The sequence below is a fragment of the Dendrobates tinctorius genome, unplaced genomic scaffold (genome assembly GCF_039654945.1).
Source record: "Dendrobates tinctorius isolate UK_male_01 unplaced genomic scaffold, ASM3965494v1 ptg000159l, whole genome shotgun sequence".
NCBI classification, from domain to species: domain Eukaryota; kingdom Metazoa; phylum Chordata; class Amphibia; order Anura; family Dendrobatidae; genus Dendrobates; species Dendrobates tinctorius.
The window spans coordinates 3662271-3950628 of NW_027361826.1; the positions used below are offsets into that span (position 1 = coordinate 3662271).

General features: G+C 46.1%; 2 protein-coding genes across 6 annotated transcripts; one reads left to right on the plus strand and one right to left on the minus strand.

Moving 5' to 3' along the window:
• The first annotated feature begins 42214 nt into the window (after window positions 1–42214).
• Window positions 42215–158539, plus strand: SUN2 (Sad1 and UNC84 domain containing 2). 3 transcript variants are annotated; one of them, XM_073549457.1, is made up of 19 exons: window positions 42215–42575; window positions 42894–43015; window positions 55169–55278; window positions 57915–58072; window positions 86376–86516; window positions 91075–91152; window positions 104897–104990; window positions 107614–107684; window positions 108302–108444; window positions 111239–111448; window positions 111540–111617; window positions 112073–112116; window positions 112495–112657; window positions 113233–113466; window positions 151877–151961; window positions 152041–152156; window positions 152418–152585; window positions 156379–156471; window positions 157446–158539. In XM_073549457.1, the coding sequence occupies exons 3-19, from the start codon at window positions 55175–55177 to the stop codon at window positions 157557–157559; spliced, it is 2094 nt and encodes a 697-aa protein (XP_073405558.1). In that variant the 5' UTR covers window positions 42215–42575; window positions 42894–43015; window positions 55169–55174; the 3' UTR covers window positions 157560–158539. The 3 variants fall into 3 exon arrangements, with proteins under 3 accessions (XP_073405558.1, XP_073405559.1, XP_073405557.1); XM_073549458.1 differs by having other exon boundaries at window positions 42215–42520; XM_073549456.1 differs by lacking the exon at window positions 42215–42575 and adding an exon at window positions 42590–42745.
• A 25733-nt stretch (window positions 158540–184272) lies between these two features.
• On the minus strand, window positions 184273–222289 carry DDX17 (DEAD-box helicase 17). 3 transcript variants are annotated; one of them, XM_073549459.1, is made up of 13 exons: window positions 222070–222285; window positions 209703–209838; window positions 208189–208285; window positions 207262–207395; window positions 205731–205796; window positions 205494–205635; window positions 205065–205225; window positions 204730–204902; window positions 204543–204653; window positions 204397–204458; window positions 189954–190013; window positions 186346–186585; window positions 184273–185570 (listed from the first exon to the last, which is right to left on the minus strand). In XM_073549459.1, exons 1-13 carry the CDS (start codon window positions 222102–222104, stop codon window positions 185161–185163), a joined length of 1827 nt encoding a protein of 608 aa, XP_073405560.1. In that variant the 5' UTR covers window positions 222105–222285; the 3' UTR covers window positions 184273–185160. The 3 variants fall into 3 exon arrangements, 2 of the variants coding, with proteins under 2 accessions (XP_073405560.1, XP_073405561.1); XR_012220772.1 differs by lacking the exon at window positions 184273–185570 and adding an exon at window positions 189042–189158 and having other exon boundaries at window positions 186448–186585; window positions 222070–222289; XM_073549460.1 differs by lacking the exons at window positions 184273–185570; window positions 186346–186585 and adding an exon at window positions 188734–189158 and having other exon boundaries at window positions 222070–222289.
• Between the last annotated feature and the right edge of the window lie 66069 nt (window positions 222290–288358).

A 288358-nucleotide genomic window follows, 5' to 3' on the forward strand; every position in this document is an offset into this window, starting at 1 on the left:
TGGGGGTCTAATTTCTCCTGGGAAAATAAAAAATTGGGGGCTAAAAAATTATTTTTTTGGAAAAAATGATTTATTTTCACGGCTCTGCGTTATACACTTCCGTGAAGCACTTGAGGGTTCAAAGTGCTCACCACATATCTAGATAAGTTCCTTGGGGGATCTAGTTTCCAAAATGGGGTCACTTGTGGGGATTTTCTACTAGGCACATCAGGAGCTCTGCAAACGTAACATGACACCGGCAGACCATTCCATGAAAGTCTGCATTTCAAAACGTCACGTGCCCAAACAATGGTTCCCCCCCACATATGAGGTACCAGCGTACTCAGGACAAACTGGACAACAACTTTTGGGGTCCAATTTCTCCTGTTACCCTTGTGAAAATAAAAAATTGTGGGCTAAAAAAATCATTTTTTGAGGAAAGAAAATGACTTTTTTTATTTTCACGGCTCTGCGTTATAAACTTCTGTGAAGCACTTGGGGGATCAAAGTGCTCACCACACATCTAGATAAGTTCCTTGGGGGTGTCTAGTTTCCAAAATGGGGTCACTTGTGGGGGAGCTCCAATGTTTAGGCACATCAAGGGCTCTCCATACGCGACATGGTGTCCGCTAATGATTGGAGTTAATTTTCCCTTCAAAAAGTCAAATGGCGCTCCTTCCCTTTTGAGCCCTGCCATATGTCCAAACAGTGGTTTATGACCAAATATGAGGTATCGGTGTACTCAGGAGAAAGTTCCTGTGAAGAACCTGAAGGGTTAATAATCTTCTTGACTGTAGGTTTTTTTTTTTTTAATCCAAAGATTTTTATTGAATTTTCAAACAAAAAAGGCAATGCACAAAACAAGACAAGGCATAACATCATACATTGCAAGGGAAGGGGGGGGCGGGGAGGTAACTTACAACAATACAGTAAGTACATTTATTGCACAGAAAAAGAGAGTTGTTCTAAACCACCGGTTACGGAACTACCTGTCCAACCTATTACAAGAGCAGGCTATCACCATTTTAGAGGGGGAGAGGCCCTGGGAGAGGCCGACCATATCGCCCAACGTTTTTGAATTTTTAAGGCCAAAGAGACACTGCTGGCTAATTGAGTTTCATAGTGGAAGTGCATGTTGATTTTAGCAATCACCTCCTCCAGAGCAGGAATTTCAGGGGACCTCCACCTAGCTGCGATACACTGTCTGGCCGAGATTAGGATGTGAGAGATGCATTGAGCAATGGGAGCAGGAAAGGCGTCCAAGCCCTTGTGTAAAATCCCCATTTGAGGTAAAGGAGGAAGTCTAGTCTCACAAACCTCTGCCACTAGATCAAAGATCCGACCCCAGAAACTATAAATTAAAGGGCAAGACCACCAGAGATGTCCTATTGTCCCCACCATGCCACAACCCTTCCAACAGAGGGGAGAGTGATCCTCCGCAAACCTAGCAATCTGGGCTGGGCACCTATAACAATCCATGTGTACTTTCTTAATCTGTTTCAAATGGTTAAGGAAGGCGGAGGACCCCAGTACCATCCGGGAGGCCACTGCCGAGGCGGCAAGGGGAGAGAGACAGCTCTTTTTCCCAATTTGTCATATATGTTGGTGTCTTCCCCTCCACATCAGAAGCAAAGTGGCAATATAATAAGGACAAGCCCTTGACCGGTGGCGAGTCCTTCAATAGAAAGTCTGCCAAAAACCTATGTCCTGATGCTGAGGAACTCAGGTGGAAAGTGCTTAGGAAATGCCTAATTTGAAGATATTGGTAGAAAACCTGCCTTGGAAGGTTGAATTTGGACATCAGCTCAGGAAAAGTTAACAGGGAACCCTTGTCATAAAGATCTGACATACGCAGGGACCCCAACTGATCCCAGGCCCTGAGGTCAACATCAGGAACACAAGCCCTAACGTCCTTAAAGGGCAACCTCCAAATCAGACCGGCCACAAGCTCCGATGACCAATCCCTCCAGTGCCACCTCACCGCTTCGACCGTGCCCAGAATGGAATGCGGGACCAACCGATTTTGAATCAAAGCCCCCAGCAGTTTTTTTGTTGAACCTAGTGGACTTAGGAATCCCTCAATCTGCAGCCATCTATGATCCTCCTTCTCTCTCCAGTCCCTGACCGACTCTAAAACCGTCGCCCTGTGATATGCTACCACATCAGGCACACCCATTCCGCCTTCCCCAAATGGGGGGTGAAGTGATTGAAGGGGTATTCTAGATTTCTTCCCAGCCCAAATATATTTGCGGATAAGGCCTTGTATTCCGGACAGGGAGTATCTCGGAATCTTCAAAGGGAGGCATCTAAAAAGGTATATCCGCTTTGGGAGAAATAACATTTTAAAAGCGTGAATTCTGGCCAACCACGATAGAGGCAATGCAGAAAAGCGCGGGAGCTCTTTTCCCAATTCTTTGGTCAGTTCTGAGATATTTTTCCTTACCAATCGTTTAGTTGTTGTAAGATGGATTCCCAAATAGGGAATACTATGGTCCACCCAACGAAATGGCAAGGATGTGGCGAGCCTCTCCCTTTCAGCCCGGGGAACAAAGAAGGGAAGAATTAGGGAATTATTTGCATTAAGTTTATAAAATGAAACAGCAGAAAATTCCTCAAGAACCGATAGTACATTAATTAAAGAACTCTGTACTTCAGAACAGGAAATAATGTCATCAGCATCCAGACCCACAACATGATCAACTTTACCAACTGCCACCCCCACGATACCCTTATGCAACCGAATGTACTCCGCCAGAGGCTCCACCACCAAAGAAAAAATTATTGGGGAAAGGGGGGAAAGGGGGCACCCCTGACGGGTACCATTAGATATAGAAAAACTACGGGAGGCAAACCCTGAAGCGAGAACCTTAGCGTTAGGATTGGAGTACAGGGAGAGAATTGCAGATAAAATTGGTCCCCGAAATCCAAATTTCTCCAAAACATTCTTTAGGAATCCCCAGTGCACCCTGTCAAAGGCTTTTTCCGCGTCAAGGGACAGGAGAACACTGGGGACCCTCCTACTCTCTATCACAGCTATAAGGTCAATCAAACGTCTAGTCCTGTCTTTAGCCTGCCTTCCGGCAACAAACCCCACCTGATCTGGAGCTATCAAGGAGGGAAGGATCTTATGTAAACGAGAGGCCAAAATTTTTGCATATATTTTAAGGTCAGAGTTGAGCAGTGAGATAGGGCGAAAGTTCCCCGGAGAGGTGGGGGGGCTTCCCCGGCTTAGGGAGGGTAGTAATTATCGCTTCTAAATTGGAAGGGGGCGACCGAGGATTGATTTTGCCAATATGTGAAAGTCCTGCACAAATAAGGACCCAGGAGATCCACAAATTGTTTATAGTATAAATTAGAAAATCCATCTGGGCCTGGAGCAGAATGTGTCTTTGTAGCTTTGACCGTTTTATGGATTTCTTCTATAGAAAAGGGGGCATTTAGAACCTCCAGGTCCATTTGAGACAGACTAGGCAGGTGTAGTTTACCTAGGAAGGCCTCAATAGCAGGTTTCGTTGGCTGAGGGGTGGACGGGTCGTCTTTTAAATTGTATAGACCCTGGTAATAGTCTGCAAAGGCATTTGCAATGTGAATAGGATTTTTAAGTATAGAGCCCTCTGGGGTATGCAAAAATTCAATTCTGGACTTCATTTCCCGACTTTTGACCCTCCTAGCTAAAATGGAACTAGCTCTATCTCCCAAAGAGTAATGTTTGATTTTAAAAGCTCTAAGATTTTTTTTCATATTTGAAGATAAGAATTTGCCTTTGTTGTAACCTTAGCTCTTTTAATTGGGCCGAGCGCGAGGGTAAGGGGCCAATTTTATTTAGTGATTCTAAGGTTTGAATATTCGCTGTCAACTGTTCTCTTTTCTTTTTTTCCCAAGCAGCAATTTTAATAAAAATTCCCCTAATTACCGCCTTATGTGAAGACCAAAGAGTCTCATCTGAGACTGAATTATTATCATTCAGAAGAAAAAACTCTGATAACCCCCCAGATAATTCTTGTAAAACATGTTGTTTAGAGAGCAAGGAATCATTTATTTTCCATCTATGAAAAATTGAGGAATTATGACCCTCATTAATTGTTAGGGAGACGGGCGCATGGTCAGACCATGATATGACTCCTATTTGAGACTCCGAGCACTCAGCCAGGAGGCTACTATCGACTAAAAAATAATCTATGCGGCTATAAGAGGAGTATCTAGCAGAATAATACGTGTAGTCCCTTTCTTCAGCATGGGTGTATCTCCAAACATCGTGAAGGTAATGTTGTGCCAAAAGCTGGCCAATTTCTTTCCTATGAGCAGTATTAGCGGAACCGTCTAGTTGTTTTGAAACAGGGATATTGAAATCTCTACAGATTACTTTATGACCCACAGCTGTTTGGTCCAGGATTTTTAGGAATTTCCGCAGAAATCCGATTTGCCTTATATTAGGAGCATAGATCCCGGCCAGAGTGTATTTCACATTGTTCAGGGAGCACACTATAATCAGAAATCTGCCTTCTGAGTCAGAATGTACAGAATCCAGCTTAAACGCCACTGTATGTTTAATAAAAATACTAACCCCAGTCCGCTTTTTACTAAAGTTAGCATGAAAATTATGAGGGAACAACCGATTGTTGAGCCTGAAATTGTCAGCTGCAACCGGATGAGTTTCCTGTACACATAGAATATCACACTTTGACTTGTGAACCTCATTCCATAACATGTTCGCTTAGCCGGGGAATTTAACCCTTTAGTGTTCAACGATAAGAACATTAACCCCATTTCAGATCATGCAGAATATTTGTTACCTGTAGGAAGGAAGGGAGGGGAGGGGGGGAGGGAAATGGAAGATGGAGAAGGAGTGGGTGAGGAAAAAAGCATGATAACTAGAAGGAAAGAAGCAGAAGCTAGCAAAAATAACATGAAGAAAACATGCAGTCAAATAAACAGCTTTAACAAGAAGCTGTATCACCACCACCACAAAGGGTGGTGGCTAAAAATGAAACTGAGCCACTTGGGGGCACCTGGTGAAGAAAGAAAAAAAAAAATAGACCAGGATCTTGAGCAACAGTGAGCTGGCTCTCAACTTTAGGTTTGGATCCATTCCTGTGAGATCTTTTCCAACTGGGAATTATCTTGAGGGCGACCTGCAGCCTCACAATGTGGGAGAATGTTCCAGGATTCCATCAGTTTTGCTAGATGGGCAGGAGACCGCCAAACATGGAGGGAACCGTTGCGTGAAACTGAGAGACTGACTGGGAAGCCCCAGCGGTATTCCAGCATCTCTGAGAGCTTTAGTGAGAGGAGCATATTCCTTTCTTTTTGCAAGTGTCCCTGCAGATAGATCCGGGAATACCAACAAGGCTGCATATCTTGGGGATAAAACCGGCTGTCTCCTTGCAAGAAGGCTTCTTTAGTCTTAAAGAAATGTAACCGGGCCAGGGTATCACGTGGGATGTCAGCTCCGAGCGATCTAGGCTTAGGCACTCTGTGGACCCGATCCACCATGAGACTGGCCGATTCAGCCTCAGGGAGCACCTCAGATAACAGACCTTGTAAAAACTCTGACAACTCCCCATCTGGTACCGACTCGGGGATTCCACGAATCCTTACATTATTACGGCGTGACCGATCTTCCAAATCTGTAACTTTAGCTTGAAGGCCACTAACGTGATCTTCTAAAGTAGAATGGGCGTCTATAAGGTCGTTATGAGACTTGGTGAGCTCCGCCATTTTAGATTCTAAATGATCCGTTCTGTCCCCTATAGCCGTTATGTCCTCCCGGATCCCCGCCAGCATACCTCTCAGATCCTCCTGTAAAGAAGCTCTCAGTGAGACCAGCAGGCTCTGCATTGTTTTCTTTGTCAGCGGGATTTCTGACTGGTCCAGACTGGTGTCAGAGTTCACCACTGATGCTCTTCTAGAGGAGCGGGAAGAAGTGGTGGCAGGGGAAGCTGCCATCTTCCCATTCACCATGCTGCCGTCTCTGGGGAAGAAGTCTGTAAGTTTGGCTGGAGAAGGACGCTTAGCAGCTTTCTCTCTGGTCATCTTGTTCCTGGGAGGCACGCAGGTAAAACTCACAACCCCAGCCAGGAGAGGAGGAGGAATGAATCTATTTGAGCCGATTTAGAGCAGCTCACATGGGAGCTCAGAAGTTATGCAGCCAGCACCATTGCCAGTCAGGCCACCTTGAATGTAGTTTTGAGTAGCTTGAGGGGTGCAGTTTTTGGAATGGTGTCACTTTTGGGTGTTTTCTGTCACGAGGCCCCTCAAAGGGACTTCAAATGTGAGGTGGTCACTAAAAAAAAGAGAGGAGCCAGTGCTGCCTAAGGTTAGAATGCAATACATAGAGTGCATATACACATATTAATTTCTAACTGTACTTTAAAATGAGATATTTAGCAAATAATTGATTAATTTTTTGAGCCACCCCGCCACATCAAGGCATTCTCATATGGGGCAGTCCTACCCTACGTTTTTAATATTCGCTGTTCCAATTACGGCCTCCTAAATAAATTAAAAGCAAGACTGCATAAAATGCAAAATGTACCTGAAGCGTCTCAGAATCACTCCCATGGCGCCAGAAAGGGCAAGCGTAGATAAAGGCTGACCAGGTCTGGACATGGACATACCAGGTTTGATATTGGTTGTGGCTGACCACCACAGTTTGTCGTGCACGCTGGGTTATGCACGCCATTCTTTCTGTGTCTTTTTTGTGATTGATCTAGGCTGCTGTGCACACACATAGCAGCCCTGCCCTTCCCGAGGCTCTATTTGAATTTTGCACCTGTGTCTGGGCCTGTTTCACCCATAATCTGTGATTGCTGGTTTGGCAGTGTGGAGGTTAGTCCTGATATATGTCCATGTCCAGACCTGGTCAGCCTTTTTCTGCGCCTTTCTGGCGCCATGGGAGTGATTCTGAGACGCTTCAGGTACATCTTGCATTTTATGTAATCTTGCTTTTAATTTATTTAGGAGGCCGTAATGGCACAGCGAATATTAAAAACGTAGAGTAGGACTGCCCTATATGAGAATGCCTTGACGTGGCGGGGTGGCTAAAAAAATTGATCAATTATTTGTTAAATGTCTCATTTAAAAGTACAGTTAGAAATTAATATGTGTATATGCACTTTATGTATTGTGTTCTAACCTTAGGCAGCGCTGGCTTCTCTTTTTTACTAAAAAAAAATTGGTTTTGTAAATTTTGCTGGAAAGATGAGAAATCGCTGGTCAACTTTTAACCCTTATAACTTCCTAACCAAAAATTATTTTTTCCCAAAGTTGTGCTGTTGTAAAGTAAACATGTGGGAAATGTTATTTATTAGATATTTTTTGTCACATAACTCTCTGGTTTAACAGAATAAAAATTCAAAATTTAAAATTGTGAAATTTTTACAAATTTCCACTTTTTTTCACAAATAAACACAAAAATTAGCGACCTAAATTTGCCACTAAAATGAAGCCCAATATGTCACGAAATAAACTCAGAATCGCTAGGATTCGGAGTTATTACCTCATAAAAAGACACTGGTCAGAATTGCTAAAAATGGCCAGGTCATTAAGGTCAAAATAGGCTGGGTCATGAAGGGGTTAACCCCATCCTTCACTCCCTTGTGCATTCCTCTGTTACAAGTGTGAGTGAGTATGTTTGGTATTTTCTATTAACCCTGCTGTATTACCTTGTTAGCCTGCTTGGTGTATTACGGTACCCTACTACTCCCCTCTTCCCTTGGTGGGGGAAGGGTACAGGCTGAGTGCAAATTCAAGAGCTAAGGCAAGGTGCATGCTCCCAGTATCTTCACCGTCAGAAGTAATCTGAGGAACAGGGCGAGCTAGGGCGCCCCTAGTGTTAGGGAAAGGGAAGGTGCCGGAGCCCCTAGTCCCGACACACACGGCAACAGAGTCGGGACAGTGTGTGTCTTCCGACCTCACCTTTGAGCGAAGGGTGCTCCAGGCTTTGATCCCTCCCTAGATCATTATTTTTCTCTAAATCTTTGCTGCCACTGTAATGGGTGATTGACAAAGTCTTAGTTACTTACCGGTAACAGGTGTTTTTGGAACCCATGACAGCACCCTTACATTCCCTCCCGTCACATGTGGGTGAGCACTCCTTTCGCTAGCGTTGTGTTTCCACACCTTTGTAATGTTGGTTGTTTTTATGAGGTCCTCTCATGGTCTGTAATCCAACTGGTGTGAAGGAAGTGTGCTGTCCTTTTTAGTCTGCAGGTTTCCTCTCCTTGGTGAGCGGATCCTCTCTCCTGATGGTGTCATGGGTTCAGAAAAATCCAGTTACCTGTAAGTAGCTAAGACTTCTTTTAAAATAAAGCCAAGCTAAAATCTATAAAAAATAAACTAAACCCCCATCTCAGGAAGATTCTTCACTGAGGAGAGGAAAAATTGTCTGTGGAGGAAACCTGGGCGGGGAATATAGCCGCCATCACAGACATCAACAATTATTTTCATTATTTCATTATCTTCATGACCGGAGGTATTTTCGGTTTTGTGTTTTCGCTTTTTGCTCCCCTAGAGCCAAAACTTATTATTCCTTCAATATGGCCACGTGAGGGCTTGCTTTTTTGCAGGATGAGTTGTACTTTTGAACAACACCATTGGTTTTAACATATCGTATACTGGAAAATGGGGGGAAAAAAAATTCCAAGTGCAGTGAAATTGCAAAAAAGTGCAATGCCACAGTTGTTTTTTGTTTTGCTTTTTTACTAGGTTCACTAAATGCTAAAACTGACCTGCCATTATGATTCTCCAGGTCATAGACCCCAAACATATCTAGGTTCATTTTTATCTGAGTGGTGAAAAAAAATTCCAAACTTTGTTTAGAAAAAAAAAGAAAAAAATTGTGCCATTTTCCGTTACCTGTAGCGTCTCCATTTTTCGTGATCTTGGCTTGGGAGAGGGATTATTTTTTGTGCACTGAGCTGGTATTTTTAATGACACCCTTTTGGAGCAGATATGATCTTTTGATCTCCCGTTATTGCATTTTAATTCAATGTCGCTGCAACCAAAAAAGTGTAATTCTGGCGTTTTGACTTTTTTTCTCGCTATGCCATTTATCGATCAGGTTAATACTTTTTTTTTTCATTGATAAATGGGGTGATTCTGAACGCGGTGATACCAAATATACGTATGCTTGATTTTTTTTTTTTTAATTTGAATGGAGTGAAAGGGGGGTGATTTGAACTTTTTATTTTTTTTTTTAAATCATTTTTTTTTTTTTTTTTTTTTTTTACTTTGGGCATGCTTCAATAGTCTCCATGGGAGACTGAAAGCTGCCATAACTCAATCGGCTCTGCTACATACAAACGATTATCAGATCACCTGTATGTAGCTGAATTACTCACTTGCTATGAGCGCCGACCACTGGGCGCTATTACGCCTGATGTCGGAAAGGGGTTAAATCCAATTGTTTTATCTAATCATTTACCGTATTTTTCGGACTATAAGACGCACCCCAATTTTCAGAAGGAAAATAGGGAAAAAAATAATAATGTGTCAAATGGAGGTCCGTCTTACAGTCCAAATTCAGCTTACCTGGGAAGGGATCCGGCACAGGTGGAGGAGTGGTCACAGGGGTCATTCAGTGGTCCAGGTTCGTGTGGTGGCGGCTCTGTGCTGGGGCAGGTTGGTTGTGCTGGAGCAGCTGGGCTGTGCTGGAGCAGCTGGGCTGTGCTGGGGCAGCTGGGCTGTGCTGGGGCAGCTGGGCTGGGGCAGCTGAGCTGTGCTGGGGCTGGAGCAGGTGGGCTCTGTGGGGTGAGGGTGGCGGCTCTCTGTGCCCCGATGCATGCTCAGGTTCAGATCTCGTCCCGAGATCTCGGGGGATGAGATTCAAATCTTGGCAACGAGATCTCGTCCCCCGAGATCTCGGGATGAGATCTGAACCTGCGCATGCGCCGTCCCCAGACCGGCGGCCATCTTCCCGGCGTCCATGTTCCCGGAGGCCACCGCAACATGGCGGCGCCCAGCAAGGGATGTGCGGGGGCCTCCGGGCTTGGAGGAAATGCCGGCGGAGCCGCCGCCGCTCCTGCATCGGAGCACAGAGAGCCGCTACCCCTTCCCCCGGAGCACAGCCCGCTGCCACCACCGCACTACAGAGCTCCGCGGCACCCGCACCAGCCTCCGGAGGTTAGTATATTTCGACCATTAGACGCACCCCCCACTTTCCCCCAAAATTTTTTGGGAAAAAAGTGCGTCTTATGGTCCGAAAAATACGGTACATTTTTATCTAATACATAAAGCTCAATGTATGTGTATGTCCGGGATTGGCAGCTACAGCCACAAAATTTTGCACAGTCACACGTCTGGACCCCGAGAGCGTCATTGGCTATGTTGTGAGATGAAATTTTAACCCCGCGCGTTCCAATTCACCAAACAATTTGGCCTATTATTCTTATCATTTCTATGGTGTTATCGTCCTTCTGTAAAGCTGGAATAAAGCTGGAAATAACACAATTTATTACCGTGCCAACACAGACCACCCTCTGACACAGACTGCAGGGGGAGCCCAGTATCACACAGGATAGGATTAGATACACGGCTCAGCAGTCAGTATCACACAGGATAGGATTAGATACACAGCTCAGCAGTCAGTATCACACAGGAGAGGATTAGATACACAGCTCAGCAGTCAGTATCACACAGGAGAGGATTAGACATATGGCTCAGCAGTCAGTATCACACAGGATAGGAATAGATGCACAGCTCAGCACACAGTATCACACAGAATAGTATTAGATAGATGACTCCGCAGACAGTATCACACAGGATAAGATTAGATACACAGCTCAGCAGACAGTATCACACAGAATACGCCTCCAGTTTCCAGTTCAAACAGAATAGGATTAGATACACGGTTCAGCAGTCAGTATCACACAGGATAGGATTAGATACACGGCTGAGCAGTCAGTAACACGATAGGATTAGATACACAGCTCAGCAGAAAGTATCACACAGGAGAGAATTAGGTACACAGTTCAGCAGACATTATCACACAGGATAGGGTTAGATACACAGCTCAGAAACAGGATGTGCCAAAGGAGAGGACATTTTCATTCCAAGAATTCCACTCATTCCATCTGATTTGTTTTTTGATTTTAAACTCCTCCAGTTTCCAGTTCAACTGCTATTTGCAATGTCCATTAACAATGCTCAGGGACAGTCCGTGAAAGTAGTAGGGATCGATTTGCAGTCTCCATGCTTTTCTCATGGTCAACTTTACGTGGTCTGTTCAAGAGTTGGAACTGCCAAAAATCTGTTCATATTTGCACCAAAAGGAAAAACCAAAAATGTTGTTTATCATAAAGCTCTTGAATGAGTTGAAAATAAAATACTTGGGTAATCGTTTAGTTAATTTGTGTTGCAAATCTGTAGTGAAATGTTTTTATGTGCAATATAATCATTATAATTTGTTATAACTAACCACAGTTGGTTACTATGCCCAGGCAACGCCGGGCTCTTCAGCTAGTATGATACACATAGTGTTGATATTTTGGATATAAATCTAAGGAGCGATGTTCACACTGAACAGGTTATCACCATTTCTTATCACAAAGCTTCAGCAGGTAACACCACATTTTTTGTCTTCATGCCATCCAAGACATGTAATTTAAAAAAATATCAGTTGGCGACGTTTTTTGAATGAAGGGGAGTTGTTCTGACAGGACCAAAATGAGTTCAGTATTTGTTGTATACATTGCTGCTTGCACAATCTGCAATATGTTGAATGCAAAATGCAGCCCATAAAGATTTTTACCAGATGCCTGACATTGGCAGTACTGTGCGAAATGTCTCTGCGGTCTCCTTCGATTTCACCACTGTACATAATGGAGATTCGTCTGGATTTACTATACAAGGTATAAAGCGAGTCAGTCCGCCGATTTGGGATGGGAATCACCACCATAAATTATTCAGCAGAGAATTAGAGAACTATTGAGCAGGGTTCCATTATGGCTAAACAGAAAACAAGATTTATTACATTATCCACAATTACACTGTTTTACATATTTTCAAAAAATTTCAGGTTCAGTTATGAAACAAGCCATTCTGCAATGATTTTGGCCTGAATTCAAATCTGACAATGAAAATATCTTGGTGAAATCTTGCACCGCACTTGTCGCTCATTGCTTCACAATTTGGTGGAAAAGAGTCTAGATGCAAATTAAAGAAACAAATCTTTAACCCCTTTGCGACATCAGGCGTAATAGTACGCTGATTTCGGACTCCCCCCGTTTGGTGCAGACTCCGGCGCTGAGCCTGCAATTTTCCGGGCACATGACAGCTGATCTATACAGCTGACATGCGCGCAACAGTTAAGGGTGGAATCGCAATCCACCTGTGGTTGTTAACTAGTTAAATGTCGCTATTAATTTCTGACAGCGGCATTCAACTCGCGCTTACCAGAAGCGCGTCATAATTCCCGCCCATCAGTGACTGTCTCATGATCATGGGTCACCGATGGGTCGCCATGACAACCAGAGGTCTGAAGCAAACCTTTATTCTTATTGCCGGATTGCTATGAGGGATGCACCGTGGTCGGCACTCTTAGCAAGTGAGCATTTCTGGTACAAACTGGCGATCTGATCATCGCCTGTATGTAGCAGAGATGATCGAAGTACTGCAGCTTCTAGTCTCCCATGGGAACTATTGAAGCATGCCAAAAGTAAAAAATGTTTTTGAAAGTATTAAAAAAATTAAAAAAAAAAAATCTAAGGGTATGTTCACACTGGGTGTGTTTGCTGCTTTTTTTTATGCTAATTTTCAGCTGTTTTTTTCAGTACCAGCAAAGCCTATGAGATTTCAGAAATCTCATGCACACACATTGTTTTTTTATGTCATCAGGATTTTGTGCTTTGCTGCGTTTTTTGGACATGGAGCATGTCACTTCTTTCAGCATTTTTGCAGCGTTTTTCACCATTTGGCTTGAATGGGTGTTGAAAAACACTGCAAAAACGTAGCAAAAATGCAGGTATCATTATTTGCAGCATTTTTTCTGCAGAAAAGTCATGGACATTAGCATGGGCAAAGAGACACAAAAAACGCTCCAAAAAAATGCACCAAATCTGCACCAAAAACGCACTTAAATTTGTGTTTTTGCCACAGCTTCTTTCCTGCCAAGAAATCGGGTTTTTCTGCAGAAAAAAAGCAGCAAAAAAGTCCAGTGTGAACTTAACCTAAAAGTTCAAATCACCCCCCTTACTCCCCATTCAAAATGAGACAATTAAAAAAAAAAAAAAAAAAAAATCAAACATACACATGCTTGGTATCGCCGCATTCAGAGTCGCCCGATCAATCAATATAAAAAAAGAATTAACCCGATTGCTAAAAGGCGTAACTAGAAAAAAATTCAAAACAAAAGAATTTGTTTTTTTGATCACTGCTACATTACAAGAAAATGCAATAACACAAGACCAAAAGATCGTGTCTAGACCAAAATGGTATAAAAAATGTCAGCACGGCGTGCAAAAAATAAGCCCTCACCCAGCACCAGATCACGAAAAATTGAGACGCTACAGGTCTCGGAAAATGGAAGGGTTTTTTTTATGACAATTTTTTTTTTTTTTTTTCACCACTTCAAAATAAAACAAACCTAGACATGTTTGGTGTCTATGAACGCATAATGACTTGGAGAATTATGATAGCAGGTCAGTTTTACCGTTTAGTGAACATGGTAGAAAAAAAAAAAGCAACTGTGGAATTGCACTTTTTTTTGCAATTTCACCGCACTTGGAATTTTTTTCCCATTTTCCAGTACACAATATGATAAAACAAATGGCGCTGTTCAAAATTACAACTAGTCCTGCAAAACACAAGCCCTCACATGATCTTATTGACCAAAAAATAAAAAAGTTATGGCTCTGGGAAAAACGGGAGCAAAAAAAAAAATGCAAAAACAAATACCTCTGGTTGTGAAGGGGTCAAGGACTTATTACAGCCAATGTTATTATGTTTTGAGGCGTTTTTCCACCAACTCTTAAGTTATCTGCTCTTGAGTTTCTAAAAAAAATTAGTTACCACTAATTCGAATGCTACCCATGCAACCTTTTCCTTGCCCTGTACAATAAGGCTAAGTGCACACGTACCAGAACTCTCGCGGAAATTACCGCGAGAATTCCGGAATTCCAGTCCGCGGGAAAATCGCATTTTAAATTCCCGCGGAAAAACTAGCATTTTGCAAGCGTAATTAGCTTGCAAAATGCTAGCGTTTTCCAAGCGATCTGTAGCATCGCTTGGAGAACTGATTGACAGGTTGGTCACACTCATCAAACACAGTATTTGACAAGTGTGACCAACTTTTTACTACTGAGGCCGCCTATGCGGCATCAGTAGTAAAAGATAGAATGTAAAAAAAAAATAAAAAATGGTGTTATTCTTACCTTCCGACGTTCCGCGCAGGCGTTCCCAGTAATCCTTTGCGAAAATGCCCGCGATGACGTCCGTTCTCGCGGGATCGCGATGTCTCGCGGTCATTCGCGATGACCGCGAGACTTCGCGATCCCGCGAAAACGGACGCCATCGCGGGCATTTTCGCAAAGGATTACTGGGAACGAGAGCGTGGAGAGAGGCGGGAAGGCTGCGCGGGACGTCGGAGGGTGAGAATAACAATATTTTTTATTTTTAAATTCTATTTTTTACAGGGATATGGTACCCAGAGCCCGGAGGACAGTCTCCTCTCCTCCGGGCCGTGTGTACCATCCGCAATTGTTCGGCTTACTTTCCGCATGGTGTGCACAGCCACATGCGGGAAGTAAGCGGAACAGTGCATTCCTATGGGTGCGGGATCGCCGCGATTCCGTAAATTAATGAGCATGCTGCGGTTTTTACCGTGAAGCGATTCCGCCGCGGTAAAAACCGCAGCATTAGCACAGCATTGCGGAATCCCATAGGAATGCATGGGATGCTTATTTTTCGCGTTTTCGCGGTTAAAACCACCGCGGAAACGCGAAAAAAACGCCACGTGTGAACTCAGCCTAAGAGAAACTCCTCATCTTGAAGAAGCTTACAAATCTTAGGTCTACTAAAGATTGCTTCCTTTATCTTTGCTCAATTCCACCATGGAAATTTATCAATTAGATACTTGAATGCTTTTGAATTTTTTCTATTACCTTTACAAAGTTCTTCATTAGGCTCAACTTGATATTCACAAGTGGTGAAAAAAAAAATCTTACATAGGTCAACAAGTGCTGGATGCAGGACATTTTTACTCCCTGGCTGAAGTGAATGTCTGAGAGGCCAGTCTCATTTATTGTAGTGATATCTTGTACGACTATCCCACTCAGAAAGCAGCAGTACTTTTTGGATCCACCATGGAGACTAAGTAAGAGGATAACCACATTTTAAGTCACCACAGAGAGGCCACAACTGTTGGTCACAATTCATGCACCTCAACAGCTGAATACTATAGTCCTTTGCTCCGTGAAAGAATTGGCACAAAGTCTGTCTAGATACCAGCTGCCGAGGGTATAGTTCATCGGCGAGTGCCAGTGTGTTTCATATTATCCACCTCAACAGCTGTTTCATGTTGTCAAAGGTTTCTTTCCTGTGGACTGGATAGTCATCTGGAATTGAGGTAGTGCATTGCAATTATGCAGCAAGATGGCTTTTAGGCTTATTTGGACGAATCGGTGAAGAGCCTCCATTCCTCTGGATTATGACTTCAGAGCTTCCATTAAACGGTAGATGTTGCATTCCGTCAGAACACCCCCAATAAAAAAAAAAAGTATCTTTATCGCTGTTGCGAAACAAAGAAATCCGAACATTGCCCGGTAGGAGATTCCACTGCTGTAGGCCTAAGAGCTCAGCCTAAGGGTACCGTTACACTTAGCGACGCACCAGCGATCCCGACAACGATACGACCTGGTAAGGATCGCTGGTGCGTCACTAAATGGTCGCTAGTAAGCTGTCAAGCAGGCAGATTTACCTAACGACGCAGCAATGATCCAGCGATCCGTATAATGACCTCGGCGGTCGTTGGGTCCTTGTCACACAGCAGTGATTCTGACGACTCCCGTCTGTGTTTCTGATTTCTGAGTCGCTAACGAGGTCGCTCGTCTGTGTCAAACAGCGATGCATGCTGGCCAGCGGGACATCAGCGATCAAAAAATGGCCCAGGACATTTGAGCACAATCAGCGACATCGCAGCGGGAACCTGGTTGCCGCTACGTGTCTCACATAGCGAGATCGTTAGCAAGATTGCTGTTGCGTCACAAAATCAGTGACACTTCAGAGATCTCACTAACGATCTCGCTATGTGAGACGGGGCCTTTTACTCTTGGGGAGATAAAAATCTCTAACAAGATCGTTCAGTTCACTTTGTGTTATAAGGTGTGGTTCAGTTGAGGTTGCTGATAGAAAGTCTGGGTCATGAGAGGAAGATGCTTCACGACACCAAGCGCCCTCTTGTTCCTCACTTGACTCAACTGAAAATGTTTGGTGCTTTTGGAACCTGCAGTTTTCCTGTATGTGGTACTGGGTGTATTGCAGATGGAGTGTTTGGATATTGTAAAGTTGCTTGAAACTCTTCCTAATGGAGGGACCACCATGTGGAAATGACAATTGGTAGTGTGGTTGACTGGCTCTCTTCAGATCAATGGGACTGCAAAAGGAATAGATTACCTCTTCCCATGCAACCATTGGGTAAGATGTGATGCACATCTATTACAGCATATGTGTGGAGCCCAACTCATGTCCTAATCTTCTATTCTGCAGCGAATATACACGTTGCAGGCTTTCCTTATCATGGCAGTCAAGTTTTGCCTTTGTGACGCAAAAGTGACTTCTCCACATATGTACACTGATGAGCCAAACAATGTTTTAAACTTTTGACTTTCAGACTCCATATCTCATTATCCCCTTCTGCTTTGAATGTGAGAGTACCATCATTTTATAGACAATCATCTTGACTATCTTAAACATAAATTTGACTTGTAAGTATGTAGCATACGTTAGCACTACGCCGGTCCCTCTCCCCCTCATGCTCTGCATGCTCACAGCAGCACTTCCAGCTGGGCCTCTTGCCATGTTCTAAGGGCGCACGTGCTCCCGCCCTCTTAAAGGGCCAGCGCATGCACTTGCTATTTCCTCCCAAGCCAATGATTTTGAGGCATTATGTATATATTGCTTCCTCTCCACTGGGGAGATGCCTGTGGATCGCCCTCGCACCCAGGGCAGCGGGATACTCGGAGCCTGGCCTGTTATGAGCTCATTTTCTGCTCCACCAGCTGGGAGTTCTCCTTCCATTCTCCCTCTGGTAGTGACAGGAGGTAGTGAGGTTAGTTTAATTGGTAATGGTCTGCCACCTGACGAGGAGGATAGTGATTGGATCTCTGGAGTATCAGACTGGATATAAGACAGCCAACGTCCTATCCTGTTGCTGGTGATTCAGTCTGTTTCTCAGGTCTTGGACTTCAGCTCTGCTCCAGTCATCTCAAGTTAAGTTTGTTTTTTTGCTAATGTTAACACTTGCTCTTGTTGGTCAACTCAGTTTTTGTGTGGTCAGCCAGCCCAGATGGGCTGTGCTGAATTTCCACTCTTATTTATCTGTATTTGCCAATTTGCCTTTTTGTCCGTTATTAAATTGGCCTCTTTTTGATCTGTCTCAGAATATTCCAGAGTGCTGATATAGTGGGAGAAGTCTAGTGACTTCAGGGTTAATTTTGTTATCAGAAGCGTTGGACATTATTTTTGGCAGATTGCAGACAGTATCTTTCCTTTCCTGTCCTTTCAAGTTAGTTTGGCCCCATCATTTGCTCAGCCTATTTTTCTGCCTTTGTTTGTGTTTTCATCTTGCTTCACCGTCAATACATGTGGGGGGCTGTCTTTCCTTTGGGGTCTGCTCTGGGGAGTTAGTTTTCCTCTTTTCTTACTTTAGGCTTATTTAGCTCTCCGGTTGTGACGAGGCGTCCAGGACCACCGTAGGAACGCTCCACGACTGCTTCTAGTTGTGTGTTAAGATCAGGGCTCTGCAGTTTGCATAGTTACCAACCTCTTTGGTTTTCTGAGACTTAGCGTGTGTTGCTTTTTTCCTCCTCGGTGACCCATTCATAACACTGGCCCGTTGATTTCAATGGGAGATGTCACGGTAGCTGTGACCCGGTCCGTGGCCCTGGGCGTCCATTGTAAAAGGGGAATGTTGAGTGTGTGGATGATGATTAAAGTTTATTAGTGAATGATTCGTGATGACACCTGTGGTGTTCGGCAATGAAGATTTTAAGCCAACGCTGCAGACAGATCCTCTGGGGCAGATGGTGTGGTGCAGCAATGATGGTGTAGCCCTCCACAGGCAGGGCTGTAGTCCCAGGGCAGGGTAGGTGAAGAGATAGGGAGGAGACATAGATGGTGCGGTGTCAGGCAGTGCTGAGTGTGTTGGCGCAGGAATAAGTGGAGGACACCAGGGCATGTAGTTCCAAAGCTTTACTCACAGTGTGTTGTGCATACAGGTGCCCGCATCCGTGTCGTGTCCTCCAGGTCAGGGGCTCAGCCAACCTCCAAGCAAGATGAAGCACTCCATTCCACCACTCCGCCAACATATGTGCCTTTTCTGAACGTCTCCCTCCTTAGCGCTCGTAGTGAAGTACTTACAGTACTGAGTTACACTGGAGTTCCTCCTTTCAGATGTTCTTAGAACTCTACTTGTACAGCAGACAGCTGTAGCCAGCTTCGGGGACTCCTTGCTACTAAGTCCCGGCTCACTCTCGTTGCTGTTGTGCCCCCAAGTCTTGTGTGGGAATAAAGTGGTGACAACATCTATTCCTTCGGTGTCTGTCGCAGGACCATTAGTATCCATACAACCTCGGGGACCGGACATCGGCCATGCGCTTAGAACTTGAGGAAGGGCTCTGCTCTAACCCTAATCCTTAGTTCTCTTCTTCTCCTTACATTCCGTACAAATCGATCTTTCTTATGGAGAATTAGGCTTTCTGAATATCTCTTTCCTGTGCCAGCAGACCCAGGTCACTGAGGTCCGCTGCAGCACTTCCTTCATCTATCCCACTCGGGATCCTCTCTCTGACTCCTCGTCCGACTGACTGCTCTCGTCCCAATCATCTCCCGCTCTCTTGTGCAGACTAAGCTCCACCCACCTCCCAGCACTCTTCGTGTTCCAAGCAGGGAGCCACCAAAGGGTGCTTTGCTACACTACTATGTTGTGTGGGATGCAGGTGTTGGAGTGTGGTCAGGTTTCTCCACCTTACCTGGATGGTGGGGTACCACACCTCAGGAGGAGGTGCAGTACCTCTGTGGCGACTGAATCCTCAGGGTCGCCACACCTGAGCAACCTACCTGTTTCGGTCTATGTTGTGTAAGGTCGCATACCAGTGCATGTCCTGCCTGCTGTACTCCAAGTACAAATCCCGCTTGCTGCACTCTGAAGCAAATCCTGCCTGCTGCACTCTGACACAAACCCTGTCTCTGACACCAACTCTGCTGTTTTTCGGGTCCAGCTGCTGCACGACCGTTCATCTGCCCTGGAATGGTACCTGGCGTTCATCGGAATCCAAGTCTAACCTCACCATCAGAGGCTCTATTGAATAGTCAGGTGATCAATTAGTCATGCCCCTCCAGGCTCTTCCCGGTCCGTGGCACAATCCACGTTTGTGACAGCATATGATTAGTCATGTAGATTCTTATCCTTTAGGAGATGGAATCAATGTAAAAGTATTGGACAGCCTCTTTAAGTTCAACTGTTTTCATCTCTGAACCAATTTGGCTGTAGAACAGTGATATACAACACTTTTTAGGTACTGAGGCCACGTCTAAATACGCTGGAGTAAGATGCGCTAAATTCATTAAGATGTTGACAACTGGAGTGAGCTGACACCAAAAAGGTTACCCCAGCCAGGAATTGACATATTACATTTCTGGCGTAATTTCAGCCATTTTTCTGGTGTAAATTATGCTGAATTTGACGGGTGAGCTTCATGACACCCTGTTCCTGGTTTGCCAAACGTTACAACAACGTGTTGAGTGTTTGATGGGTGAGCTTCTTTGTTATTGATTATTTATTCCCATTACTCAAAATATTTGCTTGAGAATATATTTTTTTTATATTTTTGTATATACACTTATGCATATACTTATGTCTGTATACCGCAGAATACTTATTCATGTATACTGTTAAATTATACTATATACAATATATAATTATGTGATACATATCTGTTACTTTTGGGGTTCCCACTGCTGCTCACCCACCAGTTTTAGCCTTTGTACTGCTAGAACAATTTGCATCTCGTTCTTTTTTGGATTTGTATTCAATAAAGTTAATCATTTTGTAATTTTTATCATATTCTTTCCATTTTATTTATTTTTAGTTGTATTGCTGTTCCAGTGTATTTATTATCTAGGATCACAATTCTCAGTGTTTACCTTCATAACACTTTCATAAATTATCCCTGACAAAAAGGAAATATAAATACAGTGGGGAAAAAAGTATTTAGTCAGCCACCAATTGTGCAAGTTCTCCCTCTTAAAAGGATGAGAGAGGCCTGTAATTGACATCATAGGTAGACCACAACTATGAGAGTCAAAATGAGAAAACAAATCCAGAAAATCACCTTGTCTGATTTGGCAAGATTTATTTTGCCAATTATGGTGGAAAATAAGTATTTGGTCATTAACAAGTTAATCTCACTATTTTGCTATATATCATTTGTTGGCAATATGGGCAGCACGGTGGCTCAGTGGTTAGCGCTGCAGCCTTGCAGCGCTGGGGTCCTGGGTTCGAATCCCACCAAGGACAACATCTGCAAGGAGTTTGTATGTTCTCCCCGTGTTTGTGTGGGTTTCCTGCGGGCACTCCGGTTTCCTCCCACACTCCAAAGACAACTGATAGGGAATTTAGATTGTGAGCCCCATCGGGGACAGTGATGAAATGTGTGCAAACTGTAAAGCGCTGCGGAATACGTTAGCGCTATATAAAAATAAAGATGATTATTATTATTATTATGTTGGCAATGACAGAGGTCAAACAAATTCTCTAAGTCCTCACAAGGTTGGCACACACTGTTGGTGGTATGTTGGCCCATTCCTCCATGCAGATCTCCTCTAGGGCAGAGATGTTTTGGGCCTGTCACTGGGCAATACGGACTTTCAAATTTCTCCAAAAGTTTTCTATGGGGTTGAGATCTGGAGACTGTCTAGGCCATTCCAGGACCTTCATATGCATCTTCACGAAGCCATTTCTTCGTTGCCCTGGCGGTGTGCTTGGGATCACTATCATGCTGAAAGACCCATACACGTTTCATCTTCAATGCCCTTGCTGATGGAAGGAGGTTTGCACTCAAAAGCTCACAATACAGGGCCCCATTCATTATTTCATGTACATGGATCAGTCGACCTGGTCCCTTTGCAGAGAAACAGCCTCAAAGCATGATGCCACCCCCATGCTTCACAGTAGGCATGGTGTTCTTTGGATAGAACTCAGCATTCTGTCTCCTCCAAACATGACGAGTTTTGTTTCTACCAAACAGTTCTACCTTGGTTTCATCAGACCATATGAAATTCTCCCAATAATCTGGATAATCCAAATGCTCTCAAGCAAACTTTAGATGGGCCTGGACATGTACTGGCTTAAGCAGAGGGACATGTCTGGCACTGCAGGATCTGAGTTCCTGGCAGCATATTGTGTTACTGATGGTAGCCTTTGTTATGGTGGTCCCAGCTCTATGCAGGTCATTCACTAGGTCCCCCGTGTGGTTCTGGGATTTTTGCTCACTGTTCTTTTGATCATTTTGACCCCACAGGGTGAGATCTTGCATGGAGCCCCAGATCGAGGGAGATTATCAGTGATGTTGTATGTCTTCCATTTTCTTATTATTGCTCCCACAGTTGATTTCATCACACTAAGCTGCTTGCCTATTGCAGATTCAGTCTTCCCAGCTTGGTGCAGGGCTGCAATTTTGTTTCTGGTGTTCCTCAACAGCTCTTTGGTCTTCACCATAGTAGAGTTTGGAGTGTAACTGAGGTTGTGGACAGGTGTCTTTTATACTGATAAGTTCAAACAGGTGCCATTACTACAGGTAATGAGTGGAGGACAGAGGAGCCTCTTAAAGAAGAAGTTACAGGTCTGTGAGAGCCAGAAATCTTGCATGTTTTTAGTTGACCAAATACTTATTTTCCACCATAATTTGCTAAATAAATCTTGCCAAATCAGACAAGGTGATTTTCTGGATTTGTTTTCTCATTTTGACGCTCAGAGTTGTGGTCTACCTATGATGTCAATTACAGGCCTCTCTCATCTTTAAGTTGGAGAACTTGCACAATTGTTGGCTTACCAAATACTTTTTTCCCCACTGTAACTGGAGTGGTCCTTTGAAGGGAATCTGTCAGTGGGTTCACTATTCTTAAGCCATCTAAATGGGAAGCTAAATAAAGGGATATAGTTTTGCAAAGAAATGGGCTGGCACCATACGATTCCCAACCCATTGATTAGTCCTTGGGTGGAAAGATGTCCGTGTGAACCGCACAGGAGGAGCTCAGCCAGGAAAATATTGAAAGCAGGTAATGTGGCTGAATAGAAAGAAAAGGGTCACACTCAGCGTTCCATAAAATTCTTCTTTATTCTGAAATAATGGGTAGAAGGGGGAGATAGAACACAACTGCCATTTCTCGACAACTGACGCTTCAAAGAGTCTTTCCAACCCGTTGAAGTTCTGGTTGGTGAGAAATGGCCGCTGTCCTCTGTGTTTTGTCTCACCATGCTACCTGCTAGGTTAACAGAATAAAGAAGAATTTTATGGAGCGTTGAGTGCGACCCTACTCCTCTACATTACCAGATTAACGGGATATCTTGATATATGCAAGCTAATGTTTTGTTCCAGGGTAATCCACGTTCTTCTTATATGTAAATGCGCTGTTCAGGAATATGGGTCGGACACTGATCTTCCTGGAATCTGCCTTCAGAGTTTATTAAAGATAAAAGGGGGAGGCGTTACCAGTGTTATGTATAATGGCTCCCAATGTGATGTGTAATGGCCACTCTCTGCTGTCCTGATCTCACTGCACAGCTGTGTGTGATTATACCTGACATATCTGCAGGTTGCTCTCAGCTTTAGCTTCCAGCTCATATGCAGACAGAGTTACAATACAGCAGAGCTGTGAGAGTTGCAGAAAATATGTTTGTAAGGAGACAAAGTTCAGCTCCAATACGTCAGATAGCAGATATCAAGGTATCATTTTTATGCAGCTTCCTATGATCTACATGCCCATATAGATGGCTTAGGAGGGTTAATGTTACTGAAATATTCTCTTTAACCCCTTCACCCTGAAGCCTGTTTTCACCTTCCTGACCAGGCCAATTTTTTCAATTCTGACCAGTGTTACTTTACGAGGTCATAACTCTGGAACACTTCAATGGATCCCACTGATTCTGAGTTTTTTTTTGTGACATATTGTATTTCATCATAGTAGTAACATGTATTTTATATGACTTACGTTTGTGAAAAAAATCGGAAATTCAGCAAAAATTTGGAAAATTTTACAAACTTTTCATTTTTATGCTCTCAAATCAGAGAGTCATGTGACACAAAATAGTTAACATTTCCCAAATGTCTACTTTACATCGGCACAATTATTGAAACATATTTTTTTTGTTAGGAAATTATAATGGTTAAAAGTTGACCAGCGATTTCTAACTTCTACAACAAAATTTAAACCATTTTTTTCATGGAGCACATCACATTTGAAGTGACTTTGAGGGGCCAGTATGACAGAAAATACCAAAAAGTGCCACCATGCTAAAAAATGCACCCCTGGAGGTGCTCAAATTCACATTCAAGAAGTTTATTAACCCTTCAGGGGCTTCACAGGAATTAATGGAAAGTGTAAGGAAAAAAATAAACATTTACCTTTTTTCACAAAAATTTTCCTTTAGACCCAATTTTTTTTTTTTTACTTTCACAAGGGTATCAGGAGAAATTGCACAATACAATCTGTTGTGCAATTCCTCCGGAGCATGCCAATACCCCATATGTGGGAGAAATCTACTGTTTGCTGGCATAATTAGCGGACGCCATGTTGTGTTTGGAGAGCCCCTATATGCCTAAACAGTGGAAACTCCCACAATTGACACCGTTTTGTAAACTAGACCCAAGGAATTTATCTAGATGTGTATTGAGCACCTTCAAACCCCAGCTGCTTCACTGAATTTTATGACGTTTAGCCGTGAAAATTAAAAAAAAAAAAAATTCCCACAAAATTTTTTTTTACTCCAAATTTTGTATTTTCACAAGGGTAACAGGAGAAATTGCATGCCGATACATTTCATATGGGGGGAAAACCACTATTTGTGCGCACGGAAGGTCTCAGATGGGAAGGAGGGCCATTTGACTTTTTGAATGTAAAATTTGCTGGCATAATTAGTGGACACCATATTGTGTTTGGAGAGCCACTGATGTGCCTAAACCATGACCCCCCCCTTCCCACAAGTGACACCATTTTTGAAACTAGACCCCACAGGGAACTTATCAAGATGTGTATTGAGCTCCTTGAACCCCCCAGGTGCTTCACAGAAGTTTATAATGTTGAGTTGCGAAAATAAAAAAAACATTCTTTAGCTCCAAATTTTCTATTTTCACAAGAGTAACAGGAGAAAATGGACCCCAAAATTTGTGCAATTTCTTTTGAGCTCACTGATACCCCATATGTAGTGGTGGTGGAAAAATCACTTTTTGAAGGGAAGGAGCACTATATTACTTACAGATTTTGCTGCACTGGTTGAAGGTGTCATATCACATTGGCAGAGCCGCTGAGGTGCCGGAACGGCAGAGCCCACCATAAGTGACCCCTTTTTACAAACTGCAGCTCTTATTGAATTCATCTAGGGGTGCAGTGATCATATTGACACCACAGTGTGTCACAAAATTTTATACCATTGAGCAGTGAAGAAAAAATAAATTACATTTTTACCATCAAGATTGTGTGTTAGCCCCACGTTTTATGTTTTCATACTGGGAAATGGGTAAAAATGGCACCAAAATTTGTCCCACAATTTCTGCTGAATGTAGAAATATGCCATATGTGGCTATACAGTACCGCTTAGCCATACAGAGTGACTCTGGAGGGACAGAGCGTCATTTGCCTCCTGAAGTGCAAATTTTCTTACGCCATATAAAGAGCGCCTAATTGCTAGAAAAGCAGAATCCCCCCCCTCAAGTGACCCCATTTTGGAAATAAATTCCCAAAGGGGTAAAATCTACAGGTATAGGGTCGATTTTGACTCCATTGGTGTTTTCCAGAAACAAGCAGTAGTAGATGTTGCCGAGTGAAAATTGCAAACTGCCATTGTAGTGACCAGTACATTATGCCCAGCTCATGTTTCTGGAGACATGTACCCGTAAATTAGCAGGGCTCTTATAGCTACAGAAAGAAATGGCAAACATGTGGACGCTATATGTGATTTAGGTACACTGTGGGGCTTAGACAAGAGAGGGCATTTGGATCTGGGAGCACAGGATTTGCTGAATTTCTTTTAGGGGGTGAGGAGCCATTTTGCTTTTCCAGTGCCTTTGTGCTACCAGTAAAGTGGAAGTTCCCTATATTTCCGTTAACAGATGACGACCTGAGTGACAACTTGCTCTTTTTGTGGATTGAGTTGAAGCTTTTATTTGGAAAACTTATGGTCACTTTTATCCCACGCTCTGCGCTGAACACTAAACCCCATCTAAATCTCTGAGTGACTTGATTCAGATGAAACCCCCAAGGGATCTATTCACTATAATGATGCAGCAGAATTACTCTAGACTCCGTCAATTTAGCATTGTCCTTCTTTCAAAAGTGCAAAAAACTGTGGCCAACTGCGATTTCATACTGGCCTAAACAGATGGACAACGTTAGATCACAGGTCAGATGGTGTCCACAGTGCCTCTATCTGTTTCGTTATAGGGAATGGTCTGCCGGAGGTTCCTTCTGAATCACGTATTTCAGAGATTTACACGGAAAAACCGGTGTAATGCTCAGTGCACAGTGCAGGATAAATGTCAGCCAAGCCTTACTGCGATCTCTGGGAGGCTGAATTAAAAAATCAACAGCAGGTGAACAATTGGTTTTATTTAATTTTTACACCGTTTCTCATGCTTTATAAGTGATTACACGACTTTATTCTTCGTGTCGGTGCGATTACAGCGACATCAGATTTATATCAGTTCTCATGTTTGGCTCTCACACACTAAAAGACGAATTATATTACAAAAACTAGTTTTTGCATCCCCATATTTAGACAGTTATCATTTTTCCATAGTTCAGCTGCCAGAGTCATGTGAGGGCACGTTTTTTTGTGGGACGAGTTGACGTTTTTATTGGTACCATTTTCAGGCTCATGACAGTTCTTGATCTCATTCTATTCAGATTTTTGGGAGGCAGAATGAACAAAAGAAAGCAATTCAGGAATATATATATATAATTTCTTTTATATACCGTTCCGCGTCTGGTAACATTGATAAGGAAGCTTTATTCTACTAGTCAGTACGATTACAGCAATACCCCATATATATTTTATGTTTCGGTGCATTTACACAATAAAAATTATTTTATAGAAAAACTAATTATTTTTGCATTGCTTTATTCAGAGAGTTATAACTTTTATTTTTCTGCTGATGGAGTTGTAGGATGGCTTGTTTCTTGCAAGACAAGATGACGTTTTTAGCGGTACCATGTTTATTTATATTTGTCTTTTTTATTGGGTTTTATTGCACTTTTTGTTCGGCGGTATGATAAAACATTGTTTTTTTTCTTCGTTTTTTTTTTTATTTTTGCTATGGTGTTCACTGAAGGGGTTAACTAATGGGACAGTTTTATAGAACGGGTCTTTCCGGACAGACAATAATGTGTACTTTTTTTTTTACATAAATGTATTTATTGGATTAATATTTTATAATTTTTTTTATTTGGGGATTTTTTAAAATTATTTTTACACTTTTTAAAAACTTTTTTTTTTTACTTTACATCTGTATAGTAACGGATCGCTGATCTGATACTCTGCACTGCTTCTGCACTGCAGGGCATCGGAGCAGCGTCTGACAGGCAGGTAAGGAGGCCTGTCTACTCCTGCTCTTAGCAGGCGCTCACAAGCCACATTCCCTGCAGGACCCTAAAGGACCCCGTGGCCATCTTGCAGCCGAGGGTCACCATAGAGACCATCAGCACTACGCAATCGTATCGCGTTGTGCTCCCTCCCGTGTGTGATGCTCCTCTATGTTGCTGTCACTATTGACAGCGGCATCAGTGGAGTTAAACGTTCGCAATCAGTGCCAGCACTGATCTTGAGTCTTTCAGCAGGGTGTCAGCTCTCACTTAGAGCTAACACCCACATCCGATATCGGCGACGTTCAGCGTCAGCCACCACGATAGCAGCGCAGTACATGTACTGCTGCTAGGGGCTCTGCATACATGTATAGCGCGTGTCGGGAAGGGGTCAAAGGGAATCTGTCACCACATTTTTACTAGCCCATTTGAGAGCAACATGATGTAGGAGCAGAGATTACAGCGATGGGTCGCTTACTGGGCTTCTTGCTGTCATTTTGATAAAACCTATTTTTTTATGCAGATCTATCAGTTCTCTGAATGCTGAGATCTGTAGAACCCTCCTCACACCAATTGTGTCATCAGAAAGATGCCAATCAGTGTTGGGGGCAGAGTTATACAGAGCAGGAGGACTACATGGCAGTGTTGCAGTCCAATTTACACAGCCGAGAACACACATTCAGTGAAATATTCTGCAGTGCAGAAAGTCTGCACTGCAATAGTCAACATGACCACCATCCTATCTGAGGTTGTCGGCAGTGCGCCCGGTGCAGGCGGTGCATGAAAGTGACCTCGACGGCGCACTGACATCAGCTGCCAGCCTCTAATTGGTTGGCATCCATTTTAACATGACCACGCCGCATCTGAAGGAGGAAGATGATGCTTGGAGTGCAGGCAGGTAAGGCTAGTTTCAGACTAGCGTTTTTTGCCAGCAGCGCATGCTGCCGCTAAGCCCCGCCCCCTCCGATCATCGCCTAGTATCGCACACGGCTGCATGCGATCTGCACACCCTATCTTTAGCATAGGGTGCGCAGACCGTGCGCTAGTATAATTTTGCGTGCGCTGCGCCCTTTTGATGGTGCTCCGAGCGCATCAAAATGCAACATAGTGTGTTCGGCGCGCACCGTCAAAAGGGCGCAGCGCACGGTCAGCGCACCCTATGCTAAAGATAGGGTGTGCAGATCGCATGCAGCCGTGTGCGATACTAGGCGGAGATGACCGGAGGGGGCGGGGCTTAGCGGCGGCGTGCGATGCTGGCAAAAAACGCTAGTCTGAAACTAGCCTAATAAGAATTTTTTTTTTTTCTCTTCTGTGGATGCGACATCAGGTATACAGGGGGCCAAGGACATGGGACCAGAGACATGGAGGGGGCCTTTGATCAGAGACATGGGGGTGGGGACCAGGGACATGGGGGGCCAAGGATAGGGAGGCCCGGGGAACAGGGAAATGGGGGCAAGAACAGAGGTCCAGGGACTTAGAGGCCAAGAAGACTGAGACAAGGGACATGGGGGAGGCAAGGACCAGTGACATGGGGGGCAAAGGCCATGTGCTTAAAGTTACTGACAGATTTTACCCTCCATGGACATGGGGAGGATCAGGGCCGGGGAATGGGGGGACCGGGGTAGAGGGGGTTCATGGATGGGGGGCAGGGAGGGGGGGCCTTGGACCAGGGATATGGGGGGCCGGGAATGGGGGACTAGTGACCAGGTACATGGGGGGTGGTCAGGAACCAAGGACATGAGGGGCGGGGGAATTGGGACATGGGGGCCAAGGACGGGAGACCTGGGGCCAAGGATGGGGGACCAGGGACATGTGGGGTTCTCGGACATGGGAGTTCGGTGAAATGGGGTCTAGGGGCCAGAGACATGGGAGTCTGGGGACATGGGGACCAGGGACATGGGGGGGACAGGGCTATGAGGGACCAGGGACATGGGGGGACAGGGCTATGAGGGACCAGGGACATGGATATGAGGGACATTAGTAATTAAAGGGGCCACATTGAGGGACTGTATGAGGATAAAATGAGGAACCTACATTATTAGTTTATGGTGGCAACTGGATGGGCATAATTAGTGTAGGTACAAATTACTGTTATATTATAATTTAAATAGCACCATTGATTCCATGGTGCTGTACATGATATACTTTAATTTTTAGAATACTGTTTTCCATGGGGGGAACAAAAGGGAGGTCTTGCTACTGTGCAGGGCAGCAATATGTCACCTTTTTTCTTCATCTGGCATAGTGTGTAAGTTGGGGAATAAGTGGGAAAGTGCTCTAAAAGCGATCAGCTATTGATAACTGTGTTATTTTCTTCAGAGACGAGTCCTGGCTGGAAAAAGTCATGGTAGTCTGTGCCAGATAAATAAGAAAAGCGAAGATGAAGGACAAATACAGACATCACTGGTGAGTCAGTGTGTTACCAGTACACTTACAATATACACTGCTCAAAAAAATAAAGGGAACACTTAAACAACACAATGTAAATCCAAGTCAATCACACATCTGTAAAATCTGTCCAGTTATGAAGCAACAGATTGTGAATCAATCTCTCCTGCTGTTGTGCAAATGGAACAGACAACAAGAAGAAACGATAGGCAATTACAGTGCCTTGCAAAAGTATTTGGCTCTCTGGAACTTTTCAACCTTTTCCCACATATCATGCTTCAAACATAAAGATACCTAATGTTAATTTTTGGTGAAGAATCAACAACAAGTGGGACACAATTGTGAAGCTCAACGAAATTTATTGGTTATTTTAAATTTTTGTGGAAAGTCAAACTGAAAAGTGGGGCGTGCAATATTATTCGGCCCCTTTAACTTAATACTTTGCGCCACCTTTTGCTGCGATTACAGATGCAAGTTGCTTGGGGTATGTCTCTAAGGCCGGTTTCACATTAGCGCTTTTTAAGCGCACGCACGGCCGGGGGTAGCTCCGCCCCCGAGCCGGCTCTCTGCCCGGCGTGCCAGCCCCTTGCTTATAGCGCCGCCTCCTAGCGGACAGCGGCGCCTGCGATCGGCGCACCCTATCTTTAGCATAGGGTGCGCAGATCGTGCGCAGGCCGTGCGCTAGTTGCGCTTTGACCTGCGTTGCGCACTTTTGACGGTGCGCCGTGCGCGCCAAAATCGAACTTTTCGGATTTTGGCGCGCACGGCGCACCGTCAGAAGTGCGCAGCGCAGGTCAAAGCGCAACTAGCGCACGGCCTGCGCACCCTATGCTAAAGATAGGGTGCGCCGATCGCAGGCGCCGCTGTCCGCTAGGAGGCGGCGCTATAAGCAAGGGGCGGGCACACCGGGCAGAGAGCCGGCTCGGGGGCGGAGCTACCCCCGGCCGTGCGTGCGCTTAAAAAGCGCTAATGTGAAACCGGCCTAACAGTTTTGTACATCGAGAGAATGAAATTTTTGCCCATTCTTCCTTGGCAAACAGCTCGAGCTCAGTGAGGTTTGATGGAGATCGTTTGTGAACAGCAGTTTTCAGCTCTTTCCACAGATTCTCGATTGGATTCAGGTCTGGACTTTGACTTGGCCATTCTAACACCTGGATACGTTTATTTGTGAACCATTCCATTGTAGATTTTGCTTTATGTTTCGGATTATTGTCTTGTTGGAAGACAAATCTTCGCCCTAGTCTCAGGTCTTTTGCAGACTCAAACAGGTTTTCTTCAAGAATGGTCCATTATTTGGCTCCATCCATCTTCCCATCAATTTTAACCAACTTCCCTGTCCCTGCTGAAGAAAAGCAGGCCCAACCATGATGCTGCCACCACCATGTTTGACAGTGGGGATGGTGTGTTCAGGGTGATGAGCTGTGTTGCCTTTACACCAAACATATCGTTTGTCATTGTTGCCAAAAAGTTCGATTTTGGTTTCATCTGACCAGAGCACTTTCTTCCACATGTTTGGTGTGTCTCCCAGGTGGCTTGTTGCAAACTTTAAAGGGAATCTGTCACCTATTTTTTTTGCCTATAAGCTGCCAGCACCGACCATCAGGGGCTTATCTACAGCATTACAGAATGCTGTAGATAAGCCCCCGATGTACTCTGAAAGAGAAGAAAAAGGAGTTTTATTATACTCAGCAAGGTGCGGTCCGGTTTGGGTCCAGAGGGAGTTGCGGTCTGGTCTGGTGCCTCCCATCTTGTAGCGATGATGTCCTCTTCTTTCCTGCCCGTCGTGGCTCTGGCACAGGCGCACTGCTCTGCCCTGTTGAGAGCAGAGTACTGCAGTGTGCAGGCGTCGGAAGAGGTCCAGCGCCTGCCCACTGCAGTACTCTGCCCTCCACAGGGCAGAGCAGTGCTCCTGTATGTGGGAAAAGGTTGAAAAGTTCCAGGGAGCCGAATACTTTCGCGAGGCACTGTATCAAGACAACCCCTATAAAGGAGTGCTTCTGCTGATGGATTAAACAGACCATTTCTCTGTTCTCATCCTTTATCGCTGTTGTTTTGGTCACCTTTGCATTTTTTCGTTGCTCTCACATCTAGAAATACAGTGCAGTAGCATGAGGCATTGTCTATAACCCACAGAAGTAGCTCAGGTAGTGCAGGTCATCCAGGATGGCACATCAATGCGAGCTGTGGCAAGAAGGGTAGCTATGTTTGTCAGCACAGTGTCCAGAGCATGGAGCAGATACTAGGAGGCATGAAGGGGGCCGTAGGAGGACAACCCAGCAGCAGGACTAATACCTCCTCCTTTGTGCAAGGAGGAGCAGTGCCAGAGCCCTGCAAAATGACCTCCAGCAGGCCACTAACATTCATGTGTCTGCTCAAACTGTCAAAAACAGACTCCATGAAGGTGGTATGAGGGCTTAACGTCCACAAGTGTCATGCAGGATGATTGGCATTTGCCAGAGAACACCAAGATTGTGAGATTCGACATTGGTGCCCTGTGCTCTTCACAGATGAGAACAGGTTCACATTGACCACGTGACAGAGTCTGGAGACACCATGGAAAACGTTCTGCTGCTTGCAACATCCTCCAGCATGACCGGGTTGGCAAGGGGTCAGTAATGGTGGGGGGAGGCATTTCTTTGGAGGGCTGCACAGTCCTCCATGTGTTAGAGATACCCTGACTGCAATTAGGTCCTAGGATGAGATCCTCAGACCCATTGTGAGACCATATGAAGGTGGAGGGGGCCCTGGGTTCCTTCTGATGCATGACAATGCTAGGCTTCAAGTGGATGAAGTGTGTTAGCAGTTCCTGCATAATGAAGACATTAATGCAAAGGATTGGCATGCCTGTTCCCTAGACCTTAATCCAATTGAGCACATCTGGGACATCATGTCTCGTCCATGCACCAACGTGGAATTGCATCACAAATTGTCCAGTTGACTGATGCTTTAACCAACGTCTGGAAGGAGATCCCTGAGAACATCCGCCGCCTCATCCGGAGCATGCCCAGGTATTGTAGGGAGGTCATAAAAGCATGTGGGAGCCACACACTACTGAGCATCATTTCCTTGTCTTGAGGCATTTCCACTGAAGTTGGATCAGCCGGTAATTTGATTTTCCACTTTGATTTTGAATATCATTCTAAATGCAGACCTCCATTTTATTGTTCTTAACGCATTCCACTATGTAATGAATAAAGATTTGCATCCGGAATATTTCATTTAGTGATATCTAGGATGCGGTATTTTAGTATTCCTTTTTTTGAGCTGTATACTAGATACAGCGCTCCTGTGTATAATGTAACTGGTTATCCCTGTATTACCTGCGCACTATATATAGAGTTCCTATCTACATTGTCACTGGTGATGCCTGTATTGCCTGTACACTGACACTATATACAGAGGTACTGTGTATAATGTCACTGGTGGTAATAAGTTTTGTTAGTGTTGTGGTTTTTATTAATGATCAGCATTGTAATCAGTCATTATGTGGTCCAGTCATAATGTGGGGGTATTTATCCCTTCATGTGGTATTATTCGGTCACTATGTTGTCTGGTCATGGTGTGGCGGTATTTCTCCCTTGTATGTGGTATCATTCTGTCACAACAGTACAGTATGTGGTGATAATATGTAGTCCAGTCATTGTGTGGTGGTATTTCTGCCTTGTATGTGGAATTATTTAGCCACTATATGCTGTTAATATGTGGTCTGGTCACGGTGTGGCGGTATTTCTCCCTTGTTCAGTATGTGGTATTATTTGATGACTATGTGGTGGTAACATGTAGTCCAGTCGTGGTGTGACGGTATTTCTTCCTTTTACGTGGTATTATTGGTCTTGGTATAGTGGATTGTGCTGTGTATGGCAGTCAATTGTTATCTCTGATATTAATTAGGAGAAGATTCTATATTTCCATTAGTGATTAAATACTTGGCACAAGATGCACTTAGAGAGCTTCTCAGGTGAAAACAAGTAATCGCTTCTCCACAGGATAAATTATATGTTATTGATTGGTAGGGTTCTGACTGCTGGGACCTGCACTGATTGGCAGAACTTGTGGAGCTTTTATCCCCATTAGACTGGAGTAGCATGTGCGACTTGACCACTGATCCATTAATTCCCTCAGTGGCTGCGAGTGCTGCGTTTTATTTTTTCCTGGAAGCCCAAAAGAGATGAATGGAGCCGAGACATCAGATATCCCACCTTCCCCTCCAGTTTAAAATGGGGATAAAAGTGTCGTGTCAAGGATAAAACTTCCCAATTCTTCAAATCGATGTGGTTTCCAATGGTCTGACCTAAACGATCAATAAGTTATCACCTATCTTGGAGCCCATGGATCGGTGTGTTTTAAACAAAGAAGTCCTTAAATGCAAACTAAGGTAATTGTACATCCCAGTTATGGGGGTGCACAGTATAGCGGGGATAATGGCTAACAGGTATTTGCATCCCGCTATAGGTTGGTCCCTTAGGGTCAATTCCTTCTGTGGGACCCAGGCACCCCAGTCCAACAATGGCAGAACACCACAAGGTCGCTATTGGGCCCATGAGTCAGGGGGCCCCATGCCAGCGCTGGCTCTGCTCCCTTCCCCCCCAAGCACATTCAACTGTATTGGCATCATAAATGTCGATACAGTTGAAATCAATGATGGAGTAGAGAGTGTCAGGTGACATTCTCTCTCCAATCACCCCCCCTTTGCTTCTAACACAGCAGATGCAATAACGTGACTTCATTGCGCGCCTCACTGTGCCGAGAAGTGGAGCTGCTGAATAAACGTGGTGCAGAGACTGGAGAAAAGGGAGTATGTACAACCCCTGGCAAAAATTATGGAATCACCTGCCTTGGAGGATGTTCATTCAGCTGTTTAATTTTGTAGAAAAAAAGCAGATCACAGACATGGCACAAAACTAAAGTCATTTCAAATGGCAACTTTCTGGCTTTAAGAAACACTAAAAGAAATCAAGAACAAAAAATGTGGTAGTCAGTAATGTTTTCTTTTTTAAACCAAGCATAGGGTAAAAATTATGGAATTACTCAATTCTGAGGTATAAATTATGGAATCACCCTGTAAATTTTCATTCCCAAAACTAACACCTGCATCAAATTAGATCTGCTCGTTAGTCTGCATCTAAAAAGGAGTGAGCACACCTTGGAGAGCTGTTGCACCAAGTGGACTGACATGAGTCATGGCTCCAATAGGAGAGCTGTCAATTGAAACAAAGGAGAGGATTATCAAACCCTTTAAAAGAGGGTAAATCATCACACAATGTTGCAAAAGATGTTGGTTGTTCACAGTCAGCTGTGTCTAAAATCTGGACCAAATACAAACAACATGGGAAGGTTGTTAAAGGCAAACCTACTGGTAGACCAAGGAAGACCTCAAAGCATCAAGACCGGAAACTTAAAGCAATATGTCTCCAAAACAGGAACTGCACAACAAAACAAATGAGAAACGAATGGGAGGAACCTGGAGTCAACATCTGTGACCGAACAGTAAGAAACCACCTAAAGGAAATGGGATTTACATACAGAAAAGCTAAACGAAAGCCATCATTAACACCTAAACAGAAAAAAACAAGGTTACAATGGAAAAGCAATTGTGGACTGTGGATGAAAGTCATATTCAGTGATGAATCGCGAATCTGCATTGAACAAGGTGATGATGCTGGAACTTTTGTTTGGTGCCGTTCCAATGAGATTTATAAAGATGACTGCCTGAAGAGAACATGCAAATTTCCACAGTCATTGATGATATGGGGCTGCATGTCAGGTAAAGGCACTGGGGAGATAGCTGTCATTACATCTTCAATAAATGCACAAGTTTATGTTGATATTTTGGACACTTTTATTATCCCAACAATTGAAAGGATGTTTGGAGATGATGAAATCATTTTCAAGATGATAATTCATCCTGCCATAGAGCAAAAACTGTGAAAACATTCCTTGAAAAAAGACACATAAGGTCAATGTCATGGCCTGCAAATAGTCCGGATCTCAATCCAATTGAAAATCTTTGGTGGAAGTTGAAGAAAATGGTCCATGACAAGGCTCCAACCTGCAAAGCTGATCTGGCAACAGCAATCAGAGAAAGTTGGAGCCAGATTGATGAAGAATACTGTTTGACCCTCATTATCTCCATGCCTCAGAGACTGCAAGCTGTTATAACAGCCAGAGGTGGTGCAACAAAATACTAGTGATGTGTTGAAGTGTTTGTTTTTCATGATTCCATAACTTTTTCCTCAGAATTGAATGATTCCATAATTTTTCCCCTATGCTTGGTTTAAAAAACTAACCATTACTGACTACCATGTTTTTTGTACTTGATTTCTTTTAGTGTTTCTTAAAGCCAGAAAGTTGCCATTTGAAATGACTTTAGTTTTGTGCCATGTCTGTGATCTGCTTTTTTCTACAAAATTATACAACTGAATGAACATCCTCCAAGGCCGGTGATTCCATAGTTTTTTTTGCCAGGGGTTGAATTCAATCTTAAATCAGTCAGTACATAGTGGCCATACTACTGGAATAATATGGGGTGTGCATTACACTGTATGGGGGCTGCATTATAATCTATGGGTCTGCGTTATACTCTATAGGGCTGAATTATTCTCTGAAACAGACCCTTTGCAGATGTTTTTGTTAATTATTTTAATTTACTGAGATAATGACTTTTGGGTTTTCATTGGCTGTAAGCCATAATCCTCGACATTAACAGAAATAAACACTTGAAATAGATCACTCTGTTCGTAATAACTCTATATAATGAGTTTCACTTTTTGTACTGAAAAACTGAAATTAACTTTTTCATGACATTCTAATTTTGTGAGAAGCATCTGTATATGGAGGACAATGGGAAGTCCATTATATTATACGGAGGACTATGGCGTGTGCTTTATACTATACGGAGGACTATGGGGAGTGCATTATACCATACGGAGGACTATGGCGTGTGCTTTATACTATACGGAGGACTATGGGGAGTGCATTATACCATACGGAGGACTATGGCGTATGCTTTATACTATACGGAGGACTATGGGGAGTGCATTATACCATACGGAGGACTATGGCGTGTGCTTTATAGTATACGGAGGACTATGGCGTGTGCTTTATAGTATACGGAGGACTATGGCGTGTGCTTTATACTATACGGAGGACTATGGGGAGTGCATTATACCATACGGAGGACTATGGGGTGTGCTTTATACCATACGGAGAACTATGGCGTGTGCTTTATACCATACGGAGGACTATGGCGTGTGCTTTATACCATACGGAGGACTATGACGTGTGCTTTATTCTATACGGAGGACTATGGGGTGTGCATTATACCATACGGAGGACTATGGGGAGTGCATTATACCATACGGAGGACTATGGGGAGTGCATTATACCATACGGAGGACTATGGGGAGTGCATGATACTATACGGAGGACTATCGCGTGTGCTTTACACCATACGGAGGACTATCGCGTGTGCTTTACACCATACGGAGGACTATCGCGTGTGCTTTACACCATACGGAGGACTATCGCGTGTGCTTTACACCATACGGAGGACTATCGCGTGTGCTTTACACCATACGGAGGACTATCGCGTGTGCTTTACACCATACGGAGGACTATCGCGTGTGCTTTATACCATACGGAGGACTATCGCGTGTGCTTTATACCATACGGAGGACTATCGCGTGTGCTTTATACCATACGGAGGACTATCGCGTGTGCTTTATACCATACGGAGAACTATGACGTTTGCTTTATTCTATACGGAGGACTATGGGGAGTGCATTATACCATACGGAGGACTATGGGGAGTGCATTATACCATACAGAGGACTATCGCGTGTGCTTTATACCATACGGAGAACTATGACGTTTGCTTTATTCTATACGTGGGACTATGGGGAGTGCATTATACCATACGGAGGACTATGGGGAGTGCATTATACCATACGGAGGACTATCGCGTGTGCTTTATACCATACGGAGGACTATCGCCTGTGCTTTATACCATACGGAGGACTATCGCGTGTGCTTTATACCATACGGAGAACTATGACGTTTGCTTTATTCTATACGTAGGACTATGGGGAGTGCATTATACCATACGGAGGACTATGGGGAGTGCATTATACCATACGGAGGACTATCGCGTGTGCTTTATTCTATACGGAGGACTATGGGGAGTGCATTATACCATACGGAGGACTATGGCGTGTGCTTTATAGTATACGGAGGACTATGGCGTGTGCTTTATAGTATACAGAGGACTATGGCGTGTGCTTTATACTATACGGAGGACTATGGGGAGTGCATTATACCATACGGAGGACTATGGGGTGTGCTTTATACCATACGGAGAACTATGGCGTGTGCTTTATACCATACGGAGGACTATGGCGTGTGCTTTATACCATATGGAGGACTATGACGTGTGCTTTATTCTATACGGAGGACTATGGGGTGTGCATTATACCATACGGAGGACTATGGGGAGTGCATTATACCATACGGAGGACTATGGGGAGTGCATTATACCATACGGAGGACTATGGGGAGTGCATTATACCATACGGAGGACTATGGGGAGTGCATGATACTATACGGAGGACTATCGCGTGTGCTTTACACCATACGGAGGACTATCGCGTGTGCTTTACACCATACGGAGGACTATCGCGTGTGCTTTACACCATACGGAGGACTATCGCGTGTGCTTTACACCATACGGAGGACTATCGCGTGTGCTTTACACCATACGGAGGACTATCGCGTGTGCTTTATACCATACGGAGGACTATCGCGTGTGCTTTATACCATACGGAGGACTATCGCGTGTGCTTTATACCATACGGAGAACTATGACGTTTGCTTTATTCTATACGTAGGACTATGGGGAGTGCATTATACCATACGGAGGACTATGGGGAGTGCATTATACCATACGGAGGACTATCGCGTGTGCTTTATACCATACGGAGGACTATCGCCTGTGCTTTATACCATACGGAGAACTATGACGTTTGCTTTATTCTATACGTAGGACTATGGGGAGTGCATTATACCATACGGAGGACTATGGGGAGTGCATTATACCATACGGAGGACTATCGCGTGTGCTTTATTCTATACGGAGGACTATGGGGAGTGCATTATACCATACGGAGGACTATCGCGTGTGCTTTATACCATACGGAGGACTATCGCCTGTGCTTTATACCATACGGAGGACTATCGCGTGTGCTTTATACCATACGGAGAACTATGACGTTTGCTTTATTCTATACGTAGGACTATGGGGAGTGCATTATACCATACGGAGGACTATGGGGAGTGCATTATACCATACGGAGGACTATCGCGTGTGCTTTATTCTATACGGAGGACTATGGGGAGTGCATTATACCATACGGAGGACTATCGCGTGTGCTTTATACCATACGGAGGACTATCGCCTGTGCTTTATACCATACGGAGGACTATCGCGTGTGCTTTATACCATACGGAGAACTATGACGTTTGCTTTATTCTATACGTAGGACTATGGGGAGTGCATTATACCATACGGAGGACTATCGCGTGTGCTTTATACCATACGGAGGACTATCGCCTGTGCTTTATACCATACGGAGAACTATGACGTTTGCTTTATTCTATACGTAGGACTATGGGGAGTGCATTATACCATACGGAGGACTATGGGGAGTGCATTATACCATACGGAGGACTATCGCGTGTGCTTTATTCTATACGGAGGACTATGGGGAGTGCATTATACCATACGGAGGACTATGGGGAGTGCATTATACCATACGGAGGCCTATGGGGTGTGCATTATACCATACAGAGGACTATCGCGTGTGCTTTATACCATACGGAGGACTATCGCGTGTGCTTTATACCATACGGAGGACTATCGCGTGTGCTTTATACCATACGGAGAACTATGACGTTTGCTTTATTCTATACGGAGGACTATGGGGAGTGCATTATACCATACGGAGGACTATGGGGAGTGCATTATACCATACGGAGGACTATGGGGAGTGCATTATACCATACGGAGGACTATGGGGAGTGCATTATACCATACGGAGGACTATCGCGTGTGCATTATACCATACGGAGGACTATCGCGTGTGCATTATACCATACGGAGGACTATCGCGTGTGCTTTATACCATACGGAGGACTATCGCGTGTGCTTTATACCATACGGAGGACTATCGCGTGTGCTTTATACCATACGGAGAACTATGACGTTTGCTTTATTCTATACGGAGGACTATGGGGCGTGCATTATACCATACGGAGGACTATGGGGAGTGCATTATACCATACGGAGGACTATCGCGTGTGCTTTATGCCATACGGAGGACTATCGCGTGTGCTTTATACCAGGGGTCCCCAACCGCCGGTCCGCGGCCCAGCACCGGGCCGCTGCAGTGCCCTTGCCGGTCCGCGGACACAAGGGGAGCCAGGGGCGGCGCGCAGCAATTCTTAGGCTGCCCTCATGTGTAGCGGCGGCCAGGGAGCGATCCAAGCAGCTCCGCTGCCTGCAAGAGGGAATAGCAGGAGCGGAGCTGCAAGGACCCGTCCAGCTTCCTGCCCGCCGCCTGCGCTTCCTGTCTCTGACTGACACAGAGAGGAGCGCGGCCGCTGCTGTGTCAGAGCGAGGAAGCGCGGGCGATGCTGCGGACAGGTGAGAGGTGGTGTCTGTGTGTGTGTATAATGTGTGTGTGTGTGTGTATGTATGTATGCATGTCTGTCTGTGTACATGTATGTCTGTGTGTGTGTGTAGGTGGAGCCTGGCCCTGGAGGAGATGGGGACATGAGGAGAAGGCCATGAGGGGGTAATGGGAGAAGGCCATGATGGGAGTGATGGAGAGACGGCAGTGATGGGGTGAAGGCAATGATGGAGAGACGGCAGTGATGGGGTGAAGGCAATGATGGTGAGAAGGGTGTGATGGGAGGGTGAAGGCAATGATGGTGAGAAGGGTGTGATGGGAGGGTGAAGGCAATGATGGGGAGAAGGGAGTGATGGGGTGAAGGCAATGATGGGGAGAAGGGAGTGATGGGGTGAAGGCAATGATGGAGAGACAGCATTGATGGGGTGAAGGCAATGATGGAGTGATGGGGTGAAGGCAATGATGGAGAGACAGCAGTGATGGGGTGAAGGCAATGATGGGGAGACAGCAGTGATGGGGTGAAGGCAATGATGGGGAGAAGGGAGTGATGGGGTGAAGGCAATGATGAGAGACGGCAGTGATGGGGTGAAGGCAATGATGGGGAGAAGGGAGTGATGGGGTGAAGGAAATGATGGGGAGAAGGGGGTGATGGAGCACTCATTCAAAACCTATGGCGAGTTGAGTCACATTATAAATGTTATTTAATTATAAGTATGCACTGCTACACTACAACTGCGTCCATAGCCACGCCCCCTTATGACCAAAGCCCCACCCCTGCCACACCTCCATCCCCGCCCTGCCGGGCCATGGAAGAATGGTCTTGCTTGAAACCGGTCCCTGGTGCAAAAAAGGTTGGGGACCACTGCTTTATACCATACGGAGGACTATGGGGTGTGCATTATACCATACGGAGGACTATCGCGTGTGCTTTATTCTATACGGAGGACTATGGGGAGTGCATTATACCAAACGGAGGACTATGGGGAGTGCATTATACCAAACGGAGGACTATGGGGAGTGCATTATACCATACGGAGGACTATGGAGAGTGCATTATACCATACGGAGGACTATGGGGAGTGCATTATACCATACGGAGGACTATGGGGTGTGCTTCATACCATACGAAGGACTATGGGGACACATTATAATATGTGAAGAACTATGGGGAGTGTATTATAATATATGGAGGACTACGGTGTGGAATATTGCCGATTTTGCTCATTTAATGGCCTGTATTCAGCACATGTAAATTCAACTGAAATATTTCTGTGTCAGTATGTGAGTATTTGGGGCCCAACTCTGTCTAAAACCGTCCCTGGCCGGCTGCCATGCTCCCACCGATCAGTAGGAAAGGCTCTGACTACCCGTGTAAGGCCTCTTTCACACATCAGTATTTTTAATAAGTATTTCATCAGTATTTGTATGCCAAAACCAGGAGTGTCTCCAAAATAAGGAACAGGAGTCAGTCTTTCAATTATATTTTTTTCTCGGTAAGTTCCATTCCTGGCTTTGGCATACAAACACTGATGCAAAATACTGACCAAATACTGACGTGTAAATGAGCCTTAATGCAGCACTCCAACGGGTTTATTATTGCAGCACTGGAGTGATGCTACTGTGAGGCCCCTGCACTTATGTGTCACACCATTCGTGGACTACGCTGTTATCGGAGCCGCTCTGGTCAGGCTCCTGAAGTGTGTGACGGGCCGGGTAGACTGAGAGATTGTGACTGTTACTTCAGACGTTCTGTCAGTCAGAAGTTGCGGGCACAAGATGGCGGTGCGGTGACCGGAGTGCTGCGGGGAAGAGCTGAAGATGGCGGCTGGCGAGTACTAGACTAGGAGCAGGGATCGGTCACCACTGACTCAGGTGTATGAGGGAAATGGCCCCATTGTCTTCTCCTCAGAAATAAAAAAAGGGAAAAAATGGCAGCTCTGCTTCCTAAGGCCTCTTTCACACATCAGTACTTTTGATCAGTATTTGTATGCCAAAACAGGAATGTCTCCAAAACAAAGAACAGACATCAGTCTTTCAATTATATTTTTTTCTCGGTAAGTTCCATTCCTGGCTTTGGCATACAAACACTGATGGAAAATACTGACCAAATACTGACGTGTGACTGAGCCTTAATAACAAGGAGCCTCCCTGTGATTTTCTTTATTGCAATGAAAACTCTTCACTGCCAAAATCTGTGCAAAGGAACAAACTCCCTCCGTGTAGCATGTCTGAGAGGAGGCATAATAGGGAGCCTGTGCTGGAGATGAGATCACCCTGCACAACGCGACAGCGAGACACAAAAGGCGGGAGAGAAACCACAACAAGAAGCCGGAGCCGCACTCCCTGACAGGAAGACGCGCCTCTCCTGCAGCAGCCGCGGAGTGTGTGCACAGCGCTCACTGCTTACCCTCGGCTGCAGACACACGACGTCTGCTAATACCCGGGCTGGCAGCCAAGCACAAGTACGGCCTTTTCCTGCAGAGGCTGCGTCTTCACTCTGCCCGTTTAAACCCACCAGTAAGGATGGCGCTGCGGTGCTGAGTGGCAGGCGGGCCGGCCAGTGAGCGGGCTGCGGGAGGGGATGGCGGACAGCTGCATCCTCGGGTGACAGCAGTGTGTGTTTGTGTCGCTGTCACCTGCGCGCACACGGGGCAGCCCCGCGGCTCCTGCTTTGTTCTGTGCGGCCGGTGAGTGGAGGAGCCTCCTGGGCTCCGGACTCGTCACTTGTCCTGTGGCCACTTCTGGCGTTTCTTTGTGATGTGAGTGAGTCGTTCACATTGTGCGTATGTCACGGTCCTCACATGTCTGTAATTCCATTTATTTTTTTCTTTGCAGATCGCTGTCCACCGGAGTGAACAAAGTGACAAGAACTTGCTGCGTATTGTCAGGGGCGAGTTGGGCGTCCGGAAGACTATTGGGGCGAGATCTGTGCTGTGGTCGTGGTGTAACAAGACCAGGTACAGGAAAGCCACGAGGCTCGTGGGTCACATATTAGCACTGTGCCGTCCCCGAGCCGCCCAGGACCAGCGCCCGTGTCTGCTCTTAGGCCGCATTCACACAAGCACACCTCGTAGACGCGCGGCTCCGCTCCGTACACCTCGTAGACGCGCGGCTCCGCTCCGTACACCTCGTAGACGCGCGGCTCCGCTCCGTACACCTCGTAAACGCGCGGCTCCGCTCCGTACACCTCGTAAACGCGCGGCTCCGCTCCGTACACCTCGTAGACGCGCGGCTCCGCTCCGTACACCTCGTAGACGCGCGGCTCCGCTCCGTACACCTCGTAGACGCGCGGCTCCGCTCCGTACACCTCGTAGACGCGCGGCTCCGCTCCGTACACCTCGTAGACGCGCGGCTCCGCTCCGTACACCTCGTAGACGCGCGGCTCCGCTCCGTACACCTCGTAGACGCGCGGCTCCGCTCCGTACACCTCGTAGACGCGCGGCTCCGCTCCGTACACCTCGTAGACGCGCGGCTCCGCTCCGTACACCTCGTAGACGCGCGGCTCCGCACCGTACACCTCGTAGACGCGCGGCTCCGCACCGTACACCTCGTAGACGCGCGGCTCCGCACCGTACACCTCGTAGACGCGCGGCTCCGCTCCGTACACCTCGTAGACGCGCGGCTCCGCTCCGCACACCTCGTAGACGCGCGGCTCCGCTCCGCACACCACGTAGACGCGCGGCTCCGCTCCGCACACCACGTAGACGCGCGGCTCCGCACACCTCGTAGACGCGCGGCTCCGCTCCGCACACCTCGTAGACGCGCGGCTCCGCTCCGCACACCTCGTAGACGCGCGGCTCCGCTCCGCACACCTCCGCACACCTCGTAGACGCGCGGCTCCGCACACCTCGTAGACGCGCGGCTCCGCACACCTCGTAGACGCGCGGCTCCGCACACCTCGTACACGCGCGGCTCCGCACACCTCGTACACGCGCGGCTCCGCTCACCTCGTACACGCGCGGCTCTGCTTCATCCACCCTGTAAACCCCTCCTGACCCCACACATAAACTTCACCTCATCCAGCACCACAACAACCAGCACAGCAGAGTCCTGGAGACACCAAAGCCCCTGATCTTGTGATCCCTGAATCCTGATGTCCTGTGACCTCATCACAGATCCTGTGCACACATTGGAGAAAACAGCCTAGCAACGGGCTGCTGTCAGTGCAGTGGGCCTCTGCAGGAGGGCGAGGATGGGGGGGTTGTGGCGGCTCAGTGCAGCGCGGGTTGGGGGGGTAAAAAAATGAGACTGTCCCGCGAGAATAGGGACGATTGGGAGATATGCCTGCTGGTCCCCTGACTGACTGTGGAAATTATCGTGTGTGGTACCGGTTCCGAAGAAACCTTATCCGAAAGACCTTAATGACTATAGACCTGTAGCATTGACATCACACCTGATGAAGGTATTAGAGAGATTGGTTCTCACACGTCTCCGTCCTCTAGTGAGCTCGGATATGGACCCTCTCCAGTTTGCCTACAGGCCGGGCATTGGTGTGGATGATGCCATTATCCACCTTCTAGACAGGACTCTCTCTCACCTGGAGAAACCTGGGAACACTGTGAGAATAATGTTCTTCGATTTCTCTAGTGCTTTTAACACCATACAGCCAGGTCTACTGAGAGACAAGCTGGGCCTTGTTGGTGTGGACCTCCAACTCTCCACCTGGATCCTTAACTACCTCACGAACCGACCTCAGTTTGTAAAGGTTCGGGACAGTGTGTCAGACACGGTGATCTGCAATACAGGGGCACCTCAAGGTACAGTTCTTGCCCCTTTTCTCTTCACACTGTACACTGCGGATTTTAGGTGCAACTCATCTAGCTGCTACTTGCAGAAGTATTCTGATGACTCTGCAATAGTAGGCCTCATCACAGGAGGTGATGAATGAGAGTACAGAGACACTAACCAAGCTTTTGTGGAGTGGTGTCAGAGGAACCACCTTAGGATTAATTCTGGGAAGACCAGGGAATTGGTGGTGGACTTTCGCAAGGGCAAAAATCCACCAGTAGTGGTGAACATTCAGGGAAATGACGTTGAGATAGTCGACACCTATAAGTACCTTGGTGTGATCCTCAATAATAAGCTTGACTGGGCCCATCACTTGGATGCAGTGTACAGGAAGAGCCAAAGAAGGCTTTATCTGCTCAGAAGGCTGAGAGCCTTCGGAGTTAGAGGGGCACTCCTTGCATCCTTCTTCAACTCTGTTGTGGCATCAGTCATCTTCTTTGGTGTGGCGTGCTGGGGTAGTGGCATATCAACCAGGGATAGGAATAGGCTGGACAAACTGATTAGAAGGGCCATCTCTGTCCTGGGATGCCCCCTTGACCCAGTTCAGGAAGTAGGCGACAGGAGGATACTGGCCAAGGTGAGCTACATGGTGCAGAATGATTCCCATCCCATGCATGAGACCGTGACAAAGATGTGCAGTACTGTCAGTGACCGGCTACTTCATCCTAAATGTGAGAGGGAGCGCTATTGAAAGTCCTTCCTGCTGCAGTTAGGCTGTATAACCAGCACTGTCCAAAACGGAGAACGACCCAAACAGTGAACTGATAGATCCAACGTTGTGACAGTCCGGTTACATTTTTTTTTTTTTCCCCGTACATGTACCTATCTACTGTCAATGTAATACCTTTATGCATCTGTATCTGTACTTGTTCCTGCCTTGCTGCTGTAATGCTCTGAATTTCCGCATGGTGGAACGATTAAAGGATTATCTTATCTTATCTTACCCCGGGCTCAGTTGCAGTGGCGACTCCTGCGACCGTGGTAGTTACGCCCCTGGTGGTCAGTCTATCCATTGCTATCCGTCTACAGACCGTGCAATGAGTGTGTAAACTGGGCCATAACCGCAGATCTGGCTGCAGAACCCCCGTCCGATTTGTCCTGCTGCGGCTGACAATGTGCCACATGGGTGGGCCGGGACCTCCAGTTCTGCTCATTGCTCCGTCCCCACAGATTTATAGAGGGGAGTTGTGCGTCTGGAAACCACCCCCTTATTTGAGCTCCATCAGCGACCACTTTTTTACAGGCTGGGGAATATTGTTTTTTCGTGACATATTGTACTTCATGTAGTGGTAACATTTCTGCGATATAACTTCCGTTTATGGGAAAAAGTGGAAATTTGTCAAATAATTTTTGAAAATTTTGCAATTTTCAAACTTTCAATTTTTGTGTCTCTAAATCAGAGTGATATGTCACACAAAATAGCTCATAAATAACATTTCCCACATGTCTACTTTACATCAGCAACATTTTGGAAACTTATTTTTTTTTTGTTAGGAAGTTATAAGGGTTAAAAGTTGACGAGCGATTTCTCATTTTTTTTTTTTTTTCAATAAAATTTACAAAATCATATATATTTTTTTTTTTTTAAAGGACCACCTCACATTTGAAGTGACTTTGAGAGGTCATTGTGGCAAAGTACACTAAAGTGACACCATTCTAAAAACTTCACCCCTCAAGGTGCTCAAAATCACATTCAAGAAGTTTATTAACCCTTCAGGTGCTGCACAAGAACTAAAATATTGTGGAAGGAAAAAATTACCATCTAGCTTTTTTCACAAAAAATTTAATTTAGACCCAAACTTTTTTTTTTTTATTTTCACAAAGGTCTCAAGATAAAATGGACCATAAAATTTGTTGTGCAATTTCTCCTGAGTACACCGATACCCCATATGTGGGGGAAGTCTACTGTTTGGGTGCATTGCAGGGCTCAGAAGGGACGAAGAGCCATTTGACTTTTTGAATGCAAAATTGGCTGGAATCAGGTTGCGTTTCGAGACCCCTGATGTGCTTAAACAGTGGAAACCCCCCACAAGTGACCCCATTTTGGAAACTCGCCCCCCCCCCCTCGGATTTTAGCCAGGATTATAGTGAGCATTTTGAACCCACAGATACATTGCAGAATTTGATAACATTAGGTTGTCTTATTGAATATGTTGTCATTAGTGTTGACCGCAAGTGCTCACTACTCTAGTTTGCATCGGTTGCTTGGGTATGCACCGAATATCACGGGTGCTCGAGCCCTTGACCTGCATGTTTCGTGGCTGTCAGGCTGGTTTCACATTTGCGTTTTTTAGCGCTGGAAAAAAACGCACACCTGCGCATGCGTTTTTTCCCCTATATTTAACATGGGTGCGCATACCTGCGCACTGGTCAGCGCATGTATGCGATTTTCATGCGCTGCGTTTTTTTGGGGTGTGCGATTGGATTTTCCAGACGCAGCATGTTGCATTTTTTGGCCCTGCAAAAAAGCGCATGCGCACATATGCGCACGTTTTGCGCTAAAAATGGCCATTATAGCCTATGGATGCGCATATGTGCGCACTGGCATGCTCATGTATGCGTTTTTTTGCATATGCGTTTTTTTTTTTAAACCATGGAATTTAGGGGTTTGGGTTAGAGTTAGGGTTAGTTAAGGGGGTTTAGGGTTAGGGTTATGGTCAGGGTTAGGGTCAGGGTTAGGGTTAAGTATGGTTTTGTTAAGGATTAGGGTCATGGTTAGGGTCAGGATTAGGGTTAAGTATGGTTTTGTTAAGGGTTAGGGTCAGGGTCAGGATTAGGGTTAAGTATGGTTTGGTTAAGGGTCAGGGTTAGGGTCAGGGTTAGGGTCAGGGTTAGGGTTAGGGTTAGTTAGGGTTTAGGGTTTGGGTTAGGGTTAAGTATGATTTGGTTAAGGGTTAGGGTCAGGGTTAGGGTCAGGGTTAGGGTTAGTAAAGTCATGGTTTGGGTAGTGTGAGGGGCCACCTAAAAATCTTGGAAAAAAACGCAAACGCGCTAAAAACGCATAAAAACGCTGCGTTTTTTTCATGCATGCTCATAAAAATGCTTGAAAAAAACGCAGCAGTTGTATGCTTATGTATGCGTTTTTTCAATGCGTTTTTTTGCGGGAAAAACGCGCTGCAAAAAAAAGCAAGTGTGAAACTAGCCTCAGACACCCCAAAAAACATGGATCTGCATCACTCGGTGCATATCCAAGCACCCGATGCAAACCCGAGTAGTGAGCACTTGCGCTCAACACTAGCCATCATATTGTCAACATTTATTTTTTTTACTTTTGAAAATCCCCCAATTCTAATTTCAACCCTAACAACTGCAAAGAATGGAAAAAATTACAATTTTTTTAAAATTATTTTTATCTAACTAAGGGGGTGATAAAGGGGGGGTTTGATTTACTATTTTTCATTATTTTTATCACTGTGATGCGGCCTATCACTGTGACCAAAATGAACCAATAGGAGAAATCTATTGTTGCCGAGTACCCGCCGGCAGATTTCGGCGGGTGCAATGCGCATGCGCCCACCATTTTCTTCCAGGAAGATGATGTGGAAAGCCTGGGGATGGCAGAGGATACCGGGGAGGTTCGGGGGACCCCATTTTTCTCTCCTCTGGTATGCTAGATCATATCACCGGAGAGAGAATTGAATTGAAAATCAGACTTTTTGTGACTGGGGACCGTAAAAAACGGCCCTTAGGTTTTCCAGGGTCTCAGCTACCCCCCCCAGTAGCCGAGAACCTGGAGACTTTCCAACGCTTGGAGGCGCTAAACCCTTATTTCTCAATGCCGTTAAAAAGGGGCGCTGAGGAATAAAACCCTTAACTTCCGCTATTAAAAGGCGTGTTGACGATTAAGGGGTTAAACTGTATTCACTTATCAGTATTTGTTTCTCTCTGGGTTTTGGCTTGCAATCGGAGGAAAAGAATAATAGAAACATGTCACCACTTCCGTATTTATCACCCACTTCTAGATTTGGCTAAAAAATACTGATGTAATTACTGACCAAATACCCAATGTGTGAACGGGGCTAGCAGTTAGCTATTGATCAGTTAATGTCATCTTTTATACTCAGATCCCCATAGACTTTAATGGCCAAGTCTGAGCCACAAAACTGATGAGAATAAGACCTTCTCTGAGCCTCACAGTGCAGAGACACAGATCCATTCATAACACTGAGGAGTGTATGGATCAGGTAAACTCTATGGGTCCATGTACAGTCTGAGGGAAAAGCGGATAGCGCTGGGATGTGTCACGTGTGAATGTAGCCGTAGCTGTCATTCATGTAACATAGCGTCGTAAAAATGGCAGTATAGTCTAGATAGAATATAGTACAGAGAATAATGTGAACATTGGCTGTCTTTTAGTAATGTGGAAGTAAGCCACGGTTTGGTAATGATTTGCGTATAGAGAAGATGCCTTTTTTTGTTCCACTATGATGGCCATGTTGCATCAGTAACAACAGAGATGGTGACCACATTGATTGTCACAATTTAAGTAACTTTATCATAGAAGAAACTGATAAAATGACAATTTGTTGTCAGTTTCATGTATATTTGCATAATAACATTCTTGTAAAATAATATTTCAGGAAATACATATGTGAAAAAACGAGCACATTTGTTCTGCTTGCCCATTTCGTGTTGGTGACGAGTTGAGTGTGCGTCACGAGTATGTATAGATGTAAAAGCATGTGCACAAGTCTCCAAAAACCCATTCCCAGGACAGAACACGGGCCTCAGTTACATTACATAAATGAACTGCAGATATGGCCTTTTTCTACATTATATCCATATATAATTGTCTTATATTTGCTGCATAGTAAACTTTTTTACAAGTTGGTCCGAAAGTTCGCTACATATATGGTAGTTATCACCAACCCTGTCCCGAATAGGGTCATCGTGAAACAGTGGGATGGAGTTTACCTTTTTTTTTATCACAAATTTGTGAACTAAGTCCCCTATGTTATTTTCATGCACTTTTGCTATTTATTTACTGCAGGGTATTTGCTCATTTTGTTTTTATCTTAGGTTTTGTTACCTCTTTAATGAAAAGATGTCTAACAAAAATAGGATTCGGATTTGTGCACTGAGTTGGCTGGGACTCATCAGTAATTATTGGATAATTTATGTTCTCATAATTACAGCCTTACCCTTTAAATGTTTTTATAATTGTCTAACTTCGTGCAGCAAGTTTCAAACCACTCTTTGGTGAATTGATGGATTTATTAGGTTTCTTTGTTTTCAGGATCTAAGGTATAACGACCCACCCAAATGGCAGCCAAAGTAAATCTCCTGGAAGTATGAAGAAAAGTAACTTTTGCTGCCAGTACATAGATTGTTGACGAGATATAAGAAAGCTTCTGTTTTGCCAGAAAAGCTACCGTAAATACTCGTGTATAAGCCGAGATTTTCAGCCCATTTTTTTGGGCTGAAAGTCCCGCTCTCGGCTTGTACGCGAGTCATATACCAGGGGGTCGGCGGGGGAGGGGGAGCGGGGGTGTCAGGTCATACTTACCTCCTCCTGGCGCCGTGTCTGCAGCCTCCCCCCGCTTCTCCCGGTCTCAGGCTCCTTCCTTCAGCGGTCACATGGTACCACTCATTAAAGTCATGAATATGCGCATATTTATGACTTTACTGAGCGGTACCACGTGACCGCTGAAGGAAGGAAGGGAGACCGGGAGAAGCAGGGGGCTGCAGAGACCGTGCCAGGAAGGGGTAAGTATACGCTATATTCACCTCTACCTGGTCCAATGCTGAACGCTGCTCTGTCCTCTCCTCCGCGTCCTCTGTCTGTGATGTTCAGGTCAGAGGGCACGCAGTGACATACTTAGTGCGCACCGTGCCCTCTGCCTGAACGTCACTGACAGAGGGACCCGGAAGAGACAGAGCAACGCGCAGCCATGGAGCGGGGATCGGTAAATATCGCCAGTGCTATCAGAACCTGTCACCGCCTGCTCAAGCCACCGGTACCGGGCCCCCTGCAATGAGAGGTGAGTATGTCATATTTTTTTTTTTTTTTTTTTTTTTTTTTTTTATATTTGCAGCGGCAGCAGTAGCAATATATGGGGGCATAATTATGGAGCAACAATATATGGGTGCATAATTATGGAGCAGCAATATATGGGGGCATAATTATGGAGCAGCAATATATGGGGGCATAATTATGGAGCAACAATATATGGAGGAATAATTATGGAGCAGCAATATATGGGGGCATAATTATGGAGCAACAATATATGGGGACATAATTATGGAGCAAAAATATATGGGGGCATAATTATGGAGCAGCAATATATGGGGGCATAATTATGGAGCAGCAATATATGGGGGCATAATTATGGAGCAGCAATATATGGGGGCATAATTATGGAGCAACAATATATGGAGGAATAATTATGTAGCAACAATATATGGAGGAATAATTATGGAGCAGCAATATATGGGGGCATAATTATGGAGCAACAATATATGGGGACATAATTATGGAGCAAAAATATATGGGGGCATAATTATGGAGCAGCAATATATGGGGGCATAATTATGGAGCAACAATATATGGAGGAATAATTATGGAGCAGCAATATATGGGGGCATAATTATGGAGCAACAATATATGGGGACATAATTATGGAGCAAAAATATATGGGGGCATAATTATGGAGCAGCAATATATGGGGGCATAATTATGGAGCAGCAATATATGGGGGCATAATTATGGAGCAGCAATATATGGGGGCATAATTATGGAGCAACAATATATGGGGGCATAATTATGGAGCAGCAATATATTAGGGGGGCATAATTATGGAGCAGCAATATATGGGGGCATAATTATGGAGCAGCAATATATGGGGACATAATTATGGAGCAAAAATATATGGGGGCATAATTATGGAGCAGCAATATATGGGGGCATAATTATGGAGCAGCAATATATGGGGGCATAATTATGGAGCAGCAATATATGGGGGCATAATTATGGAGCAACAATATATGGGGGCATAATTATGGAGCAGCAATATATGGGGGCATAATTATGGAGCAGCAATATATTAGGGGGGCATAATTATGGAGCAGCAATATGTGGGGGCATAAACATGGAGCAGCATATGGGGGCATAAACGAGCATTTTATGGGGGCATATCTATGGAGCATCTTATGGGGGCATAATCTATGGAGCATCTTATGGGGGCATAATCTATGGAGCATCTTATGGGGGCATAATCTATGGAGCAGCATATGGGAGCAGAATCTATGGAGCATCTTATGGGGGCACAATCTATGGAACAGCATATGCGGGCACAATATGGAGCATTTTATAGGGGCATAATCTATGGAGAAGCATATGGGGGCATAATCTATGGGGCATTTTATGGGGGCATAATCTATGGAGCAGCATATGGGGGAATAATCTGTGGAGCATCTTATTGGGGCTTAATCTATGGAGAAGCATATGGGGGCATAATCTATGGAGCAGCATATGGGGGCATAATCTATGGCGCATCTTATGGGGGCATAAGCTTATGGGGCATAATCTATGGAATATCTTATGGGGCCATAACCTTTATGGGGGCAGCATATGGGGCATTATTAACCTTTGTGCAGCATTATATGGGGTGTATTTTGTATGGAGCATCTTATGGGGCCATCATGAACTGTATGGAGCATTATATAGGGCTCATGATTCAATATGGATATTCAAAAATATTTAACCTACTGATGTCTCAATTAATTTTACTTTTATTGGTATCTATTTTTATTTTTGAAATCTACAAGTAGCTGCTGCATTTTCCACCCTAGGCTTATACGCGAGTCAATAAGTTTTCCCAGTTTTTTTGTGGCAAATTTAGGGGATCGGCTTATACACAAGTATATACGGTAATTATCCTGTCAAATAAGACAGCATCTGTGACAGGGGCTGCTCATGTGCGCAGGGCTTCAATTCTATTTTGCAGTGTAAACCGCTGAATCAAGACCGGTCTTGACGAAGAAGAGTACACTGGAGTAAGGTACTCCCAAGTTCATTAATAGCCGTACGTCTCTTAACGAATTTCGTGCATCTTCCAGCTGCTTGTGCACGACCACAACAAATGTACTCCAGTCAAGGACTGGAGTACACATTACAGCTGTTGTTTTACTCCACTTTTGTGGCATAAATTATGATGAATTTGTCAGCAGTGTCAAGCCATGTTCCCTCCTGGTTAAACTTCTTTTACTTTTTGACAGCTTGGCTCAGCTGGCTGGAACTAAAGTCAAATGTCAAAAATTGCAAAATTTTGCACAACAGCTGAAACAGATTTATGCCAAAATCCAATGTAAAACTGATGAATGGAGGTCTAAATGTTTTCATACTGGGTGGTATGTATATATTTTGGTTTTTTTTTGTATTTACATGAAAAAAGAGAGAAGAAAAGCACTTTGTGTGCAGGATCATAAGGCTAATCCTATTCCCTGACTTGTGCTGGGTAATTCTGTCACCTATGTTGATTGCACTGTTCCCTGTTGTTTCTCTGGTCACTCTCTAAAGGTCCTTTTACATTTACCCGGTCAGGATCGCTGGTGCATCGCTAAATGATCGCTAGTGAGCTTTCACACAGAAAGATCTCACAGCGATGCAGCAGCGACGCAGCGCACGATACTCACCTTTCACACACAGCGATCCTGGCGTCCTCCCGCCCGCCACCACGCGTCGCTCGTCGTCACAGCAGGAAGCGCCGCAGGAAGCTGACGACGAGAAATGGAGCCGGACATTCTCGAGCGATCAGCGATGGACAGCGGGGGAGCCGGTCGGAGGTAAGTATCACACATAGCGATATCGCTAGCAATATCGCTATAACGTCACAAAATCAGTGATGTTTTAGCGATATTGCTAGCGATATCGCTATGTGTAAAACCCCCTTAAGTGTTCACCCTTACAAACTGAAAGTGCTTTAAAACTCTCCTTTTTTCCTTTCAGATCTGCATACCATTGATACTTTTTAAGACCACATTTCCACCTTCAGTATTTGAGTATTTTACATTAGCATTTATAAGCCAAAACCAGGAGTGGGTGATAAATACAGACGTGGTGACGTGTTTCTATTACACTTTTCCTCTCCTGGTTTTGGCTTACAAATACTGATCTAAAATACTGAAGGTGGGAGCGAGGCCTAATGTGAAGTTATTCCCCACACTAACAATATTGTCCAACGCTCGACAACTGTCAGTACATTGTTGCTTCAACACTATGGCCGTTCCTCCTCCCCCACGGATATCCCTATCATTTATTTATTTATGATGTGCATTGATAAAATGTTTTTGTTTTTTTTATTTTACCTTTTATATTATTTTACATTACTGACCTGCATGTAGAGAACTGGAAACCAGCTGTTATAAAAGTTACTTCTTTAGCTACTGTATATTTGAAGAAAACGTATAATGACACATAGACGTATGGTCCTGAGATTGTGCTACTCTGCAGTTATTTATATTCTGGCATGGATCAATTCAGGTTTGGTGTCAGAAACCCCAAGTGATCAACTGTTATGGTAGGAGAAGCCTGGCCAGGCCATACGTTTCACTTACAGTAGCCATTTCAAGGATAATGTAGTGTTTTGGGATGAAATAGGTGTGTCACTACTGTGACACTGATTACCTATCTTTAGAATAGGTCATCAATACCAGATTAGTGGGAGTCTGACTATTCCCACTGATCAGCTATTCTGAGATTTGGCGGCAGCCGTGTGAGAACGGTTAAAGAGCTGAACAGCAAACCTCCATCGATTGTTTAGTTGCTGCTGTCAACGTTAACAGTTTGTACAGCAATGGCCAAAAATCTAAAACTTGTATGGATGAGAAGCTGATTTGCTGTACAGAGAGCTGAGGCAACTATAATGCTAATGCTCCCTCTGTACATTGTTTCCATCCGGCTAGAGTTTACACCAGCTGATCGATGGGGTGCTGAGTGTCAGACTACCTCCGATCTTATGTTGATGACGCATTATAAGGATGGGTGATCAATATCATAGGGAGGAAACGCTCAACTGATTGGCTATGTACAATACATGGATTTACCAGATCCATCAAAGCGAGAGTCACGCTTTGTGAGCAGCTCAACAGTCGGGTTCTTAGGGTACGTTCACACTGTGTTCAGTGATGGAGACTTTAGTAAAATTGGTAATTATGTTTTAATACTCTGGCATGGAAAGATGAACTGTCACTTTGCAAGCTTCCTCTGAGTAGAGCCCGTCACACCTCACTAGACGAGGCACCGTTTGTCAATAAGATGTAATTATTTGCTCCACTGAATTCACTCTGTGCTGCTTTATAAAAATGTGCTTCTTTACTGCCAGGTGAACATGTCAAGACGCAGCAAACGCCTCGGTGCCATTGATCTGGAGGATGATAGGATCAGCACCAGCAGCTTGGAGAGTCAGCACTTGTACAGAGACAGCCCTGTCAGGTCAGTATGTACGTCACTCGGAAGCACATTGCTGAAATTGTGTGATGTAGGTGCATGGTAAGTTACTCTATGCTATACAGAACTGCTCCAGGAAATGTTTTGACTTATTTTGTCCCCAGAACAGCAGATTCTACAATTTATCCACATGTTGGGAATATTAAAAATGTTCTGCTTCAAAAAGTGCAGCCTCTTCAGAGAGGAAGAGGACTTGAACTGTATAGCGCCACCTGTTGGAAGTACAGTAGCAATTGTACAAGTCACAATCGACCCTTTAATAAATCTTGAAATATGACTTGGGATAAAAGCCAAATCAGAATCTCAGTTTTCAGACAGTGTTTCAGGCTATTGGCCCTCGTCAGTGCAAAGCATGAGAACTGATTTGGCTAGGTGAGAGGCTCTGGACTGGGGTCTAAGGGGTAAGGTTTCTCCTTGTGGAGAGTGACATACCAGCTCTGGCATGTCATTTGTGACTAAAGTGGTTCATCATTTGGGTGTGTGTCCGTATATACTCTGGCACTGTCCAGTCAGTGCTGCCATTGCCAGACCGTGTAGGGACACACCTCTTTGATAAAAGAATAGTAACGCCCATTTGTCAATGTATTTATATATTTCGTGGAGTAATAACTGCACAAAGCAGTTGCAAATAAAAAAAAAAAAATGGGGAATTTAAGTTCTGAACTGACTGTCCCCTTTTAATCTTCCTAGTCTGTACAGCAGTGCACAAAAATAATAAAAATACAAAATATAACTCAAGCTTTGTGACCTTTCCCACTGTGTATATTCAGTGTTCATGTTTTGCAGTATTTTGCCGTGCATGAGTAACTTGATGTCCTAATAGACTTGGTATCTACATAGCTGGCTGCTTTTAGCCAGTGAGTCAGTCTGTAAGTGAGAAGCACCAAGTTGATATTGTCACATCCTGTGGTGTGTGCAGAGGGGAAACAGAAATGATACAGGAAGCCATACCTTCTGTTACTTACAGCTCCTTGCTGAAATGTGCAAAATGGGTCAACGTCTCTTACCGTTCAGCCAGTGCCAATGTATCACGTAAAAGTGTATAAATACTCAGCAATGTAGGAACTGGACTCTTGTAAATACATGGAAGCAATTACAACCAAACCAAATATAATCACTTGATAATGTATCCTGGTAATAAAATGTACTTTATTTCAGTTATGAAATAATAATAGTACAAATGTATGTATTGTACAGAATGGGCAGAATCCTGCAGCCTTCTTGCACTAGCTGTTTCATTTATAGACAGGTTATGTTCGTACAGCTGCAATAAGATCTCTCACACTTTGTGCACATTGGTTTTAGAGATATATACTTACAAAGACTACGTGTGCTGCTATGTTATACATATTCAGGAAAGGTATTTTTTGTCATATTAAAAAGGTGAATTGGAAATGGAAGTCTGACCATACCTAAGTTTTCAGTAAGACTTTTTTAAGTGTTGTATACAAAGTTCTACTGCTGCAGTGTAACTTTCCCATGATGCCTCTGTCTTGGTAAAGGGCATGAAGCCTCATGAGGTTGTGTTTGATCAGTGACATAAAACTGCTATCCTCCTGATATACAGTGCAGAGTCTCAGTGCATTTTATGTGATGCAGCTTCAGCCGGTTTCCTCTGCTTTCTGCTTGTGATAGGAACCTTCCTGTCAGCTGTTAGGTCCTATTCACACCACATTTGCGCAGTTCATTTAACTTTGCAGGGAGATAAAAAACTGAACTCACATGGACTTTGTTCTTTTACCCATCTGAAAAGGCGTTCACCGCCATTTACAAAAGAAATAACCCAAACCACAAACAAAGCAAATGCAGTATGAAGAGCTACAGTCAAAGCCATGTGAAGCTACATTTCATAGAAATAGATGGAGCTTCTGTGCACACCACTTATAGATATGGACAGGCAGTGTGAGTCAGGAACGTTTTGTAGTTGAAGGTAATCATTAATAATATAATCTTTAATATAATATAATCTTTATATAGCGCTAACATATTCCGCAGCGCTTTACAGTTTGCACATATTTTCATCACTGTCCCTGATGAGGCTCACAACCTATATTAACTATCAGTATGTCTTTGGATATGTGGGAGGAAACCGGAGTGCCCAGAGGAAACCCACATAAACACGGGGGAGAACATACAAAGTCCTTGCAGATGATGTCCTTGGTGGGATTCGAACCCAGGACTCCAGTGCTGCAAGGCTACAGCGCTAACCACTGAGCCACCGTGCTGCCCGTTCATTGTATGAAGTCACTTACTATCAAACTTTTTTGTGTTGTATAAAGCAAAATGATATCTTCAGCTACATGCGAACATAGAGAGCCACAATAAGGGCAGACCTAGGGGAGTGGAGATGTCCGGAGGTTGCCTGGTGGGATTTGTATAGCGGAGAGTGACCTCGTTTCTACACAGTATTTCATGTACTGGACTGGTAATCAGGCTGGAGATGATGTGACGCAGCAGCTCATAGTGAAAGGGTTCAAATTGTGTGGATATAACTTAGATGATATGAAACCGATTAATTGTTATTGCCCATGAAATGCTTACCCATGTGCACATAATCATTATCACATACTAGCATGGTGTTTGATTGTGGATTTGAAGTGTATTATCATCTCCTGTTACAGAAGTATTAGAAGGAAAGTGACCACTGTTCGACAGGCTCCCACCTCCCAACAGACCATAGAGCACAGGTACTACAGTGAAACGTCAAGCTATGCCGGTCAAAGCAGAAGCGGCTTGTCTGCAGCCCTAGAAGACACCGGCTATGGAGGAACCGCATGGGGTAAGACAAATGGAGTATCAAATGTTACTATGAAATTAAGTGGAAGAAACTGGACTTCATTCATTATGTCTCCAGGTATACTCTAAGGTTTGAATGGACATAAAGGGAAGCTGTCAACAGACTCGTGCTGCTCGAACCATGGGCAGCCTGAATCGGACACTGGCTGGGTTATTGCAACCGTGTTTTACTCTGAAACATTGCAGCATTTCAGAGAAGATGCCCTGCAAAGCTGGCTAAGAAGTATGCCTCCTTGGTGATTAGTATGAGGCAGGACACTCAGTTACGAGTAGTAGCGCTGCAGCCATTTTCAGAGTAAAATATACATAGCTGCAGCCAGTGTCTGAATCGTGCCTCTCGTGGATCAGGCAGCATGAATGAGCTGACGGGTCCTTTTTAAATGGCCAAACATAGGCCAGAAGTTTGTCCTTCAGAAGACATTTTGCAAATATACAATGGAACATCGCCAATGTATAGACGAACTCTCTGCACTGCTATTTATAGCATAACTTGTGTTGTAAAGCAAGTGTGAAATCCACTGCAAAAAAGAGCAGAAGTAACGCCATTAAAGATAGAACATAAAAAATGACTGGACCGATTTGTATCTAGACCACTAGGAGTGTTGTCATTAGCCCCTCATTAACTTTACTCATCTGAACATCTGGAACGCAAAGTATTAACCTCAAAACCACGATAGAACAAACATTCTATCAATAACCTCTTAAACAACCTACATTCTTATCACTCTAGACCAGGGGTATCAAACTCAGGCAGGTAAATGGGCCACACATAGAAAAATTTGGATATGAATGGCTGTGTTTTTTTGCAGAAGATGACTTTCAGTGATGCCATTGTTTTTCAAAATGACTTTTTGATTAATCATATTTTTTTTGGGGGACATTTTTTTTGTTCTTTTTAATGATGTTTATCATATGGGGTATGATACAGGTCTTCTGTTTTACTTCAGTTTTTACATAAAATAGCATTTTAGGTGGCCAAATATTTTTTTTTCATACTTTTGTTTTAAAAATATTTTCCTTTGTGCAGTGCGCGCTGCCCGGGAACTGACATCAGACTATCGCATCTGCGTGTTGCGGAGGCCCCAGATCCCACTCCGTAACACGCAGGCACGATAGCCTGATGTCCGTTCCCAGGCAGCACGCACTGCACATGCCCGAGAACTGTTGGCAGAGCGCAAGCGCCGGGCATGTAGCAGCAACATAGGAGGAGGAGGTGGCGCACAGATGGAAGAGGGGAAAGATGGGGAGCAAGTTATACTAGATGTGTATTTCCTGAAGGAAGTACAGATAGTGGTTTGAAATGGTGCCCGGGCTGCCCCTTTAAGAGAGACTTGCCTGCTGCCCCTGCAAGACTTTCAACTCAGGATCCGTTTTAACTGTGGGTGCCTCTCAGGTGCCACTTTGGCCTCAGGGTCTGATTTGGTGGGTGGGGCCCCTCAGGATCCGATTCGGTGGCCTGGGCTTCTCAGGGCTTGAATTGGTGGACGGGATTCTTCAGGGTCTGATTTGTGGCCGGGGCCCCTCAGGGTCCGATTTTGTGGGTGGGGCCCCTCAGAGTCCGATTTGGTGGGCGGGGCCACTCTGGGTCTGATTTGGTGGGCGGGGCCACTCGGTCCGATTTTGAGGCCAGGGTGGCTCAGCCTCTGATTTGTAGGCCAGGGTCGATCAGCCTCCAATTTGGAGGCCGGGGTGGCTCAGTCTCCAATTTGTAGGCCGTGGTCAATCAGCCTCCGATTTGGTACCTGGGGTCACTCAGCTTTTGATTTGGCGCGCCGGCCCTTTAAGACTCATTTTGGTGCGCCGGCCCTTTAAGAATCACTTATGCGCCTCGGCCCTTTAAGAGCCAGTTTGGCGCACTGGGCTTCTAAATCCACTTTGACGCACACTCTCTCTCAGGGGCATGCGTCATGTGATGAAGCTAGATTTGCATTTCTGCTTTGGGTTTCCCTTTAAGAGCTGTTATTATCTGGCAGAAACTCTGTCCTGGTGGGGTCATGTAAAGTTCGTAGGCGTTGGCATAGTAGCTGGGTGTGCCTGCGCATATCAATGAGCTTAACTGCCATTTGAATCGCCTCACGACTGCCCCATGTTTTCCATATGGCAAAATTTTCACATTGAAATGCATTGACAGATTGCATTCCAATGACAGGAAAATGTTTTTTTCAAACGCAAATTGCGCAAAAACTACAAATCCAATTGACACGAAAAATACTTAGCACACCTCTCATGGACGCTGGCTTCGAAACGACACCTCAGCGGAGTCTGTGCGTGTAGCGGTTCGGGCCGCATTAATTACGGAAATCAACTGAATAATAATAACTAGATGTGTATTTCCTGAAGGAAGTACAGATAGTGGTTTGAAATGGTGCCCGGGCTGCCTCTTTAAGAGAGACTTGCCTGCTGCCCCTGCAAGACTTTCAACTCAGGATCCGTTTTAACTGTGGGTGCCTCTCAGGGGCCACTTTGTCCTGTGGGACCCCTCAGGGTCTGATTTGGTGGGTGGGGCCACTCTGGGTCCGATTTGGTGGGCGGGGCCACTCTGGGTCCGATTTGGAGGCCAGGGTGGCTCAGCCTCCGATTTGGAGCCTGGGGTCACTCAGCTTTCGATTTGGCGCACCGGCCCTTTAAAACCCATTTCGGTGCGCCGGCCCTTTAAGAATCACTTAGGCGCGTCGGCCCTTTAAGAGCTAGTTTGGCGCACTGGGCTTCTAAATCCACTTTGGCGGACATTCTCTCTCAGGGGCATGCGTCATGTGATGAAGCTAGATTTGCATTTGTGCTTTGGGTTTCGCTTTAAGAGCTGATAATATCTGGCAGAAAAAAAGAACAGGGAGAGAGAGAAAAAGAAGGAGGGGAAAGAAAGAAAGAACAGAGAGGTAAAGAGAAAGAGGGGAAAGGACAGAGAGAAAGAAAGAGGGGAAAGAGAGAACAGACAGAGAGAGAGAGAAAAAACAGAGACAGAAAGAAAGAGAAGAGAGAGAGAAAAAAAAGATTAGAGAGAAAGAAACAGAGAAAGAAAAATTCTATAAAGATACCATAGCAGCCCGGCTCCCATTGTAATGCCCACCTGAGCCTCCTGGTGCAGGACATATCATGATCCGCTCAAATGGCCGACATCCCCGATTCCAAGGCTGTCCGCTCTGTCAGAGGAGGACACTTTGATGGATCTGAAGCATTCCCTGAAGTGCCACCATGGTTCCGTTACAATCTCCTCCCGAAATTACCTAATTTCTGGTCAGCTTCCAGCACGTCACTTCCGGTAGAACGTTACGTGCAAGTTTTAAATTGCTCCTTGGGGCTCCGCTGTGTACTCCTATGTCCCGCGGGGAAAGTATGCTCCCGGCTGGGGCAGTCTCTCTCTCAAAATTGGGACTGTCTCGCTGGATCCGGGACAGTTGGGACTCAGAACGTATAAATGCTCCCCACCATACACCTCGTACACGCACAGCTCCGCTTTGTATGCCTCGTACACACACGGCTCCGGTCCGTACACACGCGGCATCACTCCGTACACCCCCGTCTCTGCTCCGCTCCATAAACACACGGCTCAGCTCCGTACACACAGGGCTTCGTTCCGTACATCTCGTACACACACGGCTCTGCTCCGTACACCTCGTACACACACGGCTCTGCTCCGTACACCTCGTACACACACGGCTCTGATCCGTACACCTCGTACACACACGGCTCTGCTCCGTACACCTTGTAAACCCCTCCTGACCCCACCCAAGAACACACACGGCTCTGCTACATCCACCTTGTAAAACCCCTCCTGACCCCACAGAAGTACACACACGGCTCTGCTACATCCACCTTGTAAACCCCTCCTGACCACACACAAGTACACACACGGCTCTACTACATACACCTTGTAAAACCCCTCCTCCTGACCCCACACAAGTACACACACAGCCCTGCTACATCCACCTTGTAAAACCCCTCCTGACCCCACACAAGTACACACACGGCTCGAAAACATCCACCGTGTAAAACACCTCCTGACCCCACACAAGTACACACACACAGCCCTGCTACATCCACCTTGTAAACCCCTCCTGACCCCACAAAATTACGCACACGGCTCTCACGGCAGACAGTGTGAGTGGGCCCTCCCATCTCGCCAGGGCACCGACACTTGCCCGGGTGCTGACGCCGGCCCTGGCCTGCGCATTTCAATGAGCATAACTGCCACCTCACGACTGCCCCATGTTTTCCCTATGGCAACATTTTCCCATTAAAATGCATTGAGACAGTGCATTCCAATGACAGGAAAATGTTTTTTCAAATGCAAATTGCGCAAAAACTACAAATCTGATCGACACGAAAAATACTTAGCACACCTCTCGTGGACGCTGGCTTCGAAACGACGCCTCAACGGAGTCTGTGCGTGCAGCGGCTCGGGTCGCATTAATTGCGGAAATCAACTGAATAGTAATAATAATACTAGATGTGTATTTCCTGAAGGAAGTACAGATAGTGCTTTGAAATGGTGCCCGGGCTGCCCCTTTAAGAGAGACTTGCCTGCTGCCCCTGCAAGACTTTCAACTCAGGATCCGTGTTAACTGTGGGTGCCTCTCATGGGCCACTTTGGGTCCGATATGGTGGGCGGGGCAACTCTGCGTCCGATATGGTGGGCGGGGCCACTCTGGGTCCGATTTGGTGAGCGGGACCCCTCAGGGTCCGATTTGTTGGGCGGGGCCCCTTAGTGTCTGATTTGGTGGGCGGGCCACTGAGGGTCCGATTTGGTGGGTGGGGCCACTCTGGGTCTGATTTGGTGGGCGGGGCTCCTCTGGGTCTGATTTGGTGGGCGGGGCCCCTCTGGGTCTGATTTGGTGGGCAGGGCCACTTTGGGTCAGATTTGGTGGGCTCGGCCACTCTGGGTCTGATTTGGTGGGCGGGGCCCCTCTGGGTCCTATTTGGTGAGCAGGGCCACTCTGTGTCCGATTTGGTGAGCGGGGCCACTCTGGGTCTGATTTATATGGCCGGGGTGGCTCAGCCTCCAATTTCGAGCCTGGGGTCACTCAGCTTTCGATTTGGCGAGCCCGCCCTTTAAGACTCTTTTTGTTGCGCCGGCCCTTTAAGAATCACTTTGGCGCGTCGGCCCTTTAAGAGCCAGTTTGGCTCACTGGGCTTCTAAATCCACTTTGGCGCACATTCTCTCTCAGGGGCATGCGTCATGTGATGAAGCTAGATTTGCATTTGTGCTGTGGGTTTCGCTTTAAGAGCAGAAATTATCTGGCAGAAACTCTGTCCTGGGGGCATCATGTATAGTTCGTAGGCGTTGGCATAGTAACTGGGTGTGCCCGCGCATATCAATGCGCTTAACTGCTATTTGAATCGCTTCACGACTGCCCCATGTTTTCCCTATGGCAAAATTTTCCCATTGAAATGCATTGAAACAATGCATTCCAATGACAGGAAAATGTTTTTTCAAATGCAAATTGTGCAAAAACTACAAATCCGATTGACACGAAAAATACTTAGCACACCACTCGTGGACGCTGGCTTCGAAACGACACCTCAGCGGAGTCTGTGCGTGTAGCGGTTCGGGCCGCATTAATTACGGAAATCAACTGAATAATAATAACTAGATGTGTATTTCCTGAAGGAAGTACAGATAGTGGTTTGAAATGGTGCCCGGGCTGCCCCTTTAAGAGAGACTTGCCTGCTGCCCCTGCAAGACTTTCAACTCAGGATCCGTTTTAACTGTGGGTGCCTCTCAGGGGCCACTTTGGCCTGTGGGGCCCCTCAGGGTCTGATTTGGTGGGTGGGGCCCCTCAGGATCCGATTTGGTGGGCGGGGCCACTCTGGGTCCGATTTGTAGGCCAGGGTGGCTCAGCCTCCGATTTGTAGGCCAGGGTGGCTCAGCCTCCGATTTGTAGGCCAGGGTCGATCAGCCTCCGATTTATAGGCCGGGGTCGATCAGCCTCCGATTTGGAGGCTGGGGTGGCTCAGCCTCCGATTTGGAGCGTGGGGTCACTCAGCTTTCGATTCGGCGCGCCGGCCCTTTAAGACTCATTTCGGTGCGTCGGCCCTTTAAGAATCACTTAGGCGCGTCGGCCCTTTAAGAGCTAGTTTGGCGCACTGGGCTTCTAAATCCACTTTGACGGACATTCTCTCTCATTCTCTGTGATGAAGCTAGATTTGCATTTGTGCTTTGGGTTTCGCTTTAAGAGCTGATATTATCTGGCAGAAACTGTGTCCTGCTGGGGTTATGTAAAGTTCGTATTCGTTGGCATAGTAACTGGGTGTGCCTGCGCCAGGGCCGACTCCAGGTTTTTGAGGGCCCCGGGCGAAAAAGTCTCAGTGGGCCCCCCTTTAACACATACCACGACTCATGCCGTGTGACATCCGTGGTGACGGCCAAAAACGGACTTGTCTCCGTGTGGATCACACGGACACGCATGTGATCCACACGGACACTCGCTCTGTGGCAAAACATGTTCATGTGAAGGAGGCTACTGATTAGTAGTGTACGCATGAAAGAAAGAAGAGAGAGAGAAAGAACAGAGAGAACAGAGAAAGAAAGAGGGGAAATAAAGAACAGAAAGAAAGAGCGAAAGAATGGAAGGAAGAACAGAGAGAGAAAGATACAGAGAGCGAGAGAAAGAAAGAAAGAACAGAGAAAATAAAGAACAGAGAGAAAGGAAGAACAGAAAGAGAAAGAAAAGAACAGAGAGAAAGAGAAAGAAAGAGGGTAAAGAAAGAAAGAACAGAGAAAGAGGGGAAAGAAAGAACAGAGAGAAAGAAAAAAGAACAAAGAGAAAGAAAGAGTGGACAGAAAAAAAGAACAGAGAGAGAAAGAGGGGAAAAAAGAACAGAGAGGGAGAGAGAAAAAAGTGGGGAAGAAAGAACGGAGAGAGAAAGAACAGAGAGCGAAAAAGCGTCGACAGAAAAAAAGAACAGGGAGAGAGAGAAAGAAGGAGGGGAAAGAAAGAACAGAGGTAGAGAGAAAAAGAAAGAGTGGAAAGAACAGATAGAAAGAAAGAAAGAGGGGAAAGAACAGAGAGAAAGAGAAAGAAAAAGAGGAAAGAGAGAACAGACAGAGAGAGAGAGAAAGAACAGAGACAGAAAGAAAGAGAACAGAGAGAGAAAAAAAAGATTAGAGAGAAAGAAACAGAGAAAGAAAAATTCTATAAAGATACCATAGCAGCCCAGCTCCCATTGTAGTGCCCACCTGAGCCTCCTGGTGCAGGACATATCATGATCCGCTCACATGACCGACATCCCCGATTCCAAGGCGATCCCGCTGTCCGCTCTGTCAGAGGAGGACACGGTGATGGATCTGAAGCATTCCCTCCATGGTTCCGTCACAATCTCCTACTGAAATTACCTAATTTCTGGTCAGCTTCCAGCACGTCACTTCCGGTAGAATGTTACGTGCAAGTTTTAAATTGCTCCTTGGGGCTCCGCTGTGTACTCCTGTGTCCCACGGGGAAAGTATGCTCCCAGCTGGGGCAGTCTCTTTCTCAAAATCAGGACTGTCTCGCTGGATCCGGGACGGTTGGGACTCGGGAGGTATAAATGCTCCCCACCATACACCTCGTACACGCACGGCTCCGCTTTGTATGCCTCGTACACACACGGCTCCGCTCCGTACACCTTGTACACACGCGGCTTCACTCTGTACACCCCCGGCTCTGCTCCGCTCCATAAACACACAGCTCAGCTCCGCACACACAGGGCTCCATTCCGTACATCTCGTACACACACGGCTCTGCTCCATACACCTCGTACACACACGGCTCCGCTCCGTACACATCGTACACACACGGCTCTGCTCCGTACACCTTGTAATCCCCTCCTGACCCCACCAAAGAACACACACGGCTTTGCTACATCCACCTTGTAAAACCCCTCCTGACCCCACACAAGTACACACACGGCTCTGCTACATCCACCTTGTAAAACACCTCCTGACCCCACACAAGTACACACACGGCTCTGCTACATCCACCTTGTAAAACCCCTCCTGACCCCACACAAGTACACACACGGCTCTGCTACATCCACCTTGTAAAACACCTCCTGACCCCAAACAAGTACACACATGGCTCTGCTACATCCAACTTGTAAAACACCTCCTGACCCCACACAAAGTACAAACATGGCTCTGCTACATCCACCTTGTAAAACCCCTCCTGACCACACACAAGTACACGCACGGCTCTGCTACATCCACCTTGTAAACCCCTCCTAACCCCACACAAAGTACACACACGGTTCTGCTACATCCACCTTGTGAAACACCTCCTGACCCCACACAAGTACACACACGGCTCTGCTACATCCACCTTGTAAAACCCCTCCTTTTGACCCCACAGAAGTACACACACGGCTCTGCTACATCCACCTTGTAAAACCCCTCCTTTTGACCCCACACAAGTACACACACGGCTCTGCTACATCCACCTTGTAAAACCCCTCCTGACCCCAGACAAGTACACACACGGCTCTGCTACATCCACCTTGTAAACCCCTCCTGACCCCACACAAGTACACACACGGCTCTGCTACATCCACCTTGTAAAACCCCTCCTTCTGACCCCACTGTCCCACACATAAACATTACCTCAGCCATTCAGACCAGCACCATAATGAAAAGCGACCAGCACAGCAGAGTCCTGCAGCCACCCTGATCATGTGACCCCTGACTCCTCCCCTCCTGTGACCTCATCACAGGTCCTGTGCCGGCACCACACACAAGATTACAGCCGAAGGAAGCGATGATCATTGCTGGCTGTAAGGGGCAGCATCACTGCGTGGGTCCCTTGCGGAGGGCGCAGGATGGGGTCAGTACATGAGGGGAGTGGCGGCGGCCGGGGGGTATCCCAGACAGTGTGAGTGGGCTCTCCCATCTCGCCAGGGCCCGGGTGCTGACGCCGGCCCTGGCCTGCGCATATCAATGAGCTTAACTGCCATCTCACGATTGCCCCATGTTTTCCCTATAGCAACATTTTCCCATTAAAATGCATTGAGACAGTGCATTCCAATGACAGGAAAATGTTTTTTCAAACGCAAATTGCGCAAAAACTACAAATCCGATCGACACGAAAAATACTTAGCACACCTCTCATGGACGCTGGCTTCGAAATGACACCTCAACGGAGTCTGTGCGTGTAGCGGTTCGGGCCGCATTAATTGCGGAAATCAACTGAATAGTAATAATAATACTAGATGTGTATTTCCTGAAGGAAGTACAGATAGTGGTTTGAAATGGTGCCCGGGCGGCCCCTTTAAGAAAGACTTGCATGCTGCCCCTGCAAGACTTTCAGCTCAGGATCCGTTTTAACTGTGGGTGCCTCTCAGGGGTCACTTTGGCCTCAGGGTCCGATTTTGTGGGTGGGGCCTCTCAGGGTCCGATTATGTGGGTGGGGCCCCTCAGGGTCCGATTTTGTGGGTGGGGCCCCTCTGGGTCCGATTTTCTGGCCGGGGCCCCTCAGGGTCCGATTTGGTGGGTGGGGCCCCTCGGGGTCCAATTTGGTGGCCGGGGCCCCTCAGGGTCCGATTTGGTGGGCGGGGCCCCTCAGGGTCCGATTTGGTGAGCGGGGCCCCTCAGGGTCCGATTTGGTGAGCGGGGCCCCTCAGGGTCCGATTTGGTGGGAGGGGCCCTTTCATGGTCCGATTTGGTGGGCGGGGTCACTCTGGGTCCGATTTGGTGGACGGAGCTCCTCCGGGTCCAATTTGGTGGGCAGGGCCCCTCTGGGTCCGATTTGGTGGGTGGGGCCACTCAGTCTGATTTGGTGGGCGGGGCCCCTCAGTGTCCGATTTGGTGGGCTGTGCCACTCTGGGTCCGTTTTTGGTGGGCGGGGCCACTCTGGGTCCGATTTGGAGGCCAGGGTGGCTCAGCCTCCGATTTGGAGGCCGGGGTGGCTCAGCCTCCGATTTGGAGCCTGGGGTCACTCAGCTTTCGATTTGTCGCGTCGGCCCTTTAAGACTCATTTCGGTGCGCCGGCCCTTTAAGAATCACTTTGGCGCTTCGGCCCTTTATGAGCCAGTTTGGCTCACTGGGCTTCTAAATACACTTTGGCGCACATTCTCTCTCAGGGGCATGCGTCATGTGATGAAGCTAGATTTGCATTTGTGCTGTGGTTTTCGCTTTAAGAGCTGATATTATGTGGCAGAAGCTCTGTCCTTGGGGCGTCATGTGACGTTCGTAGGCGTTGGCATAGTAACTGGTTCTGCCTGTGCATATCAATGAGCTCAACTGCCATTTCAATCGCCTCAGGGCATGTTTTGTCTATGGCAAAATTTCCCCATTCAAATGCATTGAGACAATTCATTCCAATGACGGGAAAAAAAAATTTCTAACGCAAATTGCGCAAAAACTACACATCCGATCGACACGAAAAATACTTAGCACACCTCTCATGGACGCTGGCTTCGAAACGACACCTGAACGGAGTCTGTGCGTGTAGCGGTTCAGGCCACATTAATTGCGGAAATCAACTGGAAAAGAAGAAGAAGAAGAATAAGTTAGCAGCGTTCGGATTACAATATAGTGGTTTTTTCAAACCACTATAATAATACTAGATGTGTATTTCCTGAAGGAAGTACAGATAGTGGTTTGAAATGGTGCCCGGGCTGCCCCTTTAACAGAGACTTGCCTGCTTCCCCGGCAAGACTTTCAACTCAGGATCCGTTTTAACTGTGAGTGCCTCTCAGGGGCCACTTTGGCCTCAGGGTCTGATTTGGTGGGTGGGGCCCCACAGGATCTGATTCCTTGGCCTGGGCTCCTCAGGGCTTGAATTGTTGGCGGGGATCCCTCAGGCTCCGATTTTGTGGGTGTGGCCCCTCAGGGTCCGATTTTGTGGGTGTGGCCCCTCAGGGTCCGATTTTGTGGATTGGGCCCCTCAGAGTCCAATTTTGTGGCCGGGGCTCCTCAGGGTCCGATTTTGTGGGTGGGGCCCCTTAGGGTCTGATTTTGAGGGCGGAGCCCCTCTGGGTCCAATTTGGTGGGCGGGACCACTCTGGGTCCAATTTGGTGGGCGGGGCCTCTCAGGGTCCAATTTGGTGGGCCGGGCCACTCTGGGTCCGATTTAGTGGGCGGGGCCCCACAGGGTCCGATTTGGTGGGCGAGGCCCCACAGGGTCCGGTTTGGTGGGCAGGGCCTCTCTGGGTCCGATTTGGTGGGTGGGGCCACTCTGGGTAAGTTTTGGAGGCTGGGGTCGCTCAGCCTCCGATTTGGAGGCCCTGGTGGCTCAGCCTCCGATTTGGAGGCCGGGGCGGCTCGGCCTCCGATTTGGAGGCCGGGGCGGCTCGGCCTCCGATTTGGAGGCCGGGGCGGCTCGGCCTCCGATTTGGAGGCCGGGGCGGCTCGGCCTCCGATTTGGAGGCCGGGGCGGCTCGGCCTCCGATTTGGAGGCCGGGGCGACTCGGCCTCCGATTTGGAGGCCGGGGTCACTCAGCTTTTGATTTGGCGTGTCGGCCCTTTAAGAGCTAGTTTGGCTCACTGGGCTTCTTCTAAATCAACTTTGGCGGACATTCTCTCTCAGGGGCATGTGTCATGTGACGAAGCTAGATTTGCATTAGTGCTGTGGGTTTCGCTTTAAGAGCTGATATTATGTGGCAGAAGCTCTGTCCTTGGGGCGTCATGTGATGTTCGTAGGCGTTGGCATAGTAACTGGGTGTGCCTGCGCATATCAATGAGCTTAACTGCCATTTCAATCGCCTCAGGGCACGTTTTGCCATTTCCCATTGAAAAGCATTGGAGACAGTGCATTCCAATGACGGGAAAAAAAAATTTCAAACGCAAGTTGCGCAAAAACTACAAATCCGATCGACACGAAAAATACTTAGCACACCTCTCATGGACGCTGGCTTCAAAACGACACCTCAATGGAGTCTGTGCGTGTAGCGGTTCGGGCTGTATTAATTGCGGAAATCAACTGAATAATAAGAAGAACTAGATGTGTATTTCCTGAAGGAAGTACAGATAGTGGTTTGAAATGGTGCCCGGGCTGCCACTTTAAGAGAGACTTGCCTGCTGCCCCTGCACGACTTTCAACTCAGTATCCGTTTTACCTGTGGATGCCTCTCAGGGGCCACTTTGGCCTGTGGGGCCCCTCAGGGTCTGATTTGGTGGGTGGGGCCCCTCAGGATCTGATTCAGTGGACTGGGCTCCTCAGGGCTTTAATTGGTGGGCCGATTTGGTGGGCGAGGCTTCTCAGGGTCCGGTTTGGTGGGCACGGCCCCTCAGGGTCTGATTTGGCGGGTGGAACCCCTCTGGGTCCGATTTGGTGGGCGGGGCCCTTAAGAGTTTGATTTGGTGGGTGGGGCACCACAGGGTCCGATTTGATGGGCAGGGCCTCACAGGGTCTGATTTGGTGGGAGGGGCCACTCTGGGTCCAATTTGGTGGGCGGGGCACCACAGGGTCCGATTTGGTGAGTGGGGCCCCACATGTCCAATTTCGTGGGCGGGGCTCCTCTGGTTCCGATTTGGTAGATGGGGCCTCTCAGGGTCCGATTTGGTGGGCGGGGCTCTTCAGGGTATGATTTGGCAGGCGGGGCCCATGAGGGTCTGATTTGGTGGGCGGCGCCCCTCATGGCCTGATTTGGTGGGCGGGGCCACTCTGGGTCTGATTAGGTGGGCGGGGCCCCTTTGGGTCAGATTTGGTGGGTGGGACCCCTCAGGGTCTGATTTGGTGGGTGGGGCCACTCTGGGTCCAATTTGATGGGCGGGGCCCTTCAGGGTACAATTTGGTAGGCGGGGCCTCTCTGGGTCTGATTTGGTGAGCGGGGCCCCTCAGGTCCAATTTGGTGGGCGGGGCCTCTCTGGGTCCGATTTGGTGGGCGGGGCCACTCCGGGGCCGATTTGTTGGCCTGGGTAGCTCAGCCTCCGATTTGGAGCCTGGGGTCACTCAGCATTCGATTTGGCGCGCCGGCCCTTTAAGGCTCATTTTGGTGCGCCGGCCCTTTAAGATTCACTTAAGCGCGTCGGCTGTTTAAGAGCTAGTTTGGCGCACTGGGCTTCTAAATTCACTTTGGCGTACATTCTCTCTCAGGGGCACGCGTCATGTGATGAAGCTAGATTTGCATTTGTGCTGTGGGTTTCGCTTTAAGAGCTGATATTATCGCCAGAAACTGTGTCCTGAGGGCGTCATGTGAAGTTCTTTGGCGTTGGCATAGTAACTGGGTCTGCCTGCGCATATCAATGAGCTAAACTGCCATTTGAATCGCCTCAGGGCATATTTTCTCTAAGGCAAAATTTCCCCATGGAAAAGCATTGAGACAATACATTCAAATGACGGGGAAAAAAAATTTCTAATGCAAATTGCGCAAAAACTACAAATCCAATCGACACGAAAATTACTTAGCACACCTCTCGTGGATGCTGGCTTCGAAACGACACCTCAACGGAGTCTGTGCGTGTAGCGGTTCGGGCCGCATTAATTGCGGAAATCAACTGAATAATAAGAATGAGTTAGCAGCGGTCGGATTACAACATTAATACTAGATGTGTATTTCCTGAAGGAAGTACAGATAGTGGTTTGAAATGGTGCCCGGGCTGCCCCTTTAAGAGAGACTTGCCTGCTGCCCCTGCCAGACTTTCAACTCAGGATCCGTTTTAACTGTGGGTGCCTCTCAGGGGCATCTTTGGCCTCATGGTCCAATTTTGTGGGTGGGGCCCCTCAGGGCCCGATATTGTGGGTGGGACCCCTCAGGGTCCAATTTTGTGGCCGGGGCCCCTCAGGGTCCGATTTGGTAGGTGGGGCCCCTCAGGGTCCGATTTGGTGGCCGGGGCCCCTCAGGGGCTGATTTGGTGGGTGGGGCCCCTTGGGGTCCGATTTGGTGGGCGGGGCCACTCTGGGTCCGATTTGGTGGGTGTGGCCCGTAAGGGTCCGATTTGGTAAGCGGGGCCCCTCAGGGTCTGATTTGGTGAGCGGGGCCCCTCAGGGTCCGATTTAGTGGGCGGGGTCACTCTGGGTCCGATTTGGTGGGCGATGCTCCTCAGGGTCCGATTTGGTGGGCGGGGCCACTCTGGGTCCGATTTGGTGGGCGGGGCCCGATTTGGTGGGCTGTGCCACTCTGGGTCTGTTTTGGTGGGCGGGGCCACTCGGGGTCTGATTTTTTAGCGGGGCCACGCTCGGTCCGATTTGGAGGTCGGGGTGGCTCAGCCTCCGATTTGGAGCCTGAGGTCACTCAGCTTTCGATTTGGCGCGCCGCCCCTTTAAGACTCATTTCGGTGAGCCGGCCCTTTAAGAATCACTTTGGCGCGTCGGCCCTATAAGAGCCAGTTTGGCTCACTGGGCTTCTAAATCCACTTTGGCGCACATTCTCTCAGTGGCATACGTCATGTAATGAAGCTAGATTTGCATTTATGCTGTTAGTTTCGCTTTAAGAGCTGAAATTATCTGCCAGAAACGCTATCCTAGAGAGGTCATGTGAAGTTCATAGGCGTTGGCATACTAACTGGGTGAGCCTGCGCATATCAATGAGCTTAACTGCCACCTCACAACTGTCCCATGTTTTCCCTATGACAACATTTTCCCATTGAAATGCATTGAGGAAAATGTTTTTTCAAACGCAAATTGCGCAAAAACTCCAAATCCGATCTACATGAAAAATACTTAGCACACCACTCGTGGACGCTGGCTTCGAAACGAGGCCTCAACGGAGTCTGTGCGTGTAGCGGTTCGGGCCGCATTAATTGCGGAAATCAACTGAATAGTAATAATAATACTAGATGTGTATTTCCTGAAGGAAGTACAGATAGTGGTTTGAAATGGTGCCCGGGCTGCCCCTTTAAGAGAGACTTGCCTGCTGCCCCTGCAAGACTTTCAAGTCAGGATACGATTTAACTGTGGGTGCCTCTCAGGGGCCACTTTGGCCTCAGGGTCTGATTTTGTGGGTGGGGCCCCTCAGGGTCCGATTTTGTGGGTGGGGCCCCTCAGGGTCCGATTTTGTGGGTGGGGCCCCTCAGGGTCCGATTTTGTGGCCGGGGCCACTCGGGGTCCGATTTTGTGGCCGGGGCCACTCAGGGTCCGATTTGGTGGCCGGGGCCCCTCAGGGTCTGATTTGGTGGGTGGGGCCCCTCAAGGTCCGATTTTGTAGCTGGGGCCCCTCAGGGTCCGATTTTGTGGCCGGGGCCACTCAGGATCCGATTTTTGTGGCCGGAACTCCTCAGGGTCCAATTTTGTGGGTGGGGCCCCTCAGGGTCCGATTTTGTGGCTGGGGCCCCTCAGGGTCCGATTTGGTGGGCGGGGCCCCACAGGGTCCAATTTGGTGGGCAGGGCCCCTCAGGGTCCAATTTGGTGGGTTGGGCCCCTCAGGGTCCGATTTTGTGGCCGGGGCCCCTCAGGGTCCGATTTAGTGTCAGGGGCCCCTCAGGGTCCGATTTTGTGGTTGGGTCCCCTCAGGGTCCGATTTTGTGGTTGGGGCCCCTCAGGGTCCGATTTTGTGGCCGCGGCCCCTCAGGGCCTGATTTTGTGGCCGCGGCCCCTCAGGGTCCGATTTCGTGGGCGGAGCCCCACTGGGTCCAATTTGGTGGGCGGGACCACTCTGGGTCCAATTTGGTGGGCGGGACCACTCTGGGTCCAATTTGGTGGGCGGGACCACTCTGGGTCCGATTTGGTGGGCGGGGCCCCACAGGGTCCGATTTGGTGGGCGGGGCCCCTCAGGGTCCTATTTGGTGGGCAGGGCCTCTCTGGGTCTGATTTGGTGGGTGGGGCCACTCTGGTTAAGATTTGGAGGCTGGGGTCGCTCAGCCTCCAATTTGGAGGCCGGGGTCGTTGAGCTTCCGATTTGGAGGCCGAGGTCAAAGAGCCTCAGATTTGGAGGCAGGGGTCGATGAGCTTCTGATTTGGAGGCCGGGGTCGATGAGCCTCCGATTTGGAGGCCGGGGTGGCTCAGCCTCCGATTTGGAGGCCGGGGTGGATCAGCCTCCGATTTAGAGGCCGGGGTGGCTCAGCCTCCGATTTGGAGGCCGGGGTGGCTCAGCCTCCGATTTGGAGGCCGGGGTGGCTCAGCCTCCGATTTGGAGGCCGGGGTGGCTCAGCCTCCGATTTGGAGGCCGGGGTGGCTCAGCCTCCGATTTGGAGGCCGGGGTGGCTCAGCCTCCGATTTGGAGGCCGGGGTGGCTCAGCCTCCGATTTGGAGGCCGGGGTGGCTCAGCCTCCGATTTGGAGGCCGGGGTGGCTCAGCCTCCGATTTGGAGGCCGGGGTGGCTCAGCCTCCGATTTGGAGGCCGGGGTGGCTCAGCCTCCGATTTGGAGGCCGGGGTGGCTCAGCCTCCGATTTGGAGGCCGGGGTGGCTCAGCCTCCGATTTGGAGGCCGGGGTGGCTCAGCCTCCGATTTGGTGTGTCGGCCCTTTAAGACTCATTTGGGTGCGCTGGCCCTTTAACAATCACTTTGGCGCGTTGGCCCTTTAAGAGCTAGTTTGGCTCACTGGGCTTCTTCTAAATCAAATTTGGCGGACATTCTCTCTCAGGGGCATGTGTCATGTGATGAAGCTAGATTTGCATTTGTGCTGTGAGTTTCGCTTTAAGAGCTGATATTATGTGGCAGAGGCTCTGTGCTGGGGTTCAAGTGAAGTTCGTAGGCGTTGGCATAGTAACTGGGTCTGCCTGCGCATATCAATGAGCTCAACTGTCATTTCAATCGCCTCAGGGCACGTTTTGCCATTTCCTATTGAAAAGCATTGGAGACAGTGCATTCCAATGACGGGAAAAAAAATTTTCAAACGCAAATTGCGCAAAAACTACAAATCCGATCGACACGAAAAATACTTAGCACACCTCTCATGGACGCTGGCTTCGAAACGACACCTCAACGGAGTCTGTGCGTGTAGCGGTTCGGGACGCATTAATTGCGGAAATCAACTTAATAATAAGAAGAAGAAGAAGAAGAATAAGTTAGCAGCGTTCGGATTACAATATAGTGGTTTTTTCAAACCACTATAATAAGTTAGCAGCGTTCGGATTACAATATAGTGGTTTTTTCAAACCACTATAACTAGATGTGTATTTCCTGAAGGAAGTACAGATAGTGGTTTGAAATGGTGCCCGGGCTGCCCCTTTAAGAGAGACTTGCCTGCTGCCCCTGCAAGACTTTCAACTCAGGATCCGTTTTAACTGTGGGTGCCTCTCAGGGGCCACTTTGGCCTCAGGGTCCGATTTGGTGGGTGGGGCCCCTCAGGGTCCGATTTGGTGGGTGGGGCCCCTCAGGGTCCGATTTGGTGGGTGGGGCCCCTCAGGATCCGATTTGGTGGGTGGGGCCCCTCAGGGTCCGATTTGGTGGGTGGGGCCCCTCAGTGTCCGATTTGGTGGGTGGCGCCACTCTGGGTCCGATTTGGTGGGCGGAGCCCCTCAGGGTCCGATTTGGTGGGCGGAGCCCCTCAGGGTCCGATTTGGTGGGCGGAGCCCCTCAGGGTCCGATTTGGTGGGCGGAGCCCCTCAGGGTTCGATTTGGTGGGCGGGGCCCCTCAGGGTCCGATTTGGTGGGCGGGGCCCCTCAGGGTCTGATTTGGTGAGCGGGGCCCTTCAGGGGCCACTTTGGCCTGTGGGGCCCCTCAGGATCCAATTTGGTGGCCTGGGCTCTTCGGGGCTTGAATTGGTGGCCGGGGCCCCTCAGAGTCTGATTTGGTGAGTGGGGCCCCTCATGGTCCGATTTGGTGGGCGGGGCCACTCTAGGTCAGATTTGGTGGGCGATGCCCCTCTGGTACCGATTTTTTTGGCGGGGCCCCTCAGGGTCCGATTTGGTGGGCGGGGCCCCTCAGGGTCCGAATTGGTGGGCGGGGCCCCTCAGGGTCCGAATTGGTGGGTTGGGCCTCTCGGTCCGATTTGGTGGGCGGGGCCCCTCAGGGTCTGAATTGGTGGGCGGAGCCCCTCTGGGTCCAATTTGGTGGGCGGGTCCCCTCAGGGTTCGATTTGGTGGGCGTGGCCCCTCAGGGTCCGATTTTGTGGCAGGAGCCCCTCAGGGTCCGATTTTGTGGGTGGGGCCCTTCAGAGTCCGACTTTGTGGGTGCTTTTGTGGCCGGGGCCCCTCAGGGTCCGATTTTGTGGCCGGGGCCCCTCAGAGTCCGATTTTGTGGGTGGGGCCCCTCAGGGTCCGACTTGGTGGGCGGAGCCACTCGGTCTGATTTGGTGGGCGGGGCCCCTCTGGGTCTGACTTGGTGGGCGGGGCCCCTCTGGGTCAGACTTGGTGGGCGGGGCCCCTCTGGGTCAGACTTGGTGGGCGGGGCCCCTCTGGGTCAGACTTGGTGGGCGGGGCCCCTCTGGGTCAGACTTGGTGGGCGGGGCCCCTCTGGGTCAGACTTGGTGGGCGGGGCCCCTCTGGGTCAGACTTGGTGGGCGGGGCCCCTCTGGGTCCGACTTGGTGGGCGGGGCCCCTCTGGGTCCGACTTGGTGGGCGGGGCCCCTCTGGGTCCGACTTGGTGGGCGGGGCCCCTCAGGGTCCGACTTGGTGGGCGGGGCCACTCTGGGTCCGACTTGGTAAGCGGTGCTCCTCAGGGTCTGATTTGGTGAGCTGTGCAACGCTGGGTCAGATTTGGAGGCCAGGGTGGCTCAGCCTCCGATTTGGAGGCCGGGGTGGCTCAGCCTCCGATTTGGAGCCTGGGGTCACTCAGCTTTCGATTTGGCGCGCCGGCCCTTTAAGACTCATTTCGGTGCACGGCCCTTTAAGAATCACTTTCGCACGTTGGCCCTTTAAGAGCCAGTTTGGCTCACTTGGCTTCTAAATCCACTTTGGCGCACATTCTCTCTCAGGGATATGCGTCATGTGATGAAGCTAGATTTGCATTTGTGCTGTGGGTTTCGCTTTAAGAGCTGAAATTATGTGGCAGAAGCTCTGTCCTTGGGGCGTCATGTGACGTTCGTAGGCGTTGGCATAGTAACTGGGTGTGCCTGCGCATATATCAATGAGCTTAACTGCCATTTCAGTCGCCTCAGGGCATGTTTTGTCTATATCAAAATTTCCCCATTCAAATGCATTGAGACAATGCATTCCAATGACGGGAAAAAAAATTTCAAACGCAAATTGCGCAAAAACTACAAATCCGATCGACACGAAAAATACTTAGCACACCTCTCGTGGACGCTGGCTTTGAAACGACACCTCAATGGAGTCTGTGCGTGTAGCGGTTCGGGCCGCATTAATTGCGGAAATCAACTGAATAATAAGAAGAACTAGATGTGTATTTCCTGAAGGAAGTACAGATAGTGGTTTGAAATGGTGGCCGGGCTGCCCCTTTAAGAGAGACTTGCCTGCTGCCCCTGCAAGATGTTCAACTCAGGATCCGTTTTAACTGTGAGTGCCTCTCAGGGGCCACTTTGGCCTCAGGGTCTGATTTGGTGGGTGGGGCCCCTCAGGATCTGATTCCTTGGCCTGGGCTCCTCAGGGCTTGAATTGTTGGCGGGGATCCCTCAGGCTCCGATTTTGTGGGTGGTGCCCCTCGGTCCGATTTGGCGGGCGGGTCCCCTCTGGGTCCGATTTGGTGGGTGTGGCCCCTCAGGGTCCGATTTTGTGCGTGGGGCCCCTCAGGGTCCGATTTTGTGGGTGTGGCCCCTCAGGGTCCGATTTTGTGGCCGGTGCCCCTCGGTCTGATTTTGTGGTTGGGGCCCCTCAGGGTCCGATTTTGTGGCCGGTGCCCCTCAGGGTCCGATTTTGTGGCAGGGGCCCCTCAGGGTCTGATTTTGTGGCAGGGGCCCCTCAGGGTCTGATTTTGTGGGTGGGGCCCCTTAGGGTCTGATTTTGTGGGCGGAGCCCCTCTGGGTCCAATTTGGTGGGCGGGACCACTCTGGGTCCAATTTGGTGGGCGGGGCCTCTCGGTCCGATTTGGTGGGCGGGCCTCACAGGGTCCGATTTGGTGGGTGGGGCCTCTCAGGGTCCGGTTTGGTGGGCAGGGCCTCTCTGGGTCCAATTTGGTGGGTGGGGCCACTCTGGGTAAGATTTGGAGACTGGGGTCGCTCAGCCTCCGATTTGGAGGCCGGTGTCGTTGAGCTTCCGATTTGGAGGCCGAGGTCAAAGAGCCTCCGATTTGAAGGCCGAGGTCAAAGAGCCTCTGATTTAGAGGCCGGGGTCGATGAGGTTCCGATTTGGAGGCCGGGGTTGATGTGCCTCCGATTTGGAGGCCGGGGTCGCTCAGGCTCCGATTTTGGAGGCCGAGGTCGATCAGCCTCTGATTTGAAGCCTGGAGTCACTCAGCTGTCGATTTGGCGTGTCGGCCCTTTAAGACTCATTTCGGTGCACCGGCCCTTTAACAATCACTTTGGCGCGTCGGCCCTTTAAGAGCTAGTTTGGCTCACTGGGCTTCTTCTAAATCAACTTTGGCGGATATTATCTCTCAGGGGCATGTGTCATGTGATGAAGCTAGATTTGCATTTGTGCTGTGGGTTTCGCTTTAAGAGCTGATATTATGTGGCAGATGCTCTGTCCTGGGGGCGTCAGGTGACGTTCGTAGGTGTTGGCATAGTAACTGGGTCTGCCTGCGCATATCAATGAGCTTAACTGCCATTTCAATCGCCTCAGCGCACGTTTTGCCATTTCCCATTGAAAAGCATTGGAGACAGTGCTTTCCAATGACGGGAAAAAAAAATTTCAAACGCAAGGCAACACGTCCGCACAGCAAGTCAGCGTGAGGTAAATGACGAAATTCCGCGGGATCCAAGATGGTGATTTTGCCGACGCCATCTTGGATCCCGACATCATCTATGCCGGCGACATGTTCTTGCGGCGACGCCATATTGGATCGGCGAAATCCCACGATCCTCAAGATGGCGTAGGTGAAATCTCGCGAGATTTCGCCAACGCCATCTTGAGTATCGCAGGATTTCGCCGATCCAAGATGGCGTCGGTGGTGTGGACAACATCAAGATCCAGGATGGCGCCGGCGGAAGATGACGTCTGGGATCGTGCCGATGGCGATCGTGGAGCAGCGGCGAAGACGGCGTATGAGAGACGGAGTGAGAGAAAGGGTCGTATGTGGAGTGAAAGAGGGGGGGATGTGAGGAGTGTGTGTTGAGGAGGAGTGTGTGTTGAGGGTTAACATGGCAAGAGGTGTGTGGTGACGGCTGGCATGGTGAGAAAGGTGTGTGTTAGGAAGGTACAGTGGGGAAAAAAAGTATTTAGTCAGTCAGCAATAGTGCAAGTTCCACCACTTAAAAAGATGAGAGGCGTCTGTAATTTACATCATAGGGAGACCTCAACTATGGGAGACAAACTGAGAAAAAAAAATCCAGAAAATCACATTGTCTGTTTTTTTTTCATTTTATTTGCATGTTATGGTGGAAAATACAGTGCCTACAAGTAGTATTCAACCCCCTGCAGATTTAGCAGGTTTACACATTCGGAATTAACTTGGCATTGTGACATTTGGACTGTAGATCAGCCTGGAAGTGTGAAATGCACTGCAGCAAAAAAGAATGTTATTTCTTTGTTTAATTTTATTCAGAGGGTCATTTATTATTCAACCCCTCAAACCACCAGAATTCTGTTTGGTTCCCCTAAAGTATTAAGAAGTATTTCAGGCACAAAGAACAATGAGCTTCACATGTTTGGATTAATTATCTCTTTTTCCAGCCTTTTCTGACTATTTAAGACCCTCCCCAAACTTGTGAACAGCACTCATACATGGTCAACATGGAAAAGACAAAGGAGCATTCCAAGGCCATCAGAGACAAGATCGTGGAGGGTCACAAGGCTGGCAAGGGGTACAAAACCCTTTCTAAGGAGTTGGGCCTACCTGTCTGTTGGGAGCATCATCCGGAAGTGGAAGGCTTATGGAACTACTGTTAGCCTTCCACGGCCTGGACAGCCTTTGAAAGTTTCCTCCCGTGCCGAGGCCAGGCTTGTCCGAAGAGTCAAGGCTAACCCAAGGACAACAAGGAAGTAGCTCCTGGAAGATCTCATGGCAGTGGGGACATTGGTTTCAGTCAATACCATAAGTAACGTACTCCACCGCAATGGTCTCCGTTCCAGACGAGCCCGTAATGTACCTTTACTTTCAAAGCGTCATGTCAAGGCTCGTCTACAGTTTGCTCATGATCACTTGGAGGACTCTGAGACAGACTGGTTCAAGGTTCTCTGGTCTGATGAGACCAAGATCGAGATCTTTGGTGCCAACCACACACGTGACATTTGGAGACTGGATGGCACTGCATACGACCCCAAGAATACCATCCCTACAGTCAAGCATGGTGGTGGCAGCATCATGCTGTGGGGCTGTTTCTCAGCCAAGGGGCCTGGCAATCTGGCCGCATCCATGGGAAGATGGATAGCACGGCCTACCTGGAGATTTTGGCCAAGAACCTCCGCTCCTCCATTAAGGATCTTAAGATGGGTCGTCATTTCATCTTCCAACAAGACAACGACCCAAAGCACACAGCCAAGAAAACCAAGGGCTGGTTCAAGAGGGAAAAAATCAAGATGTTGCAGTGGCCTAGTCAGTCTCCTGACCTTAACCCAATTGAAAACTTGTGGAAGGAGCTCAAGATTAAAGTCCACATGAGACACCCAAAGAACCTAGATAACTTGGAGAAGCTCTGCATGGAGGAGTGGGCTAAGATAACTCCAGAGACCTGTGCCGGCCTGATCAGGTCTTATAAAAGACGATTATTAGCTGTAATTGCAAACAAGGGTTATTCCACAAAATATTAAACCTAGGGGTTGAATAATAATTGACCCACACTTTTATGTTTAAAATTTATTAAAATTTAGCTGAGCAACATAACTTTTTGGTTTGTAAGATTTATGCATCTGTTAATAAATCCTGCTCTTGTGTGAAGTTTGAAGGCTCTAACTTATTTACATCTTATCAAACCTGCTAAATCTGCAGGGGGTTGAATACTACTTGTAGGCATTGTAAGTATTTGGTCAGAAACAAAATTTCATCTCAATACTTTGTGATATATCCTTTGTTGGCAATGACAGAGGTCAAACGTTTTCTGTAAGTCTTCACAAGGTTGCCACACACTGTTGTTGGTATGTTGGCCCATTCCTCCATGCAGATCTCCTCTAGAGCAGTGATGTTTTTGGCTTTTCGCTTGGCAACACGGACTTTCAACTCCCTCCAAAGGTTTTCTATAGGGTTGAAATCTGGAGACTGGCTAGGCCACTCCAGGAAACTTGAAATGCTTCTTACAAAGCCACTCCTTCGTTGCCCTGGCGGTGTGCTTTGGATCATTGTCATGTTGAAAGACCCAGCCACGTTTCATCTTCAATGCCCTTGCTGATGGAAGGAGGTTTGCACTCAAAATCTCACGATACATGGCCCCATTCATTCTTTCATGTACCCGGATCAGTCGTCCTGGCCCCTTTGCAGAGAAACAGCCCCAAAGCATGATGTTTCCACCACCATGCTTTACAGTAGGTATGGTGTTTGATGGATGCAACTCAGTATTCTTTTTCCTCCAAACACGACAAGTTGTGTTTCTACCAAACAGTTCCAGTTTGGTTTCATCAGACCATAGGACATTCTCCCAAAACTCCTCTGGATCATCCAAATGCTCTCTAGCAAACTTCAGACGGGCCCGGACATGTACAGGCTTAAGCAGTGGGACACGTCTGGCACTGCAGGATCTGAGTCCATGGTGGCGTAGTGTGTTACTTATGGTAGGCCTTGTTACATTGGTCCCAGCTCTCTGCAGTTCATTCACTAGGTCCCTCTGCGTGGTTCTGGGATTTTTGCTCACCGTTCTTGTGATCATTCTGACCCCACGGGGTGGGATTTTGCGTGGAGCACCAGATCGAGGGAGATTATCAGTGGTCTTGTATGTCTTCCATTTTCTAATTATTGCTCCCACAGTTGATTTCTTCACTCCAAGCTGGTTGGCTATTGCAGATTCAGTCTTCCCAGCCTGGTGCAGGGCTACAATTTTGTTTCTGGTGTCCTTTGACAGCTCTTTGGTCTTCACCATAGTGGAGTTTGGAGTCAGACTGTTTGAGGGTGTGCACAGGTGTCTTTTTATACTGATAACAAGTTTAAACAGGTGCCATTACTACAGGTAATGAGTGGAGGAAAGAGGAGACTCTTAAAGAAGAAGTTACAGGTCTGTGAGAGCCAGAAATCTTGATTGCTTGTTTCTGACCAAATACTTATTTTCCACCATAATATGCAAATAAAATGAAAAAAAAACAGACAATGTGATTTTCTGGATTTTTTTTTCTCAGTTTGTCTCCCATAGTTGAGGTCTACCTATGATGTAAATTACAGACGCCTCTCATCTTTTTAAGTGGTGGAACTTGCACTATTGCTGACTGACTAAATACTTTTTTTCCCCACTGTATATGGTGTCGGGGAGTGTGCGGGGGGCAGAAGAGGCACAGTGCTACCGCCAGAGGCAGCTTCTGTCTGGATGTGACGTCACCAAGTTACAACCAGACAGAAGCTGCTTAGCGCATTTATTATTATAGAAAAGCACTGGGATTGGGTACATCAGCCACTCTCTTCTTTGGTACACAGAGCTGAAGAATCCATTTAATTCTGCCTTTCCTTGATCCTCAGTAACCAACTTCTCATTTTGCCTCCGTTTTGTCAATGAGTCATTGACAAAGGTAAGGCGAAACACACTTCAGGGTGGGAGGGTCTCCATCCCATGGAAGGTTACTTTCTCATTTCATCACATTATTTTATTCTGATATGGCAAGTGTGGTGATTGCATGTTTCAGTTAACTAGAAGACAATATCAATCAACCAACTTGATCAATTTGGTGTGCTACAATTGAGTTACACTGATGTACTAATTGTACTCCTCTCTATATTGATGATATTCATACTATTTACATATTTATTCAGCCGGAGGCATGAGCTCATTCATTCATTAGTCCTTGTTATTAGGCCACGTTCACACGTTCAGTATTTAACTCAGTATTATTTGTAGGCCAAAACCAGGAGTAGATGATAGATACAAAAGTGGTGACGTATTTCTATTATACTTTTCCTCTGATTTGTTCCTTTCCTAGTTTTGGCTTACAAATACTGAGATAAAATACTGACCAAAGTACTGAATGTGTGATTGTGGCCTTAGAGAATTTAACAGCTAACACACAGAGCTGCCAAACCTCCGACTCTTCAATTTCCGGGACTCCGACTCCACCAAAATGAGCTCCGACTCCGCAGCCCTGCTTACACATATACCATGGGACCTTAAGGCTGTGTGCCCACGTAGCGATTTTTAAGCGTTTTTGCCTCGATTTTCGGCGCAAAAACGTTTAAAAATCGTGTACAGAACGCCCCCCATGCATTCCTATGGCATTCCGCACATGCTGTGCTAATGCTGCGCTTTTTTCCGCGGCGGAATCGCATCGCGGAAAAAATCGCAGCATGCTCATTCTTTTGTGCGGAATCGCAAAGAATTGCCGCAATTCCGCACCCATAGGAATGCATGAGAATCGCTTACTTCCCGCATGTGGCTATGCCCACCATGCGGGAAGTTAAGCGTCTTATATGCGGTTGGTACCCACGGTGTGGAGGAGAGGAGACTGTCCTCCAGGCCCTGGGTACCATACCCCTGTAAAAAAAAGAATAAAAAATCGGGGTATATTTACCTTCCGGCGTCCCGCGCTGCATTCCCGGCCTAAGCGTTCCCAGTAATGCCTTGCGGCACGGTCCAGTGATGACGTAGTCTCGCGTGACTCTAGCGGTCTCGCGAGATCGCTATAGCAACGCGAGACTACGTCATCACAGGTCTCGCAAGGCATTACTGGGAACGCTGTGGCCCGGGATGGCAGCGCGGGACGCCGGAAGGTAAATATACCCCGATTTTTTTTATTAGCATTTTTAACATTCTATCTTTTACTATTGATGCTGCATAGGCGGCCTCAATAGTAAAAACCTGGTCACACTTGTCAAACACTATGTTTGACGAGTGTGACCAACCTGTCAATCACTTTCCAAGCGATGCTTCAAATCGCTTGGAAAGTGCTTGAATATCGCACACGAAAATCGCGGCAAAATCGCGATCATAATCGCGGTGAAATCGCACGGAAAAAAACGCGCGATTTCTGGGAAGGAGTCCGGTTTTTGGTGTGCATTTTAACACGCACCGTGGGCACATATACTAAATGTGGCCATTAATAATTATTTCTAATGAAATACTGTACACATATGCTACAAGTTGTGAGTACCCTCATATATCACTTTTTCTGTCATGGTTTGACTCCTCTAATTCTACTCTTTTATGAGTGTTTTATCTATATTTTTGTAATCGAATAAAGAGTTCTGCTTTTATATATACATAAGAAAGTGTGTTTGTTTGTTTTTTTTTTTGCAAGCACTCTCTGATTTGTAATAAGTATAGTTAGTATTCTAGGGTGAAAGCACAATACATAGCCAAAAAAAATCAGTCTATTATAGGCATTAAGTTGCCGACTGCTACCTCTGTTTGTTTTTTATTTGCAATGGATAAAATCTGTCTTTAAGATACGTCGCAAGATATATTGTGTAACTTCATTATATAAAACTGTATAATGCAGCCCTTTATTAGAGTATGTGCATTTCAATATAAAGTGATTAGTACTTTGCAGTAAAAAATGTACTTTATATATCTATATTTCCATTTGCTTCAAAGTCTTCTTTTTAGACTATTCTATCTACATACTTCCTGCACAGAGCCTTTTCTGTACTGCTTGGCTTCATTAAAGGGGTATTTTTATGTTATTAAATTGCTTTAGTTAGACAGCATGAATATAAACAATTTTGATACTGATTTTCTTTTTCTGTCTGCTGTCATTTTGCTGCTGTTTGAGATATTTTATCTTGCATAGTGTACAGCTTGTTTCCAAGGCGCTTGACCATGAAAGAGTACCTCAGTTGCCTGGCCCAGTGAGCGTAGCAGTTATATTCCAGAGGAGGAGTTAACTCCTAACAACCAGTCAGCTTGATCCAGGCCATTGATTTCTGGACAGCAGTTAGCTGTTCTCCTGCCTCTCAGCTCAGTGCTCTTATCAGTCCTGCATAATCACAACACCCAGCATTGGTAATTTCCAGATTACTTCTCATAATCGCAGTTCTCACCTTCTTGAGCCACTTGCTTGTTCAAATGCACTGTTATCTCTGTCTTTCATATAGCGATAAGTGTACAGGGTGGGCCATTTATATGGATACACCTAAATAAAATGGGAATGGTTGGTGACCCAGATCGGCGTGCTGAATTTGCAGAATGGGCAAAACAAACATTGGAACAGGACCCTCAGTTTACACAGAACATTATGCTCAGTGATGCGTGGGACCTTTATATGGATACACCTAAATAAAATGGGAATGGTGACAGTTTTCTTGCGCAGGGTGTCTTGCATTGAAATCTGCCGCAATGACCCAGGGTACTGCGTTTACCAGACATTGACACAATTTCTATCTGCTCCTCACATGTAAACCTCTGTGACATGTCAATGGCTGTAAACAAAGAGAAACTTGCAAATAACTCATGAAAGAATAAAGCTATGTTAAAACCAAGCACACCATTGTTTTTCTTGTGAAATTCTCAATAAGTTTGATGTGTCACATGACCCTCTTCCCATTGAAAAAAATAAAGTTGGATCCAAAATGGCCGACTTCAAAATGGCCACCATGGTCACCACCCATCTTGAAAAGTTTCCCCCCTCCCATATACTAATGTGCCACAAACAGGAAGTTGATATCACCAACCATTCCCATTTTATTTAGGTGTATCCATATACATGGCCCACCCTGTAGATTCAGAACAAATGCTGGCAGACCATTAAGGTGAGGTAGTAAGATGCTCTTGATCAGAACGGTCACTCAAGGAGGAGCGCCCCCCCAGCAACCAGGAAGTGGAGAGACTGCAGAGCTCTGAGTTGCTCAGGAGATAACATACTTGAGAATACCCCTTTAAAGACTGCTCTGATTGAATAAACACTCCTTGCTTTGTAAGCCAGATTTTTAGGTGAAACCGATGCTGTACCATTGGGGTCAGCTTCTTCCCTGCCTGATGTTTTTGCTTAAAGAGGTTGACTGCAGATTTTCATCCCAAATCTAGACTCTGTGACTGCAGACTTCTGAATCCCTACAACATGCACATTCTTAGGATTCTCTAATGCCAGCAGAAAGAGCAGGTGACCAAGTGACTGCAAGTATGTGATTTGTATACTTCCGGTCACATTTCGACTAGATGAAATGCGAGTGAAATGAGCGAGGCTACACACGTCTAGTCAGCAAGTGACTGAGTGCATGCAAATGGCTTGTTTGCGGTCACTTGACCGCCTGCGCTCACTGCTGGCACCTGAGAATATTGTTGGCATGCGGTGAGCATAGTGACTGTAGATATTCATCCCAAACCTGGACAACGCCTTTAACCAGTACCATAACATTAATGATGAATTTGTCTTACAGGAGAAAACGATTTGGTACGTAAAAGACTGGGAACCGATACTTCGTATAATATCAACAACAAGAATGGCTTCTCTGAAATGCAGACGACGTATGACAAATCTACCTCATCTTCTGGATATTCCTCAGAGGAGGACTACACCAGTGAGGATGACTTCTTTTTACCCCCCCCAATTTATTCCCACCCTGAGTTGTAAATATAGAGTAGCTAACCTTTCCAGTGACGTGATTTCTTTAGTAAATACGTGTATTCCCCATGAAATAACATTTCTGGAGGATCTCTGGATTGTATTGTTGCTGTTTTATCCCTGTCTAAACTTGTTCATGTCAGGTCGTTTAGGAAAACTGGTAGCACCCAGTTGTCATATGAATTTTACATATCCAAAGGAAAGGACACAAAGCCACATTCTAAAGGAAGATGCTCCAAAATTACTGTTCTATGGGGAATGCAAGTATTTACTCAAACAGAAGCATTAGAAGAGCTGACCGGGTCTTGTTGATGAAGCCTGCCCGAACCACAGGTAGCATGTGTCCTACACTAGCTGTTTGAGTTCAGCCATATATCTTTAACTCTGAAACGCTGTGGTGTTTCAGAAAAAAACACACTTTACTAACCGCCGGGGACCGCGCCACATGGGAGGCCAATGGAAAGGCTGGTCCCTGGCCTCTTCTCCCCGCCCGCTGCCATTGTCTGACAGTTCTTTCCCTATACACACACAGGAAGAGACCCATCACTCCAGGGGAACGGTCATCGAGAAGCCGCTGGGGATCCACCTGTCCGATTAGTCACCTGATTGCCTCAATTCATGGCAGCCTTTAAAATATACAGTTAGGTCCATATATATTTGGGCAGAGACAATTTTATAATTTTGGTTCTAGACATTACCACAATGAATTTTAAACAAAACAGTTCAGATGCAGTTGAAGTTCAGACTTTCAGCTTTCATTTGAGGGTGTCCACATTACAATTGAATGAAGGGTTTAGGAGTTTCAGCTCCTTAACATGTGCCACCCTCTGTCCAAATATATGGACCTAACTGTACTTATGTCTGAAACCCCACAAACCTGTCTGAGACCGTACAGCCATTGTCTGATAAATGCTGCCCGTGGTTCGGCCTGTATGAATCAGCTGTCAGGATCCCTTTAATAAATTACGAACAGAATATCGACTAATTCCAATTGACGTAAAACCCATTGTTACAAATCATTATTCTTGTCTTGTTCATAAAATCATTGTAGGGAACTGGTAGTATGTAATGTAGATTAGGGTACCGTTACTCTTAGCGATGCACCAGCGATCCCAACAACGATATGGATCACTGGTGCATCGCTATGTGGTCGCTAGTGAGCTGCCACACAGGCAGATCTCACCAGCGACATAGCAGGGGGCGGGGGTCGCTACTTACCTGTCAGACGAGGCGATCCTGATGTCCTCCCATCCGCATCCACGCGTCGCTTCTCGGCGCCACAGGAAGCCGACGACGAGAAATGATCCAGAACGTTCTCGCGCGACCAGCGATGAGCAGCGGGGGAGCCGGTCGGAGGTAAGTATTATATGTAGCGATATCGCTAGCAATATCGCTGCTGCGTCACAAAATCGGTGACTTTACAGCGATATTGCTAGCGATATCGCTATGTGTAACGGGGGCTTTACTCAGCTGCAGTAGATATTGTAGATCAGATAAGATTGTGTCCACATAATAATGTAAAGCGAGCTCTAGATTGCCAGCTTTTTCATGGACACCAAACTGCTGTCTGACCTCAATCTGCTGCTCCATCAGGTACTGATCCCAAAGGGGAAGGGTTGGTATCTATCACTCAGTTGCTGCATATTGACCCATTGGCTTCTTTGCTCGTGAATTGCACCTGTGTAGAGCCACATTACTGCTTGAACATTTTTGACACCCCTAAGAGTGTGTGCACACACTAATTATTTGCTGCTTTTTTTCTCTCGCAGTTTTAACTTAAAAATAAAGTATTTCTTAGTTCCAACAAAGTGAATGAGATTCCTGGTGCAGATATGTCTGCAGTGTGTACAGCTGTAGATTCATTATATATTATTTCTGTGTACTAAGCCTTTGTTTCTGTGTCCAGGGTATGCCCCTCAATAGGAAGGAGCATACGCCATCCTTTAACCCTTTTACTACTGTATACTTTTCTTGTACTGGGCCACTGCATTGCACTTTTATTATGCGATAGCAAAAAAGTTATGGCAATCCACATCAGCCTGCCAGAGGGCAAAGGTACGCTGCTGGCCATTGCCAGGTGAATGGAGCCCTATGGGGACATTTGATGAATTTGCACAGAGCTGCTTCAGTTGTATACACCCAATGCAAAACGCATCCAGTGTGTACAGCTCAGAAATCGAATACATAAGAATCATAACATTTAAAAATAATTTTCTTTTTTTTAAATTTCATTAATCTTACATTATATTGTGAAATCAGAAACCCTTTAATCATTATGTGGCGTATGGAGGGAAGAAAAAACTAGCCTCCAACGCCAAAAAGATGCATAAACTCAAACAATGGAATGAATACCAGGAGAAAACACGGAGCATGCAATATAAAAATTATATTCAATTTTATTCAAGTAAAGTACTACAAAAAACATGTATATATAGTAATGTGCGATTATGGACAAAAACAGATAGTATCCACATACAGTACCCCAAGCCTCCAAATAGATGGAAAAAATTCAAAGGCCATGTCCCAGGGAAGTGCAAAAATTCCCACAATGTAACACAAAAATTGTAGCCCCCAAGCACAGTGGCCTATATATATGTCAGACTAGACATTGTTAAGGGGCATCATTATAATGAAGCAAACCGCAATGGACAAGCGGCGAAAAAAGGGGAAGCAGAACCCAAGGGGCACTTACCAGGAATGGAGGAGAGGGGAAAGGCTGTACCACCCCCGACGCGCGTTTCGCGGCGTCTCAAGCCGCTTTCTCCCTCTTGAGAAAGCGGCTTGAGACGCCGCGAAACGCGCGTCGGGGGTGGTACAGCCTTTCCCCTCTCCTCCATTCCTGGTAAGTGCCCCTTGGGTTCTGCTTCCCCTTTTTCCGCCGCTTGTCCATTGCGGTTTGCTTCATTATAATGATGCCCCTTAACAATGTCTAGTCTGACATATATATAGGCCACTGTGCTTGGGGGCTACAATTTTTGTGTTACATTGTGGGAATTTTTGCACTTCCCTGGGACATGGCCTGGGAATTTTTTCCATCTATTTGGAGGCTTGGGGTACTGTATGTGGATACTATCTGTTTTTGTCCATAATCGCACATTACTATATATACATGTTTTTTGTAGTACTTTACTTGAATAAAATTGAATATAATTTTTATATTGCATGCTCCGTGTTTTCTCCTGGTATTCATTACATTATATTGTGTAGCCTGCATATCTTTTGTGTAATAAATGCAACATTTAATTTCCCAAATGCAAAGTTGATCCCTCTATTTAAAAAAGTGTTCTCAAGTTTAAGGGTTTGCTCACACTGGCGTATAAGGCTATGTGCACACGCTGCGGATTCTGCTGCGGATCCGCAGCGTTTCTGGCCCTGCGGGTCCGCAGCAGTTTCTGCTGCGTTGTACAGTACCATTGTTTTCAATGGTCAAACGAATAACGCAGTGCACATGCTGCAGATTTTTCCACGCAGATTTGCTGCGGATTACAATCCGCAACATGTCAATTCTTTGTGCGGAATCCGCTGCGGTTTCACACCTTATCCATTGTGAGGTGTGAAACCGCAGGACTTTTGACCTGCGGATTTTTACAAATCCGCAGCTCTCAAAACTACGTGTGCACATAGCCTAACACGGCTGCGTGCTAGCTGATGTTTTATCAGATAGCTCTCTGACCAGTGTTATACTATGGGTCAGTGCAGATCTGTGATTATTTCTTCATGCTGATTTGGCATGAGAGAACAATGGCAGCATGCTGCGATTGCATCCATTAATCTGATCACGTGCACCCGTACTGATCACGTGCACCCGTACAAGTCTGGGGGGGCATGTGATACATTGGACTGCACTCGGATGTCATTAGAGTACAGTCAAATGTACGTGCACAGAGATGGAGAAATTAAGTTCTCCATCTTCTCCACACTTCATGAGTGAGAATCAGATCAAACTCTTGACATTGGCATAATCATCCCGAACCTGGTGTGCATTTTATTAACTTTAGGTAATAAACTTAATAATTAAAAATAATTAAAATACATAATTAAATAATTACGGTAATTAAAAAAAAATAAAGTGTATGTGACTTGTTAACATCTGCACTTTATCAAGGCAAGCAGGGTGTGAGGTGTGAGTGCGGTGTGAAATCACAAGGCTTCAGCTCCCCTGTCTGTAACATGGCAGATTAGCAACTTCCTGTTTGTGAACTAGAAATTCACGGACAACGAGGATCTAAGAACACGGTGAAGTTTTTATTTTTAACTCTCATTATGCCATGCTAATAGTGATGGTATATTTCTAGGATGCAGCGCTAAGCCGGCACTGCGGACCCTTTGTTCTCTATTCGGTGGGATCTGAGAGGATAGGTCCCGCAAATTATTACGCAGTACATCTTCAGTGCTACCTCTAGTGCCAACATTATTATATATTAATAATACAATAATTATTCTAGTTATTTAATATCTTAGTTTAGCTTGTTGTGATCCGCTTCTAGCAGTGACAATCTTATCTCTTCCTCTAGGTCATTCTCATCACCACAAAGGTCATACTGCCTTCTCTCACTGGAGAAAATGGATGCAGCAGTTGTTCTCCTATCCAGGTAGAGTTACTTTATGTACAGCGATATTAAAGGGGTTTAACACTATTACAATATTAGGATAAGTCACTAATAGCAAATTGGTGGTCTGACACCCAACACTCCTACTGATCAAATAAATAGGAGTTGCTCTGCAGCATCGGGCAGCGGCCACTACCTGGTATACAAAGCTTTGATGTTCCTCTTTATACACCGTTAGATCTGGACACGTCTGCAGCTGGTAACAGATGATCAATTGTTGCCTTAGCTGTGGGACCCCCATGAATTTATTATTCATAAGCTATCCAAAGTCATAGTGATGGACAACCCGTATAATGGCTTGTAACTGCACCGGTCAATAAATAACATGTCTACCCAAACATTGAATGGGCTGGTCAGTGGCTACTAAATATCGTTTCAAATGTCCCTAACACGCTCATGCTGAGATCGCACTTGGACAGGCATAAAGGATTATGCTGGGCGTATAGTTGCAAAAATCTTTTTACCATGCTCACCGCGTTTCTTACATGGCTATTTTCTATTTAATCTGAGCTGTACAAAGGACTCCTCACGTGTTACTTAGGAACTGTAGCACCCAGTTTGCTCCCTGATCTTCTCCATTCCTGGTCTCTGGTCCAGCAAAGCAGAAACCGATAGAGACACTATATACAGTGGAAACGGAAAGTATTCAGACCCCTTTAAATTTTTCACTTTGTTTCATTGCAGACATTTGGTAAATTCAAAAAAGTTCATTTCTCGTTCGCCTTATTGGGGGACACAGAGACCATTGGTGTATGCTGCTGCCACTAGGAGGCTGACACTATGCACAAAAAAAGGTTAGCCCCTCCTCCGCCGTATACACCCCACCGACCGGCAGGAAGTTCCTCAGTTTAGCTTAGTGTCAGTAGGAGGTGGACACGGGTCTTTGATTAGACCCATATCTACCTCGATGTGCGTCGTTTCTTTTCAGGTTTTTCCGGAGGGATACAGTGTGAATAGTCACATCTGTAGTCCCACAAAGAGACTATGAGTACGGCGTGTACTGCCACCCCGTATCCTCATAAGTCTACAGCAGGACCAAGACCCCTAACATGGATGTGGCGTTCCAGATGGTCCTCGCTCCCCGTCTCCCACCCACTCGCCTACCAGAGCCGGTCGGTCGGTTGAGGCGCAGGTTACTCTCCTTGAAACAGTACGCTGGATGAAACGGATCAGGAGGGTAAGTATGAGACCTGAGTCCCATTCTCCCCTGCGGGTTCCACGCCAGGCCACTCCATGGATTCTTCGGCAGCGGTCGCTGTGACAGTGCTGCGACGCCTCCGCATCGCCTCCAGGCGGCCGCTGCAGCTATTTAGGCCCTGGCTGGTTATCGGACAGCTCTTCCCCCCCCTCTGCCGGGTCCTAGCTGTCCTCAGTAGCAGCCACCGCGGCGGTTCTGCGACGCCTCCGCGCCGCCCTGTGCTGACAGGCGGTCGCCTCTTCTAATCCAGGCCCCGGCTTCATCTGGGGCCTTGTCCGGCGTCGCGGCCACGCCCCCCTTCTCCATTCTCGGGCGGGCTTCCCTCCCGCCCGCTCTAAGCCCGCCCACGGCCTTCTCCCCTCAGGTTGAGCGTCCCAGAGGCGGCGCCGTCCCTCCCACCCTACCATCTTAGCGGGCGGCACCATTTTTATCATCGGCGCCTAGCCCCGCCTACCTCCCTCCTCTGCATCTGCAGGAAAGCGCGCGCTTCCTGCTCGGCTCCTCTCTGGCTGCCGCCATTTTCGCAGCCTGTCAGCCGGACGCTGTTCCCTCAGCCGTGCCCCTGCAAGCCGGACGAACCGTGCATCTCCATTTATTGGAAGCTGCGATAGGACACCGGACCGTGAGTAGCTCTGCATACTGCAGACTGACACCCTCCTCTGCCTCCTGTCCCCCAACCTTCCGGCAAGGCTTCAGTGACTGTCCGTCAGTATGTCTAATTCTAAGTCTGACCGCGCTCGTCCCCCTGCCTCCTCTGGCACCTTAGTCAAGTACTTTGCGTGCTCTTCTTGCAATCGCAAACTTCTCTCAGGTCAGTCCACTCCCCTCTGCCTGGACTGTAGCAATCCAATCCAGCCCGACGCCGCTCAGGAGCCATCCATAGCCCCAGTGGTGAGTGAGCCCCCCATGCCGGGCTGGGCCTCCTCTCTATCACAGTCAGTGGCAGACCTCACCAAGGTGTCTCAGTCCCTAGTAGCCGTTCTGGACAAGTTGCCCTTGGGAGCTTCGGCGGGACCCAGCACGTCTCAGGACGTCCCATCTGAGCCAGCCAGCGGCAGTCGCAAGAGGCCCAGGCAGGACCTCCAGGCGGAGTCCTCCCCTCGTCCTACCTCACCCCATAGTCCCCAGCAGTCTCCCTCTCGGGCCTCCTCTCCCGAGTCAGGCGAAGCGCTTTCGGAATCGGAAGGGGTCTTAGAGCTGGATTCGGATCAGGATGCGAACATGAAGGTTACGGTGCAAAACCTCATTGCCGCGATTCACCATACCTTTGACATCGCTGACGCCCCTGCGAAATCCTCAGATCAGGAGGTTTCGTTCAGACGGGCGGAAACACCATCCAGGGTGTTTCCCTTCCATTCTGAGTTTGGAAAGATTTTTACAAAGGAGAGAGGAGATCCGACCAGACGCTTTCAAAGAGGAAAGCGTCTCGGCGTACTGTACCCGTTTGCTAAAGAGCTCACGGACAACTGGGCCGCTTCTCCCTCGGTGGACCCTCCCGTGTCCAGACTTTCTAATAATACGGTCCTTCCGCTGTCAGGTGTGGCGTCTCTAAAAGATTCTAATGATAGGATCATAGAATCTCTAGCAAAATCTGCCTTCGAAGCGGCATCAGCAGCGGTATGTCCAGTCTTTGCTTCTTCTTGGGCAGCAAAGGCCATATCCACTTGGGCAGACGACCTTCGGCAGGGCATTCTGGATAAGGCACGACCAGAGCATTTGGCCGATCTCGCCAATCAGATTTCCCATGCGGGGGATTATCTGCTTTCTGCCTCCCTGGATGCCGCATCTTGCGCAGTTCAGGCGTCAAGTAACATCGTGGCAATCCGACGTACAATTTGGCTCAAGGCCTGGCAGGCGGACTTGTCCTCTAAAAAGTCTCTGACCAATCTGCCTTTTCAGGGAGTGCGTCTCTTCGGATCACAATTGGATCAGATTATTAAGGACGCTACCGGAGGTACGAGTTCTCTTCTCCCCTCCAAGCCTCGCAGACCTCCTCCAAGGCGTCAGTTTCGTCCCTTTCGGACTTTCCGCCGTTTCAATACGGCGGAAAACCCTTCCAACCAGCAAAGGCCACAGGCACGTCAGGAAAGAAAGAAGGTTTCCTTCAGGCCCACTCCGTCCTGGCGGTCCCACTCTTCCCAGGGAAGACCTTCCAAATCTAGATCTGGACGGTCTACATCCGCATGACTACCATCGGTCTCCCGTGGGTCCCTTCCAATTGGGAGGTCGACTTCTTTTCTTCAGCGACGTCTGGCTCGCCTCAGTAGAGGACGCTTGGGTCAGAGAGGTTGTATCAACAGGATACAAAATAGAGTTCATTTCTCTTCCACAGGATCGCTTCTTCCAATCCCGTCCGCCGAGGGATCCGGCCTTGGTCCCGGGGTTCTGTTCGGCCATCGCCTCTCTTCTCAGTTCCGGGGTGATTGTGCCCGTTCCCGAATCGGAACGCTTCACAGGGTTTTATTCAAACCTGTTTGTGGTGCCGAAAAAGGACGGGGCAGTTCGGCCCATTTTGGATCTCAAGTTACTCAACAAGAGAGTTCGCCTTCGCCACTTCCGGATGGAGTCTGTACGCTCGGTAATTGCTTCCATGGAGGAGCAGGAATTCATGGGTTCCATAGACATCCAAGATGCCTATCTACATGTGCCCATATTTCCCGGACATCAGAAGTTCCTGCGGTTTGCGATTCACCACGAACATTACCAGTTCGTCGCGCTTCCTTTCGGGCTCGCCACCGCTCCCAGAGTCTTCACGAAGATTATGGCGGCGTTGATGACCTTCTTGAGGATCAGAGGTCTCGTTCTTTTTCCGTACCTCGACGATATCCTGATCAAGGCTCCCTCCTTTCAACAGGCCCGCCTAAGTGTGGCGATCGTTCTAGACACCCTGTCCAGTTTTGGGTGGATCGTCAACCGGAAAAAGTCCTGTCTGGTCCCTACTCAACGCCTTGTGTTTCTGGGCCTTCTGTTCGACACTCGTCGGTCAAGGGTATTTCTCCCACAAGACAAGATCCTTTCCCTGCAGCAGGGCGTGCGATAATTACAGATCACACGATTTCCATCCCTCAGGACAGCCATGAGGGTCCTGGGGAAGATGGTGGCGGCGATAGAGGCAGTTCCCTTTGCCCAATTTCACGCCAGGCCACTCCAGCAGGCCATTTTGTCCAGGTGGAACAGGTCGGCTCTGTCTCTGGATCGTCCGGTTCGCCTTTCATGCTGGATCAAGCGGTCTCTCAACTGGTGGTTGACGTCTCCCCTCATTCTCTTGGGGCGGTCTTTTCTTCCCGTTCACTGGCAGATTGTCACTACGGACGCCAGCCTCATCGGCTGGGGTGCAGTGTTCCGCAATCACACTGTTCAGGGTCGATGGTCGACTCAGGAATCAGCTCTGCAGATCAATGTCCTAGAGATACGAGCGATCCATCTAGCTCTCGTCCACTGGGAAAGGCGCCTCAAGGGCCTGCCTGTCAGGATTCAGACAGACAATGCCACAGTGGTGGCGTATATCAACCGCCAAGGGGGGACACGGAGTGTCTCAGCTCTGGCGGAAGTGTCCAGAATTCTTCAATGGGCAGAGACCTTTGTTCCAACGATTTCCGCGGTTCACATTCCTGGCGTGGACAACTGGGCCGCCGATTTCCTCAGCCGCGAGGGTCTCGCGGCAGGGGAATGGTCCCTACATCCGGAGGTGTTTCATCTGCTCTGCCGTCAGTGGGGAACTCCGGATGTAGACCTCATGGCATCTCGCCTCAACAGGGAAGTCCCACGATTCGTGTCCAGGTCTCGGGACCCTCTGGCAGTGGGCGCCGACGCTCTGGCCGTCCCTTGGTCACAGTTCGAGCTCCCCTACCTGTTCCCTCCTCTGCCTCTTCTTCCCAAGTTGTTGAAGAAAATCAAAGCAGAGGGGATTCCAGTCATCCTCATCGCCCCGAATTGGCCCAGAAGGTCTTGGTTCGCGGACATTGTCAACCTTCTCGCGGACGCCCCCTGGAAGCTTCCCGACAGGGCAGATCTGCTGTCTCAAGGCCCGATTTGCCACCCCAATTCTCGGTCGCTCAATTTAACGGCGTGGCTGTTGAGACCGAGGTTTTGAGACGGGCAGGATTCTCTGATCGGGTGATTCATACCATGATCCGCGCCAGAAAGCCGCCTTCTTCGAAGATCTATTACCGTACTTGGAAAGCCTATTTCTCCTGGTGTGAGACCAATGACATCGCGCCCTTGGTTTTTTCGCTCCCTTCTATTCTGGCGTTTCTGCAGGCAGGGCTGGATGCGGGGCTTGCTCTCAGTTCCTTGAAGGGTCAAGTTTCGGCACTGTCCATTTTATTTCAGAAAACGCTGGCCTCCCGGCCCCAGGTCAAAACCTTCCTCCAGGGTGTGGCTCACACGGTTCCTCCGTACCGAGCGCCCGTGGATCCTTGGGATCTTAATTTGGTTCTTCAGGTTCTGCAGGGTCCTCCTTTTGAACCTCTCAGGGACGTTTCCCTTTCCCTCCTTTCTTGGAAAGTGGCCTTTCTGGTGGCCATTACCTCCATCCGGAGCGTGTCGGAATTAGCAGCACTTTCTTGCCGCTCTCCTTTTTTGGTCCTTCATCAGGACAAGGTAGTTCTGCGGCCTCCGCCCTCTTTTCTTCCGAAGGTGGTATCTTCGTTTCACCTCAATGAGGACATTGTTCTGCCATCCTTCTGCCCGAGCCCAGCTCACCCTCGGGAGCGGTCCTTGAACAAGCTGGACCTAGTCAGGGCATTGAGAGTCTATCTAGCCCGGACGACTTCCTTGCGGAAGTCAGACTCTCTGTTCATCATTCCTGACGGGGCGAGAAAAGGTCACTCAGCCTCAAAGGCCACTATTGCGCGCTGGATCAGATCGGCAATTTTGGAGGCATACCGGGTCAAGCATTGAGTGGCCCCTCCAGGGGTCAGAGCGCACTCTACCCGGGCGGTGGGTGCCTCCTGGGCGGTGCGCCACAGAGCTTCCGCGCTGCAGCTTTGCAAGGCTGCAACGTGGTCATCGGTTCACACCTTTGTGAAATTCTACAGGGTCCACACCTATGCTTCGGCGGACGCCAGCCTAGGTAGAAGGATTCTGCAGGCTGCGGTGGCGAGTCCACTGGCCTGATGGAAGTTTGTTTCCCACCCCAGGGACTGCTTTGGGACGTCCCATGGTCTCTGTGTCCCCCAATAAGGCGAACGAGAAAACAGGATTTTTGGGTTGCTTACCGTAAAATCTGTTTCTCGGAGCCTTCATTGGGGGACACAGCACCCTCCCATGTTCTACAACTCCTGTTCTTATGTTTGTCGGTTTGTTACAGTTGAGTTGTTTGTTCTGTTCTCAATCTATTCTGTTACTTCTCCTACTGCTTTCTGACTAACTGAGGAACTTCCTGCCGGTCGGTGGGGTGTATACGGCGGAGGAGGGGCTAACCTTTTTTTGTGCAGAGTGTCAGCCTCCTAGTGGCAGCAGCATACACCCATGGTCTCTGTGTCCCCCAATGAAGGCTCCGAGAAACAGATTTTACGGTAAGCAACCCAAAAAATCCTGTTTTTTTCTCATTAATGTACACTCTGCACCCCATCTTGACTGAAAAAAAAAACAGAAATGTAGTTTTTTGCAAATTTATTAAAAAAAGAAAATCCTGAAATCTCACATGGTCATAAGTATTCAGACCCTTTGCTCAGTATTGAGTAGAAGCACACTTTTGAGCTAATGCAGCCATGAATCTTCTTGGGAATGATGCATCAAGTTTTTCACACCTGGATTCGGGGATCCTCTTCCAGTTTTCCTTGCAGCTCCTCTCCAGTTCCGTCAGGTTGGATGGTGAACATTGGTGACCAGCCATTTTCAGGTCTCTCCAGTGATGCTCTTTTGGGTTTAGGTCAGGGCTCTGGCTGGGCCAGTCAAGAATGGTCACAGAGTTGTTCTGAAGCCACTCCTTTGTTATTTTAGCTGTGTGCTTAGGGTCATTGCTTTGTTGGAAGGTAAACCTTCAGCCAAGTCTGAGGTCCAGATCACTCTGGAAGAGGTTTTCATCCCAGATATCTCTGTACTTGGCCGCATTCAAGTTTCCTTCAATTGCAACCAGTCGTCCTGTCCCATCAGCTGAAAAACATCCCCATAGCATGATGCTGCGACCACCATGTTTCCCTGTTGGGATTGTATAGGGCAGGTGATGAGCAGTGTCTGGTTTTCTCCACACATACCGCTTAGAATGATCACCAGAAAGTTATATCTTCGTCTCATCAGACCAGAGAATCTTATTTCTCATAGTCTGGGAGTCCTTCATGGGTGTTTTAGCAAACTCCATGTCTTGTGCTGAGGAGAGGCTTCCGTCGGGCCACTCTGCCATAAAGACCCGACTGGTGGAGGTCTGCAGTGATAGTTGACTTTGTGGAACTTTCTCCCATCTCCCTACTGCATCTGTGGAGCTCAGCCACAGTGATCTTGGGGTTCTTCTTTACCTCCCTCACCAAGGCTCTTCTCCCACGATTGCTCAGTTTGGCTGGATGGCCAGGTCTAGGAAGACTTCTGGTGGTCCCAAACGTCTTCCACTTAAGAATTATGGAGGCCACTGTGCTCTTAGGTACCTTGAGTACTGCAGAAATTCTTTTGTAAACTTGACCAGATCTGTGCCTTGCCACAATTCGGTCTCTGAGCTCCTTGGCCAGTTCCTTTGACCTCATGATTCTCACTGGGTCTGACATGTACTGTGATCTGTGAGGTCTTATATAGACAGGTGTGTGCCTGTACAAATCAAGTCCTATCAGTTTTTTAGTTAAACAGCTGGACTCCAGTGATGGAGTAGAACCATCTCAAGTGGGATCACACGGAAATGGAGTGTCTGAGCAAAGGGTCTGAATACTTCTGACCTTGTGATATTTCGTTTTTTCTTTTTTAATAAATTTGCAAAAATTTCTACATTTCTGTTTTTTTGCAGTCAAGATGGGGTGCAGAGTGTACATTAAAGGGAACCTGTCACCCCCCCCCCGGGCGTTTTTAAGTAAAAGAGCCACCTTCAGCAGCACTAAGGCTGCATTCTGTGAAGGTGGCTCTTCCATTTCTGACCCCCAGTAACACCGAAATATTAACTTTTATAAATAGGTCCTCATACCTGTTATGCGCCCCATAGGTATGGTGTGCCCCCCTGAAGCAGCCGCCTCCCCGCCGTCAATCATGTCTCTGCTGATCTGTAAGCTGATCTGGATGTCCCCTACAGCCCCGCTCTCAAAGCTTGACCCAAGGACCCACTCAACCCTGCAGCTATCAGTCAGTACCTGCAGCTATCACAGCCAGTACAGCGCTGTTTCTAATATCCGCCCGGCAACCCCCGGTACCTCTCTTCTCCTTTTGAATTTCCCGCACTTTTTGCCCAGTGCTCTGGCAGGCGCGCGCTCCTTCTATCACCGGGGGTCCGGCGGTAGCTTCCACGGGCAGCATACCCAGTGCCCCCTTCTCCAGACCATCATGTAGTCTGCGGTTGTATACAGTTTTAAGCGGCTTCTTGGCTCTGGGCGCGCCGTCGCTTGTGAAAGCAGCGGGAGCGCTTTCACTTTCATTTTCAAAAGCTGTCTTCCCTCTCCCTTCGCGCGCTTCTTCAGCCTATCTCAGGGCTGCTTTCGCTTCAGCCCTGTCAGCATGACGTTAACCGTGCCCTCCCCCTCGGGCCTCAGCCAATCACGCGGCGCGGCGGTTAAGCCCCGCCCACCGCCAGCGTCTCTTCCTGTCTTTGCTGAACATCTTCCTCCCTCTTCTCCGGATCTTTTCCTGGGGGACACAACGCTGTTCTGTCTGCTGCTGAACCTCGGTAGGCTTGACGCTGCTTCAGCCTGACCCTTGAATTAGCTCCCCTCCGCAATTTCATTCAGGTAGCATTTCTACCACAGAGACATATGCCCAACTCTGCAGGGGCTTTCTGTTCTAGTCCCACTGCTATTCAGTATGCCTGCGCGCGCTGTAAAAAGAAGTGGGCATCAGGTCAGTCGTCTGCCCGTCCTGCAGCCCTTCCTCCATGTCTGCCCCTCAGGAGCACTCCGAGCCCCGGGTGGAGAACACCCCACCCCCTGTGTGGGCCGTGGCGATGTCTCAGTCGGTTTCTGATCTGACAAAAGTGTCTCAATCTCTGGTCCAGGTCTTAGAGCGGTTACCCCAGCTATCTGCAGCCACCTGTGCTTCGAGCGCCCCTCAGGGTGAGTCGTCTGCACCTGACCGCGACCCTCAGACAGACAGGCCGGATAGGGGCTCTAGGAAGCTGGCTCTGTCTGGCTCTTCTTCCAGCTCGCAAGGTCCTTCCACTTCGCCTAGGCTGCGCTACTCGTCTCGCTCCTCGGCAGACAACCCTAGGTCAGACGATGATTCTCAATCTGGATCTGACTCGGAGGCGGACAACATAGCCAGAACCCGGGACATGGTGGATAGCCTCATATCGGCTATATTTCAAACTCTCAGGATAAAGGAGGATAAGGTACCTCCTCAGGAATCCTCTGTTTCTTTTAAGAAAGCAAGGCCCCCTCCTCGAACATTTCCTAATCACAAAGAGTTCGACTTTTCCTTGGCCAATCACTGGCAACATCCTGAGAAACGGTTCTCAGGCCGTAAGTACTTAGATGTACTATATCCCTTCGATGCGGATCTAGTCACAAAATGGACCAAAGCGCCCGAGGTAGATCCACCAGTTTCCCGTCTTTCCTCTAAGACGGTTCTTTCCCTTCCGGACGGAGCTTCGCTTAAAGATCCAACGGACAGGCAAATAGAATCGTTGGCTAAGTCAATTTTTGAGGCATCCGGCGCCTCCCTCTGTCCGATTTTCGCCTCCGCTTGGGTGGCGAAGGTCATTTCGGCTTGGGCAAAGATTCTGTGCAGAGGCATTTCAGCGGCAGCTCCTCAGGACGAGCTGGCAGATTTAGCAAACCAAATCAATCATGCAGGTAAATACCTTCTAGCCGCTTCCTTTGACGCGGCTGGGTGCGTAGCAAGAGCTAACAGCAACATAGTAGCTATTTGCTGCATTCTTTGGCTGAAGTCGTGGAGTGCGGACACCACCTCTAAAAAGTCGCTCACCAACCTGGCGTTTCATGGCTCTAGGCTCTTTGGCGCCAAGCTGGATCAAATAATCTCGGACGCCACGGTTGGTAAGAGTACCTCCCTTCCTTAGTCCCGGCCTAGAAGGTTTTTCAACAGGAAGGCTTCTCGGCCGTTTAGGTCATTTCGCCCCTTCTCTCCTGCAGACAGTTCATCCCAGCAGGATCGGTCCTCTGCGTCCAGAGACCGGAGAAAACCATCTTACAAACCTGCTCCCTGCTGGAGATCTAGGGGTCAGCCCTCCAGGTCCTCAGGCCCCCGTTCCGGCAGATTTTCATCTAAGTGACGGGTCACCCCACCTGGAAACCTTTCCAGGGTGGGAGGCAGCCTTTCCTCTTTCAAGGACGCATGACTGTCCGTTGTCAAAGACGCTTGGGTCAGGGAATTCGTCACAACCGGATACAAAATCGAATTTTCTCCCCCCCCCCCCCCCCCAACAGCCCCTTTTTCCTGTCTCGACCCCCAAAACAACGGTCCCAGATTCAAGGGTTCCTTTAGGCCGTCTCCTCCCTCCTTTCCGGAGGGGTCATCGTGCCCGTTCCCTCAAACAAGCGGTTTTCAGGGTTCTACTCGAATCTCTTCGTAGTCCCGAAAAAGGACTGCTCCCTTCGTCCAATTTTGGATCTCAAATTGCTCAACCGCCACGTGAGAATCCGCCACTTCAAGATGGAATCTTTGCGCACGGTAATAGCCTCAATGGAGCCCGGAGAGTTCCTCTGTAGACATACAGGATGCCTACCTCCACATCCCCATTTGCTCATGACATCAGAGATTCCTCCGCTTTGCAATTCAGGACAATCACTATCAGTTCACGGCCCTTCCCTTCGGCCTAGCCTCCGCTCCTTGTGTTTTCACGAAGGTGATGGCAACAGTCATGGCCGTCCTTCGATCCAGGGGGATTCTCATCATCCCTTACCTGGACGATCTCCTGATCAAGGGCTCGTCCCGCTTAGACTGTCTTCAAAGTCTTCAGATAACCCTGGATGCCCTCGACCGTCTCAGATGGATAGTCAACAAGGAGAAGTCCATCCTTCACCCTACCTAGCGTCTGACCTTCTTGGGCATGGAATTCGACACCAATCTAGCCTGGGTCTTTCTTCTGAGGGACAAATTTTCAGCCCTTTGCAAGGGGATTCGGTCCTTAAAACGCTCAAGGGTCATGTCCCTTTGGTCCTGGGGAAGATGATAGCTTCCATGGAAGCGGTGCCCTTCGCACAATTTCACACTCGCCCTCTCCAGCTGTTTCTCCTTTCAGTCTGGGACAAGACCTCGTTTTCTCTGGACCGCCCCATCCTTCTTCCGCACTGTCAGACAATCGCTGACTTGGTGGACTTTGCCGGCGTCCGTTCTCCAGGGACGGTCCTTTCTTCCACCTCAGTGGCAGGTCATCACCACCGATGCCAGTCTCCTAGGATGGGGGGCGGTTTACCATCGGAAAACGGCCCAAGGGCGCTGGAACGCCCAGGAGACCCACCTTCCCGTCAACCTTCTGGAGATCAGTGCAATCTTCCTTGCTCTCCTTCATTGGCAGCCTCTCCTCATAGGCAAACCAGTCCGCATTCAGTCAGACAATGCCACGCCGTGGCATACATAAACCACCAGGGCGGTACTCACAACAGGCAGGTGATGTTAGAAGTGGCAAAGATACTGCGTTGGGCAGAGCGTCATGTACCGGCGATCTCCGCCGTTCACATTCCAGGGGTGGAAAATTGGGCAGCCGACTTCTTAAGTCGCCAGGGTCTAGCATCAGGCGAATGGTCCCTTCATCCCACAGTCTTCAGTCAGATATGCCAGCGTTGGGGCACCCCGAACGTCGATCTAATGGCATCTCGGATGAACAACAAAGTACCTCACTATTTAGCTCCTCATCATTCTCCGATAGATCCGTGGGATCTCAATCTCGTTCTTGGTGCTCTCCAAAAGGTGCCGTTCGAACCAATTCAGTACATTCCTCTGTCCCTTCTCTCATGGAAGGTGGCTTTTCTAATTGCCATCACATCCATCAGGAGAGTTTCTGAGCTGGCGGCCTTGTCCTGTCATTCCACGTACCTTGTCCTCCACCAGGATAAGGTTGTTCTCAGGCCAGTTCCTTCCTTCCAAAGGTGGTATCCCCCTTTCACATTAACGAAGACATCGTTCTTCCATCATTTTGTCCTGCGCCTGCTCATCCTCTGGAAAAGTCGCTCCACAAACTGGATGTAGTGAGATCCTTGCGTGTCTACCTTGCCAGGACTGCTTCTTTTCGCCAATCCGATTCCTTGCTTGTCATCTCTGAAGGTCGCCGGAAAGGGCTTCCGGCATCTAAATCCACAATTGCTCGCTGGATTCGTTCTACCATCCTGGAAGCCTACCGACTTCAAGAAAAACAGCCCCCTCCGGGAGTAAAAGCCCACTCCACCCGGGCTGTAGGGGCTTCTTGGGTTGTGCAACACCAGGCTTCGGCCGTACAACTTTGCAGAGCCGCGACCTGGTCGTCTTTGCATACCTTTGCGAGGTTCTACAGGGTTCTTACCCAGGCTTCGTCTGATGCAGCTCTTGGTAGGAAGGTTCTGCAGGCGGCGGTCGCACATCGGCTGACCTAAGCCCTTCCTTCTTTCGTTCCTTTATGGCTGTTCCCATCCTCGGGACTGCTTTGGAACGTCCCATGGTAATCTGTGTCCCCCAATAAGGCGATAAAGAAAGAGGGATTTTGGGTTCTTACCGTTAAATCTCTTTCTTGGAGCCTTTATTGGGGGACACAGCACCCTCCCTGTTTAAGTTGTACCGTGTTGGGTCTTCATGACCCTTGTTGGGTTGGTACATATGTTGATAGTTTTGGTTGCTTCTCCTACTGCTTTCTCACCAACTGAGGTACTTGGTGCCTGTTGGTGGGGGTATACTGCCGGGGAGGAGCTAATTTTTCTTGTTTTGCATAGTGTCAGCCTCCTAGCAGCAGCAGCATACACCCATGGTAATCTGTGTCCCCCATTAAGGGCTCCAAGAAAGAGATTTTACGGTAAGAACCCAAAATCCCTCTTTTCTCTGCTGCAGATCTAGCAGTGCTATGAATGCGGAGCTCTGTATACCCCCACCCACGCCACTGATTGGTAGTTTGCTGTGTAGACTGTGGTGTGGGTGTGTTTACACAGATTAGCAGGACTGGTCTTCATGTGAGATCCAGTCCAACGGTGAAAATCTTTTGCTGATAAAACACTGATTGTATTGAAACTACAGCACAGTCTAATAAGTGACACATCCCTGGAATCAGGGTCTCTCCTATATCATGTTTATTTCAGATTAAATAGCAAAAGCATGTTGACAGATGCCCTTTAAGACGTGATATTTTTTTCTTTCAGGTACCTTAATAGATATGAGTACAGACAGTTGCAAGCTTTGATTATAAGCATCCAGAAGAGGTTAGATGTTACTTTTTGTTGCAAAATATTTAATCTTTTTAATGGTTCACTTTTGCAGGCCGTGTGTTTGGACTTTTGTACTGGTGGATTGGTACTACATGGTATCGTCTTACAACCTCCGCTTCCCTGCTGGATGTCTTTATCTTAACCAGGTCAGGCATGCAAAATACTTGCAATGTTGGCACATCATTTTTGAATTTTCAGAAAATGTATGTATTTTTTTATTTTTTTCTAACAAACATGTTGAAGAAGGCTAATCTAAATTACAGGCTATAACAAGTATTCTCCCAATAAAATGGTTGCTGTGATTTATCTGTGGTGGTAACAAAGAAATATACTGTACATAATTTTGTAACATAATGTTTTCTCTTCATCATACGGGTCTATTTACCCCTAACCATGCGGTACGAATGTTGCCCATAATACAGGGTTCTATTACAAAATGTTTAATACCTAGAACAACATCTGTCCATGTAAGTGTAAATCTGTTTTCTTTTTCCAATGACAGATTTTTTTTTTCAATTCCATACCTGATTTTGGGTGCAGCTCTCTTGCCTAAGCTGTCAGAGATCTGATTTACAGCAACAGCATAGACCAAATCCAAGAGCCAGCAGTAGTCTGGAGAGGACTTATTTATGTCTAAGAAAGACACTTGGCTTGTGGGCATCTCAGTAAGATGTGAAGAGATCATTATGTGGGGCGGAGGCGGATTTGAGCTGTGACCACTTACCTATAGTGATTGGTGTAATTATATTTTTTGGGGCACAGAATTCCAGAGGATGGAGGATATTTGGGAGAAGGGTCCCGTTTCACTTATCGACGCTCCAGTTATCCCGACAGCGATACGACCTGGTAAGGATCGCTGGTGCGTCGCTAAATGGTCGCTAGTAAGCTGCCAAACAGGCAGATCTTTTCGGCGACGCAGCAACGATCTGGCGATCCTTATAACGACCTCAGCGGTCGTTGGTACCTTGTCACACAGCAGCTTTTCTGACGATTCCCGCCTGTGTCCCTGAGTTCTGCGTCGCCAACGAGGTCGCTCGTCGGGGTCAAACACAGCGATGCATGTTGGCCACTGGGATGCCAACGATGAAAAAATGGCCCAGGACATTCGAGCACGATCAGCGATATCCAGCGGGGGGCCGGTCGCCGCTATGTGTCACATGTAGCGAGATCGCTGGCGAGGTCGCTGTTGCGTCACAAAATCGGTGATGCTTCAGCGATCTTGCTATGTGAGACACGGGGGCTGAAGTCTTGGAGGCATTTGGGTGAGGAACATGTGAGTGTGGAAAAAGGTCCCGTGAGGAGTAGAGATTGCATGTGGGGAGGTATTGGAAGATATAGGGAGGAGACAGATTATTGACGAATTCATAGCTCCCTGTTAGTAGTTTGAACTGGATTTGTTGGGGAATTGGAAGCCAATGAAGGGGTTTGTAGAGTAAAGAGGTGGATTAATTGGACATCCTGTGTTATCTATATGTGTGCAGCCAATTGGGTCCAAAGTGTAGCTGGAAAAAAAAGTCGGTTAAAGGAATATTTCTTTTTTGTATCCTATAAAATCATGGTACAAGAAGAATGAAATGTAATGTAGCAAACCTACGCATTTCGGCATTACACCTTACTCCTGGTCTCCACTAATTAAAGGGGTGCTACTAGGTGCAGCCAACCCCCTTATAATGTCTCCTTCAGAGCTTGTTCTTTTGATACTGAAAAATATCTGATTCAGAAAATACTTGGCTGCCACTTTCTTAGCTGCTGGTAGAAATAAGGAGGGCACCAGGTAGGTTGGATTCACTGGGAGGTTCATTTTAATATATCGTGTATAAGCCGACCCCCCCCCCCTAATTTTGCCACAAAAAACTGGGAAAACGTATTGACTCATGTATCAGCCAAGGGTGGAATCCATAGACTATGCCCCCATATGCTGCTCCATAGTTTATGCCCCTATATGCTGCTCCATAGTTTATGCCCCCATATGCTGCTCCATAGAATATGCCCCATATGCTGCAAAAAAAAGTCATATTCACCTCTCCTGGGTCCATCGCCGCTGTCTGCCTCTTCTTGTGTCAGTGACTGTTCAGCCAGCAGAGGGGTGGCGCGCAATAATCACGTCACCGCGCCCCCTGCTGCCTAAATGTCACTGACACAGGATGCAGCAGAGACAGCGGTGAGCAGCGATGGACCGGGGGACAGGTGAATATTTCTATACTCACCCATCCTGCCGCGGTCTCTGCAGCCTCGCTCTCTTCTCCACTGTCTCCCTTCCTGTCTTCAGTGGTCACGTGGTACCGCTCATTACCACTCATGAATATGTGCATATTCATGTGTGGTAATGAGCGGCACCTTGTGACCGCTGAAGACAGGAAGGGAAACAGTGGAGAAGCGAGCGAGGCTGCAGAGACCGCGGCAGGACAGGTAAGTATGATCTCTGACACCCCCGATCCCCCTCCCCTCACCGACCCCCAGCTATATGACTCGTGTATAAGCCGAGAGGGGGACTTTCAGCCCAAAAAATGGGCTGAAAATCTCGGCTTATACACGAGTATATACGGTTACTATTTAGTTTTCACAGTAGGTAATTTTCTGATGATTTCAGCAGCGATTTCTGGCTGTAAATTCATTATCACTTATTTTGCTGCTGTCACTTTTTAATCACCTCCATTTGCTCCTAGTTATCCTCTCATTGTGGTGAGACGGCTCATGTTGTCAGGATTTAAAACATTGTAACTCTTAGTACAAAGCAAATGAAATTGATGTCAGATAAATGTTTTTCAGACATTACAGTATTCTGAAGAAAGTGCTGCAGGTTCTTTTGTTCCTACTATTATTGGCATTAATAGCAACAGGTAAGTAACGTAGGTAATTTTCTATTTTTCTTAGTTTTTTTACGCTACTTTAAAAATACACAAACTGTATAAAGAAATAGGAAAAACAGACTGCACCACATAAAGATAAAAAGGGACAGATGGTGATGCATACATACATACATACTGTATTTTATGGATTATAAGATGCTCCGGATTATAAGACGCACCCCAAATTTTGAGGAGAAAAATAGAGAAAACTTATGTTTTAATAAAATGGTGGTGCCTCTTATAATCCATGCGTCTTATTACTTAGCAGGTGTGATGGCTGTGGTTGAGCAGGGTCGCTGCTGGAGGAGGCAAGAGTGGAGCGTTTCTGCAGGCCGCAGGCTTGGATGAGGGAGTGTTCCAATGTGCGCCGCTGCGGACATTTGTGAAAGCCCATTGCCCCCACACTTACATGGTTTACTGTGCGGTGGACTCCAGGAAATGGCAGATTCAAGTTACTTCTGTCACCATTGTGGGTTTTACTGTCATAAAATGATGGGTACCAACAATTTTGACCACGTTTGTATATATATATATATATATATATATGTTAATGTTTTAATTCCTTCCAATTCATGTTATTCACTACCTGCATTTACTTCTTTTATTAGGGCTATGGTATTTCTTTCCTTTTGGACTCCAGAACTTGGTAATTTTTCCAAAGGCAACTTTTTCTGAGACCAAAAAGCCCACAAAAGATAATTTTCTAAAGAACGTCGACCCAGGGCCACAAAACCTACCTCTGTTGTTCCAGGTCTGTGACATAACTGTGCACTGGATATTATTCTATAGCGTCCCAAGAAAAACTGCTTCTCTTAATGCTCATATTTTTATTTTCTTTACAGAAAGTTTTAAAGGGAATCTGTCAGTAGGATCAACTCCCTATAATCCGTCTGTGTGGGCTTGTAGGTCATAGGAAGCTGAAAAACATAATACCATGATAACTGCGATCCGATGCCTTATTCCACAGATATCTATGTTTTTCTTATATATAAATGAGCTGTTAAGATCTATGGGCCGGACATAGATCTGCACGAGAAACTGCCACCAGAGATTATTTTAAAGCACCACGCCAGTACTTCGGTGTTTTTTTGATCGATGGAGTGGTGCTTTGAGGTCCCTGCGTCCGGTCTTATATACTCACCAGCCGCCGTCTTCACCTTTTTTCGGCGCCTCTCCGATCCCATGGTGTCCTCTTATGACTGCACCTTCTGACTGCCCGGAAGTCAGACGTTACGTCATAAGATCTCAATGTAAGTTTATAAGAGTCAGAACAAGGATCTCATACACTTACAATGAAAAGTGACCTCAGACTCAGCCAGCGAACACTGGAGCCATCCAGCAGTCCACAGACTGCTGAGACTGACGGAACTGGCGGCGATAGAAGGTGAAGATGGCAGTAGCTAAGTATAAGACCGGAGGCAGGGAACTTAGATTAGAAGCGCCACTCCAGCAGTAAAGTAAAAAAGAACCACTCCAGCATTTTTTTTTAAGTAAAATGGTGAGTTACCAGTGTGATGTGTAATGGCTGCTCTCTGCTGTCCTGATCTTCCTGCAGAGCTGTGTGTGATTATACCTCACACATCTGCAGGTTCCTCTCAGCTTCCGTCTCACAGGAAGAAAAGGTTACAATATTGTTACAATGCAGCAGAGCTCAGAGAGCTGCAAAAAATGTGTTTTTAAGTAGTCAAGGTTCATTTCTCCTGTTATGTGTTAGTTACATGTCACACTGGGAACGCCTCCTTCATGTAAGATAATCTCTGGGGGTAGATCCTCAGTGAGATCTATGTCCGGCCCATTGTCTTGAGCAGCTAATTTATATATAAGAAAAACGTGGCTTTCCCTGGAGTAGTACATCGGATCACAGATATCAAGGTATCGTTTTATTAATCTTTCTATGACCTACATGCCCAAATAGACTTAGGGGTTAATCCTACTGATAGATTACTTTTAAAGGCCCTCATACACATTAGACTAAAGTCTGCTAATACCTACGTACTATCAGGATGCAGCAGACCCCCTCTATATAAAGGTGCAAAATACTGATGAAACTACTCACAACCTACCAAATCATGGAGGGATAGATGATGGCCTAGTATTACATTTGTGCACAGATAAAGGTTGTATTGAGCACCAGTCACACAGGAAGGTGTGATACACGGTGTCTGCAATACAGCCTATCAGTGACGCCCACACTATTAGATTAGCCGGGCTGCCCAGCACTATATAAGTGGACCCCATGAGGACAGACACCTAGTTTATAAAGCCAATTCTAAAAGGGCCTGGGTGCATCCTGCATAGAAATAAATAAATGTGCAGTAAAATATAAATAATAGACATGAGATATTGAGCGATATTTTGCACGCAGTACACAAGCTTGGATCCGATGTTAAGAGTCTTCATTGTCTTGCAAGTCCCTACACTAAAAAATACACAGCAAATAAAGAAATTAAAAAACAGCAGAAAAAAGGCCGCTGTATTCAGTAACTCGAGTAACAAAACGAATGCATCAGGCCTGCATGATAAAGGCGATGGCACCTCTGGTGCAATGTACTGATGAAACAACCTGTATCCTGTAGTGCATTCGTTTTGTGACCTGTGTTGGTAAATACAGGATTTTTTTTTGTAATGTTTTTTTTAACATGCATTCAGACTAAACAATCTAGGGCTCCACCAGAGTTATCCGCATACATCAGACGCTGAAAATCATTACCATTTTTAGACTATCTAGTTTGTTTGCACTGTCTAAAAATTACACCTCTTTAGTAAATCAGCCCCACTCTTACGCCAGAGTGAGATCTTCCGTATGTGAATGTCTCCTTGCTCCTACTAAGGTTCTAAAACATTAGCCTTTAAAGGAAGCAGATATTTTGTTTCATTTTTTTCTGTGCTTTTTTTTTTTTATCTCCTTTATCCAAAAGCTATATGTCTTTTTATTTTTATTTTTCTTGGGAGTTGGTTCTGTTTTTAGAGTTCACCTAACAACTTGATTCTATAGGTCACTGTGATTATGACAATACTGAATTTATACAGGTGTTTTTTGGTTTTATTTTTAAAATATACTGTATTGACAGTTCCTTATTGCATTTTTTGGGATAGATCGGTGGCCAAAAAATAGTCATTTTTGGTTATTTTCTTCACGTTGTTTACGGTAGAGGCTAATTTATATTTTAATGGAGGCAGCAGTGGACCAAGTATGCTCATTTATATTTACCATTTTTTTTAATTGAAATGGGGTTATCAAAGCTTTTATATTACTTTTTTTTCATTAGTCCCCTGTAGGCGCCAAAGGCAGGGCATCATAGGAGCACAGGCCAATTGCCACCATTTAAATGCCACGGTCCGATATGATCAGTGACATGTGACTAATTAAGCAGCAGTGTTTGGCTCTAGCTTCACTTGCTTGTGTTGGAGGCAGGCACCTGTTATATCTTACAGGTCATTAAGGGTGTTAAATGTTATTTTCTGTCTTTTTTTTAATTTAAAAAAAAAAAAACAACCTACTTTGAATAGGAATGTTTAATGTGTTATTTTTTTCTGTTTTGAAGAATGAAATGGTATCTCGCATGGAATCTCTAGAAAAGAGGTTTCAGGGTCTAGAAAATGAGCAAAAATTCCTGAGGCACGGTGAAACAAGTCCAAAAGCAGTGGGTGGCCTCAGTCGTGATGAGGTTGTCCAGGTCTTCAGAGACCTGTCTACCTCTAAAGAGGCTGCTTTGACAGAGGACATCTTGCAAGAAAGTGCAGCCAGGACAAAGGTAAGGCATACAGTAGGGGGTTATGATGGCCAATACCCAGCCGCAGCAGGAAGCCATGATCTAAATGTCTTTCTTACTCTATATACTCTAGATTGGGTTGACAGCATTAAAACAGGAGCAACAGCACAGTCATTTGGACATCCAGCAGAAAATAAACCACATGTCCAAGGTAAGTAATCCCCTATATTAGTATATTAGACTAACGTCCTCGTGTAGTGAAATCCCATGAAATCTGGTGCAGAACTCTTAATTATATATATATATATATATATATATATATATATATATATATATATATATATATATATATAGCAAAAAGTGTCTAATGCTGGATGAAACGGAAGTAGATCAGTCCTTGAAAACTAAAGTTTGATGGTCGACTATATCCTGAGGATAAGTCAGCAGTGTTCAAGTCCCAATCAACCCATTTGCTTTAGGATATGTGAATGATGGCTTCTACAGAAAATACTCATCATGGTACACGTGATCAATGTATTTCAGGTGTAAAATATATGATTTTGATTGTTTTATAAAATACATTAATAGATCATACTTACAGTGTTATTGGAGATTTGTGAATTAATATGTAAATATGAATGGCTTGCTATTTTTTCTTTTCCTTAGGATATAGAAGGACAGATTTTGCAGCTTAGAACAGAAGTAAAAAAGTAAGTTTGCAATGATAAATTAGACAGTCCTACTCCTAACGGGTGCTCTAATAACAAGTTATCCCCATCCACTGAATGTATAACTAATAGATCCGTAGGGGTCTGACCGCTGAGGCCATCACTGATCACCAGAGTGGGGTTCCCTGTCCCCCATTTGAGTGGAGTGATGGTCACACGTGTGCTGCTGCTCCATGCCTTCTCTATGGGACCGGGAGAGATGCCAAACACTGCTTTCAGCGATCTTCACTGGTCCCGTAGACTTGGCATGGATCGGTAGGTAGCTTGCATTTTTCTTTTTCAAACATTCTATTGATTTAGACTTTTGTCTGTAATTCAGACTGGTATTAAATAACACTGCAGGTTTTTTTGTCTTTGTAGTTCTCCTCATGCTACGAAAGAAATCTTTGCCCATGATTTTGGAAAGCTAGAAACAAAGCTTATGAGTCTCCAGCAAGAATTGGAAAATGTGAAGAAAACGCAATCTGAACTTTCCTTGCAAATGGACAATGTGCCAGGACAAATAAGAGGAGTGAAGGATGAAGTGAGTTTCCTTATGGTTTGATCTGGTGTCTATATGAAAGGGTCAGAAGTACATTACAGTATATAAACTAATCCCCAGCCATGTGGCCACTGACTAAACCTCACATCCCGTGTCCTAGCCGTCAAGGCTCATGGCCTATTGACCAGCACCTGGAAACAAGACACTAATAATATCATGGTGGTGACTGCCGCAGACCAGGAATGGTCACAGAGAGAAGAGGGCCTCTTACTGATGGATACTTAGTTCACTCATTCTGCAGCCAGCAGTGCAATACACAGGCTATAGAAAGAAAACTGTGATATGGTTTTAATTAAACCTGATTACCAATTTTTAGACAAACACACATGCACTTAAGTATTAAAAAATGCCCAGCTGAAATCATAGGTGCGTGGAGTGTGAGCTTTTCCCTCACTCCTTGTTTTATGCCAAATCCATTTCACAGTAAAACCTTTCTTTCTGCTGGACACGATTCTGCCTCAAATTACCTGTACTGCTACTAAGCAATGTGGATGCCGGGAAACCTGTTTTCCCTCATTGGTGTACTGATCACAAAATTGTGTCTGGTGTCTTGTCAGGTCCAGTCACTTTTCCCAACTTGGCTCCAAAGGAGCATAGAAAAGGAGAATGGAGGGTCAGCATCTCTCTCTGATCTATTCCTGCGCCGTGATGAATTGGAGAAGTATTTGGTGGACTTAGAGCGGAAGATCCTCTCGGGAATCATTGCAGACAGAAATCTGTGGGCGTCTCAGGCACATGTGAACATAGACCGAGAACTGCAGGCAAGTGGACTCTCTGGAGTGTCCCGGGAGGTATGTGATCACTTTAGTTGTATTTTCAAAAATATATATATATATATATATATATATATATATATATATATATATATATATATATAAATAATATGTCACAACTTGAAATGTCACTGTTTTTTTGGGAGTATGCACCAATTCATGTAAGGCCTGTTTCACACTTCCGTTTTTGACCATCAGTCAAAATTCGCCGTTTTTGCAAAAAAACGGATCCACCATTTTTTTTGGCGGATCCGTTTTTTTGCCCATTGACTTGCATTACTGGCGGATCTTGACGGATGGCCATCCGTTGGATCCGTCAATTTTTTTGCGTCCGCCGAGATGCCTGGACGGACCATGTAACTTTTTTTTGTAGTGCAGGATCCGCATTTTTATACAGCGCATGCCCGGAGGAATGAAGTCAGGAGGAAATTTAACCCTGAAATCATTTCTGGCGGCCAGAGAAGGAAAAAAAAATTCTCTCTCTCTTTTTCTCTCTCTCTCTCTCTTTCTCTCTCTCTCTTTCTCTCTCTCTTTCCCTCTCTCTTTCCCGGGCAGCGGTTCCTTTAAACTTCTTCATTCGGCGGATCCGTCAAAAAAACGGATACGGTGGCATCCGTTCACATCAGTTAGCAACAGATCCGCTTTTCCGCCTTTTTGGCGGATTTTAACTGACACAAAAAACTGAAGTGTAAAACAGGCCTAAAGAACATGTCTACAACTGTGACCATTTGGTTTCATTTTTTTGTGTGAAGCAAACAAGAACTAGGACAAAATAACTGAAAACTTCAGTGTGCATAACTATTCACCCCCCCTAAAGTCAGTACTTTGTAGAGTCTTCTTTTGCGGCAGTTTCAGCTGCAAGGCGCTTTATATAAGTCTATATGAGCTTTCCACATCTTGCCACTGCAAGATGGGATGAGCTGCAGCCTGGACTTCCTCTTCATGTTCAGTTTGTTGGAAGGCGGAGATAGTAACGCCTGCGCTGATTGGGCGCTGGGCATCACGTGCCATTCTACCCCATCACAGCTCTGGGACCACGAGTACAGACACTGGTGGAACGGAGCCGGCACTGGAGGTGAGTAAAGGTTTTATTATTTTATCAGGGCCGAACATTTTGTTTTAGAAAGGGTTGTCCTAGTAGTGGGCAACCCCTTTAAGGTTAGGACTTTAAGTAGGCCACTCAAGAACATTTGCATGTTTCCCCTTAAACTACTCGAGTGTTGCTTTAACAGTATGCTTTAGGTCATTGTCTTGTTGGAAGGTGAACCTCCGTCCCAGTCTCAAATCACTGACAGGTTTAAGAAGAATATCACTGTATTTCGCACCATCCATTTTCCCGGTCCATGCTGCCACCACCATGTTTCACTGTGGGGATGGTGTTCTTGGGGTGATGAGCTGTGTTGGTTTGGCGCCAGACATAGCGTTTAACTTAATGGCAAAAAAAAGTTCAATCTTGGTCTCATCTGACCACAACACCTTCCTCCATACATTTAGGGAGTCTCCCACATGTCTTTTGGCAAACTCAAAATGAGCCTTACAATTTTTATGTGTAAGTAAGATTTTTTTCATCCCACTCTTCCAAAAAGGCCACCTCTATGGAGTGCATAGCTTTTTTTGGTCATATGGACAGATCCCTCAGTCTCTGCTTGGGAACTCTGCGGCTTCTTCAGGGGTACCTTTGGCCTCTGTACTTGCCTGATTAATGCCGTCCTTGCCCGGGCTGAGAGTTTTAGTTGGCTGCCCCCTCTCTTGGCAAGTTTTTTTTTTTCATGTAGTACCATGTTCTTCCCATTTTCTGATAATGCATTTGATGGTGCTCTGGTGAATCATCAGAGATTGGGTTTTTTTTTTTTTTTTAACTCAACCCTGTCTTGTGCTTCTCAACAACTTTGTCCCTGATGTGTTTGGAGATCTTCTTGGTCTTCATGGTGTTTGGTTAGTGGTGCCTCTTGCTTTAATGGTGTTGCAGCCTCTGTGACCTTTCAGAAAAGGTAAAGTGTACAGTATATACTGACAAACATGTGACACTTAGATTGCACACAGGTGGATTGCCTTTCACTAAACATGTGACTTATGAAGGGAATTGCTGGCACCAGAAATTTTTAGGGACTTCATAGCAAAAGGGGTGAATACTAGAGTTGTGCAAAACGGGTCGGTCAAATTCAAAAGTCGCCGACTTTCGCTAAAGTCGGGTTTCGTCGATCGAAACCCGACGATAGCGTGAGGTCGGCCATGCGGTCGCCGACTCGAGCGCCAAAGTTGCGTTTCCCATAATGCTTTCAGGCTCCTTTTTTCTGCCAATGAGCAAAGACGCACACTGTGGGCAACGCGATGACATGGGCAATGGCCACCACCATCTTAGAGAACTGCATTTCAGTGATTGGCTTGCTTTGTGTGGCGTCACAGTGGTTATAAAAGCCCTGAACGCCGACCACCATCTTACTTCTGCCGATCTTAGCATGGGGAGAGGTTGCTGCTGCTTGTTCGCAATAGGGAGAGTGTTTAGGCAGGAAAGAAAAAAAAAATCTGTGCTTCTGCTGATAGAGATTTTCAACGTACAGTTAGTGTGCAGTGACAGGGGAGGATTTTTTTGTGTGCAGCAGCGTTGGTGGCAGGGCTGTGGAGTCGGAGTCGTGGAGTCGGAGTCGGTGCTCATTTTGGTGGAGTTGGAGTCGGTATAAAATGGACCGACTCCGACTCCTAAAATATATAATAAATTGGGTACAGTAATTCAATGCAGGATGTGCTGAATATTTTTTCATAGGCGTTTGGGAAAGTTATGAAATGTCCTATAAATGGCTGTTCTATTCCTGATCTAAGGCTACATTCACACACAGCGTTTTCCCTGTGTTTTTTGAGGATACGTTTTTCAGCTGCAAAAGCAGATCAGCTTTTTAAAAAACTGCATCACCTGAAAGGTTTTTGAGCTCATAGATAATGTTTTCAATAGCAAAAGCAGATTAGAAATTTGCTCCATCTATCCATATCTGTCTATCCATATCGTATCTGTACCAAAAAGAATGAAAACCGGGTAGTACACCAATATATATTCTGTTCTATCTAAATATCTTGATTATTGGATCATAAAAATGATTAAATGTCTGAGGTTCACATTGTGCTACAATAAATTTTTCACTTAAATATAAGCAATCTGTGTGGGAGTCGGAGTCGTGGAGTCGGAGTTGGAGTCGGAGTCGGTGTAAGGGAAATTGAGGAGTCGGAGTCGGAGTTGGAGTCGCAGGTTTGGCTTACCGACTCCACAGCCCTGGTTGGTGGTTATTAGACTGCTTTATAAGGCTACCTGATAGCTGCATTGCTGTGTGCACACTGCTGTGCAGACTGTTTTTTCAAAGAGAAAAAATACTTTTATTCCTTGCACAGTTACCGAGCATTCATTCTTTCACACACCGTATAGAGGTGTACGCTCCTCACACACTACCGTGTACCGGCTGGTTTCGCGGACAAATACATGCTATATGTGTGTGACTCCGTAAAAAAATAGACGGAGATTTACCTTTTTCCATACATGCACAGTATAGAGCTGTCCGCTTCTCAAACAGTATCGTATATCTGCTGTTCGGATTACGGTCACATCTTTACAGAGACAGCGTGTGTGTGTGAGACTCCAGAAATACATATACGGACATTTCCATTTTTCCATACACCGTATAGAGCTGTCCGCTTCTCAAACAGTATCGTATATCTGCTGTTCGGATTACAGTCAAATCTATACAGAGACAGCGTGTGTGAGTCCGTAAATACATATATGGACATTTCCATTTTTCCATACACCGTATAGAGCTGTCCGCTTCTGATACAGTACCATGTATATCTGCTGGTTGTATTACGGTCAAATACATACTGGCAGAGGGTCTGTGTGTGACTCCGGAAACAAATATATGGAGATTGACATTTTCTCAAAAAACGTTTACAGCTGTACACTTCTGATACAGTACCGTATATCTGCTGGTTGGATTACGGTCAAATACATACTGGGAGAGCGTCTGTGACTAAGGAAATATATACAGAGATTTTAATTTTTCCATACACCTTATACAGCTGTATGCTCCTCATACAGTACCATATCTCTGCTGGTATTTTTGGTACATTTTCCCAAACATGAGGAAGTATGGTGGAAGAGGCTGCGTACGTGGGCGGGGGGCGCAGCTGGTACTGATGGTGGTGGTGGTGCATCTGCTGGTTATGCCAAAAGCACAATAGCAGCTAAGGCAGGAGGTGTTGAGCCTGCGTCATCGTCTGGCACAAGAAGGCCTTTAAGGTTCCCTTTTCTGGGAGTAGGTAAACCGCTTTTAAAGCCGGAACATCAGGAACAGTGTTGTGAGCTCATTTTCTGGTTCACCTTTGGTGTCCGATGAACTCCCTCTGCTGGTGAAAGGAGGTGGTGAAGCTGAATTGGATGGGAGAGACCTGCCACCTGAACAGGTGGATTGCGATTGGACATCAGGAATCTCTGAGTAGGTATAAGGCAACTGACGCCCTGTGGGGTTGCTGGTGATTTTCTCCTGCTCTGAGGTCTGGCCTCCAGTTCAGTTCCTGTCTTCTAAAGCTAAGTTTTGCTCTTCTATTGTTCCATGAGATTTTGTCTGATTTACTTAGTTTTGTGTTCAGCCAGCCCCGGCTGGGGCTGTGCTGATTTTCCATTTTTGTCCCTGATCGGTTTAATCTCTTTTGCTCTGTCCTCAGAATATATCGGAGTGCTGATATAGGGATTTTGAAGTCTAGTGACTTCAGGGCCATTTTTCCTATCAGATGTGTTGGGACATTTTTTATAGAGTTTTTGCGGATTGCAGCCAGCATCTTTTCTGTCCTGTCCTATCTAGTTAGTTGGGCCCCATCGTTTGCTCTGCCTGTCTTTCTGTCTGTGTTTGTGTTTTCATCTTTTTTCACCGACAATACATGTTGGGGGCTGTCTATTGCTTTGGGGTCTGCTCTGGGGCAGTTTAGATTTTCCCTTTCTTTCTTTAGGCTTATTTAGCTCTCCGGCTGTGACAAGGCATCTAGGATCATCGTAGGAACGCTCCACGGCTGCTGTTAGTTGTTGTGAATAGGATCAGGGGTCTGCAATCCGCTAGTTATCAACCTCTCCGGTTTTCTGGACTTAGCTTGCCTTTTTGTTTTTTCCTCCTCCGGTGACTCATTCATAACAGAACAGGTTTTGGCTTACATTGCCGAAACAGCCTCCAGCTCTATTGCCACCTCTTCTGAAGTTTCAAAAACTGCAAGCACTGAGTCGTCAGTGCAGGCTTCTGGTCAGGAGCTACACCTTTCCTTGTGTCCTTCACCCACACCAAAAGTGAAGGACGCGGCAGGCCACACTTCAGATTACTCCATGGAGCTCTTTTCACATACCATGCCTGGGTTATCCAGTCAAATGGTGAATTACCCAGGCCAAGATGAATCTGACATGAAGTGCACTGATGCACAGCCGCTGAATTCCCCAGTCCAAGATGAATCTGACATGGAGTGCACTGATGCACAGCCACTGCTAGATGATTCTGCTGGTATATTGACCCAGAGCAATAAATTTCCCTCGCAGTCTACTGAGCCAGAATCAGACCCTGATGAAACTCAGGTGCCCCTTCCCGCATTCTATACCACCTTACACGGTGACACAGAGGAAGGTGCAGATGAAATTGAAGAGGAGGTGATGGATGACCCAGTTGTTGACCCGAATAGGCATCCATTGGGGGAAGAGGGTGGCGCTGGCTATAGCTCAGAAGAGAAGGATCCGCAGCAGGCATCGACATCGCAGCAGCGGTTATCTGGCAGGCCCGTAGCTGTACAAAAACTTGTTAAAAAAAAACAAAAGAGTTGCAGGACAGCTTGGCCAGATGGTCAAATTAGCACAGCGTGCAAGCCCTGAAAATTTATACCATAGTAGAAAGAGTGCAGTGTGACACTTTTTTGACCAAAATCCTATTGATGAGGCAAAGGTTATCTGTAAGAAGTGCAGAAGAACCTTTTAGCTGAGGTAAAAATCTCTGAAATTTGAATACCAGTTGCATGCTTAGACATTTAACCACCATGCACTTGCAAGCGTGGACGGACTACAAAACCTCAGGTAGCACATGTGCACCTGCTCCGACTGAAGGTAGCCAGCAACGCTCCATCGCTTCCCCCACTGAAAGCCCACCGGTAAGCACACCACCAGCAAGAAATGTTGAGATGTCATCGCAAGGCCAAAGCAGTCAGGGAATCACAATGTTTTTGCAACGAAAGACTGAATCTAGGCCATCACCACCATCACCAACCCCCTCTAAGTCCGTGAGGTCCACCGCTAGTTCTCCCATATACAGCTCTCAAGTCCAGCTCACCCTACCAGACACTCTGAGTAGAGCAAGAAAGTACTCATCCTCTCATCCGCGTACACTGGCTTTGAACGCCTACATTGCCAAAGTGATCTCATTAGAGATAATGCCCTTCCGTTTGGTAGACAGCGAAGTGTTCCGAGAGCTCATGGCCTACTCTGTCCCACAATATGACCTACCCAGTCGGCAGTTCTTTTCTCAAAAAGCCATCCCTGCCCTCCACCTGCATGTGAAAGACCGCATTGTTCATGCACTCAAACAATCAGTGAGTGGAAAAGTGCACCTCACAACAGATGCATGGGCCAGTAGGCATGGCCAGGGCCATTACGTGTCCATCACTGCGCACTTGGTTAATGTGGATGCAGGCTCCACAGGGGACAGCGGCGGTGGAATAGTGCTGCCTAGCCCACGGTATAGGAAACAGTTGGCTGTAGGCGTTCGACCCTCCTCCTCCAGAAGTGAAAGCTCGTCGACAGAGCGCAGTCGCACGAGCACTCCATCCGCAGCTGCCAGTGTTGCACACGAGGTGTCCCACTATCGAACAGTCAGTGGTAAGCGGCAGCAGGCTGTTTTAAAGATGATGTATTTGGGCGACAACAGACACACCGCGAAGGTACTGGCTGACTACTTGCAGCGACAAACAGAGTCATGGCTGGGCAGTCTACATCTTGAGCCAGGCAAGGTAGTCAGTGATAACGGCCGGAATTTTGTGGTAGCCATAGCCCTTGCAAAACTCAGACACATACCTTGCCTGGCTCACACCTTGAACCTGGTGGTGCAGTGCTTCCTAAATAATTATCCGGAGTTAACAGCCCAGCTCCATAAGGTGCGAAGACTGTGCTCGCACATCCGTCGCTCGGCCGTACACTCCAGTGGTATGCAGAAACTGCAGCGATCGCTCCACCTCTCCAAGCACCGCCAAATCATAGACGTTGCAACAAGGTGGAACTCCACCCTGAACATGGTTGAGAGGCTGTGCGAACAGAGGCAGGCTGTAATGCATTGGTGGGAGGATACATGGGCAGGCAGTTTGAGGGCAGACATCGAGTTGTCGGGTGTGCAGTGGTCAAAGTTGAAAGACCTCTGTAAAGTCCTTCAGTGTTTTGAGGAATGCACACGGCTGGTAAGCACAGACGACGCCATCATAAGCATGAGCATCCCACTTATGCGTCTCCTCATGCAAACTTTGATGCACATTAAGGATCAGGCGTCTGCAGCAGAGGAGGAGGAAGAGGAGGGAAGCCTTTATGACAGTCAGCCATTGTCAGCGAGGGCAACTGACCTGGACAAGGTGGAGGATGAGGGGGATGATTATTTTGGGGAGGAGGATGCTTCTCAGGGGGCAAGAGAAAATGTTGGCGTGCCAAGGTCAGGCACAGGATTTGCCAGAAAGTGCTCCTCCACCCACCACTAACGGTGCATCATTGACACCTGGAACATTGGCCCACATGTGTGATTATGCCTTGCGGATCCTAAAAAGGGACCCCCGCATTGCCAAAATAATGAAGGATGACAACTACTGGTTGGCCAGCATCCTCTATCCACGCTATAAAGGCAAATTACAGAACATCATGCCACAGGAGAACCTAGAGATAATATTGGCTAACAAACAAGCAACTCTGGTAAACCGTTTGTTGGAGGCATTGCCAGCACACAGCAGCGGTGCTGGTTCTCCCACGAGCCGTAGAGGGCAAAATGGAAGAGGTGTTCGTGGTGCACACAGCCGAAGTGGCGTTGGAGACAGGGGTTTCATGACCATGTTTTGGACTGATTTTTCATGTACCGCTCACACAACTGGTAATACTGAATTGATTGCAAGTGACAGGAGACAGCAGTTGTCAACTATGGTTACAAACTACTTCTCATCCCATATCGATGTTCTCCCTCACAGGTCATATTCCCCTTTGACTGTTGGGCCTGTAAACTGCACACCTGGCCTGAATTGGCACAATATGCCTTACAGAAGCTCGCTTGCCCTGCTGGTAGTGTGCTATCTGAAGGAGTCTTCAGTTCTGCTGGTTCAATCCTGACAGAAAAAAGGAACCGTCTGTCGACCCAAAATGTTAATGATCTAACCTTCATTAAAATGAACCATGCATGGGTTTCAAAGGATTTTGTCCCACCTTCCTCTGATGACATAGGTTGCAATAAAAATGGCTCACTTTTGTCCTCCTCTTCCTCGTACTTCTCCACTTCCTCCATTTGCAGCTGCTGAATGTCCAGCCTAAACATCAACATATGCTTTTTTTTCAACCTCCCTAACTGGGCTGCCCCCCACCCCAGGGCCGGGGTCACCACCTGGCGCACCCGGGCAAGTGCCGTTGCCCTGAACGGGTGGGTGGGCCCACTCTTGGGCGACGGCACTGGCATAGAGCCCCTCATAGTACAATAAAGTGTCTCTGACGGTGGGGGGCCCACTCGCCGTCAGACACACCGGCGTACTATGAGGGGCCCTGTGCCAGTGCTACCGCCCACGAGTGGGCCCCAGCACTTGCAATACTTACCTCTCCCTTCTCCACCGCTGTGTAGTCTGTTCAGTTAAATCCTTCACAGGGACGGGCACTACAAATTTGGTGAACTGATCGATGATGGTTAAGACGTAGCTATGCCCTGTCCTGCTGGGCTCTACCTTCAGATGATCAATGGCTACCATTTGTAATGGACGTCGACTCACAGTCGGATGCAGTGGTGCTTTATGATCAGCTTTCACAGTTTTCCTAGTCACAGACGTGTGACATTCGTGCCACCATTTTTCAATGTCTCCTTTCATGCCAATCCAATACAATCGCCTACGGCCTGTGGCTTCTGTCTTTTGCACTCCAAGGTGAACAGACAGATCATGAAAGGCAGTGAGGACCATGTCTACATCTCCCTGTGATCATAATTTGATGGAGACGATTAACGGTCATGGGATCCACACTACTGCGATACAGCAACCCTTTCTTCACAAAGAACCGTTTTCGCAGTCTCCACAGACAAAGTAATTGAGGGTCAGCATCGCCTCTGCAAATTCTCCCGGAATGTTTTCCCGTGATTGGTAATTTGAAAAATTTCGGCAATCACTCCACTTTCCGTCTGTACTTGTATCCATGTAGTTTCATGTTGCGGAGAGTCTGGACTGGTTACTGACACTGGAATATGTTATGATTGAGTCACCGTAGGAGGCAAAAACAGAAATGCTAGCTAAGTCCTGAAAACCAGAGAAGTTGGCAACTATCAGATTGCAGACCCCTGAACCTATCAACACAACTAGCAGTAGCCGTGGGGGGTTCCTACGATGACCTAGACCCCTCGATCACAGCCGGAGAGATACATAGGCCTAAAGAAGGAAAGGGGAAATCTAACTTCCCCAGAGCAGACCCCAAAGCAATAGGCAGCCCCCCACATATAATGACGGTGAAGCAAGATGAAAACACTTACACAGACAGAAAGACAGGCTGAGCAAAGACGGGGCCCAAAAACTACCTAGATAGGAACGGATAGGAAGGCTGCTGTCTGCAATCTGCCAAAACCCTATCAGAGACAAAAGCCAACAAGCTGATATAAAAATGGCCCTGAAGCAACTAAGCTTCAAAAACTAAATCAGCACTCAGGTACTTTCAGAAAACAGAGCTCAAAGAACACTGCACACTCCAGCAGGGAGTGGCAGAATCCAAAAAGCAAGAAAAGCAAAAACAAATCTTAGAAGCAAAAAGGCAAAACAGCAAACTTAGCTTTAGGAGAGCAGGAATCAGACTGGTGTCCAAGAGTCCACAGAGAAATCACCCGCAGGGCAGAAAGGGCGTAGGCTGCCTTAAATCCAGTCAGTGACTCCACTCAGCCAATCGTCTTCATTAGTCCCAGGTGCCTGATAATCAGGCTCACTACCTTCCTTCACTAGAATAGGGAGTTCACCAGGCCTCCGTGACGGAGGGGAAAATGAACTCACAACAGGAATATATACGAAGATTTAAAGTACCCCAACACTGTATACTGGTGTACGCTTTGAATACATTTCCATTTTTCTACTTTTTATATTCTGGTGTAATCCATACTGAGCCTGTGAGAGTTTGTGTCTGACTTTGGGAAACTATAAGGAGATTTCAAATGACACCAACACTATGCAGCTGTACGCTTGTAATACATTTCCTTTTTGGACTTTTTATACTCTTGTCTAATCCATACTGAGCCTGTGAGTGTCTTTGTCTGACACCGGAAATATAGACGGAGATTGACAATTACCCCTAGACAGGATACACCTGGTATCTACCTTTTTTCCAAATTTTGGATTGCGGTTAAATCCATACTGAGTGAGCGTCTGAGGGTGACTCCTGAAATCCGGTGGTTGGACAAAATAATGGAAACACCTGGAAACATCAACAAAAGTTAGTTAAATATGGTGTAGGTCCACGTTTTGCGGCGATTACAGCCTCAATTATCAGAGGTATGGATTCATACAAGGAGTGAATTGTTTACAAAGGAAGTGTAGCCCATTCTTCAGTTAAAACACCCTCCAGTTCTTTGAGCGACGATGGCGGTGGAAATCGACGTCTAACTTGAATCTCTAAAATCGGCCATAAATGCTCAATAATGTTGAGGTCTGGGGATTGTGGGGGACAACTTCATTACAATGTTCTTTGTGCCATGCTTTAACGATTCTATCTGTATGAATTGGTGCATTATCATCCTGAAAGATGGCGTTCCCCTCCGGGAATAGTGCTTGAACCATAGGATGCACTTGGTTGGCCAAAATGCCTAACTAACCGCGGCTGTTAATACTTCCATGAAGGGATATCATTGGCCCAGCGGATCTCAATGAAATAGCACCCCAGATCATCACAGAACCTCCGCCATGTTTTACGGTTGGGAGAAGGCAGTCTGGATGGAATGCTTCTTTCGGCTGTCTCCAAACGTACACTCGGGGGAGGTCGGAAATAGGGTAAACAATGATTCGACTGAGAATATCACGTTTCCACTGCTCGAGGGACCTATTTTGGAGGTTTCTACACCACTCTAAACGCTTGGAAACATTTGTCATTGAGAGTAGCGTTTTTAAAATTGCCGCTCTTCCATGGAATCCTGATTTGTGCAGCTCCCGATGATCATTTTTCGTGGAAACTGTGTTCTGTAGGTGTTCTTTGAACTCAGCATTGATTTTCAGAGCCGTGGTCTTGCGATCCTCTGTCACAATTTGCTTTACAGTCCGACAGTCTCAGTCAACTTCGACTTTCGTCCGGACCTGTGCTTCTCTTTCAAACGCAGTCATTACTTTGGAGACAGTACCTCTTGACACGCCAAGCATATGGGCACTTTCTGTTACACTAGCACCTGCCATACGAGCATCAACAATTGGCCTCTTTGAAAATCAGAGAGGTCTGCCATTGGTATCAGGTTTTCCTCAATGTTCTTACAATTATGCAAAACAAACAGTTAATTTACATACACATATCACATAACACAAATAATCAACTACAAAACATTACCATATGTCACGGTTTGCATGTTTCTAACATGTTTGAAGATTATGATGCCAAAACATTAGGTGTTTGCATTAGTTTGTCCAACCTCTGTATATACGGTGTGTGTATAAAAGCCCTCACCGCCGACCGCCATTTTTCTTCTGCCCATCTTTACAGTAGGGAGAGGTTGCTGACGCTGTTTATCAGTTGGGAGACACTTAGGCCTCTAAACAGAAGTTCTTATGTGCTTGTGCTTAAAGCAATTGCTGTTTACAGTTAGTGTTCAGTGACAAGGGAGGATTTTCTTGTGCGCAGCAGCGCTACTTATTAGGCTGCCTGCTGTCATGATCCAGGTTTGATCTGACAGTTTTAAATGCACAAGTGAACTTTTTTTCCTTTGGCTGTGTGCCAAAGTGGTGTGATTGCCCCCGGTGGCCATTAGAATTATTGCACTGTGGTGTCATTTGTTCTAAGTTGCCCCAGTGGTGGTGAGCGGTAGTGCACTTTAGTTTCTTTGGTTAAGTGCACGTAATTATAAAACAGGTGTGATGCTCTATAAAAGATTGTCAGGTGTGTTGAGCACTGTTGGTGATAGTTAGTCATTCACAAGTAAGCCTGGGGGAAAGATGGGGCTGAGCAAGAGTCCTGGGCAGCCCAGCCAGAGGGGACGAGTGGCAGCTATGGAGTCTGCAAGGAGTGCTGGCATGGATTGGTGGAGTCCAACGATGGCGTCTGCAAGAAGGGCTGGCATGGTGTGGTGGAGTCGCAGTTTATGGTGTCAGCAGGAAGTGCTTGCATGGCTTGGTGGAGTGGCGACTATTGTGAGAGTTGCACTCAGCATGCTGGACTTGGTTGCTGAAAGCTGGACTCAAGCATGCTGGACTTTTTGGCAGAAGCTGGACTCATCTTTGGGACTCTGTTTACTGGGCAGCTGCAGCTGGTGGTGGACTCTGCTTCAAGGCTGCATTATGGTGATGGATCCGGTTATGGTGATGGATCCGGTTGAAGGAGAAGATGCACGCAGGTGGTGGGCTCTGTTGCGGGGAGCATAAGCAACAGAGCAAAGCTAAGTAGTGTCCCCCTGTATTGTCATTTTTCCTTGTGTGTGTTTAGTGCAGTGGTGGGATTAGTTTCCGCACCGACCAATTCCCTAGTGAGGGTTTAGGTGCAGGGCGAGTCAGGGTTTTGAGGTTCCTGTGCGTCACCCGGTGCGGAACCGGCATAGGGAACGATAGGAGTGTAGAGACACTGACTCAGGGGAGTGCAGGAGGTCCCCACTACCCCATTTCCCTATCGCAGGGCCCTCCATTGTTATTGTTATCCATTTTTCCCTTTATTATTTAAATTCGCCTTACTGGAGGCGGGGTTTCCAGACTTTTGTATATATACGTGTAATATCTAAATTCGCCAGTTGGAGGCGGTGTATCCAGCTGCACGTCTTATTATTTAAATTCGCCCCATTGGAGGCGATGTATCCAGGGTCACGTGTGTCATATGGGTTCGCCTTGCGGTACTCGCTGCGTCCAGACACACGTGACTGTGACACCTGCCAGTGACATGGAGGATTTTCTTGTGTGCAGCAGCGCTAATTATTAGCCAGCCTTATAGCAGTATTGCTGTGTGGAAACTGCTGTGCAGACTGCTTTTTACACAGCAGTGCTACTTTTATTCTGTTTATCTGCACAGTGAACGAACGTTCATTATTTCACACTTCGTATAGAGCTGTACGCTCCTCACACACTACCGTGTACCGGCTGGTATCACGGAGAAATACATGCTGACTATCTGTATGAGTCTCCGGAAATATATAGGGAGATTTACATTTTTCACTTATACTATATATACCTGGTATCTGCTGATACAGTACCTTAGTTCTAAATTTTTTAGTATGGTATAATCCATATTGAGTGAGCGTGTGTGGTTTACTCATTCAATATATACGGAGATAAAAATTTTACCCTATACTATATACACCTCCTATCTTGTGATACAGTACCTTTGTTAGACATTTTGTATTACGGTCAAATCCATACTGAGTGAGCGTCTGAGGGTGACTAAGGAAATATAAACGGAGATTTAAATTGTACCCTACAATATATATACTTGCTATCTTCTTATCCAGTACCTTTTTTAAACATTTTGTATTATGGTCAAATCCAGACTGAGTGAGCTTCTGAGGGTGACTCCGGAAATATATACTGAGATTTAAATTTAGCCCAACACTGTATACATCTGGACGCTTCTGATACAGAACCTTTTTTGCTATTTATATTCTGGTGTAATCCATACTCAGCCTGTGAAAGTCTGTCTGTTACTCCGGAAATATATTTGGAGATTTACGATGACCACAACACTCTATACAGCTGTACACTTGTGATACATTACCCATTTACTGCTTTTTTATATTCTGGTCTTATGCATACAGAGCCAGTGAGAGTCTGATTCTGACTCTGGAAATATATACGGAGATTTGCAATGACCCCTACACTGTATACAGCTGTACGCTTCTGATCCATTACCCTTTTACTGCTTTTTATATTGTGGTGTAATCCATACTGAGCCTGAGAGCGTCTGGGTCTGCTTACTGAAATATAGACGGTGATTTAGAATGTTTAAACTATACTATATATACCTGGTCTGTTGTTACTGTACCCTTTCTCAACTATCTATATTCTTGTTGAATCCATACAAGAATATAGAAAGTTGAGAAAGGGTACAGTAACACCAGATACCAGGTATATATAGCATAGTTTAAACATTCTAAATCTCCATATATATTTAAGGAGGCAGACACAGACGCTCTCAGGAGCGTCTGTGTCTGCCTCCTTAAATATATATGGAGATTTAGAATGTTTAAACTATGCTATATATACCTGGTATCTGGTGTTACTGTACCCTTTCTCAACTTTCTATATTCTTGTCGATTCCATACTGGGCCTGAGAGCTGCTGTGTCTGCTTAATGAAATATATACGGAGATTTAGAATACTTAAACTATACTATATATACCTGGTATCTGGTGATACTGTACCCTTTTTCAACTTTTTATATTATTGTCTAATCCATACAGGGCCTGAGAGCGTCTGTGTCTGCCTCCTGAAATACATACGGAGATTTTTTATATTTTCACTATACTATATATACCTGGTATCTGTTGATACAGTACTCTTTGTGGCAGAAAGTCCTCCTCCACCCACCACTCTAAGTGCATCATTGACACCTTGAACATTGGCCCACATGTGTGATTATTTCTTGCGTATCTTCTTTTTAGATTATGGTGTGATCCATACTGAGCCTGTGAGAGTCTGTGTGTTACTCGTTAAATATCTATGTAGATTTAAAAGTTACCCCAACACTGTATACAGCTGTACGCTTTTGATACAGTACCCTTTTCTCTTTCCCCCATGACGGCACCACGGAGAGAGGGATCCGCCCTCAGGGACAGGAAACCTACAGATGAAAATGGCGGTACCTCTCTCCCACATCAGTTGGTTTCCTGTCCCTGACGGGGAACCTACAGCACGTACCTGACGGATCATCGCAGGATTCCGGGGACCGATCCAGGCCGGTGAAGGCAGCAGGGCGCCCTGCCTCGGCCGGGTCGAGGCCTCAAACAGGCTTCCCCCCGAAGCACCACCACCGAGGTCGGCGGGCCTTGAGGGTGAGTGGGGAGAGGCAGTGAAGAGACCAGGAAGTCTGCCGATCCCAGAAAAGGGAAAAAAAAAATAAAAAAAATGAGGGCCTCCTGCAGTATAGTGACGGCGGTCACTACAGGAGAGCCCCGCCGAATTGCAAGGCAACAGGTGCAGGTGGCGGCGGTCACCAGGAGCACAGGCCGGAGCCTGCCATACTTCAGTGCGGGGGAGGTGGCGGCGGCAGTGGCCACCGGGAGCTGCGATGCAGGCAGGCCTCTGACGGCGCAGAGCAGGGGCGGCGGCGGCCACCAGCCACGGGTACAGCGCCGGGGGGGTGCAGGAAACCGGCGCCGAACGCGCAATGTGGCGGTAGTCGCGCGCGCGCCATTACAGCTCCCTTATAGAGGGAGGAGCGGTGCACCGCTGGGTAATCTCGCGGCGGCGAGACTTCCGGCGGAGAGCGAGGTTTCCGGGCGCCGCAGGGATCCCTGGGAAGAGGGCGGTGGTGCCAAATTCAAATTAAAAAAAATAAATAATTTTTTTTTGAGATAAGCTTAAAAATGCAAGCTGAAGTAGATGGAGCGGTCACCATGAGGGGGAAACCGCAGAGGGAGAAGGAGGGACCTCAGCAAACGCAGGAACCGCACCGGCACCTACAGCGCCAGTGCAACTCTTCCCAGCAGCACAGCAGCAGCGGTCATGCAGGGTCGCGACGCAGCCAAAGCTCCACCATGGTGGCAGAGCCAGAAGTGGATTCAGCAGTGGAGATAATCCTCACGCCCGAACCTGTATCGTTCGTTCCACAAGAGGGTGAGTGATCTCCGTGAATGCCCGCTCGCTAATTTGCGACTATTAATCTTTTTCTTTCAGGGGCGTAAATGCACTACCAAGTCTAAGCACATGAGGTGTGCTATATGCCCAGAGGAGCTACCCCCTAGGTGGGAGTAAAAGCTCTGTGCGACTTGCATAGAACAGACAAGACAAGAGGAGTGTCCGAGGTTTGCATTTGACCTGAAAACATTAATAAAAGCCCAGGTCGAAGACGCCCTTAAAGGTGCCAGAACCTCAAAGAAGAACCGCCGGTCCAGGCATAGATCTCCGGAGTCGAGTGTCAGTGAGTCGGAAAGCGAGCTATCTGACTCAAGTGATTCATCATCCTCCCAGTCCTCTTCAACATCCTCATAAGGGGGTCGCAGCTGCTTCCCCATTGAGGAGACGGACACCCTAGTAAAAGCCGTGAGGACAACTATGGGACTGGTAGACAAACGGCCCAAGATATAATGTTCGGAGGGCTAGAGCAAAAAAAAAAAACGAAGGGCTTTCCCGATTAATGAGAAAATCCACTCCCTCATCAAGCGAGAATGTAAAAAGCCAGACAAAAAAGTCCTCCTAACACCCAAAAGGAAATACCCGTTTGACGACCCGGCCTGCTCCTGTTGGAGCAAAGAACCTAAATTAGATGTAGCGGTCGCAAAAGCTTCTGAAAAGTTTGCCCTGCCTTTTGAAGATGGGTACCCTAAAGGACCCAATGGATAAGAAAGCGGAAACTTTCTTAAAAAACACTTGGGAAGCGGCAGGAGGGGGGCTAAAACCAGCCATAGCAGCTACGTGTACAGCACGCGCCCTGATGGGCTGGCTAGACCATTTAGATGCTCAGATAAAAGGGAAAGTCCCAAGAGAAACGATACAGTTTCGGTAATGAGGGGGGCAGCAGCGTTGCTGGCAGATACGTCGGTAGACTCAACCAGACGGGCAGCCAGGACAGCGGCCTTCTCAAATGCCGCAAGACGCGCCTTATGGCTGAAGTGCTGGCCGGGAGATTTACAGACAAAAGCCAAGTTGTGCGCAATCCCGTGTGAAGGGGAATTCTTGTTTGGCCCAACACTGTACGACATCTTAGACAAGGCCGGGGAGAAGAAGAAATCCATTCCCGGGTCCCCCAGCCAGTCATACAAGTGCGGCGTAAGCCCCCAAAAAAGGGAACAAAAAAGGATGGGAGGATAGAAGGAACAAGAATAAAGGCTTTATGTTTAACAAACCCCCTGACAACAAGAAGCCACAATGAAGGTACTCCCCGGGTCGGGGGGAAAATTATCCTACTTTCTCCAGGCCTGGGACTAAATATCTGCGAGTTCATGGTTACTGGATATAATAAAAGAAGGTCTGAGGCTAAAATTCATCACCCTCCCAAACGATTCTTTTGTGATAACGCCCCAAAGGATATCACACGAGCAGCTAGCTCTACAGCAAGAGATAACGAATCTACAAGAGAAAAACGTGTTACAAGAAGTCCCATACCAAGATAGGGGCAAAGGCTTCTACTCCCCTCTCTTCCTTCGCAAGAAGCCAGACAGATCCTACAGAGCGATCATAAATCTAAAAAGGCTAAACAAATTCCTACAGGTTCAGCACTTCAAAATGGAAGCGATAAAATCTTGTATAAAAATGCTTCCCCCAGCTGCTTCATGGCCGTATTAGGCTTAAGAGACGCATACTACCATGTGCCTATTCACAGAGACCACAGGAAATACCTCAGGGTGGCGGTGACAATCCAGGGGGAGATGAAACATTATCAGTTCAGAGCTCTCCCCTTCGGGCTAGCCATTGCTCCAAGGGTGTTTACAAAGGTAATGGCGGAGGTAATGGCCCACAAAAGAGAGCAAAACATTCTGATATTCCCGTACCGGGACGATCTCTTAATAATAGGGGTCACCTTTCACCACTGCAAAGAACAAGTGGACATGGTCATGAGGTCTCTACTAAGTCTAGGGTGGATGCTGAACTTACCCAAGTCCAAGCTCATACCAAGTCAGGTACAAGAGTACTTGGGGATAACAATGGTCTCAATTAAACAGAAATGTTATCTTCCGCAGACGAAGGTGCAAAAAATGACACAGATAGCGTCACAAATGATAGCCTCCGCGACCACTTCCCTAAGAAAGGCAATGTCACTAGTGGGGTCGATGACAGCCTGCATACCAACAGTTCAATGGGCACAGAGCCACACGTGAAGCTTACAATGGGAAATATTAGATGCAGACGTTTCCCTACACGGCAATTTAGACATGCAATTAAACATCTCACCAGAGACAATACATTCCTTAATATGGTGGACAGTTCCAGCCAACCTAGCCGGGGGGGTCACTTGGGCGTTACCTGCGACAAAGATCCTGACCACGGACGCAAGCCCCTGGGGATGGGGTGCACATCTAGATAATCAGGTGGCGCAAGGGCCCTGGGACCAGGGAAGAGAGTCCGCTTCCTCAAATATGAAGGAGCTGCTGGCAGTAAAACTAGCTCTCATTCATTTTCTAAATTCTCTTCGTTCCCATCACACAAGAGTCTATTCAGACAACCAGGTAGTGGTAGCATATCTAAACCACCAGGGGGGCACCAGATCTTGAGCACTGAGGGAGGTAACAAAGTCCATCTTTCACCTGGTAGAACACAATCTGGAATCCCTGACAGCCCTTCACATAAAGGGTTCAGAAAATCAAACAGCAGTTTTTTTGAGCAGGACACGTCTAAAACACGGGGAGTGGGAACTAAACCAGTTAGTTTTCAACCAGATTGCGAAACTCTGGGGCCGGCCAGAAATAGACTTGTTTGCGAACAGCCAGAATCGGAAGTTGAAAGCCTTCTGTTCAATCCAAGTAGCTCTAGACTCTTTCACGATACCCTGGGATTATCATCTGGCCTACGCCTTCCCCCCAATATCTCTCATCCCCTTAGTACTGAGGAAAACACGGGGAGACAAGGCGACAGTAGTAGTAATAGCGCCCTTCTGACCACGGAAAATATGGTTTTCCTGGCTGAGAAGGATATCCGTAACGGATCCCTGGGTCCTACTAGAAACTCCAGACCTACTATCCCATGGACTGGTGTATCACCCCCACATAAAAAACCTACACATGACAGCTTGGCTTTTGAGAGGGAGCTCCTAAGTAACAAGGGCTTCTCGTCGAACTTGGTAACCACACTATTACAAAGCGGAAAGCCAGTAACCACTAAAGCATACGGCAAAGTGTGGAAGAAATTCATGTCAGTGTCAGGCTCTGACCCAACGGGCGAAATCCATGTAGACAAAATTCTGGAATTCCTACAAAGGGGGTTGGGAAAAGTGTTAGCTACAAGCACCTTAAAAGTACAGGTGGCGGCCCTGGGAGCTTTGTATAACTATGACCTAGCCAAAAATAGATGGGTTAGGAGATTTATTACAGCCTCAAGTAGATCTAGGCCGATCCCCCTACGCACCCCCCCCCCGGGATCTAAAACTTAGTTCTAAATGCGCTAACTAAATCTCCCTTCGAACCCCTAGCGGAGATTCCGTTAAAAATATTGTCCCTTAAGACCTCCCTCCTTGTAGCATTAACTTCTGCCGCCGCATTAGTGATATACAGGCCTTGTCTGCCCACTCACCCTTCACGCAAGTTCTGGATGATAGGGTAATCCATAGGACTGACCCAGCATATCTCCCCAAGGTGCCTTCTCAGTTTCATAGGACCCAGGAAATCTCCCTACCCTCCCTCTGTACCAATCCCAAAAAACAAAACAGAGGAGGTATTACACACTTTAGACGTAAAAAGATGCCTGGCCCAATATTTGACAACCACAAGGGAGTTTAGGAAGGATAGGGCTCTGTTTGTCTGTTTCAGGGTCATCGAAAAGGTCAAAAGGCATCAAAGGCCACACTGGCGAGGTGGATAAGAGAGGCCATCACCCTATCCTACTCATCCTGCGGGGCGTCCATCCCGGAGGACGTAAGGGCCCACTCAACCAGGGCAGTGGCATCATCCTCGGCAGAGAAAGCCGGCGCTTCAATAGACCAGATATGTAGAGATGCCACTTGGTCTTCCCCCTCTACATTTTTTCAGACATTACAGTCTAGACTTGACCTCCTCTTCAGATCTCACCTTTGGGAAAAGGGTTCTGGAGGCGGTGGTCCCTCCCTAGATGTACAATCTATGTAATTCTCTCCGTGGTGCCGTCATGGGGAAAGAGAAAATCGTAGTTACTTACCGATAACGGTATTTCTCTGATCCCATGATGGCACCCGTACATCCCCTCCCTTTCACACACGGGTGTGCACATTAGAGTGAGGTAGTTAGCTTTAGTACTTAGCCACACGGTGCCTCTATTAAGTTTAAGTTGTGTAATTTGACTAATTTTGGATTTTTATAACCATTTGAGTTGCAGCTGAAAGTTCTGTGTAATGCTCTGTAAACCAACTGATGTGGGAGAGAGGTACCGCCTTTTTCATCTGTAGGTTTCCTGTCCCTGAGGGCGGATCCCTCTCTCCGTGGTGCCGTCATGGGATCAGAGAAATACCGTTATCTGTAAGTAACTACGATTTTTTGCTATTTAGATTCTTGTGTAATCCATACTCAGCCTGTGAACGTCTGTCTGTTACTCCGGAAATATGTTTGGAGATTTACGATAACCACAACACTCTATACAGCTGTACGCTTGTGATACATTATCCATTTACTGCTTTTTATATTCTGGTCTAATGCATACGGAGCCAGTGAGAGTCTGTTTCTGACTCTGGAAATATATACAGAGATTTACAATGACCCCTACACTGTATACAGCTGTACACTTCTGATCCATTACCCTTTTACTGCTTTTTATACTGTGGTGTATTGCATACTGAGTCTGAGAGCGTCTGTGTCTGCTTACTGAAATGTATACGGAGATTTAGAATGTTTAAACTATGCCATATATACCTGCTATCTGGTGATACTGTACCCTTTTTCAACTTTTTATATTCTTGTCGAATCCATACTGGGCCTGAGAGCGTCTGTGTCTGCCTCCTGAAATATATACGGAGATTTAGAATGTTTAAACTATACTATATATACCTTGTATCTGGTGATACTGTACCCTTTTTCAAATTTTTATCTTATTGTCTAATCCATACTGAGCCTGTGAGCGTCTGTGACTCATGAAATATATACTGAGATTTACAATTATCCCTAGACTGTATACAGCTGTACGCTTCTGATACAGTACCATATATCTGCTGGTATTTTGTGTTTTTTTTCACAAAAATTAGGAAGTATGGTGGAAGAGGCTGCAGACGTGGGCATGAGGGGCCAGCTGGTACTGATGGTGGTGGTAGTGCATCTGCTGGTAGTGCCAAAAGCACAATAGCAGCTAAGGTAGGAGGTGTTGAGACTGCGGCACGGTCTGGCTCCGGAAGGCCTGGAAGGCTCTCTTTTCTGGGAGTAGGTAAACTGCTTTTAAAGCCGGAGAATCAGGAACTGGTTTTGGCTTACATTGCCGAAACAGCATCCAGTTCTTTCTCCTCCTCTTCTGAAGTTTCAAAAAAATGCAAGCACTGAGTCGTCAGTGCAGGCTTCTGGTCAGGAACAACCCCTTTCCTTGTGTCCTTCACCCCCACCAAAAGTGAAGGATGCGGCAGCCCACACTTCAGATTACTCCATGGAGTTCTTTTCACATACCATGCCTGGGTTATCAAATCAAATCCTGAATTCCCCAGTCCAACATGAATCAGAGATGGAGTGCACTGATGCAGAGCCCCTGCTAGATGATTCTGCTGGTACATTCTCCCACAGCACTACATTCCCCTCGCACTACAGAGCCATAATCTGACCCTGATGAAACTTATATGCCCCTTCCTGCATACTATACCACCTTACACGGTGACACAGAGGAAGGTGCTGATGAAAATGCCGGTTCCCTGAGCAGGTGGGGGGGCATATTCGTGGGCGACGGCACTGGCACAGGGCCCCTCATAGTACGCAAAAGTGTCTCTGCCGGTGGGAGGGCCCACTCGCCGTCAGACACACTGGCGTACTATGAGGGGCCCTGTGCCAGTGCCGTCACCCACGAGTGGGCCCCCCCTGCTTGCTCAGGGCCACAGCACTTGCAATACTTACCTCTCCCTGCTCCACCGCCGTGACGTCTTCCGCATTTCCTGACAGCGACATTTAGGTCAGAGAGCGCGATGACATCACGTCTGTATGCCCTCTGCCTAAACAGTCCAAGTGCAGAGAGCTGGAAGTTGGCGACGCTGAGGAGTCCAGAGTAGAGCAGTGCCCAGCAAGGAGAGTTATTTAATTTTTTCAAAGGTTGGGAACAATTTTTGGTGAGCACTATACACTGGAGAATGATACATGGGGCCCATCATCCATGGGGCCCATCATATACTGGAGCATTCTAAATGGGACAGATTATATTTGGAGCATTATTTGGGCCCATCATACACTGGAGCATCATCCATGAGGCCCATCATATACTGGAGCATTCCAAATGGGGGACATCAGACAATGGAGCAGCATTTACGGGGCCCATTATACACTGGAGCATTAGAAATGGGGCCCATTATATATGAAGCATTATTTGGGCACATAAGACACTGGAGCATCATCCATGGGGCCCATCATATACTGGAGCATTCTAAATGGGGCAGATTATATATAGAGCATTATTTGGGCCCATCATACACTGGAGCATCATCCATGAGGCCTATCATATACTGGAGCATTCCAAAGGGGGGACATCAGACAATGGAGCAGCATTTACGGGCCCCATTATACACTGGAGCATTAGAAATGGGGCCCATTATATATGGAGCATTATTTGGGCCCATAAGACAATGGAGCATCATCCATGGGGCCCATCATATACTGGAACATTCTAAATGGGGCAGATTAGATATGGAGCATTATTTGGGCCCATCATACACTGGAGCATCATCCATGAGGCCCATCATATACTGGAGCATTCCAAATGGGGGACATCAGACACTGGAGCAGCATTTACGGGGCCCATTATACACTAGAGCATTCGAAATGGGGCCCATTATATATGGAGCATTTTTTGGGCCCGTAAGACACTGGAGACCAACATATACTGTTGCATTATGTGGAGCTCATCATATATTGTATGGAACATTATATGGGACCAATTATTCTGTATGGAGAAATATATGGGGCTCATTATTCTATATGGCGTACTATGTGGTGGCCATAATACTGTATGGAGTAATATATTGTCCGTTTTTTGAGCTATTGTAGAATTTAAAATGGATATCAGTCATGTCATGTAAGAAGTGAAGTATTTTTCATTGTACTATACCAATATTTCTCTGCCGTATCGGAGCATCATGAATTGTGGTATGTGTTAAAGGGGCCCACTGACACTCTTTCGCCCGGGGCACACGAACACACGAAAACCTGGAGCCAGCCCCCCCCCACACAACTTTAGCCAAATAACCCCCAGTTTTCAGTGCGTAGCTATTATTATAAAGTAAATTAAGGTTGACAAGCTTAAGTAATAAGAATTGATATTGTTGGCATTGAAAAGTGCACTGTAGGTGTGTTTACTGTCTCCACTCCCTGTCGACTTTGCTTCCCCATTGACTTGCATTGGGTTTCGTGTTTTAGTAGGACCCCCGACTTTTCCCTATAGTTGGCCGATTTCGTTCGACTCGACTTTTGAGAAAGTCGGGTTTCATGAAACCCGACTCGACCCTAAAAAAGGCAAAGTCGCTCATCTCTAGTGAATACATTTGCAAATGTATTTTTTAGTAATTTGATTTTTTTGCATGCTCGAGCGCACGCAAATTTGGCACTTTTTAGACAGCCAATAAACATGCAGGGATTGCCTGCCAGTGACTGTAATGCCATAGCCATTTTGGTTGTGGCATTATTGTGATTGGCTGGCCACATAGCATCATCGGGTCTATATAAGACCGTGACTCTATGCTCGACACACTGTAACCCGAAAGCAGGCAGAGCAGGGAGTGGTTCTGATGAATTAAAGGGAACCTGTCAACCCCCAGGCGGTTTTAAGTAAAAGAGCCACCTTGTGCAGCACTAATGCTGCATTCTGTCAAGGTGGCTTTTATTTAGCGTCCCTTCCACCGCAGAAATAATCGTTTATAAAATTGGTCAGACATACCAGAATTTTGACCGGGGGGCAGGTCTTTACCCCTCTGACACCGACGCCTCGCATCCATCATTCATTTCGTCCTTATGTCTTTGCTCCGCCTCCTCTGTGTTCAATTTCAAATGCTGGCGCCTGCCCTGTAATATATTTTCTTGGGCATGCGCAGATAGCGCTGCCCGTTCTCACATCACTTCATGGCTATCACGCCTGCGGGGACGCCCTGCAGTCGCTTATGATTTATTCTCACTGCGGGGCTGGGAATCTTGGGCATGCACAGTAGTTCTCTGCGGCTCTCATGCCCAAGATTCCCAGCTCCGCAGTGTGAATAAATCAAAAGTGACTGCGGGGCGGGATCTCTGGCAGCGCGTCTACGCTGGCGCGATAGCCAGGCCATGAAGTGATGTGAGAGAAGGGGCAGCGCTAACTGCGCATGCCCAAGAAAATATAATACAGGGCAGGCGCCAGCATTTGAAATTGAACACAGAGGAGGCGGAGCAAAGACATAAGGACGAAATGAATGATGGATGCGAGGCGTTGGTGTCAGAGGGGGAAAGACGTTGCGTTTGGCGCAGGTCGCTGCACCGTCAAAAGGACACATGTGGCGGCAAAAGCATACCTGCGCACGGCCTGCGTACCCAATGCTGAAGATAGGGTACGCAGGCCGTATACAGCGGCATGCGCCCATAGGCGTAGCTGACCGGAGGAGGCTCGGCAGGGGCGGAGCTTCACGGCGAGCATCCTCTGCGCCTCCAAACGCTAATGTGAACCCAGCCTAGGACCTCGCATAGCGGCGGCCAGAGCATCACTGTTGGGGGCAGGACAGCTTCTTCCTATAGTTCTGCATAGCGGCGGCCATTTTCCCCTGGCTGACCTCTCACTCTGTGGCCCACTCCCCCTCCCCCTTTATTCCTGGACACGCCTCCTCTCTGCTTCCTCTGGCCACTCACCACTGCGATTTTGAATCGCGCACTCTATTCAGCCAATAGAAGGGCATCCCTTGGCTGCCCACTGCTTCAGCGCACGTCTTCCCGGCATGATTTTGCTCCTATCACGGAACTTCCTCTCCCTGCCGGTACACGCCCCCGGCAGTTCGGCCAATTGGAGGGGTACTTTTGCTTCCCTCACCGGCCGGCTTTTTAGGCACGCCCACTGCAGCGTCGCGCTTACCTGGGATCACCACAGCTGATGCTCTGTTACAGCACTGGGCCTCTGCAGACAGGATCGCCTCAGCAGTTCACGGAGCTCCCTGCCAGTACACATCCCCAGTTTTTCATCCTATCGGAGGGGTTCTTCCACTTCTCACTGGCTGGCTTTTCAGGCACGCCCTCCACAGTGTGGCGTGCTTGCTGGGGCTCAGCACAGCCTATGCTCCGCTTTTAACTTGTGCCTAGGATTTCTTCTGCACTACTCATCGGAGCCTCTCCACGCCTGCTACAGGGGGACACAGGCAGCCACACGTTCACCGCTGGTCAATCCTGATATAGATAGGATCTATTCTCTCTCTTTCTGTTGCCCTTTCCAGTAGATTTATGCCTAACCCTAGAAAGGCTTCTTGTTGCCCCTCTAAGCCAACTGTGATTCAGTATGCCTGTGCCCTCTGCAAAGAAAGTGGTCTTCAGGTCCGCTTTCCCCTTGCTATGCAGTCCTGCACCCCGTCCACCACGCCAGCACCTAAACATTCTTTATCCCTCTTCCCCTGAACTCGTTGGTAGTCCCCTAAGGAGTACCTGCCAGCTTCTCGCCTGTCTTTCAAGACAGCCTTGTCTCTGCCAGACGGTGTGTCTCTTGGAGATACTACAGATAGGCAGATTGAGTCTTTGGCCCATCTTTGTCTCTGCCTGGGTGACAGAGTCCATGTCTGCCTGGGCAATAATGCTTCGCCAGGGCATCCTAGCGGCAGCTCCTCCAGATGAGATGGCAGATTTGGCGTACCAGATTGCCCCATGCCAGCGAATATCTTCTGTTCTCCTCCTTGGATGGGGCCAGTTGCTCCGCTGGGTAAAACAGCAACATCACTGCCATACGCCGCATCCTCTGGTTGAAGGTGTGGATTACAGATCCACCCTCAAAAAAAAAAAAAAAAAAGTCTTTCGCTAACCTTACCTTTCAAGGCACTAGGTTTTTCAGATCCAAACTGGATCAGATAATATCGGAAAAGCTCCCCTCTTCCCCAGTCCAGGCCTAAATGTCCTTTCAATAGGAAGAGGTCGCTTCATTTCCGTTCCTTTCGGCCCTTCTGTTCTTCAGGGACTTTCTCTCAGCATGATGGCTCTTCCGCCAAAGGGGAGGGGAAGAAGTTGTCCTTCAAACCTGCATCCCAATGGTGGCCAAAGGGTCGCTCCTCCAAGCCCTCTGGGTCCCGGACCAACAGGTTCTCTTCAACGTGATGCGTCACCCTTACCCGGGAATATTTCCAGGGTGGGAGGCCGGCCTCTTCTCTTCCGGGACGCTGAGTTGTTAATGGTTGACGTTGCCTGGGTCAGAGAGATTTTTACATCTGGTTAAAAAAAATCAACTTTTCTTCCCTCCCAGGAGGACGTTTCTTTCGGTCTCGACTGCTAAGACATCCGTCGCAGGCTTCAGGGGTTCTTAAGGCCGTGTCTTCCCTGCTACCCTCAGTAGTAATCGTATCCTTTTCCCAGAACAATCGGTCTTCAGGGTTCTACTGTAATCTCTTCGTAGTCCCAAAGAGAGACGGATCTCTCCATCCGATTTTTAGATCTTAAATGATTCAACCGTCATGTTCGGATCTGTCATTTCAGGATGGATTTCCGCCGAGACTGTGACCAGAGTCTTCAGATCACCTTAGACACTCTGGCCCATCTCGGCTGGATTATCAACAGAAACCCCAGCGCCTGGTGTTTCTGGGAATGAGGTTTGACATGACACAAGCCTGTGTCTTCTTTCCAATGGGGAAGTTCTTATCCCTCTGCCAAAGGATCCGCACTCTAAAGCGACTAGCTTCTCTGCCCCTACGGTACAGCATGAGAGTTCTGGGGAACTCTACTACCATGGAGACATTCCCCTTTGCCCAGTTCCATACTGGTCCCCTTCAGCTTGCCCTCTTGTTGGCTTGGGACAAGAGGACCGCTTCCCTGGACGACCCATTTTACCTCCTCTCAAGGGGAGGCAGTCCCTGACCTGGCGGATGCTATTAGCGTCAGTCCTACCAGGGAAGTCCTTTCTCCCTCTCCGGTGGCAGGTCGTCACTACCGATGCCTGTCTCCTCTGTTGGGGAGTGGTCTTTTGTCATCGTTCAGCGCAGGGTCGCTGGAATGCCCAAGTAGCTGCTCTCGCCATCTATCTCCTGGAGATCAGGGCGAGTGGTCTCTCAATCCCTCCATTTTCAATCAAATATGCCAGAGATGGGGCTCACCGGATGTTGTCCTGATGCTGTCTTGGATGAACCACAAGGTTCCTCAGTTCATAGCCAGGTCCTGGGATCCGCTAGTCATCGGTTACGATGCACTAGTGACCCCGTGGTCTCAATTCCAGCTGCCTTATCTTTTTCCGCCTCTCCCCTTTATTCCGAGAGTCGTGAAAAGGATAAAGGTGGAAGGAATTCCCATAATCCTGGTAGCTCCAGACTGGCCAAGAAGGGCCTGGTACACAGAGCTGGTGAACATGCTCATGAATGCCCCCTGGAGGCTTCCAGATCGTCCAGTTCTTCTCTCGCAAGGACCCCTCTTCCACCAGAGTTCTCAGTCTCTGAATTCAAAAGTATGGCCGCTGAGGCCGCAGTCCTGAGGGAGACCGGTCTTTCCCATCAGACCATGATTAGGGCAAGAAAACCAGCATCCTCGCGTATCTATCACAGATACTGGAAGGTCTTCTTTCAATGAAGTTTGGACAACAATTTTGGTCTGTACCCTTAAGGGTCCAGTTTCCGCTCTGTCAATCCTTTCCCAACGAGATCTGGCTTCTCGTTCCTAGGTTTAGACTTTTCTTCAAGGAGTTGCCCACCTGGCACCTCCTTATTGTCCTCCGATCGATCCATAGGATCTTAATATTGTCCTTGGTGCACTCCAGCGCGCTCCCTTTGAGCCCATTCAAGACTTTCCGTCTTCTCTCCTGTCATGAAAAGTGGCCTTCGTCCCTCCACAATTTAGATCTAGTCGGAGGTATCCGAGTATATCCCTCAAGGACTGCTTCCTTTCACCTCTCTGATGCCCTAGTTGAATCTCTGAAGGTCGTCGTAAGGGACTCCCAGCCTCGAGGTCCACTATTGCCCGTTTGGCTTCGTTCGGCAGTATTGGAGGCATATCTCATTCAGGACTAACAACCTCCTCCGAGGGTAAAGGTTCACTCCACGAGGGTGGTGGGAGCTGCCTGGGCAGTTCTTCACCAAGTTTCGGCTTTACAGATTGTAAAGCTGTGACATGGTCTTCATTGCACACTTTTGCAAGGTTTTACAAGGTTCATACACATTCCTCATCTGATGCAGGCCTCAGAAGCAAGGTGCAACAGGAGGCAGCTACGCACCGGCCGACCTAGGTGTCTTTCTTTGCATTATTTCTGTTTCCCACCCTTGGGACTGCTTTGGGACGTCCCATGGTTACCTGTGTCCCCCAATGAAGCGATAAAGAAAGAAGGATTTTTGGTACTCACCGTAAAATCTCATCCTTGGAGCCTTCATTAGGGGACACAGCACCGTCCCTAATTTGTTTGTACCGCTCTTTGGACCTATGTGCCTTTTGTTGTTGGGTTCATATGTTGGGGAAGTACGGTGGCTCAGTGGTTAGCACTGCAGCCTTTCAGAGCTGGAGTCCTGGGTTCAAATCCCACCAAGGACAGCATCTGCAAGGAGTTTGTATGTTCTACCCGTGTTTGCGTGGGTTTCCTCCGGGTACTCCGGTTTCCTCCCACATTCCAAAGACATACTGATAGGGAATTTAGATTGTGAGCCCCATTGGGGACAGCGATGATAATGTGTGCAAACTGTAAAGCGCTGCGGAATATGATAGCGCTATATAAAAATTAAGATCATATGTTGAGTTTTTGGTTGCTTCTCCTACTGCTTTAACACTAACTTGGTTCCTGTCTGTGGGTGTATACTGCTGAGGAGGAGCTATTTTCCTTTTTTGCCTAGTGTTAGCCTCCTAGCGACAGCAGCATACACCCATGGTTACCTGTGTCCCCCAATGAAGTCTCCAAGATAGAGATTTTTACAGTGAGTACCAAAAATCCTTCTTTCAACTGTAACAACAGCCCTTCTTAGGGCTAATTACAATCAATATTCATACTGCTGTTGGCAGCACTTAGGGAGAGATTGTGCTGAAACGCTATTGTAGGACAGGATAGGGTTAATTTCATTTCTGTGGCAACTGATACCAAAATCCCTTCTCCTTGCTAATATTTTTTTTCCTCTTAATCCTGCAAATTGTTCTGAACAGGAAAATACTGTACACCATTCATACTGCTCCAGTTTTGCATCAAAAGCATACAGCCAGACTTTTTTGGTTATCAATAGCATCGCTATATTGATGCTGCAGTGTAACAAATCCATCTGCGGTGGACAAATGTTCATTCCTTCAAATTTTTTCAACAGGTAAATATTATACAGCATTTACTGTATACTGCGCTAGTTGAGGATCAAAATAAAAAAGCCAGACTTGGTTGGTTAGAAATAGCATCGCTGTATTGCTTCGGCACTCTAACAAGTCCGGCTGAGGTGGGCAAATTTTCCTGTTCTAGTATTCCTGACAATTTTTTTCAGCACAGAAATATTATGCGCCATTTATACTGAGCCAGTTGTGAATCAAAATTAGAAAAAGCCATACTTGATTGGCTAGAAATAGCATTGCTATATTGCTCCTGCACTATAACAAGTTCATCTGAGGTGGGCACATTTTCTTGCGATACTAATCCTGCAAAGTTTTCTCAACAGGGATATATCATACATAATTTAAAATGGGCAATGCGCATGCTAATGGACAGGGAAGTGAGCTTGATGGTGAGCGCATAGGCCGAGGCTGTGGGCAAGGTGAAACTGTACCTACTGCAGGAGCACAACAAACACACACATTATGTCGATCTAGCTTTCTTTTCCACTTTGTTGGGGCATGCGTAACACCACTCTTGAAGCCAGACCAGTGTGAAAAGGTTGTTGAATGGATAGCAGATAATGCTTCCATAGATAAATATAAAAGTGGGTTAGCGGCACTAGTATGTACACATTAATCAGGTGCAAATAAGGCCTTATACCACATAGGGCAAATTGGAAAACCACAAATAGTACAATAATAGTTACTTGCACTAGGATTAAATGTTTTAGAGAGGTAGGAAAAATGGTGCGGTTAATTAAGTCAGGATAAAAGCTCAAATCGTGTTGGTAATAAGCATAAGTTGTCTGTGCTTTGATCAATAAAACCGGATGGAGAGTACTTGGTTGCAGCCTTTGTCGCTCCAGTGGGTGGAGAGGAGATCAGCTGGTGGCTTCAAAGTAAACTCAAGAACGCTGTCCCGGCCAGTGACAGACGTTTGGTTAGTTCCGTCTGGAAGTGTTGGTATACTCAGAATACTTGCAGGACCTGACTGGACCTGTGTGACGTATTTGGTCACGTGACTCCCTCGGTCACGTTGTATCTGGGAAATGTATGGAATGAGAAGCGGACCAAAACACCAATGCGTTTCGGAATTCTTACGGCTTCCTTCATCAACCCACCGGGATTTCATTATTTAGCCCTCTACAAGCACACACCTCGCAAAATACAATACTTATTTTGAGTCTGCAGAGCCCTGGCACAGGCATGAAAAAAATCTCCACATCTAAACAGGTAGTTTAGTATTATCAAGTCCAGTCCTCTGATTTTAGCACATCTTCATGCCCAGAAGAGAAAAAGTATAAAACAAATGTTTGATACTAAAAACACCTGATAACAGCTCCGAGAACTGAACAAACGTACTTTTATGTATTGTGAGAAAGTTACAATACATTAAAAAAGAAAAAAAAATAGCAAATCTTGAGAACCGTGCCAATGATCCACAGAGCACATGGGTAAAACTTTCCTAATTTAGAAGAATGCAAAATTAGTCAAAAGGGTGAAGCTTATTTTGAAAAACCTACGGTATGCACATGTCTGTATAATCGATCCATGCTGGTGGGTGACACTGTGCCCCCCCGAGTGGTTGTGTATTTATAATACAGAATATATGGACTTCATGTCTCGCTATATAGGGCTATGGCACTATCATAAACTTCTTCTGAGTATGGATACTGCAAAGGGGACAAGGGTTACTGAGACGCCCGAAATTCTGGAGGTCTTCTCAGGTTTTTACCCGAACCTCTATACATCGAGTAGAATGGGAGGGGAAGGGGGGGCGGAGGCTTTTCTAGGAGCGGGACTGCTTCCGACACTATCTATGGAAGATAGGGATAAGTTGGAGTCTCCTATCACAGTAGAGGAGTTGGAGATGGCTCTGCATGGCATGACTAATGAGAGGGCCCCGGGAGCAGACGGTCTTCCAGCGGAAATATACAAACACCTAGAAGAAATTCTGCTACCCAAGCTATTAATAGTGTTTGAGGAGGCTATGAAAGAAGGGATTTTGCCTGCCTCTATGCGGGAGGTGGTGATAGTGGTGATTCCTAAGGATGGTAAGAATCCAGGAATTCCAGATTCATACAGGCCAATATCCTTGCTGACCGCTGATGTGAAAATACTGGCTAAAGTGCTGGCGAACCGACTAACAGGTGTTGTTGATACATTGATCCATATGGATCAATCGGGGTTTATGCCCAACAGATCAACAGCAGCCAATATACGGAGACTATATCTCAATCGGCAGTTGCCAGTCGATAACCCAGGTGGGAGGGTGATAGCCTCACTTGATGCGCATAAAGCCTTTGACTCTGTAGAATGGTCATACCTGTGGAGAGTGCTGCATAGTATGGGCTTTGGTCCTCAATTTACAGCGTGGATTCAGCTATTGTATACTCAACCCACAGCTAGAGTTAAGATTAATGGGGTAATGTCCGCGGGAATACAGCTGCATAGAGGAACGAGGCAAGGCTGTCCATTGTCACCGCTCCTGTTCGCTATTGCGATAGAGCCATTGGCGGCTGCTGTTAGACGCAACAAGGCAATAAAGGGGTTTCAATATGGCGATTTGGAGGAAAAGGTGACCCTGTATGCGGATGACCTTTTGTTATTCCTAGGGGACCCCTTGGCTTCATTGGACCATGCTGTGCAGACCATTGAGGGGTTCGGTGAGATCTCAGGACTGACCATAAATTGGTCTAAATCAAGCCTATTTAAAGTGGACAAGGAGGTGGTATGGACTCAGGAAGACATAGGGGCCAACTAACTACAGTGTGTGGAAATGTTTAAATATTTGGTGATACAGGTTTCCCTACCGGTGACTGAGTACCTTAATACTAATCTAGTACCCCTAATGGCAATTCTAAGAACTAAGGTGGTTACTTGGAACAAATTACACTTGTCGGTGGTGGGAAGGATTAATCTACTTAAAATGGTTTTAATGCCTAAGCTTTTATATATATTACACAACTCCCCAATCTGGATACCGCAGAAAAGGTTCGGAGTGGTGAATTCACTGTTTAGGGCCTTGGTATGGGGTAAGAAACAACCTAGAATAAGGCTTGAAACCTTGCAAAGACCAAAGGATGAGGGGGGACTGGCACTACCAAATCAGGAACTGTATTTTTTAGCTGCCCAAAGTCAACATCTCAGTGGGTGGTCTAATCAAGAGAAGGCAGGCGTCAGAGGAGTGCTGGAATACGTACTAAATAGAAGCCCGTTGATACTTGGCCTAGAGGATGGGAAGATGGGTGTAATGGGAGACGGGTGTCCCACTCTGCGACTCTTACAAGACCTGTGGAACAGACTAAAGAGGGTGAGAGGGGTGACCGGGTTGACTAGATTCACAGTTATATGGGATAATAGTAACCTCCCAGAGATTCGGAAACTTGGGAGACTGGAAGGCTGGAAACGTAGGGGGCTGACATTAATGTCTCAAATTATGGATAACGGGGAGCTGAGACCGTTTGTGCAATTACAGAGTGAGTTTCAGTTGCCTGATTCCGAATGGTACCACTACTGTCAGGTACGGCATGCCATTACTGCTCAAAAACTTTCCAGAAACCTGCAGATACAATCTGACATAGTGTTGGACTATATATGTGGTGGTGATGGACTTACAAAAGGGGTAATTTCTAACACCTACAAAGATATATTGCATACACATTTAACCCCTTCCCGACCTGTGACAGCGTATGCGTCATGAAAGTCGGTGCCAATCCGACCTATGACGCATACCCTGTGTCATGAATTCAAAGCCCCCCTGCGGGTCGGGTGACCGGGGTCAATGAAAGGTCACCTGACCCGCAGATACAGGGGGCTTTGTAATTCACCTCAGGGGGCGTGGCTTCGCCCCCACATGGCTACGATCGCTCTGATTGGCTGTTAAAAGTGAAACAGCCAATCAGAGCGATAGTAATATTTCATCAATGAAAATTGATGAAATATTGCAATCCAGCCATGGCCGATGCTGCTGTAGCATCGGACATGGCTGGAGACACCGATTTGACCCCCCCCCACCGGCGATCGCCCCCCTGCCACTGAATGACAGCGGTGATCTGCCGCCGCTGTCATCATCCGCCCCCCCTATCATTCCCTTCGCTCCCCTCCAGCTTCCGATCCCCCCCTCACCCACTCTCACCGCCCCCGGCACCTTCTAAGTCCCCCCGTCGCTCCCGGTGTCCGGCGGGTCCGGTTCATGGGCGCCGCCATCTTGGAAAATGGCGGGCGCATGCGCAGTGCGCCCCCCCCGAATCTGCAGTCTGCAGATTCCATTATTTCATTTTGATCACTCTCACAGTGATCAAAATGAAATAAAAAGTAAATGAACCCCCCCGATTATCACCCCCATAGGTAGGCAGAACTAATAAAATAAACAAAATATTTTTATTTTTATTTTTCCATCAGGGTTAGGGTTAGGGTTGGAAAGAGGGTTAGGGTTGGAAAGAGGGTTAGGGTTGGAAAGAGGGTTAGGGTTGGAAAGAGGGTTAGGGTTGAAAAGAGGGTTAGGGTTGGAATTAGGGTTAGGGTTGGAATTAGGGTTAGGGTTGGAAAGAGGGTTAGGGTTGGAAAGAGGGTTAGGGTTGAAAAGAGGGTTAGGGTTTGAATTAGGGTTAGGGTTGGAATTAGGGTTAGGGTTAGAATTAGGGTTAGGCTTGTGGTTAGTGTTATGGTTAGTGTTGGGGTTAGGGGTGTGTTGGGGTTAGGTTTATGGTTAGGGTTGGGATTAGGGTTAGGGATGTGTTGGGGTTAGGGTTGGAGTTAGAATTGAGGGGTTTCCACTGTTTAGGCACATCAGGGGGTCTCCAAACGCGACATGGTGCAACCTTTGATTCCAGCCAATTTTGCGTTCAAAAAGTCAAACGGTGCTCACTCCCTTCCAAGCCCCGACGTGTGCCCAAACAGTGGTTTACCCCCACATATGGGGTATCAGCGTACTCAGGAAAAATTGCACAACAACTTTTGGGGTCTAATTTTTCCTGTTACCCTTGGGAAAATAAAAAATTGGGGGCTAAAAAATTATTTTTGTGGAAAAAAAATGTTTTTTCATTTTCATGTCTCTGCATTATAAACTTCTGTGAAGCACTTGGGGGTTGAAAGTGCTTACCATACATCTACATAAGTTCCTTGGAAGGTCTAGTTTCCAAAATGGGGTCACTTGTGGGGGGTTTCCACTGTTTAGGCACATCAGGGGCTCAGCAAACGTAATGACGACTGCAGACTATTCCATCAAAGTCTGCATTTCAAAACGTCACTACTTCCATTCCGAGCCCTGACGTGTGCCCAAACAATGGTTCCCCCACACATATGGGGTATCAGCGTACTCAGGACAAACTGGACAACAACTTTTGGGGTCCAATTTATCCTGTTACCCTTGTGGAAAAAAAAATTGCGGGCTAAAAATCATTTTTTTTGAGGGGAAAAAAATGATTTTTTATTTTCACGGCTCTGCGTTATATACTTCTGTGAAGCACTTGGGGGTTCAAGGTGCTCACCACACATCTAGATAAGTTCCCTGGGGGGTCTAGTTTCCAAAATGGGGTCACTTGTGGGAGGTTTCTACTGTTTAGGCACACAGGGGCTCAGCAAATGTAACATGACGCCGGCAGACCATTCCATCAAAGTCAGCATTTCAAAATGTCACTACTTCCCTGCTGAGACCCAACATGTGCCCAAACAGTGGTTTCCCCCCACATATGGGGTACCAGCGTACTCAGGACAAACTGGACAACAACTTTTGGGGTCCAATTTATCCTGTTACCCTTGTGAAAATAAAAAATTGCGAGCTAAAAATTCATTTTTTGAGGAAAAAAAAAAGATTTTTTATTTTCACTGCTCTGCATTATAAACTTCTGTGAATCACCTGGGGGTTCAAAGTGCTCACTATGCATCTAGATAAGTTCCTTAGGGGGTCTAGTTTCCAAAATGGGGTCATTTGTGGGAGAGCTCCAAAGTTTAGGCACACAGGGGAGCTCCAAACACGACATGGTGTCCGCTAACGATTGGAGCTAATTTTCATTTCAAAAAGTCAAATGACGCTCATTCCCTTCTGCGCCTTGCCGTGCACCCAAACAGTGCCCCCCCCACATATGGGGTACCAGCGTACTCAGGACAATCTGGACAACAACTTTTGTGGTCCAATTTCTCCTGTTACCCTTGTGAAAATAAAAAATAGCGTGCTAAAAAATCATTTTTGAGGAAAAAAAATGATTTTTTATTTTCACTGCTCTATGTTATAAACTTTTGTGAGGCACTTGGGGGTTCAAAGTGCTCACTACACATCTAGATAAGTTCCTTAAGGGGTCTAGTTTCCAAAATGGTGTCACTTGTGGGGGAGCTCCAATGTTTAGGCACACAGGGGCTCTCCAAACGCGACATGGTGTCCGATAACGATTGGAGCTAATTTTCCATTCAAAAAGTCAAATGGCGCTCCTTCCCTTCCGGGCCCTGCCGTGCACCCAAACAGTGGTTTATGACCACATATGAGGTATTGGTGTGCTCAGGAGAAATTGCCCAACAAATTTTAGGATCCATTTTATCCTGTTGCCCATGTGAAAATGAAAAAACTGAGGCTAAAAGATAATTTTTGTGAAAAAAAAGTACTTTTTTTTTTACGGATCAATTTGAGAAGTACCTGGGGGTTCAAAGTGATCACTATGCATCTAGATAAGTTCCTTGGGGGGTCTAGTTTCCAAAATGGGGTCACTTGTGGGGGAGCTCCAGTGGTTAGGCACACAGCGACTCTCCAAACGCGACATGGCAAGCGCTAAATATTTCAGCATATTTTCCATTCAAAAAGTCAAATGGCGCTCCTTCCCTTCTGAGCCCTGCCGTACGCCCAAACAGTGGTTTATGACCACATATGAGGTATCGGTGTACTCAGGGGAAATTGCCCAACAAATTTTAGGATCCATTTTATCCTGTTACCCATGTGAAAATGAAAAAATTGATGCTGAAAGGAAATTTGTGTTGGAAAAATTAAAATGTGCATTTTTTCCTTCCACATTGCCTTAGCTGCTGTGAAACACCTGAAGGGTTAATAATCTTCTTGTATGTGGTTTTGAGTAGCTTGAGGGGTGCAGTTTTTAGAATGGTGTCACTTTTGGGTATTTTCTGCCATATAGACCCCTCAAAGTGACTTCAAATGTGAGGTGGTCCCTAAAAAAAATGGTTTTATAAATTTTGTTGTAAAAATGAGAAATCACTGGTCAACTTTTAACCCTTATAACTTCCTAACAAAAAAATATTTTGCTTCCAAAATTGTGCTGATGTAAAGTAGACATGTGGGAAATGTTATTTAGTAACTATTTTTTGTCACATAACTCTCTAGTTTAACAGAATAAAAATTCAAAATTTGAAAATTGCGAAATTTTCAAAATTTTCGCCAAATTTCTGATTTTTTCACAAATAAACGCAAAAATTATCGACTTAAATTTACCACTAACATGAAGCCCAATATGTCACGAAAAAACAATCTCAGAATCGCTAGGATGCGTTGAAGCGTTCCAGAGTTATTACCTCATAAAGGGACACTGGTCAGAATTGCAAAAAATGGCCAGGTCATTAATGTCAAAATAGGCTGGGTCATGAAGGGGTTAATGGGGTTCCCACTTAAAGCAAGATCCAAATGGGAGTGAGAGATTGGGGTGATGACTGACGAGGTATGGGACAGCGTCCTAGAATATGTCCCCAAACTCACTATGAGTGAACCAGCTAGGTTGTCCCATCTTTATGTGATCCATCGTGTGTACCGTACCCCCCTTCTGATGTTTAAAATGGGGCTGAGGGGCAACTCTGACTGTCCAAGATGTGGGGGGTCTGATGCTGGAATCCTTCATATGATGTGGACTTGTCCCAGGCTATCTGCGTTCTGGTTTAATGTCATTAACAGAATAGAAGGGGCTTACGGAAGTGTTATACCCAAAAACCCACTGGTCTGCATACTGGGATATGTGGAGGAAATTGAAATAGTTAATAGTGCAAAGCTTGCTATAGCCAGACTACTATATGTAGCAAGGAAGCTGATTGCGAGGAACTGGATCAGGAAAGAACCACCTTCTGGGAGAGAGTTTGTGAAACAGGTGTCTTGTATCATCCGGCTGGAGGAAAGGATATATGCTAAAAGAGGCAATTCTAAAACCTATGAGAGGTTGTGGAATCCCTGGTTACAATACGGTACAGTTAACTGATGGGAATGTGCTATATTTTACAATGCTGGTGTTGTAGATAGACCATTAATACCCGGACATAGGAACATTTCTGTTTTGTATGGTTTGATTGACAATATGGGTAAAAAGGATGACTAATGGTAAATTACGGTGTAAGAGAAATCTTATGGAGAAAAGAGTTATATAAGCTGTCTACATGGGGGGGGGGACAGGGATGTTCAATTTGTAAATCTGTTGTTTGTGGAAGATTTACTGTATATTCTGTATTTTGAATTCTGATTAATAAAAATCTATTTGATCAAAAAAAAAAAACTTCTTCTGAAATCAACACGCATTTCCAGAGTGATTAATACTTTTTAGGAACCACATGAAATAATTTGTCTTTTTATTTTCTTTTTTGTAGGAGGTGTATGAAATTGTTAACCGTGCCCTGCAGAGATACAGCGAGGACCGGATAGGGCTTGTAGATTATGCCCTGGAGTCCTCAGGTTGGCTCTTCTTTCCTCAGTGTACGTATTAATGTAATGCACCTTTGTGATACATTTCTAATTACATTTCTGTGTTTAGGTGCCAGCGTCTTAAATACAAGATGTTCTGAAACATATGAGACAAAGACTGCTTTAATCAGCCTGTTTGGGGTCCCCCTTTGGTACCAGTCCCAGTCACCTCGTGTAATACTTCAGGTAGAAGTTCCAGTTTTATGAATGTATCATGTTTCACGGTAAATCTATAATTTTAGCTACACCCACTCTGTTATGTTACGACCACTCTGTTAGAAAATCATTGGAGAAGCTATAAAAACACCAAAACTCACACAATCCTTCCACTGCTTCATGTTGTGACTGTTATATGCCAGATTTTTGGCATTTAGTGTTTGGTAAATATCGCTCTAATTTTTTTCCACACAGTCAAACATCTAGTATTATTATTTTTTATTTTTTCAGCCGGATTCAAATCCTGGAAACTGCTGGGCATTTAGGGGTTCTCAGGGCTATGCCGTTATCCGTCTCTCCAGTCGTATCAAACCAACATCCGTCACGCTGGATCATATTCCTCGATCCTTGTCACCAAAGTCCACAATTGCAAGTGCACCTAAGGAATTCTCTGTTTATGTAAGTAAGGTTCTGGCTACTATTACTATGTTACATGTAACAGGTTTTCTGGCTACTATTGGGCAAATGTCTTCACGAGGCATGCTACTACTGACAGAGGCCAGAGTCTGGACGGAAGCAGGGGCATCCGTCCACCACAGGGACCCATGTAAAAATGTATACAGCGTGATATACCATACTTATTCTTCATGATGGCCCTTTGTATGTGAAAGCGCTATCCCCATGATTCCCTATATGGTTAACTCCTTAGTGACAGAGCCAATTTGGTACTTAATGATCAAGCCAATTTTTACATTTCTGACCACTGTAACTTTGAGGTTATAGCTCGTGAACTCATCAGCATATCCCACTGATTCTGAGACTGTTTGTTTTTTCGGGACATATTGAAGTTCATCTTAGTGGTAAAATTTCTTCGCCATGACGTGCTTTTATTTATGAAAAACGGATATTTGGCAAAAATTTAGAAAATTTTTGCAATTTTTAAACTTTTTAATTTTTGTGCCCTTAAATCAGAGAGAGATGTCACACAAAGTTAATAAATAACATTTCCCACATGTCTACTTTACATCAGCACAATTTTGGAAACATAATTTTTTTTTGTTAGGAAGTTATAAGGGTTAAAAGTTGACCAGCGATTTCTCATTTTTACAACAAAATTTACAAAACCATTTTTGTAGGGACCACCTCACATTTGAAGTGAGTTTGGTGGGGGGTCAATAAAAACTGCACCCCGCAAGGTGCTCAAAACCACATTCAAGAAGTTTATTAACTTATTAACCCTTCAGGTGGTTCATGCATCTAAAGCAACGTGGAAGGAAAAAATGAACATTTTTACTTTTTTCACAAAAAAATTACTTAGGAACCAAACTTTATTTTCACAAGTGTAACAGGAGAAAATGAACCACAAAATTTTCTGTGCAATTTCTGCTGAGTATGTCGATACCCCGTACGTGGGGGAAACCCACTGTTTGAGCACATGGCAGGGCTCCAGAAAGAGGGCCCACTGTTTGACTTTTTGAACGCAAAATTGGCTAGAATCATTGGCGGGTGCCATGTCGCTTTTGAAGACCCCCTGATGTACCTAAACAGTGTAAACCCCCCCCAATTCTAACTCGAATCCTATCACAGCCCTAACCCCAACACCACACTCCCCACTATAACCCTAGCTCTAACCCCAACCCTAACAATAGCTTCAACCCTAACCCTAATGGAAATAAATACTTTTTTTATTTTATTATTTTTACCTAACTAAGGGGGTGATAAAGGATGGTTTTGATGTATCATTTTTTTTATTTTGATCACTGTGATAGGGTCTACCACAGTGTTCAAAATGAACCAGTAGGAAAAATTTCCTGTTGTTGCCGGGTGCCGGCCGGCAGATCTCGGCGGTCACACTGCGCATGCACCTGTCATTTTCTTCCAGGAAGAAGATGCAGACGGCCGGGGTACATCACCGGGGGATGCAGGAGGATTCAGAGACACCGGAGTTACTGGGGGGAATCCATTTCTCTCTCTCCTCTGATGTGCTAGATCACATCAAAGGAGAGAGAAATTAAATGGGAAATCGGACTTTTTTTTTTTGCGGTCGCCGTGAATAACTGTGATACACTGGGGTCGGTAAAAAACGACCCGAATCATGTTCCCCGGGGTCTCAGCTACCGGAGAATTTCAGACGCTGGGGGGCGCTATACACTTATTTCTCAGCATTGTCAAAAAGCAGCACTGAGGAATAAGTACCCTTAACTGCCGCCATTAAAAGGCGTATTGGCGGTCGTTAAAGGGAATCTGTCACCCCTTTTTTGAGATATCATATAATGATATAATTCAATTGTGTGTCACATAAGGATTCTCTTCACTCGTGTGCTAATAGAGTATTTTCGGAGTGCTCGAAGGAGTCCTTTTGTCCAACCATTTGGCTGCATTGCACTTGCATAATGTTGATTTAACCCCTTAAAGGGAATCTGTCACCCTTTTTTGAGTTATCATATAATGATATCATTCAATTGTGTGTCACATAAGGATTCTCTTAGTACTTTTGCTTCACCCTGACCCCGCACCTTTCATGCATAAATACCTTTTTTATATTGGTTCAGATGTATGTAAACTGCCACGGTCCGGTCCGATGGGCGGGGCTTATTCAACTGCTCCCCCTTCCCTGTCTTGCTCTACACTAGAAGAAATGCGTAGAGCAAGACACGGAGGGGGGGAGCAGGTGAATAAGCCCCGCCCAGCGGACCAGACAGCGGCAGTTTACATACATCTGAACCGATATAAAAAAGGTATTTATGCATGAATGGTGCGGGTTCAGGGGGAAGCAAAAGTACTAAGAGAATCCTTATGTGACACACAATTGAATGATATCATTATATGATAACTCAAAAAAGGGGTGACAGATTCCCTTTACTCTATTAGCACACGAGTGTGTGTGTGTGTGTGTGTGTGTGTGTGTGTGTGTATGTGTATGTATGTGTGTGTGTGTGTGTATGTGTATGTATATGTGTATATATATATATATATATATATATATATATATATATATATATATATAATCCGACCCCCCCCCCCTAATTTTGCCACAAAGAACTGGGAGAACTTATTGACTCGTGTTTAAGCCTAGGGTGGAAAATGCAGCAGCTACTGGTAAATTTCTAAGATAAAAATAGATACCAATAAAAGTAAAATTAATTGAGGCATCAGTAGGTTAAATGTTTGTGAGTATCCATATTGAAACAGGAGCCCCATATAATGCTTCATACAGTTCATGATGGCCCCATAAGATGCTCCGTACAAAAAACGCCCAATATAATAATGCACAAAGGTTAATAATGGTCCCATAAGATGCTCCATAGAATAATATGCCCCATATGCTGCCCCATAAAATTCTCCTGATGAAGGAATCAGCGCATTCCGAAACGCATTGGATAGAATTTTGGTCCTCTTAGCGCTCCTTAGCCAGTCACGTGACTAATCACGTGACCGTGACGTCACGCAAGGTCCTGCAGTTTACTGCACCTTGCCGGCTTAAGCTACTACATGGTGCCTTCACCGCACGTTAATGGCAGTCGACACCCTGCAAGCAGGACGTCTGTCACCGGCTGGGACAGCGTCCGATACCTGACATCCTATTTACGCCTGGGAACTATGAGGAATCTGTATCCTCCTCTCAATTTGGAATAGCCCTTTTTGGTTTGAATAAGGACTCGGCTATACACAGGAGCTGTTTGAGGAACACTACCGTGATTACATCACTAAAGGCAGCACAAAGGTACCCCATTGTGTTTTTTACATACATATCCTTGTTTGGGTGTGAAGATTGTTCAGTCAACTGTTTTCAATGGGCACCTAGGATAACAAATTAATTTTTGAATTTTACCCTTGAATTTTGAGCTATGTGTGTCCATTAGTATTTTAATATATGTTTTATTGAGGTTGTCTCTACCATCTATTTACTTTAGGGTATTTTTTTAGCGCAAATAGAAAACATATTTTTCAGTTTATCATTTCCATTGGACAAATAGGGTGGTATTGTCTTAATAATTGCTGCTTTGATATCCTGAGAATCCATTGCGCAGCGCCCTCTGTTATTTATACTTTTTGATTATATATATATATTACAGTAATATATTTTTTTTTCACAGAGGCATATATTAATTAGTGATTAATAAGCAAAAGCAAGAGGCCAGAGCTGTTTCCTGCACTTTAGTTGCATATACCTATTCCTCATCACTTGTGATTTCTTATTTCATCAATGAAGGGTTGGAATTCTGTGCATTAACTAGTAACAATCCTACAGGGTTTGGAAGAGGAGACACAGAAAGAAGGGGTACTTCTTGGCAACTTCACGTACAATCAGAATGGAAACCCAATACAGACTTTTCCTTTGAAGGTAATAATCATATAGTTTCTTAGCTGTTTTCTGTGGCTTTATAAAATATCATGGGCTAAATGTTGGCCCTTTTCTCATTGTGGTGCCTAATATGAGCCGTGAAGACAGTCTCTTCACCTGCCTGACTTTCTACAGCGATTGAATCTAACTTCTATAAGGGGGCTTCTGCTGAAATACACAAAGCACTATGTGCGGGAATTATGCAGGACAGATCAAAGAATGATTCTGATGAACAGTATCAAGGAATTAAAGGGAATCTGTCAGCAGCGTTTTTCTACCTCATCTGAGAGCAGCATGATGTAAACAAAGAGATTCCAAGGATGTATTACTTAGATTAGTGGGTACAGCCATTCTGACACAGGTGTCAGATTTAGCAATGCAGCAGAGCTGAGAAAGATAATCCCGCCCACACCAGGCTCTGTAGCTATTGACCCTGAGCTGCTTATCACATCGCAAGCATGCAGACAGCTAGTCACAGCAATGTTGTTCACAATGTCATTAAAGCTTCAGTGTAAGTAAACAGCAGCACACAGCTGGACATGTGACACATGGTGGCGTTCAGTGTTTTAACCCAGACTTCATGCTGTCCTCAGTTTACATTGCAAAAGTCTGCTGCCAGACTCCCTTTAAATTTAGTTATTGATGTGTTTTTATTTTTTCAAATGTTATAAGTTACCACTTATTCATATGATGATAATTTTTTGATTGCTGAGGGTTGACCTGCAGGGACCACCACCAATCATGAGTAGGGTCTGACCGGAGCCATGGCCAGGAATACACCACTAGTCCATTCAGTCAGATAGAAAAGAATGGAGCAGTGTTCTCATGTCTGGCCAACACTGTATTCAGACAGGACATTTTCAGGAAGTTATCCTCTATCATGCAGAATAACCCTTTCATACTCATGCTATGCACTTTTCAGCTGCCTCTTATATGTGTCTATTGACATCTCTTCTTTTCTTTTACAATCAAAGGTGGAAAACATCCCGGTCTTTGAATTGGTAGAACTGAGAATCCAAAGCAATTGGGGTCATCCAGAGTACACGTGTATATACCGTTTCCGGGTGCATGGTGAGGCTGAACCATAGCGGACCGCTGTATGTAATCTCAGGCTGATGCTTCTGGAGAAGGGTCCCGAGCAGTATCACAGCGCTGCCGTCCTCTCCTGCCAGACTCGGTGGTTGCAGTATTATGTATTATTGCTTTACAGCAAATAATCTGCTGAACAACAATTATGACGACATTCTGCAAAAGGATCTACCCCAAAGGGATAATTTGCTGACTTTCCTGCTATACATATGAAGTGTATTGGTAATCTCGGCACACACAAGAGAAAATGCAGTATATAGCACCTGTGTCCATCCGCTCATAATGTGTCATTTAGGTTAGTTCTAGAAATCTCATGTTTCTGACACAATTGCCGTTTTTGCTCTTGGATTCATAAAGTTATGGTTTATACAAGTAATGATCATTGTATAATGGCTCATGGGAGTCCGCTCTGGGAGATTCTCACATTGATCAGTGAGACCAATAATCTTCCATGTTCATCCAGACTGTAAATAACCTAAAGAGAACATTAACCCAGTAGAGAAATACAGGATATTGTGATCATTCTCTTGCGTGTCCGTCACATAAATTAGGATAAGCTGGAAGCAAAATTTATGCTAAACTGTATAGAATTGTTCTTTTTGCACTTAACTGCCTTGATTTATGCACTGTGGATGCCATCTACCTGCTTGTCTTTTTGAAAGGCAGTATTTAAAGGGAATCTGTCACCAGGATTTTGCTTTCAGTCTAAGGACAGAGTTGGGCAGAAACCCTGATTCCAGTGATGTCACTTACTTGCCTTCGGTTTTGATAAGATCACAGTTTTATCTGCTGCAGATTTGCTAGCTTTTTCAATGATGATCTCTGTATAACCCCACAGTTAAGAGTAGGTATTGGTGTGCACTCAAGGTCACTGTAGAAGCGAGGTGCTGGTAGAACGGACCGTGGTGTTCCCTGAAATAAGTACAAAAATTCACCGCACACTCTAATGAAATAATTTGCAACCAACAGTGGAATTTTATTTTTGACAAACAGGTAAGTGCCAAGTTACAAAAGTTGGTCCAAAACCCAGTAAAATAGAAACACCCGACGTTTCGACCCTCCCGGGTCTTAATCATGGGGTTTACTATATAGTAAGGAATGTATCGGGTAATGGTAGGCTGTAAATAAATGGTAACCTTTGGAGGATTGAAGTGTACCATGTAATGATAGGTAATAGGTTACAGGTAACTTAAGAGGCTTGAAAAGGAGGCCCAGTAGAGTCCTGTGCAATAAGAGGCGTTGCTTTCTGTGTGCAATATTTTTCGTATCCGGTATGGTAAGATATACGTATTGCTGCGCACTTATAGTCAGAGTATTGCCAGTCATAGGTGGCCAGCGGTGGAAACTGCGTCCTGAGGCTGTGGGACCGTCCGGGATATGCTTGCGCCCTGGGAGCCTCAGGACGCAGTTTCCACCCCTGGCCACCTATGATTGGCAATACTCTGACTCTTATTGCACAGGACTCTACTGGGCCTCCTTTTCAAGCCTCTTAAGGTTACCTCTAACCTATTGCCTATCATTACATGGTACACTTCATATCCTCCAAAGGTTACCATTTATTTACAGCCTACCATTACCCGATACATTCCTTACTATATAGTAAACCCCATGATTAAGACCCGGGAGGGTCAAACCGTCGGGTTTTTCTATTTTACTGGGTTTTGGACCAATTTTTGTAACTTGGCACTTATCTGTTTGTCAAAAATAAAATTCCACTATTGGTTGCAAATTATTTCATTAGAGTGTGCGGTGAATTTTTGCTACTTAACCCCGCAGTTTGACAAGTTTCTGTCTATAGACAGCTGCCAAGCAGTGGTGGGGGTGGCCAGAGCGCATGAATAGCAGAACAGGAGCTACAGGAATTAAAACTCTGTTTTATCAAAACTGCACCAAGATGCCCAGTAAGTGACAAACACTGGAATCAGGGTCTCTGCCTATAGATTATGCTGTTCTTGGGGCAGCAAAAAGAGTGACATGTTCCCTTTAGTTATTTTGTCTGAACATATTGTACTCTATTTAATCATTTTAACAGACTGTTGGTACAGGATGCCCTGTAGTCATTGATTGTTATTTTTCCTAGATCTTTTCACTTATCTCACTCGTAGTAATTAAATGGAAATGCATTGAGATGGTCTTAAAGGGGTTGTACAGACAGAAAAAAAACTTATTTAAATGTATTTGAAATTCTGTGTATGAAACCAAGTAATATACTTTTATTTTCTTGATTAGTTTTTGCTGTTATGGGTTTCTTTTGAAATTAAGTGGGACACTTGCCTCCCTTGCTTTGTGTTGGCTTATGACATGTGACGTGATTGAAGCTGGATGGTTATCAGCCAGCCCCTTCTGTTTCTTCATGGGCCATGACAGACAGCCCCCTTCACTAGCCATGTGCCAACACAGAGGGGTGGAGCGCCGGCTGTGTTGGCACAATCCCGGATGGCCAGCTTGATCAGCGTTAATATCGGGTCACTGGGGCTTTGATAATACAAGTATATTAGTACATATTTACGTATTGAGCACATCTAATGATATATATTTTTTCAGGTGGACAACCCCTTTAAGTACTCCAATGTCATTTTACTTATCTGTTCATTTTGACTGTATTTTCAGAGCTAATTAGCATTTTACAATGTTAAAAATGCCCAATACCTGTAAGTATTACGTACTCAGGACTGCATTTCCTGATGAACTGTTCCGTCCTCCAGCTTTTCCAATAGGACATGTAATAAGGACTGTTCTCGCTATGATGCGTTTCTATGTACGGGCTATTAAGGCATCCAACACCCTAGTCCTTGCACTTGTGTGGTAATTGTCATGCTAGTATTATTTTGAAGGATGTATACTTTTTGTCAGTGAGTATTCAATTATTGTATTTAACTACATGCTTCTATATTAATTTATCTGTGATTGCACTGGCTTTATGGAGCGGTGGAAAGCCCTGGCTTCACTTAGAATGTAGATGGCACATTTATATTGGAGGTTTCTGTCATTGTTTGCGTTATTTCAAACTTTTGCCTTGTTCCATATCTTCATATGGGGGCCTGATGTCATACGGGGGCCTGATGTATTCACCTGACGGGACATATTGTATTGTGTGACGTTTCATTATTCCTGAATCTACTCATATTGACGCTGATCAATAGAAATCTACTTAATGTCAATCTGAAAATAAATCTTTACTTGGTTGTCTACAGTACATCCGTTCTGTTACAGACAACCTGCAGGAATACGGTTCCCCATGTAAAGACACTGATAAGTAGCTCTAGAGCGGCTGAGCCGAGGATGTGCACGTCATGATTTTAGTGCCGACTGTCATAACTCGATGTTCTGCGTCACGGCTCTGCAATTTGTGATATTTATTAATGTACTCAGGAGACGAGATGTATTAGTTACTCCATCCTTTGCCTTCAATTGACAGTTTTTTGGATCGGTCCTACAGTAAAAAATCGGTCAATGGCTGGCACGAGGTGGCGGGATGATGGAGGAACCAATACAACTCAGGAGTAGAGTTGAGTAAATTTTTCAAATTTCGGTTCCGATTACGATAGTCAGCGAATATTGTATTTGCAATGTTCACCGAACACAGCCGAACATCATTGGCGTCAGTGGGAGTAGAAATGAGCTAATATGTTCAAAACCGATCACCAAACATAATTCGGCACGAATAGGGTACCAATATGGCAAATTCAGATTCGGCAACTGAATCCAAACAAATTCACTCAACTCTCCTCGTGAGTGCGAATTTGATACTCGGATAGCTTAGCATTGCAAAAGTGTACATTGCAATTTTATCACCCTGCTTTCTAAAACAAAAGTTAAAGTGGATAATATCATATTAAAATTGGTACTACTGGTACTAACCCTAACAATGGCTGCCCCAATACCATACATATTGTAATGTAATACAGTGGGGCAAAAAAGTATTTAGTCAGTCAGCAATAGTGCAAGTTCCACCACTTAAAAAGATGAGAGGCGTCTGTAATTTACATCATAGGTAGACCTCAACTATGGGAGACAAACTGAGAAAAAAAAATCCAGAAAATCACATTGTCTGTTTTTTTTTTCATTTTATTTGCATATTATGGTGGAAAATAAGTATTTGGTCAGAAACAAAATTTCATCTCAATACTTTGTGATATATCCTTTGTTGGCAATGACAGAGGTCAAACGTTTTCTGTAAGTCTTCACAAGGTTGCCACACACTGTTGTTGGTATGTTGGCCCATTCCTCCATGCAGATCTCCTCTAGAGCAGTGATGTTTTTGGCTTTTCGCTTGGCAACACGGACTTTCAACTCCCTCCAAAGGTTTTCTATAGGGTTGAGATCTGGAGACTGGCTAGGCCACTCCAGGACCTTGAAATGCTTCTTACGAAGCCACTCCTTCGTTGCCCTGGCGGTGTGCTTTGGATCATTGTCATGTTGAAAGACCCAGCCACGTTTCATCTTCAATGCCCTTGCTGATGGAAGGAGGTTTGCCCTCAAAATCTCACGATACATGGCCCCATTCATTCTTTCATGTACCCGGATCAGTCGTCCTGGCCCCTTTGCAGAGAAACAGCCCCAAAGCATGATGTTTCCACCACCATGCTTTACAGTAGGTATGGTGTTTGATGGATGCAACTCAGTATTCTTTTTCCTCCAAACACGACAAGTTGTGTTTCTACCAAACAGTTCCAGTTTGGTTTCATCAGACCATAGGACATTCTCCCAAAACTCCTCTGGATCATCCAAATGCTCTCTAGCAAACTTCAGACGGGCCCGGACATGTACAGGCTTAAGCAGTGGGACACGTCTGGCACTGCAGGATCTGAGTCCATGGTGGCGTAGTGTGTTACTTATGGTAGGCCTTGTTACATTGGTCCCAGCTCTCTGCAGTTCATTCACTAGGTCCCCCCGCGTGGATCTGGGATTTTTGCTCACCGTTCTTGTGATCATTCTGACCCCACGGGGTGGGATTTTGCGTGGAGCACCAGATCGAGGGAGATTATCAGTGGTCTTGTATGTCTTCCATTTTCTAATTATTGCTCCCACAGTTGATTTCTTCACTCCAAGCTGGTTGGCTATTGCAGATTCAGTCTTCCCAGCCTGGTGCAGGGCTACAATTTTGTTTCTGGTGTCCTTTGACAGCTCTTTGGTCTTCACCATAGTGGAGTTTCGAGTCAGACTGTTTGAGGGTGTGCACAGGTGTCTTTTTATACTGATAACAAGTTTAAACAGGTGCCATTACTACAGGTAATGAGTGGAGGAAAGAGGAGACTCTTAAAGAAGAAGTTACAGGTCTGTGAGAGCCAGAAATTTTGATTGCTTGTTTCTGACCAAATACTTATTTTCCACCATAATGTGCAAATAAAATGAAAAAAAAACAGACAATGTGATTTTCTGGATTTTTTTTTCTCAGTTTGTCTCCCATAGTTGAGGTCTACCTATGATGTAAATTACAGACGCCTCTCATCTTTTTAAGTGGTGGAACTTGCACTATTGCTGACTGACTAAATACTTTTTTGTCCCACTGTATATACACACCAAACAACCGAAAAAAGTAGGGAAAACCTGTATTATAGAGTGAATTTGCATTGCACACTCATATGTGGGAAAAATAATTTGTTTTTTTTTTTATATATATATATATATATATATATATATATATATATATATATATATATATATATATATATATACTTTCTTACAAGGCGTTTCCTGATTAGTCTAAATAAGAAAACAATATTCTTATACAAAAGGTTTTAAAAAAAAAACAAACTGCCCTATGTAGTTGTTGCGGAAAGACGAAAAAATCCTCGTAACGTATCTTGTGATTGTGGCTGAAATTCTTCACAGCAGCAGTTGTGTTTTGTGCATTTTGCAGGTCAAACACACAAATAGTATATGAAGTGTTTGAGAGATTGAGAGGACTGCTTCTGTCATCCTGTTGATGCGTCACAATCACATAAGCGCAAGGTTGGTCTCGTGCAGGGCCACCAGACCTGCTATCAGTGTCTTCCGAATATGCCAGGACGAAAACCTCATTTGGGCTTTATTCACACAACCGTGTTACAAACGGACGGCATCAGTGTACTGCCTGTTTGAAATGTGGGTGCTGTCATTAGAATGGGCCATTTTGGTCCACAATTCGGACCAAACTCTGACGTCTCCTGTTTTTTGAGAGAGTTTTTGCGGATCATTAATTTGCAAAAATAAACTTACATGAGTAAATTCACAAAGATTATAAGTGATGGCACACATGTGAAGAGGGCCTTGTATTGATTTTGCTTAGCATGGCGACATATCACTTATGTACAATATCTTCTTATAATGCCATTTAAAGAGTTTACTCTTCTCTGTGCTGTCTGGCCACGATGAAAGAAGAACTTTTACACTCCCCTCCTGTGCCGGCACCATTGCAAGTGTTGTCACTCGTGGTCCCAGGGCATATGTGCGGTTATGACACATGAGCCCGGCGCCCATTCAGCCCTGGTGTCACTGTCATCCGCCTTCGGACCAATTAAGCATGAAGAGGAAGCTGATCAGCTGCAGCAATCCCTGCATGTGTCAAACAGCCGCAGGGACTATTTTTTTTTAGCACGCCGAAGACCCTCTGTTAGCACCAGAGCACCCTCAGATAACACCTTATCCGACCACACTCGCTCATCACTACTAGGCATCTATTCTGACAGTGGCCATAAACACAGTGTGTGCCTAACCACTTACATGCCATAGTTGCTATTAATCGCACGGCGTAAACAGATATGGCATATTTGAAATTGACCATCCCTCCTTCCTGGATATATCATTGTTATTCCCACACTTGACTTTGGGAATACAATACAATGTTTTTTTTGTTCTAGGTTACCAAAACCACTGGTAGAGAAAAATGTCTACAAAAAACTATAAAAAATAATCGTGGAAACCTGATTGAGGAACTGAAACTACACTTGTCTAATCTTGGCGAAAAATAAATATATATTACCCAAGTGTAATATTCTTATACAGTGCCACTCTTATTCGTGGACAGATATGGGAGCCATCTGGGGAAAAAAAGAGATTTTTAAACCGTGAATCGCCCCTTTGAATTACAATGATTTACCCTCTAAAAAGAATGTATTACTGTAATAATCATTGTGTACCAGTCTGGTCCTGTTGCTACTCTACGTCTTACATTGTTTCTTTCTGAGGCTTGTGCATTGTTATGTAATTTATAAATAAATTGTCTGGTTTGGTAACATGGTGTTGTTGTATTTTTGTACAATATTATTGTATATTAAATAAATGTTTTTATATAAAAGAACGCTTTGGCGTAGAGGCACTGGACCATTGAAGGGAATGGAGCTGGTCATTCCATGCATGGAGGGCTAAACCTTAAGCTGGGCTTTCATCACGTGGTCCACAAAGACATTCTGTGTAGTCTCCAGATGTTACAAACAGCCAAACAGATCGTCAAAGGGGTTTTCCGGGACTCTAAATTCCTATGTGCCAAAGAACTTACTGGCAGTTAGTCTCTGGGCAGAACAGGCGGGTAGTTGGCAACTATTTCAGGCGACTTTCCCCTCCTTCAATTCCACACATCAACAGAGCAACGGCTTCTTTTCTGTCACCTGTGCGTCACTGCTGGCATCCTGCTGATCGAGAGCTGCTCAGTGGGGCGACAGAGAGCCAATTATTAAATCAGCATGGCATCGGCAGAAACGTCCCATCGACAAAGCGGCAAAGAAGCTACAATGCCGACGTGACGTCACTTGAAGCAGTAGAATCACCGGTGGAGCAGTCATCGCTCTGAGCTGGCAGAGATGGTTGGCAACTACCGGCCATTTATTGAGAAAAACTCATCCAGACCCTTTTATAAAAGCTGTTATAGTGTCTGCCATTACTACCTGTGTGGTCTTACATTCCACAGTCTGACTGCTCTAACTGTAAAGAACCCTTTCCTAGTTAGCTGCAGGAATTGTATCTCCTCCAAACATAATGCGTGCCCCCTGGTCCTTAACTTATTCCTTCCAAAGGCCATACTATGTGCCAGTCCTTTGTATTGACCACACATGTAATTATACATATAAACAAAAACCTTAAGATTGTCAATTTAGGTTAAATACTTTACAGACTTATCATTTCCAGGCTGTTTTAGACGCCTTATTCAATATCGGTATGACATTTTCTGCCTGCGCACTGAATGGAGATACTGAAGAGGAAGCTGAACGCTCCCCCAAATCCAAAACAGGCAACACAGGAGGCAGAACAAGCACCGTGACCGTCTTTTTGGTGGTGAGTAAATGTAATCTACAAGTCAGAAAACTGTAGTAGGAGGCATAAGCAGACATTCCTGTATTGAGGCATGGGTTGAAGAATACGAAGGTGACAACCACTACTGTGGAAGGCCATGTAAGCGACATAGAAGATACCATGCTTCCATTAACAAGTGCAAGCTAGTACACAAAATGTTGCTGCATTACTGCCAAACTGAATCTTTGTCAAAATAATACCTGATTTGGCGAGTGTTCCTGAAAAAACTGAAGGGACAAATCCAGAGACATTCTTTGAAGACCATCTAGTGGAGATGTCTGGGAGGGATAATCTGACTCCACTCTTTGCAGTGTAAAGTGATTACAGGGTTACTTCAGGACCAGGACTCCCTGGTAGACCACCAAGACTTGCGCTTATCAAGAGCTTACATTATAAAGACCAAGGCAAAGTATTAAGAATGAACAGAGTGCCAGGAGGTCACCATACATGGAAAACGTGTTGCCTCCCCACCCCCCCAGGCTACTCAGCCGAGGTGCAGGAAAGATTGCAACTCTGGGACATAAATCTTTGATCGAGTATTATATATTTATTGCTCTCAATTGATCCAGCCAAATGAAGAGTGGTGGCCCAAGGAGGCGTCTTTTTTTTTTTTTTTTTTTAAATATCAAAGAATGCACAGAGACTTTTAAACACAGAGGAGAGCAGTAGATTGACCTTTCCAGATTAACATGGTGAGAACAGGATTTTTAGACTGTTACGATTATATTTTGTTTGAAAAGGACTGATCATAGCACAAGCTGATGATCTAACGGCTAACTAAACAGGCTGATAACATGGTAGCAGGATTCTGAATGAGGACCTCTGGTCAGCAAACATTCTGGTGAGTTTACAATGTTGGAATTTGCAATTCTGCTTACATAATAGTTGGGATTTGTGGAAGTACTCCAACCCTGCTGAAAGAGAAGGTTAACACTTGGTTTTGATTGGAAGGTGGTGGGGTGGGGGAATACGGCTTCTATTAACATATAAAACACTTTATGCTGTAGAAACCAGAAACACTGGAGCAAGGTATGACGAAGCTCCTTAAGGAAAATGAGTATATCTTGTATGGGTAACTAAATAAATGTGGTGTCATGGAAGGTTTGTGGTATGAGGAAAGCTACTAAACCTTCACCTATTTTTGAGTATTTAAAAAGTTGTCTCCAGTTATAGTTGGATTACAAAAAAAACCTCACACGACAGACTCCGTGCAGTCGTTACACAGAGTCTAGATACAATGTGGGTGTCATGTGTTTCATACGTCTACTCTAGGGAAGTAGCTCACATGTCTTTGAAGAAGCCTAAATTGTGCCATGTTAATGTATTGGTGTATGTGTCCTCCCCATACTCCAGCAGACACTGGAACATTTTACTATGTTACCAGATATACCTTTACTCAGCGATTGCAATAATGTTATTACCACAAACACAAAAGGGGAGTGGAATAGAATATGAGATCACTAAACTTGGAAAGTGTTGTCTGTAACATGTTCTGTCAGAATTTTCCAGTGCCAACAGCAGGCGGGTGCGTGACTGCAAGTATGTGATTTGCATGCCAACTAGACATAGAATCATAGAATGGTAGAGTTGGAAAGGGACCTCCTGGGCCATCTGGTCCAACCCCCTGCTCAAAGCAGAATTCTCTAAATCATCGCAGACAGATGTCTGTCCAGCCTCTGTTTGAAGACTTCTATTGAAGGAGAACTCACCACCTCTCGTGGCAGCCTGTTCCACTCATTGATCACTCTAACTGTCAAAAAGTTTTTTCTAATATCTAATCTGTGTCTCCTCCCATTCAGTTTCATCCCATTGCTTCTAGTCTTTCCTTGTGCAAATGAGAATAAAGATGATCCTTCTACAATGTGACAGCCCTTGAGATATTTGTTGACAGCTATTAAGTCTCCTCTCAGTCTTCTCTTCTACAAGCTATACATTCCCAAATCCTGCAACCATTCCTCATAAGACAGGGTTTGCAGACCGGTCACCATTCTGGTCGCTCTTTTCTGAACTTGCTCCAGTTTGTTGTCTTTTTTAAAATGTGGCGCCCAAAACTGAACACGGTATTCCAGATGAGGTCTGACCAAAGAGGAGTAGAGGGCAATAATGACTTCACGTGATCTAGACTGTATGCTTCTTTTAATACATCCTAGAATTGCATTTGCCTTTTTTACTGCTGCATCACACTGTTGACTCATATTCAGTCTGTGATCTATTAGTATACCCAAGTCTTTTTCACATGTGCTGTTGCTTAGCCCTATTCTTCCCATTCTGTATATGCTTTTTTCATTTTTATTGCCCAGATGTAGTACTTTGCATTTTTCCCTGTTAAAAACCATTCTGTTAGTTGCTGCCCACTTCTCCAGTTTATTTATATCTTTTTGAATCCTCTCTCTCTCTCTTCTCTAGTATTAGCTATCCCTCCTAGCTTTGTTCCATCAGCAAATTTAATCAGTTTACTCTCAATTCCTTCATCTAAATCTTTGATAAACATGTAGAACAATACAGGGCCCAGGACAGAGCCCTGTGGTACCCCACTTGAGACATTCTTCCAGCTGGATGTGCAGCAATTTACGACCACTCTTTGGGTCCCATCACTAAGCCAGTTATGAATCCACCTAACAGTTGCTTTGTCCATTCCATACTTAGCCATTTTTTCAATAAGGATTGTGTGAGATACTTTGTCAAATGCTTTGCTGAAGTCAAGATATACTATATCTACAGCATTTCCCTGATCCACCCAATCAGTGATTCTGTCATAGAAGGAAATTAAGTTAGTCTGACATGACTTATTTGTTACAAACCCATGCTGACCCTGTTTAATCACTTCATTATTATCCAGGTACTTACATACATGTTGTTTAATAATTTGATCAAAGATCTTTCCTGGTATAGAAGTCAGACTCACCGGCCTATAGTTGCCTGGGTCCACCTTCTTCCCCTTTTTGAAGATAGGAACAACTTTTGCTCTTCTTCAGTCTTTTGGGACTTCTGTTCTCCAAGAATTTTCAAAGATTATGGAGAGGGGTTCAAAAATTTCTTCTGTTATCTCCTTCAGTACTCTGGGGTGTAATTCATCTGGACCTGGAGACTTGAACTCATTTAGGTTAGCTAAGTGTTTCCTCACTATCTTTCTGTTTATAGATAACCTGGATTCTTCTATTCCCTTAATAGGACAGTGAAGAACAGTTGATGTTACATTTCCTTTCTGAGAGACAACAGATGCAAAATAGGAATTTAAAAATTCGGCCTTCTCAACATCCTGTCTTACCATTTCATCATTTTCATCCTGTAAAAATCCTATAGCATCTTTGACTTTTCTTTTACTTTTGACATATCGCCATAACCCTTTATTATTGCTTTTGACATCTCTTGCAAGCCTCAATTCATTGTCAGCTTTAGTAATCTGATTTGTGCCCTGCAAGTTCTGCAGACAGCATTATATTCTTCTTTAGATATGCCTCCTTCTTTCCATTTTATAAACATTTCTTTCTTCCTTTTTAGCATGTGCAGCCTCGATCAATAACAGTGCATTGAGTGAGGCCGGACACTTCTAGTAGTAATGTTGACAGAAGTATGCATGTTGCTTACCAGCGGTCAGTTGACCAGACATCAGTTGGTTTCCTGTCCCTGATGGGGACCTTGTTCCTACAGATACCTGTAAGGACTCGTCGGATCCCAGGCTCGGCCGGTCGGTTCAGGTAGCGGGAGTTCCTGGAAGCGCCCCGGTGGGTTCGGGGAGGATTCCACAACTGAGCCGGAAGGTGGAGCTGTGTCTGGAGAACTACAGTTTCCTGAGGGCCAGCATCGGAGAAAAAGAATATCCCTTTGGATCTGGGCGGCACCTGGTGTGCGCTGCCCGGCGTGCTGCTGGGTTTACGGGTTTGGCAGCATAGGGAGGCGTGCTGGGGGCTCGGCTGGTGACATGTCCTAGGCGGTCCTCTGGCGTCATCGGCTGAGGTCGCTGTGGCGACGCGTCAGGGGGCGGGACATGGGGTGCGTCCCGGATGCCGGCCGGCCTTTCGGAATGGCACCGCAGTCGCATGTGCTTGGCGACGCCTGGGGCTGCGGCTGGTGTCGGGGACACCGGAGTCTGGAGGTGTCGTAATGCTGGGGGCGGGTCGGGTCCAGGGGAGGAAGAGGTGCCGCTGGCCAAGACCTGCTGACCCGGATATCCGGGGGAGGTGCAGTTAAAGGGAATCTCACCTCATTTTTCTGATGAGATGCGGCCACCGCAATCGGGCTTATCTACATTCTACGTTCTTTAATGCTGTAAGTAAGCCCCCCGATGTAACCTGAAAGAAAAACGAGCTAGATTATACTCACCCTGGGGTCCGGTATGATGGGTGTCGCAGTCCGGTCCGGCACCTCCCATCTTCTAGCGATGACGTCCTCCTTCTGCCGCGGCTCCTGTGCAGGCGTACTGGTTTGCCCTGTTGAGGGCAGAGTAAAGTACTGCAGTGCGCAGGCGCTGGACCTCTCTGACCTTTCCTGGCACCTGCGCACTGCAGTACTCTGCCCTCAACAGGGCCGATAAATTACGCCTGCGCAGGAGCCGCGGCAGAAGTAATGAGGACGTCATCACTAGAAGATGGGAGGCGCCGGACCGCACCGCGACACCCATCGAACTGGACCGGACCCCAGGGCAAGTAATCTAACTCGTTTTTCTTAACTTTCAGGTTACATCGGGGGCTTATCTACAGCATTACAGAATGCTGTAGATAAGCCCCTGATGGCGGTGGCCGCATCTCATAGGACAAAAATGAGGTGAGAGATTCCCTTTAAATGAGCGCTACACATGCATCGGAGCTTCTGAGCCATTGGTCACAATGGACGTAGGTGGGCAGCAGCAGCAAGAGAACCCTGCACAGCAGCACGCTACTCAGAAGCCACGTACTGTCTGGCGAAAGACCCGTGATGGAACGGGTGATGGCCAGGCGAGTTGTCAGTCCAGCCACAGGAGCTCCTCCAGCGTGAACGAGTCGGCTGAGAGATGCCCCCCTCATAATCCGGTACCTACTTACTGCAACACTGGTAAGGGATCTTCGTGAAAGAATGTTCACTCAGAGATGCAGTCTTCCTGTCCTGCTAGGGGAAGAATGTACTGGGAATTCAAGACACAAGGAATATGCCATCTGCAGATGCCCCCTGCCAGACTCTTGTCCGAGAAGGTTATGTCAGACTTGTGTCCAGCAGACGGTGAGGCTTCACCGGGGGGAATCAGCCACTAGGGTAGGATATATTGCCTCATGTTTACACCCCCCACAGGTAGTGGAAGAAACGCCCAACTTCGCCGCAAGCCTGAAGGAGATCTTTAAGACGGAAGTGAGGGAGTCCATAAAAGGGGAAAGAATATAGAACAAGCTTTTCAGATTCGGACTCCTCTATTGACTGTGAGGAATGAGGATTCCTCCTGCTCTTCGTCTTCTTCCTCAGAGGAGGACTCTGGCCGTTTCTGCTTCCATTTAGGCTGTGTGGACAAATTAGTGAAGGCGGTCAGAGGCACTATGGGGGTGGTGGAATCCAGGCCGGAATATTCTATACAGGACGTCATATTTGGGGGATTGGATCAGAGAAAGCGTAGATCTTTTCCCTTAAATGAGAAAATTCAGAACTTGGTACACCGAGAATGCAAGAGGTCGAAAAAAAAAAGGGGCTCCTTGCCTCCAGCATTTAAACGAAGGTACCTCTTCAAGGACCCCGTTGTAAATACTTGGGATAATGCCCCGAAAATTGATGCAGCGGTGGCCAAGGCTTCAAAGAAGTCCTCCTTGCCCTTTGAGGACCTGGGAACCCTGATAGACCCTTTAGATAGGATGGATGACACTTTCCTTAAAGGGGCATGGGAGATGTCAGCTGGATCTGAGGCCAGCAGTGGCGTCCACTTGTACGGCCAGGTCTATGATGGTCTGGCTGGATCAACTAAAGACTCAGTTGAAAGGGGGAGCCCCTTGTGAGACTATCCTAAATGCCTTACCGGTGATTCAAGGTGCTGTGGCATTTCTGTCCAATGTTTCAGGAAATTCAGTCAGGATGCAGCTCAGCGGGTGTTATGGTTAAAGTGCTGGCTAGGGGATATTCAGGCCAGGTCCAGACTTTGTTCCATCCCATAAGAGAGAGAGTACCTCTTTGGTCCGGTCCTGGACGAGCTTCTGGAGAAGGCAGGGGACAATAAAAGAAACTCCCCAGCTTGTCGACCCCTTCCGACTGGCGTTCCTTCAGCAGAAGGTTCAGTTGTCTTCCAGGGACCGAGCCAAGTGGGATGAAACAAAAGAGGTACGGGGTTTATATTTGGAGGCTCCTCCCGAGAGCGTAAGAAGCCATCCCCATGACTAGCGGTTCCCGTGGGGGGTAGATTATCTGCCTTCTACCCAGCCTGATCATGAATTACCAATAGTGACTGGGTTCAGAGTCTAATATCTAATACTCAGATTGGAATTATCTTCAATTCCACAGGATAAATGCAGGTTAACCCCTTTTCCAGTCTTCTCCCTCAGAGCTGGCTGCCCTAGAGGCGGGGGTCGGAGAGGGGTAGAGGATTCTACTCCTTCCTATTTTTGGTTCGGAAACCGGATGGCTCTTCAGGGCCATCATTAATCTTAAAGCCCTGAATAATTTTCTGATAATACGCCCCTTGAAGATGGAATTGATTGTCTTGGCAATAAAAGAGGGATTTTTGGTACTTACCATAAAATCTCTTTCTTGGAGCCTTCATTGGGGGACACAGGTAGCCATAGGTGTGTGCTGCTGTCGCTAGGAGGCTGACACTAGGCAAAAAAATAGATATTAGACCTACCGGTAATTAGGTTTCCAGGAGTCCATCCTGACAGCACCATGGAGGACGTCGTCCTCCTCCTTGCAGGGACAGGAAAGCACACAAAAGGTTAAAAGGTAAAAACCCCACCACCTTTCCCTCAGTGTTTTGACAAGTACCACACCATGGATAATGCAAGTAACAAACCTTTATTGACTAAGTCATATTACAGCATATGAAATAGCATACATGGGGGGGGAACTAACCGTGCTGTCAGGATGGACTTCTGGAAACTTAATTACCGGTAGGTTCAATATCAATTTTCCAGGATGTCCCTCCTGACAGCACTATGGAGAATACTAAAGTACCACCTCAGGGTGGGATTACTGCCTGGAGAACCTTTCTCCCGAAAGCAGTCTGCTGACCAGATAACACGTCCAGTTTGTAATGCCTGCAGAACGTGTTTACCCTTGCCCAGGTCGCAGCCCTGCAGATCTGCTCTAGAGATGCTCCTACTCTCTCGGCTCAGGAGGCTGATATAGCTCTGGTAGAATGGGCTTTTATCCCATCTGGGGAATCTACCCCTTCTGATCTATAGACCTTAGAAATTACAGTGGTAATCCATCTTGCGATGGACGCTTTTGAAGCTTGTTTTTACCCCCGAACAGGATGAACAAGTTAGGGTCCCTTCTCCAGCTTCAAGTGGCCTCCAGATAAGCAATGACCGCCCATCTAACGTCCAGAGAGTGCAAGGCCTGCACTTTTTTGTTTGAGGGGTTCTCGCAGTAGGAGGGTAACACCATTTCCTGGTTTAGGTTTTGGCCGGAGGCTACCTTAGGCATAAAAGCTGGATCCAGCCTTAAGACTATGCGATCCTCCTATATCTGTAGATATGGGTCTCTAGTGGACAGAGCCTGGATCTCACCTACTCTCTTAGCCGTGGTAATGGCCACCAGGATTGCAGTCTTCCATGTGCGAGCTGAAATGGGCATGTCTCTTCCCAGAACATAGGGTTCTTTACAAAAACCTCTGAGGACCAAGTTTAAATCCCCGGGGAGGCCAGGGGGTAGTCAAAGAAGGTACTCAGTGCCGAGATTTCGACTTTTAGGGTGCTGGGCGTAAGACCTTTATTAAACCCTGCCTGGAGAAAGTCTAGGACCTCTAGGACGTCGGGGACCCCTGCTACGAAGTCGGACCTGCAACCTTCCAGACAGAACCTCTTCCAGATCTTGTAATAGATTGCTGAGGTCACCATCTTCCTACTGGCCTGGATAGTAGATATGACCTGGTCCGACAATCCCCGGGCCTTCATGATGTCCCGCTCAGGATCCATGCTGAAAGGTGTAATCTTCCTGGATTATGGTGGAAGACTGGACCCTGGTGGATAATGTCTCTCCTTAGGGGAAGCGTGATCGGATTCTCTACGGCCATGATTCCCAGCAGTGGGAACCAGCAACTCTTCGGCCAGAATGGAGCGATCAGTGCAACTTTTGCCCGATCCTCTTGAATCTTCCTGAGCACCGCTGGAATGAGTGCCAACGGTGGGAAGGTGTAAGAGAGTGGTTTGTCTCATCTCTAACTCAGAGCATTGACCGCCTCCGGCACGTCCGATGGATTCAGTGAATAGAACCTGGGTACCTTTGAAATTTTCTGGTAGCGAACAGGTCTATCCGGGGAGTCCCCCAGCCATGGCACAGATGCTGAAATATCTCCTGGTTCAGCTCCCACTCGGTTGGGCAAATCCTTTGCCTGCTCAGGTAGTCCGCTACAACATTTTGCAAGCCTTCTAGATGTACCGAGAGAACTGTGTTCTCTGCCCAGGAGAATATCCTTTCCGCCAGGTCCTGTAGCGCTGTGTCTGGGACCGCCCTGGTGCCTTAGGAATGCAACTGCTGTTACGTTGTCCGAAAGTATTCTTACATGCTGGTTCCTCAGTTGCGTCCGGTTTCTTCTTGGGGCCTTCCATACTGCATACAGCTCTCTGTAGTTGGAGGACCTGTGGCTGATATTTTCGGGCCATTTGCCCTGGAGGATTCTTCCTTCTAGGTGGGCTCCCCATCCCCACGTGCTGGCATCCGTGGTGATCACCACACAAGAGATCCACAGGACGCCTGTCCGTAGGTTCCGAGTCCACCAGAGTACTGATCTTACTGCTGCGGACAGACGTATTGTCTTGTTTAGTGAGGCCTGACAACAATCCCATGTTGACAGGATCTCCCTCTGCAAAGGCCTTGAGTGGGCCTGCGCCCACCTGACACGGGATGCACGCCATCATCAGACCTAGTACCTTCATGGCTGATCTTTTGGTGACACGATGACTTAGTAACTTGCTGACTTTGCTTCGTACCATGTCCTGTTTCTCTTTCGGTAAAAAGGATGTTCTGCGTGTAGAATCCAGAAGTACCCCTTAGAATACCTTTCGGGATTCTGGTGATAGATCCGACTTCTGCCGGTTTATCGACCAGCTGAGGAATTCCATCACTGCAATGGTCCAAAGTCTCCGCCGATCCTGCCACCAGGAGGAAATCATCCAGGTAAGGTATGATTGTGACTCCCTGGCTTCTTAGGTAGGCCACCACCTCTGATGCCAGCTTTGTAAATATTCTGGGAGCCGAGGCCAGGCCGAATGGGAGGCACTGGAAGTGGAAGGTTCGGTTTGGTAGCCTTATGGTGAATCTTAACAGTTCCTGTGAAGCCAGGTGGATCGGGACCTGGTAATAGGCACTCTTCAAGTTGAAAGTGCACATCACCGAATCCCTGTCTTTGAGATGGACAGTCGACCTTATCGACTCCATCCTGAACCATTTATGATTGTGCGTGTTTCCCTGAAGGTTACATGATTGAGAACAGGGAGTAGTGACCTTTGCCTACTTCTGTCTGGGAACCGGAACTATAATCTCTGAGCCGACCAGCTCCTGAAGGTCTTAAGCATGGTGGAGTCTGCTGTCATGGTAGTAGGGGTGACGTATCTCTGGGGAGGGGAAGAGGTAAGCTCTATTCTGTAGCCCTCTGCTATGGTTTTTAGGACCCACTTGTTTTTGTTGATTTGGCTTGTTTTCCGCAAAGTGTCTGAGCCTGCCCTTGATACAGATGGCGTCATTGCCTTTTAGACCTAGAGCCTTACCCAAAAAGGGAGCCCCTACCCCTCCCACTATAGGAACTTCTGTAATTTCCTCTACTTGACCTTTCCTGACCTCTGTAGTCAGACTGTCTGTGGGTGGGCACCCCTCTCCGAAAGGGAACCTTCTTCCTATCAGATGCAAGCTCTAGAATGTCATCTAAAGTTTGCCCGAATACCAGTGATGGCAAACCTTTCTGAGACCAAGTGCCCAAACTGCAACCTAAAACCCAGGTATTTATGACGGTGTCAACATGTGCCAAATCCACATGGAAGAAAAGACCATAGCACTCACCGATCCAGATGAAAAAGTCACCTTTAATTAGCAATCCACATTAAAACTTCATGGCCGGGAGGCGTGAGCAAAATCTGACGATGGCCGTTTTGTGCCTACTAGCACTTGACCCGTTGAAGTGCTAGTAGGCACAAAACGGCCATCGTCAGATTTTGCTCACTCCTTCCTCCAGCCTCCCGGCCATGAAGTTTTAATGTGGATTGCTAAATAAAGCGGACTTTTTCACCTGGATCGGTGAGTGCTATGGTTTTCTTTTCTTCCATGTGGATTCATATACTGTCTTCTGTACCAGCACCCGAGATCACGGGGTTCAGCCTCTATCAGCAGTATGGATATGACAGCTTTATATCGGCAGTAGTTTTGGCAGTGCTGACTGGCTTTTTCTTTGCACGTTGACATGTGCCAAATGCCCCATCATGATCCCCTTCATGTAGAAATTGCCCATTCCACCACCTCCATCATTTCCTTCTCCCCATCACTCTGCCATCATTGGCCCTCTCCCCATTGACACACCACAGCAGCCACACTCACCTCTCTGCACGTCGGCAGCTTCCTCCCTCTCACTTCCTCTCACACATTGAGCGGCGTGGCTGGATGGCATCATCATTCAGCTCCGCAGCCGCGCTGCTCATTGTATGAGAGGAAGCTGTAGTCCGGAACAAGGATGAGGCGAGGCCGCGTGCCCGCTGAGAGGGCTCTGCGTGCCCTCTCTGGCACGCATGCCATAGGATCGCCATCAGTGCTCTAGACCCCGAGAAGGGGATGGAGCATAGGAGGCATTATCCCCCCGACCAAGATTTTAGCCAGATGGTCCTACGGGTCGCATTGGAGATAGAACTGTTTCTGGCGGCAAACCTTACTGACTCGGCCGAAGTATCGGCCAAGAAGGCAGTGGCGGACTTCATGAGGGGAAGAGAAGCTATAATCTCCGCTCTAGGGGTCTTATTGGATAGGTGTTCCTCCAATTGTCCCATCCATAGGAACATGGACCTAGTCACAGAGGTGGCCACTATGTTTGTTCTGATCAGGGCCGCAGATGACTCCCAAGCTCGTCTCAGGAGAATTTCTGCCTTTTGGTCCATCGGGTCCCTCAGGTTTGACGAGTCCTCAAATGGGATGGAAGTCTTTTTAGCGACTTTAGCCACTGGTACATCAATTTTAGGAATTTCTTCCCTCGTTTTAATGTCGTCTGGATCAAACGGTAAGCAAATCTTAAAGTCTCTGGCCAGCACAAGTCGACGTTCCACCTCCTTCCATTCTTCTAATATCATGGCCCGAATGTGGTCACTTATTGGGAACACCGTCTGCTTCTGAGATGTAAGGCCCCCAAACATTAGGTCCTGTCTGGACTGTGGCCTAGGGACCTCCTCTATTTGCATAGTATTCCTCACGACCTACACCAGTTCCTCTGTATCCTCTACTGGGAATAGGTACTTCCTGCCTTGCTCCTGGCTTTCTAGCGGTAGTTTGCCCTCCTGGTCTGATTCCTCATCTGAGCTCAGTTCCAACTCTTTATGTTCTGTTTCCCCCTAGGTCTTTTATGGCTCAGACCTGGACTGGGGGGTTGCTGGTGTGAGAGATTGGACAGGGAGGTCTGCACCTCCTCCCGGATTAGAGTCCTTATTTCAGACAGGAGGGACGGCTGTTCCTCCCTTACAACTCTGGACATGCAGGGACTGCAGAGTTTTGCAGTGTCAGCCAACTTCACATGACATATGGGACATCGTTAGACTTTGCAGAAGCCTTGCCAGACCGTTTAGCTGTGGGCAGGGGTGCTGCTGGGGTTCCCTTATCCTAAATATCACAACAATGGGAAGAGTCAGGGCTAGGTGCTAAGTGAGTGCTAGGGGATGTGAGCTCTACACCAGGCGCACTTACCCCTGCGCACTTACCCCTGCGTCCTCAACCGCCTCCATCATGCTACACTCTTTTCTCCCCACAAGCACCAGGAAGCCTATCTCGTACCGCTACTCTTGCGTTCCACGACCTGCAACACACGCCGCTTCCTTATTCCAGTGTAACTGACATCACTAGAAGAATAACGCCTTCTCCCGTAGGGTCACTTACGTGTTCCAAGGCTGGAACGCACACCAGCCCTGGGTGCCTGTGACGTCATCGGAAGTGTGACTCTTTCTCTCTGCCGTTCCTGCTGCTGCTTGTTCGCACACTAGTCCCGGGCGCCTGACGTCACCGGAAGTGTGACCCTCCCCGCCGCAATTTCTGGAAGTGAGGGCTCGTGGTATATGGCACCTGAGCCGAGAGGCTCCCACCGGAGCGGCTCTACCCAAGAGCCCATCTGGTCTTTGGGGCAGAGGGACTCCCCACCAGGGCGTTTTGGCCATGGGTCACTTGACAGGGGGGAGGGTATTGGACCAGCCGCACAATCGCCCTGAGCCCTCCGGGTAAGCTGTGCAGCGTTGCTCTAGTGTGTCCCTCCATGCAGGGATGGGAAAAACAGTGAGGGAAAGGGGGTGGGGTGGGACCTTTTAACCTCTCGTGTTTTCCTGTCCCTGCAAGGAGGACGTCCTCCATGGTGCTGTCATGAGGGACGACTTGTAAAAGGAAAATAGCACCTCCTCAGCCGTACACACCAACCGACAGCAACTCAGTTGGTGTTAAAGCAGTAGAAGCAACCAGAAGCTTAACATATGTACCAACCCAAAACAATGGCTCCTAGGCCAACAACGGTACAAACATTCAGGGAGGGTGCTGTGTTCCCCCAATGAAGGCTCCAAGAAAGATTTTACGGTAAGTACCAAAAAATTCTTTATTGCTTCATTGGGGGACACAGGTAACTATGGGATGTCTAAAACAGTCCCAAGGGTGGGAAAAGAAAAAAGATATGTAAAGAAAAAATGGACTTAGGTCGGCTGGTGAGAAACAGACGCCTGCAGTACCTTCCTACCCAGGCCTGCGTCAGCCGAATTGTGGGTATTAACCCTGTAGAACCTCACAAAGGTGTGTAAGGACGACCAGGGAGAGACAGAGAGGGGGCGCTGTAGGAAAAATGGCCATTCCCTGTAGAGGGATGCAAAAAGCTAATAGCACTGCATGTGCGGTTCCAGGGAAGGAAAAGTAGTCGCTGCTGCTGGGGGTGCCCTGACCAAGGAGAATGGCCGCTGCTGAAAGAGGGCTAAAGGAAACAAAAGGGGTCTGCATGCTTGCGCTGCCCTGTGAAAGGACTGGAAAGAGGACAGGACCTGCCTGCGCTGCTGGGGGAGGAAACATACCTACCTGCAGGTGAGTCCACTGATCAGCTTCACTGCTGAGGATCACATCAGGAGCCCTCCGACATGGTGGGGGGGGGTCACTGGCATTGGGGATCCTCCTTCCCGCATAGTCTCCAGACGGTGCAGAAGACGGCATGGCACAATAACACCACTAAAAAGCTCTGGCAAGTGTCCAGGATTGCAGAGCGGTGTTGGAAGAAAACAAATTCGCAAGATGACTTCACCACATTCAAACAGGCAACACTCGCTTTCAAATCTGCCCTCACCTCTGCTAAACAGGCCTACTTCACAACCCTCGTATCTTCCAAACCCAGTTATTCAAAACATTTAACTCCCTCCTCCGCCCACCACTGCCCCCTCCAACCTCCCTCATCTCTGCCAAGGACTTTGCCACACACTTCAAAAATAAGACTGACCAAACAAGGCAAGTCTTCATCATTCAACCACCACAACCCTTTTGTATACCAGACCAATGCCCAAACCCCATAGCCTCACTCTCCAACATCACTGAAGGGGAGCTTAATTGTCTCTTCTCCAAATCGCACCTCACAACCTGTGCACTTGACCCCATTCCATCCCACCTCCTCAACCTCACCACCGCACTTATCCCATCCCTAACCCACCTCTTCAACCTATCACTAATGTCCGGTACCTTCCCTCCTGCTTTCAAACATGCCACAATCACACCCATCCTTAAAAAGCCAACCCTTGACCCAACAGCTATCGCCCAATATCATTGCTCCCATTCGCTTCCAAACTCCTGGAGCAGCACGTCCACACTGAACTTTCCTCCCACCTCTCATCTAACTTGCTCTTTGACAATCTACAATCTGGTTTCCGCCCCCATCACTCCACTGAGACAGCCCTGACCAAAATTACTAACGACCTACTTACAGCCAAATCAAATGGACAATACTCTATACTCCTGCTTCTAGACCTGTCCTCTGCATTCGACAGTTGACCACTGCCTCCTACTACAGATCCTCTCCTCCTTCGGCATCAGAAACCTCGCCCTATCCTGAATCTCCTACCTTTCCAACCGCACATTCAGCGTCTCCCACTAACACACCACCTCCTCATCCCACCCTCTCTGTTGGAGTCCCCCAAGGCTGTTTTAGGACCCCAACTCTTCTCAATCTATACCCTTGGTCTGGGGCAACTCCTAAAGTCCCACAGATTCCAATAACACCTTTATGCTGATGACACTCAGATCTACCTCTCTCGCCCAGACGTCACTTCTCTGCTGTCCAGAATCCCAGATTGTCTATCAGCCATATCCTCCTCCTCTCGCTTCTTCAAACTCAATGTGGACAAATCTGAACTCAATCTTTCCTCCATCTCAGTTCTTCCTTACCTGACCTAGCTATAACAATGACATCACACTTTCCCCAGTACCAGAAGTCCGCTGCCTCGGAGTAACCTTTGACTCTGCCCTGTCCTTCGAACTACACATCCAAACTCTTTCTACCTCCAGTTGTCTCCAGCTCAAAAATATTTCCAGAATCCATCCTTTCCTCAACCCTCAATCTACTAAAATGCTTGTGCATGCCCTCATCTCCCGCCTCGACTACTGCAACATCCTTTTCTGTGGTCTCCCTACTAACATCCTTGCACCTCTCCAGTCCATCCTTAACTCTGCTGCCCGACTAATTAATCTCTCCTCGCTACTCCTCCGCTTCTCCCCTCTGGAAATCTCTTCACTGAATCCCATTCCCTCAGTGTATCCAGTTCAAACTACTAATACTGACCTACAAGGCCATCTATAACCTGTCTCCCCCATATGTCTCTGAACTAATCTCCCGATACCTTCCCTCACGTAATCTCCAGTCCTTTCAAGACCTTCTCTCCACACTTATTCACTCCTCATCCAACCGCCTCCAAGACTTCTCCCGAATTGCCCGTCCTCTGGAATTCTTTGCTCCAACAAGTCCGACTATCAACCACATTTGGATCCTTCAGACGGAACCTGAAAACCCACCTCTTCAAGAAAGCCTACAGCCTGCAATGACCCCGCTACCTTCTCACCACTACCGGAGATATCACCTCAACCAACACCGGAACTGCTGCAACCCACCAACCTACTGTCTTCTTCCCCACCATCCTGTAGCATGTAAGCCCGAAAGGGCAGGGTCCTCTCCCCTCTGTATCAGTCTGTCATTGTTAGTTTACTGTGATATCTGTAATTTGTATGTAACCCCTTCTCATGTACACCACGGAATCAATGGTGCTATATATATTATTTATAAATAATAACAACCCCTTACAAGAAGGGAGAGGCCACTGCTGGTGACCACAGTCTTCCTCTCAGCCCTCTCCGAGAAGAGGGGTGAGGAGGGGAAAAGGCAAGGACTGGCCACCGGGAATCGCTCTGAAGCATCCATCAGGGTGACGGGATAAAGTCTTGCCTGCGGGTCCTAGAGTGGGCGATACCAAACTGCTCTCTCGGTTGCATATGTGTAGGAAAACAGGGTGAGACATTACACCCTGTAACCCAGGATGAATTTGAAAGATAAAAGGGAAAAGATAAATACACCCAAAACAGGAATCCTGTAAAGGAAAAAACTGTGATCAGATCCAGGTCCGCCTCCTACAGACACTAAGCTAAAACGGAGTTGCTTTGTGCCTGGAGGTGAGTGTATACTGAGGAGCTATTTTCCTTTTTTGCCTAGTGTCGGCCTCCTAGCGACAGCAGCACACACCCATAGTTACACGTGTCCCCCAATGAAGCAATAAACTAATTTTTGAAAAGTTTTATGGCGGTGTTAGATCTGAAAGATGCATACTACCATGTGCATATTCAGGTAGATCATCAGCAGTTCCTCAGGGTAGCAGTAACCATGGGGGGGGGCTCAGTCCAGCACTTCCAGTTTAGGGCTCTGCCCTTTGACCTTGCGGTTGCCCCTTGTGTTTACTAAAGTAGTTGCCGAAGTTATGGCCCACCTGCGCGAGTCCGACATCCTCATCATTCCCTACTTGGACGATTTCCTTATTGTAGGCAGGTTGGCAGACTATTGTCTGGTTCAGGTAGAGACGACAATGTCCACTCCAGAGTGCTTGGGGTGGTTATTGAACATTAAAAAATCCTGGCTACAACCCTTGAGTGCAGCAGTTTTTGGACCTCATTTTGGACTCAGAAAAACAGGATTGTTGCCTACCGTCGGATAAGCTGGTTCGCCTTCGTCACCAGGTTTTGAAGGCATCCAACAATCCCACAGCAGGGTTTGGCCCTGTTGGGTTCCCTAACTTCATGCATCCCGGCAGTCCGGTGGGCACAATTTCATGCAAGGACCCTACAAAGAGATGATAGGTCCCTTGGAGGGTTCCTGCAGGGACGGCTGACCTTATCCCGAGCTTCTGTAAGGTCACTTAAGTGGTGGCTAGTTTGGGGTAACCTGTCCAGAAGGGCTCCCTAGGAATACTGCTGGAGAGAACAGTGCAAATAGGGTCTTATACAACGCAAAGTGAATTGATATAATCAAATTCTACTCGTCAGATGGAGCTTTTGATAAAGCATATTAAGTTATCCGCTACGGCACATCCACGCGTCAGCAAGTGATCATGTTGTAGATAAATGAGCGGGTTAATGTGGATAAAATCTGCGCTGCTGAATAATCATATGTCCAAACGTATTTCACAAAAAGAAAGGTGGTTTATTCAACCCGTTTCAAAGTCTAGGTGACGTCTTCTTCTGGATATACCACACGAATTGTCAAAATCAGGGAAGACAGGGCAAGGATTATAGTAATTGCCCCCTTGTGGCCCAGAAGGGCATGGTTCTCATTGCCAAGGACCATGTCAGTCTCTGATCCATGGGTACTGCCTGAACATCCGGATCTCCTCTCCCAGGGTCCAGTCTACCATCCACAAGTGGCAGGACTCCACCTGACAGCATGGAATTTGAAAAGGGGTTACTGAGGGATACAAGATTCTCCCCCAATTTACTAGCCACCCTTCTAAAAAGTAGGAAGGAAATTACAACCAGGATCTATGCAAGGACCTGGAGGAAATTTCTAGCCACCACAGAATTTAGAGCTGCGGAGGGCGTGCCAATAGACCAAATTCTGGAGTTTCTTCAGAAGAATCTGGACATGGGTTTTTCCACTAGTACCGTTAAGGTGCAGGCGTCAGCCCTGGGGGCCATATTTAGATGCAACATCGCTAATAACTACTGGGTCACCAGGTTTAATAAAGCAGCAGGCAGATCTAGACCCATAGAGAGATATAGGTTTATGCCACGGGACTTGAACTTCGTACTCACGGTAGGACTATTTGAGCCGGTGTCTTTATGGATATCAGAGGTATTCGCTATGCGATTATCTTAGGTGGTGTCATAGATCGTGCATGCTGATCAAGTAGGTTTCATGTCTGAAAAATCTGCAGCAGAAAATATGCAGTATCAGTAACCTCCACACCAAAGCTTTATGGTCTCTAGATGCTGCTAAGTGTAGAGTGGAGATATCTGTGGAACGTGCTGAAGTAGTTTGGTTTTGGTCCAAACTTTATCCGATGGGTGAAGTTGCTATATTTTGCTCCGACAGCACCGATTTATGCATTCAGGTCAATAACAGAACGCTTTGCACTGGTTATGGGAAAGTATCAGGGGTGTCTGCTTCCCCCCCCCCACCATTTGCCCTAGGGTACACAGGGGTGTCTGCATTCCCACATTTACCCTAAGGGAATTCCTAGAACTACAACTGCAGATACATTCACTATGCGTCAATCCTCTGAAACAGATCTCACGATCTTGTTACAGAATCGTTAACCACAGCAATTAGGGCTAAGTTTCATTGAAACCTGTGACTTTCCAACTATTGACAAACAACTCCTAGTATTCCACAAGGTCATTGTCTGCAGGGATCTGCTTATTTAATAATTGGAGAACACTAGAGCTAACCCCCATCCTGACAAAACTCCTACTTTTATTTTATCCACCAGGTAGTTGTCATTATAGATACAGGACTATACTCTATTACAGGCTAGACAGCTCTAACCTTTTACCTAATCCACACGATTTTCATTTTTTTAATAAAAAAAAAGGAAACAGGCATCGTTTGAGACACTTTTATTTACAAATACCAAATGGTATCAATCATGGAATTGGTGTGGGAGGTGGGAACAAAGCTGCACTCCCAAAGCAACAAAGAGACTGCACTAGCAATAGGATTGCTACAATGTGTCATTTGTAAGCAGAGAAAACAAAAAAATGACAGGAAGAAAAAAAAAAAAATCTTGCAAGGAAGCCCCTTTACTAGTACAGATGTAACCACTCTAGTGAGAAAGAACCTACCTTTAAAAAAAAAAAACAAACAAGAAAGGTTTCCAAATTCCCCATCCTATTATCACCTGAGATTTTGGTGAATACAGCATCTCTATGGCAGCATTGCTTTGTAAAAGTAAAATGTGGCCAAGCTAAATAGTGGACAGCTTGGTATAACAGCGAGATGGGTGAAAAATAGGCAAAATGTATGTAATGAACTATAAAATCAGACACATAACAGCTGAAGGAGGGGAACGTATGTGCTCATATTCAGGATTGGTTACCTACCTGAAGAAAAAAAAAATGCTTTATTTTTCTTGTACAAAACATCAACAAATGACAATGTATCACAGATGGAAATAGAGCTGGAGGTAAGAGGATGTTTTAATACATGAAACTGAAAAACAAATACCCCTTTCCATCACCATCTCCCCCATCGTAGGCCTCCACACACACACACAAAAAAAAAAAAAAAAACACTAGAAAATCATGGTCCTAAAATCATGTCAACAGTAATGGAAATTGAAGATGAGGCATTATGAAATTAAAGGTTTTTCCTCAAATTCGATTTCTTGCCGTTGACAAAACAAATCTGAATGAAATTCAGTTTAAAAATAAAAAGTATCTTGCAAAACAACTAGAATAAAAAAAAAACTAAAAAATAAAAACATTAATAAATCATTTTCGAGCCGGGGGTGGGGGAGGTGGGGGAGGGGGTGGGTACTGATAACTAGCTGCTTGATTCATATAGTTTAATAGCGAAGTACCGGGCGGGGCGAACTGCTGGGACATCAGCGGCTGTGGTGCTTGGCCATATGCTGCTGCACCATAGCTGCCAGCTGCCCCTGCTGTAAACGCGCCCTGCCCGTAGCCATACTGGCTAGGCTGGAAGTTGGAACTCTGGCCTGTGTAACCATAAGTCAGACGACCCTGGTCTCTTCCAGTTCCATTGCTTGCCATTCCATCACGATTATTTCGGCCGTCGCGTCTACCACCATCTTTGCCACGCATTCTCCGATCACATTCTTCTTGGTACATCATGTTTGGGTTATTGCTGGTTGGAATACTACGGTACCTAGATCGGCCTCCTAAAAATAACGATGCAGTCGAGTATTTAATTTCTTTGCTTTTAAAAGTGTTCCTAATTACAAAAACACAAGCTACTCAAAATAGGGATTTTGTCACTAGGTTTTTGCTACTCGTCTAAGAGCAGCACAATGTCAGGGCACAGACCCCCAATTCCAATCATGTGTCACTTACTGGACTGCTTGCTGTCATTTTTATAAAATCAGTTTTTCTGTTGCATATCTAGCCAGTCTCTGAATAACCACACCACTGATTGGCAACTGTGTGCACGGTCTGTGGGTAGAAAGCTGCCAATCAGTGGTGGGGGTGTGGTTATACAGGGAATCTGGCACCAGGTTTTTGTTACCGAGAGCACCATAATGTAGGAGCAGAGACCCCGATTATAACGATGTATCACTTACTGGACTGTGCTTTGCTGTTTCAAGAAAATAAGTGTTTTATCGGCAGGGAAATCAGTACAGGAGAACTTGCCCAACCATACCCCAGCACTGAGTAGCAGCTCTCTTGGTCACTACACAATGTACACAGAAAGCTGTGGTGTGGTCATGGTTATACACAGCTCAACAACCAGGCTTTGCTAGAACCGCAGCAGAGAAAACTGACCACCATCATAACTGCTGCACCCAGTATACTAAGCTATACATCACTGGAATCGAGGCCGCAACCAGATTACATAGCAAAAACCTGTTGACAGATTCCTTTTAACATTTTTCAATAATTATGCATTACAAGAGCTCAGTAGCATAAATCTACCTTATAAGTACAAAAAAGGCTCACCTCCTCCACCACCACCACCACGTCCATGATCCACCAGCTGCATAAGTTTAGGATTGATAGTCTGGTTAGCTTCCTGCAGCACCTTGACCAGCTCACGAGCTTGTTTAAGGTTTCCCGGAGTGAAGAAAGTGTATGCAGTGCCTTTATTTGTGCTACGGGCCGTGCGTCCAATACGGTGCACATAATCCTCTGAGCTATTTGGGTAATCATAGTTAATGACGAACTTCACATCTTCCACATCTGTGATTAGGACAATTGATGCGTTGAGGACAAGAATTCAATTGAGGAAAGGAACAAGAAGAAAAAATACAAAGTTAGGGAATTTAGGCAAGAACTAAAATAACACACACACACACTAAAAAAAGAAAACCCCACAAACATACAATTAGGCTGTGTGCACATGTTGCGGACTTTTAGCGTTTTTGCCGCCGCAAAAACGCTGCATAAATGCAAAAAATCCGCATCCCATTGTATTCAATGGCATTCCGCACATGCTGTGACAATGCTGCATATTTTTCTGCGGCGGATTCGCATCGCGGAAAAATTCGCAGCATGCTCATTCTTTTTGCGGAATCGTGGGGATTCCGCACACATAGGAATGCATTGTTCCTCTTACGGCTGTGACCACCATGTGCAAAGTAAGCGGAAAATGTGCGGATGGTACCCATGGACTGGAGGAGAGGAGACTATCCTCCGGGCCCTGGGTACCATATCCCTGTGAAAAAAAAATTAATAAAAAAATCTTGATATTCTCACCTTCTGGCGTCCCCCCTCAGCGTTCCCAGGCCTCAGCGATGCTCCCGGCATGTTCCGGTCCCAGGGATGCCTTGCGTCAATGACCTGTGATGACATAGCGGTCTCGCGTGATGCTACATCATCTGGGGTCATTGTCGCAAGGCATCGCTGGGAACGGGACTTGCCAGGAGCATTGTGAGGCTCGGGAAGGCTGCGGAGGACGCCGGAAGGTGAGAAGAACACGATTTTTTTGTTTTATTTTTAACATCATATCTTTTACTACTGATGCTGCATAGGCGGCCTCAATAGTAAAAAGTTGGTCACACTTGTCAAACTCTATGTTTGACGAGTGTGACCAACTTGTCAATCAGTTTTCCAAGCGATGCTACAGATCGCTTGGAAAACGCTAGCACTCTGCAAGCTAATTATGCTTGTAAAACGCTAGCTTTTTGCGGGAATTACACATGCGGATTTCCCGCAACAGGGACTTGCGGAATTGCCGCCAAAATTTCGACGGCAATTCTGCACGTGTGCACATAGCCTAAAGGCGGCAAAATAAAAAGATGTAGGGAAAGGGTGAAAATAAATTACCAACAAATCAACAATCAGATCCCTCCCCTGCGACTATTCTAAGACATTCTATGGATTTTATGACTAGCCCCTTCTGATCAGAATAGGATACTATTTTGACATACTTATTATTATAACAAGGGATGCTAACTATTTTCTAAGCCATGTAAATTTACAGACATTAAATGTGTGAATCCACACCTGCAGAAAACTGCAGAAATAAGGTTTCTGCAAAATTTTAAAATACATAATCCCACGTATGAGCAATATGCTAAAACTTTCAGTAAATGTCTATGCTCACACTAAAGCCCTTTGAGAAATAAATACAGAGTTTAATTTAAATGCACACATTTTCACAATCATTTGGTTCCTTATTATGAAGCTGAAGTCGAGCTACTCCATGGGATTTCATCCTCGGGTGAGCTTTTGTCCGGACCGATGCACACTCCCTCAGCGAGGTGGGGAACCAGCTGTTGCTAATCCCATCCGTTTGGCATTTAGCGGTCCTACCGCCTTCATCCATGGACACAGGGCCACCGAAGCAGGGAGCATGCATCAATTGTCCAGGCGCAGCAAGAGGTCCCAACGCGTGCTCTGGCTTGGCTAGATGCTTCTGTGGGAGAACCACTAGCTCCAGCTCCAACTCCAGCGAGCCTGTTAATGTGCGAAGAGAGAACCCATCCTCCACCACTCATCTGCTGTGGACAGTTAACAAAATCTGTGAAGTGGGAGCTCCACAGTGTAGTGTGCCCACCCCACTACAGGAGAAACAATAGTGGCCTTGTATAGGTCTGTTTCTTATTACACGAAGATTATTTCTGAATGCTGCAGGCCATTGTAGCTTTGTGGAGAAATGATATAAAAAAAATTTAAAGTGGTTAGCTGCTTGAAATTGTGGGCTTCTTCAGGCTGAGATGTACGTAGGGAAAAAGCTGATCTAAGTGGCATTTTTTTTTTTTTTTTTTTTAAAGGCCACCAAGATAATAGACAACAAAACATACCTTGCAGCATTCTAGCTCATTTTAAGATAGAGGAGGGCTAATACATTTGGAAATGGAGGAAGTCACAGGAGTCTGTAGAAAGAAAAAAAAAAAACAGCAGAAGGGGGTATTCTTCTGCTCGAAAGCCAAGTGACTTCCCAAGTCTTCCTTGGCTTGGAACTTTCCCACAGTTGCTCAGCAGATAGCATAGTGGGAAGCACCAGGTGATCTCCCTTCTAGAAAGGTGGTCCTTCTATTGAATATGGCATCATACCAGCAGCCATAAGGAAAAGGGGTGTACACCCAGCTCAGCTGTCAGGGTGGAAAGCACACATTTTTGCACCCCGATGTAGAGTGGGAAAGTTAGGGGGTGGAGATGCAGACCCAAAAACTGCCTCTTCAGTACAAGACCTTTGCGAGGGAAGAGTGTAAGAAGCCAGTGCCCTTTTAGCGGGGCAGCTTCCAGTGTTCATCCCCCCTCTATTTTCGACAGGCAGCTGGCCCTGTACTGAGAGTGATCTGCAGCCTCTGTCAAAAACAAACAAAAAAAAGATAAGATTTAATATTACAAAACTACTTTAAAAAGTTATATTTATACCTTATATATAAAATCCCTAAAGTGAGCAGAATGATTTCATTACCAATAATAAAACTTACCTGTCACCTAAGGCACAATTTCATGCACGGCAGCTAGCCATACATTGAGGTATCAAATATTAACAAAAAGAAAGCACCGTAACTAATATTGGAGGCCCTAGGGTTCCTACACAGTACCTCTGGTAAATCACATATTGAACCACTAGTGAACCACCTTTCCATTGGGGAGAAGGAGACCAGGAAGTTTTCGGAACATGATAAATGTTTTGTCATTTAGCCAATGGTGAACTTCCACCAGGAGCAAACTCTCCAATCCTCAGTAATACACATAGAACATGCTAAAAGCAGGCTCATCCTTCCATCAAGTAGGAAAATAATAGAATAAAACTAAAGAGTAGGAAGTCTGTAAGTAACAAGAAACAGACTAATTTATGGTTTGGTTTTCTATAATAAGAGCAATGGATGGGGCACTGACCAGAAAGGCAAGAAAAAAAAAAAATATAGGAAGATAACAATATACCTCCCGTGTTGTAGAAAAAGGCTAAGCATTCAAAGTAAAACTAATATTCAAGTATAATCAACAGGCTCCCTAACGATAATGGAAACGGTAGTGATAAAAACTGATATAATATCAGTCTTTATGTGGTTGGAAAGGAAGCTGCATCTGTCTATAGCTTTATCTGTTAGGGAACATATCCGCTGCATACACCCTGTAATGGTACAAACCTAGACCCCGCGAGGCCACATCTGTAGCAATCAGAATCGGTGCTTTGCCAGTGCGAAATTCTGTAAATGGAAAGAAGTCAACAGTTACAAGCGTTTCTACTTTAATATTTTCCATTAATTTGCTTCATAGATGCACAGCTGAGCAATTTTCTAAATAATCTTCGTTAATTTAAGCAGTCATAAAAAAAAATCCACTCAAAGCTTTTGTCTCTGCTCCCCATCACAAGTCCTGATATTTACAGTAATTGAAAAACCAGTACAGGTGCTATCGAGTGACACGTACTGGAATAGAATGCAGAATAGAAACAGGTTGTTTAGTGTTAGATGTGCAAAGATAAGAGATAAAACAGATAGATATCCATGAGATACAACGCTCATCAGAGATCCCGAGTCCCAGCGATGAGGAGGAGCATGGTCATCACTACCTGGCGCCTTTGACTAGCAGGAACTTTACGGCTATTCACACTCGTTGGAGCCAGATTCGGGGAACATGGACTACAGCAGAGCTTCATGGTAACATTTTTACGAAAACTGGAGGAGGGAGTGTCTCGTGTTTATTTCTGTGTTATGTTTTTCAGGTATCCATTTCTGGACTACGTTGAATTTGGTGGATTACTGCAGACCTGCATGGGATTTTTTTTTTTTTTTTTTTAATATAAAATGGAATAATGTGGGGGAGACTTTATTCAAATAAAGTGTTTTTTTGTGTGTGTGTTTATATTTTTTGATTACTGGGTTAGTAACAGGGGTGTCTCAGACTCCTCTCCATTACTTACCCCCCGGGTTTGATGGCAGCTGTGATTTTTGACAAATCACAGCTGTCATCAATTCCATCTACCAATACCTCGATTGCCACCGCTCTTGGGCAATCGGGAAAAGCCGGGCAAAGCACCAGAATTGGCGTATCTAATGAATACGCAACTTCTGGGGCAGCTGCGGGCTTATACTTTTAGGCTGGGAAGTGCCCAATAACCATGGACCTTCCCAGCCTGATAAAATCAGCCAACAGCTGTCTTCTTTACCTTTGCTGGTTATTGCAAATACATGTACAGTAAACTACACACGCACGGTACGAATTATATATCTCACGGATAGCTTTCTATCCATACCATATCTTTGCACATCTTTAAGAGGGGGTATCTGACACTTTACAAAAAACAAAAATGTACCTAAGCACAAACAGGAAGGCAATTGCAACTTATCTGCCTGTTGTGCTGAAGCGCCATTCTTCCCCAGCATTCCGGAGCCTTCACTGACATATCTACAGAGTGGAGGCTTCTTTTCAATTCCACTGGCGGGGTGGGACTTCAAACGTCATTCTGACTGATAGGCAGCGAGGATCTGCCTAACAGGGGGAGCCGGCTGTCAGTCAGAACCAGGGCTGTGGAGTTGGAGTCGGAGCTCATTTTGGTGGAGTCGGTATAAAATGGACCGACTCCTAAAATATATAATAAATTGGGTACAGTAGTTCAATGCAGAATGTGCTGAATATTTTTTTTATAGGAATTTGGGAAAGTTATGAAATGTCCTATAAATGGCTGATCTATTCCTGATCTAAGGCTACATTCACACAAGAACAGGTTCTTGCTATTGTAACGGACAATGCTTCTAACATGAGAAGTACAATTAAACTGATGAATGAGAGTAATGAACAACAGCTAGAAGAAAATTTAGGATTCAGTGTGTTTGAGATGGAAGACCACAGAGCTGTTCATATAACTGAGGAACAAACAGATATTACAACAGAAGAACAGCAAAATTATACTGTAGAAATAGATGATCTTGTTGAAGCTGCTTCAAAACACGGTTGGACCAGATGGCCCAGGAGGTCCCTTCCAACTCTACGATTCTATGATTCCTGTGAGCACTTTCATATTCATCACATGCGGTGTGTTGTGCACACGCTGCAGCTGGCAATAAGAGATAGTCTGCAAGAGGGACATGCTGGAAATCTGATTGGAAAAGTGAGGAAATTGGTTATTGCCGCCAGAACCCCTAAAATTGATTCCATCTTGAAGAGACGTGCTGGGAAAGGGGCAATTGTTAAATCAAGCCACTTGGTGGGGCAGCACTTATTTAATGATTGAGCGATTGCTTGAATTAAAACAGTTTCTTATAGATATGATTGGGGGGCGGAGCCTGAACGTTGGTGGAGCAAGAAGCAGGAAACCTGAGCTCCCGGACAAATGCACCAAAAGAGGCTCTAATATCACCAGAGCCTTCTTTTTATACCATCCCCGCATTACAACCCAAACCAAGACCCCACTGGATCGCATAGACCCTGGGTGGCGAGTCACGTTCGGGATAAAGAAGGGATTCATCTAACTGAGGCCCTGCAGGCGGGAGATTGCCGGAGTGGCGGAAGGATATACTGCTAACAGCACCATCGCCTCGGGCAGAAGACTTCACCCCTGACCTAAGGCCGTCAGATAAGAGAGACCCCGGAGCTAACCCTCCCCTGCAGATAAGGTACCATTGCGAAATCCCCAGACCAGGACACACAAAATAGCTACTGTTCTCTTAGCTGGGGGACGGCTACAGAGAGTGTGTATCACGCCGCAGCATTGAAAATAGTCCCGTCGGGCTTGCAGAAGACACGCGGCCCGGGACCTAGAATAGACGTGCAGCGGCACGCTTCAGCCTCCTCCCCTCTCTGCAATCAGCGAGAGAGATCTGAGGGATTCAAGCGTCTCCGGGAGCTGAGGTAACGCTGAAATAACAGAAGCAAGGTGACGGAGTGTCTTGAGAGGGGGGGTCTGATTCAGGGGACAGAGGATCAGGAGAGCATGGTCATTCTCCCTAACTCCGTAGCAAGAAAGGAGATAATCAATTAATCAAGTGGGGGCCTGAGACTGTCTGACCCGAGGGGTGCGAGGAGAGAAGGGAGTAATATAAGGAGCCTTAGATCTGTATTAAGCGCTCCCCCCCCCACGAGTGCTGTCCCTACGTCTTTCCTCCCCCCCTTATCTGCTTTCTAATTAACCCATGTTATACCTAGCTGAACGGATATAAGAGAGGATTTTCTGGAAAACCAGCAGAAAGTGGTTATAGACTGCCATCTAGTGACCAGAGCCAGAACGACATCTCTTTCCATTGTTTATCACTTATAAGACTGGGCATAAAATGGAACATTAGCTAAATTCATAGCCAGCGAGAGGAATTCTAATCTTCAAACTGCTCTATTCTTCTCTGCTTTAGATAACTGCAAAAATGGGGAGATCCAGCGTAAAAACGCAAAAGAGCATGCCCAAACCTACAAAGTCCACTACGCAAACGGACATGGATGACTTTCTTAAAAAACAAAAGGTTCCGTCAGATTCTCCTAAACCACCCAAGCTTCGTGATTTGACCTCATTAGAAGATTCAGATTCTGAGCCAGAGAGTGACTCTGACACGGGCAGCACAGCGAGAGAGGCCTTAGTCACTCGTTCGTTCATCAAACGTATATTGTCTAAAGCTCTTGAGCCAATAGGACAAGAACTTGCAGAGATAAAACACGACCTAAAACTTCAAGGCCACAGACTTGAGACATTGGAAAATTCACAAGTTGCCATGACACAAAGTTCGAACGCTGTACTAGACTCTTTAAAAGTCCATGAACTCCAACTACATACAATTCACACGGTGCTAGAAGATCATGAAAACAGAGAACGTCGTAACAACATAAGAGTTAAAGGCCTTTCTGAAACGGTGGCCTTAGAGGCGTTATGGAAAGCAACACAAGAGATATTCAAAGATCTACTTAATGAATCAGATCCACAGGAAATCGAACTGGTGAGAGTACACAGAGCATTGCGTCCGAGGCCTTCTCAAGGGGAAACTCCACGAGATGTGATCTGTCGCTTCCTCGATTATCGAGCAAAAGACTTAGTTCTTCGCAGAGCGCGGGAGGCGCAGGAGATCTCGTATGAAGGCTCACAAATTAAACTTTTCCAGGATTTATCGGCTAGCACTCTCAGGAAGCGGAGGATCTTGAAACCGTTCACTGAAGCATTGATAAAAAAAGGCATCCGTTTTAGATGGTTGTTCCCGTTTGGAGTACATATCACAAATGGAGACAAAGGTATCTCAGCAAGAACATCACAAGACATCAAAGAGGCATGTGAATCCTTGGGGATTGAGCTGGAGGCCTACCCGGACCTGGAGTCCTTCCATTCGGCGACCCTATTGCACCCGCTACCAGATGACCCGGCGTGGCAGATAGCCCTGACGCCAAAATCACAAAGGCTGAAAAGGAAGCTGACAAAGACCTCGCTTCCTAAGGACTCCAGAGACAATACTTGAACTTTGGGTTAGACCCAGATTTTGCAGTTAAGTTTTCTTGGTGTCTACCCCAGTTGGGGTATTGAGTATGGTTGAAGCAAATCTGATGGGGTTGGCGTGCTTTTCCAAATATGGGTAAGCACTGCTGCCACATCTATCCAATAATTCGTTGTAAGGTTTCAACCTAGATCTAGCTACAGCCCAAACTGGGCATTCTCCTAGAATGGAGCATTTCATATTTCATATTTAGTTTATAAGGTTGATTGGAATTTTCCTCAAGCTGGCACTCTATGAAACAATGTCAGTAGGTAACTATGGTACGTTGGCATATTGGTCAATGATATTGTGCAACATAATAACATGGATAATGTTAATATTGTGTTCTCCCCCTCTTCACCTTTTTGTTTTCTCTACCCTTTTCTTTCTTTCGTCTGGTCTACTTGTCCTAGACCCCCTCCCCACTCCCATAGGCACAGGGATTCGTCTCCGTCGTGAGCTGCAAGGATGCTGCTGTGTACAGAAACATGATGGATTCGGATAAGGTACACACATTCATCTCTTTTAACGCACATGGGCTGAATTCTCCAAACACTAGACGCCACACATTACAACTATTCAAAAAACAGCAGGCAGCAGTATTGCTTATTCAGGAAACGCACTTCAAACCGGATAAATTGCCCTCCTTTGAAAGCTCGATATATGATAAATGGTTTCATGCGACAACCACCCAGTCCGGTTCCAGAGGAGTGTCAATAGCAGTGGCAAGGGGAGTGCCCTTCCAGCTAAGAGAAACTATGGCGGACCCTCAGGGTCGTTACATCTTTGTCAAAGGTCTACTAAACGGTGCCCTTGTAACATTGTGCAGTTTATACGCACCAAATAAAAAACTATTGAGATGGGTACTCTCAACACTGAAAAAAATTGATGGCTTTAGAGAGGGTGCATTGATAGTGGGTGGGGACTTGAATGTTGCATTAGAGCCTTTGCTAGACACGGCCAAACAGAAAAGTTCGCTCTCACCTAAAGATCTTTACAGAATAAAGTCACAATTGGGATCTCTACAATTGATTGACACATGGAGATATCTAAACCCCTCTGACCGAGACTACACCTTCTACTCCCACCCTCATAACTCTTACCACCGTTTAGACTATATTTTTATATCCAGTAAAATGCTTGCCAATATACAACAGGCGAAAATAATCCCGAATATTTATTCCGATCACTCTTCGGTTTTGTTAAAATTCTCATTATCTAAAGCCTTTCCCCGACAGAGTATGGCGGCTCAATGAGTCAGTACTTGGAAGGACCGAGGTACAGACACGTATAAACAAAGTGCTTTCCCAATATTTTGAGCAAAATGCTTCACCAGAAATCTCCTCACAGATACTATGGGAAGCACATAAGTCAGTTGTCAGAGGGGAGTTGATATCTATCACTTCCTTTCTAAATAAACTGCAACAAAAAGAAATCCAGGATCTTTATGATAGTATATCACAGCTGGAGCTTACACATAAACATAAAATAGATCAACATAGCTTAGAGAAGCTGCAACAAAAAAGACAGCAACTTAAAGACATATTAAACTCGAGATCTGCTAAGCTCTATGCAACATGGAAAAACAGAATGTACGTCCATGGAGACAAAGCATCTAAATTAATGTTATCACAACTAAGGAAGCGGCAGTCACGTACGCTGATTAACTCAATCAAGAATGAACAAGGGTTAAGCTCGCAAACTCCTGAGCACATGGAGCGGGCATTCCTTGACTACTATAAGAAATTATATAATCTCCGTCCGGAAGATAACGCCGATTCCGCACTTAAAAGAAGCATGGACACTAGGTCCTTCCTAAGCACTTTAGATTTGCCTGTCTTGTCTGATTCCCAAAAACAATATCTCACTAGACCTTTTTCACTAGGGGAGTTGCAGTCCGCCCTGTCAAAGTGCCCGAAGGGGAAAGCGCCCGGTCCAGATGGATTCTCAGCACTTTACTATAAATCCTTCTCTGGCCTCCTACTCCCACATTTATTGAACGTTTGCAAAGCAGTTTTACAAGGCCACCCATTGCCAAACCAAATGCTTACAGCCAGAATATCCCTAATACACAAAGAGGGGAAGGATCCTGAACAATGTAGTAGCTATAGGCCAATCTCTCTCCTTAATGTGGACCTAAAAATCCTAGCAGGGCTGATGGCAAAAAGAATGGCCGAGTCATTGCCAAATTTGATTTCCTTAAATCAGACCGGGTTTGTGGGTGGAAGGGAGGGAAGGGATAATGTCCACAAAGTATTACACCTTCTTCAATACGCAAAAAATCGTAAACTCCCATTGATGCTTCTTGGAACAGATGCAGAGAAGGCCTTTGACAGGGTGGACTGGGTATACCTACGGGAAGTGCTGATCAAGTTTGAGATACCCGAAGCGTTTATAGCAGCCGTAATGGCAATGTACGATAAGCCCAAGGCACATATTAGGATTAACGATTTTACAACAGATGCATTTACTATAAAGAACGGAACAAGACAGGGCTGTCCCCTATCCCCGTTGTTATTTGTGCTAGCAATGGAACCTCTCTTAAAGGCCATACAAATACATGAGGGAATAGAGGGTATTCGTATCAATAAGACACACTATAAAATAGCGGCATTTGCGGACGATCTCTTAGTCTTGATGACTAATCCTTTGCTGGGACTTCCAACATTGATGGATCTCATAGATCAATATAGCAAAATTTCCAATTTTAAAGTAAATATGTCTAAGTCGGAAGCGCTAGACATACATATAGCCCCGAATACCTTAGCTAAACTAAAAAGTACATACCCATTCACCTGGCCAAAACAATATATCAAATATTTAGGTGTAAAGATAGGAAGATCGGATAGAGACCTTTTTCAACATAATATCCCCCCCCTAATTGCCTCAGTAGAAACTATCATGAAATCATGGAGGGACTCGTATGTGTCGTGGATGGGAAGGAAAAATTTACTGAAGAGCCTAATCTTACCCAAGTTCATATATATCTTCCAAATGCTCCCTATAACCATCCCCAAATCGTATCTTCTTAAAATTAATACATTATTCCGCAGATATGTTTGGAAAAAGCAAAAGCCCCGATTAGCATACAGGACATTAACATTAAACAAATCGAGGGGTGGGATGGGTGCACCAGACATAGTAAGGTACTACCAAGCGACAATGCTTACCAGAGTGGTAGACCTGTTGCGGTCTCCTAACAATAAGCAGTGGATTGAGGTGGAGGAAGCCCTAGCACCTTATCCCCTGAGATCCATCCTTTTGGCATATCCTTGTAAAAACATAAACAAAAATTTACCTAATATACACACCAAAGCTACCTTAAAATTATGGAAGGGATTGGTGAAAACTCTAGTTCCCCCTTTGTCCCCCTTACTCAAGTTGGCAGATATAATGCCACATGCCTCTTATTCCCGAGACAATGATCTAATCAAACCCGGTTCCCTGGCAAATGTAGCGGTTGATGAACTCTTAGCGGACGGGGCACTCCCCTCCTTTCAGGAACTGAAGAAGCAACCAGGGCTTTCCAACTTGTCCTTTATACAATTCGGCTCTATAAGAGACTCCTTGGCACAGTATCTTTTAGGAGCAGACGTTACCCGCCCACTGACTGCATTTGAGACTCTCTGTGCAACAAAGGATAAACCCAAAAAGATAATGTCGTCTATTTACCAGGTTTTAAATATAACTGACTGTTGCCTCAAAAGAGCCTATATAACACATTGGGAAAAGGATTTGGGATACAAGTTTACCCCAAATCAAATATCACACATTTATAATTCTTCTCATGGCCCATCACAATGCGTTAGAGCTCAAGAGAATGCCTTTAAAATAGTCGCCAGATGGTATATTACACCACAGCAGAACACTTATTGGCAGACGGGGTCTTCTACTAGATGCTGGAGATGCTGTGACTCGGAGGGAACATACTTACATATGTGGTGGTCCTGTCCACCCCTGCTGCAGTTCTGGCGACTAGTAGGGGATTATATCGGGGAAATTGTGGGCAAAAAGCTTACATTGACACCGGAGATAGTGCTCTTAAATTTTCTGTCACCGACTGGACATAAGAATACTGCTCTGTTGACTCAACACATTCTTTCAGCAGCGAAACTTTTGATACCTATGAACTGGAAGACAACTACCACTCCATCTATATCCCAATTGCAAGAGAAGGTAGATATGCTATATCAAGTAGCCAAACTGGCTGCCTTGGTGAATGGCTCACTTTCAGCTTTTGAAAGAGTATGGCACCCATGGACCCGATTCAGATCCATTAGTAGAAGTTGATAAGGCTATAGTGGCCTCCTTGCTCGGCTTTATCAGAGTGGACGAAACCCTTGTTGCCTAGTGTTCCCCTCTCCCCCCCCCCCCTTTCTTCCCCTATGTTCCACCCCTATCTCCCAACTTCTCCCTCTAATTACTTGACCTCCTGTCCCTTTACTCCCTATACTGTTTTTTTTTCTCTTTTCTTCTTTTTTTGTTCTTCTTCATCTTTGTTTGAAATCATGGCATATGTGATGTAGCAGGGGCGTGTGGATGGGAAGAACCCAGATTTGAACCCAGATAATCTTGCTACTGGAAGTTCCTTTTAGGCTGTTGTTGTCCTTAAACTTCTATATATCAATAGGTTTTGCCATGAATTGATATTTCAAACCATCTGTTTAACTCCCGAAAAGTGGAATTTGTAGGTTATATAATAATTTTGTAAGCTACTTTGTTGATTGCTTTCTTTCGGATGTAACTTGCAGATTTCAATAAATAAAACATTAAAACAAACAACTTATAGATATGATTCATCAACCCTCAGGTAACCCTAAATGAAGGTCAATGGACACAGGTGGCTGAATTGAAGGAATTGCTTAATCACCCATTTACCGTGACTAAAAAAATTACAAGCTGAGGATTTATCTCCTGGCATTTTCATAAGGGAGTGGAAGAACTTGCTATTTTGCCTGTCCCAAAGAGGAAGTTTAATCTCAGATGGCATTGCTGCTTCGATGAAACGGAGAGAGACACAGCTATTGGAAAATAAAATTTTTCTGGCAGCTGTTTATGTGGACCCAAGTCATCTTATACGGCTTGATGATCAACAGTTTAATAAAAGAAAAGAAGCTCTGTCTGAGGTAGCAGTTAGGATGACTGGCCTACAGGACTGCCAGGCGCAAGAGGACTTGGGTCCTGACAGTGCTACTGCTGCCATATCTTCATCCTCATCAGATGAGGAGTTTGACCTTGACAAGTATTTGGATGAAATGGAGCAAGCAAAGCGTTGCCGCAAGGAAAAAGATTTCACTCCGTCTCCTATAGCAAGCAGATTGACCATATTTCAGCAAAATGTTTCACTTTCTCTCAAAGAAATAGAAAAATTCAACTGTTCATCAAAACTGACTGTGCACGAGGCAATTCCTTTATACCCGGCAATTGTTAAAGATGTTGCCCATGTGGTTACGGCTTTGCCTCCAACCCAAATTAGTGTAGAGGGGTTGTTCTCTAGCCTTAAAATTATTAGGTCAGATTTGAGGTCATCTATGAAGGAGGATCTGATGGAGGCAATTCTATTTCTTAGAACAAATTCATAGACTGCACAAATGTTATTTAGTATGTTTTTATTGAAAACTGTTTTTTGTCACTTACATAGTTTATTACATAGTGTGTTTGTGTACATATATACTGTGTATAATGTGTAATCAATATTACATAGTGTATTACATATTTACAATTTATTAAAGTTTTTTGTGTTCTAAAGTTGTATTCCAATAAATATATATTTCCATATATATGTCCATATTTATAGAAATATACAGGCCATTAACACCCAGAAACTTATGAAGAACTTGCAGTCTTCATTGGCCCCTATCTCCTCCCTTTCATGTCCTGATTCTGCATTGAAGCATTACAATGAAACACTTCAAAGTGCCCTGGATGAATTTGCTCCTCCTATACATAGAACACCACAACACAGACGGCGACAACCCTGGCAACCCTGCAAACACGTTTCCTGCAGCGGTGCTCCAGGTGCGCCGAACGTCTGTGGAGAAAATCCAACCTACCCGAAGATTTCATCCATTATAAGTTTATGCTTCGAACATACAACACTGCCCTTCACCTCTCAAAACAAACCTATTTCAACACCCTCATCACTTCACTGTCCAATAACCCTAAACGTCTGACACTTTTCATTCTCTACTCAACCCAAGAGTACAGGCCCCAACCACGGAGCTCCGAGCTGACGATCTGGCCAATTACTTAAAAGAAAAAATTGACCAGATCCGACAGGAAATTATCTCCCAATCACCTCATACCATGCACTGTCCTCCCTCCCCCACTGCATCTAGCTCACTCTCTGATTTTGAACCAGTCACAGAAGTAAGCAGGCTCCTTGCATCTTCTCGCCCAACCACTTGCACCAGTGACCCATTTCCGTCACATCTCCTCCAGTCCCTTTCCCCTGCTGTCACCCCTCACCGAACTAAAATATTTAACCTCTCTCTCTTCTGGTATCTTTCCCTCCTCATTTAAGCATGCCATCATACATCCACTACTTAAAAAACCATCCCTCGACCAAAACGGTGCCGCTAACTATAGACCTGTTTCTAATCTTTCCTTCATCTCTAAACTCCTGGAACGCCTGGTCCACTCCCGTCTGATCCGCTATCTCTCTGATAACTCTTCTCGACCCTCTCCAATCCGGTTTCCGCTCTTTACACTCTACTGAAACTGCCCTCACTAAAGTCTCTAATGATCTACTAACAGCTAAATGAAATGGTCATTACTCCATGCTAATTCTCTTGGATCTCTCTGCAGCATTCAACACTGTGGATCATCAGCTCCTCCTCACTATGCTCCGTTCCATTGGCCGCAAGGACACAGTTCTCTCCTGGTTCTCCTCCCATCTCTCTGACCGCTCCTTTACTGTATCTTTTGCTGGCTCCTCCTCCTCTCATCTTCCCCTTACTGTTGGGGTTCCTCAAGGATCAGTCCTAGGCCCCCTCCTCTTCTCTTTGTATACTGCCCCTATTGGTCAAAAAAATCAGTAGATTTGGCTTCCAGTACCATCTCTATGCTGACGATACCCAATTATACGCTTCTTCTCCTGACATCACGCCAGCCTTTCTAGAAAACACCAGCGATTGTCTAAACGCTGTGTCTAACATCATGTCCTCACTATATCTGAAACTGAACCTGTCAAAGACTGAACTCCTTGTGCTTCCTCCCGCTACTAATGTACCTATACCCGACATTGCCATTTCCGTGTGTGGTTCTATTACTCCCCAGCAACATGCCCGCTGTCTTGGGGTCATACTTGACTCCAAGCTTTCCTTTGTCCCCCACATCCGATCACTGGCTCGCTTTTGTTATCTGGACTGCACCTCAAAAACATTTCTAGAATTCGACCTTTTCTTACTTTTGACTCTGCAAAAACTCTTACTGTTTCTCTTATTCATTCTCGTCTCGACTATTGTAACTCCATTCTAATCGGTTTCCCTCTTACCAAACTCTCCCCCCTCCAATCTGTCTTGAATGCTGCTGCCAGGATCATATTCCTCACCAATCGTTACACCGATGCCTCTAACCTTGTGCCAGTCATTACACTGGCTACCCATCCACTCCAGAATCCAGTACAAACTTATTACCCTCACCCACAAAGCTCTTAATGGCTCAGCACCACCCTACATCTCCTCCCTTGTTTCAATAAAAAGACATCAACAAACTGGAGCAAGTTCAGAAAAGAGCGACCAGAATGGTGACCGGTCTGCAAACCCTGTCTTATGAGGAAAGGTTGCAGGATTTGGGAATGTTTAGTTTGCAAAAGAGAAGACTGAGAGGAGACTTAATAGCTGTCTACAAATATCTAAAGGGCTGTCACATTGTAGAAGGATCAACTTTATTCTCATTTGCACAAGGAAAGACTAGAAGCAATGGGATGAAACTGAATGGGAGGAGACAGATTAGATATTAGAAAAAACTTTTTGACAGTTAGAGTGATCAATGAGTGGAACAGGCTGCCACGAGAAGTGGTGAGTTCTCCTTCAATGGAAGTCTTCAAACAGAGGCTGGACAAACATCTGACTGGGATGATTTAGCGAATCCTGCTTTGAGCAGGGGGTTGGACCAGATGGCCCAGGAGGTCCCTTCCAACTCTACGATTCTATGATTCTATGTATATACCATCCTACCCGCGCCCTCCGTTCTGCTGATGACCTGAGGTTAGCATCCTCAATAATCAGAACCTCCCACTCCTGTCTTCAAGACTATACACAAGCTGCGCCAATTCTTTGGAATGCATTTCCCAGGTCAATACGATTAGTCCCCAATCCCCACAAATTTAAGCGTGCCCCGAAAACTCATTTTTTCAGACTGGCCTACCGCCTCAACACATTAACCTAATCTATCCCTATGTGGCACAGCCAAAAATTTACCATAACCAGGTTCCCCGCATCATATTCCCACATGCTTTATGCATCCATTAGCCCTCTGCATCTGTACTGTTACACACTTAACATTATGGCTGGTCCATACAATCAGGGCAACTGTTACCACCCACCTTTCGTGTCTCCCCTTTTTTCCTCAGATTGTAAGCTTGCGAGCAGGGCCCTCATTCCTCTTGGTATTTGTTATGATCTATGTGATTACTGTTATGCTGTAATGTATATTGTCTGCACAAGTCCCCTCTGAAATGTAAAGTGCTGCGGAATATGTCGGCGCTATAGAAATAAAATGTATTATATCTAGATTATTGTATCATAAAAATGATTAAATGTCTGATGTTCACATTGTACTACAATAAATTTTTCACTTAAATATAAGCAATATATGTGGGAGTCGGTGTAATGTAAATTGAGGGGTCGGAGTCGCAGGTTTGGCTTACTGACTCCACAGCCCTGGTCAGAACAAACCAGAAGTCCCCCCCCCCCATCAGCAGAGGCAGCTGAATCTCAGGCAGGAGCGATCTGTGACCACTCTGTACCAGTAACGAATGGTTCTGAGCACGACAGACAGGTAAGCTGCAATTGACGTATTGATGTCCGTGTTGCCAGAAAAAAACAGCTGTCATTGTCCCGTGTGGACACAAGGACATGTGCGCGCCTCATAGATTATAATGGATGTGTAAGTGTCTCCAGCACATTTGAAAACTGTCACATGTACTGGAAACACTGACGTGTGAAGGAGGCCTCTTCGGGATAGGAGGGAGGGGTAAAGGACTGTACACAGTTCTGAAGTGCAGATAGCCAAGAAAGTATCTCTAGTTTTATTCAGAGAGAAGATAACAGGCTATAGACGAGGAGAGCACAGTATTGGAACTGTGCCAACAGCAGTACAGTAGATACACAGAGCTCACATCCAGCCTACATTACTGGGAGAGATACTCCCACAAGATAAAGATCTGAAGCTTGGATCAGACTTCGAAGAACACATCAAGGGTCTGCAAATGAACAAAGGACTAAACATTGCTGACTGAAACGTAGTGCAATTTTAATACTGAAAGGTAACCACTAACATGTATAAAGCATTCCCCCTCTGTCAATCATGTCCATTCTTTAACTCTACATTAGTTTCAAAAGAAGCAGGGGATTTTATGCTTTTTATAATTATCCTTTACCACCTTAATTAATACAGCATTTTAGACCCATTTGGATTTAGAAATAAGAGTACTGAAGACAGCAATTAAAAAAAAAATTAAGTTTTGCCACTGAAACTTGCCTATTCTGGTCTCCTCAAGCCACTAAAAAGCATCTGTCATTTAATCGTCCTTCTATAATATACTAGAATTCTACTGAAAAGTCAGAAATAACCATGTGTTTGTTAGGTTGGGGCGGCACGGTGGCTCAGTGGATAGCACTGCAGCTTCAAATCCCACTAAGGACAACATCTGCAAGGAGTTTGTATGTTCTCCCCGTGTTTGCATGGGTTTCCTCCCACATTCCAAAGACATAGGGAATCTAGATTGTGAGCCTCATTGGGGACAGTGATGATAATGTGTGCAAACTGTAAAGCGCTGCGGAATATGTTAGCGCTATGTAAAAAGATTGTTATTATTATTAGTTTGGTGCCCAACAGTATAATGGTGCGTATGACTCCTTGACCATCATTTGTCAGCATTGCATTAAGAAAATAGGTTGCTCTCTAATGCTTAACTTACCATTCAAGACCCAGTCTCGCTCCTGTTGACTCTTGTCCCCATGAATACACATAGCGGGCCACCTACAAGTATATGCAAGAAGTGAAACACTTTAAGGGCAAAGCGGAACAATAAACCAAATAGTAGAAGAGTTTTTGGGGTCTTACCCATCACGTCTCATTCTGCGGGTGAGCTCATCACAGCGACGTTTGGTTTCTACAAATATAATAGTTTTGTTTTCTTTTTCTGCCATGATTTCTTCCATCAGTTGAATAAGTCTGAAAAAAATGCATACAAATTTTGAACAATAGGAACCCAAAACATAAAAAATATTTAAAAAACAAACACACTTACTTGTGATCCTTCTCATTCTCCTGACAAACATCAACGATTTGGAGGATATTATGATTGGCCGAGAGCTCCAAGTTTCCTACATTGATCTGCACATAATCCCTCAAGAAGTCCTCAGCTAGCTGTCGCACCTCTTTTGGCCACGTTGCGCTCCACATTAGCGTTTGCCTGTCGGGCTAGTGAAAATAAAAAAGGCTCAACTACATTTTAAGAGACAAGTCTCAGGATTTTGGGAAAAGACATCTCCAAAAGCCAGAGTCTAATAATGGAGGTAGAGATCTAAAATTATAGAAAATTTATAAGGAAAAACAAAAAATATAATATATACATATAAGTACCCTGATCTGGTCCACAATCTTGCGTATCTGTGGCTCAAAACCCATGTCAAGCATTCTGTCGGCTTCATCCAGCACAAGGTAGGTACACCGCCGCAAATTCGTTTTCCCAGCCTCCAGAAAGTCAATGAGCCTACCTGGAGTGGCAATGCAAATCTCCACACCTTGACACAAGACAAAAATGAAATTAGTTAATGTATTGCAGTAACCTCTCAGGCAGTCTGTGGGTACAAGTAGAGGAAAATGAAACTGTTGCCGAAAAAAAACACTAAAGCCACTAAAAGTTGGTGTTAATCTTAATGTGACTATTTTTTCGACGTAAAACATACATCACAGCCGGACCAATTTTATTTTGGCAGTGGTTAAAGCAGCACAAATCTAATGAAAGGTTCCCTTTAAATACCCCTTTTCCTACTACACTACTAATATTACCTCTCTCAAGATCACGTATCTGTGGACCCTTAGGAGCACCACCATAAATGCAGGTACTCTTCAGCCGAGATGATTTTCCATATTCATCAGCTACTTGCTGTACTTGCTGAGCCAATTCTCTGGTTGGTGCAAGGACCAAACACTGCAACATACAACGCATTAACAATGCTTAAAAGAGATAGAAAAAAAAAAAAATCAACAACATTTACAAATATTGTAAGGTAGCCGTTTACGTACGATTGGCCCATCCCCTCGCTCCAGATAAGGCTGGTGGTTGATGTGCACCATTGCTGGCAGCAGATACTTTAGAAACAGAAAATAAAGAGGGAAGAAATCAGACTTTAAAGCCAGATCAATATCTGGATTTTCTCAGAATTACATAACTGCATTACTTTCCCTAAAATAGACAACCTCATCTTACTTTAAACCTCTTAACCCCCGGAGGTATGTTCATTTTTTGCTCCCTTTCTTCCCCAGACATAACTTTTTTTATTTTTCTGTCAATATGGCCGCGTGAGGGCTTGTTTTCTTGCGGGAGGAGTTGTACTTTTGAACGACACCATTGGTTTTACCATGTCGTGTACTAGAAAACGGGGAAAAAAATTCCAAGTGAGGTGAAATTGCAAAAAAAGTGCGATCCCACAGTTTTTTGTTTTTACCATGTTCACTAAATGCTAACACTGACCTGCCATTATGATTCTCCAGGTCATTACGAGTTCATAGACACCAAACATGTCTAGGCTCTTTTTTTATCTAAGTGGTGAAATTTTTGTTAAAGTTTGTCAAAAAAAAAAAAAAAAAGGGCCATTTTCTGATACCCGTAGCATCTCCTTTATTCGTGATCTCAGGTTGGGTGAGGGCTTACTTTTTGTGCACCAAGCTGTCATTTTTAATGATATCATTTTGGTGCAGATACGATACTTTGATCGCCCGCTATTGCATTTTAATGTAGTGTCGTGGCGACCAAAAAACCTAATTCTGGCATTTTGACTTTTTCTCGTTACACCGTTTAGCGATTGGGTTAATCCTTTTTTTTTTATTGACTGATCGGGTGATTCTGAACGTGGTGATACCAAATAAGTGTATGTTCGTTTTTTTATAGTTTTATTTTGAATGATGTGGAAGGGGGGTGATTTGAACATTATATATATTTAAAAAAAAAAATTATATATATATATATATATATATATATATATATATATATATATATATATATATATATATATAATAACTTTTGACATGCTTCAATAGTCTCCATGGGAGACTAGAAGCTGCCATAACCTGATCGGCTCTGCTACATAAAGGTGATGTTCAGATCGCCTCTATATAGAATAACTCACTTGCTATGAGCGCCGACCACCGGGTGGCGCTCACAGCAAGCGGGCAGTGACAACCATAGAGGTCTCCAGGAAACCTCCGGTTGTCATGCCAACCCATCGGTGACCGGCAATCACGTGACAGGGGTAACCAGTGGGCGGATTTCTAGCCTGACAGCCAAAAGCGAGCGTTGACAGCGGCATTTAATGGGTTAAGAGCTGCTGGTGGATTGCGATTCCACGCACAGCTGTTGCGGGCAAAGCTCCGGAGCCTGCACCAAACAAGGGAAGTCAGACATCGGTGTACTATTGCGCCCAATGTTGGAAAGGGGTTAATATTTAAAGTTATTTTAAAGAAATCTCAAACATTTCTACACTGAGTGCAAGCATGTCTTTTATGAGAGATTGACTGGTTTTTTGTTGTTGTAATATTTAGAATATAAAATAAATACCGCAAGTGTTTTTCCAGATCCAGTCTGGGCAATTCCCACCATGTCTCGACCACTCAATGCAAGTGGAAATCCCTGGCACTGGATAGGGGTGGGTTCCTTAAATCGCTGATCCACAAGAACATCGAGAACATACTCTGCAGAATGAGAAATAAAGCAATATGAAACACCGATAATGCATCTTGTATGCAGTAGTGTCATTGCCACAGTGCTAGCAGAACTACAGTGCTGAGAAAATTAATTGGGACAAAGCATTTTTTTTAAGTAAAATCGTTAATTGGTTACCAGTCATTAATTGGGACAAAGCATTTTTTTAAGTAAAATCGTTAATTGGTTACCAGTCAGTGATTCAAACCAGTTTAGGCACTCACACCTGTTCAAAGCAGTTAAAACTGGTTTGAATCACTGACTGGTAACCAATTAACGATCTTATTTAAAAAAATGCTTTGTCGCAATTAATTTGCACAGCACTGTAGGAATATGTCTCCATACAACTCTTTAAAGGGAATCTCTCACCCCCTGGACAGATTAAAGCCATTACACTGGGCATACAGGTAATAGAATGGTTAAACCCGTCTTACCTATATGCCTCATAGCTGCAATGTAGCTGTCCAGAAATACACTTAATATTTTAGGTTATGATTTTCTCCAGGCTCTGGGGCGTGCGGTGCCTGGAAGAAATCCCTGCCTCCTCTCTCCATTATAACACCACCCCCCTTCCATGGACATCACCCTGACCTGTGACGTGCAGTGAACATTAAAAGTGTATTTCTCAACATCTACACCGCAGCTATGAGGCATACAGGTAAGACGGGTGTAACCACTCTATTACCTGTATGGCTATAGTAATAGCTTAAATCCGTCCAGGGGGTGACAGATTCCCTTCATAGTGCGGGAGAAAAAGGAAACAGACCAAGTAGATCAACTTACGAGGAAAATTAGCCTGTTGGAAATCATACACTGGTTTGGGGCAGTTTATCCCTCTGACTGTGATCTCTTTTTTCCTGCGCAGTTCTTCAACTTCATGCTGTATAACAGTAAGTGTACGGCATTATACAAATCTGCATCTATTACAAGAAAACTTCTCAACATTTAATTGAAATATAGTGGAAAACCTAAAGGTCAGAATTTAGGGACACGCATCACTGACACCCTTTGTGTAACATACTTTCTCTTCTATAAGGCTATGGGCCCATGTAGTGTTTTAAAACTCACACTAAAAACCGGACTCCTTCCCAGAAATCACGCAGTTTTTTTCCGCGCGATTTCACCGCGATTCTGTTCGCGATTTTCTCAAGCACTTTCCAAGCGATTTGAAGCATCGCTTGGAAAGTGATTGACAGGTTGGTCACACTCATCAAACATAGTGTTTGACAAGTGTGACCAGGTTTTTACTATTGAGGCCGCCTATGCAGCATCAGTAGTAAAAAGATCTAATGTTAAAAAATAACAAAAAAATAAAAAAATCGGGGTATATTTACCTTCCGACGTCCCACGCTGCCATCCCGGGCCTCAGCGTTCCCAGTAATGCCTTGCGAGACCTGTGATGACGTTGGTCTCGCGTTACTATAGCGATCTCGCGAGACCGCGTCATCACAGGACCTTGCCGCAAGGCATTACTGGGAACGCTTAGGCCGGGAAAGCAGCGCGTGACGCCGGAAGGTAAATATACCCCGATTTTTTATTCTTCTTTTTACAGGGGTATGGTACCCAGGGCCTGGAGGACAGTCTCCTCTCCTCCACACCTCCACACCGTGGGTACCAACCGCACATGAGACGCTTAACTTCCCGCATGGTGGGCATAGCCACATGCGGGAAGTAAGCGGTTCTCATGCATTCCTATGGGTGCGGAATCGCGACAATTCTTTGCGATTCCGTACAAAAGAATGAGCATGCTACGATTTTTTCCGCGATGCGATTCCGCTGCGGAAAAAAGCGCAGCATTATCACAGCATGTGCGGAATGCCATAGGAATGCATGGGGGGCGTTCTGTACACAATTTTTAAGCGTTTTCGCGCCGAAAATCGCGGCAAAAACGCTTAAAAATCGCATCGTGGGCACATAGCCTAACTGTGCCCCCGACACTGACTAATGCTAAGCTGCTGTCAGTCAGTGACAGGGCACGGTTTCACCTGCCTCTGTCTATACACAGAGTGGTGACAGAACTAGCGTCAGCGTCGCCCCCATGACAGACACCTGAACGCTGCCAGGAGGAATAAAGCTAATTTACTCCTGGCAGTGGTGCTCTCAGTGCCAGCTCCAGGCAGGATCAGAATGCTATTAACCTGCAGATACCCTTCCTAACCTATGACCTCATGGATAACACTATTGTGCCTGCTGGACTACCCCTTCTTGGTAGCCGTTACCTTCAGAGCAGGCTAAAACCAATTAAATACTATAAAGGACTCAGAAGTCACAAGCTGCAGGTCTTGGGTTTTTCTTACCATCGACATGTGAAGTACTTCAGGATGCTCAGTGTAAAAGTTTTTCTCAAACTTCGGAAGCTCATTCAGATCCCAGCGCTTCTTACGAAGGCGTTCTCCTGGGTTACCAAATTTTGGAAAGCGAGAGCCACCGGCGCTACATTAGTGGACAAAGAGACCTTAAGTCATGAAGGGGAATGTCAAATGTCTATTTATACAATTGCGTTGTAATGTTTTCATTTCTTGTTCTGTCCAGATGTCACCATATCCCGGAATTCCAAGCGTAGGAAGTTCACCAACCGCCATATTGGGACACCCAAGTGATGAGTGTCTCAATATGGAAACTGCTGCTGGTACCAACCTATTGCGCGGTACCACCAGCGGAACACCGTCGCACCACACACACAGACCCTCACGCATCCTCTTGCGCGGTACCACCAGCGGAACACCATCGCACTGCACGAATTCCGTGCAGGCGCAGTGAATTACTCGGCTGATCCCGGCGGCAGATGTGCAACGTGTTTACAGGCAGAGGAAGCCGGTCACATTAAAGGGGTTTTCCCACGAACGAAAGTTCATTTTAAAAACTGTCTCATCATGTACGGAGCATACCACATCTCCTGGACAGGGGAGTAAGCAAAAGACAATACTGACATTACAGCAGGAGATCACAGAGGATTCATTTTGTGAGGTAAAATATGACTGTTTTTAAACAATATTTTACCTCACAAAATGAATCCTCTGCGATCTCCTGCTGTAATGTCAGTATTGTTTTTTGCTTCTTCCCCTGCCCAGGAGCTGTGGTATGCTCTGTTCATGGTCAGACACAGGGGTGAGAGAGACAGCACAGGGGGGAGACAGCTCAAACAGGACAGCACATGAGGGGAGAACACAGCACAGGAAGGAGAGAGACAGCAGACAAAGGGGATAGCACATGGGGTAGACAGGTCAAAGAAGAGAGCACAGACGGGAGAAGTCAGCACATGGGGAAAGAGAGTGGATAGATGGGTGAGCACATGGGGGAGAGATTCTCAACGCTACAAAGCCTACCCCCATTGTGACATTACCGCCCTCCCTATGCGATAGCATCGGGCCTCCATCTAGTAGCTAATAAGTTTAGTGAACTGTCTAAGGGTGGTTTCACATTAGCGCTTTTTAAGCACACGCACGGCCGGGGGTAGCTCCGCCCCCGAGCCGGCTCTGCCCGGCGTGCCCGCCCCTTGCTTGTAGCGCCGCCTCCTAGCTAACAGCGGCGCCTGCGATCGGCGCACCCTATCTTTAGCATAGGGTGCGCAGATCGCGCGCAGGCCGTGCGCTAGTTGCGCTTTGACCTGCGCTGCGCACTTTTGACGGTGCGCCCAAAAATCAAACTTTTCGGATTTTGGCGCGCACGGCGCACCGTCAGAAGTGCGCAGCGCAGGTCAAAGCGCAACTAGCGCACGGCCTGCGCACGATCTGCGCACCCTATGCTAAAGATAGGGTGCGCCGATCGCAGGCGCCGCTGTGCGCTAGGAGGCGGCGCTACAAGCAAGGGGCGGGCACGCCGGGCAGAGAGCCGGCTCGGGGGCGGAGCTACCCCCGGCCGTGCGTGCGCTTAAAAAGCGCTAATGTGAAACCACCCTTACATGAATTTTCCAACACTGATGACCAAGAATGAGCTGGGTGCCAAGCATGTGCCCCCTGGGCCAGGATTAGTAGTAGATAATGAGGGTGGTTTGGGCAAATACTAGGGTGCCAGAAACTGCCCAAATCGTGCGGGAGGATGAGAAGACTGCTGGCATGTCACATGGAGATTCAGCAGCCCATGCCTGAGCAGCTTCTATTGCATTCACCCTGCAGCTGAGCGGTCAAACTTTAGCAATGTAATTATATAAGAGAGCGTGCGCGCGCCTTTATGATGTTCAGATGCAGATGATATTTTTCCTAGACTTCTGCATCAGTTTCAGAGCCCTTATGAAAAATATTGCAATGTATCCAGATTGTGCTATACAAATTTTGCAGGACAACTTTCCCTGTATGACATTGTCAAATCATAGGCGGGAAAACAGAAAATGAAGGAAAGTACTTGTTGGCCATTGAACATAGGCTAACAGTATAGCAAGCTCAGCCATCAGACCCATACTCGCATCACTGAAGGTGATGAAATCAGCCAAAAGAAGGCAAATCTCCCAGCCCAAGTCTCTTATCAGACATGTGCATGCTCAGTTTGTGTGAGACAGTAAAAAATCATGCATCTTCTATTGGAAACCATCTTTCTAGGGTGAGTTCTTAATTTCCTAAATCAACTTTGAAGGGTTTTCTTGAAGTATTTTTTTGGCAGGCTTCTGATTGGACAATGCCTAGTTTGGAGAGTTTTCCATCACGATACACTTTAGTGACATGCACATTATAGTCTCCAAACAGGCATTTTTTCAAAACCTGAAGAAAAATGCTCAAAAAGTTGAACATATGAGCAGCAAGGGGTTATACAATGGAAATGAAGAGTCTTTTTAGTATTTTTTGTATGGCCCTGTACGCACACACCTTACAGGGAATCTGTCAGTAGATTTTTGCTATTTACTCTGAGCTCGGCATAATATAGGGCAGAGAGCCTGATTCCAGGGATGTGTCATTTATTAGGATGTGTGCTGTAGTTTCAATACAATCAGGGTTTTATTAATAGAAGATCATCACTGCAGGACTTAGTGTCATGTGCAGGGCAGTCCAGCTAATCTGTGGCACCCCACCCCCACTACTGATTGGCAGCTTGCTGACAATGTACACAGGAAGCTTCCAATCAGGAGTGTGGGCGGGGTTACACAGAGCAGAAGACTTCACTCTGCTACATCTACATGAGACAAAAAGAGGCATTCAATTAAAACTGCAGCAAGCAGCCCAGTAAGTGACATCACTGGAACCAGAGTTTCTTGCCTTACATCGTGCTGCTCTCAGATTACAATGCAAAATCCTTATGACTAGTGTTGAGCTTTCCGATACCGCAAGTATCGGGTATCGGCCGATATTTGCCGTATCGGAATTCCGATACCGAGTACCGATACTTTTTTCGTATCGGATACCGGAATCGGAAGTCCAAAATGCAATGAGCCACTTTTGTGGCTCTGATTGGCTGCCGAAATAACGTCATCATGATGCGCCGTCAGTTCGGGCCTTCGGGGGGTCTGTGCCGACTGTCCGGGGGTCTGTACCGGCCTGCCGGGGGGGCTGTGCCGACTGTCCGGGGGTCTGTACCGGCCTGCCGGGGGGGCTGTGCCGACTGTCCGGGGGTCTGTGCAGGCATCGTCCGATGGGACTACATACTACATGCATACTACATACATGCATGATACATACTACATACACTCACTGGCCACTTTATTAGGTACACCTGTCCAACTGTGTGTTAAGACTTAATTTCTAATCTGCCAATCACATGGCGGCAACTCAGTGCATTTAGGCATGTAGACATGGTCAAGACAATCTCCAGCAGTTCAAACCGAGCATCAGTATGGGGAAGAAAGGTGATTTGAGTGCCTTTGAACGTGGCATGATTGTTGGTGCCAGAAGGGCTGGTCTGAGTATTTCTGAAACTGCTGATCTACTGGGATTTTCACGCACAACCATCTCTAGGGTTTACAGAGAATGGTCCGAAAAAGAAAAAAAATCCAGTGAGCGGCAGTTCTGTGGCCGGAAATGCCTTGTTGATGCCAGAGGTCAGAGGAGAATGGGCAGACTGGTTCGAGCTGATAGAAAGGCAACAGTGACTCAAATTGCCACCCGTTACAACCAAGGTAGGCAGAAGAGCATCTCTGAACGCACAGTGCGTCGAACTTTGAGGCAGATGGGCTACAGCAGCAGAAGACCACACTGGGTACCACTCCTCTCAGCTAAGAACAGGCATCTGATGGCTACTTTCAGCAGGATAATGCGCCATGTCATAAAGCTCGAATCATCTCAGATTGGTTTCTTGAACATGACAATGAGTTCACTGTACTCAAATGGCCTCCTCAGTCACCAGATCTCAATCCAATAGAGCATCTTTGGGATGTGGTGGAACGGGAGATTCGCATCAGGGATGTGCAGCCGACAAATCTGCGCCAACTGTGTGATGCCATCATGTCAATATGGTCCAAAATCTCTGAGGAATGCTTCCAACACCTTGTTGAATCTCTGCCACGAAGAATTGAGGCAGTTCTGAAGGCAAAAGGGGGTCCAACCCGTTACTAGCATGGTGTACCTAATAAAGTGGCCAGTGAGTGTATATACCACATGCATGCAACATGCATACTACATGCATGCAACATACATATATACTACATACAATACATATAGACATACAGTACATATAACAGAGTACATACTCACAGCAATGGCATAAAGTGAGACTAGGGACTTTTTTTTTTTTTTTTTACAGTGGTGGAGGAATACAGTGCGGAAGGATACCTACCTTCCGTCATTGTATTCCTGTAGCTGGTAGAGAACGGTAGCATCAGCTGATGCTGCTGTTCTCCACGCAAGATCGACGTGGGACCCTCGTGGACTTTTGCGGATCGGGGTAAGTATATTGGTGGTTTTTTATTTTGATATTTATTCCTCAGGCGACAATGGCTTCGGGGATCAAAGTGACAAGTGACGGTGAGTATGTACTCTATGTTATATGTACTGTATGTAGTATATATGTATGTTGCATGCATGTAGTATATATGCAGTATATATGTAGTATGCATGTTGCATGCATGTGGTATATATGTAGTATGTATGTTGCATGCATGTATGTATCATGTATGTAGTATGCATGTTGCATGTATGTAGCATGTAGTATATATGTAGTATGTATGTTACATGTAGTATATATAGTATATGTGTAGCATGCATGTAGCATGTACAGTGCCTACAAGTAGTATTCAACCCCCTGCAGATTTAGCAGGTTTACACATTCGGAATTAACTTGGCATTGTGACATTTGGACTGTAGATCAGCCTGGAAGTGTGAAATGCACTGCAGCAAAAAAGAATGTTATTTCTTTGTTTAATTTTTTTTTAAATTGTGAAAAGTTTATTCAGAGGATCATTATTCAACCCCTCAAACCACCAGAATTCTGTTTGGTTCCCCTAAAGTATTAAGAAGTATTTCAGGGACAAAGAACAATGAGCTTCACATGTTTGGATTAATTATCTCTTTTTCCAGCCTTTTCTGACTATTTAAGACCCTCCCCAAACTTGTGAACAGCACTCATACATGGTCAACATGGGAAAGACAAAGGAGCATTCCAAGGCCATCAGAGACAAGATCGTGGAGGGTCACAAGGCTGGCAAGGGGTACAAAACCCTTTCCAAGGAGTTGGGCCTACCTGTCTCCACTGTTGGGAGCATCATCCGGAAGTGGAAGGCTTATGGAACTACTGTTAGCCTTCCACGGCCTGGACAGCCTTTGAAAGTTTCCTCCTGTGCCGAGGCCAGGCTTGTCCGAAGAGTCAAGGCTAACCCAAGGACAACAAGGAAGGAGCTCCGGGAAGATCTCATGGCAGTGGGGACATTGGTTTCAGTCAATACCATAAGTAATGTACTCCACCGCAATGGTCTCCGTTCCAGACGAGCCCGTAAGGTACCTTTACTTTCAAAGCGTCATGTCAAGGCTCGTCTACAGTTTGCTCATGATCACTTGGAGGACTCTGAGACAGACTGGTTCAAGGTTCTCTGGTCTGATGAGACCAAGATCGAGATCTTTGGTGCCAACCACACACGTGACGTTTGGAGACTGGATGGCACTGCATACGACCCCAAGAATACCATCCCTACAGTCAAGCATGGTGGTGGCAGCATCATGCTGTGGGGCTGTTTCTCAGCCAAGGGGCCTGGCCATCTGGTCCGCATCCATGGGAAGATGGATAGCACGGCCTACCTGGAGATTTTGGCCAAGAAACTCCGCTCCTCCATCAAGGATCTTAAGATGGGTTGTCATTTCATCTTCCAACAAGACAACGACCCAAAGCACACAGCCAAGAAAACCAAGGCCTGGTTCAAGAGGCAAAAAATCAAGGTGTTGGAGTGGCCTAGTAGGTCTCCTGACCTTAACCCAATTGAAAACTTGTGGAAGGAGCTCAAGATTAAAGTCCACATGAGACACCCAAAGAACCTAGATAACTTGGAGAAGATCTGCATGGAGGAGTGGGCCAAGATAACTCCAGAGACCTGTGCAGGCCTGATAAAAGACGATTATTAGCTGTAATTGCAAACAAGGGTTATTCCACAAAATATTAAACCTAGGGGTTGAATAATAATTGACCCACACTTTTATGTTTAAAATTTATTAAAATTTAACTGAGCAACATAACTTTTTGGTTTGTAATATTTATGCATCTGTTAATAAATCCTGCTCTTGTGTGAAGTTTGAAGGCTCTAACTTATTTGCATCTTATCAAACCTGCTAAATCTGCAGGGGGTTGAATACTACTTGTAGGCACTGTATGTAGCATGTAGTATGTATGTTGCATGTAGTATATATGTTACATGTAGTATATATATAGTATGCATGTTGCATGCATGTAGTATATATGTTGCATGCATGTAGTATATATGTATTATGTATGTAGTATGTATGTTGTATATGTTACATGTAGTATATATGTTGCATGCATGTAGTATATATGTATTATGTATGTAGTATGTATGTAGCATGTATGTATGTAGCATGTATGTAGTATGTATGTTACATGTAGTATATATGTAGTATGCATGTATGTAGCATGTATTTTTTTTTTTTTACATTCAACACATTAGCCGGATGATGGGACTACTACTGTCCCATCATTGGCTAATGTGTCAATCACTGTCATGGTAGCAGGCATCGCCCGATGGGACTTGTAGTCCCATCGGACGATGCCTGCACAGACCCCCGGGCAGTCCGGCACAGACCCCCGGGCAGTCCGGCACAGACCCCCGGGCAGTCCGGCACAGACCCCCGGGCAGTCCGGCACAGACCCCCGGGCAGTCCGGCACAGACCCCCGGGCAGTCCGGCACAGACCCCAGAGAGGCTGTACAAGGCAAAAATAGGGTTTTTCTTATTCCGATACCGGAAGTCCCATAGACTTGAATGGGACTTCCGGTATCGGAATCGGCGATACCCGATATTTTTTTTTAGATCGGCCGATCCATTCCGATCCGATACTTTTAAGTATCGGACGGTATCGCTCAACACTACTTATGACAGATTCCCTTTAATTCTACAGAAAACATTTTCTGGTTATTTTTGCCCTTTTTCAGCCGGCACAAGATTAAAGCAGGGCTGTGGAGTCGGAGTCGGTGCTCATTTTGGTGGAGTCGGAGTCGGTATAAAATGGAGCGACTCCGACTCCTAAAATATATAATAAATTGGGTACAGTAATTCAATGCAGGATGTGCTGAATATTTTTTCATAGGAGTTTGGGAAAGTTATGAAATGTCCTATAAATGGCTGTTCTATTCCTGATCTAAGGCTACATTCACACACAGCGTTTTTCCTGTGTTTTTTGAGGATACGTTTTTCAGCTGCAAAAGCTGATCATCTTTTTAAAAAACCGCATCACCTGAAAGGTTTTTGAGCTCATAGATAATGTTTTCAATTGCAAAAGCAGATTAGAAATCTGTTCTATCTATCCATTTATCCATATCTGTCTATCCATATCGTATCTGTACCAAAAATAATGAAAACCGGGTAGTACACCAATATATATTCTGTTCTATCTAAATATCTTGATTATTGGATCATAAAAATGATTAAATGTCTGAGGTTCACATTGTACTACAATAAATTTTTCACTCAAATATAAGCAATATGTGTGGGAGTCGGAGTCGGAGTTGGAGTCGGTGTAAGGGAAATTGAGGAGTCGGAGTCGCAGGTTTGGCTTACCGACTCCACAGCCCTGGATTAAAGTCATCCGATACTCACCCTCCCAAGTCCAGTGTGGTCTTTCTGCCATTGTTCTTGTTTACTGGCTGCAGCTATGCTGTCCACACATTGGCACAGCCACAGAGCTCAGTGATGGGCTGACGTGGACTGTACCCAGGAGGTCACGGCTACAGCCACCAAAGCAATACAGGACAAGGATCCGACAAAACCCCATTCTAGCTGAGCTGGTAAGCACAGTACAGACGCCAGCCGGGACTGCTGGAGGGGCCATTAATGCCCAACACTGGCCGTCTCTTCAGCGGCAAAGCAACATAGATCAGGAGCGCCCATAGAGCCGGACATTGGGGAGACCACGTACCCAGCTACCTGGATGTCAGGGGACCAGTCTGCTACAGCTTGAGACAAGACAAATGCTTTAAAGAGCTTGTTGTCAGCAGGATTTAGTCCTATAAACTAAAGACATGGCTGCAATGGAGCGGTGATGCTGATTAATATTACGCCAAAATCTTGATCTGCACATGCCCCACCTCCAACACCAAGTCCTGCACACCATACGCCAGCTCCCACTGCACATGCCCCACCTCCAGCGCCAAGTCCTGCACACCATACGCCAGCTCCCACTGCACATGCCCCGCAGAATTAATAGGAAGCAGGTCACTGAACAATTAGTGACCTGCACAAGAAGCAGAGGAGCGGAGAACGAGAAGACGACCCTGCCCCCAAGCACACTGATGCACAGACTGAACACTCCATAAGGTGAGCATTCAGCAGCCGCTGAGCGGATCCCTTCACATCAGGTATCAGAATCATCAGTATCACAGCACCATTATAGCCATGCCTTTAGATTGTAGGGATTAATCCTGCAGACAGGTTCTCCTTAACATTAAACAGGGTTTTTGTTGTAAAAAAAAAAAAAAACACCATCTGCAGGCTATTTTGCTTTAAAAAAAACAAATACAATTTTGTACCCACCCAGTCCAAGTTTTGTGCAGTGTCTGGTCTGCTGCTCCTGGTGTCTGCAGCGCCATCGTCACTGCAACCAATCAGCGATATCAAGAGCTCTACCCAAATAGACAATGAGCCACTGAGTTCTGATTGGCTGCAGTGCCAACATCACATCTGCAGCCGGTCACACACACCACGAGCAGCAGAGGAGACTCGGGCTGGACCCGAGGAGGGCGAGTCAAGGACAACTTGTTCTGGAAAAAAAAAAAAAAAAAACTGCAGCTGAAGAAAACTCCTTTATTAGCCTTAGGATAAGTCAGCAATATCACATCAGTGACTCCTGGAACCCCCAACAATCAGCTGATAGAGGGAACCATATGCACCAGCACAGCTCTATACACCGTGTAGTGGGCAGGAATGGTACTGCAGGCACCAGCAGCGGCACAGCTCTATACAGTGTAGTGGCCAGGAATGGTACTGCAGGCACCAGCAGCGGCACAGCTCTATACACCGTGTAGTGGCCAGGAATGGTACTGCAGGCACCAGCACAGCTCTATACACCGTGTAGTGGCCAGGAATGGTACTACAGGCACCAGCAGTGGCACAGCTCTATACACCGTGTAGTGGCTAGGAATGGTACTGCAGGCACCAGCAGCAGCACAGCTCTATACACCGTGTAGTGGCCAGGAATGGTACTGCAGGCACCAGCAGTGGCACAGTTCTATAAAGTGTAGTGGCCAGGAATGGTACTGCAGGCACCAGCAGCGGCACAGCTCTATATACTGTGTAGTGGCCAGGAATGGTACTGCAGGCACCAGCAGCAGCACAGCTCTATACTCCGTGTAGTGGGCAGGAATGGTACTACAGGCACCAGCAGTGGCACAGATCTATACACCGTGTAGTGGCTAGGAATGGTACTGCAGGCACCAGCAGCAGCACAGCTCTATACACCGTGTAGTGAACAGAAATGGAGTGGCACAGCTCTATACACCGTGTAGTGGCTAGGAATGGTACTGCCGGCACCAGCAGCGGCACAGCTCTATACACCGTGTACTGGCTAGGAATGGTACTGCCGACACCAGCAGCGACACAGCTCTGTACACCGTGTAGTGAACAGAAATGGTACTGCAGGCACCAGCAGCGTCACAGCTCTATACACCGTGTAGTGGCCGGGAATGGTACTGCAGGCACCAGCAGCGGCACAGCTCTATACACCATGTAGTGGCTAGGAATGGTACTACAGGCACCAGCAGTGGCACAGCTCTATACAGTGTAGTGGCCGGGAATGGTACTGCAGGCACCAGCAGCGGCACAGCTCTATGCACCGTGTAGTGGCCGGGAACGGTACTACAGGCACCAGCAGTGGCACAGCTCTATACACTGTGTAGTGGCTAGGAATGGTACTACAGGCACCAGCAGTGGCACAGCTCTATACACAGTGTAGTGGCCGGGAATGGTACTGCAGGCACCAGCAGCGGCACAGCTCTATACACCGTGTAGTGGCCGGGAATGGTACTGCAGGCACCAGCAGTGGCACAGCTCTATACGTGTAGTGGCCGGGAATGGTACTGCAGGCACAGCTCTATACACCGTATAGTGGCTAGGAATGGTACTGCCGACACCAGCAGCGACACAGCTCTGTACACCGTGTAATGAACAGAAATGGTACTGCAGGCACCAGCAGCGGCACAGCTCTATACACCGTGTAGTGGCCGGGAATGGTACTGCAGGCACCAGCAGCGGCACAGCTCTATACACCGTGTAGTGGCTAGGAATGGTACTACAGGCACCAGCAGTGGCACAGCTCTATACACCGTGTAGTGGCCGGGAATGGTACTGCAGGCACCAGCACAGCTCTATACACCGTGTAGTGGCCGGGAATGGTACTGCAGGCACCAGCAGTGGCACAGCTCTATACAACGTGTAGTGGCCGGGAATGGTACTGCAGGCACAGCTCTATACACCGTATAGTGGCTAGGAATGGTACTGCAGGCACCAGCAGCGGCACAGCTCTATACACTGCGTAGTGGCTAGGAATGGTACTGCAGGCACCAGCAGTGGCACAGCTCTATACACCGTGTAGTGGCCAGGAATGGTACTGCTATCCTCTGTACTCGCATCGACGGTGGTCGGTCTCCGCTTGCATGTGGACCGATTTGTATAACCACGGTCATGTGACCAAAGACACGAATCACATGACTACAATGCAAACACAGGGAATCACAACAGTCAGCACACTGCAGTCACAGCTCAGCAGATTTCTCTCTTCAGTGGGAAAAGCCCTTTAATTCCAAACAAGCTGCACAGATCAGGAGATTTTCTGCACATTCATCACATCCACATTTATTTACAGCAGCCATGGAAACATTGCAGTGTCCCTCATCAGGCCATGTTCACACAGCGCAGAAAGTGTCACTTGTGTATGATTTGGTTGTGGATCTCAACCTGCTCCATAAGGTGTTGTCCACTCTGCGTTTAAGCATTTCTGCCACCGTGGAAACGCTTAAAAAATGCATCCCATGCAATCCTATGGGATTCTGCATTGCTGGGCCTATGCTGCAGATTTTACCACTGTGGAATCGCATTGCGGTAATATCCGCAGCATGTCCATTAAATCTGCGGAATCGCGGCGATTCCGCCGCCATAGGATTGCATTGTAATGCTCACTTTACGCATGTGGCTATGCCCACCATGCATAAAGCGAGCGCTTCATGTGCGGATGGTACCCAGGGTCTGGAGGAGAGGAGACTCAACTCCATGCCCTGGGTACCATATTCCTGTAAAAAATAGAATTAAAATAAAAAATCAGGATATACTTACCCTCTGACGGCCCCTGAAGTCCTCCCGCCCCTCAGCCACGCTGCCAGCATCTTCCGGTCCCAGGGATGCATTGCGGGAATCACCCGAGATGACGTTGCGGTCTCGCGTGATGCTACGTCATCAGAGGTCATTCGCCCAACGCATCCCTGGGACCAGAAGATGCTGGCAGCGTGGCTGAGGGCCCGGTGCCGACAGAGGGTAAGTATATCTCTCTTTTTTTAATAATTTTTAACCTTTTACTACTGATGCTACATAGGCAGCCTCAATAGTAAAAAGTTGGTCAAGTGGTAAGCATAACAAGTGCGACCAACCTGTCAGTCATTTTTCCAAGTGATGCTTGGAAAGCACAAACATTCCGCAAGCTAAAAACGCTTGTTTTTTGCAGGAAAACACATGCGAATTCCGCATGCGTTTTTACCTGCGGCAGGGAGTTGCGGAAATACTGCGGATAATTCTGCAGCATTTCTGCAACGTGTGCACATAGCCTAACAAAGCATGAAATGGGGCGAAATCGCACTGCAGACTGGAGAGCTGCTCACTTAGGCAGTGTGCACACGGGACACCGAGAACCGCAGCTGTGTGTATCGCCCTAGACATGGCTGCGGCTGTGCAGTGCGGAATCTGTGACGTGAACCTGGCCGAGGCTCCGCACACTGCAGGCCGCCGCCGCCACGTCGCCCCATGGCGGGATGTGGCAGATACCCGACACCTGCTGTCCACTGAGCAATGAGGCAGAATCACGGAGAACACCATCCTCACCCGCCCCGGTCACGATCCATAAAGCTTCCCCTCATTCTGCCGTCGCCGTAAAACGATGAAACTGTCGGAAACAGCCTGAAGCCGTACGTCACACAACTGCAGAGCAAAGGAGGACGATTATCCTTTTCTTCTCAGGCTAAAACGCGGGAACTGCGGACGTGGACCGTTAACAGCTGTCCTCTGCAAGCACTCCAGCATAAAATGGCCGCCGCCGTCGTCGTCTTCCCTTTCCACCGTCGTTAACTCGAAATGGAGCTACGCTATTTACGTAGCGTAACTTACACAGCGAATTAGTAAGAGCATCCGGCGGAATGCGTAGACAAGTTCTAGAATACGAGACAGCCTACGTGACGTCATTCGTAACTAACGCTTTTGAAGTAGGCGTTTCCAATTGTCAATGACGCAGGAGTAAACGCGGGCTTCTATTGTGCCTGCCAGGGACTGCAGGGCGCCCTCTGCCGAGCCTGCCAGGGACTGCAGTGCTCTCGCCGAGGATGGAAGCGCCCCCTACATGACGAGGGCGCTCAATAAGTTTCTCATGGCGCTCAATAAGTGATATATCTCTATGAGGTGTATCAGCATCTGGCCTTGTGTTTTTACTATAAAACATCATTCACCAATTTTGAAAATGAGTGGGAAACACTATAAGGCTATGTGCACACGTAACGGAACTCTCGCGGAAATTACCGCGAGAATTCCGGAATTCCATTCCGCGGGAAAATCGCATTTTAAATTCCTGCGATTTTCCCACGGAAAAACTAGCATTTTGCAAGCGTTATTAGCTTTCAGAATGCTAGCGTTTTCCCAGCGATCTGGAGCATCGCTTGGACAACTGACTGACAGGTTGGTCACACTCGTCAAACACAGTGTTTGACGAGTGTGACCAACTTTTTACTACTGAGGCCGCCTATGCGGCATCAATAGTAAAAGATAGGATGTAAAAAATAATAAAAAATAGTGTTATTCTTACCTTCCAACGTCCCGCGCAGCCGTTCCCAGTAATCCTTTGCGAAATGCCCGCGATGACGTCCGTTCTCACGATGACGTCGCGCGAATGACCGCGAGACTTCGCAATCCCGCGAGAACGGACGTCATCGCAGGCATTTTCGCAAAGGCTTACTGGGACCGGGAGCGTGGAGAGAGGCGGGAAGGCTGCGCGGGACGTCGGAAGGTAAGAATAACAATATTTTTTATTTTAAATTCTATTTTTTACAGGGATATGGTACCCAAAGCCTGGAGGACAGTCTCCTCTCCTCCGGACCGTGAGTACCATCCGCAATTGTTCTGCTTACTTTCCGCATGTTGTGCACAGCCACATGCGGGAAGTAAGCGGAACAATGCATTCCTATGGGTGCGGGATCGCCGCGATTCCGCAAAATTAATGAGCATGCTGCGATTCCGCCGCGGTAAAAACCGCAGCATTAGCACAGCATTGCGGAATCCCAAAGCAATGCATGGGATGCTTATTTTTCGCGTTTTCGCGGCAAAATCGCGCGGTTAAAACCGCCGCGGAAATGCGAAAAAAAACGCCACATGTGAACTCAGCCTAAGTGTAAGTGGGGATAAATGGCGAAACCAGAGGGATAACATGGGAAGAGACCAAGGAGGCAGAGGACGGGTTCATGGAGCTTCAGGCTGTGTGCACACGATGCGTATATATAGCGGATCCGCAGCGGATTTTTCCGCGCAGAAACGCTGCATATCCCCATTGTGATGTACAGTAGCCTTAAATGCAATGGAAAAAAAAACCACTGTGCAGACGCTGCGGATTTTTCCTCGCGGTTTTCCTGCGGTACAAAATCCGCAGCATGTTACTTCTTTTGTGCGGTTTTCCACCTCCCCTGTCACCAAATCCGCAGTGGGAAAACCGCACAAAAACCGCAGGAAAACCGCATTAAAAATGGAAGAAATCCGCAGGAAAAATGCAGGTCATTTGACCTGCGGATTTCTTCCATTCTGCGCGGGAAAAATCAACAGGGCTAAAAAGTCCGTCTGCACTCAGCCTCAGGGTCGGCAATGGGAGATCAGACTCATGTGCCTTCGGCCTATGCACCTTCCTCATCATCATCGTGGCCATTTTTAGATCGGAGGGCCCTATGGGGTACAATTTAAGGAAATGGACTTAGATATAAGCAGAATGAGAACCAGATTATTAATCTGAGCAACACATCTTAACACCAGGAGAGCTTCAGGTCTTGCTATAGGGATTATCGTTCGTCCCAACAACCCAAAGGGAATCTGTCACCCTTTTTTCGAATATAAGCTGCCAATGTAATCTGAAAGAGAAGAAAAACAAGTAAGATTATACTCACGGGGGGGGGGCGCGGTCCGGTCCGTTGGGTGTCACGGTCCGGTCCAGCACCTCCCATCTACATACGATGCCGTCCTCTTCTTCCCTTCCTGTTGTGGCTCCGGCGCAGGCACACTGCTCTGCCCTGTTGAGGGCAGAGCAGAATACTGCAGTGCGCAGGCGCTGCGACGGGAAGGAAAGAAGAGAACGGCATCGTATGAAGATGGGAGGCACCGGACCGCGACACCCATCGGACCGGACCGCCCCCCCTCTCGGTGAGTATAATCTAACTCATTTTTCTTATCTTTCAGGTTACATCGGGTGCTTAACTACAGCATTACAGAATGCTGTTGATAAGCCCCTGATGGTGGTGCCGGCATTCGAAAAAAGGGGTGACAGATTCCCTTTAACATGTTCTCGTGGGTTAAGTACATTAGCCTATATTGCTGCAAACTCAGGTGGAGGAAGTTCTTTGTGCAAAATAATAGGGAACAATGTCTTAAACTTGGGATTGCAGAGGAGGATTTAGAGGGAGTTAATATCCTGGCAGACCTTATCAATGAAAACGAAAGGGACCTCAAGCTGAAAAGCAAAAAGATGCCTCCCCTAGTTGATTATGTTAATATAGACATCGTTCTTAAGGTAGTAGAGGGTGACCTAAAAAGATTGGGTTGGCATAACCCAAATGTATCATCAAATCTGAGTTTAGAAGAGCTGGAGGACCTGGAGAAAATTCAAAATAGTGTCCTCAAATCTACAGATAAAAGAGGCAATCTGGTCATCCTCAGCCACCAGAAATATGTTGGGATGTGTAAACTAATTCTTGATGACAAAGAAACTGATGAAATAATTGAAAGTAACCCCACTGGTGGATGCACCAAGTCCCTCTTGAAAATACTAGACAGAGGTTTGGATGCTCTGTGAATGAATGTAAATTTATGTCCCAAAGATGACCAATGATCCTTACGTTCTATGCCTTCCCAAAAGTACATAAGGGGCTCACTCCAGAAGGTGACCTATAGTATCAGGGGTGGGCTTTTTAAGCCAGAATGTTGGTATTTATATTAATAACATCTTGCGTCATTTCCTTATCTCACTACCCTTATATGTACGAGACACATCAGATCTACTACTGAAAATTGATGGTGTCTCGGAGGAGAAGGAAACACTTCTGGGCTCGATAGATGTTGAGGCTCTGTACAGTAGTATTCCCCATTCAATGGGTCTCAAAGCATTGGAATTCTATCTTAGAACAAGGAATGTCTATTTCAGTGGACACAATGATTTGATGTTGGAATTAATGAGGTTTATAGTAACCCAGAACTATTTCCTGAAAAAAAGACAAGTGTAAATTCCAAACAGCGCTCAGAAATGAGAAATAGGAGAAAAGATGTCCTCCTGTAGAGTTTTGCAGTAAGTATACTACAATACTAACGCTAGAAAAAAAAACCCATTGCGAGAGGGTGTCCTTAATTTCACCAAAGTAGCAGAGCACTTGTGAAATAAATGAGCCAAAATGCCACCACAAGTACAGTGGGGAAAAAAAGTATTTAGTCAGCCACCAATTGTGCCAGTTCTCCCACTTAAAAAGATGAGAGAGGCCTGTAACTGACATCATAGGTAGACCACAACTATGAGAGTCAAAATGAGAAAACAAATCCAGAAAATCACCTTGTCTGATTTGGCAAGATTTATTTTGAAAATTATGGTGGAAAATAAGTATTTGGTCAGTAACATAAGTTCATCTCAATATTTTGTTATATATCCTTGGTTGGCAATGACAGACGTCAAATTTTTTCTGTAAATCTTCACAAGGTTGGCACACACTGTTGGTGGTATGTTGGCCCATTCCTCCATGCAGATCTCCTCTAGAGCAGTGATGTCTTGGGCCTGTCGCTGGACAACACGGACTTTCAGCTCCCTCCAAAGGTTTTCTATGGGGTTGAGATCTGGAGACTGGCTAGGCCACTCTAGGTCCTTAATATGCTTCTTACAAAGCCACTCCTTTGTTGCCTTGGCAGTGTGCTTGCGATCATTATCATGCTGAAAGACCCATCCACGTTTCATCTTCAACGCCCTTGCTGATGGAAGGAGTTTTGCACTCAAAATCTCACGATACATGATATTCATTCTTTCATGCACACAGATCAGTTGTCCTGGTACCTTTGCAGAGAAACAGCCCCAAAACGATGTTGCCACCCCCATGCTTCACAGTAGGTTTGGTGTTCCTTGGATGCAACTCAGCATTCTGTCTCCTCCAAATATGATGAGTTTTGTTTCTACTAAACAGTTCTACTTTGGTTTCATCAGACCATATGACATTCTCCCAATACTCTTCTGGATAATAACCACATTGTCCAAAACTTAATAAGGAGGGCACTTCACACAATCATAAAGCACAAATCCCATGAAAAATAACATGGAACAAAGAAGAGATCCCCATAATATTAAAAAATCCTTTTATTCAAAATAGTTATAAAATGACAAAAGCATAATGCCAAATAAGGGACGCTATGCACACTCAAAAAATCATCATGAGGAGAAAATACATAAACCCAGACTAGAACATGTGTAAGCCAATCACATAACAATACATGTCAATGATCCAGATTATATTCTTTCAAAAGACCATGAGTAATGTCCAAAAATAGATAGCGCCCCCAGCGCTCAATGAACCGCAAGCTTAAGCTATGCGTGTCAATATCAAAGCGTCGCTAGGAAGCGCCAGAGGCCGTGACTAGCAGCGCATGCGCACAATCTGAAGGCCAAATTGCATACCGGGAATAACAAAAAGAATCTAATATTAGTGACCAACCATATAATAGGCCCAGAAAATTGAGGATCTTGCTTCTTTAAAAACCATCCCAAGGCACTTTAAGAAGTATCATGGGTGTAATCCTCAGGGTTTGCACATCAAAGCCATTGATCAGGTGGATTTAGGGGTTAGAGGTGGTGATGTCTTTAGGATTCTTTCTCAACTTGAAAGTAGATGGATCTATCGGTTAGGTACCCTTACACCTCTGGGTTTAAATGAAAATATGGGATTTGCTGCTTTTTTGTAATCTGGTATCTTTTTTATGGGTTTGGGGTCATTATTTGTTTTATATCATTTTAACAGCATTTTCTTGATTGCAGTATAAGAGTAGTCTTCAATCTGTTACTGTATACATCCGGGATTTGAGATTCTGTTGTGGATGGTTCTACAATCAAGATTCAAGATCTATGTATTATTGTATCAAATTTTTCACAACAGCACAATTTGAATATATGTATTCCTTATTTGTTCACGAAATGTGTTTCTGTGATATGTGTATCTTATGGTTAATGTGATGGCACCATGTCATTTGCATTATACTTGTCTATATATAACGTGTCACTTGTCATTGTGGGGACATTAAGGATTGTGCCCCAATTGGGTGATTTATATAGCACTAATGCACATTATTGTGGTCAGGTGAATATCATGACGTTTAACATAAATGGAATTGTTGAATGCAAAGTCACGATTTATTTAGATTATAAATAATAATGTATTCTATACACTCTTATTAGGGTTCTTGTGCACTAGTCACTTTAAATTATATGGTTGGTCACTAATATTAGATTCTTTTTGTTATTCCCGGTATGTAATTTGGCCTTCAGATTGTGCGCATGCGCTGCTAGTCACGGCCTCTGGCGCTTCCTAGCGACGCTCTGATATTGACACGCATAGCTTAAGCTTGCGGTTCATTGAGCGCTGGGGGAAGTACGTCATAGGGGCGTGTCTAGCGGCGTCATGCGCCGCTTCATCTGATTGGTGATGGAGGCGTGTTTTATAACATTATGCGCCGTTGATTCTCATTGGTCACGTCCTAATTTCTACTCTTATTTAAACTCTGCTGCCCCTCACCCTGGACACGCCCCCGGAAGAAGCAGGCAGCGAAACGCGCGTCGGGGTGAGGGGACGCTGGACTACACTCTCTTATAAAGGTAACGATACATCATTTTCTCTGTGCACTATGGCACTTTCTTGATTAGGTTGCCTTACATGGTGACTGTGTCATTTACACACGGTCTCTAAGTATTTGTGCCTCTAGTTTACAGAGAGACTGTTCTCACTTTTGGGGAGTGACATTGTTTGAATATTATCTATTTTTGGACATTACTCATGGTCTTTTGAAAGAATATAATCTGGATCATTGACATGTATTGTTATGTGATTGGCTTACACATGTTCTAGTCTGGGTTTATGTATTTTCTCCTCATGATGATTTTGTGAGTGTGCATAACGTTCCCTATTTGGCATTATGCTTTTGTCATTTTATAACTATTTTGAATAAAAGGATTTTTTAATATTATTGGGATCTCTTCTTTGTTCCATGTTATTTTTCATGGGATTTGTGCTATACTCTTCTGGATAATCCAAATGCCATCTAGAAAACTTCAGATAGGCCTGGACATGTACTGGCTTAGGCAGGGGGACAAGTCTGGCACTGCAGGATCTGAGTCCCTGGCGGTATAGTGTGTTACTGATGGTAGCCTTTGTTATGGTGGCCTTAGCTCTATGCACTTCAACTCAAAAATATTTCATGGATCCGTACATTCCTCAACCAAGAATCTGCAAAAACCCTAGTCCATGCCCTCATCATCTCCCGCCATGACTACTGCAACCTCCTTCTCTGTGGCCTCCCCTCTAACACTCTCGCACCCCTCCAATCTATTCTTAACTCTGCTGCCCGACTAATCCACCTGCCCCCCGCCATTCCCCGGCCTCTCCCCTCTGTCAATCCCTGCACTGGCTCCCCATTACCCAAAGACTCCAGTTCAAAACCCTAACCATGACATACAAAGCCATCCACAACCTGAGTCCTCCGTACATCTGTGACCTAGTCTCCTGGTACTTACCTGCTCGAAACCTCCGATCCTCACAAGATCTCCTTCGTACTCCCCTATTATCTCCTCTTCCCACAATCGCATACAAGATTTCTCCCGTGCATCCCCTCTACTCTGGAACTCTCTACCACAACATATCAGACTCTCGCCTACCATGGAAACCTTCAAAAAGAACTTGAAGACCTACCTCTTCCGACAAGCCTAAAACTTGCAGTAACCACTGATCCACCAAACCGCTGCACGACCAGCTCTACCCTCGCCTTCTGTATCCTCACCCATCCCGTTGTAGATTGTGAGCCCTCGCGGGCAGAGTCCTCTCTCATCCTATACCAGTCGTGACTTGTATTGTTTAAGATTACTGTACTTGTATGTATTATGTATACCACTCTGTTATGAGCTCACTTTCTGCTCCTCCAGTTGAGAGTTCTCCTTCCGTTCTCCCTCTGGTGGTGACAGGAGGTAGTGAGGTTGGTTTAAGTGGTAGTGATCTGCCACCTGATGAGAAGGATAACGATTGGATCTTTGGAGTATCAGACTGGATATAAGACAGCCGACGCCCTATCCTGCTGCTGGTGATTCAGTCTGCTTCTCAGGTCTTGGACTTCAGCTCTCTTCCAGTCTTCTTAAGTTAAGTTTGTTTTTTGCTAATGTTCACACTTGTGCTTGTTGGTCAATTCAGTTTCTTGTGTGGTCAGCTTGCCCCTGCTGGGGCTATGCTGAACTTCCACTCCTTTTTATCTGTATTTGCCAATTTGCCTTTTTGTCCCTTATTAGATTGGCCTCTTTTTGCTCTGTTTCAGAATATTTCAGAGTGCTGATATAGTGGGAGAAGTCTAGTGACTTCAGGGTTAATTTTGCTATCAGACATGTTGGACATTATTTTTGGTTGGGTTTTTTGGCAGATTGCAGACAGTGGTTTTCCTTTCCTGTCCTTTCTAGTTAGTCGGGCCCCATCGTTTGCTCAGCCTATTTTCCTGCCTGTGTATGTGTTTTCATCTTGCTTCACCATCAATACATGTGTGGGGGCTGTTTTTTCCTTTGGGGTCTGATCTGGGGCAGTTATTTTTCCCTTTTCTTGCTTTAGGTTTATGTAGTCCTCCGGCGGTGACGAGCCGTCTAGGAGCAACGTAGGAACGCTCTACTGCTACTGTTGTGTGGTTAAGATCCTGCAGGGATCTGCAATCTGCATAGTGACCAACCTCTCTGGTTTTCTGGGACTTAGCTTTTTGTTGTTCCTCCTCGGTGACCCATTCATAACACCCCTCCTCACATGTAAAGCACCATGGAATAAATGGCGCTAAAATAATAATAATAATAATAATAATAATAATAATAATAATAATAATGTAGGCCATTCACTAGGTCCCCCGGTGTGGTTCTGGAATTTTTGCTCACCGTTTTTGTGATTATTTTGACCCCACAGGGTGAGAGCTTGTGTGGAGCCCCAGATTGAGGGAGATTAGCAGTGGTCCAATATATATCCTGGAGCATCTACATGTGGCATGTATTTTGTTTTTGTTTTTAACTTATTTTTATTCTCTGTGTTTTTTGTTATTTTCATTATTTAGTGACCTTCTGATCTATGGTGTGAACAATGATCTTCATCTCGCCACCCAATTCACCATCTTTTCCAATAGCAACCATACCCAGCATGCTATTACTGCATCAGATGAAAATTAATGTTTTACATCTTATATAGGCTACCATATCACCGACACATGCCGCCATGTTTGTGGAAATATGCACATTATTTGCTTTTTCTTATTATGTTTGTGGTTAATATAATGCGTTATATTGTTATTCGGGTATGTTGTCCCTGGCATGCGCTGTTAAATTGCTGTGTATGTGCTTTTACTTGCCCCTTGGATAGTTGTACCATCCGCTTGTGTTTTCTTGGCCGTGCGCATGTGCACTGCTGCCCACCGCGTTCTACACACAGTCAGACGTCTTCATGTCTCCAGCGCACTCCCAGGGACCTTCCCCCTCCCTGCGCACAATATCATTGTGTGTAATTGTGGTGCCCCCAGGAGTATGGTCGCCACAGTGGCATTACCTTCCTCCTAGGGAATGTGATGTCATGCTTGGAAGCAATGAAAGGGTCTCTCTATCAGACAAATACAGAACACAGCACAGTTCCCACTCCAGGCCAGCAGAGGGAGCTCTGAACCAAACTGGGTGAGGAGCTGCTCTCTGGGGAACAGGAAAGGGAAGTTAGTTCAGTTGTGTGGAGAGAGGAGCTGGAGGATTGAGTGGAATTCAGGCTCACTTCTAGCTACGGAATTCAGGCTCACTTCTAGCTGTAGCGCATGGTCCGGAGTCCGGTATCCGAGGTTGTATGGATGCTGATGGTCCTGCAGCAGAAACTGGAAGAACAAGAGGCTGTAAATGCTCTGTTCCCAGCTAAGACTCGGAGGCACAGCAGCAACTTGTGTGAGCCATAAAAAGGAGGCTACAGCTGTCTGCCAAATGAGGGGAGTTCTAAAGAGAGCAAGCAAGGGGAACTTCAGTGTAACTCAGTACTGCAAGTACCTCAGATAAGCGCTAGAAGGGAGACTACACAAACCATCTGTGTCATGATACCAGTGCTGGGTGACCGGCGCTTCTGGGGTTAATGTTCTGATCGCAGTGCAGACTCTCCCCTGCACACCTGGGACCTATCATGGTGGCCTATCATTGGTTCTGGGGAGGCTTCTTATAGCCTCAGGAAGCTCCCATCCCCCATCAGTTATACTCTCGCCCTTGGCATTGTGTGGTGACCCCTGAGTGTGCTAGTGCTGTGTTCTGGTTGCTTGATTCCCTGTGTATGACTCGGTCTGTTCTCTGGATATTGCTTTGGATTCTGCTTGGTACCTCCTATGTGTTTGGTTTTGATCTCTGCTTGGCCCTGATTATCCGTTCTGTCTCCTCCCTGGTATTGTACTGATATCTTGTGTATGACCTTTGGCTTTGTCTGACCTCCTGTCTGTTTATCCCTCCTGTACCTTGCTGGTCTGTACTGTGCATGACCTCTGCTTTGCCTGACTCTGAGTTCTCTAGCTTCTCTGAAAGCAGGATGCTAAGCCCCGCCCCCTTGCAGTCACATGACCCTTCACATGACCATAGGTCCTATGCCGGCTTGCTGAACTTTAGCATCCACAGGTCCTGTGCATCGGTACTTTCTGGCTGTACCTGACCCTGGTACCCCTACAGTGCGGGTGAGTCCCTGCTCAGCAAAGGCTGCACGCCGGCGCTGACAGGATCCTGACACTCAGGACACGCGCACTGGCTCAGTGAACAAGTACAGTGCGGTGTTCTTGACACTATAACTGACCATTGCAGTTTTTTGTTTTTTTTCCCCTCTAGAGAAAAAAAAAAAAGTGTGCTATCCTCATGGATCCCATACAAGCTTTGGCTGATCAGGTCAAGCACCTGACCCAAATGTTCCACAAACTTAATGTGGAACAGCGCACGATGGCCCAGACCCAGCAACAGTTGGTGGATACTGTGCAGGGGGCTACAGGGGCTTCTAGTGCTGGGGATAGAGATGTGTCATTGGCATTCCCAGAATCTCCGGTCAAATTGCCAGACCTTTTCTCAGGGGATAAAAAGGAGTTCAGGTCTTTCAGAGAAGGATGCAAGCTTTTTTTTTCTCTGAGGCCCTGCTCTTCCGGGGATGAGTTCCAGAGGGTGGGGGTCGCCATTTCCCTACTTCGGGGGGCTCCACAGGCATGGGCTTTCTCTCTCTCTTCCTCTGCTCCTGAACGCATGTCTGTGAATTTGTTCTTTGAGGCTCTGGGGCACATTTATGATGAGCCTGATAGAGTGCGTCTGGCAGAGGACATGGTGATGAGTGTCTGTCAGGGGAAACACTCAGCTGAGTGGTTTTGTACTGAATTCCGCCGCTGGGCCGCAGAGGTCTCTTGGGACGACGCCGCACTCCGAGGACTCTTTCGCAGAGGCTTGTCCGAGCAGCTGCAGGATGCCTTGGCGTTACATCCCCCACTTAACTCTCTCGAGGACGCCATGACCCAGGCCGTCCGGATGGACCGCAGGCTGCGGGCCAGAGGGGTGATGCAGGTGGAAACTCCATTATTCCCCAGTGGAAAAGAGACTGCCCCTGAGCCCATGGATGTAGGCGCCCTCTCCCTGAAGGATACGGAGAGGAAACGCCGGAAGGACAAGCAGTTATGCTTTTACTGCGGTAAAACGGGACATTGGAAAAGGGAGTGTCCTGATTGCCCATCTTAAAACCCGGTCGGCGGGAAACGACTAGGTCTGGGTAGTCAACGGGGAGACTGCTCAGACCTCAGGTACCATTTTCCTCGTTTTCTAAAGTGTTACTGTTAGGAATCTGTGTCCGGCCATACTTATGCAGAGATCCAGATCCTCACATTTGTCTCCAGAGGCTAAGTTCTTTCAACCAGCTTCTGAGCATGCTCCTGGAATGAGCTCCCATTGGAGTTCAGGAGTCAGGTGCTCAGGTCCTGCTCCGGATTCCATTGGCTTAGCTCAGGGCTCTGGAGATTTCTGGCAGGTGTCGTACGCTATAAAAAGTGCGCATGGCCGCTATGCCATGCGCTAATATTTTCATACTGCTGCTCTATGTATGGTGATGGATGCTTAGACTGGTGGCTGACTTATTATGAAACCCCTTCCCTCTGATATTACGACTGTGTGAGTGATTGGGCAGCCGCCAGTAGCAGCGCTAGTGTCAGCTTGCTCCAGCTATATGTTCTCAGCAGCTAGCGTCCTGCATCGTGCCAGCGAGATTGTGGTGTCTTCTCTGTGGCTCCGTTCACACCGCGCTGCGGTTGCAGTTTTTTCCGCGTCTGCAGTTGCGACGCCTCCTATCTGATTTCACGGTAGGTCTAGAGGGAGTAGTCCTGCTGCTTAAGGCTACTTCTGTGACTATTTATACCGTGACAGATTCGCTGTTAGTCTGTGTCCCCGAACAGACTTAGCGTATTACTTTATTCTTTTGTCTGCAGCTCTGTGAGCATAACAGAGCTCGCTTCTGTGCACTTAGGGTGCAGTTAACCCCGTGCACATTACCGCCATAGTGTTCTGCCTCTCTAGCAGCGGTTATATCACCTGCCGCACGGTGGAACCCGGGCGGCAAACACGTTTATTTATATTTTTTTAAGCGTGTTCCGCCGCCGTAACAGTTACTGCCTGTGGAACTGTTTGTGGACGGTAGTTCTTTTTCCTCTACAGCCTTCGTGGACTGCGGATCATCTATTAACCTCATTGACTCCCAATTGGTCACACACTGCAAGATAGGGACAGTTAGGCTCAAGGTTCCAATCAAGGTGATGGCCATTGACTCCTCTCCCCTCACTAAGGAGGGAATTCTCTGTATGTCTGACGTGTTTTCGCACAGAGTGGGCACTACTCATGTGAAAAACCTAAGTTGTTTTGTGCTGGACAATCTACCTGCAGGGTTGGTGTTGGGCATGCCCTGGTTACAACGCCATAACCCAGTTATTAACTGGGAAAACGGGGGAGATTGTTCAATGGGTTTAATGATTTTGAGTTATGTGATAAATCCGCACTGCTGGTTGGTTTTAGGAAGTTTCGCCCCCAGCAGTTCGCGCCCAGGTACACTTCGCCCCCGAAGATTTCGCCCCCAGGTTGTTTCGCCCCCAGCAGTTCGCCCCCGCATGTTTCACCCCCAGCGTTTCGCCCCTAGCAGTTCGCCCCCGGAATGTTTCACCCCCGGATGTTTCGCCCCCAGCAGTTCATCCCTGGATGTTTTGCGTCTAGCAATTTGCTCCTGGATCTTTCGCATCCGGGAAAGACCTGCCTGAACTGAACATTGGCAGGTTTGCTTATCACTAATAATACACCATATGAGTCTAAGATATAGAATTCTGATCAAATTAGTTTTTTTTATTCTCAAACTTTGTTTTCTAGATGAGTAATTTTACAAACAGACAGGAAAATAGTAGGATTTCATTGGTTACTAAGGAGGTCGTGCCCCGGAGCAGAACGGATCCTGGCTCCCTATGATACATTCAGGGCTGCTTGTTCACAGCCCTCTGCAAAGCTCCCCTTCACCCTGCGCTCATGTGCTCTGTCCTGGACAAGAGGAGGGCTCCCCCCTGCCTGTGTAAAGCCGTTACAGGTCGGAACACATAGGGGGGCTTGGCAGAGGGCTGTAAACCAGCAGCCCTTTATACATCATAGGGAATATATTGTTAGCTGCATGCTCCTGTGCAGCCATGCCCTCTAGAATCCATCCACAAGTACTGCTACTAAGGAGAAGCAACCTCCTTAGCAACCACTGAAATCCTGCAGCACATGGAGCTTTAACTTGGATGAGACTTTTCACACAGAAGTGAAGCTGCTGGAAGGTCTCCTTTGGAAATGAATATCATGGGCACAGGTACTATAACATAACATGTTTTTTGTAGAGTTATGCTTTAACTGTATATATCAAAACTGTTTTAACAAGAAACATAAAATGGTATAGAGGGGAAGGATTAGAGAAAAAGAGAAAATACAAATTACAGGTTATAATGCTTGAATTATTTTACGGCTATAAACACTGCTCTCAAAACATACAATATGTGACCATGAACTAAAACTCAAAGCTGTAGGCAATGCCTCTCAGATAATCCATCAAGCTTCTATTATTGAAATCTTGCACGATACGTTTAACCGTTGCTGAAATTGCAGCATACTTTTTGTTTCTCGCAGCGATGGGATTTCCTGCTATTATCTGAATAATTTCAAAACTATGGAGCTCTTGCTGATGTTTCAGACAGTTAATGAACCGGTATATATTTTGGAAAAGAGTACCACATGCTTCTCGAAAGCTACGGTGCCATCCTTCGACATCATCATTTGTTCGCTGTTGATCATTCAATGTTCGTTCATACACATTCCAGAATTGAACTGGAAACAAAGGTGCTTGACGTCCTCTGCGATTCATTCGACCGATATAGCTGTCTTCAAAATAGTTGGCAATAGGTATTGCTTCTTGTGGAAAGTCAGGATCTTCCACCAATTCTTCAAATGATTGCACAACATTCTGTGGTGGTAGAAAGGCCAGGGCAGGTATCATGCGTATCCAACGGGCAAATTCATGGTCACCTTGGTATAGCATCTTGAGTCCTTCATTTTGAACTTTACGCCAAACCGACTGTGATAGGTGGAAAAAGCAACCAGTCTTCACAAGGTTGGGGAATTCACTTTCAAATGCCTGTATTGCAGCTAGTTCAAAATCCAACATCAGGTTGTCTGACTGCAGTCCAGGCTGCAAGTTCTTCAGCTCTTGCAGCAACCTCTGGTATGTAGAACGGCTCTTGGCTGTCAGAAAGGTGTACACTACAGGAACAACAAGGCCGCTGTGGACTACATGGATTGTGTAAAGTTGCTTAAACAAGGCTGGTGTAGTGAAAAACATGCCATCAGCAAACCACTCTTTACTTTGTGCCAGTAGATGGAGATTTTCTCTTGTTCCAAATATCAACATACGGCTGTGTCCATTTCCTAATTTAAAATGAAAGTGTTAGTTTAGGAAATAACAGAAAAAGTGTAACAAGCAGCAGACAGAGTTTTGGGATAAATTCACAAAAAAAATATCCTAATCAGAAGCCTCTGTTCATATATCACATTAAATACTCACATTTTGCTACAGATTTTCTGATTTTATAATAAAAAAACTGAAGCAAAATCTAGTGTGAAGGGGCCAACCAATAGTTTTTTACAACATATATTGTCCCAGTGGAAAATTATATATTTTTGTTTAAAATTACTTCCAAACTTGAAATAGGTCACATTTTTAGGGTACCTTTAGACCCTCAACTAGACGGCCGTTCAGCACGGCCGATTGCCGCCATGCAGAACGGTCGTCTAGTTGACAGCCGCATCCAGATGCGGCGTGCAGCTGGACGTCTGAATGAACGACTGGGCGGGCCGCCCGCCTGAATGGGGCATTCCATTCAGGCGGATGGGTGCGCTAGTCGTCAGGTGGGCAGCGCGGATGTTCGTGACGTCCGCGCTGCCTATGCTGTCTCATTGAGAGGATTGTGCAGGACGCAAAAAACGCCAGTGAAATCACCAGTGTGCTTTTGGCCTAAGGCATAACTGAATGGTCCATTAGGCTGGGGTCATGTGCAGCATTAATGTGTAAATCCCATCCACATGCTGATGAAAAAATTTTGTTTACATAAAAAAAACATGCAGTGCAGCATGTCAATGTATGCTGCCATTATACAAACAAAATTCCAGCCGTTCAGACAAGGGGCTGAAATCCTGCACTAAAACCTGCACCTAAATCCATAGAGTTAAGTGAAGATTTTGATACAGAATTAGGGCACCACAATAGTGGCCACAATTGCAGGCACAAATAGATTCCTGTGGGATCTGCAATTGCTACCGCAATTACAGCCGCTGCGGAGATGCCGCTCCGCAATCCCCTTCCTTCAGTGGGCACGAGGCCTCAGGCTTTATCCAGACAAGCTGGATTTACAGGCGTATTCCGTGCTGTGTTTCCTGCCTGAAACCCGCCCTTTCATGTCTATGGTGCGGGTTACGGGCGGATTTCGGCCGGGGCCGGAAAACGCCCCACCGGAAAATAGCTTCAAAGCTATTTTTCGGCGGATCCCGGAAGGAATGGGAATGGGCAAGAGGGAAACCTCCCGAAAAATGCCTGCAAACCACGCCAAATACGCTCGGTTTAGGCCATAGCAGGGCATGGCCATGCCCATAGCAGAGCTTGGCCACGTCCCCTATTTGCAGAAGCGTTTTGCCAAAGTGCTTGCAAAGTGCTTAAAAAGTGCTTGGAAGCAGCAGGCAAAACGCATCTGCAAATCCTGGCGTATCTCACCTGAGCTCCGGAGTTCAGCTCGACCTGTCCACGGATCTGCAGGACTGAACTACGAGAGCCGAGGAATCAGCCGGCGATGGCAGTTCAGCCCGTGCATGCCGCAGACAGGCGAGGCTGAACTCCGGGGCAGCATCCAGGACAGGTATGGCCAGTACAATGCTGCATATTTGGAATTAGTGTTGGCCGGTCCGATCACTAAAGATTGTAATTTATTACGATTTTCAGGCTGTAAAATAATGCTTATCCTGTAAAATACTCAGGACTAGTTACCAGATAAAAATGTAGTGGTTTATTTGGATTCTTCCATCAAAGTAAAAGATTATTACAGAAAAACATAAAAATAGATGAAAGAGAAATTGTTCATTAGTTATTGCAAAACGACATGTATTCTTCTTCTCTCCGGGATCCTGAATAGCAAATGGCTGCTGTCTCTCAGTTCGGCTTCTCACATAGCCGTCAAGTAATATCCCAGCTGTCTGTCCATTCAATGCTATATCCGTGCCGAGCTGTCATCCTCGCGTCTGTGTCTCATGATGGGGAGGGAGCAAGAGCGACCTCTACAGTTAGCCATGAATTATATACGTCTCCTAAAGCACGTGGTCTCTACATATATGGAGCTGTCTTTCTACCATGAGCCAAGCTTAAAAATAGCCTATGTCGTGTAAGCTAAAGCAATGTACAGAACTGAGACTTATAAGAAATTAACGGATTATTAATATTTAACAATTCCCCCTTTTGAGGGAGACAGACATTAATTGGAACCCTCAAAATATAATGATATCTTTTTTCTTCTTTTCTTCTTCTTTGACAAAATAATTTAATATCAATAATAATAATAATAATAATAATATCAGATTACCATTATAAGTACTCAATGACATAATTGATGTGAATTCATGTTATGGTAAGCCGTGAACAATATTCATATAAAATATGTATAATTATACTTCCCTAAGTCTAAATTGAAGCATCTCAGGTCCAGTCATCATCTGGTGTCATCTGGTCTTCATTTTGATGTCTTCTGTCTTCTTCTTGGTTTTTTTAAAAATACAGTTTTCCTATAGCATATAGATGTTGTAGAAATTGTGTTGTGTATCAAATCAAAGTCCATAAATTCAAATGTTAATACGAAAACAAAGTCTATGCAGCTTTAATATCTGTGCAGTGTCATCTTTAAAAACCTGGGCTTACATTGGCTCGCCTTGGATATTCTGGAATCCTTCATCAGTACTGGTCTTTGAACAGGTGTGACGTCTTTGGTCAGTAAAGCAAGGGTTAAAATGACTCTTCCTTGCTAAACATAGCACCATAACCAGTCCTTGTCCTAATGCACAGGACAGATGTCAGGGTTGTAGCTTCCTGATAATTACCTTCATTGTTCACCAGCTTTACATTGAAGCTTTACAGGTGATTAGAAGCCTCTGGAACTTGATAAGAACGTGATAACACAGTTCATCTCAGCATCGTAGGATCATCGTCCTCTGGTTGTCAGGTTAGAAACTTTAATCGTGACTGTCAGTGGTGGATATTGCACTTGTGACTGTCAGTGGTGGATACTGCACTTGTAAGTAACACAGTCTTACTGAGAAATCATAGCTTTGTTACCTTCTGGGACTTCTGGATAGCGACATTCTTCTTCTTGCAACTGATAAGAATCAAAAAAGTTTAGAAATATGAAAAGTCTTTATTAACATAATTTCAGTATCTTGCTTGAAGTCTTCATTCCCTATTCTATACCAAATCTGGTAATTTTCCTATCCTATAATATCACAGCGTACCATAGCAATCAGTAATATCCATATAATTATTATCAGAATTTGTACCGTATATGGATTTCAATGTTTGAAATAATAAACCAATAATAAGTGATAATACATTATTATCCATATTTTTTTCATGTGATAGAACATTTTTTATGTCATAGGTGTAATTACCTTTTTCAACCCATAGGTGTCACTATTTTTTATGTAACCAGTGTTTTCATCTTTATTAATAAGGAATCTATTTATTATACAAATAATATGTAGGAATGTAAAGCCATGAACCAAAATAAGAATATATGAGTGAGCGAATGAATGAATAAAATAATTGTTGCATATAACTCAGAAGTGAAACATTTCCTTAGTAATAGAACCATATAATTGCTATATTTAATGAAGCAATATTCTCAGTAGATATTACTTTACTAAATATTGGTGAAAGAATTAAAAATAATGAAAAGTAAGAATAAAAATAAAAATAAGAATAAGGCCTTTATGTTGATGCAGAGTAGTTATGTCTTCAGTAACATATACCCTTAATATTTCCATGATCTGGATTATTTCATAATTGTCATAAACTTGTGTTACCGAAATATTCAAATTATGCAACTTTGCATATAATATTCCTCTTACTGTAAAGAAATGACTCTTTATAATACTTAATGTTATTATGCACAATACTTATACCATTGAACCTTATTTATTTCTTTTCTATTAAAATGTGTGAAGAAGAGGTATTAATCAAATGTGACGATGTAGTCAGGATCAAAAACATATTTCCCCCTTAATACCAAAAAATATTGTTTCATAAAATAATTCATTTATCAAAACCAAAATGAAAAATAATTAATTTATAAATTATGTGAATTTATACTTGCTTATACCATTATTTGTCTGAAGATGTGTAACCATCAAAATTAATTTGAATATCATAAAATTATCCTTTGGAAAAATTAATTTGAATGTAGATTTTCTTCATAAACCATTTTGATGTGCGATTGCACTTATCACAATTAACTAAATCAAGAAATAATAATTACTATAGAAATATAGAAATATATGTTGTATAGATAATATTTCATTATGTATCTTAATATTCTAATAATTTAACTGATTTGCATATTTCTCCTAAAGACAGTTTTTTTTTTCTTGCATTCAGAATCCTGAGGCTTCACACATACAACAAACGTATCACATTACTCACTCAGCAGCTGCTCATACACTCAGTTACTGTCACTCAGACTGTGTCACATATTAAGTTTAAACCAAATACCTCACATACGAAGGTGTGATGAATACACGTATTTTAACCCAAATTATCCTAATTATCAATGCATTGTAAACTATTTAAATTTAGTCTCTTAATATTTCTTAGAATATTCCCCAAATACACATGACATAAATATATGTATATGTATAGCTATACTTGACATTTAGGCCTGGAAAAAAATTCCATTGGTTTGCAAAAGTTGAGACCCCCTTAAAAATTCTTTTACTTATTATTAGAACAAGGTTCAAATTTCACATGCTGTGGTTGTCATTCAAGCCATGCAGGAAAAGCACACACACACACATTTTAAAATGCAATTAGTTATTTCCTTTTAAGGGTTAGATATATAAAATCATGCAATTATTGCAACTTCCTGTGTAAATAAAGGCATAAATCCTTGGAAGATAATTTTTCCCGATTAAGTCCTGCTTTGAAATGAAAATTCTTAGGAAACATAAAAGATAAGGTTAATATCATATTCATAATTCTAAATTTTATTACTGGAGTAGATTTTAATTTTCACTAAAAAATACAGTTCTACTATTTCTACTTCTACAAACACTCTATATATACTGTATGAATATGTATATACAAACTATAGAACTACTATTTTACTCTATAAAATAATTACATATAACTCACTAATTGTATAACACTTTTACACAATATATATAATTACTTTTTCTAGCCAATTCCTAAACCCATACTTATTTCTCTGCAAAAAATATCCTGAAAAGTTCTTGCCATTTTAAAGCTGATAGATTCTTGGAGCAGAGTATTCAGTTTACAGGCCATGATGTCACTCACCACCTGCTTCTGTCTGTCAAATTCGGCCATCTTTGTTACAGAAAGAAGATCAAAACTCATCATTTTTCTTAACTCAATTTGTGTCTTTTCGGTGATCCTTTGCATCATTCCATAGGGCTTATAACAAATATGTGATTTTCTTCGTTCTTCATAGATTTGATTTTGGGGAAAACTCATTTTAGAAGGTTTTGCTAATGCAGGCTTCTGATAAGATTTTACTCTGCCTGTCTTCACAAAATTAGCACAATTTACTTTCCTTTCACGATTCTCGTGTTTTCTGGCAAAATCAAGGGATTGCGCACATTCAAATAAAGAATCTTTTTGTGACGCAATAACACGAGATGCAGGATTTAGAAACCAAAATTTGCTTACAAAACTCCTTATGAGGGACGGTGTTTTGACATTTTCCATGACCGTTCTATACAAGCGTTGAAATATAGACATGAATGTGTAGGTACATTCCTTCCGACCAATCCTTAATTTTTGAAGAATATCAATATCTGGATGATTTTCATTTGATGAACAAAAAATAAGAATCTTTAATCTGTCCTTATCATTTAAATTCTCATGTGTTTCACCAGATAACTTTAAAGTCAATCTCCTAGCAAAATTTACAGGGATCCACATTTTGAACAACTGATTCTTCTCCTCGTTAGATAAATCAAATTTATCAACACAACTTTCAAAAACCTCAGAGTTTCTACAAACATGGATTGTATTGTCATATGCGGGAATTATTTTGCATATCTTTAGCAAACTTTTCCTTACTTTACTTCGGATTTCGGCCTGTGAGTCGTCTATTTTTAGTGGTACGTCTTTCCCTTGTACGTCCTCTACGTCAGTTCTGAAGTCTCCTCCTACTTCTCCATCTTGTTCCACGTCTGCAAGGTCACCTTCAATGGCTGCTGCTACCTGTAACTGTTTCTCCACATTACAGTGAATCTCGGGAACATCACTATTTTCCTTCACACAATCATTTTTGGATTTCTCTGACACAGATCTATGAAATATATCTACCATCAGTAAAATATTTTTTAATCTCTCTCTTTCTCTATTGAAAAACTTAGAATCTAACCTCTGATTCGCCAGTTCGCACTCAGCATATAATCTAAGCCATAATACTTCTGGATTAGACTTGTCTACAGACTTAAATTTCAATCTACTCTGCTTAGCATAAGAATTAATTACATCCATTTCTCTTACCTTGAAATTTCTCAGCTTGTTCCTTTGATGGACAACGCTGGACTCCTGTTTTCACACGTCTGGCACTTTGGCACTTGTAGTACTTCTCAATCCATCTGGCAATTCTTAGTCCTCACGTCTAGGTTCTGTCTGATTCTTGTGAATAGTGGAATTCCCGATAACTTGCACATATGATTTGACGTTAGCAAAGTCCAATCCCATTTTGGGCAAGTTGAGGGAAATCCGCAAAAAAAAAAAAAAAATACAAAAATTCAGATCTGGCTGGCTCTCCAATGTAAAATAATGCTTATCCTGTAAAATACTCAGGACTAGTTACCAGATAAAAATGTAGTGGTTTATTTGGATTCTTCCATCAAAGTAAAAGATTATTATAGAAAAACATAAAAATAGATGAAAGAGAAATTGTTCATTAGTTATTGCAAAACGACATGTATTCTTCTTCTCTCCGGGATCCTGAATAGCAAATGGCTGCTGTCTCTCAGTTCGGCTTCTCACATAGCCGTCAAGTAATATCCCAGCTGTCTGTCCATTCAATGCTATATCCGTGCCGAGCTGTCATCCTCGCGTCTGTGTCTCATGATGGGGAGGGAGCAAGAGAGACCTCTACAGTTAGCCATGAATTATATACGTCTCCTAAAGCACGTGGTCTCTACATATATGGAGCTGTCTTTCTACCATGAGCCAAGCTTAAAAATAGCCTATGTCGTGTAAGCTAAAGCAATGTACAGAACTGAGTCTTATAAGAAATTAACGGATTATTAATATTTAACACAGGCTGATCGTTATTTTAAATTACGATCCGATTTGTAGCCAGATCATGATGATGATCTGAATTAGAAATCGGAATCCTCCGTAATCTGAAAACATTGTCCGGGCATACACTCCCGAACAGTGTGCATATATACACACACACACACACACACACACACACACACACACACTATACGGGTGTACAGCGTGTGTGCATATTTAGCTTTAGTAAATGGCTCCAGGTTGCGCTGTTAAAAAATAAACAAACCCAGTTACTCACCTCTTTCTCCAGTGTCCAGTACTGGCTCCGGCTCCTAGCCCAACAGCGCAGGGAATCCCGAGATCCGGGCGGCGCATCGCCGCCTCTGTGCCTGCCGTTCTATAACTACAGTGGAGAGTGATCCCAGGACCGCCCACTAGATGGTCCTGGGAAAGCACCACATCACGTCACAGAACAGCCCGGCACATGTGCAGAGGTGGTGATGCACAACCCAGAATGCATAGCGTTGGGATTTCGGAATTCCCTGCACCACCGGAGACAGCGCTGGACACCGGAGAGAGAGTTGAATAACTGGGTTTGTTTATTTTTTAACAGCGCAGCTTGGGGCCATTATATATGCAAGAAAGCTGTAAGAAGAGTGGCTCAACTGAGATTGTTGCTGAGGACTCAGTGTGCTGCTAGAGCAGGGGTTGGCTTCTGCCGGTACTTAACATGCATCCATGAAGAAAGACCTCCGCGCTGCTGAAGTCCTATACAAATCCTTTATTGCATTTCAAAGTTCCAAAAGTGCCAGACCACCATCACCCACCCACATATATATATATATATATATATATATATATATATATATATAGCTCTGGACATTGGATCTGAATTAATTCCAATCTTTCGGTATGATCAGCCCGATCTGATCCTATCTTTCCAGTGATCGGCCAACACTAGTTGGAATCAGTAGGCCTCACTACATTATATTACCCTCAAAGTTTCCCTTGAAGGCAAAAATCACATAGTATTTTATATCAGCACCTTATAGTGTAGCATTTTTCACATTTGTGCAAAATAAACTTTGCAATAATTATGCATAATGGAATTGTTTTAATACAATGTTAAATGGTTAAGTAGCTGTCATGTCGGACGCTGTTCACACCACAGCATCCGGCAGGCAGAGGTAGTTCCACCTCCAGCCACTATAGCCTCAGTGGCGCCGGTTTAATCTTCAGGCTCTCGGGGGTTAATCCTGCTGGAGACCAGGTTGGAAGGTTAGTCACGCCCACGGTCTTTAAATAGTCATACTGGCATATGGGCGTCGCCGATTATAGCTTGTGTTTCATACCAAGTGGTTCCGGTCTGGAGTGGAGGTGTTCAAGAGAGAGAGATTCATATCTGGTGTCGTATGATCCGTCGTTATCCTTTCTCCTTCCCATATTTGTGTTTAGTTGTTCCCTGTTCACATTACTGTTTATTCCTGTGTGTGTGCGGCGCAGTGCAGTTTAAGTTCTCCCTGTCTGTCATTATTTGTGTGGGAGCTTTGGTGGTGTGACTCCTCACTGGGTGGAGGGTGGAGGGTTAAGTGCAGGGCTGAGCAGGAGATAAGGAAAGGTCGGAGGCTCAGGCATTTGCACCTTCAGCAAAAACCCTGGGTTGAGGGTCAGACAGGGTTTCCCCTAGTAAAAGGGACACCACAGGGGCCCCGGGTATTTCAGCCTTAGTTGAACTAAGCCCCCGTGACATTATAATCGGCCCACATTTTTTCAGGAGTCCATGGATCCATTAGATTCCATAACCCGCCAGTTGGCGGCGCTGTCCATACAGGTCTCCGAGTTGAAAGGGGCAGTTCAGCAGCAGGGCCTGGTAGTAGCAAAGGTGCAAACGGCATCTGCAGGTATCGGTGCAGAGCCGAAGTTTCCGCTGCCAGAACGATTTTCAGGCGATCGCAGCAAATTTGTCGTATTTCGGGAGGCCTGCAAATTATACTTCCGCATGCGGCCAATCTCCTCAGGTAATGAGGCCCAGCGGGTAGGGCTGGTGTTGTCATTACTGAGTGGTGACCCCCAAGCATGGGCATTTTCCTTACCAGCTGACTCTGCTACATTTCATTCGGTCGATAATGTTTTTTCTGCCCTCGGGCTCATTTACGATGACCCTGACCGACTGGCTCTAGCGGAATCTAAAATCCGCGCCCTCCGCCAGGGGGAGCGCTTGGCAGAAGACTATTGTTCGGAATTTCGCCGCTGGGCTGTAGACACACAGTGGAATGACCCAGCACTGCAGAGCCAGTTTATTCATGGGGTATCAGGGAGGGTGAAACAAGCCCTCCTGATGTATGAGACTCCGGCATCATTGGAGTCTGCCATGAGTTTGGTGATATGTATTGATCGCCGTTTTCGTCAGGGGGCACAGGAGACGCTACCTCTGGGGGAAAACAGAGGTGCAGGTGTGGTTGAAGTAGATGAGTCCCCTGAACCTATGCAGATTGCTGGCGTGGCACAGGTTCAGCCTCGCGCTCCGGGATTCCGGAAGCCCGGAGCATGTTTCTACTGTGGTAAAGGAGGTCATTATGTTAACGTTTGCCCGGTACTACCTAAGAGGGCCACACCGGCGGAAAACTGTTAAGCTCAGAGGGTATGGAGGAGACCCAACTGAGCGTATGCATATCCTCCATGATGGTATCTCAATGTATGCTCCCTGCCAAGGTTATTATCGCCGGCAGAGAGCTACCTATATCAGTGTTTGTGGATAGCGGTTCCGCCACCAATCTCATAGATGAGGAGTTTGCACACACCGCCGGATTTAAGATCGAAAAACTTCCTCACCCCATACAGGTGGTGACCATTAATGCTGTTCCCCTCCCTCAAGGGGAGATTACTGAGTTTGTGGCAGAGGTGAAACTCCACATTGGGGTCCTACATTCTGAGTCGGTTACATGTAGGGTCCTCCGTAATCTCCCAGCTCAAATGGTCCTGGGTTTTCCATGGCTGTCCAGGCACAACCCGGTAATTGATTGGAAAACTCAGGACATAGTACAATGGAGTGGTTTCTGCCAAGACAATTGCTTGGCCACATGTGTGTCCGCCGTGACGCCCAGCCTGCCGGAGGCTTTGCAGGATTTCGCGGATGTTTTCTCTGAGAAGGGTTGCTCAGAACTGCCTCCACATAGAGCCTATGACTGTGCTATTAGGTTAAAACCCGGGGCCAAATTACCTAAGGCCAGGATGTTTAATATTTCTGGTCCTGAGAGACAAGCTCTGAAAGACTACATCGCGGAGAGTCTGAGCAAAGGTCACATCCGGCCTTCGTCCTCGCCTGTAGCCGCGGGGTTTTTCTTCATTAAGAAGAAAGATGGGGGGTTACGCCCCGTGTCTGGATTTCCGAGAGTTAAACCAGATTACTATCCGTGATCCCTACCCAATGCCGTTGATCCCGGATTTGTTCAACCAGGTAGCGGGGGCGAAATGGTTTTCCAAGCTGGACCTCAGGGGGGCGTATAACCTCATAAGGGTCCGTCAGGGGGATGAGTGGAAGACGGCGTTTAACACTCCTGAGGGTCATTTTGAGAGTCTGGTTATGCCGTTTGGGTTGACCACCGCGCCTGCTGTTTTCCAACATTTTATTAATGATGTATTTGCTCATGTCCTGGGGAGATTTGTGATTGTATACCTGGATGATATCCTCATTTATTCTAGCGATCGGGACACTCATTTGGAGCATGTTAGGCAGGTTTTACAGTTGCTCCGGGAGAACCAGCTCTATGCTAAGCTGGAAAAATGTTTATTTTTTGTCCAGGAGTTGCCCTTTTTGGGATATATTGTGTCCGCAGCCGGTTTTAAAATGGACACCGCTAAGGTGCAAGCGGTGTTGCAATGGGAGAGGCCGGAGAGTCTGAAAGCACTCCAGCGGTTCCTTGGGTTTGCGAATTATTATAGGAAATTTATAAAACACTTTTCGACTGTCGCCAAACCGCTCACGGACATGACAAAGAAGGGTGCCGATCTGGCGAACTGGCCTGAGGTGGCTATACGTGCATTTGAGCGTCTGAAGAATAGTTTTGCTTCAGCCCCCATTCTGGTGCAACCAGACGTGTCTAAACCTTTTGTGGTAGAGGTTGATGCGTCGGAGGTGGGAGTGGGGGCAGTACTGTCTCAAGGCTCGTCCTTGAGCGAGATGCATCCATGCGCCTACTTCTCCAAGAAGCTGTCGCCGGCCGAACGGAATTATGATATCGGCAACAGGGAGTTGTTGGCCATCAAACTGGCTTTTGAGGAATGGCGACACTTCTTGGAGGGGGCGGCTCACCAGGTCACAGTTATCACCGACCATAAGAATCTGCTCTACCTGGAGTCGGCCAAGCGTCTGTCTCCTACGCAGGCTCGCTGGGCATTGTTTTTTACTCGTTTCAATTTTCTTGTGACGTACCGTCCCGGGGCTAAAAACACCAAGGCGGATGCTTTGTCTAGGTGTTTTCCGGGGGGAGAACCTCGGGAAGAGCCGGTACCCATCCTCCAGAAAGGGGTAGTGGTCTCGGCTCTCACGACTGAGGTAGAGGCGGAGATTGCCGAGGCCCAAGAGGAGGTACCACCAGGACTTCCCGCCAACAAATCATTTGTACCCCTGCATCTTCGGCCTAAGGTGTTGAAGGAACACCACGATTCGGTACTGGCTGGTCACCCAGGGGTGAAGGGCACCTTAGAGCTGGTATCGCGTCGTTTCTGGTGGCCCAAAATCCGGCAGGACGTGGTCTCGTACGTGGCAGCTTGCATCACGTGCGCTAGGGCTAAGTCACCCCGAACCCGTCCTGCTGGCACGCTACAGCCTCTGGGGGTACCCAATAGGCCATGGACAGAAATCTCCATGGATTTTATCACTGACTTGCCAGCCTCGGCAGGGAACACGGTCATCCTGGTGGTGGTTGACCGTTTTTCAAAGATGGCGCATTTTGTGGCGTTGTCCTCTTTGCCTAATGCTAAGACGTTGGCTCAGGTATTTGTGAAGGAGGTGGTCAGACTCCACGGAGTACCGTCTGACATAGTATCTGATAGGGGTACGCAATTTGTGGCGAGGTTTTGGAAAGCTTTTTGTTCTAGGTTGGGGATCAAGTTGTCACATTCATCGGCGTTTCATCCACAGTCTAATGGACAAACTGAGCGCATGAACCAAAATCTAGAACAGTATTTACGATGCTTTGTGTCCGACAACCAGGAGGAGTGGTCTACTTTCCTTCCTCTGGCCGAATTCGCATTAAATAATCACCGCCAAGAGTCATCAGGAGAGTCTCCATTCTTTTGTGTGTACGGTCAACATCCTCAGTTTTGTACCTTACGTCAGGGTGACTCCGGGGGTGTCCCGGAGGAGGATCAGCTAGGAGCCCAATTGTCATCAGTCTGGAGGCGGGTGAAACAGCGTTTGTTGAGCATGAGTGCCAGGTACAAACGGGTGGCTGACAGTAGACGCGTGCCAGGTCCGGACCTGTGTGTGGGTGAATGGGTGTGGTTAGCTACGAAGAACATAAAACTCAAAATCCCATCTTTAAAACTGGGTCCAAGGTTTATTGGGCCTTTTAGGATTTCTGCCATCATTAACCCAGTGGCTTATCGGTTGGAACTTCCTGCAGTGTACAGAATACATAACGTTTTTCACAGGGCTTTATTGAAAAAGGTGGTAGGCTTGGTGGACACGACGCCGATGCCACCCCCAGTCATGGTGGATGGCGAGTTAGAGTTCGAGGTCGCCAAGGTGGTGGACTCTCGAGTAGTACGCCGTACTCTTCAGTATTTGGTGCACTGGCGGGGGTATGGTCCAGAGGAGAGGTCTTGGGTTCCAGCCTCAGACATGCATGCGGATCGGCTGGTCAGTTCTTTTCACCGTCGTCATCCGGACAAGCCGGGTCCTATGAGTCTTGAGGGCCCTGGGGTCCCTCGTAGAAGACGGGGTACTGTCATGTCGGACGCTGTTCACACCACAGCATCCGGCAGGCAGAGGTAGTTCCACCTCCAGCCACTATAGCCTCAGTGGCGCCGGTTTAATCTTCAGGCTCTCGGGGGTTAATCCTGCTGGAGACCAGGTTGGAAGGTTAGTCACGCCCACGGTCTTTAAATAGTCATACTGGCATATGGGCGTCGCCGATTATAGCTTGTGTTTCATACCAAGTGGTTCCGGTCTGGAGTGGACGTGTTCAAGAGAGAGAGATTCATATCTGGTGTCGTATGATCCGTCGTTATCCTTTCTCCTTCCCATATTTGTGTTTAGTTGTTCCCTGTTCACATTACTGTTTATTCCTGTGTGTGTGCGGCGCAGTGCAGTTTAAGTTCTCCCTGTCTGTCATTATTTGTGTGGGAGCTTTGGTGGTGTGACTCCTCACTGGGTGGAGGGTGGAGGGTTAAGTGCAGGGCTGAGCAGGAGATAAGGAAAGGTCGGAGGCTCAGGCATTTGCACCTTCAGCAAAAACCCTGGGTTGAGGGTCAGACAGGGTTTCCCCTAGTAAAAGGGACACCACAGGGGCCCCGGGTATTTCAGCCTTAGTTGAACTAAGCCCCCGTGACATTAGCTTACCAGAGTCATGCAGAAGGAACTGCTGCTGGACACCATCAATACTGATCTCCTGGAACTCCAGGGCATCTGCAACAAAACTTGCAACAAAGCAGGTCAGTGCTGGGTCAGGTAAAAGTTCAAAATTGTTTAGATTTTAGGCCTCTTGCACACTGTAATTTTAGAGTGGTTTCACACTTGTGTTTGTGGCCGCCAGAGGTCGATCCGCTCTGGATCTGACATCCAGCTGACCCCGGGGCAATGCTGGCTGAATGCTGGCATTCCGCTTGCATTGCCCATAGAAGTGAACGGCTGGGTTCCGCGATCTGCAGCCGCCCATTCGCTTTTGTAATGCCGCATTCCGCTATCAGTGTCAGAACAAAAAGAAGAGTATTTTCTTCTTTTCGTTCCACTGCAGGTTAGCGGAATGCAGCATTACAGAAGCGAACGGGCGTCCTGTAGTGCATATGTAGCGGAAGTGTGAAAGCACCCTTATGCTGCCACTGTTTTAGAACTCCAAAGCACGAGCTTTACTGGCATTTTTCAGAGCGCTTTTGTGAGCGCTCTCGGTAATGACCCATAAGATACAGGCTATTGATGAACGCTAAGTGCTCAAAAATAGCACCTGTAATAAAATAAAAAGAGCTGGCCGAAACAACACCTCGCTTTTCTAGCCATTGACTTATCTACTATATAATTGTCTAAGGGTCACTTTCGTCTTTCTGTCTGTAACGTTTTATTCGTATATTCATTGGTTGCGGCGTCTGTCTGTCATGTAAATCCAAGTCGCTGATTGGTCGTGGCAAAACGCCCACGACCAATCAGCGACGGTCACAGTCTGCCATAAAAATGGCCGCTGCTTCACTGCCCTGCACTCACCGCTGACCGCTCACACAGGGTTAATGCCAGCGTTAACGGATCGCGGTGTACCGCACTCCGTTAACGCTGCTATTAACCCTGTGTGACCAACTTTTTGCTATTGATGGTGCCTATGCAGCATCAATAGTGAAAAGATGTAATGTTAAAAATAATAATAAAAAAAAGTTATTCTCACCCCCTACAACGTCGCGCTGTCCTCCGTGCCTCTCTCCGATGCACGCCGTGCCTTCAGGTCCGAACGATGCTATGCGTCCAGGACCTGCGATAATGTCACGGTCATGTCACCGCGATGTCATCGCAGATCCTACGCTCAGACCGGAAGCCACCGCCAGCACTGCAGAGAGGCGCGAGGACTTCAGGGCCCATGGCTGAGGTGAGTATATCTTTATTATTTTTTTTAAACACGAATATAGTGTCCACATTCGTAGACTACGTGGACAGTGCAATATACTACGTTGGCTGGCCAATTTACTACGTGCGCTGTGCAATTTACTACGTGAACTGTGCAATTTACTACGTGGACTGTGCAATTTACTACGTGCGCTGTCCAAAATACTACGTCGGCTGTCCTATATACTACGTGGCCTGTGCAATGTACTACGTGGACTGTCCAATATACTACATAACCTGTGCAACATACCACGTGCTGTGCCTTCTAGAATACCCGATACGTTAGAATCGGGCCACCATCTAGTATATTCAAAATTGGCAATCTTCTAAGCGATTTTCCAGTGCTTAGCACTTGGGAAAGTGGCTACTGTGAAAGCGGTCTTAGGGCTAAAACACAAGGCCGAAATTCCCTGCCTAATTTGGGGCTGAAACATCTGGGGGCAAAAAGCAGGGGGCGAAACATCCGGGGGCGAACTGCTGAGGGCGAACTGCTGGGGGCGAAACATGCGGGGGTGGAACAACCTGCGGGCGAAATGTTCGGGGGCAAAGTGTAGCTGGGGGCGAAATGCAGGGGATGAATTGCTGGGCGCGAAACTTCCAACTCCCGGAGGAAGGAGTGCTGCAGCTGCCTCAGTGACCTGAGCCATCTGGCACGGGAAAGGAACAGAAGGAGAAAGATGTAGAACTGCAACCTAAGCTTCCATAAGAGAGAGAAGAAACAGTGCGGAGGAGTAGGAGAACAGAGAGGAGTTGTGGGTTGGAAGAGGAACTCTGCCTATAGGTTCTCAGCGCAAGGCCAGGGCCCGGTCCCCAAGGTTGTATGGACAGTTATGGTTCTGCAGCAGACACCGGTGGAGTAGTTGGCTGTAAATGCACTACTCCCATCTAAGACTTGGGGCACAACAGCAACTGAATAGAGAGCCAGGACTCCGGAGAAGGGAGTCCCCGAGAGAGGCTACAGCTGTCTGCCATACGAGTAGAGTTGTTAGGAACATCTGACAGGAGGAACTTCAGAGTATCACGGTGCTCGAGCTCTTCACGCTAAAAGGCGCAATAGAGGAGTCGTTCAGGAAAGGTACATGTTGGCGGAGTGTTGGAGAGGATAATCCTGACTAGCCCGGGAGGTTGATTGAGTCTCTACCCCGGAGGCAGGCACCAGTGTGTACCATGAACTGTGAGTAAAGCTTTGGAACTGCAAGCCCTGGTGTCTTCCATTCATTTGTGCACCAACACCGTCAGCACCGCTACATCTGGGTACCAACATTCCTCACACCGCCTGCGCCTATACACTGTCCTGGGGTTACAGCTTCACCTCTGGGGAGCTACACCATCTATGCTGCAACACACCATCAGCCCCAGAGGATCTGCACGCAGCATTGGCTTAACATCTTACTTGCCAAACACCACAGGTGGCGTCATGAACTATCACATAAATTATATTACAAACCACCATTGATTTGGGCGCCCAGGGCACAGACCGGATCACAGCTGCCGTGACATATTCCACTTACACTGGCCCGGTACCGAGTACCCCACAGCCCTTGGAGGGCGACCCAGAGGCCCGTGCCATTGTTGAAGTTTGTCTTATAGGCTGTGGATTTGCTACTGGATATGGTGCAGATGTCAACACTGCTAAGGTGACCAAGCGCTCTAGTTGTGCTGTTTTTGGCTTGGGAGGAGTTGGTTGTTCAGCAATTGTAGGATGCAAGGATGCAAGTGCTACACGAATCATTGGCGTAGGTTCACATAAGGATAAGTATCCAAAAGCCCTACAACTGGGAGCCACTGAGTGCCTAAACCCAAAGGATTATGATAAACCCATCCATGAGGTCATTACGGAGCCAACTAACGGAGGAGTGGATTTTGCCATTGAATGTGCAGGACGCACAGAAACCATGCTGACTGCTCTCCAGTGTACTTACTGTGGAAATGGTGTTGCTGTTGTGTTGGGTGTGGCATCTCCCAAGGACACACTTTGTTTGCATCCAGGTTTGCTTGTCACAGGGCGTTCCTTGAAAGGATCTATATTTGGAGGCTACAAGGGTTCTGATATCCCAAAACTGGTTACAGATTATATGAACAAAAGGAACAATCTGGAACATTTGCACGTAAACTTCTCTGTCCCTTACCCCACGCCTTGTGCTTTTTTAAATTACGTATATAATATATGCATGCAAATATTCTGGTATTAATAGGTAAAAGAAAATATGTTGCCTTGAAAAGGACTTTAGTTTTTAGCTTACAGCAGCAGTATACCTATGGAAGGCCTGTAAGGCAATAAATCCTGCCTGTATGCCTCTAATCCAAAACTACTTGAGAATGGCACTTGAGCACCCGCGATACTCAATCGAGTAACGAGTGTAACCAAGCACCGCGATCAGTGGCGTAGCAACTGTTTGTGGCGCCCGGGGCAGTCGAAAAATTTGCCGCCCCTTTGGTCGTTGATAATCCATAAGGGGCTGGGGGCCCCACCTATAGCGTCACACAGAGGACCCCCACCAAATAGCGCCACACAGAAGGCCTCCCACCAAACAGCATCACACAGAGGGCCCCCACAAAACAGCTCCACACAGAGGGCCCCCACCAAACAGCGCCACACAGAGGGCCCCCACCAAACAGCGCCACACAGAGGGCTCCTACCAAACAGCGCCACACAGAGGGCCCCCACCTATAGCGCCACACAGAGGGCCCCCACCAAACAGCGCCACACAGAGGACCCCCACCAAACACAGTCACACAGAGGGTCCCCACCTACAGCGCCACACAGAGGGCCCCCACCACATAGCAAGTGCCAACCATGATGCTACCACAGAAAGGAAACCAAAATAAATGTCTCATGAAGATAAACCCTGTATACCCATCATTGCGAGGGGGTCAGCTGCCCAGGACCCCCATGTATTAGCAAGATAAAGATGTTTGTGTATTAATACCACAAATATCTGGCCGTCCCCAGTAAAGGTGGATTAACAGCGAAACCCTGTCTGCAATGAAACAATCCAATAAAATATCACAGAAGAAAATAATAAATCCAAAACCTGTTGGTCGCGTTGCTGTACGTCCTGGTGTGCAGTAGCGCGACAGCGCAAACACCGGCACCAGGGCATCCAGGAAGCTCATCCAGCAATTTGACCATTCTGCATTTATAATGCTTTTGCTTAAATTCAGCTTACTTACAGATGTAGCAGAGCCATGTTTGTCATTTGGCATTACTCACTCATCTAATATATAAAGCTCAAAGTGTGTATGTATGTACAGTATGTATGTATGTATGTCCGAGATTGGCATCCGCACCGTCGCAGCTACAGCCACAAAATTTGGCACTGTCACACGTCTGGACCCCGAGAGCGTCCTAAGCTATGTTGTGAGGCGAAATTTTAACCCCGAGTATTCCAATTCACCAAACAATTTTGCCCCTGCCTACATACTGGGGAAAAAGTGTGTGCGTGTCAAGCCCCGCCCCTCATTATGATGTCACAATGGTTGCCATGGTGACGCTGATGTCATAGGTTGCAAGCTCATTATGATGTCATAATGGTTGACTATGGGATGGAGGATGTGTGATGGGTATATGGGCACGGGACTATGGGATGGAGGATATGTATGACGGGTATATGGGCACTCGACTATGAAGTGGCGAATATGTATGATGGGTATATGGGCACGGAACTATGGGATGGAGGATATGTATGACGGGTATATGGGCACGGGACTATGGGAAGGAGGATATGTATGACGAGTATATGGGCACGGGACTATGGGATGGAGGATGTGTGATGGGTATATGGGCACGGGACTATGGGATGGAGGATATGTATGACGGGTATATGAGCATGGGACTATGGGATGGAAGATGTGTGATGGGTATATGGGCACTGGACTATGGGATGGAGGATATGTGTGACGAGTATATGGGCACGGAACTATGGGATGGAGGATGTGTGATGGGTATATGGGCACTGGACTATGGGATGGTGGATATGTATGACGGGTATATGGGCACGGGACTATGGGATAGTGGATATGTATGACGGGTACATGGGCACTCGACTATGAAGTGGCGAATATGTATGATGGGTATATGGGCACGGAACTATGGGATGGAGGATATGTATGACGGGTATATGAGCACGGGACTATGGGATGGAAGATGTGTGATGGGTATATGGGCACTGGACTATGGGATGGAGGATATGTGTGACGAGTATATGGGCACGGAACTATGGGATGGAGGATGTGTGATGGGTATATGGGCACTGGACTATGGGATGGTGGATATGTATGACGGGTATATGGGCACGGGACTATGGGATGGAGGATGTGTGATGGGTATATGGGCACTGGACTATGGGATGGAGGATATGAATGACGGGTATATGGGCACGGGACTATGGGATGGCGGATATGTATGATGGGTATATGGGCACTCGACTATGGAATGGCGAATATGTATGATGGGTATATGGGAACGGGACTATGGGATGGAGGATATGTATGACGGGTATATGGGCACGGGACTATGGGATGGAGGATGTGTGATGGGTATATGGGCACTGGACTATGGGATGGAGGATATGTATGATGGGTATATGGGCACTGAACTATGGGATGGAGGATGTGTGATGGGTATATGGGCACTGGACTATGGGATGGAGGATATGAATGACAGGTATATGGGCACTCGACTATGGAATGGCGAATATGTATGATGGGTATATGGGCACGGGACTATGGGATGGAGAATGTGTATGATGGGTATATGGGCACGGGACTATGGGATGGAGGATAATTATAATTTGTTATAACTAACCACAGTTAGTAACTATGCCCGGGCAGCGCCGGGCTCTTCAGCTAGTTGTCACATAATAAGGCAATTTTTTTTGCATTGGGTCCTACTATATATATCAAGCAATTCCCTGGCAATCTTTCTTTTTTTCCCCTCAGTTCTCATCAGTTGTGTCAACCACCTGCTGTACGACATGCACAAGGGGTGTAAGAAAATCAGTCGTAAGGGTACGGAAAATTCAGGCTCCTAAACTGGGCTACAAGATGTGGAATGGGAAAGTGCTTACAATGCAATTGCTTCACTGCTTGCACAGCATGCAGTTATATGACACACCCAACTCTGCTATATCTGTGCATAACCACATCACTATTATCAGCTCTGAGCAGCTGCTGCAGAACCTCTTGGCAGGGATCACACACACAGAGGGCATGCAGCCTGGTGAAGCAGTTTTTTCCATTTATAATAAAAAAAGAAAAAAAAAAACTTCATGAGTTTTCCACTAGTTGCACATGCTAATAGGATTAGCAGGGCTGCCCTGCTCTCCCCCCATGACTGGGGCACAGATCCCTGCAGCAGATCTTCCTGGCACTCTATAGCCCCTCACCCACACAGTGCCCCCAGCACAGCAGGGGGGCAGCTTACCTGCAGGGCAGGAGTGGGCATCAGCCTGGCAGAGGACTTGGTTCCCGGGCTGTACAGCTCCTGTCCCGGGCACATCCAGCATGAGTGAGAGCATGGAGCAAACCCTGCCCTGGATACAGTGTATACACATCAGACTGGGCTGGTCTACAGAAATCCCAGCCACCCCCATAACTGGAGGAAGGAGGAGACTTCCAGCACTGCTGCACCATCCACAGCCAGGGAGACTGGGCGGAAATGAGTTCTCCCACAGAGGAGAGGAATTGCTGCTGCTGCTGCCGCGCCGCCCCCACACACGTGCCGCCTGGGGCGGACCACCCCCCTTGCCCCCCCCACACTACGCCACTGACCGCGATGCTTGATCGAGTATTGAGCAGTGGCAAGCACGCTTGCTCATCACTTCTAGATACACCTCTGGCTCATACTGTATATAGGGGGCTATGTGTGGTCTCATACTATGTACAAAGGCCAATGTGAGGGCTCATATTGAATATAGAGAAGCTATGTAGTGGCTCATACTATATATAGAGGCTATGTGGGGGCTCATACTATATATAGAGGCTATGTGGGGGCTCATACTATATATAGAGTGGCTATGTGGGGGCTCATACTATATATAGAGGCTATGTGGGGGCTCATACTATATATAGAGTGGCTATGTGGTGGCTCATACTATACAGTATATAGTGAGGCTATGTGAGGGCTCATATTGAATATAGAAAGGCTATGTGTGGTCTCATACTATATACAAAGGGCTATGTGAGGGCTCATATTGAATATAGAGAGGCTAAGTGGGGGCTCATACTATATATAGAGTGGCTCTGTGGGGGCTCATGCTATATATCGAGTGGCTATGTGAGGGCTCATATTGAATATAGAGAGGCTATGTGGGGCTCATACTATATATAGAGTGGCTATGTGGGGGCTCATACTATATATAGAGGCTATGTGGGGGCTCATACTATATATAGAGTGGCTATGTGGGGGCTCATACTATATATGGAGTGGCTATGTGGGGGCTCATACTATATATAGAGTGGCTATGTGGTGGCTCATACTATACAGTATATAGTGAGGCTATGTGAGGGCTCATATTGAATATAGAAAGGCTATGTGTGGTCTCATACTATATACAAAGGGCTATGTGAGGGCTCATATTGAATATAGAGAGGCTAAGTGGGGGCTCATACTATATATAGAGTGGCTCTGTGGGGGCTCATGCTATATATCGAGTGGCTATGTGAGGGCTCATATTGAATATAGAGAGGCTATGTGGGGCTCATACTATATATAGAGTGGCTATGTGGGGGCTCATACTATATATAGAGGCTATGTGGGGGCTCATACTATATATAGAGGCTATGTGGGGGCTCATACTATATATAGAGTGGCTATGTGGGGGCTCATACTATATATGGAGTGGCTATGTGGGGGCTCATACTATATATAGAGGCTATGTGGTGGCTCATACTATATATAGAGGCTATGTGGTGGCTCATACTATATATAGAGTGGCTATGTGTGGTCTCATACTATATACAAAGGGCTATGTGAGGGCTCATTGAATATAGAGAGGCTATGTGGGGGCTCATACTATATATAGAGTGGCTATGTGAGGGCTCATATTGAATATAGAGAGGCTATGTGGGGGCTCATACTATATATAGAGGCTATGTGGGGGCTCATACTATATATAGAGAGGCTATGTGGGTTCTGACAACGTATATAGAGGGGCTATGTGAGGAATCATACTGTATGTAGGAAGCTAGGTGTGAGATCTTACAGTATAAAGAGGTATAGAGGAGAGCTGTATATGGGCTCATATGGTATGTATGGGGTGTCAGCATATTTAATTCTGCTCAATATTAAGTTATAAAATTATTATTAATATAAAATAATAATTGTAATTAATATGTTACAGTCTCTCATGTAGTCCCTTGGGATAAGTAATAGCCCAACCCTGGTATATAGTAACATTATCCTACAGTAGCATGTCCACCTCCCCATCCAACCATCCATATAATCTAATCTTCTATAATACTGGGATATATGGGTTATTATTATTGATTTATCACTGTTCAAATCAGTAGGAACTACTCCGGAATTACAGTGTATGGTAACATTGTGGCATTTTATAAAAGTTTTAAGAAGCCAAGGTGGATAATTAGAGTCCATTTCATGTATATGGTAATGAATTGGTTGTATGGCCTGCTCTGGTCTCTTTAAACAGCTGCTGCTCCTGCTGATGATGTCACAGAATGTTGAGGTTTCTGGCTCCGCCCTCTTGCATTATGACATCACACACAAACATTGTGTAAAGAGCTGCAGAGCCAACATTCCATCTGACAGTTGCAGACGGTGGAGAGAGAGGTAAGTCGGCGATATGTCATCTCTTGTTGTGTCCTTCATTTTCTTATATCATCTATTTCTCATGTATTTTCTATTCATTAAGGAGTCTTTATTCTCTATAATACAAGCAGGTCCAAAATAAATAGTGAACCCCTCATATTAGGAGATGTCCAAATTTTACAGCCTTTCTTCCAACAGTAAAGAGATACATAGGACGTGACGGGATTTATCTTCAAGTACAGAAATGACAATGATTTACCGATTATCCATCATATTTTACTGGTTTCTGACTTTCTTGCTCATCAGGTCCATTGATTAGACATAATTGAGAGAATCCCCTCAGCCATAACTGGAACATGACGACTTCTCGATTTTTAGGCCATGTATTGTTATAGAATCATCCAAATCTGGGAGATTAAAGTTACATCCTGTAAAGGGAACACATGTAACATGAAGATAATTATGTAATTGTCGGATGTTATAGAGACACATAGTAAAATACAGTCCAGGTCAAAAATATAAATCCAACCAATATTGGGAAATCCTTGTACAACACCGATGTATATACATATTAGCTCCATATGTAGTAAAACTATTCAAATATTCCCCCACATTGGTAGGATTCATATAGTTTGATCTCTAGTATATTGGACAATGCACTTCAGTGGAAGTGAGGTTGTTGGATCAGCACCCACTAGCTGCTACTTGCGATGTCACGGAATGTGGTGATTGTTGGCTCTGCCCACATTAGCTGTTCCTTGTTATGTCTTAGATCAGCGTTCCCCAACTCCAGTCCTCAAGAGCCACCAACGATTCATGTTTTCAGGATTTCCTTAGTATGGCCTAAGTGATAATTGTAGTACCTGCACAGGCAATAATTCCATCACCTGGGCAATATGAATGAAATCCTGAAAACATGAACCGTTGGTGGCTCTTGAGGACTGGAGTTGGGGAACACTGTCTTAGAGTGATGGGATAGTTGATCCGCCCCAAATAGCTGCGTCATATGATGTCACGGAAGATTATGGTTGTTGGCTTCATCCACATTAGCTCTTATTTTTCATTTCACGGAATGTTTTGGTTGTCAGCTTTGCCCCCATAAGACACTACTTCTGATGTCACTAAATGTTTTGGTTGTTGGTTTCACCCCCATTACCTTCTACTAGTGATGTCACTGAATGAATACAGGTAATAGAAATGTTAAGCTAGTCCTACCTGTATGCCTCAAATTAATGGTCTTGTTGTGGATAAATTTTATATTCTGTCTTTATACTAATGATCACCCCGAAGACTTATAATAACGCACAATTTCATCTGCTTTTTAGGTGGAAATTGGTCCCCCTACCTCTTGTCCTGTCTGCAGTTGTACAAGTTGCACCAACATGTCCACCCCTGAATGGAGCTATAGGAAGGATGACACTACAGCTACAGAGGTGACAGTATGATAGCCTAGCTTGACTATCCATTTCTCACGAAAACCCTTTCAGCTTTTCAGACATGGGTGGAGGACATGATCTCTGAAAATAGGGTCCCACAGCTGCACCCCAACAGTTTGAGCATCACTCTTAGATGAGTACATACCCTCAGAGCAGAAGGCGGCGCATCACCCCTCACTGTGTCACTGAGGAGGATAGCATTTGCTAGGGAATACTCCGGAGTGGTGGTTGTGGTGGGATGCAGGTCTGGACAGCTGTCGTCATCCTATTAGATAGATAAGAATTTATATATGTCTGTTTATGAATTAAACAGAATCTGTCACCCCCCCCGCGAGACGTATATGGCCTATTAATATGTGCATACAGGTAAAAGAAATGTAAAGCTAGTGCTACCTGTATGCCTCATATTAATGGTCTTCTTGTGGATAAATTTTACATTCTGTCTTTATGCTAATGATCAGCCCAATGACTCATCATAACGCACAGTTTCATCAGCTTTGGAGGTGGAAAGTGGTACCCGTCCTTACCTCTTGGTCCATGTGCAGTTGCACAAGTTGTACCAACAACATGTCTGCCCCTGTCCACCCCTGAATGTTACCATAGGAAGGATGACACTGCAGCTACAGAGCTGACCGTCTGATAGCCTAGCTCGACTACCCACCTCTCCTGAAGACCCTTTCAGCTTTTGAGACTTGGGTGGAGGACATCATCTCTGAAAATAGGGTCCCACAGCTGCACCCCAACAGTTTGAGCATCACTCTTAGATGAGTACATACCCTCAGAGCAGAAGGGGGTGCGTAGCCCCTTTCTGTGTCACTGAGGAGGATAGCATTCGCCAGGGATTACTCCGGAGTGGTTGTTGTGGTGGGATGCAGGTCTGGACAGCTGTCGTCATCCTAGTAGATAGATAAGAATTAATATATGTGTGTTTATGCTTTAAATGGAATCCGTCACCCCCCCGCGAGACGTATAGGACCTATTAATATGGGCATACAGGTAATAGAAATGGTAAGCTAGTCCTACTTGTATGCCTCATATTAATGGTCTTGTTGTGGATAAATTTTAGATTCTGTCTTTATGCTAATGATCAGCCCAATGACTCATCATAACGCACAGTTTCATCTGCTTTGGGGGTGTAAATGGGTACCCTAATCTCTTGGCCCATGTGCAATTGCACAAGTTGTGCCAACAACATGTCTGCCCCTGTCCACCCCTGAATGGTACCATAGGAAGGATGACACTACAGCTACAGAGTTGACCGTCTGATAGCCTAGCTCGACTACCTACCTCTCCTGAAGACCCTTTCAGCCTTTGAGACTTGGGTGGAGGACATCATCTCTGAAAATAGGGTCCCACAGCTGCACCCCAACAGTTTGAGCATCAGTCTTAGATGAGTACATACCCTCAGAGCAGAAGGGGGCGTGTAGCCTCTCACTGTTTCTCTGAGGATAGCATTTGCCAGGGATTACTCCGGAATGGATGTTGTGGTGGGATGTAGGTCTGGACAGCTGTCGTCATCCTATTAGATAGACAAGAATTTATATATGTTTGTTTATGCTTTAAACGGAATCTGTCACTCTCGACACGTATATAACCTATTAATATGGGCATACAGGTAATAGAAATGTTAAGCTAGTCCTACCTGTATGCCTCATATTAATGGTCTTGTTGTGGATACATTTTATATTGTCTTTATGCTAATGATCAGCCCAATGACTCATCATAGCGCACAGTTTCATCTGCTTTGGAGGTGGAAATTGGTACCCTTACCACTTGACCCGTGTGCAGTTGCACAAGTTGCATCAACATGTCTGCCCTTGTTCACCCCTGAATGGTACCATAGGAAGGATGACACCACAGCTACAGAGCTGATCGTCTGATAGCCCAGCTCGACTACCACCTCTCTTGAAGACCCTTTCTGCTTTTGAGACTTGGGTGGAGGACATCATCTCTGAAAATAGGGTCCCACAGCTGCTCCCCAACAGTTTGAGCATCACTCTTAGATGAGTACATACCCTCAAAGCAGTAGTGGGTGCATAGCCCCTCATTGTGTCACTGAGGAGGATAGCATTCGCCAGGGATTACTCCGAAGTGGTGGTTGTGGTGGGATGCAGGTCTGGACAGCTGTCATCATCTTATTAGATAGATAAGAATTAATATATGTATGTTTATACTTTAAACTGAATCTTTCCCTCCCCACCCGAAACGTATATGACCTATTAATATGGGCATACAGGTAATAGAAATTTTAAGCTAGTCCTACCTGTATGCCTCATATTAATGGTATTGTTGTGGATAAATTTTATATTCTGTCTTTATGCTAATGATCATCCCAACGACTCATCATACCGCACAGTTTCATCTGCTTTGGAGGTGGAAATTGGTCCCCTTATCTCTTGGCCCGTGTGCAGTTGCACAAGTTGCATCAACATGTCTGCCCTTGTTCACCCCTGAATGGAACCATAGGAAGGATGACACTACAGCTACAGAGGTGACCATCTGATAGCCTAGCTCGACTACCCACCTCTCCTGAAGACCCTTTCAGCTTTTGAGACTTGGGTGGAGGACACCATCTCTGAAAATAGGGTCCCACTGCTGCACCCCAACAGTTTGAGCATCACTCTTAGATGAGTACATACCCTCAGAACAGAAGGTGGTGCGTAGCCCTTCACTGTGTCACTGAGGAGGATTGCAGTCGCCAGGGATTACTCCGGAATAGTGGTTGTGGTGGGATGCAGGTCTGGACAGCTGTCGTCATCCTAGTAGATAGATAAGAATTAATATTTGTGTGTTTATGCTTTAAATGGAATCTGTCACCCCCCCCACGAGACGTATAGGACCTATTAATATGGGCATACAGGTAATAGAAATGGTAAGCTAGTCCTACCTGTATGCCTCATATTAATGGTCTTGTTGTGGATAAGTTTTATATTCTGTCTTTATGCTAATACTTTGTTGTTTTTATACTATGTTTCTCTGATCCCACAAAATGACCTTATTTTCATTGTTCTGATTGGTTATATGTGTTGTCTTTGTTTTGTCTGTTTTCTTTATTTGTTTGTTTTCTTTTCTGTTATTGGCACTGTAATTTTGCACTTTATGTATTTGACCAAAGGGTTAAACTAAATGACTCTAAAGAAAATAGATTTAGTTAGTAAAATGTTTAGTGGGAATGTGTTATGAAGCTTTTATGTTTTGGACATTGACCACTATCTGGTCATTGTTAACCAATGTGTATATTATTGCCATTGTTTATTATTATAGCTCCATTTTTTCCATGGTGGTTTACATATGAAAAGGGGTGTACATAATAAACACAAGTACAACAATCATAACCCCTTAACGTCCAATGACGGACATAGTCCGTCATTGGACATCTCTCCCGCTTTGATGAGGGCTCCGGCTGTGAACAGCTGACATGTGCCTGCAATAGGCGCAAGTGTAATGGCGATCCACCTTCGCCTATTAACTAGTTAAATGCTGCTGTCAAACACTGACAGCGGCATTTAACAAGCGCTCTGGCCGCGTGGTCAGAAATACGCTCACCGCTGACCTCCGTCACGTGATAAGGGGGTCACAAATGCTTTGGCACAACAACCAGAGGTCTCCTGGACACCTCTATGGTTGTTGATGACGGATTGCTATGAGCGCCACAATATGGACAGCGCTCATAGCATTGCTGTATTTCTGCTACATATAGGCGATCTGCTCATCGCCTATATGTAGCAGTGGCGATCAAGCTTTGGCAGCTTCTAGCCTCCCATGGAGGCTATTGAAGTATGCTAAAAGTAAAAAAAAAAGTATTTAAAAAGATGAAAAAAAAAATATAAAAGTTTAAATCATGCCCCATTCAAAATTAAACAATAAAATTAAAATCACACATACACATATTTGATATCGCCGCATTCAGAATCTCCCGATCTATCAATAAAAAAAAAGGATTAACCCGATCGCTAAACGGTGTAGCGGGAAAAAATCAAAAAAACAGAATTACATTTTTTTTGGTCGCTGTGACATTGCATTAAAATGCAATAACGGGCGATCAAAAGAAAGTATCTGCACAAAAGTGGTATCATTAAAAACGTCAGCCTTATCATCTCAAAAACATTCGGCAACAATAGCCAGAAAATGTCCAATCCTTTTAATCATAGTTTAAAGTTTTGCAAGAATTTACTTTAAATTTTGTCACCCCTTATATCATAAAATAATAAATCAAGAGAAACAACTTTTCTAATAGACTGGCATGTCCAGAAGAGATCCCTTATTAGCAGTCTCCTCATTATCATAATAGGCAGGAATACAACGAGAGTTAGCAGAATTCACCATTCACAGTAGGTAGTGTCACAGCTCACCTCTTCCCCCTTCCTGCACAATGACATCTGCATGTCATTAAACATGAGAACATGAATAGAAAACTCTGCCAAGGAAATAGAGTCCCTTATAATGTCTTATGATATACAGTATATACTGTACATGTATATGTCCAATGTCCATATCTCCAAACAGGCAAGAGAGCAGCTTCCATAAATGTACAGGAAACAGAATACAATCATCTGCAATCAGAAATACAGATTATACAAAAGATTATAACAATCGGATTTCAATTAATTTAAAAGTTTTATAAATGTATGTGACACATTCCCTTAAAGAAAAATAAGTAAAAAATATGCCTAAAATGTTTATTGGATATTTTAAGAAATGTTTAATACGTTAGAGTAGAGTAGGGCCCTGCCAAAAGAGTCTACCTTGTCGTGGTGGCAGGCTTAAAAAACCTGTTGGTCAAAACAAAAGCTGATGGCTACATATGTGATATTGTTCCATGGGAACTATTAATGTGTGAATTGTGACGACGGGGCAGAAGAGTTTTTCCAAGAGTAGGCGGTGGGACTGTGGTAAGTTCGAGGGGTGTAGGCGGGGCTTGGGGGTAGAGGCAGAACAGGGGTGGAGCCTGGGTGGAGTCTCAAGGGAGCCCGAAAATGTTGCCACTATGGGGCCCTGAAATTCCTTTTGGTAGCCCTGATCAGGAACATAGTTAGCTAGCTTACATAATATGTGATAAAGAAACTATCAAACTGGTGAGATACTGTCAAAGAAATGATAATTCCATTGTTTTACCCTTGATCTTAATATCTCTTGGTACATGTATCAGAGATACAATAACTGTTATTGCTTTGTGATAGTTCCTTCTCCCATTTTCCTTTATTTTCCCTTGTTTCACCATATTTTTCATTTTCTCTTACTTCATGTTGTTTAACTCCATTTTGTATAATAATTAGAACATTTTCAATAAAAACAGTTTGAGCAACAAATGGAATATCTGCTTAGTAAAAAAAAAATGCTTTTGTGACTCCTTCGTGAACCTCATGTGCTAAAGAAGAGACACGTCCAGCTGAATCACGGAGAAGGATGATAATGGACTTTATCTGGTCACTTCATGAACATTCTTGATGGTGCCCATCAGGACGTGGCCAGGTGGCATTGCTGCATTTTTTTTCTAATGCCAAATAAGTATGAGAAAAAAATAGCAGATCTGCTCTGCCCAGTGGAATAACATTGGGTCTTGTGTAGTGTTGAGCATTCCGATACTGCAAATATCGGGTATCGGCCGATATTCGCTGTATCGGAATTCCGATACCGAGTACCGATATTTTTTCAATATCGGATACCGGAATCGGAAGCTCCCATAATGCAATGAGACACTGTTGTGGCTGTGATTGGCTGCTGAAATGATGTCATCATGATGCGCGGTCTGTGAGCATCATGATGCGCGGTCTGTGCCGGCTGCGGGGGGTCTGTACGGGCCTGCCGGGGGCCTGTGCCGGCTATCGGGGGTCTGTACGGGCCTGCCGGGGCCCTGTGCCGGCTGTCGGGGGTCTGTATGGGCCTGCCGGGGGCCTGTGCCGGCTGCCGGGGGTCTGTGCCGGTTGTTGGGGGTCTGTACGGGCCTGCCGGGGGCCTGTGCCGGCTGTCGTGGGTCTGTATGGGCCTGCCGGGGGCCTGTGCCGGCTGCCGGGGGTCTGTACGGGCCTGCCGGGGGCCTGTGCAGGCTGTCGAGGGTCTGTACGTGCTTGCCGGGGGCCTGTGCCGGCTGTCGGGGGACTTGTGTGTGTGCAGGCATCGTCCGATGGGACTACAAGTCCCATCGGGCTATGCCTGCTACAATGACAGTTATTGACACATTAGCCGATGATGGGACAGTAGTAGTCCCATCATCCGGCTAATGTGTTGAATGTAAAAAAAAACCCAAAACATACATACTACATACATACATACTACTGATGAGTTTGTGATTTGATCTTTCAACAGTAAGCATAAATGGTTCCAACCAATCATATTCATATTCGTTAACCAATCAGATTGTACTCGGCTGTTAATTATTAGTATTTGTGTAGACGTGCTGAAAGCTTTAATAGGTCTTGGGTAAATTACACAAGACCCCAATATCATTCTCATTAATCTATCCTCATGACAGTTATAGCTCCATTAGCCTCATTAACCTGTCTTACTAAGTATTCATGGCCCCAGTATCTACCTAATATGTGGACGTGTAGTTTCAATGTCCAACTGGGTGCAGTAAACAGTTTATCCATCACGTACAATTTCTTATGAAGAATATGGTTATAGGTAATCATTATCATGAGACAGCATTTTCATATACAGAGTATGCATGTAAGACCCCAGAAATACATTGATATTAAAAGGACATACAGAATTCCCTGTCAGTCCCCCCTTTTGAGAACAGATATGACTCTACCATTCACATATAGGTACATTCAAAGGCCTAATGCCAGTGTCGGACTTCCTAACCCTTCTTCTGCCGAATTCCCCATAGGGAAAGGGAGATCATATCTAATTCTCAACCTCAAACCATTTGCTCATAATCATTATTGTAAGGTTTCATCGTAATATACATAGTTTTAGTAATAGACGCATCAATCAGTCTTTGAAGTAGTCCTCTGATACATGGTATGCAGCAGCATCCACAGGTCACAAGTACTGCTGCTACTACTGCCAGAGAGATGAGGAGGCTGGACACAAGATGACTCCATCTACCGAACCAGGATTCCAACCAGTCCATGAAGGGATTGTTGATACCCGAATTTTCTGCCAATTCTTCGGACAGGGATGTAAGACCCTCCAACGCCTTGGTGATACTCCCATCTGGACGTGTATTATTGGGGATGAAGGTACAGCAAAACGTTCCAAACATCTTGCACACGCCCCCTTTTTCCGCTAGCAACATATCCAAAGTCATCCTATTCTGATGTGTCATTAAAGAAGTTGGGCCTAATTGTTCAGCTATCCCTTTTACTGCATCCCTTGTGTAATTTATAAACCTTTGCTGATTATAGTAAATATAATTTATCCAATCCACATTTTTATTAATTGTCACCCACCAAAAGAAAATTGATTCAAAACCTGCTGCTATCTGGTTCCTGGCCTTGTACTCATCCGGTACCCCTCTGGGTACCCCTATATTGTCTATATAAACTCTAGGATCAAAGGACCCAGCAGGTACTGACCTTCTATTTCTGTGTAGGGTTTCAACATTCATTCCACCTCCTTTAATCTCTTCTGATGAAATTATTTTAAATGGCATGAGCACTTGAACTAGAGCACAGCTGCCAACCCAACCTGGTGGCAACCTAGGCCTCAATTTCATATCTCCACATAACCACCATATGTCACTCCTTGCTATAGTTTGGTTTTGAAACCAACTGGCTTTAAACCCTCCTGTATCTGTATTTATTGGGATGGTGTTGTGACAAAACTCTGAAGTTAGATTTCCTACCCATCTTCCTGGTCCTGTTCTCAGGAAGCAAGTGTAGTCACCTGGATATGCATAAACTCTAGGTGGTACCTGATCAATTTTTGCTATTGGATACCGGACTGATAGAGATTGACACAGAACATTATCACTAGGGTCATATGTGGCATTATACAAAGCTAGAATACACTGTAAGTCTACTTGATCCTGTTCTGAATATCTGAGGGGAATAGTCCCTAAATGGGGCCTAGCGGTTGCACATGCAATACAATCAGTTTTGTTATTTTGCTCTGTAGTATACTTCATCCATAGCAACCATTCATTCCTCTCTGTGTAGCCTGTTTCTACGGCTAACTTCTCCTCATAGCCTAATTCTCCAATTCCATCAACATCCAACATTTCTCCTGACCTTTGGGGTTTGTCCTCCTCTTGTTCCTTGTCCTGTGCAGGAACAGCTTTTAACCAAAATGTTCCCTGCTGAACCTGTCTACCTGGGGTATACAGTCCCAATACATAGAGACCTTCATCTCCAAGAGAGGGTTCATCCAGTGTTATAAGGAGAGGATTGCAAGAGAATCTCCAGTCCAAAACCTCTGGATCACAACCCCATTTTGGAATGGGTACAGCAATATTCATCCTCTTGAGGAGAGGCTTTCCTGATGAACTAACACGAGTCATGGCTTCCTCTGGCTTATACCCCCATGACGTTCCCGTGTTCCAAGCTGCATCTGACCAAGAATTACAGTTCTCATTTCCAGGTCTAGTTACACAGATATATACCACCGCCCCTTCAACTCCTGTTAGATATTTATAATTGGGGTTGCTACTCTTCTTCCCAAATTTAAGATTCCATTGACACTTCACTATCTGACACAAGTCCACCCTAAATGTAGCTGTTGCTGCCTTGGTGTCAAACCACAAGGTTACTGATGTGCTGTTCTGAAGTGTCTCGTCCATTTGTCCTTCTTGCAGTAGAGCTGCCAACATCATCAGGGACAGGACCCATATTCTTCCACTCCAGGACCTCATAGTAGCTTGTGTAGACCGGTCTTCCGTTTAACTCTACGGATGTGGCTTAGCAGGGACCATCAACCAGTGGCTCCAGTGGTCTTCGTGTCTTTTGGTCAGCAACCAATGTCTGGATTAACTAAAATAGAATCAAAAACTTGTTTGTACACAAATGGGAGTCCCTTCTGGACTCCGGACCTACTGCAGGGGTTGTCAAATAGTTACAACATCTATGTGGACAAGAGAGTACCTCAGTTGTGGTAGCTTCTGACATCAGGAAGGCCTCCAGTCCCCTGAAAAGAGATCAACACACACGAGCACATACTTCATACATCTTACCTTGGGCAGCCTGTATGAAGTCAATCTGCAGTCATTGAAACGGATAGGCGGGCCCAGGCGCACGTGTATGTCTATGGCATCTTTCTAGTCTATCTGTGTTGTGCGCATATAATCTATGTTAATGTAAAGCTAAACAGGTGGACCCAGCATCTTTCTTCAGAGCACATAGTTTTTGTCTTCACTCACGTGCGTTGAGTCATGAGCCATCACATGGTGCAAGGATTTTGGCAAACATACCCACTGTCCCACCATCCACGGTTCTGAGCTCCAGCTTCCGACCAGACTTCAGTCTCTTCCCCGGTTGGTGACCGAGTCAGAGCCTGTAAGATACTTAAGTCTAACTGGTTATCTTTAATGCTCACCATGACCAGTGGAGGCGCCTCAGGGGTCTCCCAGTACCTTGGTCTTCTGGCTGATTCCCAGCCACTTTGTTTGCTTCGTGCTCCACGGGTTCCTTCTCATATGTACCCTCACTTCCACTATGGCAACCTCTTCCAGGGCCTGTTGATGTAAGAAAAGACCTTTCCTCCCCATATGGGGCTGCAGTTGTGGGTTCACCTGAAAACAATGACTTGTATATGTGGTGTCTTGCTTACCTTAAAGCCCCCTAAACGCCTCAATGAGTGCCGTCAACTCCACCTCCCCTGTAGAGTTATGAGGGAGGAGTGGTTCTGCTTTCTACTATCTCATGCTGTGTGATCGCCATACAACCAGGTTCTTGGACCTTCCGGAAAGAAAAACTCAAAATCCAGATTAATGAGAGATACCTTTATGGATTAAAAATATTTAAAAATAGCTGACTCTCCTCTCTTCTCCCCCCCTTTGGAAATCACCATATTAATACCGAATAGGTGGCAGAGTGGTGGATTTCCATTACACATATAACGGGATTTCCTCTTTTTTTTTTTTTTTTTTCTAACACATACTAAAAGCATTCCTTATCTTTACTACCTGACAATTGCCTTCCATGGATATCTAACACTGCTTCAAGTCAAAGGCAACGTTGTACCTTGAACCATCTGCCTCTCCTTTTTTTCTTATCAACATGCATTCTAAAAAAAAAAACAAAAAACTTGACATTATGAAAAACTAGCTGTACACCTTCTTCAAATACGTATTATGCTATAATGTGAATCCAGTGAGCAAAGCAGCAAGCTGCGCTTCAACCAGGTACGTCTCTGGTTGCCCATTATTTAATGGACATCTGACAAGATTATAATTTTCTATGTCACTTAATGAAATTCCGTCGACCCAGGGAATTGCAGGAATACCATGCACATTGAGCCTAAACACTTTATACTCTGGAAATCTGTCTGACAGAAATCCAAAACCAGTGAGCTGTTGGATATACCCTCCTGGTATAATTTTGACAATTCTCCAACCTTCAGGAGATATAAGCAACATTAATCCAAATGTGCAATTAGGGCACGACATTTTCTCATGGAATAGCTGGCTCACACACACCCACACACACGGCAAGCAATACAACAGAATTTCACACATGAGATCATGCACTTCCACTTATCAGCAGAGAGTCTCAAAGGTCATTCACATTCCTTCACACAGATTCAATAAACTGTTAACTGCTTAAGCTTATCACCTCCTGGTGCTCCTGCTAAAAATCCTATCTATGTTTTCTGGTTGATACTTGACTGTATTGGGGCGAAAAATTCTCCTGGCTTGTCCTAAAATGTAAAATGCCTATGGCTTGCGGACCCGTACTGACTGCACTTCGCTAACTCAATGTACAGGCCGCACCTAGACCGTATCTCTCTATCTGCCTCTTTCTCTGGTTGCTATTCACTTATTCTCTTAATATACGCTATTACTGTGTGCCCACATCTCAACAAGTCTACTTCTTCTTTATCACTCCTGCTTAGCAATATCTATGCCGACATAGACTGCATCCCGTTGTTATATGAGGTTCCCGCTCAATGTTTGAACTTGCGTGTCCTAAACTGAAACTGATCAGTTGATAGGCATCAAACCCATGGGAACCTTGATAAGAAGGTTAACTATTTAGTGGTCTGGCCATGACCCTCCTGGTCATCTAACACTAAATCTCTACGTACTCAGTATGAGATGGCACTTCTCTACAATTAGTCCTAGCGTATTCAGCAATTCTATATATCAACCAGAGAGCAAATCCAATTAACTATAGGCAGACTAATGTGCCCCAAATTTTCTTATTAGCCCAGTAAAAATCTTTTCCCTCAACTAAACCTGCTGAGCCTTGTATACTCAGAGATCTTATTTATCAACCAGAAGACTAAAGCTATCATTAGTATGCAGGCTAATGTAATCCCTATTACCTCAAAGTTCTTTAGCACCATTAGAGGGCAGTTTGTGCGTATCAGACAGAATAGAAGGTGGATAGACCTATCCTGTCTGTAACGGCGTTTTAACACCGTAATAGTACCTCTAGCACTCTCCGAGAGGACGTACGCAGCCTTCTTTATGCGTATGCCGCCAGAGACGTGTCCTTCCCTGTCACTACATACATACATCATATATACTACATTCATACAACATACATACATACTACATATATACTACATTCATACAACATACATACATACATACTACATACATATATACTACATTCATACAACATACATACATACTACATACATATATACATTCATACAACATACATACAACATGCTACATTCATACAACATACATACAACATGCTACATACATACTACATACATACAACATGCTACAGACATATAACATACATACAACATACATACTACATACATACTACATACAACATACATACTACATACAATACATTCATACAATACATACATACTACATATATACTACATTCATACAACATACATACATAGTACATAATACATACATACAACATGCTACAGACATACAACATACATACTACATACAATACATTCCTACATTCATACAATACATACATACAGACATACAGTACATATAACATAGAGTACATGCTCACCATCACTTGTCACTTTGATCCCCGAAGCCAGTGTCATCTATGAAAAAAATTAGAAAAAAACAAACAAGCAATATACTCCCTGATCCGCAGAAATCCACGAGTGTCCCACGACGATCTGCTGCACTTCATCACTGAGAGGTTACTATCGTTCACTGGTCTCACTTTATGGCAAAAGCTGCGTGGGAACTTTCTCGCACAGCAATGGCAAAAGTGAGACTAGGGACTATTGTTTTACAGTGGCGGAGGAATACAGTGCGGAAGGATACCTACCTCCCGTCATTGGATTCCTGGAGCCCCTAGAGAGCGGTCGCATCAGCTGATGCTGCTGTTCTCCACGGGAGATCGGCATGGGACACTTGTGGATTTCTGCAGATCAGGGAGTATATCGGTTGTTTGCTATTTTCATATTTTTTCACAGATGACACTGGCTTCGGGGATCAAAGTGACAAGTGATGGTGAGTATGTACTCTATATTATATGTACTGTATGTCTATATGTATGTATTGTATGAATGTATCAATGTATTGTATGTAGTCTGTATGTAGTATGTATGTTGTATGTCTGTAGCATGTTGTATGTATGTTGAATGTGTGTAGTATGTATGTTGTATGCTGTATGAATGTAGTATGTAGAAGCGCCTGTCCGAATCCTGTTCATTTTAGACACTGTTCAGATGTTCAGGTTTTAAATACATTAGATAGGGACTGCTTCGTGAAGGGTTACCGTGACGTGGTGAAGCAGTTTGGTATATATTTTTTGCAAAAAACATATAGACTAAATACCCTGTATTTGTTATACAGCACTTGCTGATTACTGTCATGTTTTTACTGCAGAGTATTTTTTCAAATTTGTTATTTTGTGTTTTCTTGTTGTGTCTCATGTAGTATATATGTAGTATGTATGTAGTATGAATGTAGTATATATGAAGTATGTATGTAGTATGTATGTTGTATGAATGTAGTATATATGAAGTATGTATGTAGTATGTATGTATGTTGTATGAATGTAGTATATATGTAGTATGTATGTAGTATGTATGTAGTATGTATGTATGTTGTATGAATGTAGTATATATGTAGTATGTATGTAGTATGTATGCTGTATGAATGTAGTATATATGTAGTATGTATGTATGTTGTGTGAATGTAGTATATATGTAGTATGTATGATGTATATATGTAGTATGTAGTTTGTATGTATGTTGTATGAATGTAGTATATAGGTAGTATGTATGTATGTTGTATGAATGTAGTATATATGTAGTATGTATGTATGTTGTATGAATGTAGTATATATGTAGTATGTATGTAGTATGTATGTATGTTGTATGAATGTAGTATATATGTAGTATATATGTATGTCACTGTCATTGTAGCAGGCATAGCCCGATGGGACTTGTAGTCCCATTGGACGATGCCTGCACACAGGCACAAAGACCCCCGGCAGCCGGAACAGACCCCTGGCAGTCCGCACAGACCCCCGGCAGCCGGCACAGATCCCCGGCAGGCGGCACAGACCCCCGACACGCCCGCACAGACCCCCAGCAGCCGGCACAGACCCCCGGCAGGCCCGCACAGACCCACGGCAGGCTCGTACAGACCCCCGGCAGCCGGCACAGACCCCCCGCAGGCCCGCACAGACCCCCCGCAGGCCCGCACAGACCCCCCGCAGGCCCGTATAGACCCCCGGCAGCCGGAACAGACCCCCAGCAGGCCCGTACAGACCCCCGGGATGCCCGTACAGACCCCCGGCAGTCCGCACAGACCCCCGGCAGCCGGCTCAGACCTCCGGCAGGCCCGTACAGACCCCGCCCACACACACAGACACGCAGAGTGTCCGCCCACGCACCGCCCACACTCTTCCCCCCTCCCGAACAGGATGTGCATGTACAGAAAGGGTTTTTTTTAATTCCGATATTTATGTCCCATTGACTTGAATGGGACTTCCGGTATCGGAATCGGCGATACCCGATACTTTTTGGGTATCGGCCAATCCAATCCGATCCGATATTTCTCAATATCGAACGGTATCGTTCAACACTAGTCTTGTGCTATCTGATAACACATCAGATAGTTCTAGGCCATATTATATGGTTATGTGAACAAACTCTTATTGTAATAAACTATTTTTTTTTTTTAACTTGGAACATCTGTGATCATGTTGGTTTACTATCCAAAACAGGACCCCTCTATTACTGACAGCTGTAGAAGGTCACTTACACACCTGCAGTAAACAGATTTCCCTTGTGTAATATTGTAAGAGATTCGTTGGATGCAGTGAAGAGCTGGAGGCAGAGAAGGGGTTAACAAGATTTACTACAACAGGTTATGGAAGTACAAGGAATACTCAGCGCAGGGAGATCAAATCAACAGTGGGAAAATGCAGAAACTCTGAGCGCAACAACAGGACTTCCACAAAAAACACAATATTTTGAAAAGGGTGTTCGAAAAAGAGATAACTTATCGCTTGAAGATTTTGTTGGGGGAAGGCTGGAATATCTCCCGCTGGCGTGATAGACCATGGACAATGTCTCTGGCTCTGTTATGGAGGAACGAAAAGCACTGTCTCCCCACTAGGAAATGTCATTGCAACATTTCACAACCCTAGCTGGCCATGTGGTGTGTGACACATAAGCAGACACCTCTTGTTTCATTTATGAAGGATGGACTCTTAAAGTCACAGAGACTATTTTTACAGGGGCATCAGGCAGCATTAATATTCTTAAAGGGACATTATTAAACAGTGGGTCTCCTATGTTGTTATTGCCTATGCAGTGAGTGGATGGACTGCCAAGAATTACGACGCACCCCAATACCCTTTTCACGAGAGGTACAAGAGGGCTTCCTGAAAAAATGTTGCAGTGAATGTGGGTCGCCCTCCCAGGGCTGTGGGGTACTTGGTACCGGGCCGGTATCAGTGGGATGTGTCACAGTAGCGGTGACCCGGACCATGGTCCTGGGCGCCCAAGTAATGTGAATGTGGAATGTAGTTAGATGAATAGTTTGTGACGCCACCTGTGGTGTTCGGCAAGGGAGGTGTTAAGCCGACGCTGCATGCAGATCCGCTGGGACTGATGGTATGGCACAGCAAAGATGTAAAAGCTTACCACAGGTAAAGCTATAGTCCCAGGGCAGTGTAGATGTGGTCGGCACGGGGATGTTGCAGTGCCGGAAAGGTAGGAAGCAGACAAGACACAGCGGTGTGCAATTTCTGTACCTTTACTTGATAAATGCAGTCCAGGGTCCTGATTACAGATGGAATTGGAGCAGGCTAGCCTGGAAGCAATTCAGGGATTCTCTCTCAGCAGATGGGTTGTGCAGTCTCCTTACTAGCGCTTGTTTGCGGGATCTCCAGTACCGAGTTACACTGAAGTTCCTCCTGTCAGATGTTCAAGAACCTCACATGCACGGCAGACAGCTGTAGCCTATCTCGGGGACTCCTCTCTCCTGATTCCCAGCTCACTATCCAAGCTGCTGTTGTGCCCTCAAGTCTTAGATGGAAGTAGGGCATTTACAGCCTCCTACTCCTCTGGTGTCTATTGCAGGATCGTTAGTCTCCGTACAACCGTGGAGACCAGGCTCCAGTTCATGCGCTCTCTCCAGAGATGAGCTCTTCCTCTCAGCTCTATCTCAGCGCTCCTTCCACACGTCTGCACACTTCACCCTCCGCAGACTAACTGCCTCCTCCTTCCTCTTGGCCCTCAGAGGGCACTCCTCCCCTTAATCCCGGTTCAGAGTTTCCCCTGCTGGCCTCGAGTGGAACTGTGTTGCATGCCTAGATTGACTGCGAGAGAGACCCATCATTGCCTCCAAACCTGGCATTACCCTCCCCTGGAGGAAGGCAAAGCCACTGTGGCGACCATACTCCTGGGGGCGCCACACTCCCCCCTAGTGCAAGTCAGCACTCCTGGGCTGAGCAAAAACATGAAACATATAAACAGTTAAACAATAATAATTGTACAAGAGTTAAAAATGAACAAGTTACAAAAACCAAGAGCTTCAAAAACGGTCCTATGATGATAAGTCCAATCATCAATGTCCATGGTCCATTCTTGGGCAAATGGTGAACTATATACAGGAAAGTTTTTGACCACACAAGTCCTGTGGTACATTGTCCATAAAAAAAAAAACTGGCAAATCCAAAGGAAACTCTTACAGGTTACCTGTAGGCACAAAACTTGAAAAATAGTTACAATTATACACGTACAATTTCAACATTTACATCTATCTATATACGATATCTAATGAGTGGTATCCCTTGTGTAATGCGGGTAGACCTGCGTAATACTGGTGTAGTGGGTAATGTACTAGATACACTACTGGGGGTTCTGCATGGCACAGGGATCCTAGATTGTCTGCAAACTCTTAGACTCACCAGGGGCATAACAGGTTCACCACTGGCAGGACGAGGGTTCTCTGGCTCCACTGCTGGTGTGGCATCTGCTGCCTGATTTTCCTGATCCTCAGGATTTCCTTGAGTCATGTCTTCCTGTGCTACCAATTGGGGAAATGTCAACACTGGTATCACTATAGCATCATTTACTTTAGTCCAATTCGCAGGGAACTCCCCAAGTATTGTGCTGACCTTCTCTTCTTCCTCTATGGGTTGAATGTTATCTGGTTCTTTCACTCTTTCCTTCAACAGGTCAGGACATAGTTTCAGGTGATCTCTTGATATTGCTGCTGAGGTTTCTCCTCCATCTTTGCTAATAAGGCATACCTTGGTATTATCAAAGTTTGAGGGCAGAATGGTATAAGGTTCAGCTTCCCATTGATCATCCACTTTGTGCAATCTTCTCTTCCTTTTTAAGACTTGTTCTCCCGGCAACAAAGGAACGGCAGGTGCATTTTGATTGTAAAACTTTTCCTGCTTTTGTCTTGCCTGGGCTAAAATCTTTTCCACGCATTCTTGAACTCTTCTGTACTGTTGTTGTCGTTCTGTATCCCAGTCAGCATCTGGTGACGTTACTTCAGGCGTAAGGACTCCCATGTCCAAATCAATAGGTAGTTTACCAGGTCTTGCTCTCATTAAGTAGGCTGGGGTACAGTTGGTGGAATTTACTGGAATATGGTTGTAGAGGTCCACCAGATCTGGCAACTTCTCTGGCCACAGATTCCTCTCCTCCAAGGGCAAAGTCTTCAGTAGGTCAATCACTACCTGGTTCATCTTCTCACACATGCCATTGGTCTGTGGGTGGTACGGGGTTGTCCGGATCTTCTTACAACCATACAAGTTACAGAATTCCTGGAACACTTCTGCTTCGAAAGCTGGACCTTGATCTGTAAGCACTCTTTCAGGATATCCATGTGGTCTACAGAAGTGCTGTTGGAATGCTCTGGCTGCTGTCCTGGCTGTCTGATCTTTGACAGGCACAACTACCAGGAATCTTGAGTAGTGGTCCACAATGGTAAGAGCATAGATGTAGCCGGACCGGCTTGGAACCAGCTTCACATGGTCCAGGGCTACCAACTCAAGGGGCTGTTTGGTGATGATTGGCTGTAGAGGAGCTCTCTTGCTGTTTCGATCCTTTCTGTGCAGGTTACATTGTCCACACTCCCGGCACCACCTCTCAATGGCTTTCCTCATACCAGCCCAGTAGAACCTCTCCCGGAGCAATGCTTCCAACTTCTTCCATCCGAAGTGTCCAGCTCCATTGTGGTTTGCTTCTAGGACCATTGATGCCTCTCTCTTCGGGACTACCACCTGCCAGACCAGCTCATGAGTGCGGGCATTGATACTCCTCCGACACAGCTTTCCTTCATAAATGAACAGCCGACCTCTTTCCTTCCACAACTGCTGGGTATCTTCAGGAGCATCCGACTCTGGGCGTGAGTCAGCTTGTGACAGTAGCTCCTTCACCAGGCAGGCTGCAGGGTCACTATCTTGCGTTTCTGCCCAGTCATGATGGGGCAATGGATTCAGGGTGACCTCCTTCAAGCCAGACCGTCTGTTTCTCACTCCTTGAGCACGCTGGGCCGCAAGTGGCCGGTGGAAGGGAGGTAACTCTATTTCCTCAAGAGCCTCAGGGTCTTCTCCTGCATCTGGTAGGTTAGGCATTCTGGACCGCACATCAGCATTGGCATTCTTGTGCCCTGCCCGTTACTTGATGGTAAACTCATAGTTAGATAGCCGAGCCATCCATCGCTGTTCCAGTGCACCTAGTTTTGCAGTGTCCAAATGCGTCAACGGTTTGTTGTCCGTGAAGACAGTGAACTTGGCGGAGGCTAGGTAATGTTTGAACCTTTCGGTGACAGCCCAGACTATATCAAGGAACTCCAGCTTGAAAGAACTGTAGTTGTCAGGGTTCCTTTCAGTGGGGCGCAGCTTCCTGCTGGCGTAGGAGATCACTCTTTCTTTCCCATTCTGTACCTGCGATAGTACTGCTCCTAGTCCCACGTTGCTGGCTTCAGTGTACAGCACAAAGGGTTTGTCATAATCTGGGTAGGCCAGAACTTCATCTCCTGTGAGAGCCATCTTCAATCTGGTGAAGGACCTTTCCAACTCTTCAGTCCATTCAAAGGTGGAATTTTTCTGTTTTGTCTTCTTGGACTGCCCCACCAGAAGATTTTGCATAGGGGTGGCTATTTCAGTAAAGCCTTTGATGAATCTTTCTGTAGTAGCTTACCTGTTATGAGTTCATTTTCCCCTTCACCATTGAGGTCTGATGAACTCCCTCTTCTGGTGAAGGAAGGTAGTGAGGCTGATTACCAAGCACCTGAGCTGGGAGAGGATGACTGGGCGACGGGGATCTCTGACTGGATATAAGGCAGCCGACGCCCTTCTGCCTCGCTGGTGAATTCTCTGTGGAATTCTAGGAGACCAGTCTGATTCCTGCTCCTCAAAAGCTAAGTTTTCTGCTTTGCCTTTTTGCATTTGTGTTTTGGTTTTAGTTTGCCTTGCTTTTCTGGATTCTGCCATTCCCTGCTGGGGTGAGCTGAATTCCTTTTTTGTTGGTTTGCTGTCTTCAGAAAATACCTGAGTACTGACATAGTCTTTTTGAAGCCTAGCGTCTTCAGGGCCTTTTTCCCTGTCAGTCGGTTGGCTCTTATTTTGATATGGTTTTTTGCGGATTGCAGACAGCAGCTTTCCTATCCTGTCCTATCTAGTTAGCTTGGGCCCCATCATTTGCTCAGTCTATCTTTCTATCTGTGTTAGTGTTTTTTCTTCTTGCTTCACCGTCATTAGATGTTGGGGGCTGCCTATTGCTTTGGGGTCTGCTCTGGGGCAGTTTAGATTTCCCTTTCTGTCTTTAGGCTAGGCAGTTCTCCGGCTGTGATTGAGGGGTCTAGGGCATTGTAGGAACCCCCCACGGCTACTGCTAGTTGTTGTTGATAGGTTCAGGGGTCTGCAATCCGATAGCTGCCAACTTCTCTGGTTTTCTGGACTTAGCTAGCATTTCTGTTTTTGCCTCCTACGATGACTCATTCATAACACTTACCAGTCCAAGGAATTGGCGTACTTCATGAAGGTTGCTGGGCTTCGGCCAGTCCAGGATGACTGTGACCTTATCAGGATCTGGTGCCACACCTTCTGCACTGACCACATGACCGAGGTACTGCACCTTGGGCTTCAGGAGGTGGCACTTGGAGGGCTTCACCTTCAGGCCAAAATTGGACAAAGCTTCAAACACTTCAGCCAGGTGTTCCAGATGATCTTCATAGGTTTTGGAGAAAACAATGACATCATCCAGGTACAACAGGACCGTCTCAAAGTTCATGTGTCCCAGGCAGCACTCCATCAGCCGTTGAAATGTTCCTGGGGCTGTGCAGAGCCCGAATGGCATATAATTGAATTCACAGAGACCCATTGGAGTAGTAAATGCTGTTTTCTCCTTGTCTACCTCTGCCACAGGAACCTGCCAGTACCCACTAGTGAGATCTAAGGTGGAAGAGTAGTTAGCAGTTTTAAGTGCAGCTAATGATTCCTCAATTCTAGGTAGTGGGTAGGCGTCTTTATGTGTAATGCTGTTAATTTTCCTGTAATCAACACACATTCTCATGGTACCATCCTTTTTCTTTACAAATACTGTAGGGTTCAGAAGGTTCGCAGGATGCAGTGACGAGACACGGGACTGAGTGTGGCTTGTGGAACAAACTTTTATAAAACTGTAGCCACTGGGGCTATATTGAACAAACCAAAAGTGTTAACAAAAAACAAGTCCACGCAGGGACTCAACAATCCTAACAACACTTCCTTATTGTAATGCGATTAACCCGGTTTGCTCCGGTGCTATAGGCCACGTATGACCAAACTACGGGTCTTTATCTCCTATATTAAACTTATCCTTCCAGGGGGTCTGTTAGGGTCAAAAGCGTGGCCGTGTAGGGGTCGCTGATGCGGCTGCCTTGACGCCTCGATATTCCGGGACGGAACTGGGCTCGACAGGCCCTGAAGGGACGATACCGGTGAGGCGCAACAGGCCCTGAAGAAATGATGCCGGTGGGGCGCAACAGGCCCTGAAGAAACAATGCCGGTGGGGCGCAACAGGCCCTGAAGAAATGATGCCGGCGGGGCGCAACAGGCCCTGAAGAAACGATGCCGGCGGGGTGCAACAGGCCCTAAAGAAATGATGCCGGTGGGGCGCAACAGGCCCTGAAGAAACGGTGTCGGTGGGGCACAACAGGCCCTGAAGAAGCGATGCCGGTGGGGCGCAACAGGCCCTGAAGAAGCCGTGCTGATGGGGCGCGGTAATGATGCAATCTCTAAATATAACCGTTCACCAACCTCTGCTCAGGGTCCCTTAGCAAACCGGACGGGGGCCTCTACTAAAACCTGTAGCGAGGTGGCGCCCCCTGGGGCCGGTGATGACAGGGCCGCAGCTGTGGGAGAAGGCAGGGGGCAGTGTCCTGACCGCTGTAAATGAATGGTCTGTCGTTGCAGCGATCGCCTGAGGTAGCCGTCTTGTCACAACAGGGTGGGAAGCAGCGGGAGTGGCTGTATGGGACCGTACGCGGGGAGTGGCCGCCGGTGCAAGTCTCTCACATGTCACTAGTCGGTGAGTCCGCAGTTTTCCTTTCACAGGCCCCTGTCGTTCTCTCCACAACACACCGTCTGCTCCCTCTGTCCTTTCTGTCTCACACGGCTTCCTGTCTGTTGTCCTGCTCTCTGTCAACTGCCACTTCAGCGCGCCCCCTGTTTCCCTGACAGCTTCAGTCAAGTCTTTCCTTTTACTGTCCTCCCAGTATCGTTCCCTCAGGAACCCTGATGGCGGTCCTCTGGGTACCTGTCCTTTCACTGTCTGGGAGTCCTCCTCCCCACACTCCCACACCCTGTAAGCTCGCCAGTCCTCGGGCGAGGGCCTTAGTCTATTGAGTTCGGTCTGTGGAGGTTTCAATGTTCGTTGCCATATGCATTGATCTTGCTCATATCGTTCAGGGGGTTTGCCGGCTGTTGACCGCTCGGAGCGTCTAAGTTCGACTGAGGTAGAGTCGTCTGGGGTGGTGGACATCAGTGGGCTGGTTGGTGCGGGCTAATTGTGTCAGATGATTCATTACTGAATGGAGGGCCTCCGGGTCCTGGGAGACAATCTTCGTCGTCGTCCGGGTCCCAACATACGGAAGACGATTCAGATGTCGATGGGATAGGCTCCGGTTGCTTCGGGTCAGAGGAAGTACATGGGCGTAACATATTACGATGCACAACACGAGTGGGCAGTGTTTCATCCTCCTCGGGTCATATTTTGGACACCGGTCCGTCCGGATGGATACGTCGTAAGACCCGATAAGGACTTTCTTCCCAACGCGGCTCCAGTTTGTTCTGGGGGCGTTGATCTAGTACAAGCACCCGGTTCCCGCTTTGGAGGTGAGGAGGCGGGGTTGCGTTCTTCCCTGGGTGCTCCCAGTCTCAGAGCTTGGTGTGTACAATTCGGTGAAGAGTTTGCAGCCGATGGCGATGATTTCGGACCCAAGACGACACTCCAGTCCAGGGCTGAGGCTCTTCGGGGTCTAACTCCACCTCTGTGATTCCTTTACCTTCTCGCCCAAACAACAGGGAATAGGGGGTATAGCCAGTCACTCGATGTACCCTATTGTTATAGACCCAAACTAATTCGGAAACATATTTGGGCCAAAGGGCCTTCCTGTCACTCTCCAGAGTGCACAACATCTGAATCAATGTCCGATTAAATCTTTCACAATCCTCATTCCCTTGCGGGTGATACGGTGTGGTCCGGGATTTGTCAATTCCATAGAGGTGGTGTAGTTCTTCCATGACTTTTCCCAAAAAACATGCTCCCTGATCAGAATATATTCGTTGAGGACAGCCGTATACTTGTATAAAGTTTCTACAAATGGCGGAGGCAGTTGACTCTGTCGTCTGATCCCGAGTGGGGGTGACCACAGCAAACTTGGTGAAATGATCTACCATAATGAGACAGTGTTCGTATCCCTGAAATGCGGGCCCAATGGTCAGATAATCCACCGTCAGGAGCTCAAGGGGAGCTGAGGTCGCAATAGTCTGTGTTGCGGCTCGCTGAGCGGGTGGTTTGGCTAGTTCACACAAGCGGCAGGTCAGGCAAATTTCGTCCACAACAGCCGGCAAGCGCAGATGGTAAGCTTTCTGTTGCAGCCATTGCAAAGTTTTTTTTGTTCCGAAATTGGCCCCTTTTTCGTGAGCCTCCTGAGCCAATACGTGAAGTTGGGCTCCTGGCGTAACCACCTGCCAAACCGTAATTGAGGTTGTTTGTGATGTTATTTTACAATACAATAATCCCTTTCGGATAACCAACCTCTCCCATTGTAGCAGCATAAGCAACAGGTCTTGAGTCAAATTTTGCCATTGAGAGTCAGGGGGTAATTGCCCAGTGGCGACCCATGTCCTGAGAAGGCCAACCTCTTCGTCTTCTTGTTGCTGTTGTATCCACTTGTCCCGGGATTGTTCTAATATGCCCCTTGGGGTCTCAGAGGAAGATATTTTTTTATTGTCAGTTGTGAGCACGGCAGCAGTGAGAGCGAACGGTATTTCCTCTCCTTCTAATTCTTCGTCTCGATTCCGTCCTGGAGTTGTATGTCGAATCCTGGAGAGGGCGTCTGCATGGACATTCTCGGCCCCTCTTTTGTAGATAATCTTATTATTGTACTTCGCCATCCGGGCCATCCATCGCTGTTCCAGAGCCCCCAATTTGGCGTTTTCCAAATGAGCCAGCGGGTTGTTGTCCGTTTGCACTCCCACCTCGGAGCCTGCTAGGTACTCTGCGAATCTCTCCATCATAGCCCACACCACTGCAAGGAGCTCGAGCTTGAAAGAACTGTAATTGCCAGGGTGACGCTCGGAGTCATGGAGTGAGCGACTTCCATATGCAATCACTCTCTCCCGGCCATCCTGAACCTGTGACAACACAGCCCCCAGCCCATGAAGACTCCCATCAGTGGGCAGGATGAACGTTTGGGAGAAATCCGCATAAGCCAACACTGGGGCATCCGAGAGCGCAGCCTTGAGGTCTTGGAAGGCCTCTTCCTGAGAGTGTTACCACTGGATTTTTCACCCATTGGCCTCAGCAGGAGCCCCCTTCAGCAGGGCTCGAGCTCGACATGCAAAATTCTTTACAAAGCGACGGTAATATCTGGTTAACCCCAGAAAAGCCCGCACATCTTTCACCGTCTCGGGGGTAGGCCATTCCTGGATAGCAGCAACGTTCTCCCGGGATGGCCTCACACCCTCTGCCGAAACGACATGACCCAGATACTCAATCTGAGAGCGAAATAGGTGGCATTTCTGAGGCTTCACCTTCAACCCGTACTTTTGCAACTGGCTGAGTACCTGTCCCAACCGCTTCAGGTGGTCCTCAAAGGTGGCGGCATAGACGATGATGTCGTCCAGATAGATCAACGTAGCCTCAAAATTGAGATCTCCCAGACACCGCTCCATCAATCGCTGAAAAGTCCCGGGGGCGTTGGCCAGCCCAAACGGCATCCGATTAAACTCAAACAGTCCCATGGGCAATATGAACGCCGTCTTGGCTCTATCTTCTTCTGACATGGGCACCTGCCAGTACCCACTGGCCAAGTCCAGGGTTGAGTAATATGTTGCTTTTCCCAAGGCGGACAGGGATTCTTCTATGAGGGGCAGCGGATATGAGTCTTTAATAGTGCAAGCATTCAGTTTATGATAATCTACACAGAATCGTAGTGTACCATCTTTCTTCCGGACCAACACGATTGGGGCCGCCCAGGGGCTTTGACTTTCCCGTATCACCCCTTTTCGCAGCATTTGGGCCAGCAAAGTTTTCACCTCTTGATAGAGTTGTGGCGGAATCTGTCGATATCGTTCCCGGATAGGGGCCGCTCCTGCTTTGGGATTTCATGAGTGATGGCGGTGGTACACCCAAAATCGTCCCCATGACTAGCAAATAATTCATGGTACTGTCCCAGCAATGTTTTTATCTGTGAGAGTTGGGTTGCAGTTAATCCAGAAAGCTCAGCCCGCATCTGCTCCAAAATCTTTCGGCCCTTCTCTTGTGCCGAGACTTCGTGGGCCTGTAAGGTTCGTATTGTTACTTCCCAAGGATCCTCGGGGTGTACCTGTAATTGCACCACAGGAGCTGGCAGCACTTCTTCTAAAGGCCTTACTAGTTTGGCCAGCACCGTCCGTGCTTTCAGAACGGTGTCTTGGTCTTCAAGGTTAACGCAGCGCACCAGGACGGCTCCTTTTTGCACGGTAGCCAGGGAACGGGCCACCAGTATGCCAGGAAGTAAGCACTCCGAGTTACACGGCTCTATCTGCACCTCTACGCCCTCCAAGGGTATCGGGGCTCAAATGGGCAGGGCCACCACAGTCTGTCCAGGAGGTAACACAAGCAGGGGAGTCGCTGGCGTGATGACCTTACCCAGAGCCTCGCCTTCCTGGCGGTCCTGATGTACCCGTGCTCCTCTCAGTTAAAACCAACTGTGAAAAAATTCTGTTTCTGATGAAGGTCAATTGTATGATGACCGAAAACGTTTAAAAGAAGTAAAAGAAGTATATTTAACTGGATGCCTTTTACAATAAAGGAACTGTCAAATCAGTTTTTCTTTTGAGTGCCAAGATTTTGTACTACATCCCCGTCCAGTGCCATTAGTGCCACCTCGGCCTCCAGATCAGGGGTCATTGGGTGCATCCGAAAGAGCCCCCGCATCCACTCTATCCAGCTCCATAACATAGTATTAGAGCCAGAAAACCTAGGCAGGTTGTTTAGCATGGCCCCCAATGATATGCTGGTACGGGGACCCTCATCATTTGTAGAGTTTACAGCTCTACCCTGATCTGGGGCACCACTGTCTGCGCTCAGAGACTGCATCCTGCCGACTATGCCAAGTGTAGGGTTCAGCAGGTTCGCAGAATGCAGTGACGAGACACGAGACTGAGTGTGGTTTGTGGAATAAACTTTTATAAAACTGTAGACGCTGGGGCTATATTGAGCAAACCAAAAGTGTTAACAACAAACTAGTACACGCAGGGACTCAACAATCCTAACAACACTTCCTTATTGTAATGCGATTAACCCGGTTTACCCCGGTGCTATAGGCCACGTATGACCAAACTATGGGTCTTTATCTTCTATATTAAACTTATCCTTCCAGGGGGTCTGTTAGGATCACAAGCGTGGCCGCGTAGGGGTCGCTGATGCGGCTGCCTTGACGCCTCGATATTCCGGGACGGAACTGGGCTCGACAGGCCCTGAAGGGACGATACCGGTGGGGCGCAACAGGCCCTGAAGAAACGATGCCGATGGGGCGCAACAGGCCCTGAAGAAACGATGCCGGTGGGGCGCAACAGGCCCTGAAGAAACGATGCCGCTGGAGCACAACAGGCCCTGAAGAAACGATGCCGGTGGGGCGCAACAGGCCCTGAAGAAACGATGCCGGTGGGGCACAACAGGCCCGGAAGAAACGATGCCGGAGGGGCGCAACAGGCCCTGAAGAAGCGATGCCGGTGGGGCGCAACAGGCCCTGAAGAAACGGTGTCCGTGGGGCGCAACAGGCCCTGAAGAAGCGATGCCGGTGGGGCGCAACAGGCCCTGAAGAAACGGTGCTGATGGGGCGCGGTAATGACGCAGTCTCTAAATATAACCGTTCACCAACCTCTGCTCAGGGTCCCTTAGCAAACTGGACGGGGGCCTCTACTACCGCCTGTAGCGAGGTGGTGCCCCCTGGGGACGGTGATGACAGGGCCGCAGCTGTAGGAGAAGGCAGGGGGGCAGTGTCCTGATCGCTGTAAAGGAATGGTCTGTCGTCGCAGCGGTCGCCTGACGTAGCCGCCTTGTCACAACCGGGTGGGAAGCAGCGGGAGTGGCTGTATGGGACCGTACGCGGGGAGCGGCCGCCGGTGCAAGTCTCTCACGTGTCACTAGCTTTCCTTTCACAGGCCCCTGTCGGTCTCTCCACAACACACCGTCTGCTCCCTCGGCCCTCTCTGTCTCACACGGCTTCCTGTCTGTTGTCCTGCTATCTGTCAACTGCCACTTCAGCACGCCCCCTGCTCCTTTTAAGCTTGCCCCGCCCCCTGTTTCCCTGACAACTTCAGTCAAGTCTTTCCTTTTACTGTCCTCCCAGTATCGTTCCCTCAGGAACCCTGATGGTGGTTTTCTGGGTACCTGTCCTTTCACTGTCTGGGAGTAGGCGTCTTTATGTGTAATGCTGTTAATTTTACTGTAATCAACACACATTCTCATGGTACCATCCTTTTTCTTTACAAATACTATGGGAGCTGCCATGGGCTACAACTATCTCTGATAACGCCTGCTTCCTTCATCTCCCTCAACATACTCTTAGCACATTGGTGTTGTGTTGGGGGTATAGGTCGGTACCTCTCCTTTATGGGTGGATGGTCTCCAGTGGGGATATGATGTTGAACCCCTTTTGCCTGCCCAAAATCTAGTGGGTGTTTGCTGAATACCCGCTCATTCATTCTCTTGGGTCACTCTGTATACCCCATTTTTCTGGTAAGAGGGCGTAGAGTCAGTTCCCACCTGCAGTTGCTGGCACCACTCCTCCATATGCTTCACAGAGCCATTGTCCTCCACCTGATCGGATGAGACCAAGGGCTCTGCTGCCTGCAAAGAGTTGTTATTGACAGTGAGCAGCTTAGCAACTGTGGCGTACCGAGGTACCGTGGCCTCCTCTTCCCCACAATTCAAAAGGCGTAAAGGCACTCTCCCCTTTTGTACATCAACCACCCCTCTGGCTGTCAGGACAGTGGGCCTGCTATCGGAGTATACTGGTTCTACCAATGCCTGGTAATCTCTCCCTCTAAGACCTATAGCTGCCCGACACCAAACCAACATTTCACATCTGGAGGGTTTTGCAATGGGGAAGGGATCACTCACTCTGACACTGCCAATTTCTCCGCCAGAGAGTTCTACCTGTTGTCTTTGCATCAGGGCTCTGATCTCCTTTTTCAGGATTCGTTGTTCACTGGAACCAGCAGTCTCAGCCACCTGTTGCAACAAGACAATA

What these genes read in the sequence shown, in the direction of transcription:
- SUN2 (XM_073549457.1), top strand. Translation starts at nt 55,175, where the DNA reads ATGTCAAGACGCAGCAAACGCCTCGGTGCCATTGATCTGGAGGATGAT. An exon ending in TTATGCCCTGGAGTCCTCAG is followed by an intron (nt 151,962 to 152,040) that starts GTTGGCTCTTCT and finishes TTCTGTGTTTAG; the next exon opens with GTGCCAGCGTCTTAAATACA. An exon ending in CTAAGGAATTCTCTGTTTAT is followed by an intron (nt 152,586 to 156,378) that starts GTAAGTAAGGTT and finishes ACAATCCTACAG; the next exon opens with GGTTTGGAAGAGGAGACACA.
- DDX17 (XM_073549459.1), bottom strand. Translation starts at nt 222,104, where the DNA reads ATGAGGGGAAGCTTTATGGATCGTGACCGGGGCGG. An exon ending in AGCGAGGGGATGGGCCAATC is followed by an intron (nt 205,636 to 205,730) that starts GTACGTAAACGG and finishes TGTATGTTGCAG; the next exon opens with TGTTTGGTCCTTGCACCAAC. An exon ending in TGGTGGTGGTGGTGGAGGAG is followed by an intron (nt 185,571 to 186,345) that starts GTGAGCCTTTTT and finishes CGTTATTTTTAG; the next exon opens with GAGGCCGATCTAGGTACCGT.